Source organism: Colias croceus, chromosome 7, assembly GCF_905220415.1.
Source record: "Colias croceus chromosome 7, ilColCroc2.1".
NCBI lineage: Eukaryota > Metazoa > Arthropoda > Insecta > Lepidoptera > Pieridae > Colias > Colias croceus.
In genome coordinates this window covers 1,962,477-2,250,834 of record NC_059543.1, presented here as the reverse complement: position 1 = coordinate 2,250,834, position 288,358 = coordinate 1,962,477, and the positions used below count along the sequence as shown (strand labels likewise).

Below are 288,358 nucleotides of genomic sequence, written 5' to 3'. Positions count from 1 at the left end.
CGGCTTCGCCCGCGTTTTCAAAGAAAAACCCGCATAGTTCCCGTTCCCGTGGGATTTCCGGGATAAAACCTAGCCTATTTACTCGTGGATAATGTAGCTTTCGAATGGTGAAAGAATTTTTAAAATCGGTCCAGTAGTTTATGAGCCTATTCATTACAATCAAACAAACAAACAAACAAACAAATTTTTCCTCTTTATAATATTAGTGTAGATAAACATATTTCACACTGTAGATCTTCGATCACAAATCTTGATCGTAGATGTAGATTGTAGATAGTGTAAACTTGTAAAGTTTCGTTGCCTGTACGGGTGTTTACAGATTTAATTGAGGTTTTTATTAGATATACATAGAATTCCGTATTTATTGTCTGACTTCTGAGAGATTATCAGACAATAAAAACGTTATCCGCTGCGCTGTCTGTATCAAATCTATATTACATACATCTGCATCCGTGCGAATGCGGACTATACTATAGCAATAGAATATAATATACTCTTAACGCTGGCAAAAATAAGTAAGAAGAAGAAAATAAGGATAGGAACAAGTGATAACTGCGTTAAAAACAACCGACTTCAAACTTGCACTTGCAAAATTTACAAATACCTACAGACAAAAATGCTCATAAAATAAAAACTACTGGGCCTATCCGAATAAAATTTTTATGGGACCAATTCGACACCATCCCGCATCGAACAAAAAAAAGAATCACGTAAATCGGTTCAGAAACCTCGGAGTAATCGGTAAAAATATACCGGCCGAATTGATAACCTCCTCCTTTTTTTTGAAGTCGGTTAAAAAGAAGCAGGATAAGATAATAGAATCATCCAAATAAATGATTGATTGATACATTTATTTTCTAACTAAAAGATCATTAGGTTATTCCATATTTACACCACCAATAGATAAACGCGAAAAAATATTTAAAATAAAATATTTTTGTTACTTACTATAAAAGCACTCATTTGCAATATTATTTATTTATTTATTTCATTTATTTCAGATTAATTTAATATCCATATATTTGTTAGTAAAATTGCCTTAAAAACTATGTTAGTATTATAATTCTATTTAATATTAAAAACAATCTTATTTCCTTTTACAACCTGCTTGAGACATGGATTTTGACCCAATGTCTCAAGACATTGCTGTCCCATCTGTCCACGAAGACAGCTAGGATGCTGCTGGACGATTGCCGGACACGGCGCATCATGGATGCTGCTCTTTTTCGCATGATTGCGTGGAATCCGTCAGTGCGCGCCTCCGCAAACATTCCTGACGCACTGCAGTATCTCGGCAACCCCAGCAACATCCTAAACATATTATTATACTGAACCCGGAGGGTATTGATCGCCCTCTGGGTGTAACTAACCCATAGGCTGCACGTGTAAAAGGATTGGCAAAATGCTTTAAAAAGACTCACCTTTACTTCGCGAGAGCAGCGTGCAAACCTACGGGCCAGCATGTTACCCCTGACGGCCAACGCCCTCCTCTCCCTCTCAATGTCGGCGTCATCCACGAGTTCATCCGTGACCCAGTGGCCCAGATACTTGTATTGAGAGACCCTCTGTAATGGTGTATGGTCGAGAAACACCGGCGGTACTGTGTCAACTCTAAAACCACGAGATTGAAACACTAAAAGGTTACTCTTCTTAACATTATATCTGAGCCCGTGGGCCACGGCAAATTCTTCACACTTTTCTAAAAGTTTCCGTAACGCACTGATTGAGGGAGCCAACAAAACCATGTCGTCCGCGTAACTTAAATTGTTGACAAATTTACCGTCAATCGAGCAGCCGACACCAGTTCTATTGAGCCCCCCAATCAGCTCATCCACATAAAGGTTAAAGAGCCGAGGAGACGTCAACCCCCCCTGTCTCACTCCGCACTCCAACCCATACGGTTCAGAGAACACGTTATTCCACCTCACCGCATTAATCTGGTGGCCATACCAATACTCAAAAAGACCAATTAACTCCTCTGGAAGCTCCGTTTTATTCCTTAACTTCTGCCAAAGGAGATCATACGACACCATCTCGAAGGCCTTTGATAGGTCCAGAAAACAGGCATATACGGGGGTTTTCCTCTTTGTGTAATATTGGACCGTTTGCTTTAGACAAAAAACAGCAGTTTCGGTAGACGAACCGGCTCTAAAGCCAAACTGTGCCTCGTCCAACTTTAGGTGCTTGCATAAATATCTGTCCAGCAAACCGTCCAACACTTTCGCCAATATCGTGGCCAACGAGATGGGTCTATAGTTCGACTTATCCGAAGAGTCGCCTGTTTTATTTTTAAGTATCGGCACGACCACAGTTTTAATACAATCTTTCGGCAAATATGAGTGTCTAATGCATAGTGTGAAAAACATAGCTAAAATTCGCGGTAAATGAGAGCCAGCATTGACCAGATGCTCAACACTGAGACCGTCATATCCAGGGGATTTACCTCTTACCATGTTTTTAATTACCGACGCCACTTCTATCGCCGTGATTTGGACCGGATTACAAACAGACGGATGGTTCTCAGTGCTGGACACCTGCCGCCGCTGGCTTAACGGTTCAACTCTAAAATGATCCCTAAACAAGTTAGCTATGCTCATGGCGTCAGTAGCGTCACCGACACTGAGAGGAATTCCTGCTCTATGGTTCAACTTGTTAGTTTGCTTCCAGAAATTTTTGAAATCCCTTTTAGCGTGTAGTGAGGCCAGAACATCCATTTTCATCATTTGCTCGTTATTTTGGCACCATTTCAGTTTTTTCTTAAACTCTTTACGTGATTCAACCATGTTATTGTAGATAGGCCCGGTATTAGGCCGGCCACAGATCAACCATTCCTTAAAGAAAGAACGGGCTTTTTGATGCAGAGGATGCACATGTTTGTTCCAGCCAACCACTCGCTTCCTATGATGACGATGACCAGACGTACAGATATGACTGGCCACCGCGGCTTCTGACATAATACTTATAATATTAGAATACATTTTATCTATAATTATCGTGTGTTGTATATCTTTACACATTTTATCATGACAGTCACTCAATTCAATTGGCAAATTAACATTCTTAAAGTGCGATTGACATAGGCTGTGGTAATGATTTATTTGGCTACAATTACGATCACCCCACAACACCTTGCTTAGGCTGGATAAATTAACACTAGATACAGGTTGCAGTACATTAATGTTACAATTAATCTCAAGAGGTAGATGATCAGACCATGTGGAATTGTAATGAACATTAACATCAGAAACAGAACGCCAAGCGGCCTCGGTCACAACGCAATGATCGAGCCAACGTGTAGTTCCGTGTGCGTCACTAACAAATGTGAACGTGTCAGACATAATACCTAATTTTAAAATATCAGCGCACAACCATTTTTGATCTTGACAAAATTTCAATAATTCCCTACCAAACAGTGTGTGTGGGTGTGCATTAAAGTCTCCTAAAATAAAAACAGAGGCGATATTTGTACTGTCAATAATAGCACTTATTTCACTTAAGCACTCTGTAAAGTCAGGTAAGTTCTCACTGTTATCAACGGGCATATACACTGAAAAAACTAGAAATGACCTGTCATACACCTGAACACTTATTGCGGCTAGCCGCACACTATTGCACTGAATTACAGACACTGCCTTAAACGCACTTTTACGCCACAATAACCCCACTCCGCCGTGAGGCCTTCCTCTTATGATACCAGCCGAGGTATCTACAGCCGACGTTCCCGTAAACCCGTAGTCGCGGTTTATACTCCCCAGGAACTGCAAGTCATGCGGAAATAGCCACGTTTCCTGCAGAGCTAGTATGTCGGCCTGTTGGCATAATTGCCTAATATAATCCACAGAACGTATAGCCGACTTACAGTTAAAAGTAATAAATTTACATTGTAGTCTTGGTGCACTATTGTTGGCCATTTTGGTTCTTATTATATAACTTATCTGTATCATGCAGTCTGCGTCTGAAGTGTACAAAACGACGAAAAGAAATACCTTCGGGCCATAGAGTATTATCCAAAAATAGCTCCAGTTTGTGCCTAGGCACAAATACTTTATAAGCATTATATTCCTTTTCCTGTTTCATTTTTATTGCTTCAATGTTTACATCCACTTGCGTTTTATCCTTAATATAGTTTGATATGTCTAAAAGCGAGGTAGCCTTATCAACATTATTTATAAATAAAGGAATTTTTACTTCGGCGGCCTTGAATTTACTCTCCGCATTAGTTAAAGCTTTTCCTTTTTGACCAATAAATCTGTTTCTATTTTTATTTTTCTTTTGAACAATAGTCCAGTTGGAATCCATATTTACGTTACTTAATCCTTCAGAACGCACAATATCAGCGAACGAAGCTCGCGCATCGCATTGGTTTGAATTCAATAGAATAGCGCGTGATTCACCGACAGCTGTGAGGCCACTCACCTTTGCGTTCCGTCTCAGTGCATGCGTACTCGATAACGGCTGCTCAAGTGAAGAAACCGCGGTGCGGGCCTCCACGCGCCCGGCCGGCGACGACGACGTAATAGGCTTAGGTGCGACCGAGACAGCCTCATTGCAACGTTCTTCCGCGCGCGAGCGAGGTGGTTGCTCCGCACTCGGGTCGTTCACCTCCTTTGTTTGCGAACAATGCGCTAGCGCCGGCTTAGGAGATAGATAACATGAATCATCTGATTCATTATTACACACAATATAAGCACCGCGCTTCCGATTAATATTTTTAAAGCTGTTGTTTAGTAAATGAGTATTAAAACTATCACTGCCCGATAGACTTTTGATGCATTCCTCTCTTACTTTAGACAGCTGATCGTTCGTTACATACGTATTCTTAATATTTATTATATCATTTTGGATTATTAGAATATCCTTTAACAGCCTACTTACGTCTACGTGGTCGAACGTAATTGGTGGCAGTTTATTCAAATTCCGTGCAACAAAAATAGGTAGCTTCTCTGGTTCAACAATCTTGAATATTTCAATCATATCATAAAGATCCTTATCGTTTTTTCCATCCTTGTTTTTGCGCTTGATATTGCGTTTATCCGTACATTTAAACAAAATCTCCTTAGCAATTTCGATATCTTCCTTCGTAAAGGCTGTAGCACATATTCTCGCTAGACTTTCACTGTCCATCACCTCATGCTTATTTTGCACAAAAGTTAGTAATTCATTGATAACTAACTTATTTACTAGCTCGGAACCGTTATTAACTGAGTTCAACGACATCGCGCGCCGATTAGTCCGAACGAGACGAACACCCGAGACAGACTGATATTAGCACATACAGAAAAATTAATCGTGAAATACTGTTGTCGTGAATGAAACGTTTTTAGTAATAATAGGTAACGGTACAACATAAGTAACTAGATATTAAATATAACAAACAATGTTAATTGTTCATTATCTTTTTCATTCTTACGAGTGCATTATACATTATCTAATTTTTTATCAGACAATGTCTTTGCATGATAAGATTATGATCATAAATGACAATAAAAAGGACTGCAAAGAAAAACGATGTAAGTTTACAATTATATACATATACCCATGATTTATTGACACAGTCTCATAGAATTCTTTAATTATTATTAAAAATACAATATATTTTATTTGCATTGCAAATATTGAACGATGACAAGTCGAGAGAAAATTCTTTTTCTTATAGTTATACCCATTGAATTTGTTATGTAGGTAAAGGAAAACGTTTGTTTAAGTGAAAATGAAGTAAATTAAAGTTGCAAAAAGACGTTTAGATAAGATACTACCACAGTCCACAATACTACACAGTGCGTTTACTTACATCACACACACGTACCTACGCACATGATAAATGTAAACGAAATAATTCATTTCACGTGCATTCTAAGATTATTATCAAATACACTATGGCAAAATTTATGAAATAGTGTGTCAGTAGTGATGATGGCTGCTCACTTATGTTGTAGGTAATAAATATTCTTCTTTGAAACCTGAGACAAAGATGCCTTTGTTTTCCTCTGATATATCAATAACTAATCTCTTTCGTTATAAAACTATGCAGTTTGGATTGAAAGAAAGGGGGTGAGTAATTAGTTCATTTTTGTTAATGTATCATCATCAGCCCATATATTATGTTCCCACTGCTGGGACACGGGCCTCCTATGAGGGTACAGGCCATAATCCACCACGCTGGCCAAGTGCGTGTTTGCGGATGACACATGTCGTCGAACTTTTCAATTCTTCGACATGTCGGTTTCCTCACGATGTTTTCCTTCACCGTTCGAGCAGTGGTGATGTTACAACATGCGCAGATAAATTGAAACATCAATTTATTTCCTGCGCGCTCGCCTGGTCTCGAACCACGGACTTATCGATTCGAAGTCCGAGGTCTCACCTCTGAGCCACCACTGCGCTTGTTAATGTATAAACCTAATAAAATATCTACTCATTTTTTATATAGATATTTTCCGAATCCATACTAATATTATAAATGCGAAAGTAACTCTGTCTGTCTGTCTGTTACTCAATCACGCCCAAATTTGCATGAAATTTGGTATAGAGATATTTTAATACCCGAGAAAGGACATAGGGTAGGTTTTATCCCGGAAATCTCACGGGAACGGGAACTATGCGGGTTTTTCTTTGACGGCGCGGGTGATGCCGCGGCCGGGTGGAAAGCTAGTTTATTATATAGATAAAATAGATATTGCATATTAAGGCATAGGTATTATATATAGTAAGATATATAGCTTTTAAATTTAATTCCAAATTTAAAAGTCGAATAAAAATATTGTTTTTTAATCAGATGTTTATCTATGGTATTGCAATACCTACTTTATTTTGTAATCTAAGGCAATACCTACTTTAAAAAACTAGAATATTCCAGAAAACGATAACATAACTGCATAACAATATGCTCATTTAAGGGCTGATTTTTAATCCTTGGTTAAAACTTATTCTTCGAAACGTATTTCAAAAATGTATTCTAATTATCCGTATTTGACAGTTTTATACCTGAGGTGACATTTTAAAATGTTCGTGTAATACATTATTGGACGGATAAATTTTAACCAAGGATTGAAAAATCGGCCCTAAATCAAATATTAGGTATGTGAAAGACAAATAATTCTCAAAAGTTAAAGCTCGAACCTAATGTGGTTTTACATATTTCGATCTAATTTAACGGAAGTGCTACTGGGATAGACTATTTTTAATAGTTTAGTTATCTATTTATTATTATCTATCATAACTATACATGTAATTACTAGTAATTAGTAGATAATTACTAATTCGATTGCGTTGAAGATATGTGTACCTAATCACATTTTAAAATATTCCATTTAGACAAAAAAAATAATGAAGAAAGAAAAAGCAGTCAAAACTTTAAGCCTCAAGGACATTAAAACAATGCCCACAGTCAATTGTATGGAAACGGCAAAACGATATTATTTTTAAGAAATAAATTCCCATATTATGCACTTTAATAATTAATAAACATTTTTTCAATACACCGCTTACTTTTTTTTTATTCATCCACACACACAAACTTTCTTTTGAGACATCCTGTATATGCGCAAGTAACTCTGTCTGTCTGTCTGTTACTCATGAACCAATTTGCATGAAATTTGGTATAGAGATATTTTGTTACCCGAGAAAGGACATAGGCTGCTTTTTATCCTGGACATAGGATAGGTTCTATTCCGGAAATCACACGAGTAAGGGAACTATGCGAGTTTTTCTTTGACTGCACGGGCGAAGCCGCGGGTGGAAAGCTAGTTAGGTTATAAGTAGGTAAGTACAGAGGGTGCGACACACTCGATCGATTATTTCAGAAATTACAAATATATTTTTGTGTTTATATTTTATAACTATCACTCAGGGACACACTCCGGAGTCATGTTACAACGTTAAATAGGGCGCTACAGAATACAGAGGTAAGTACTAAGACAAGTATACGTAGCATATTATGTTACACATTATGTACTACTTTACATGTACCTACATTAATTATTAAGAGGACACACGTGTGGAATAAACGAAAACCACCCACCCGTGCACAATACTTAGGACAGGTTACACAGCTTCCTGATATGTTCTGTTTAGCTTATCTATCAGTTAAGTTAATGAATATCGTATGGAGATTTAGGTCAAAGTGTCAAATAAGCTTTAAATTTTAAATACATTATCAACAATTAACGCTAATGGACACTAATCTCGGCCACTTTTTATTTTATTATTTTACTCAATTAAATACAATTGGGTAAAATACCTACATTCAAGTATGTATTAACAAAAAAATCGTCTATGAAAAAAAAAATAATAGATATCTATACCCGGCGCGGCCTAAGATGATCCCTATGACACTGACAGTTATTCTCAAGAGACAAACTTGTAATGGCGTCACCATTAAATTAGAAACGTATTGGAGGCGTCTAAAAATGGCATTTATTAATTTTTACGTAGCTTTATGCTATTACAATGATATTCCGTTGGCATTATAACAATTCTTAACATTTACGAGAAATTATATCAATCTGACTTTACGTTTACGTCCTTCAAAACTTACATCGTTGGCATTTATCGACTAGTGCGGAAAGTATCGATAAACAAATTTCGATAATGGAAACGAGTTCACATTTTTTCCATGCTTAAGCTATAGTTCATTCACTATTGAATGGAACAGAAGATCGCAGCATAATTAATTAATTAATTTCCGTTCGCGTTAATTTACTTACCTATGATAATATAAGTTATATAAAAATTAAATGGGGGATTCCATTTTCATGATAAAATAATATACACTGTGTTAAACGGGTTAAAAATTACGAGAAAATGATAAGGTGCATTTTTATGTTTTGGAAAACTTTCGTTTTACTTACCGTTTCGTTTACATAATAGACGATAAAAATTCATTTTATAATATTTGTAAAAACATGTTTACCGACGTGGCTGAATGCAAACCACGCCTTTGCCTATAAAATAGTAAAGTATCGACACGATCCATCATACGAGCAATCACTAAGACGAACTGCCATAGGGATCATCTTAGGCCGCGCCGGGTATAACGCGCTTTGTGTTATGGTCGGTTGCTTCAAAGTCCAAACAAAAATAATTTTCTTCCGCTAGCCGCTGATTTCATTTCCTTTTATACGACATCACAATTCACAAAATTTTATTTTAATACTTTTAGCACGTGTAACTAACTCATATAATGTGTTTTTATTATGTCATCTTAAAATTGTAATCGTATTGTAAATTGTAATCTGTCGAAAAAATGTGCTCATAATAACATAGTTCTTCGATAGATCGGGGATAAGGGATCGATGTCAAAGATAATAACATTCGACATGATGCGTAAGGAAAAATTGGCTACTCACCTACCTGCAGCAGGGGCAATATTGGAATTGCACCCTTAATTTACTCCTGAATTATGATGTGTAAAGGCAAGCAGGGGCAATTTAGAGAACAGCTGAAATTGCTCCGACAGCCGCGCGCGCCGTGCAACCGAGATTGTTCAAATATTGCCCCTGCGGTAGGTATGTGAGTAGCCGGCTTTACTTTCATAGCAGCCCTGTTTGGGATGTTTTGGAAAAGTAAATTATCATGACTGATGATGCATGACTGTGATATATTCCCATTATAGTCATTATTTTAAGTATTTATATTAAATTAAAAATTGATAGCAAATGTTATACGCAAATATGTATTATAGCAAATGATCACAATATTTGACAGCTTGCAATCTCGACACAGATTTATGCGATAGTTTGGGTGTTTGTTAATAATTCATTCTAGAATTCTTAGCAAAACAATCTGCACGATTTCATGAAATAAGCATTTGTATGGCATAAAGACTAAAGCAAGAGGTACCTAACTTTTTTGTGTGAATTGGTGATTGAACATGGGTAATACAGCTTTCAAGAGTTTTATAAAATTATTTGCTAGAAACAAATATAAGCAACGAAAAAATTAATTGCGATGTTGGCGTTCGCGTTGGCATTACGTCGATACTAGACTATTCTCACGGATATTAACTTATTTAACGATAATATGTGATAAACTTATCTTTTCTAAAATCATACATGTATAAAGTTACTGTATCTTATAATAATCTGAAAATCTCTACATAAGATAAGAGCAAAATATGCCAGCATCGATTAAATCTTTAGGTTAAATTATTATTAGACAAGCAAAGATTTTGAATAATATTTTCGCTTTGACGTTGTAATGTTTGGATACGTATAATAATATATATTTCATAATTTACTATGTATATGCAACTTTACAGAAATAGGTCGAATCACGCGTGGTAGGGATAAGAAAAGGATGGCGCGTAACGATAAAATAAACCACCACTACAACCCCGATAAAGAAGTTTCACTTCAAAAAAGAAACAGTACAAAATATTAGTGCTGATTTACACAGGGTCAGTAACTGACTACAAATTCGAGGCAAATCAGTGCTGACCCGAAAAAAAACCCTGTGTAAACAGATTTGAAGTCAGTACAGAGGCTTGAAGCCTATGTAAACAGTTAAAGTCAGTCGCGGCGCCGAATTTCGGCGCCGCGACTGACTTGTCTACTGACCCTGTGTAAATCAGCACTTACATGAAGCATCACAGTTTAGAATTTAGAGAGTAGGTACGAAGAGTCCTCCATTTTAATTTCATTAGTTATTGTGAAATAAATAAATAATAATTATTCTAAACTCGTAATTGGCGTACATATTGTACATATTTAGATTACATAAGTAAGTCATGCAAAACGTTAGCAGAGCGTCAACTAATTTCTAATTTGTTTAATTTAAAAAATATGTAATCCCATTTTAAGTCATAAATATGTAAATTGTAATAATATTAAAAAGATAAAATATTGAACGTATTTTATGCAAATATTTAATCCTACGATATAAATAGAATATTTAAATGCCAAGATCTAAGATTAGATCTTATCAATGAAATCTTTATAAATAACGTCTGATACAGATCAACATATAAACGAAACTAATTGTGTAATATAATTTTATACAGGGTGTCCCACGGTGTTTTGCATACGCTGAGTACGTAAAAAATACTTATAAAATTCCAGACGCATTTTTTTTCGGATAGATGAATTCTTAAAACTCTAGGTGTTGGTATACCCCTTACAAGCAACACTCCCAAATTTGCTACCCGCACGTGAGATATCGTTTAAGAAATAATTATGTTTTTATAGACGAAATGCTCACATTAGCGAAGCGGTATAATAATATGCTAGCTGCGCGAAGCTAGAGAAGAAAACATGGATTTTAAGGAAAAATTTAGCAAAAAATTTTTGACGTATTTTTTACGTGATGTATGCAAAACTACTAGTCCCTTCGCGCTTAGTGTATCGATAGACACCCTGTAGGTATATTACATGATTAATATAAGAAATAAAGAACTTGCGGTTATTTTAATTTTTCACATAAAATGTAAGGGTTTATAGCGTAAACGTAAACGTTTCAGATTTTCGAATAAATTGTTATAAAAATAGGCCCTATAAAACCTTAACAATAAATCGCCTCACAATAATACATAATATAACGACATCTATTATTATTATTAATCAAATAGATAGTATTGTATATTGTAATAAAATAATTTGGGTAATTCGCAGTTTTACCATAAGTACTGTTTGTCTGCATGTGCGCTAAGGGAACGTAAAGGCGTTGTAGTAGTATTGAGATTTCATCATTAAAACAAATAAATCGTTCTTATCGACATAATCAGAAAGGATTGTTCCTTTCTGATTTGTTCTGATTATATTCATTATAAATTATTATTGTCTATTTGTTTCCTATGATTTCTTAATAAGATGTTGTAATTTTAATCTATCTTACGTTACTCGTAAAACAAAGTTGCATACCTAGTTACTGAAATTTAATTGGAAGGAAAAACTTAAAACTCAATTAATGATCACATTATTTAAGGCGCAATAATATAATTTTTTATACCTACTTAGGTGTGTACGTCATTTTTACTAAAAATTATTTCAACAGGAAAAATGTTTTATTTCTTAGATTTATATTTTTTCCTTTATCATTAGACTGTATATGTATATTCCTTCATCATCATAAGCCCATATACGTTCCCACTGCTGGGACACGGCCCTCCATAAAATTCCTTACTAGTCGCTAATCCACAGTTTTTATTATTACAATAATTATGGTGTAAAGTAAAACCACATAAGTCGAGGCAGCTATCGCCTATAAGCCTGTAAGGAAATATCGATTCTCTAGCTAATTAATAGGTCACACGCAACTCGAGTAGGTACCTGTAGCAAGCTACTAGTTATAGTCTAAGATCCGGCTGCAGGATTAGTGCGTTCATCGGTTTTTTGCTGAAAACCGAATTTTTATGTATATTTATAATTAGGAGAATATATATCGACTAGGTTGCCAGTCAAAATTTGGCCGCAAGCATGTTTAATTAAAATTTTTCTAATCGATTTTTGGGAAAAACATTCGTTCACATTTTTTTTTGAATAAAATGTAGTCTACATCACGGCAAATGATATAAAGATTCAAAAAAATCACGGTTGCCGCTTTTCACCTGGCCGCAACATCTTGGCAGCCTGGTGCAAACAGGTATGATTTCGATTCATTTTTACGTTCATAACGTACATTTATGAATCATATATCAAATTAAAGCTAATTTTTTTCTATTTATTATCATATATGGTTGCCTAATTAAATCCGGCCGCAAATAAGGGTTGCCGGCTGTTAAAAATTATAAATATTTACGCCTATTAGTACACCGACGCATTCTTTTTATATATATTTATAATTAGGAGAATATATATCGACTAGGTTGCCAGTCAAAATTTGGCCGCAAGCATGTTTAATTAAAATTTTTCTAATCGATTTTTGGGAAAAAAATTCGTTCACTTGTTTTTTGAATAAAATGTAGTCTACATCACGGCAAATGATATAAAGATTCTAAAAAATCACGGTTGCCGCTTTTCACCTGGCCGCAACATCTTGGCAGCCTGGTGCAAACAGGTATGATTTCGATTCATTTTTACGTTCATAACGTACATTTATGAATCATATATCAAATTAAAGCTAATTTTTTTCTATTTATTATCATATATGGTTGCCTAATTAAATCCGGCCGCAAATAAGGGTTGCCGGCTGTTAAAGATGTTGAATATTTAAGGTTGAGTGAAAGAAAATATGTCGTCCTTTTCAAAATGACAAATTTAAAAAGTAATATTGATTTAATATAATTAACCCTAGAACACTAACCTTATTTTTCAACGTTTAATACTAACCTTCGTCGTTTCGACTACGCTGTTTATTGGAGGGGATTTAGGGGTTTAATTAAAAAAATATATTTGTAGTTATGTCTTTATTTTAAGGACAAGGTATTAATCTACATATAAAAATATAAAAATATTTATTTTAACATAGTTTTAATTCAAACAGTCATCAAAATGAGATCACAGTTTACACGCTTTATGAACATTCTTAATTTTTTTGAAAAATTCCGTACAAATAATATATACCTCTAAATTGCTCGAAATAAAGTATTACTTACAAAAATAATATCTGGAAAATTAATTAAAAATATAATTTTGATAATAGCTTAGGATCTAAAACATTTGTGACACACATCAAGTTTGTGTTCCCCACACAACGATTTTTGCACCTAGTGCACCTATTTTTAGGTCTACCTTTGCTTTACGGAGGGACATAATATAGCATATATGTTTATTTTAGTTTGCTATGGAGGCACATTAGCAGCATTACTTTGCTCAGTCTCATTTATAACTTTCACATTATTTATTTCTGGCATGTTTAAAATTTATGTAATTGAGTCCCAAAGAGTATCAGTAATGTCACCAGTAATTATACCTGAAAAACATTGAAGAGGATCTAAAATATCTCGAAAAAAGCGTCACACACAGGTCCACGTGCTATGTATCTATGTTCTTTGAAGGTCTTCTGCTTTGTGGCCTTGACTGTTGTGATGACCATAATATGTGTTTGTCTTTCCCAAGAAGAATGGTATGCGATGGTCTTGTAATCGCTAGGGTCAGCTGAAGTGCTAGGTATCTCATCTTCAATAGAACGTGGGGAGATGTATTACTACTTGCCTCATAATCTTGATCTGGAAATTGCTCTTTATTTACAGTAGAAACTTCATCATCACCCTCCGTTTCATGCCTCTTCAGCCTCAATGTGGTCTTCAGGCTCTCTCGCAGATGAATTTTCCTCATCGCTTTCAACTTCTAAAACTAACATATGAATCGTATCTAAAAATAAAATAATAGGCACCATTATAAAACATAAAATAACGTAATTTTAACTTAACTAAATAGTACGAAAAGTTACGTTAATACTAACCTTCGTCGATGTGACGAGCCATGGCTGCTGGAACACCGCGTGTGGACCTTCCACGCACAAAGCACTACCGTCCATCGCAAGCGCAACGGGTTGGCTGAGATTAGCTGAAGTCAGAAAACCATACGGTCGCACGCGTAAAAGTTATAGCGATTTTTTTGGTGACGCGTCGTCGAATCGACGAAGGGTAGTAATCTAGGGTTAACAGCCGATCCTCTCTTTTTCTCGTTGTTTCGCTGCCGCACGCGAATGCGTCGGTGTACTAATAGGCGTAAATATTTATAATTTTTAACAGCCGGCAACCCTTATTTGCGGCCGGATTTAATTAGGCAACCATATATGATAATAAACAGAAAAAAATTAGCTTTAATTTGATATAATTGATTCATAAATGTACGTTATGAACGTAAAAATGAATCGAAATCATACCTGTTTGCACCAGGCTGCCAAGATGTTGCGGCCAGGTGAAAAGCGGCAACCGTGATTTTTTAGAATCTTTATATCATTTGCCGTGATGTAGACTACATTTTATTCAAAAAACAAGTGAACGAATTTTTTTCCCAAAAATCGATTAGAAAAATTTTAATTAAACATGCTTGTGGCCAAATTTTGACTGGCAACCTAGTCGATATATATTCTCCTAATTATAAATATACATAAAAATTCGGTTTTCAGCAAAAAACCGATGAACGCACTAATCCTGCAGCCGGATCTCGTACTATTAAGGCCAGTTTCAGAGCTTCACCGACCGTCAGTGCGTACGTCAGTCGTGCTTGTCATATGTATGGAAATTCATAAACCGTACAGTGCTAAACCGACCATAGGTACGCACGCGTATTTTGCTACGCACAGCGTACGAGGACCGTCGGTCGAGCGAGTGCGCTATGGAAACAAAATCTGTCCGTTTAAGTGGGTCATAATCACAGTATTATGTGTCTTTCTAAAACACACAGCGTTGGATGAAGAAAGCAGTCTATGAATCCTATATATCTCTATGCAAATTGGGTCACCTTACCAAATATCGATGGATCTTTCACCTCACTAGCAAGAGCGCGTCCCTAGTATGGCATCTGTCATCATCGCCTTTGAAGCGCTGTCATCTTCCAAGCTCCATAGCGTTTATGAATTCGTGCGCAATAACATAGCGCAGAATATAATTCTCGAATTCGAATATATATAATTATAATTCTCGAATATTAAGTGTGATAAAACACACACGCGTTAAATTTTAGTGTTTTTCCATTAAATTGAAACCAAACAAAGGATGAATTGTTATAGAACCAATATAGAACACAATCACATCACTTATCTGAAACCGTAGTACTTACTTTAGTATTTTGTTTTCGTAATAACCATTAAGATAAATATTATTATTCATGTTATAAATACCCAGTTAATAGTCTTCGGATGAAAGATACTCAATGTGATGTGGCGTCAATGGGTTATAATTATTTGATCGTTTAAGCCAGTTAATGCCCGCATCTTTATAATCTTGTTATATTGCCCTTTATTAAAAGCAATCTGAATATATTTACTTTTACCTAAAGATGAACATTTCTGATAGTGCATTGAGCATTTAAATTTAAACCACAGATAACCTAGTTAGCTAAGCGTTTGTATTCATTTTAAAAATTCTCTATTTGACTGTAGTAGTAGTAGGTACTTTCGACTTGGTGAGACTTGAAGATGAAGAATCATCAAAAAACGGTGTTTAATTTTTTATTCTAGTCGTTTTGTTTAATCTAGTCATGTGGTCCCATTTCAAACGTAATTCTCTTCTGAGTTTTAAATAAACACAACACAAAATTCTAATTTTTAATCTTTTAATAATATGTTGTTATTATAGACTTATTTCTCGTGCCATATACACAGAGCTATTTAACATTCGGATCAAAGACAAATAATTATCCTTTGTCACTTGGTCTGAATGCGCAATTAGCACAGATAAAAATAGCATACAGCACATCGTCAATTATTTAATTATAGTGAATTATTCACACTCCACGCGTTGTTATTTTATTGAACGGAGTATGACGTGTTTTGACATAGAAATTGATAACATTTATCATATCTATTACCTACCATTAGTTAAATCATCGGGGCATTAAATTAAATAATTGCAAAAATGCGTTGAATTCTAGGTTCACACGGAGCAACAATTTGCCGATTCTTATTTTCATTGGATCTGGAAGAAACGAATGTTGTATTCACACCTTAATTCACACAGCACATCTTCCATTGCCGTATACGATTATCCGACGGCCTCGTATCGAGATCCCTGTGTTTCATTAGATCAAAAAAATTTCCCTGTGCTGTTTATTGTATTTATCGATCAAGGGATGTATTTAAAATGTAAGAGTAGAACACCCACGTGTCAATTTCTTATACTTTTTTTTTGAAAAAAATGGCAAACTTTAGGTGAATTTTTCATGAAAAATATTGAAATGTATTCTGAAATCGTAACGGTCTTAGATATTTATTTTAAATAAATATAGACTTATAAAGCATCTTTGGGCGCATATTATCCAGTTTTTATTTTTGGAAAACTACCTCCGAATACCGAGAAATATATTTTTTTCAGATTTTCGTTTTTATTTTTTTTTCTCCCTAAAAACGCAAAAGTGCGGCTTGTCACAAGACACAAAATACAAAATAGTTGCGGAGACAAAGTTACTCGTGCGCGCTGGCTCTTAGACTTATAGATAATATTAGAAATTGTCAAATAGTGTCATTAATACAATTTTGAGTTCATAGATCGAATAACACAATAACCTGGATAAACACGAGAAGCAATTTAAATTTATAATTTAGCAGCATCTTAATTTAGTTTGATTTGCAATGAAAGCGGTATCAATACAAAGTTGTATATAGCTTGTATGTTTTGGTTGTGGTTTTGGAAGGAAGCTTTTATTTAAATGTGAACATTGACCTAAAAAAATTTTGCTGGTTTGATATTTTTATTTGTTACTCAATGGCGTCATTCTCAATTGACAGACCGCCTATGGTGACGAACTAGTTATTTTTAACACGTGTAATGTGTATATTATGTATATTATAATAAAACATATAAAAATTTGTGTGGATGAAAGACCCAAACAGGTGTCTTAAGTATATCGGATACAATTAGTTATTATTTTTACAAAAAGTGAAACCGTTTTTTAATTGTCAGAATTAGACCAAATTTAAGAAGAGGGGAACCATCTTTCAAATAAGAAAAATAATCTTTAAAATTGTTTTTTTAAGTCGTTTTAGAACTGAAACAAAACACACGGGGCGAATGGTTTTTTTAAGTCGTTATATTACATAATTACTGAAACAAAACACGGGGTGAAGCTCGTTCACATTAACTAGACAAAAGAAAAAATTAGTAAATATCTGTGGTTAATGAAAATTATAGCGCATCATCTCTTGAAGCAGCTTCACTACATCTATCCCAACAACATATTCTACAACTTTTACAAATTCTTGATTAAAAAAAATAACAACAAAAAAATATTTGCTCCCTCTGTTATTTATTGCTCTGTATTTTGTGCATCGCCCTCGCCCGCGCCGCGTCACCCGGACCTGCAACCCCGCGCCCCGCAACACGTACCGATAATATTATTTTCATAGTTATTTTGCATTCGCATGGTGCGTAGCATAGAGTAATGCGAGTTCAGAGGCAATAAATAAATTGTGTATGGAATAACAGACATTTTTAAAACTGTTAATTAAAAAAAGTCAACAGAACAAAATGTTGGGATTGATGTAGTAAAGCTACCTGCAAGATTTGATGCGCTAATTTTCACTTATCCTGTATAGTAACTGACAAGGCATATACATATGACTAGCATCTCGAAAATCGGATTATTTCTGTATATTATGAACAAATAAAATGCAGTTAAAGCCTCAGAATTCGTTTTTCCTATATTCCATAATAACGCTTTTCATATTCAGTTAGGCCAACCACTCGACCAACATGGCGATTCATTATAATTTGTGACATAGTATCATTTAATCCATATAATTGCACTAGGAAGCCTTGACACGCGAGCACTAGAATTAATTACATAAACACTTAATTACTCTTCGGTAACACTATAATTTTACTTGTTTATCACCTGAGTAGTTAGTATACATGTAAATTGCTTTTAATAGGAAGGTAAGTGAGTCGTGTCATCTGATATTAGGCGTCACATTTCGCTCATCGACATCTGAATTCTGAATTAACGCCGTTAGTACACCGACGCATTCGCGAGCGGCAGCGAAACAACGAAAAATCTGTCAGTAGTATGACAGGTTTTCGCATATGATATGTCTCACTCTAGCACATAGATAGATGGAACAGTTGCGTCCTTGTCAGTATTGTTTCGCAAGGAACTGCGAAATGGCCATTACACAGACGCATTGCGAAAAAGTTGCGAAAACATTGCTGTTTACTAACGTTCGTAAAGATACATTTGCAAATCACCTGACAGAACATCTGGCATATCATTATAAAGTAGCCATTACCTGCAATTTCAGATACGTGGAAATTTGGACAACTGTCAGTTCACAGTTCTAGAGAATTTTATTTAAGGGGGGTTAGGCGGTCAGCGAAAATTCATCTAATCGGGCCTGAGGTAAGCGTTGAGGGGGTCCGCGTTTAGTATGGAATCAACGTGCTCGAAACTTAAAATCGTAAGCATTTTATCAAAAAGTGAATGAAAATATTTAGTATTTTCTAAATCTAAAACAGTCACGAAATCGACAAGGTAAATACCTATCTATGTATTTGTGATTTTATATGAATTATTATCGTAAAATACGGTTGTAATGAGCATTTATATGATATTTTAGAGGTAACTTCAGGATTTTTTTTTATCGAGCAAAATTTTACCAATCGTGTTTTGGAAACAGTCATCCCATCACACATACGTTCTGTAATACATATTAGAAATTCCAGTGCGAAAAAACTTCAATGTTTTCAATTATAGCTCATTGAAAACAGTTCATTTTGCCGTGTTTACCTACTAAGGCCCCTTAACCCTAGGCACATACAATTCATGTAAAAAGCGCAACCCTGACTTTTCACTTTAAAATTCGATTAAAACTATTACGTAAAGCCTATTTATTCAAATGAAGAATTAATTAGGATTAAAGTACGAGCTTATAATTAACTCTTATATCTTAAAATTATTAACATTTACCTAATCAGCTCGCGACATGATTAGATTGAAATTCTACGGGGATTCACATTTTATCAGTAATTGATAAATTTTATTTATTAAATATGCTCTGATTTTCAAATTGATAATTATTAGAAGTGATTAAATAAATACTTTTATTCCGACTTACTCGTGCTTATGAATAGTAGGTAATTACTTGGTGCAATTATAAGCCGAGATTTTTGATGTCATGCTTTGCATACTTTAAGTTTGTAGAGGCGAACAAATTAATCTTTGAAGCTCATTTTTAAGGAAAAAACTTGATAAGATTTGAATCATTATATTTAGGCACCTAATGTGAGAATTGAAAAATCTAGTATACATTTATTATCTATAATAATAATTATGCATGGAAACTTCGCATAAAGTATTATCAAACCTTCAAACTTCAAAGGAAGACTGCTAGACTCTATTACCATTATTACTATGTACTCGTAAAAGGCAAATGACTCACGATTCTCCAATTAAGTACCTATGTAATAAAAAAGTTATAAACAAAGCAAACAGATAAACGTCACAAAGAGAGTAAGAAACTCAACGATATTCCAGTATACTAGCTGTGATACTACATAGTTTACCCTGTATTCTCATGAATTTACCGGCATTACCTATTTGCCTACAAGTTTTTATTCCGCGACGTTGTCCGCGCATCTAAAACAAACTCATGCGAATTAAATTTTTCGTCTCTCTTGTTATAAAATTACTAGATTTCCGCCCGCGGCTTCGACCGCGTTTGCAAAGGAAAACCCGCATAGTTCCCGTTCCCGTGGGATTTCCGGGATAAAAACTATCCTATGTGTTAATCCAAGTTACCCTCTATATGTGTGCTAAATTTCATTGTAATCGGTTCAGTAGTTTTTGCGTGAAAGAGTAACAAACATCCATACAAACTTTCGCATTTATAATATTAGTAGGATTCGTGAAGGAAAGACGAACACATACATACTTGCATTATTGTATGTAGATACGATATTAGATATATAAGGGTGATTATACAAAAATGGGGTAACTTTTAAGAATATTTTGTTTACTATATTTTTTATATCAGATTATTACAAATTAGGGTGTTTATGATAGCTAATCTAATGAATATATTGTTCCAAATCGGGCCAGCCACTTTTTTAAGTAGATTGTGAGATATTTTAAATTTTCTGGATTTGGCCTCCAGGGGACTGACAAGGCTAACATAGTACTGATAAAAAACACAATTTTGTAATATTCTTAAAGAAATTCAATGAAAATGACTACAAATCTCTCAGTTTTAATAATGGCACATGTCTTTTAAGTATTAAAATCACTTAGTTACATTTAAAAATGATAATTGATAACATATTGTGATACTGGGAAAAAAAATGTCTCAATTTTCAAAACAGCCTTCTGACATTTAACGCAACGTGAATATTCTTACTCTCTTACTTAACATACTACTTTGACTTAATTTTACTTAATATTTCAAGTAATTCACAAACAATAGAAACAAAAAAAACGGCCAAGTGCGAGTTGGACTCCTAACAAACCTATTTTTTATTATGTTTGTAACTTAAAATTTACACTTTTAGCAATTTTTCCTTTATCTGTGTTATAAGACGTTGCTTTTTACCATATTTTAAGACTGTATACAGGGCAAGCATCCTGTGTATTTTTTTATTCCCTTGCGAATATTTAATTTTGCGGAAATTTGCAGTATTAACGGATGTAGGTATCTTTTAATTGCGTTGCGTTATAAGTTTCATTTTTTTACAGCCCCAAGGGTTCTTAATGAGTATTCAATATAAATTTCAAATTGATACCTCCACGCGCTTCAAAAAAACGTCTTAACAGACAAACGGACAACAAAGTGATCCTATAAGGGTTCTGTTTTTTCCTTTTGAGGTTCGGAGCCCTAAAAATCTAACATTATTTATGTTAAAAGTACTAATTTTCATAAAATTAAAAACCAAAGGCTTGAATGGAAGTCTCATCTGAGTTTTCATAAGAGCCTTTTGACATTTTTATAATGTTATTATATTAGTTAATTAACTTTTATGTTGTTTTGAGGTAATTTTACTTCACAATATTATACGTATACGTATTTATCTAATAAATATAACAAGCTATGCCCTGAAAGCATCAAAATCAATAATTAAAATAAAATAAGATCTTTTAAATAAAATTATTAGTAGTTTGTTTCAATAGCTCTTTTCTTTGTTACTATTTTTTAAATTTTTCTTCCCTAGTCACATTCAGTTTCTTTAAGCGTGGCGCATGATGTTTTAAACTGAAATATCAAATAGGAATGCCTATACCAATAGCAATCAAGATAAAAGTTCTCAAAAACGATAGAATCATCAGTACTATGGGGTCGCGTCAGTCCACTGGCGCGATATCTGACATAGGACTGATGCCAGCGGATTGATAAAAAAGGACTTAATATGATATTATAATCACAAATTATGTTTTTTTGCCTTATTTCTAATATCAACAAACTGTATTTTTACAAATCATAGTTAACCATGTATGAATGAAAATAAAAATCAGATTAACAATAAAATAATGAATCACCATAGGACTGAAATGTTGACTGGCGCAGCACGAATTTAGAGGACAAACACAACCCTAGCGCTGGTACAGTTATGACGGCCGTCAAAATATAGGATGCACAAGTAACTTCATTACCAACATTAATATTTAGACAGGGATTTGACATCGACTTGGAGATATTTAGCGAGAATTTCAAATTTAAAAAAGACACAACGGACTGACCAATAAAAACGATGACAAAGTTTACTTTTATTTTTTAAATAAAATGTTAAACATTTCGTTATGAAAGTTATACTATATAATACTATGTATATCAAAGATTGTCCTGAATTAGTAAGTTTTCTCTAATCAATGATAATGTTTATAAAATAGTCACTTGATTGTTGGATTTCGGAGTTGTGACATGCCAAAGTACTGATTATTTAAGTATTAATTTTGTTTTTTTATCAATTTGTATTTTAAATAAAGAAGTGAAAGTGAGTGACCAAATAAAGGACGCTTTATTGTTTTAAAATAGATGGTTATTTGATTAAAATATAATAAGACTTTTTATAAATTGGCTGGTGACATTGAGTTACCCCATTTTTGTATAATGACCCATAAAAACTAGCTGCTCCGCGCGGTTTCACCCCCGTGGCTCCACCCCTGTTGGTCGTAGCGTGATGATTATAGCCTATAACCTTCCTCGATAAATGGGCTATCTAACACCGAAAGAATTTTTCAAATCGGTCCAGTAGTTTATGAGCCTATTCATTACAATCAAACAAACAAGTTTTCCTCTTTATAATATTAGTGTAGATAAGGACAAAGTAAGTAAGGATATCGGCCAAATGTGCGTGCGTGACCCAAAAGCGCCCAACTGACGCATTATCAACTATGTAGTATAAAAACTACCTAAATTATATCAACGAGTAGCTATATCAGTGTATTAGCGAAGATAATAGTTATTAATGAGACCACACTGATAAGATAAGTGTGAGGCGAACGGCCTTTACCTTCGTTTTAAAAATATATTTTCTTAGCAGAAAATCTAGAACGCGACCTTGTTTTATGAACTTAAAGATCTATTACTTATTCTATAATCTTGTCACAGAATACATAATAGTAGCTAAACGCTACAGAACGGACACTCTCCGCCTCCCGCCAAAATTAAACACTTACCTCACATTTTTTTTTACGCTAGTCACAAATGTGCCAACCATAAAGCGTTAACACACACATTTGCAATCTCTACAGTGTGACTGTAAAAACGATAATTTTTGTCCGGGGTGTGATCTTGTTTATTAATTTCATCAAAGACAAAGTAACTGCTAATCGATTCTTTAAATCATAAATAAAATCCCGGGAATGTCATGTTTGGGAATGTCATATTTTAGAGAGCATGATGCAGTTAACAGCATAATATTATAGTTTTCTTATCAGAGTTAAATGAAGTAGAAAATATGTTACATCTAATTCCACCATTCATGAATTTAACTAATTTATTTTTTATTTGGAATATTTGACCAAGTTCTAATTGATTAAGGTCAAAATAAAGATATTCAACGCGTGAATGTTGTCTATATTTTACTTTTTGTAAAATACATAAATTTTAATTTATTAATATGTTGTTCTATGTTTGGATATGGTTTATCAGCTAATTGTGATGTCCTTCCGAATGTTGAGTGACCAAATTTTATTTAATCTGTAATTTTGTGTTCGTTCATAAGAAATTTATTGATATTTTCAAGAACATGCCTAAAGTATTCAAAAAGAAACTATTTTGTAGTTCATGGTAAGCAAGCCACAGGTTAAAAATCATATTCATACATCATATTCATGTTTTAAACTTTTATAATGGCTTAGCTTCATTTCATTAGAACCTAACTAAACCTAAAACCATCCTCTCCATAGTAAATCTATCGCCGTAACCGACAATGGAGTACCTAGGTATTATATTATACAGTATGATTTTCTAGATAAAGCGACAATGTATTGAATTCACAATGTTCACACTAGCAGAGGATTCTATTTCATGTCCCACACATATTAAAATATTAAAATAAATATGAAGCGAACTTTTTTGGCTTAGAGGATTAAATTGCCTGCGTAGACCTTGAAATGTAGGCAATGTTTTAAAATATATAGATAAATTAGCTTACCGCCTACAGCTTCGCCCGCTTTGTCTTAAGGCGCTGCCCTGAGCAAGCATTTCATTCCACTCACACATACACGCCGCGCCACAGCTGCAGCCCGACGCCATACGCGAATCATTACGAACGGGCCTCGGACGGTAGTGTCGGTACACAGGCGTTCACGCACACATGCGTACGTTTTTGGTTTGGGAATAAGAATTTGCGATTTACACGAAATCTATTGATTGGACTAAAAAAATAACACAGTATTATATTAGTATGTTGCTTGTAGAATTAATTGCCGAAAAAACAGAATGATTGCATGTAGTTTAGTATGGTTTTTAAGCATCAAAAGATTTTTTTAGAGGTACCTTTGAGATTTTTTTCTATCGAGTAAAATAAGTTGTATTGTGTTTTCAACACACTATCGAACTAGTTTATCTCCTGAAGAATATCATATATTTATCTGAGATTTTTTACTGCAGTTAATCATATACTTTAAAGCATTATAATTTAGCAGCAAACTCGCGTTTTGCTCTACTAGTCACCTAAATTATATACTAAAACCACACCCCGGACACTCCATACAAAATTATAGTTTTGACAGTCACACTGTAGAGACTGCAAATGTGTGTGTAAACTCTTTATGGTTGGCACATTTGTGACTAGCGTAAAAAAAAATTCGCGTTTTTCTGATGAAATACATCCGTAAACAGCACAATATCTAACCATTTTCTACGAAAAACGATAATCACAAATCCAAAATAATAAAATTGCTTTAAGTCAATTTGATTAATGTTGTCAATCTTCGTTGCGTTTCGTCTAAAGACGTCGTTGGTATCGTCCTTGCGGGGAAATGGGTACCATAACATCACATGAGTAGAAAGACGGAACAGAGACTAAGCTTCAAACAACCGCGCGAATCGATTGCACTACTACAAGTACGCGGGGCATGTGTGTGTGACCACAGGCCGCTTGTCGCGTACGCAGCGATTCTGGAAAAAACCGGTTTGCGCTTGCACAGGCTGAGGACAGTCTCAGGGTTGATACGACGCACGTTGTTTGATTTATTAGTTGCAACTTGCAAGTTTGAATATCTATATATATAAAACTCAAAGGTGACTGATATAGTGATCTATCAACGCACAGCCCAAACCACTGGACGTATCGGGCTGAAATTTGGCATGCAGGTAGATGTCATAACGTAGGCGTCCCCTAAGAAAGGATTTTGATCAATTCTACCCCCAAGGGGATAAAATAGGGGATGAAAATTATTACCATGAAAATTTTTCTTTTCCACGCAGGCGAAGCTGCGGGTAACAGCTAGTTTTAATATAAAACGTAATATTTTATTGTTAAAAATGGTTGTTTATTGTACTGTGTGTATGAATAACACTAGAAAAACTAAAAATATATCATACTTCAACTATCCCAGGGAGTACAATAGGTGAGTAAATATTTTGATTATTACTTTTTCAAGTAAGTACCTACTTGCGTTTATTTTATTAGATCCATTTTGAATAAGAAGAGAATTGTACACGGTGTGTTTTTACCTTTCATTATTATTACAAGTTTAGCATTTGTAAGTAAGTATGTAATGATGTGTAATTATAAAACTAATGTGTGTAATTATAAAACTATTTAACAAATGTTTTGTTTTATTTGTCTTAACCTATTGTGACAACCCTACCAAAATAGGTAACAATTTTGCACGTTCTTAAGAAGCTTAGTCTCTGTTCCGTCTTTCTACTCATGTGATAACATGTCTGATCGTGCGGGGTGAGGTAAGTGTTTAATTTTGGCGGGAGGCGGAGAGTGTCCGTTCTGTAGCGTTTAGCTACTATTATGTATTCTGTGCTAAAACCTTCCTCTTGAATCACTCTATCTATTAAAAAAACCGCATCAAAATCCGTTGCGTAGTTTTAAAGATTTAAGCATACAAAGGGACATAGGGACATAGAAATCGACTTTGTTTTATTATTACTTATGTAGTAATATTGTAATTGTAAAGTGTGTAGCTTTATGGTATCCGGATATAATACCTTTAATATGTTTAGGAAAAGTAGCCATCATTAAATTTAAAGCTTCAAGCTACCAGGTCCCCAAATGAAAGTCTCATTTCTCCTTACTTTGTACATAAGAAAAAATCTGCGACAAAGACCCATAGGCATATTTCATCAAACAATTTATTAAATAATTAAAATAAAACACAATGTAAATGCCGTTTTATGTCTGATATTAGATTAAACAATTTATTAAATAATTAAAATAAAACACAATGTAAATGCCGTTTTATGTCTGATATTAGATTACATAATCTATGACACGGTTCACGTCAAATTATACGGTACTTGGCAGTTTATAATATGTCACCTCTTTTAACTAGGTAGTTAGTATTTAGACCGGGAGATACTGACACAAAATTTCGAGTCATTTGTAACAGGATGGCGGTTCTACAGGGGTCTTAGTACGCAATGACAAAAATAAAAACGATGGTGTGAACGCTGGTACCGGCGGCTTAGTCGCGTGGGCGTTAGTCGAACTCGTCGGAAAATAGCGAAAGTCAAACGATTTGTAACAGTATGGCACTTATTTTTCCTGTATGTACTTGAAAAATTAATTTAGTACTTACTAAATTAATTTTTCAAGTATGACAGCACTTTTTCCCCCTACTAGAAGTATGGCAAATATAATAATGGTCACATTTTATCAAATACTCTCCAAAAATCCAAATGCAATACTGGTACAAAAAGTTTGGCGAAATAAAAATTTTTTGCAGATTTTCGGCGGTATGGCGACCATTTGGAATCGTCCGAAAAGTATGGCATGGCGATTTTCGTAAATGGCTGCACGACGATGGTTACCTGTGCAAAAGTTAGCCTGATACAAATGGTTGAATAATTGTTTTATTTAAATCAACACATTCGCGTCGGTATGGCGGGCTGTAATGCACACCGGAAAAGTATGGCATGACACTACCGCCTACTTCTTTTTTATGGGCTATCGGTAAATTCTAAAATTTTTGTGTTACAAATCGTTTGACTTTCGCTATTTTTCCGACGAGTTCGACTAACGCCCACGCGACTAAGCCGCCGGTACCAGCGTTCACACCATCGTTTTTCTTTTTGTCATTGCGTACTAAGACCCCTGTAGAACCGCCATCCTGTTAAAAATGACTCGAAATTTTGTGTCAGTATCTCCCGGTCTAATAGGTACTAAAATAAAAATACTTCTTTTTAGTTAGTACCTAAATTTTTCTTTTAGCTTCTATCGCGGGCCTTGAGCGCGGGGACCGAATCGAGAAATTCCGTAACGAAAAAACCTCACGCTCCCCACTCCGACGGGCGGAGGTGTGGCTTGAAAGTTGAAGGCATAGCATGCAATAGCTTTACCGCGGCCGCGGCAGTCCCCGAGTGCCACACGTCGTTTTTTTTTAATCGCAGGTTAGATTTTTCTTTTCCAAAAATAATAATTTATGTAAAAAACGAGACATCCTTCAATATGATTATAAATAAAATACACGTCTTGGATTTTTTTGCAAAGCTGTCGCTTAGTACCTAATGATGAATCGTCGTAGTCTAGCATTGAAAAAATATAGAAATAAAAATATTCGAAAAGAGTGGATTTAAATTAACAAAAAAAACATAAATTGTAGATTCACATAGATTATTTCTCATATTATATTGTTTTTGTGTGTCATCCTGAAAAATAAATGTCTATAATTTTAATGTTTATGTCCATAACATATCACTAATTCACTACAATAAATTCATAGTATAAAACAAAGTCGCTTTCTCTGTCCCTATGTCCCTATGTCACTTTGTATGCTTAAATCTTTAAAACTACTCAACAGATTTTGATGCGGTTTTTTTTGATAGATAGAGTGATTCAAGAGGAAAGTTTAAGTATACAGGGTGTCCCACTGTTGGTATACTAAGCTCAAAGGAGGTTATAGTTTTGCATACGCTAAGTTCGTAAAAAAATACTTATTAAATTCCAGACGCATTTTTTTTCCAAATAGATGAATTTTTAAAACTCTATGTGTACACCCATAACAAGCAACCCACCCAACTTTGCCACCCGCACGTGAGCTATCGTTTAAGATTATGTTTTCATAGACAAAATGCTCACATTAGCGAAGCGGTATATGCCGCTGCGCGAAACTAGAGAAGAAAACATGGATTTTCAGGAAAAATTTAGCAAAAAATTTTTGACGTAATTTTGTTGTTTAAGTATTTTTTACGTGATCAGTGTATGCAAAACTACAAGTCCCTTCGCGCTAAGTATACCAATAGTGGGACACCTTGTATAATTTATTAGGTTTTAGGCAAAGCGGGTGAAGCCGCGGGCGGTAAGCTAGTCTAAACAATAAGATAAATTCTTTAACTTCAGAGTTCAGCACAACTTCAGTCTATTTCATTTCATACATTATCTGTCACCGATTGTTATGGCGCCATAACCGTTTTTCCCGATTTTTTTTCCACAGCAAGTTCCACAGTTAAAGCAAAAAAGTAAATAAAGCCGCCGAAACGCTGATGTAATTGACAATAAGAGCTAGCGCACAAGAGCAACTTTCTCCGCAACTATTTTGTCTTTCCCATCAATTGTATGGGGAGTTGCGTCGCTACGTGCGCGCACTTTCATACTAGCCCATGGGTGGGAGAGAAAATAGTTGCGGAGACAAAGTTGCTCGTGCGCGCTACCTCTTATAACACGTTAACGTCATATAGAAATGACAAAGGTTACAGACAATGCATATAAACCAAGATACACATCTCTTTGTCGTTGACCCCGTTGTATTTTGCATGTGAGGCCAAGGTTGAGGAATGAGATGTAAAGGTTGGATTACATGAACGTTTAATATTCTAGGACGTATATTTGAGGAAAATGTAATTTTTTCAGTTTCATTAAATGTTTCAAATGGCTTAATCGTGAACCAAGGCAAGTAGAAAAGGGTTATGCTTAAGACTATAAAATATGTTAATAATGTAAAGCGTTTAATTGTAACAAGTTGATACGTTTTGGCAATCTGCCCCACGTGCTACACTAATTCTTAAAAAGTTAATTGTATCTACAGCAGTGGCCAGTGCCAATAAAGATTGTGAAAAAACGTAATTTTTTTTACAAAAATTGATAGAAGAGCTATGTCATCGTTTGAAAATTTTAAAGCTGATTTTATACGATATACATACTTAGGTTGATGTTGATAAATACAGAATACTAAAAGATGATTCAAAGTTGCTCTATGTTCGTCTATCGTCTTTGGAGTAAGGTATCCAAAAAAAATTTTCAACAAATATTATGGCTTATACATTATACAATAATTATTACATTCCTATATTATTAATATATTATATAATTTATTAATTTATACAGATTTATACTGTGTAATTCTAAACTACAATCTTATTAGCATTCAAATTAACCTTGTTTTTTTATAGTAGCAACATTTTTTATAAAAAAATATAATATTCATAACATGTTTATTACAATTTTTTTACCAATTTCTGATTTCTTTTCTCAACTTCTCAAAAAAATGTATACAGCACAACACAATTTGTTTACAGCCGTATTTCACGGCCTTCGTGGTATTACATTTTAAAAATAAAATACAATAAGATTTATCTGGGAATTGCAGTTAGATTATTTATAGTACTTTTATGTTTATTTCATTGTATTCCTTGACCCCTCTGCGTAATGTATGACGCACAAAGTATGTTGACTGTCTTTACGCAATTAACGACTTATTCGTTTTTCTTAAAAAAAATAAAACATCAATTAAAATATTATTGTAGATTTATTATCATTTAAAAATAATATGAAATATATTTTAAAGTGAAACTTTTATTACATCGTCTCAAACTTTTTGATTTTTTAGGACATTACAAACTTTTAGTGGACATTCATCGCAAAAAATTAATTGATACAGTTACAAACTTATGTGTAATCGGTTCAGTAACTTTGAGTAAACATATACCAGTGAACACAATCGACTTTAATCATAAATATAGTGATCTGTTATCGCAATTTCCGAACATAACTAAACCAATGCGTTTCATAGAGACTCCACGACATTCTATAGTCCATCACATCGAAACAAGCGGCCCACCCGTATTTTCGCGACCGCGACCTCTACCGCCTGACAAATACAATAAAGTTCGCGCAGAATTTCAGCGAATGCAAGAAATGGGGATTTGTCAACCATCAAAGAGTTGCTGGGCCAGTCCTTTACATGTGGTAATGAAAAGGAACGGAGATATTAGACCCTGTGGAGATTATCGACGCTTAAATGCTATAACTAAGCCGGACAGATATCCCATACCGCGTATACAAGACTGTACATACCTATTGGCAGGAAAAACTATATTTTCAAGGCTAGATTTGCAACGTGCCTATCATAATATTGGTGTCGCCGAATCAGATATTGAGAAAACAGCCATAACTACACCCTTTGGTTTATATGAATTCAAAAGAATGACTTTTGGTCTAAAAAATGCAGCGCAGACATTCCAACGATTTTTAAACAATGTTGTGTTCCGTGACCTTCACTTTCCAACTAATTCCGAAAATAGTAATGGCGAGAAAAGCGAGGAAAACGTTCCATTTTTATTTTCCTACATCGATGACGTCATCATTGCATCATCAGGACACCAGAGCCATACAAATCACTTACGAATGGTTTTCGAACGTTTGAATGAATTTGGAATCACTATCAACTTATCAAAATGTGAATTCGGCAAAACGGAATTAAGTTTTTTGGGATTTAACATTTCACAACAAGGATTAAAACCATTGGAAGATAAGGTCAAGGTCATAAAAGAGTACCCAAAACCACAAACAGTCGAAGAATTAAGACGATTTCTAGGAATGCTAAATTTCTATAGACGTCATTTACCTCATGCTGCAGAAATACAGTCAAAGCTTAATCAGTATATACATAACGCCGGCAAGAAAGATAAAACTCCGATACTATGGACTGAGGAAGCATCGGCAGCCTTCGAGCATATAAGCGGATCAGAAAATGTAGTGGCTGACGCTTTATCAAGGATAGCTACAATAGATATGCCATCGCCCATCGATTATGAAAAACTAGCTAAAGCACAAGAAAATGACGAGGAACTCAAATTATTACTAAAATCAAAAAATCTAAACTTTAAAAAGATAATTTTACCACCTAGTAACATGCCAGTGTATTGTGATGTAACTATGCAGAACGCAAGACCATATTTGCCTGAAGAATTTCGTATATCGGCTTACAACGCCATACATGGAATTAGTCATCCTAGCATACGTACGACACGAAAACTCTTGCGAGACAGATTTATATGGACATCTATAAACAAAGATGTTACCAATTGGACACGTGCATGTATAGAGTGTCAACGTTCCAAAGTACATAGGCATACTATTTCACCTACTGGAACTTTTACGAAAAGCGACCGATTTGAGCATTTACATATCGATATCGTCGGTCCTTTACAATATTGCAATGGTTATCGATACATTCTAACCATGATCGACAGAAGTACTTCATGGCCAGAAGCTTTTCCCATAAAAGATATTACAGCAGAGACTGTAGCTGAAATTGTCTATACAGGATGGATTTGTCGGTTTGGATGTCCTATACGGATAACTACCGATCAAGGACGACAATTCGAGTCAAGCTTATTTACAAATTTATCAAAGCGAATGGGTATTAAAAAGATAAGGACTTGTGCATATCACCCGCAAGCGAACGGTGCTATAGAAAGATGGCACAGAGTATTAAAAACAGCTCTTATGTGTAGAGGTAATACAGTCGACTGGGTTGGACAATTACCATCTGTTTTGTTTGGACTAAGGGCGAGTCTACGAGACGACACTCAGACAAGTGCCGCCGAAATGGTTTATGGTGAAGCAATAAGATTACCCGGAGATTTTTTCCAGCTGCAAAAGCCTAATATTTCCGAGACTGAAACATTCCTTAGCCAACTGCGTGAGAAAATACACAACATATCGTCAGTTCCTAAAAGAGAGTCCAGTAAACGCAATATATTTGTTCACCCAGAATTGCAAAAATGCACACATGTATTTGTACGTTGTGACAAAATGGTTAAATCGCTGACACCTCCATATCAAGGACCTTACAAAGTTTTGGAAAGAAATGATAAATATTTCAAAATATTACAAGCAGACAAAGAGAACATAATTAGTATTGATCGACTTAAACCAGCCTTTATAATAAACATTGATGACAATTATTATAGTCCGAATACGGTAGCCCAAGCGCCTAATGTAAACAACTTGCCGACTGTAACACGATCAGGTCGCATTGTTAAACCTGTCGTAAGATTTAAATTGTAATTAGAAGTACATGTTTATTTTATTTTTTATATCAATGCATTATGTTTATATTAACTTTTCAAATTTATTTTTACATTTATTTCTATTGTTTTATTTACATTTTTAACTGTATAATGTTGTTTTTTGCTATACACTTTTATATACACATTTTATTATATATACCTTTTGCAATTTTCTTAGACAATTTTGTGATTAGAAATTTAAAGTTCATGCTTATTGATGTATAAAGATTATTTTTTATGTTTGTGATGATTATTATATTATACAAGTAATATTAATTAATGTTAAAAAAAATTTTTTCAATGTATAATTTTTTTCCAAATTTAGGGGAAAGCTATGTGCCGTCAGCACATTACAGCTTACTTATTAGGTCATGCATCATATAACATTAATATGTATTGTGTCACTAATTGTACTTCAGTCTTAAATTGGCTCAAATATAAAGAGGTTGTCAATCCGGTGTTTAATTTCCGCTATCCTAAATATATAAAGCCGCTACACTCTGTGTAGCGCATGTCGCGTGACGGTCGAACCGTACGATAATTATCGTACAAATACGATAATTTTGTGCCTAAGTTTCACTTTTACCGTGGTTTCATAAAACCACACAACATTTTTTTTTTTTGTTTTTGTCTTTTCCTTTTTTCCGCTTCAATTCATAATTAATTTTTTGAAATCCTGAATACGTTTATAGATAAGCTTTAGAATTTTGGCCTTATTCAATTTTAACAACAACTTACTAAAATATTTTGCATTTGGTGCATATTTATTAAGGAAACTTAAAAAATATTTTAGTGTAGCCCCTACCTTTCGAACTATCCAGATGATCCAGACAGTGAAGAGCTGTATGATTTCGCAATGACCAGAGCAAAATGTCAAGGACAATAATTTTTTTTTTCAATTCAAATTATCTGCAATCGAATCCTAACTCAGAATTATTGACCATGATGAATTATTGTTTTTAGTACTTATACATAGTTGGTATAATTAAACAAAAAATGGGCTACGATTTGGGAACCTTCCGTCTTTTTTGGGAACATTGATTAATAGCCATGTTTTTGACACGCCTGTGCCCACGCGATCAAAGCGGCTGCAGTAAATTAAAATGTTTTATTTATTCTTGACTCTTTCTTGACTGCATTGATTGCATCATTGCGGTTAAGAAATAACTGGGACAAAAGAGTTTTTTATCGAATAAAACATGAGTATTTGTGCCATCAACCTGTATGACATAGGTTACACGCTCAGTCTGGCGACAGTTCAGTCCATCAGTCTGCTCAGAATGACGGGAGAATTATCGTCTAAACCTGTGGTCTAAACGGTTGACTGACGGACTGATGGTTCAGAATATACCGTGTTTTTCATCCATCATTCTGGCATCAGTCTAAGCCGGATCAAACTGATGGACTGAACTGACTGAGCGTGTAATCTATGAATAAGGCACATTTCAGTAAAATACCGAGATTGTGTAAATTCAATACCTATGTACAACCTATTTACAAAAATTTAATGAAAATGAAAATCTGCTCAATAGTCAAGGTGTAATGGAAACATCCAAAATTACAATAAAAGAAAAAAACATCACAGAAGTGTGAATATTTCCTTTTTTCTTTTTTGTGAACGAGTAGGTACTCTGAACCAGGCTTCCCAATATTATGGATGGCCCTTTATTTTTTACAAGCTGTGCCCCGCGGTTTCACCCGCATCGCTCCGCTCTTGTTGGTCTTAGGGTGATGATATAGCCTATTACCTTCCTCGATAAATGGGCTATCTAACACTGAAATAATTGTTCAAATCGGTCCAGTACTTCCTGAGATTAGCGCGTTCGTTCAAACAAACTCTTCAGCTTTATAAATTATAATATAATATTAGCACAGATTACAATTAAATCATTCAGCGTAGCTAGATAATGGTCTAATAAATAAAGAAGGCAAAATTTCCTAAAATAATATCTCGTAAAATAAGTACACCTTAACTGCGTAGGTATAAAAACAGTACAAAAAGCTTTGAGAATCGCTTACAATTAGAAATAATTTAATTACTCGGTGAAACAGGTCTGCCCTTGGGTCAGTGACCGCGATATTCTTCCTAATGAGAGTATTATAGTTCATATTTACACGTAAAATTGAACAAATTATCATGGTTCCCGCTTTCATTAATTAGCTTGCTTTTGGTACATGCGTATCGTGTAATCAATGTTTAATAAAAAATAGTCAAAGTACACTCGGAGAATATGCTACCTTGAAATACCTTGAAAAAAACTAGGAACTCTCATAATTTTTACTCTTTATTCCTCGTCATTTTACACAATGATGTGAAGTCTCAATCTGGAACCTAAAAATAAGGTCACCAAAGTTTTCGACAGTAGCTTTCCCCCCGCAGCTTCTCCCGCGTTTTCAAAGAAACACCCGCATAGTTCCCATTCCCGTGGGATTTCCGGGATAAAAACCTCTCCTATGTGTTCCGTCATGTGTTAGTCCACGTTACCTTGTATATGTGTGCTAAATTTCATTGTTATCGGTTCGGTAGTATTTGCGTGAAAGAGTAACAAACATACATACACAGGCATCCATCCTCACAAACGTAGAATCTTAGGACATCTTCTTCTTCTTTTTTGTTTATGGCCTTCCCGATCCCATTATGGACGGATTCTGCCAGTGTCAAGTGTCATATTATGTGCGCCCAGATCAAAATTGATCGTTTATTTCAATGATCGGTTATAACCAAGAAGCTTATATCTTATACACTGGAGATTTCGGTATGAACATTTGACGTGTAACAAGAAAATTGTTGTGTTTTATCACTTTCACACCTAACTTGGTATTGCCACTGTTAATACGAAGTTTTCCCAAGGCTACTATGTATGCCGTAATATTCTGTGCAAAAGGTTAGTTTTTGTACATGAGTTTGTTGATAAATTGCCAACAACGTCATTCAGAAGCATTGTTGGATGAGACAATTATTATTTATGCTAAATAAAATAAGTATCTGGACCAATTATTAAAAAGCGATACTCCCTGATTATGGGTGGTTACCATAATAAAATTGTAGCAACTCTCACTTTGACAATATGGCATAAGTGTCAAAAAAATTGCGTCGCTTCGAATATTTAAGTTAATATTGTTGCGTATTTAATAAATATTTTCCGAATATAAATAATGTATTGCATTGTGAAAAATTGCAGAAGTGTTTGGACACCAAATTCTGGCATAGAATTTCACAGGCAAGTGTATATTTACGTTATTTACAATATTCCTCAATACTCCTGCATTTACCTGTTTAGAATCATTTCAATGGCAAAAATTGTAAAATTTTGCATCATTTTAGAAAGCAGTCATGTTAAATTTGTTATTTTCCTAATACTTTATCATTTTTCAACAATTTTTAAATAAACAAAATTAACAAGTAAGGTAACCATGATGACGAGTTTTTATGGATAGTGAAGAGAATATATTGTAATAACAATATTATGATGAAATTTAGAACACCATTTTCAAGATTTTTACTAGTAATGAAACAACACTCGACATCGGTATTGCGCTCACATGTAGTTATAAGATTGTTCGTTTTTACATGAAATTTATACTTTTTTAACTTACCTCATATTTTTTGTTTTAGGTATTTCAGCTTTCCAAAAAGTAAAATAAAAAGAAATATATGTGCCCATCAAGGGTAAAATTACTGAGGATTACGACCCAGAAAAAAATACCTTTTGAAAAATAAACTTTGTAAAGTTAGCTGAAATTTGTGCAAGGCGTTTATTATAAACAGTTTTAAATATAAATTTATAAAGGATAGAAAAAATTCGATCACGAGGCGGGACTTGAACCCGCATCCTTCGCGCCATTCCGGGGCGGATGCCTAACCAACTCAGCCACTCGTGACCCGCCTGAACAATCGAATTTATTCTATCCTTTCAGTTTTATGTGTCTTAAGGGACACTTATTAATTTATATTTATAAAGCATTTGAATGCCATAAAAACCAAAAAATATAAATTCAAGAAAAGGTTGTGTTCCATCGTTACAATATTGTATTCACTGAAAAGTGCTTCATAATGGTTGAAATGGTTGTTAAATCATCTCAATAGATGGCGCGCGGTGTGTCCCTTAAGACACATAAAACTGAAAGGATAGAATAAATTCGATTGTTCAGGCGGGTCACGAGTGGCTGAGTTGGTTAGGCATCCGCCCCGGAATGGCGCGAAGGATGCGGGTTCAAGTCCCGCCTCGTGGTCGAATTTTTTCTATCCTTTATAAATTTATATTTATAAAGCATTTGAATGCCATAAAAACCAAAAAATATAAATTCAAGAAAAGGTTGTGTTCCATCGTTACAATATTGTATTCACTGAAAAGTGCTTCATAATGGTTGAAATGGTTGTTAAATCATCTCAATAGATGGCGCGCGGTGTGTCCCTTAAGACACATAAAACTGAAAGGATAGAATAAATTCGATTGTTCAGGCGGGTCACGAGTGGCTGAGTTGGTTAGGCATCCGCCCCGGAATGGCGCGAAGGATGCGGGTTCAAGTCCCGCCTCGTGATCGAATTTTTTCTATCCTTTATAAATTTATATTTATAAAGCATTTGAATGCCATAAAAACCAAAAAATATAAATTCAAGAAAAGGTTTCAGTCGCTCGGCGCCAGCCGTGTGAGCTGTACGTGTTGTTTACGCGCAGGCGCTTAACGTCGTTACTCGTTTAAAATGTCTGACAATGCGTGTGCGATCGATCCATGCGGCGGTGTTTTTAACGAAGAATCGGGTGGTGAACTATTTGGTTTACACCCTAGGTCTGCGGTTATGTCTTCTGATGAATCAATACATCGTAAACGGGTGAGAGATTATAGTGATTTAGACAATGATGATTTTATTGAGGTAAATAGAAAATCGAAGCGGTTAATTAAGAAGCAGTCGAAAAGAAATGCAGTAAACGACAATCAGGCAACGAACAATAGTTCGATTCATTCTCAAAGTTCGGATATAATATATGAGGTTACTTTGACGTCAAAAGATCAACTTCCTAAACAAATCGCTTTCGCAAAATTGTTAAGGGACTTGAACATTAAGAATATTGTAAGAATTAAATTTAAAAGTAATTATAAAGTATCGATTGCTTTTGGAGATAAAGAGAATGCTGACTTCTTAATACAATGCGAAGAGTTAATTAAAAGAGATTGGAGATGTTATAGAACTGATGAGCTGAAATTTTGTTATGGCATAGTGAGGCAAATAGATTTAGACACAAGTATAGAAGAGTTACAAAAGATTTTTGTATGTGAGAGTGAGATAGCCTCTTTGCGGCGTTTACGTCGTCAAAATAGTGAAGGGATATGGGTTGACAGTGAAACTATTCGCATTTGTTTTAAGAGTACCGCTATACCGCCTTATGTTTCTGCATACGGTTGTCGTTTTATAGTGGAACCGTATACATTCCCAGTCTCGCAGTGTGCGAATTGCTGGCGCTTTAGTCATTTGAAAAAATTCTGTCCACATAAAAAAAGTGTGTGCCCTAAGTGTGGTCTTAACCACGAGAATTGTGACACAAAATTTTTCAAATGTGTAAATTGTGGCGGTCCACATATGGCGATTGAAAGAAGTAAATGTCCGGAATTTAAAAAAGAAAAAGAGTTAAGATGTATAATGAGCGCGGAGAACTGTTCATATAAAAAAGCATTGATGTTGTATACAGAGAAGATGAAAACAGAATCTTTAGGAAGTCAGAATACAATAGTGGAGAATACAAGTATAATTATACCGAATGATATGGGTGTCGATAGGAATGTTGGAACTTACAGTGGAGCGGTATTAAACCAGAATAAAAAACATATAGATAAGGGATACACAAACGATCAATTTTTAAATAAGGAGTCGGAGAACATTTCAGTGAAAGAGGGACAAGAAGTTAGAAAAAAAGTGAAAAATAAACCCAAGAAAAACCGTGATGATAGAGAGGTAACTGTAGATCAGGAAATAAGTGAGTGTAATGGAGAAGATTCTGAACCCAGAGAGAAGCATAACTTTAGTTTTATTAGGTTACTTAATAGATTAAGAGACATTATTTTATCAAGAAAAATGCTGAGCGAGAAATTCACGGACGTGTTAAGCGTAATGTTTGAGGAGTGCTACCCATTGGTAGCGGATTTATTTAGAAGGGGAGAATTCTTCTCTAATCTTCTATCTATTTTCGGTCATGGATAGCGTTCCTGTTAAGCAGCGCTTCATTAACATAGTCCAGTGGAATTCGCAAAGCATCAAACCAAAATTGCTAGAGTTAGAATGTTTGTTAATACAGAATAAGATACATATAGCCATCTTAAGCGAGACTTGGTTGAATGAGGAAATAAATATAAATATGACTAATTATAATATGCATAGAAAGGATAGAATTGATTCATACGGGGGGGTAGCAATTTTAATTCACAAATCAATCATAACTGAAGTAAATCATGTTAACATTAATAATCCTGGAATAGAAGCAGTAGCCGTAAAAGTACTAAATTGTAAATTTATTAAAAATATAGTTTCCATTTATTGTCCGTCATCAGTTAGAACAACTCAATCAGATTGGGATGAACTTTTTTCTTTGTATAGATATAAAACCATAATAGCCGGAGACTTTAACGCGCATCATACAAATTGGTCTTCTAAAAGTGATGTTAGGGGTACTCAGGTGTTAGACGCTTCACTAGATAATGACTTTATTGCTATGAATACAGGAACCGCAACTAGAGTTAAATTGGTTAATAACCTTGTACAAGAGACTTCTCCGGATATTACATTTGTTACGTCTGACGTTATTGCAAATTTTACATGGGGTGTAATGAATGAAAATCTCGGTAGTGACCACATGATAATTAAAGTTTCTGTAAATTTTGAGGATGTTAGCCACTTTGTCAAAAAGAGAAATTTTAAAAAAGCTAATTGGGCAGATTTTTCTAGGACTCTTGAACTCTCGTTACTAGAATATAGTATAGAATTTGAAAGTATTCAAGCTGCTTACGATAGATTTGTTGAAATGATCAATGAAGCTGCTGACAAACATATTCCATTTGTAAAAGTAAGCATTGACCCAGAGAATAAATTCAAGCCTAAGTCATACTGGAACCCATCTCTGTCTCATTTAGTTGCCCAACGTAGATTAGCTCTAGGCATATTTCGACGAAATCCGACTCCACATAATCTTACAATATTGGAAAGTAAAAATGAATTATTTAAATCTGAATTAAGAAAAGCTAGGTCTATTGATTGGCAGAAATTTTGCGATTCTATTAACGAAAGTACTACGTTATCAGATATGTGGCATAAAATTAAATGGATCAAAGGTAGTCGGAATTCCCGATTTAGGGCTCCGACTCGTGATTTACAAGAATTATTATGTAAATTAGCTCCTGATTTTGTCAAAGCACGTAAGCCAGAATTATCATCGGTAAATAGTTTACTTGATTCATCTTTCAGTTTAGAAGAGTTAGAGGTGTGCCTCAAAAAGAAAGACACATGTCCAGGAAATGATAGTATTACTTATTCTATGATATTTAATCTCCCGAAAATAGGTAAACGCCATTTGCTTAAAATTTTTAACGATATATTCGATACTGGCTATATTCCTAAACAATGGAGGGATATAAAAATTGTACCTATACCTAAGTTAAATTCAAATTTAAGTAGTGAAGTCAAATTGAGGCCTATTTCCTTAATATCGTGTATATGTAAGATATTTCATAATATGATTGGTAAAAGATTAGAATGGTATGTGGAAAGAAATGGTATTTTGTCTGTTCATACAACAGGGTTTAGAAAATCACGTTCTTGTCTAGACTCAGTAGCTTGCCTTGTCTCGTCAATTCAGATTGGCCTTACTAAAAATATACCGACGTTGGCTTGTTTCATTGATGTAGAAGGGGCGTATAACAATGTTCTTACTGAAGCCGTAGTTAAAAAATTAGACCTTTTGAATGTGGGTTATAAAATGTGCAATTATTTTTGGGAGTTTTTAATTGAGAGACATCTTATAATTAATAATTCTAATTCCTGTAATGATGATAGTAATAGTAGTAGTAGAAGTAATATTTTGGTTAGGTGGGCGTCTAACGGTTTGTGCCAAGGCGATCCAATATCTCCTCTTCTTTTTAATTTGGTTACTGCTGAGATTAGTAAAACCATTAGTGTAGGAATAGGTCAGTACGCTGACGATTTTGTAATATATTCGAGTAATCCCGTTATTAATAATAGCGTTCAGGATATTCAAAATGCATTAAATACTTTAGTATCTTTACTTTATGATATAGGTTTACAGGTATCGGTAGATAAAACTAATTTTTGTCTATTTAGCAGGGGACGAAGACAACATAATATAACTCTTAAAATCAATAATTTAGATTTAAAATATAATGAAAATATTAGATATTTGGGTGTTTGGTTGGATCGCTCTTTACGTTGGGGTAGGCACATAAATGAAGTCTGCGGAAAAACTCAAAAATTCATCAATATTTTGAAAGTCTTAGCTGGTAGCGGATGGGGAGCTCATCCTAAGCACTTAAGAAGGCTATATATAAGTATCATTAGGAGTAGAATTGATTTTGGCAGCTTTTTATACGACAACAGTGCACAATGTCATGTTTCTAAACTTGATAAAATACAAAATCAAGCGTTAAGAATAATTGGTGGCTTTATTAAATCCACGCCAGTCCACGTAATGGAGAGTGAAATTTGTATACCTCCGCTAGCTATACGTCGAAAATATTTAGCTTACAAATATTGTCTTAAAGCCAAATCTTTTTGTAATAATCCCGCTACTATTCTTTTGGACAAGCTCGGTGCTCTTTGTACGAATAATTATTGGTCTAGAAAAAAGCAGCCACTGTTGGCGTCAACTTACATAGAAATTAAAGATGAGAGGCTTTTTACCTCTCACACTTTAGAATTGTTTCGGTTTAAAAATTGGGTCCCTGGTGTAAATATTAAAGAATATATATGTGATTACTTGGATTGTATACGGGATTCAAAAAAAAATTATAATTTGTTGGTTTTAAAAAATGAAGTTGTTCGTGAAATTGATATTAAGTATAGTCATTGTTTTAAAATATTTACGGATGGATCAAAGGGCACCGGGCTGCCCTCTGGTTGTGCTTATATCGATGTTACTTCTAAAGTAGAAGATTGTTATAAAAATTCGTCGCCTGTTTGTATTATGACTCTTGAGTTGTTTGCTATATCAGCTGCTTTATCCAATATTTTATATAATTATAAGGCACAAGATAGTGTTGTAATACTAAGTGATAGCAAAAGCGGTATACAACATTTATTACATTGTTTGAATGGGACTTTTAGAGGCTATCCTATTGCATACGTTATCATAAGCAAGTTTATTAAGGCAATTGAGAATAGTATAAATGTAAAACTACAGTGGATACCTTCCCATATTGGCTTAGCAGGGAATGAGGAGGCTGATCGTTTGGCAAAAGCAGCAATCAGTGACGGTTCGGAGATTTATATTCTTCCGAATCACTCTGAACTTTTACCTAAATTTAAATTTTTATGTTTGGAGCAGTGGCGCGAGTACTTTGATCTCCGCTCAAAAACAAAGGGTATTTGGTACAAAATTATTCAAAGTCAGCCTCATCGTTCACCTTGGTTTGTTGGTAATATACCACGCAATATTGTTGTGTTGGCACATAGGTTGCGTTCCGGTCACATGCCATTAGGAGCTTTTGCACACATGATGGGCAAAATAGAGTCCCCTTTGTGTTTAATTTGTGGAAAGACCGAGGACGTGCATCATGTGCTTGTGGAGTGTGTCCGGAACGAGACGAAGCGGGTGGAAGTCTTGCAAAAGTTGGATGCTTCGCGGGCCAATATGGGAATTTTCTGTGGTTTTTTATCCAACCCTTCCTCGGAGGAGGCAGGGTTGGTGTATGGCATGGTGGGAGATTTTCTTGCAACTTATAGCGCTAGCTCCTAGGAGTTCTCATTGTTTTAGTTAGAAATGTTAATTGTTATGTGTCTAGTTTGTAAGTTGTTTGTTGCAATGGGGCTGCCATGAACATTTGTTCAAAAGCCCAGAAATATATGATTAAAAAAAAAAAAAAAAGAAAAGGTTGTGTTCCATCGTTACAATATTGTATTCACTGAAAAGTGCTTCATAATGGTTGAAATGGTTGTTAAATCATCTCAATAGATGGCGCGCGGTGTGTCCCTTAAGACACATAAAACTGAAAGGATAGAATAAATTCGATTGTTCAGGCGGGTCACGAGTGGCTGAGTTGGTTAGGCATCCGCCCCGGAATGGCGCGAAGGATGCGGGTTCAAGTCCCGCCTCGTGATCGAATTTTTTCTATCCTTTATAAATTTATATTTATAAAGCATTTGAATGCCATAAAAACCAAAAAATATAAATTCAAGAAAAGGTTGTGTTCCATCGTTACAATATTGTATTCACTGAAAAGTGCTTCATAATGGTTGAAATGGTTGTTAAATCATCTCAATAGATGGCGCGCGGTGTGTCCCTTAAGACACATAAAACTGAAAGGATAGAATAAATTCGATTGTTCAGGCGGGTCACGAGTGGCTGAGTTGGTTAGGCATCCGCCCCGGAATGGCGCGAAGGATGCGGGTTCAAGTCCCGCCTCGTGATCGAATTTTTTCTATCCTTTATAAATTTATATTTATAAAGCATTTGAATGCCATAAAAACCAAAAAATATAAATTCAAGAAAAGGTTGTGTTCCATCGTTACAATATTGTATTCACTGAAAAGTGCTTCATAATGGTTGAAATGGTTGTTAAATCATCTCAATAGATGGCGCGCGGTGTGTCCCTTAAGACACATAAAACTGAAAGGATAGAATAAATTCGATTGTTCAGGCGGGTCACGAGTGGCTGAGTTGGTTAGGCATCCGCCCCGGAATGGCGCGAAGGATGCGGGTTCAAGTCCCGCCTCGTGATCGAATTTTTTCTATCCTTTATAAATTTATATTTATAAAGCATTTGAATGCCATAAAAACCAAAAAATATAAATTCAAGAAAAGGTTGTGTTCCATCGTTACAATATTGTATTCACTGAAAAGTGCTTCATAATGGTTGAAATGGTTGTTAAATCATCTCAATAGATGGCGCGCGGTGTGTCCCTTAAGACACATAAAACTGAAAGGATAGAATAAATTCGATTGTTCAGGCGGGTCACGAGTGGCTGAGTTGGTTAGGCATCCGCCCCGGAATGGCGCGAAGGATGCGGGTTCAAGTCCCGCCTCGTGATCGAATTTTTTCTATCCTTTATAAATTTATATTTATAAAGCATTTGAATGCCATAAAAACCAAAAAATATAAATTCAAGAAAAGGTTGTGTTCCATCGTTACAATATTGTATTCACTGAAAAGTGCTTCATAATGGTTGAAATGGTTGTTAAATCATCTCAATAGATGGCGCGCGGTGTGTCCCTTAAGACACATAAAACTGAAAGGATAGAATAAATTCGATTGTTCAGGCGGGTCACGAGTGGCTGAGTTGGTTAGGCATCCGCCCCGGAATGGCGCGAAGGATGCGGGTTCAAGTCCCGCCTCGTGATCGAATTTTTTCTATCCTTTATAAATTTATATTTATAAAGCATTTGAATGCCATAAAAACCAAAAAATATAAATTCATAAACAGTTTTTCTTTGATGATTTTGGCTTGAAATTGACCCGTCGAAGCAACGCGTTTAAAAAGAAGATCTGAGTAGATTACAATTTGGTAAACAGCATCTGATGCAAAACACAACTTTCCTCTATTTACAAAGGATGTTAATGCTATATATCGGTTCATATCCAGGCTTTGTAGCCAAGAGTTATTTAAAATTATCATTCTATACCAATTAAAATTGTATGTACCTATAAAGTATGGCCAGTAATATTATAATATAATTAATACTGTTAAAAATATATGTCGTTATTATTTATAGACCATGATTTTTAGTTTTTTCTATTTCGAAAAATCCTGAATATACAAACCAGTGTGGTCACCCACAGAAAGAGACAAAAAACAACACTGACGTCATTCAAGGTTATATTTTCTTGTGACAAGTCAATGGTCATAGTGCAATCTCCAGTGTATTAGATATAAGCTTCTTGGTTATAACTTATAAGGTAGCAACTTGATACTCTGTGCTGAGGAAAAATCACTTGAGATCTTAGGACTAAGATGTTTCAAAAACACTGCGTCACATTTATACATTAAATGAAATAAAATACGATATAAAAATGAAATAAAATCTAAACTATTTCCATTTCTGTAATCTTTTCCACAACCATCAGCTGCTCAGCAGTTGTAATAAGTGCAATAAAAATAATAACAGAATCATAATATTATCGAGTTCGAAGGGGAAGAAACAGATGTCTTTCACATCTGTTTCACAGTTCTATATAAAATAATATATGCCTTGTGTTTTTATTTCAAGTTTTTGTTGTCTTCACTGAGAATCACACCTTTGGTCATCGATTTGAAATAACGGACTATATTAAAAGAAACCATTGGTTTAAAAAATACGTTTGTATCATTAACAAAAACCTGCTATTTTGATATTATATTATTATTATTATAAACATCTAATTAATTGAAATATCTACTTAATAAACATTCAAACTTATAATGGCCTAATTTCACTCATAGATAGTGTTGATGTTGTTTTCATTAAACTCGGTATAAAAAGTTCAATCTGATAAGATAAAATGTGTGAAGCTAATAAACATAATTATATACTTAATATACTGCAGATAAGGCACAATCATACTACGATTTGTGACTATCTGGGGGCACGGTAGTGCCCCCGCCAAGACGAGCCAAGCGATCAAGCGACGGGCACTACCTACCTTTTCTCGAAGCGCTTCGACGTTTTTTTGAACCCTCATAACTTGGGTTTGGATTATGCTAGATCAACAAAATTTTCGGGATATATTGTCAATAGCGGATTTATTGAATATATTAAGTTTTAATGACATTAGCTTTTATACTTCAGATTTTATTTATATCTAAAAAACGCTAATTTCGTCACTGACTCACTGATGATCATCAAAATTCTTATGGTATTTCCTAATGTCCTAGAAAGCTGAAATTTTGTATGTAAGCTAGTATTAGCACACAAACAACAAAAAAATTATAAAACTTGTAACTTTCATCCCCCATCCCCTTAAACTAGGGGATGGGAGTTTGTATAAGACCTGTAATTTTAAATTAAATTTTGATGACCCTAGAGGTCTAATCTAATAATCTAAAACTTGGTTCCCCTAGATATATATAGATATATATATGTTTGTTAAAAAAAATTAGAAGTTTAATCGACATATAAAATTTTGTTACAAACAACTTACAAAAAGAAATGAAATCCCACCAAAAACATTTTCATGTAAAATGTTGCCAAGACGAGCCCATATGACTCGCACTGTCAAAAAGTTATCAGATCTCATGTAGAGCCAAGCTTCTAACACTACACGCCCTAACTCTACAAGGCCTAACTTCACAAACTCTACACCTTAGTCAAAATATGTGGCTTGGCCGTTCGTTACTACAAGAACTATTGTATAACACAAAAGTTATGAACAGTGAATTAATTTTTCACCTTACGCCGATGTGAATGTAGCGAAATGGCCAAGCCACATATTTTGACTAAGGTGTAGAGTTTGTGAAGTTAGGCCTTGTAGAGTTAGGGCGTGTAGTGTTAGAAGCTTGGCTCTACATGAGATCTGATAACTTTTTGACAGTGCGAGTCATATGGGCTCGTCTTGGCAACATTTTACATGAAAATGTTTTTGGTGGGATTTTATATTCATAAATTGATGAATAATATACGAGTAGGTAGAAGGTAGTTATGGAAAAGAAATGTCTCGTAATGGTATAAAAACATAAAAAAGTAAGATACTTACATATTATATAAAGTATTCAACATTTTCTTATATTATGAGGTATTAATGATTAATACTAAATAATAATACCAGGCCACTCTGACGGCCGGACTGTGTATTTTTCAGTTTTAAGCTGGAATAATCTGTTAAGTGATGGGTAGCTGAGCTATTTTATACAAAAGAAAAGACATCAATCAATTTTTAAAATAAGATAGATTGACTTATGCGAATACGTTTTTTGGGGGTCCGCGGATCATGGTAAGGTGACGGCAGGGGTCCGCGGATCATGGTAAGGTGACGGCAGGGGTTCGCCTTTGGAAAAGGTTGGATAAGATTGTATTAATCAATGGTATGAAGATTAAGAAAGAAATAGGTTATACCCACCCGCTGTCCGCTTTTTATTTTATTATCTGTGCCTACTGAAAAAAGTCTCAAAGTATAAAATACGGGGCAACTCATATCGAGTGTACGTACTACGTACTCGTAAATTCGTATCGCACGCAATTTTATTACTTGATTAATTTACCACCTGGTTGGTCACACTGAATCTAACTATCACGTCTTTTGAATCTCATCATTATCTAATATTCCGATAAATTTAAATAATTCTTTGATTACCACTCCTAATTAGGTACAATTAAAAAATCCGTTGCTACGTACATACTTACTAAAGTATGTACCACGTATGTACGTATATTGGCATGACGTATTATATTTGATTTATTAGGTTGGTATTAGGTATATTTTTATCTGTAGTATTAAGGTCTCGTATCCAGGTTGACAAGACAAAAGGTCTGTAATAATTCCTACGATGTTTAACTATCTTTTAGAGCAAAACATAATATTACTTGGATCACTGACCTAATTGAACTGATAAATGATGCGTTTTTAAACATGGGCGTTGACACTGAATGTTCTCGTATAAATAATGTGATAACGTTATATTTTTTAGCTTTTGAATAATACATGAATAATATCATACGTTGTTAGATAAAGTCACTATCTGTTAATATATCCTTTGCTTCCATAATTTATGGAAATGTCCAATTTGATGATTGTCTACTTACCTATTTCATATTTGAAAAACTTTATACTTACCTACCTAGAAAACAAAATTCTTTAGCCTTACCTACCTACCTACTCTCAATATACCCCATATATCTTAATATTTATAAGATTTAAAGAAAAACTCCGATTGATTTGTTTGTTTTTTTCTGAATAATGGATAGATAACAGTGCAATAACATCGTAAACTTTGGAAGGACCGATAACGATACATTGACATAAATAGAGCATATTCTTGTGTAGAACAAGTTCACCAGTATAATGAAAAGAGCGTGTGTGCCGAGCTCACATGTCAGAAGTGAAACTTCTTTTGCAAGATTCAAAGATACTACCAAAATCGTCTTCTTACTCCGATGACGAATGTCGTGACGATATTGCTAGATGCGACCGTGAAATTCTACTCTCAACGCGCCTATAGAAGTTTCACTTCAAAAAAGACGAAGTATTGCAATTCTATAGGTATAATTTATTTATTCCTTACAATACTTATACTCAAATATAAATAAATGCCAATAATTAAAGTAAATTCAATTGGGTATTTTTAACAAATAACAAGCAAAAATTTATTAGAAAACCTCCGTCGATTTTGCAAAGGTTAATTTTAAGTCTACCTAATTATTGTAATTATTTATTTCCTCTTTTAGGGTAAGACCGGTTTCACCGCACGCTGTGCACATTTGACAATTTTCGGCGTAAATTTCTATTCATATCAATACTAATATTATAAAGCTGAAGAGTTTGTTTGTTTGAATGCACTAATTTTAGAAACTACTGGTATGGTCCGATTTAAAAATTCTTTCAGTGTTCGATAGTCCATTTATCGAGGAAGGTCATTGGCATTACGCTAAGACCAACAGGAGCGAAGCAATGCGGGTGAACCCGCAGGGAACAGTTAGTATGTAATATATAGCAGATAATCTAAACGGAACCTATCATAGGTTCCAATACGTACTTAAAGAGGACATTATAGTACAGTTTACCCTTTTTTTTTTTTTTTTTTTTTAGTGGGGAAATCTTGCATAGATACCCATAGTACAGTTTACCCTACTAACGTGCTATGATATTAAATTATATTACGTTTTCGTTCCTAATTTCTAACTCTGCTTTATAATTTCAGTTATTTACTATTACTAGATTTATTGTATTTACTATTGTTTATTTGAAAAGAAGCTAATAATAATTTTATCCAAATCGAAGGATTGCGGTTTATGGATCAGTTGTTATAATATTATGTATTCTGCGGTGAACATCAAATCATTGTTTCTATATGTATTCAACTAGTACTGAGTACAAGAAATATAAACATACTGTAGTATGTACCCAATATCGTGAATTCTTTGTTGATCTTATCGCGCCGCAATGCCAAAATGGAATTTATTTAGTTTAGTATTTATCAGTTATTACAGACTATAATATTATATTATCATCACGCTAAGACCACAGTATAAATATATTTTCATACTAAGACCAAGAGTGGAGCCACGCGGGTTAAACCGTGACGCGCAGCTAGTAAACTATAAAAAATAACGAGTCGAATTCGATAAATACTGTTGGAGGGAATTCAACATTTGTAATGTTTGTTTATTTTGCTTACAGGCACACTACTTTGATAATTCACACAAATTTTGGTTTTTTGTGAAACACGATATCGCATTCCCAAAGAAAAGGTTTGATTAGATAAATATTAATCCAATGTCTACGTTCGCCTATATGATATTTTATCGTTAACTAGCGGTCCGCCCCGGCTTCGCCCGTGGTATATGTTTACGTTTTCTCTACTTAAGATCCATCCTCGTACTTCAAGGGATATAATAAAAAAAGAATTATCGAAATCGGTTCAGCCGTTCTCGAGTTATGCGCTTACCAACACATTTTGCGATTCATTTTTATATATTACTAGCGGTCCGCCCCGGCTTCGCCCGTGGTACATATTAACGTTTTCTCTACATAAGAACCATCCTCGTACTTCAAGGAATATAATAAAAAAAGAATTATCGAAATCGGTTCAGCCGTTCTCGAGTTATGGAATTACAACGAAAAGTGGCATTGATTTTTATATATTAGAAGAAGAATATCTTATATAAAATATTATCACACATTTGTAGTTATGTATGTTTTCAATCAATACATAAATAATGTTAGAATAAATTAACCATAAAATGTATCGAACAGGTTTTCGTTAGAATGCAATAAAAACTAATAAAACAGATGGAAATAACTTGTAACCTAAATATGTTTTTTAATCTCAAAATAGTTTTATGGTTTATGCTTCCGTATTACTTTTAGAATCTATTTATTATGCTACGTAATAATTCATATTTTTAATGTATTTATTATATGCCTACTTTTTGCAGGAGAACGTATATAATACTAGCTGCGCTCCGCGGATTCCCCTGCGTGGCTCCGCTTCTGTTGGTCTTAGTTTGATGATACAGAGCCTATAGCCTAGCCTTCCTCGATAAATGAGCTATCCAACACCGATATAATTTTTCAAATCGGACCAGTAGTTCTTGAGTTTAGCGCGTTCAAACAAACAAACAAATAAATAAACAAACTCTTCAGCTTCATATAATTTTTAATTTAATTTAAAATACTATAACGGCTGTACTTGTTTTGTTGTTTAAATAAATCTACACTAATATTATAAACAGGAAAACTTTGTTTGTTTGATTGTAATGAATAGGCTCATAAAGTACTGGACCGATTTTAAAAATTCTTTCACCATTCGAAAGCTACATTATCCACGAGTAATAGGTATAGGCTAGGTTTATAAATTTATAAAGAATAGAAAAAACTCGATCACGAGGCGGGACCCGAACCCGCATCCTTCGCGCCATTCCGGGGCGGATGCCTAACCAACTCAGCCACTCGTGACCCGCCTGAGCAATCGAATTTATTCTATCCTTTCAGTTTTATGTGTCTTAAGGGACACACCGCGCGCCATCTATTGAAATGATTTAACAACCATCTCAAACAATATGAAGCACTTTTCAGTGAATACAATATTGTAACGATGGAACACGACCTTTTCTTGAATTTATATTTTTTGGTTTTTATGGCATTCAAATGCTTTATAAATATAAATTTATAAAGAATAGAAAAAAAGGCTAGGTTTTATCCCGGAAATCCCACGGGAACGGGAACTATACGGGTTTTTCTTTGAAAACGCGGGCGAAGCCGCAAGCGGAAAGCTAGTAATAAATAAATAACAATCATATATTTGTTTCATAATGATAACACAGTGTAGAATAAGTTTTGAATTTTATGGTATACTAGCTTTCCGCCCGCGGCTTCGCTCGCGTTTTTAAAGAAAAACCCGTTCCCGTAGGATTTCCGGGATAAAACCTATCCTATGTCCTTTCTCGGGTATCAAAATATCTCCATACCAAATTTCATGAAAATTGATTCTGTAGTTTAGGCGTGATTGAGTAATAGACAGACAGACAGAGTTACTTTCACATTAATTATAATATTAGTATGGATTGTAATCTTTTGACTTCAATGTGTGTTAGTGACACTTTTTCTTCGTTTCTTATAGCACGTGTTTTCGACCAAACACATTAATATTCAAATTACCAAAATATTACAAAAACAAAACTTAACAATATTGAAATATGTACTTGTATCCTTCAATTTTTAAATGTACTGTACAATGATCATTATACAATGAATAGATGAAATAAGAAAACCGAGAAAAATTAGAATTTGATCTTAAGAAATATCAAATAAATACACGCTTTTAGAAGTTTTACTTTATTTTAAAGTTTTAGTCCTTGAAACATAATATTATATTAAGTAGGTAATACTAGCTTTCCGACTGCGGCTTCGCCCGCGTTTTCAAAGAGAAACCCGCATAGTTCCCGTTCCCGTGGGATTTCCTGGATAAAACCTAGTCTATGTTGCTCAGTGAAGAGCAGCTTTCTAATGGTGAAATAATTTTTGAAATCGGTCCAGTAGTTTATGCGTGAAAACCATACGCATTACGCATACATAATTACAAACCTTTCCTCTTTATATGTAATATTAAAAATATTAGTCAGTCCTTATCTAAGCAATATAATATATTTTAATAAGAATACGGTAATACATGCGGCTTATTAAATAACTGAAACAAAATAACAAAAAACATAAGCCCACACTTAAATTTTATCTATCAATTTGAAGAAAGGAATGATTAATCTATATTAATCTCTTTCTTAACAAAATTACAGTTGAAAATAATTGTTTCATTGCAAACAATATCATTGCACTTGGGATAAGATAGCCGTATCGTAATAATGATAAATCTTATCAATAGTTTGAGAATGCAATTAAAGATAAATTTCATCTCTAATTACATTCTTATAAGTACACAAACGCAAATCGCACATTACGCAAATAAAACAAATTATGTACTAGCCAATTTTTGGACTACCTTAATAGTATTTTATTACGGCTACAGCCATTAATCAGGTAAAATAATGCTGTTTTTCAGAATTTTATAATGGTACAAATTAGATCCAACTCCGTCGAGAAGTTTACCTACTCTTCGAGCATTAATCGTGCAGAAATGGAATAGATGACTCGCGTTTTTCCGCGTTTTCACGCCATTTGTCTAGGCTTGTAAATAATAGTTACTATTCTGCGTCATATTTAATATGCCATTTGTTTAGGCCTGTAAATAATAGATTATAATAATAGATTTTACCTACCTATTTTTGTACTACACTAGTAATTACATAACTAAGTAGACATGATAATATGTAACAAGGACATACAAAATATTTAAAAGGAAAACCTTCAAAGACTTGCGTAAGTACATAGGGTCGTGTCTCGTGACAACTATTCTGTTCAACCTTAGATAATATCATACACAACATAAAATACATATTAGGTAGGTAATGTAAGAAAATTCGGTCGTTTATTTGTGTCAAGGATTATTTTATTAAGGTAACACGTTATGAATGCTTAGGTATAGTACATAGTTACAAACTTTTGAAAAAAAAAACAATTTTTCAATCAATTTTCATACTTATTTATATTTCGAATTTTTGAGTCGGAGTAATCATTTTCGTCAAGGATTAAAAAAATAATAATTAATGGTCATCAAAAAAGTTCGTTACCGTCAGAACTTTCAACTGGATGAACAGATTTTGATGATTATTATTTTTATTTGAAAACTAGCTTTCTGGCGCCAAAATTTCGTCCTGGTTGTAGTGTTATAGTTCGGATTAAATAGAATTAGTTCGGTTGTTTCCTATATTCACGTTTTTGTAAGGTGGCAAAAGTTGTTATTACTACGTTAGTTTAATTTTACGACAGTCCTTGAGACTGTCGTAAAATTAAACTTTAAAGTAATGTCACACAATGCCAACGTCACCATAAATTAATTCAATGGAAAAAATTCAGAAACGACGCATTAATGAAATAAGATGTAAATTATAAAACTTATGAATGTTTTATTTTTTGTGATTGGGTAACGAGATGATACTATAGATTTAGTGTGTCACGTGTAAGATAAACTACCAATAAACATAATCAATTTGAATAGTTGTTTTTTGTAGCAATTATATTCTTAACTATCTGCACTTCGCGGTTTCACCCGCGTGGCTCCTCTGCTGTTGGTCTTAGCGTAATGATATAATAACCTAGCCTTAAGTGTTATATTGTAACTAGCTTCCGCCCACGACTTTGTACATGCATCCCCGTTTTTCCCCGTTCCCGCAAGAATTTCGGGAAATCCTTTCTTAGGGGACGCCTACGTTATGACATCTACCTGCACGCCAAATTTCAGCCCGATACGTCCAGTGGTTTGGGCTGTGCGTTGATAGATCACTATATCAGTCACCTTTGAGTTTTATATATATAGATGTTGGCGTTTTGTAAACATAGAGGTCTAAATCTTGGATGCATCTGGCCAAAGACCGCAAAGAGTGGAAGAGACAATATGAGGCCCATACCCAACTATGGGGCTTAAAAGAAGAAGAAGAATTATTATATTGCAAGCTGTGAAGTTTTCATAAATAAATAAATCCATTTCTTCATTCATCCATTCTTCTATCTACTCCATCATCCCGTATCCGATATGTTGGCATAAGGCATTAATTGTTTAGTTATAATTTAATTATAATCAAAATTAAATGCGTAATCAGTTAGTATCTAAAGATGGATTAGTCATAAAACTCCATAATACACAATGATTCATACCGCACTACACAAAGAACACAGTTAATCATGTTAAACAAAAATAATTTATTTTGTATTCTAAGCTTTTTATATCCGATATATTATGGTCCGATTTGAAAAATTATTTCGGTCTTAGATAGCTCATTTATCGAGGAATATTATATTATAATCACGCTACGACCAACGCGAGAGGAGTCACGGGGGTGAAACCGCGAGGAGCAGCTAGTGTACTTATAAAAGAAATAAATGTAATAAATAAATCATTAATTATCATAAATAACTTCTCCTGATAAGGGTATTGTTATGACATAAGTCAATAAACATATTATTATGCAGCTGTATGCATGATGTAAAAACTATGCGTAATCATACTCCCGACTTCCATCATCATCATCATCACCATTAGCCCATATATTATGTTTCCACAGTCCACTCATGGGTTACATTGGAAACCCTCATAGGAGCAATTTCACATTGCTTCTATGACGGTTCAGGCCATAATTCAGTGCATATTGGTCATTCACATATCCAGATGAAGTTTACCTTCACGTGGAGATATTAGCGTACATATGAATTTAAAAATCAATTAAATTTTTCCACGCTCGTTTAATTTCGAACCTTATGAAGCCCGAGGCCAACCACTGAGCCAACAAAAAAAAGGTTACGAATTTCGTCTCATCAGACAACAATGCTACATGACCTATTAACCTTAATTCCTAAAATAACTTGTAAGAAAATGGCGATCATAATTATGTTTGCCATTAAAGCCATAATATATTGCAAACATGATAATTTATGCCCTTTATTGTCGATGCTATTCATTGCTTTCGTAATTTTATGAGCATATCGGCGAAAGGTGTAGAATGTGAATCTATTTTCAAGCTGTGGGCGTTGCGTTGGGTAATCGAGCAAAGAAACACCTCAAACTCAATCATTTCTTTATTTACCACCGATTCGGAAAGCAGTATCTACAGAGAAGAACCGGCAAGAAACTCCATAGTTGCTCTTTTAATCATGTCAGTTTTACAATACAGTCATTTCTAATACAATCACTTGATATTACAATTATGACCACTAATCAAATAAATATCACAAATAAGTTATAGTAAGCTCGTAATAGATGAGCACTCGGCCACGGTCGGCGAACGAATGACCCGAGTCGTGCGGGCGCGCTGCTTTTTATCGGTTCGCCGTTCGTTATTTTTTAAAGCTTCGACGGTGGCGCCGTCACGGCCATTCTGACATACGCTCGTCCTCGAGCGACTTCTGAGCACCTGGGAACAAGACAATTAAAACAATGTGCTGGTCCGGCAAGCCCTTCAGCAACCGTGCTAGTCCGGAAATCTCTCCAGATTTCCCTCTAGCGTGCCAGTCCGGAAATCTCTCCAGATTTCCCTCTAGCGTGCCAGTCCGGAAATCTCTTTAGCTTACTGCGCTAGACCAGATTTCCCTATAGCGTGCTAGACCGGATCTGCAATCCCTATAGCCGAGTTATTGGACCGGACTCCCTTCAATAACTCGCTCTCTTTTTTTTTGCACCATTCTTTTTGCTCTCCTTTTTTTGCATCATTCTTTTTGCATCATATTTTTTGCATCATTCTTTTTGCATCATTCTTTTTGCATCATTTTTTTGCACCATTTTTTTGCATCATTTTTTTGCATAATTTTTTTTGCAAATTTTTTTTTCATAATTTTCATAATTTTTTTAAGGATTAACTATTTTTTTTTCTTCTTTTCTTTCTTTTTTTTTACACAACAATATTAAATCCAAACTCACGACTCTCTCCACTCTCTCCACTCCTCGGCCATACTGACAATCGTACGTCCTCGTACGTCCCTTCTTGTTTTACAACACTACGGTATTTCATCCCGGTATTAGACAACTATACCGCTCGGTCATACTGACCCTACAGAACACCAACAACATCCACATAACAAAATGAAGGCTCAACTACCGTGGACTGCAACCCAGATAGCACGCACAATAGGCTATTTGACAGTATAAAAAATAAATTACTTTTTTGTGTAATCCATATATATATAAGGTTTTTGAAGCGATTTAAATTAATAAATGATATAAATAATAAATTATTTATTTATAAATCGTCGAGAAAAAACATCATATTTTTTAAAGTTACCACGTGACCGAAAACATCCATGATTGGCTGCATCTGCTATGACGTCACAGCGGCGTAAATAACAAATGATCCCAACGTTTATTCACGTAGTTGCTGAATTTCGCTTTTGGTTTTGTTTCTTGTATAACTTATTTCTTGTGATTCAAGGTGTCTGTAATCAGTTTTGTTCTTTATGTGTTAATTTTGTTTGTCATGGAACCTAATTTCGAAAAAGCAGGCAGTCGAAATCTACCTAAAGTGGACGCTATAATGGTTGGCATGTTCTTTAAAAACAACCCAGATTTTTACGCTCCTCAATAATTGAATAATGTGAAAACAGCTACGTAAGTTAATATTTCAATCGTCATTCATTACCTTTTTAGTTAAATGTACCTACAAACATGAATGACAATAGCACAATAATTATGAAGTATACATTTTTTAGGTTCCTTTGTTTTTCATTTCAGCCATCCAGTTTATAGGATTGACGTGTTTGTATTGATTATTTTCAATATCAATACAAACACGTCATCATCAATTTATATAATATATATTATCATTATCTTACCTCAAGCAGGTGCCTAAGTAATGAGACGATTATGTATTGCAAATAAAATAAACTGCCTACTAGGTATTCAACACCATACTTACATCGAAGTGGTCTTCACAAAAAAATATAACTGTTTTAATTGATATATCTAATATCACTTGGATTTCTGCGAGCTAACTGCAACCACTTTCTACGCATTTTTATATCTTTTGGAGCACATATAAATACCTAGTTTGTCAGGGGTTTTAATAGTTATATTTCTGCATCCAGGAACTACACACCAATAAGAACTCATTTTCTGGTTTTTAAACAGATTAACTTAATTATACTATAATTAAAACAAATACGAACAATAAGTACTAGGAGCAAGTTGATGTTTACGCCGCTGTGACGTCACCATGGTCGCGAGCCGCCATATTCTTCAAAATTGTGTTTTGGCGGCATATTTGAATATCATGTTTTTATTTTCCATTTTCTCAATGAATAACTACAAAAAATTAAGAAACATGTGTTTTGTGTGTTCTATAAACGTATCTTAATAATTTGAGACAGTTATCAAAACCTTGTCAAATAGCCTATTCCTGCAATGAAATCATTACCGTTACAATAATCCACGTTACAAACTTACTTTACACAAGTTATCTCCGATACAGTCATACTTGCGTCCTCGTACGCCATAATATCTCACACTACATTACTACGATAATTCATTTTCATTTAATTTTTTGTCAAAATAACATCCATCCTGCCTCAGCCTACACTGACCTTACAGGGTTTCCACACTGCCCTGATCCTACTGACCGGTCAGAACACACATGTACTATCCTGGACCTCATGCCAGATAGCATATCACTTTCTTCTAATAAACGACATTACCGTAGTAATATTGGAATATTACGTAAATGTGTGTTGTGTGGACACAACACACATTTACTTCGTACAGCGTACGAGTAAACAGATGTCAGTATGCTACTGGTCAACTATGAAAACTGAAAACAGAGTGTTGCCGCAGCAAATAAGTAAAACGGTACGCGACCGTATCCTCAACGTTTGCGCTGCGTCATCGTGGCATCGCGTCATCGACCCGTACCATTGGCCGCTTGATGATGCTACGTTGTTCCATATGCTACGCAACCGCTGCGCCGTACTGTTAACTGACTCGTTTCTAAACGCTGTGTCGTAAAACGCTCTCTGTAATTTAGCTAATTAAAATCAATCTGACTAAACCTGTCGTTAATTATGACCATTGACTATAGCGCAAAAATTACAATATCTTAAAAAGTTTAAAACGTAAATTCGTAACTTAACCGCAAAAAAATACAAAATTTCGACTAACTCAAAAAGTGGCAAAAGCTTGTTCTCAAACTTAATGATTTACTTGAATTTAATGTAATCATGTGGTTAAAATGTCTTAACGGTATGTTAACTTTTGAAAACTCAACTTAAAACAATTGATAAGTGTAGGCTTAAACTCATCTGTGAATCTCATATCGAACGGTAAAAGGGCTGAGCTAAATTTTAGTTTCAACGTAATAAGAATGTACTGCTCAACAACTACTGTACAACTACCTAATTGATGTATTCAGTTGATGTCAAACTGCAGCTAGTCACAAAAACTATTATCAAGGAATTACATTAAATGCACGCAATGTAAATCGATTATACTATCGAATACTCCACGTTTAGGATTTGCGTTCTTATATTTTGAAGCTACAAAATAACCTTCAGAAAACCTGGATGGATTTTTTTTTCTTTTCTCTATTCAATTAAACAGACATTATATTCTGACGACAGTATGTAAACTGTAAATGCGCCATTAACCTTTCGTAATATTTAACGGACCCTAACGTTGATGGGATAGTTAAGAGTTTTTTTCTTTCTTTTTTTTTTATTTTAAAGCAATCAAATTACATACTAAAACCGTAGTATATTATTATTAGTCTGTGCTAAAACCAAATCTAGACCCGTACTCCAATCATAAAATCTTACGCCAGATGTTTATTTGAACACACTAATTATCTGTGACATTGTATTATGAACTGCCTAAATAGAGACTTAATAAATTCTCCGAGTAAAAATTCAGAACTAAATGCCTCGATTTACCGATCAAACTAAATCTGCCACATTTCATAAAACTGCATATTGTAAAAACTGTATACTGTGAATTGTTCACGACTTAATATTTTTTTTTTATAAAGAAATGACCTCAAATATCACCCTACGAAAAGTTTATTAAACCTCTAAGCACTAGTTAACGCATTGCTTTTCGTTTTTAATCGAATGGCAATAAGGCTGTCTTTGTGTAGCAATTAATTGCTATTTGTCAAGGGTATAGTCTAAATAAAAACTAACGCAGGTAGTTCAAGAAATGAATGCGGGTAGTCAAGAAACTAACGCGGGTAGTTAAGAAACTAATTTAAAAGTAATTCGCATACTGTTTTTTGTTCCGATACACGGACAAGTGAATGTTTATTGTTTACGTTAGATTGAAGTATCTGGATGCAGTGTACAAATTATTGCGCTTTCTTTCTTTAGTGTTAGCTCACAAACTAACCAACATTAAAACAAGTCGTTATTTAATTCATCTTGAAGACAGTGCTTACGCCGCGAAGTGTTTTTTTAAAATAACGTGAATTACCTACTCAAGTAAATGTGTCCCTGAATAAGTGAAATACAAGTCACACGACCTAGGTACTGATAATAATTTATCACTACGTAACTAAGATGGGCTAAATGTAATGGAATAAGATTTAACTAACTATAAAACCGTAAAGCAATATCGCACGACCTAATAATAACATCACTGTGTGAATAAGTCGAGTTAAATAAAATAAGATTTAACTATACACTGGTCTTGTAGGTTACAACTTTTAACAAAAATCTGTACGGCCTGTAAATCAGCGCTGTTTTTATGCAGCATTTAGCCGAGGCTGTGACGATTTTTCCTCAATTAATTTTAAGATAAATTTTGTAATTAATGTTTTTGGCAATAAATTTCTTTTTCTTTCAAATAAGTTACTACATTTTAAAAACCTTCCTTTCTTTATCTAATTGCACACTCAAAGTGAAATGTTATCCACTGACCGATTTCTTACAAGAGAACATCAGAAACATAGTAATAAAAATAGTACGACTGACCAGATTCACCAGCACTTAGCCTCATACATGTGCCGAGTGGCAGCTGCCAACGCGTCGTTTCGTTACACCATAACCTTCCTCTGCCATGAACCACACGGCTTGTAGGCGCACCGCCCGCGCCACTGCTACTGCGATAACGCTGCGATGCCAGACTTGTGAAGTCATGATGAAGCGCTTCTCTCGATGATACGGGGTCCGACGCGGTGGTGCGAGCGGCAGTGGCATCCGCGCAGCGCGAGGCGAAGTTACCACCCTGCCCGCACATAACGAGCTCTCCCTTTGTCACCGGCTGCTCAGTGACACGTATGCTCGTAGATCTGTAGGATGCCTCTTCCCGTTGAAACTGGATCGAAGTGCCACGTGGTTGCGGCATTTTGTCTTTTAATCAGCGCACGCATTAATTGTATCCAGGTTATCGCCACGTGTTTTCTCATTTGCTCGATTTCATCCCAATTCTGATATCGGCGAAAGGTGTAGAATGTGAATCTATTTTCAAGCTGTGGGCGTTGCGTTGGGTAATCGAGCAAAGAAACACCTCAAACTCAATCATTTCTTTATTTACCACCGATTCGGAAAGCAGTATCTACAGAGAAGAACCGGCAAGAAACTCCATAGTTGCTCTTTTAATCATGTCAGTTTTACAATACAGTCATTTCTAATACAATCACTTGATATTACAATTATGACCACTAATCAAATAAATATCACAAATAAGTTATAGTAAGCTCGTAATAGATGAGCACTCGGCCACGGTCGGCGAACGAATGACCCGAGTCGTGCGGGCGCGCTGCTTTTTATCGGTTCGCCGTTCGTTATTTTTTAAAGCTTCGACGGTGGCGCCGTCAAGCATATAATTGATCTTTTAATTTAAGACATCTATTTGGTCATGGTTATTGCATTGTCATGGTTATTGGTTATATATAATCGTCAGAAACGGCAGCCTCATTTCGACTGCTGTAATTATAGGAAATATGTACAGATGGCACTACGAAAAGGCATTGATAAAGTACATACCTATACTAATAATATAAAGCTGAAGAGGTTGTTTGTTTGCTTAATCGCGCTAATCTCAGGAACCGCGGGTCCGATTTGACATAATATTATAATTTATCGAGGAAGGCTATGCTTTATTATATTATCATCACGCTAAGACCAATAGGTGTGAAGCAATCCTGTAAAACGTTTTGTAAAGTTTTTTTTTTTAGTTTTTTGTAAAGTTTTCTGTAAAATTTTATAAAAACCTTTACTAAATCCGGTCAATCTTAATAGTTATTGGATAAGTGTATGGAAAATTACTTGTAAGTCAGTAAAGGTATATGACCCGTTAAACGTGTATTAAAGTATTTGAAGGTCCACAGCCCTGATAGATAAAAATCTTCACTAATCTAGTTTACAAGTTATAATATAGAGTAGAATTTATTAACTCATAATGAGAAGGTGACTTGAAAAAATAAAGGTTAGCAGCATTTTTTTCATTTATACAATTCTTTAAATGAATGAATCAAAAATTTTATTACCATTACAATCGATCAAATATTACAATACATTACAATCGGAAAAACATATTATATAATATACATTTTTAACCGACTTCAAAAAAAAGGAGGTTATCAATTCGGCCGGTTTTTTTTTTTACAAAAAACGAGACATAGGTAACGGTAACAATACCTTTACTAAAACCGCTATAAAGTGCAATGTAACGGTGATAAAAAAATAATTACTACAAAACGAAGGTTTTACAATAACCGTTAGATCGTGGTTAGATCTTTATGTACCGTAAATAGAAGAGATTGCGGTTAAGATGAGGTACGCTTCGAAAATTTGGTGGTACAACCATGAGCCATTAAAGTCATCACGAATGTTTGTGATAAAAAATATTCGAAATGCGACAATTGACCGCGTGTTTGCTTCTTCGTAGTTCGTGCTTCTTATATTATATTCTGTGACATTACTCATAAATTAAACTATCTACGCTTTTCATTTATTTTAGCAACCTCAAAAAAAAATACTTGTAAGTATTCTTTTTTAATTGTTCGAATCGAAAAAAAAACAATATTCATTGCAATAAGGGTAGTAATATAAATATGTAGATGTGAAAATACGCCCTGTTTAAGCGATCAAAAGTCGCAATATAAAGCGTTTATATTTCTTCGACTTGAATCGAATGAGTAAATATTAAGAATTAATGAGCACGTATTATCTCCCTGATTATTGTATTCTACGTTACCGTTTTATAGTTCAGGATACATCGCCCATTTTTGCAAGTGACTACTATCAAGCTTATTTTCCGTTTGTAGCTTTATTTTGATGAGACGCCCAATAATTTCGTGTACGAAAGTCTCGATTGTGGTAGCTAACAGAGATAACAAGGATAAAAAATTTTGATTTGATGGTTCTCAAATATTTATTACTAACTGAATTTTTTTGTTCAATCTCAAGATAATTACCTAAATTATTCGAAAAAATATTTGTCCTACAAAATCTATGGTTGGTTCAAAGAGTCCCCCTTTCCAAAGTGTATCGATAACGAGGTCATCATAAATGATTACTAACAAGCTGATTTTTTTGTTTTCACTTAGTTAATGTTTATATAATTCAACAGACATATTGTCCTACAAATTGCGTAATAAATATTTGAGAACCATCAAATCAAAAAAATTTATCCTTGTTATCTCTGTTAGCTACCACAATCGAGAGTTTCGTACACGAAATTATTCGGTGTCTCATCAAAATAAAGCTACAAACGGAAAATGAGCTTGATAGTAGTCACTTGCAAAAATGGGCGATGTATCCTGAACTATTAGTATTTTAGTGTTACGCTTTTATCATACTGTATAATATAAAAACATGAAAAATGCTACGTCGATTAATGTTAACTTTTGAAAGTTGAAACTTATTACATTACTAGCTTACCGCCCGCGGCTTCGCCCGCTTTATCTAAAACCTAATAAATTATAATATACTAAAACCTTCCTCTTGAATCACTCTATCTATTAAAAAAACACCGCATCAAAATACGTTGCGTAGTTTTAAAGATTTAAGCATACACGGGACATAGGGACAGAGAAAGCGACTTTTTTTATACTATGTATAGGAAGTGTATTTTCCTAGTTTACCACCTTTGTATCGAAAATAAGAACTATGGCAAGCTTTATTGTTAACCATTTCAAGGATAATATTTAATTATGAAATAACACATTGAAAAGCAAATAACGAATATACATATATCTATTATCTAGTACAATTTGCTATCTCTCCTTGATTTTACTTTGACGTCATTAATCACATTATCTTTTATATCGCATAATTATGTAATAGAATTTTCCTTATCTTTATGATTTCTATTACCTGATAATGCGTGAAAATAATTAGCGAATGATATTGGTGGATTAACTGGATATAAGGAGCAATAGGCATTTATTTACTAAGAATGTTAAACTATAGAATAGATACTTTAAAAAATAAAAACATGGTGATGATTTCGAAGCGGGAATTGAACCCTTTTTTAAGTGGGGAAATCTTGCAAAGATACCCACTGCCCCCGGAGAAGGAGCCGTGGGTCATGTCGGATTCTTACCGACTAAAGCCCCACTGTGTTCCGTCGAGCCGCTTTAATGATGGGGCCGCGGGTATTGGAGGGAATTCTTCCGCGACCAGGCGGGAATTGAACCCGCTTCTTTCGCCTTGCCGGGATGACTCCTGACCTCTCAGCCACTCTGGATCTCACCAGAGCAATTAAATTTATATTTCTTCTTAATGAATGAAAACCATTAAAGATTAAAATATCATTATTTTTTGTTAGACACTGGTTGCATGATTGTCTTGCTCTTTGGCTATGCCTTGCCAAGAGATTGTAATTAGTAGGTATAGGATATACATATTCGATTCAAAATACGCTCAAACCCAAGTAACTAGTAATACAGGAGACGAAATTAATTCAAATCTTTTTTCATAAATAACAAAAAACAAGCAAAAAACTATAACACAAAATATGGATTTAAAAAAATTCTCTCATGACATTTACAAAATATAACCAACTAGCTTTCCTCCCGCGGCATCGCCCGCGCAGTCAAAGAAAAACCTGCATAGTTCCCGTTCCCGTGGGATTTCCGGGATAAAATCTATCCTATGTCCTTTCTCGGGTATCAAAATATCTCTATACCAAATTTCATGCAAATTGGTTCAGTAGTTAAAGTGTGATTGAGTAACAGACAGACAGACAGACAGAGTTACTTTCGCATTTATAATATTAGTATGGATGTATTCATTATTTTTTGTTTATGTTTAGTAGATAGGCCATAGATAAATAATGTAGGAAAATAAATAAAACTACTTGGAATAGAATTATTTTTTATTAAATGTGTAAAATGACCTTACAATTATAATAATAAACATGCAATTTAGGGCCGATTTTTCAATGCTTGGATAAAACTTATTCGTCGAATAATGTATAAAACTACCATTTTAAAAACGTATTCTAATTGCCCGTATTTGACAGTTTACGTGAGTTTTTAATATTATCGTGTAATACTTTATTGGACGGATAAGTTTTATCCAAACATTGAAAAATCGGCCCTTATACAAATTAAGTATGTTCTCGTTAAGATATAAGTAATTGTCATAGTTGTCATATCATGATATTATTTATCTTTATTCTTTACCTAAACTAGTTGTAGCCCGTGGTTACAGTCGTCATTTTTTAATTATCAATATATTGACTGGGATACAACCTTACAATAAAGTCACGTAAATAAATATTATATTTTTGAATGAAGTCGGTATACCGGCTGATAAGCATATTTGATTTTGAATACATAAAAAAAAAACAAAAACCTTTGGTCTTTACAAAAAGGTTTTTTTGATATTCTTGTTGAATATAAAATGTTTTATTACATCCTTAGCATAGTATCATCTCGTTCTACCTATGTTCTTAGCTGGTTTTAATTTTTAAAGTACATCAGGACTTCTTATTTCTTAAGAAAATAAACTTAATTTAAAATAATAGCATTCAGCATCACGTACGAAGGTATGTATTATATTAATTATACAGGGTGTCCCACCGTGCGTCGGTATTCTAAGCTCAATGGAGGTTATAGTTTTGCGTACGCTGAGTACGTAAAAAGTACTTAAAAAATTCCAGATGCATTTTTTTAAAGTGAAACTTTTTTTCAAATAGATGAATTCTTAAAAGCTTAAGCGCCCAACTTTGCCACACGCAAGTGAGCTATCGCTAAGATTATTTTTTCATAGACAAAAATGGTCACATTATCGAAGCGTTATTAGTATGCTGGCTGCGCGAAGCTAGAGAAGAAAACATGAATTTTAAGGAAATATTAAGCAAAACATTTTTGGCGTAATTTTGTTGTTTAAGTATTTTTTACGTGATCAGTGTATGCAAAACTACAAGTTCCTTCGCGCTTAGTATACCAATAGTGGGACACCCTGTATACAATACACCAATGTAGTTGCATAAACATTAAACATTACCTTCCGTAAATAATTGTATTTAATTGCCAATTAGATATATACTATATAAAATGTATATTATACATACTACATAGTTAGACTATTATTTATACACACACTGTGATGTTAGATAACAAAAAAAATACATATTTCATTTTAATAAAATATATATTATTGTAAGCTGGCAAGTTGCCTTGGCATACAATTTTGTAAGGATTTCTTGAGGTTTCGCATTTTTTTATGACAATATATATTATTGTTCACATAATATTGAGTAATTGTGTTGCCAACTAACAAAATATTTTATTTTTACATGAATTCAAGTAAAATTGAGAGCATTTATAATTTTGTACATTAATGCCTTATACATTATATTATATTATAGGTAGCTCCTAAGATGGTTTGGCGGTAGTCAGTGGATCATTGATTTGATTTTAAGATTTTTTATTATTTTTGCAGAAATGATGGCATAATTCCAAAAACGTCATCTTAATAAATATTAGGTATTTTTCAAATTTTGCGTCTATTTTTATATTTTGAAAAAAAAAAACGTTTTAAGTCCTAAATATTTAGTTACGTTATATTATAAAATTTCTAAACAAGAATTGGATCATTTTCGTAACCACTATTCAACAACATATGTACATCATTACTGGCCTCCTATTATCAAATCCGTGGCGTCACTCGGACCCAGAACTCCGGTATCGATGTGATGATGCCCTGGATCCTCTTGGCTGGTTTCTTCAAGGGTCTACCATCAGCTGTGGACACGTGGAACGCTTGCATGAACACAGCGAACACCAGAAACATGCCTTGTCTAGCGTAAGTTTCACCCGCGCAGAGCCTTCTTCCTAGAATTTTAAAATGACTTTAATTTTAATGGTATTTAGAGGTAATTTTTAGATTTGTAACATTCAAATCCTCGTTTTAAAAACATTGTAAAATGATTTTTTTTAATAAAAAATAAAGTTCGATTACGAGACGGAAATTAAAAAAATCTCAAAGAAAAATGTGATTTATGATCTATCCTTTACTTATTAAGAAGAACGTTGTAAAAAGTTTCATATAATTTAAGTTTACATTTTTTCATAAGCCTGGTTTTTTCCATGACAGTTTTCTTGGGACAAAGCTGATACTTGGCTGATACTAATTGAATTGCCTATTTTTATTTTTTTGAACCAGTCCGCCATTTGTTAATCATTAACACAACCATCGAGCTTCTTTTGTTCTATCTTCTATCTTTAGAGACTCTTGAACAAAGACCAATTTATACCTACCTACTGCGTCAAGAGTAGGTAAAATTATTATGTACTCAATTTTAAACTGATTCTGATGGTTACTGCTTTTGTGTGAAATAGTAACAAATATTCTTTTTATTTATTTATTTCTTTCTAAAAACATTACAAGGTGGAGACATGGGGAAGGACTTACAACATTGTCCATGAAGACAAAATGATTGTTTGTAGTGAAGTCCTACTAACATTATAAATGCGAATGTTTGTCAGGATGTGTAACTATGTGTGTGTTTGTTATTCTTTCACGCAAATACTACTGAACCCTAAGACTGAACCGATTACAATGAAATTAAGCACACATATAGAGTGGAATTGGATTAACACATAGGATGGGTATTATCCTGGAAATCCCACGGGAACGAGAACTATGCGGGTTTTTCTTTGAAAACGCAAACGAAGCCGCGGGCGGAAATCTAGTTTTTATATAAATTGAACGAGTGCTATTTTAAAGATTTTTTATTCAATGACTCACGCCAACTCCCAATAAAAATATAAACAAATAAAAGAAAAAGTTGTTAGGCTTGTCCGATGTACAATGACGGACATTGACCTTTTATAAAGCGAACCCGGTCACTAAAGCATTGTTATTTTCCAATAGCCTTTCTCAAGGTTTCGACTTTCGAGTAATATTCCTTTTTGGTTACTATACTATTTTTTTTTTACTAATAAACCCTATTCAATTACAATTTATTAGGCACTTATCACACAGTTTCAAAATATAACAAAAGTTTGTAATAATGGATGGATGATATTTATTGTATATGTTACTTTCACGTGAAAATTTCTTTACTAGCTATCTATCACCGAAAGAATTTATCAAATCGGACCAGTAGTTCCTGAGATTAGCGCGTTCAAACAAAGAAAGTATTCTGTGATATTAGTATAGTATAATATTATATATATTTAATAATGATTAACTCTGCTGAAAACGAGACTTACTCCTCTGCAAGGTCATTCCAAAATGTGTTGTTTTTGTTTTAGTTTTTATGTTCTACGTTTGTGTATGATTAAAAAAAAACTACTTGAACACTATCATTGTGTTGTGTGTGTGTGCCTGTGTATCTAACATAACTACAGATCGAGAATAAAATTTTAAGGATCATTCAAATTTTTCTTTAGTCGTTTGTGAAAAAAATTTATGAGCAAAAACAAAAAAAAAATATTTTTTATTTCATTTTATTGAATCAGTTATAGGCTCTCCTCTAATCTACCTCTGTAGACGTCATATAATTGCATTTTTTGTGAAATAATATAAAATATTAATGTACCTAACTAGATAATCTGAGCAAAAAATATACACTTAAAAAATACATTAGGTAACTACCTATCTCTCTTTTTTCTTTCAATGTAATCATCTAACGTGTCTCAATTTCTCAAACAGTAGATAAGTTATTAGGCGTTACTAGATAGTAGATACACATATTATTAGATAGTAAGTAGATACACATATTATTAGCTTTCAATTTAACTTGAACAATATTTTATTAGTAATCTTATGTTAGTGTTAGTAATACATATTACATACCCGCTCCAAAAGGCAGTGATTTATCGGAGGTAACTTGCAGTTTTCCATCAACGATATACCTCTCTGGTCTAAAGTTTTCCGGGTCGCCCCAAATTTTTTTATCCGTATGTAGACTCAGAAGATTAACAGACACTGAAGTATCCTGAAACAAAATCAATTATTTTGACACGACCGTGTAATTCTACTGTCAACGCGACTAAATAAGTTTTACTTTAAAAAGTTGAATCTATACATATAATAAATCTGTAGAAGGGTCAATTCTGTACATTGAAAATATTGAAAAAAAAATAGCAGGGGGTGTTACTGGATCGATACCAAGCCCAAATATGTGATTAAAAAAATTTTTGTCTGTCTGTCTGTCTGTCTGTCTGTATGTTCAGGCATCACGTGAAAACTAACGGTTCGATTTCGATGAAACTTGGTATAATTATACCTTATTATCCTGGGCATAAAATAGGATACTTTTTATCCCGCAAAAATACGTAGAAAAAAAAATCTTAATTTTTCTTAATTTTTCCGCGCGGACGGAGTCGCGGGCGGAAGCTATTCCATAATAATATTCATCAAGTTATGCTATATTGGCATGTCTAAATATCAAATTGTTTTCAAAGTTCAATTTAGAGCCAGCGCGCACGAGCAACTTTGTCTCCGCAACTATTTTGTCTCTCCCATCAATTGTATGGGGAGTTGCGTCGCTACGTTCGCGCACTTTCATACTAGCCCATGGGTGGGAGAGTCAAAGTAGTTGCGGATACATCAACTCCCATCAACTATATGGGCTAGGAAAGTGCGCGCACGTAGCGACGCAACTTCCTATAGAGTTGATGGGAGAGACAAAATAGTTGCGGAGACAAAAGTTTCTCTTGCGCGCTAGCTCTCAGTTTTTATGATGTTTCTGTGTGATCAAGAGACTCGGATTTCTAGTTATTCTGTTTACGACTTAATAGTCGTTTGTAGTTCTATTAATATAGAAGGTATTAACTTCTACTAAACCTATATATTTAACTGTTTATGGCTTGATTCTTCCGCATGTCAAGTACATTCGAAATCACTAAATAATTTTATTGAAAGATTAACAAAACAAAAAGACGTGATCGTTTTACAAAGATCGCTGATAACCTTTTGGCTTTTAATGGAGATGAAATCATGAGCCGTGCAGCCACTCAGGCGCATGCGAAAGATAAAACTGTCGCTAAAAATCCGAGTCGGACTCGCGCACAAAGAGTTCCGTACTATGAAAACCCCCTTAACATATTTTTTTAGTATTTGTTGTTATAGCGGCAACGGAAATTTTCAGCTTTCTAGTTATGACGGTTTATGAGATAGGTACAGCGTCGAGGCAGACGCCAGACAGACGGACAGACAGCTTAGTAATGGGGTCCTTACCCTTTTGGGTACGGAACCCTAAAAAGCAACGACATTTAATCACATAATATATAAACAAGTTAAACTTTTGTAGGAATCAACGCTTTTCGACATAATATTGTCAAGGCTAGGTTATTGACTTTCGGAATAAAACCGTAATTGTAACGGTTGAATTTATCATTTATTGTTCCATTATTATAGGTACCTAATAATAGCAATATTATTTATGCACGTATTAAAGTGTATAATTTATACATACACACTTATATCCTGAGATTTGTTATATAGTTATGACTTAAAATATTTCAATCTGAAAAAAAAAACATCGCTTCACTAAGAAAACAAAGTCAGTGAAAATAAGCTTTAAAATAAAAATGGTCAAAGACTTCGACTATGTAAGTTATAACATTCCTAGATTATAACTTTGTGACTTAATACATTAAATAAAAGAATATAAAGGTCATTTACCTTTGGTATATCGAAGCCCTCTAGTTTTGTATCGACCATAGCTCTGTGGGCCACTCCTAGCGGGACCAATGTTTCGAACCGCAGCATCTCACGAATACACGCCTCTGTGTACGGCAATCTAGAAACAAATTTATTACAATACACATAAGGTCTTGAATTTCTCTGTCGTTTACTGTTTATAACAAAATAAGGTTCGTGCATGGAAATTAAATATTCTCACATCAGTTAAAAATGTGAACATTAAAATAATCAATGCAAGTGCATTATCACTTCTCCAACTTACTAAACGTGATAATAAAAGTCTTTAAAAAACATGATATTCAATGTTCTGAGTCAAGAACACTTGACCTTATTGGATATATGAAATGGTAAGTGCACTAAAATAAGGAAGCGAAATCAGAAAGCAAATCGAAGTGCGATATATTCTTCCCTATAATAACACATATAAATTCAATGCATTTATGTAAATAAGTGTGAAAGACCTTTTTGTTCATTCAACTCTACTTCAATGCCGTATTATCGCTTACTCTTTGCAAAATAACTATTAAATAATTAAGTTTCATTCGCGCGCCGACCGTCTTACCGAGTGGACGTACATACCTGTGCGCATACCGTGTTATTCGTTACAACTACTGACAATGAACGTAATGCGATCACCTACTGGAAGTGGCATGGTTTCTGTGCATAGTGACCCTCAAATTAATGTGTCTAGTGAAAAGCCCCTTGATCAGCAAGTAACTTTTCGTCATAAAAGAAAATTTAAAGACGATGATGAATCGATCAAAAATGAGTTAAGTGAATTAAACAAACAAATGTCCCGGATGATGGATATGATGTCGGCCTTATCTGATAACCAAAGAGAGTTCATGAATAAAATCTCAGGCGACATTTCATCTATTAAACAGGAGATGTCTGAAACGAAACTGTCACTAGAAACACTGAAAATGGAGCAGACTTCGCTTAAAACTAATGTTAATTTGCTTCTAAATAAGAACTCCGATACCGAAATACGGCTTAATGGTGTTGAAGCTAAATTAAAAGACCTACCGCTCGACATTAATAACTTCAAGCAACCTTCAAACCAGGAAGAGATTATATATGAAATACATGAGCGTCAAAAACGCAGCAAAAATTTAATAATTACCAACTTACCTGAATGTGTCGCTGTCGAGACAACAACAAGAAAAGCTTCTGACGCTAAAAATGTAATACAATTTCTAAAAAACATAATACCGTGTAGCCCAGATCCAGTAGCAACAATAAGACTAGGTAAATTAATACCAAACAAATGTCGACCACTAAAAGTATGTTTTTCAACAGAAGAACCAGTTAAAATAATTTTAAGAAATAAGCACAAAAATTGTAGAAAAGATATTGGGATTTATTCCGATCAAACTCCACAGCAACGAGCATACCTAAAACTTCTAAAAGATGAACTCAAACAAAAAACGGACGAGGGTATAAAAAACTTAAGTATAAAATATATTAAAGGCATCCCTAAAATCGTTGAAACGGATTCAAAAAACTAGATCAAGCTAAAAGAACAGAAGATTTAACCAACCCGGCTATCGATAACCTGACATACCAACTAACCAATAACTATGGTGAAATTAAATTCTCAAATAAATCCCTGAAATTTATGTATGCAAATGTACGTAGTATTGTAAGACCAGGTAAATTAGATGAACTTAGATGTGTGATAGAGTCATTTAAATACACAATACACGTAATCATATTGACTGAAACTTGGATCAAAACAAAGGACGAAGGTGAACGACTCCAACTTCCACGATATAGGCACTATTATAATTACAGGTCAAATAGTAGAGGAGGTGGGGTCTCAATATTTGTCCACAACAATCTCCAACACAATCAAAGTCACGATCTAGTATTACTTGATAACCATTATCTCTGGGTCCACCTCTATAACTATTCATTGGACATAGGTGCTATATATCGTAAACCAGATCCAGTTACACTTCAAAATTTTTTCGAAACCTTTGAAATACAACTTCAAAAAAGTAGCAGAGCCATCATATTTGGTGATTTCAATATAAATTTATTAAATTTGGATCGAACTAATAATACCTACAAGGACTTGGTTGAGATAAATGGCTTCCAACTACTAAACAAGATTGATGAAACATACTGTACACGAGAAACCAATACGACAAAATCAATTCTAGATCATGTTGCTACAAATGTGAAACAAAACGATTTCCACCTTGCCATTGTAGAATCAGCAATGTCAGATCACAAACAGATATTCTTAGAAATGAAGAAATATAAACCTGATTTATTTAAAAGAATAGAATATGAAGCACTAAATTACAATGAATTATACTTATACATAAAAAATAACCATATTTACAATAACAATTTGGAATATTCACAAGTGGAATTAAGATTAAAAGAAGCAATAAACAAAAATAAAGTCATTAAATCAAAAATACTCAACAAACCAAGACAAGACTGGATACACAGAGATATAATTAAAGAAATCAACGACAGAAATCAAATTTATTACGAGCACAAATTGAACAAAGATAACAAATGCATTGAACAGAAGTTTAAAAAAAAGAGAAATCAAGTAACTGCTAAAATACAGAAAACAAAAAACGAATATTATACAAGAGAATTTCATAAAGTTCTCAAACAACCAAAGAAGATGTGGAGCCTTATAAACTCGTTATCTAGGAATAGCACAAAGGATACTGTCATTCCACAGATCATAACCCCTACTGGCTTAATAAGCGATGAAAAGGAAATTTGTAAGTGTTTTAATATCTTCTTTGCTTCGGTTGGCTCGAATTTAGCAAATAAAATTCCTAAAACCCAGAATTATCAACTTAATGTGACATTAGATTACAATAATTCATTCACCCAGTTTAATCCCACTAACGCTGAAGAAGTAAAAAACATTATTAACTCGCTAAACTCAAATACCAGCTCAGGGTTAGATGGCATTAGCGTTAAAGCCTTAAAATGTATCAAAGACTTGATAAGCCATGATCTAGCGTGTTGTATAAATAAATGTCTATCAGAAGGAACATTTCCAAACTCTCTAAAAATGGCCAAAGTCGTACCTATATTTAAAGCTGGTAGCAAAACAGACCCTAACAATTACCGACCAATCTCTGTCCTACCTGTTATATCAAAAATTTTTGAAAGGGTCTTGCACACTCAATTAAAAAAATTCCTTGACTCAATCAACTTTCTTTATCAGAAACAATACGGCTTCCGTCCCAAATCCAATACTCTCTCAGCCACGTCAGATCTTATAACAAAACTTATTAGTAACTTAGACAATAGAAATATTGCGGTTGGCATTTTTGTGGACCTAAAAAAAGCGTTTGATACCGTGAGCCACGACTTGTTACTAACAAAACTTCATTGCATTGGTATCAGGGGAACAGCTCATGAATTAATTAAATCCTACCTCGCAAACCGTTGTCAAATTGTCAAAATTGGATCATGTCAAAGTGATCCTATGCCGATATGTTATGGAGTACCACAAGGCTCTATTTTAGGCCCACTATTGTTCCTAGTATACATAAACAACGTATATGAGCTTCCCTTCAAAGGTGACTTAAGTCTATATGCTGATGACACCAGCCTATTCTATTATGGACAGTCAATACACTCTTTGATATCGGAAGCTCAACATGACATGACCCTCCTTAACACTTGGTTACAAAATAACCTACTGACAATTAACGTTGAAAAAACGAATTACATTATATTCTCACCTAAATCTAAAAAAGTTCCAACACACGCCCCTCTTTTTATAAATAATCAACAAATTAAACAGATTAATGAAGAAAAATATCTGGGTCTAGTATTGGATAGTCATATGACCTGGAAACCGCATATTGAGAAAGTCAGGAAAAAAATAGTTTCATTGTCTGGTGCATTAAGAGGATTTGCAAAATGTCTTCCAAATACTGTTCGATATACTATTTATAACTCCTTAATTAAATCCCACTTAGATTATCTAATACCTATATGGGGAGCATCCGCTAAAACTAACATGAACAAAGTGCAAATAGCCCAAAATAGATTAATAAAAACCCTTTTTTGCTATAATTATCTCACTCCAACAAAAAAAATATATAAAGATACTAAAATAATGGATATTTCGCAAATTTACATCTATAATACTTGTATCCTGATACGTAAATTGTTTAATAAGGAAATTCATACAGATATCACTTTAACTAAAAGAAAGCGAAATTCTAATCTACGACAAAATGTATGTTATGACAACCTAAATATCCATCCAGCCCGTACCTACTATGGCTCAAAAAATTTACTTCATGACGGAGTTAAAATATACAATAGCCTACCTACAGATATAAAACAAATAAAATCATTAGGATTGTTCAAAAAGAAATTAAAACTTCATATACTACAAAATGAAAATATTTCCTGTAATAACTATCGTGTATAAAACTTAAAAATGTAAATAACTGAAATAAAATCAGCAATATAAAGAAAAATAACAACGATCACAAAGTACTCTTATCACAGTCACTAGTTAAAAAAAAAAAATAAAAAAAAAATATATTATAGTATAAAGTGTTAATTATAACATAAAAAGTATATATACAAAAATAATCAAAAGAGTAAAAACCATTATAACATAATATTATGAATTATTATATAAAGTAATAAACAAAAAAAAAACAAACAAGAGTGTATATATTCAAGATTGTAAAATTACTTTAAATAGTTAAGTCATTTACACTAAATGTTTAAATAAATGTACAATTAATATTTATTTTAGTTCATGCACTCGATGTCACATTTAGTTGATTTATATCCGCGTTAGCATTCCTTACGAACACAGCCATACCGTCATAAGACGATATTATTGTACAGAGTAGTTCTCCGCTCACCCGCAAGTTTTTAACATTTTTGTCAAGGTGTACAAGTTAACACTATTGAATTAGAATAAGTGAATTGTAAAATTCTTTTGAAATAAATGTCTCTAAACCTAAGTATGTACTTTATCAGTTTAGGACGTGGAAACTGTTGATACTATAATGATTATTATACGAGTAAAGGCCGTGTACGCGGTCCGTGCGCTGTTTGGCTCAAATATGTGATTTTTCAAACCAGATTGTCCATCAACCACTTATCTTACAAACATATGAATTACTAATAATTTTAGGAAATTTTATTGTCTATATAGTTAGTTAAGAGTTTTTTTCAATTAATACAGTATTTGTGAATACCATCAAGATAACTGAGCCGATGATTACTTGATTTCGCTTTTAGTGTCAATTTCGAAGCTAAAAATATCTGAAATCGCTGACAGATCTAACACACAATTTTTTTTAACTAACTGCAAAAATCCTTATTAAAATAGTTAGTTAAAAGATTTTTTTATTTTGGACTCCTAACTTACGAAATTAAAATCCGAACAATGTGAATTTTTTTAGAAATTATAGTCGACAAAATGATTATTTTCACCAAGATATTTGACTTAGTTTAATATAATTTTTACATATTGCAATAAAAGAACGTCTTACTTATAAGATAAAATTTAAAAAATCAACTAAGGTACCTCTATTATTTTTCTACAATTTTTTTTAAAGTACTATAAAACACTGCGCGCGACCCGATTAAAATCAGTCGGCAGCGAGCCTTTCCAGAGAGAGGACATGTTGCTCGGCGCTCTCCTGTGGACTTATGCTGTTCATAGTAAAAGGATAGCGCAAGCCGCGATCTATCGTAATAGATCGCGGAGATTTTGACTTGCGTTAAATTGAATAAGCCCTCTTTATTATTATAGCTTACGGTAAACTCCTTTATGTAAATTAAAATGAAACTTAAACGACCTTAACTACAAAATACCAATTATCTAATTCTATTCTAATATATAATAAGTACATTTTATAAAGGCGAAAGTTTGTAAGTATGGATGTTTGTAACTCTTTCACGTAAAAACTACTGAACCGATTACTATGAAATTTAGCACACATATAGAGGGTAACTAGGATTAACACATAGGATATTTTATCCCGGAAATCCCACGGGAACGGGAACAATGCGGGTTTTCCTTTGGAAACGCGGGCGAACCCGCGGGCGGAAATCTAGTCATTATATATTTATGTATCTATAATCCTATTAAATGTTTAGGGAATGACCGTGTGTGCAGGTACAATGGTCTATACCAGTTACCAATGTATCTTATCAACCGACTTCAAAAAATGAATGGTAGTCTGCAGTTCTCACATCAATTCGACTGTATTTTTTGGGTTTGTTACATCAGAACTTTTGACTTAATTTTCATTGAAAATTTGATAATTTTTTTGATATATTTTTTAATGAAAGCCAGGTCCATCTAGGTACATTTTGTTTGGTGCTGACTTCTGATAACACTAAAGCGATTTTTGTAACAAAATAAGTATTAAAAGCAAATCCGGAATAGATTAGGTAGAATTTTAATGACTCATTTACTGACGTAAAATCTATAGGTAAATAAACATTTTCCAGTAAGTATAATATAATGCGACCTTCTTCAGGCACTTGAAACTAAGAATGTTGTAAATAAGCACAAGGATTGAACACTTCATATGAAGTGAAAATTAAATACAGGGCAAATACTAATGTATAGATTTTTGAATAATTTATGATATATTATGTAGTTAGATATAAGTTACATATTATGTAATATTGACATGATGTTAAAAGAGCAACTATGGAGTTTCTTGCCGATTCTTCTCCATAGATCACTGCTTTCCAAATCGGTGGTAAATGTTAAAAATAATTATGTAATGACGATTCGAAAGTGCAACTAAATAGTAGTCTAATTGAATAAATGAATGTTTGAGTTTGAGTTTGAAGTAAAACTTCTTTATCGGGGTTGGAAAAAAATTAGTGTTACATTTTTTCATTACGCGAGACATTTTTCCGTTACGCGCCATCTTATTCTTATCCCTACCACGCGTGATTCGACGTATTTCTGTAAAGTTGTATATGGTAAATTATTTTTTGAAAAATAAGGTCATAAAGAAGTTTCACTTCTTACGTGTGTACTTATATTAGCTTTACTTGTAGGCCTGTGTGTTTGTGTGTAACCTGCTTATTTATTAGACTTCATTTTGACGGTGGACTTTTAATCGACAATTTTAATTTTAACTTTGCACACTTAACAATAAAAGTAATTTCGTCTAGGAATTTCTATCTCATAATATAATATAATGGAAAAAATATGGACATGCACAATACCTACATGAAACTTTAATATAACGAAACATAATATGTTCCATTTTTAATTGATATCTCCCTCTAATCGGAAATATTATCTGTTTGTGAATTTTTATTTTAACCTCTGATTGAAGTTATTCAAAAGGTTAAAAATGAAGTTGGTATTTTTGCGTCAGTAAGATAACAATATGACGTCATAAGTTCTCTTATTTTATTAGTGGTTTAAGTTTTAACTCTGAAATCCATGCCTACTCAATGCGTGGGAATAAAGTTGTACTTATTGAATTAACATGTCATATCGATCGACCTTTATAATTGGTATAATATTGAGGTCAATTGTACAGCATAATACTTGATTATTTATATCAGTAAATCACTGTTTTATTTCCATAAGCCATCGATTAAAACAATATAGGTATAAGAATTAGACTAATACAATAATTTTAGGTCATTTTGATTAGAACTATGGTATAAGTATCTGATAATAAATAAATAATAGTATGATTTAGTTATTATCAATTAGACCTAACGTGGTTCTAAGTCGGTCAAGACTTTGACATTTTATAAAACACTTTTGATTATTTGGTTACCGATACAAGTAATATATACCTATATTTATAAGTAGTTCAGTAATTGTAGACTATCTATATATCTATATACAAATCAACAAATAGTATATCATTTATCATTTCTATACGTATGTATATGTAAATTATAACAAAGTATTTATTTGCTTATCCCTCAGAACTTACATTCAATTTTTTTAGAATAAAACAATCCCACCAAAAACATTTTCATGTAAAATGTTGCCAAGACGAGCCCATATGACTCGCACTGTCAAAAAGTTATCAGATCTCATGAAGAGCCAAGCTTCTTACACTACACGCCCTAACTCTACAAGGCCTAACTTCACAAACTCTACACCTTAGTCAAAATATGTGGCTTGGCCATTTCGCTACATTCACATCGGCGTAAGGTGAAAAATTAATTCACTGTGCATTACTTTTGTGTTATACAATAGTTCTTGTAGTAACGAACGGCCAAGCCACATATTTTGACTAAGGTGTAGAGTTTGTGAAGTTAGGCCTTGTAGAGTTAGGGCGTGTAGTGTTAGAAGCTTCGCTCTACATGAGATCTGATAACTTTTTGACAGTGCGAGTCATATGGGCTCGTCTTGGCAACATTTTACATGAAAATGTTTTTGGTGGGATTTCATTTCTTTTTGTAAGTTGTTTGTAACAAAAGTGTCGATTAAAGTTTTTATTTTTTTTTAATAAGGAGTACCTATACATATAATTATTTATCTAGGGGAACCAAGTTTTAGATTATTAGATTAGACCTCTAGCGTCATCAAAATTTAATTTAAAATTACAGGTCTCATACAAACTCCCATCCCCTAGTTTAAGGGGTTGGGGGATGAAAGTTAAAATTTTTATAATTTTTTTGTTGTTTGTGTGCTAATACTAGCTTACATACAAAATTTCAGCTTTCTAGGACATTAGGAAATAACTTAAGAATTTTGATGATCATCATTGAGTCAGTGACGAAATTAGCGTTTTTTAGATATAAATAAAATCTGAAGTATAAAAGCTAATGTAATTAAAACTTAATATGTTTAATAAGTCCGCTATTGACAATATATCCCGAAATATTTGTTGATCTAGCATAATCCAAACCCAAGTTATGAGGGTTCAAAAAAACGTCGAAGCGCTTCGAGAAAAGGTAGGTAGTGCCCGTGCTTGTTCGCTTGGCTCGTCTTGGCGGGGGCACTACCGTGCCCCCAGATCTCTGAACTTTGTGTTTTAATCAGGTTTTCACTATTTTAATCAGTAAAATTATTAAACGAAAATAGCAACTATACTGTATTATATGCAGGATATTGAAATAACAAAAATTCTACTAGTGGCCGAATTCAATATCACATTGATTATTCAAAAATCACGCACGTTCCGAGTAATTAATCTAAAACATTGACGGTACTAAATCTGATTAAGATAATGTGATAATCTAGCTATAAGCCTATGTAGAGATTAGTTATTCATACCGAGAGGAAGACGAGGAGAGTTGGAACTTGTCTGTTTAACCATGATGACATGTTTTTCAGGTGTATGTATATATATTTCTTTAGCACGCTCTAGAGTTTAGAGCCTGACTTCTAGTCGTTGAGTAGTGATAGAGGATAGAATTGAATTAATGGGTAAACATATATGTTATAGCTGCTGAATTACCACTGTTTTTCTATGTTTAAGTTCTTAGAATAACAGCAGTAGCTATAGGTACATTTTAATAATGGTTGAAACTGTGTTCAATAAATATGGAATATTTACCATCAAACCATTTCAAGGATGGTTGTTGTTTATTTTATTTGGTAAACAAGAACTTAAAGAAAATTTCAATGGAATATAGTGACTTTATTTTTATGACAAAATCTTTAAGATATCAGTCTTTCTTTGCCTTATTCTTACGTTATTTCAATTTGCCGAGTCTCCCCTTTAGTTCACCTTTTAGGTAATAAATCATAGGCTTAAATGATCAATTATGATTTAATACGATAATTTAAAAACGCACATTTAAGATTACCACAATGTGGATTGAAATAATATTATGTTTCACTATAGTCTGTGTATCTGTTGAAAATGTCGGAAAATCAATGTTTTACCCATTATAAATTTATTTTTTTTATTTTAGGATCAAAAAAAGCTTTTAAATTAAAACCAAATTTCTTAGAATATAAAAAAATATGATAAAATAATTTTAGTTTCATATCTATGCTTAGTTCTAAGGACTTTAAAACAATTATTTATAATATAATATAAATTAGTAGATACTTGTAACAATAACTTATGTAGAAACTATAATAATTTATAATGGAAGTAAATTGGTCAGAGTTCTAGATTCAATTACTTTAAAATATTAGACTAATTATAAAATTATCACAAAAAATTCATTAAATAAACATAAATTCCAAGCCACTTATTTGTACCTACATGCATTTATAATTGTGACGAGCGAAGTCACGCGCTAAGGCTCAATCTTGATACCAATATCTATAAAAAATAATAATTGTACCTTGTACGTATTAAATAATATCTTTCCTTTGCCTATTAATTGTTTTTAATACAGAATAGCTAAAACAATTAGACAGATTAAAAAAATTAATGCAAGATAATTACTATTATCGTATTCGCATAGTTTTGTATTAATTTCATCATAATAATCTTTAGTTTAATAAGATAATGTTTAACTGATCGTATCGGAAAATAATCCTTCTAAACTTCCATTCCAATTCCAATAGATATGCAATATCATAAATGCGAATAAAAAAATGTTATAACGAATAAAATATAGATGAAAGTTTCAATACTCTCTCACGCGAAAATCACTTAACAAATTTTCATTATACTTGACAGTGATGTAGCTTATGTACCAAAATAACACACAGCTATAGAAATAATTGCTGTTGAGCACGAGTTCATCCGCATGCGAAACCGCGCGGCACAGCTTATAGTTACTAGGACATAGGCCTCTACTGGTTTCTCCCATATACCTTTATGGGATAAAACCTATCCTATGTTAACACATAGGATAGGTTTTACACATATAGAAGGTAGCGTGGATGTTCCACGCTACCCTCTATATGTGTGCTAAATTTCATTGTAATCGGTTCAGCAGTATTTGCGTGAAAGAGCAAACATACATACACATACATCCATCCTCACAAACTTTCGCATTTATAATATTAGTAGAAGATAGAAGATAGATAGATAGTCAATAGTCATATTATGGGAACTCTCTAAAATGTGTATGTGTGTGTCATATACACGGAGCGTGTGTCATACACACACAAAAACTACCTACTTGGCTCTATCATCCAGTGTTGGTATGCGATCTCTCCCCACGACCCGGTCTATCTCCTCGTGTATCCCCTCCTGGATCTCCGGCTGCAGCAGCATCCGCTCCACGAGTAACGAGAGCATCATCTCGACGGCACTAGCGGCGGGGAACATGTAGTCGGTGCAGATCAGCGCCAGCTGTTCCACTGAAATTTGGTATAATGTGGATCTATGTAAACAGCTTATTATAGTCCTTTCCACCTAAGATGATTTCTGTGACACATCGATTTTTGACACGTGTAGAGATGTCTATACTGAAATCGTATCAATTGTTTCCGATAATCGATAATATTTTATATGGAAATGAAATCGATTTGAATAAAGTAGGGGAGACCGGGTACAAAAGTAACACTTTGTACTTTTGCCTTGATTTCTCACTGGGTGTTACTGTTATCATTAAATTAATATAACCATATATAAATTTAGTTCATATTCTTTACAGTAGCGTTTCAATTTATTACATTATGTAGTGTTTTATATTAATAAACGAAATTTAAAAAAAAATCGTCAGTTGTTACTTTCGACCCCGTAAGCAGGTCGAAAGTAACACGTCGTGGGTCGAAAGTAACAAGATAAAGGGGTTGGTAATTAATACAATATTATGATGGTAAATCAACAAATTATTTGTTTAAAGACTTTGTATTAGTAAAACAAACCAACTTTTGTATTTTAAATATAATACTTACAAATATAATACAAAACAAATCGATAAAAAATATTCTTAGTTTAAGTAATGAGATTAATTAAAATCATTCTTTTATAATTAAAAATTCTACATCCTGCATCCATCCACAAGCATTCCCAGCTCCATCACAACCACCAGAACCCTCAGCAAAACGAAAAAAGCGGGATGTGTTCTCCTAGAGCATTAATGGCAACAGTAACAGTTACTAATTTTCCAGGCTCTGCTAAGGTTATGGCACATATGTACTTGTTTAATGCCTTTTTATTCTACAATTTTGTTAGGTTTTGGTATTATAGTGGTCACCCCTGTCTCGTCCATATTCCAAATATCTTTTGGCTCAAATTGGTACCTTTCCCAATACCTCAGCAAGGTTAACAAAAAAAAAAAATATTCACATTATGCTCGTTGATGGAGATAACCGAAAATAAACTGTAGAGCACTCGATTAAAAAGTCGCGTAGATCAATTTATTTGTTATTAGTAAATCTCGATCGACGCAAGGTAGCTGAACTAGTATTCCCGGCTTTTATTTTTTTTATAAATCTAATAATATGATAATATGGCAAATATTATATTTTTTTGCAACGCCTCTAAAGCGCGTCACACACGGTGAAGATACTATAATATTTTATGTTAAGATTCTCTAATATAAAACGTTTTAGTATCTTAAGGTATCCGGTATCAGCGTTCTGACCATCATTTTTCTTTTTGTCATTGCGTACTAAGAACTGCCATCCTGTTACAAATGATCCACAAAATTTCGAGTCATTTGTAACAGGATGTGACGTGTGCCAAAATCATCTTTCAAAATGCTCGTCAGCTGTGTCGGTAATTCCTCGATCTAGTTCGTTATCACGGCATTCTGTTGAAGTAAAGGTGTAAATAAAAATATACATAATCATAATAGGACAAAAATAACATGTTACTTTTGTACCCATAGGGCTATGTTACTTTTGTACCCGTCTATATTTTTGCCAAGACGTGCAACAAAACTTTAAAATGGAACGTGCTACATTAAAATGATTATGAGCAATTCACAATTACTCTAATCAAGAATGGATATGCAAACATTCAGATTTCTATCATCCTTTTAAGACTACGTAAACGTTTAATAAAAAAATGTCGAAAATCTTACTTTTGATTCGTGAAAACACGTTGTGTTCTGTCACACAGCCTAACAACGCGTGGCGCACGCGGCGAATGAATACAATTAAGGGGGGCACTCTCGGCTATCACCTGACAGAGGCTAAGCGGTGTTCGCCCATTGGATAAATCTAGAGAGCATTTGTTACTTTCGACCCACCGTTACTTTTGTACCCGGTCTCCCCTACCAAAATTAGTTTTTTCGGCATTTCGCCAACAATTAACTAAGGAAACTTAGCAAACAACAGCAAAAAAAAGTCAACAATAACAATTAGTAACAATAACAGAATACCACGTAAAGTATCAATATAAAAATGCAACTTATATAGAAGGCTGAGGCACTCGTACAGACGATTGACTCGATTGACAAACGATCACAAGATGGGCGCCGATTTTATGTTTTCCAACTCTATGATTTTTCAACGATCCATTTCATGTACACGAATTGCGTAGGTATTATATTTTTGTGTTATTTTATTTTATTTTTCATTATGTTAAAATAAACAATACTGTTTTTGATTTATAAGCTTAAGATGTTTCATTTTTATATTTTTGGTAATAATGCCGCCATAAAATAGAAAAAAATTTTATGCACTAAAATTATTTTTGCGTTTTAAACATAAAATACGTAATTCGGAACACGACGAAGTGTCACAGGAATCATCCTACGTGAAAAGGACTATAACAGTAATGAAATCTGATTTTTTTGCGAGTTTTTGCTTTATTACATACTAGCTTTTCGCCCGCGGCTTCGCCCGCGCAGTCAAAGAAAAACCCGCATAGTTCCCGTTCCCGTGGGATTTCCGGGATTACGTCATTTTCCCGGGATAAAAAGTAGCCTATGTCCTTTCTCGGGTATCAAAATATCTCCATATCAAATTTCATGAAAATTGGTTCAGTAGTTTAGGCGTGATTGAGTAACAGACAGACAGACAGACAGAGTTACTTTCGCATTTATAATATTAGTATGGACTATAGCTGCACTTTGCGGTTTCACCCGCGTGGCTGCGATCCTGTTGGTCTTAGCGTAATGAGAATTATATAGCCTATATAGCCTTCCTCGATAAATGGGCTATTTAACACCGAAAGAATTTTTCAAACCAGACCATTAGTTTCTGAGATTAGCGCGGACAAACAAACAAACTCTTCAGCTTTATAATATTAGCATAGCGCAGATAAATTTTTAAAGAAACGTGTACCACTGAATAGATTTTTTATTATTGCCTCATATGCCGTGTGATATAACTATATTCTTCAGTCTTCTAAGTTAAATAATTACCTGAATATGTAGTCCGGTTGCTTGTCCGTTTCTCCTCCTTCATTTTCGTGAGATACGAATCAATGAAGTGTCTATCGTATGACTCATCATGTGTTTGCTGTACTTCTTTTATGAGAGTCTAAAAACATATAAATGTAACTTAATTAATATAATATAATAGACATGCGACAACAGTAGAACACTATCAAGATATAAGTACATGGGTCGATCAACTTTTATTGGTCCGACGTGTACGGATCATGTCCCTGAAGGATAATTAATAAACATGAAATCATAAAGAGTTAAATTCGTTTTAATTATATTCCTTTTAATATTTTCTAGCATTATTGCGAACAATATTTTACTTGTTTTATTAATTTGTGCGTTGTTTCATGGTTGTCGAGGGACTAAATGCAATTTTCCAGTACTATCACATTTGTCCCCATGCCACAATGCATTAACAAACTTCGCATCACGAACACATACTATCACGACCATAAATACCAAATACACTCCTTGTTTCAGTACATAATTATTGACATCCAAACATACAAACCATTTTTTTTTTATTGGATATAATACGATTTTCAGGCATTTTACTTTTGTCCCCATAAATCACCTACATGACACAGGTCTCACAGACAACCGTAATTTAGTTATGAAACCAAAACACATATGGCGCGGTAGATTCCTAAACAACAAGCTAAACACAATAATTAACTGTCGGGCTCAAACGCCACTTTGATTTGTATAAAATCACGGCAACAGTCGTCCGAGCGTTGTTGGTGAGTGTGGGGTGGCTTTTTTGTCAGTCCGTCAGACAACTGTGATTAAAACGTAAGTACTTGATGCATTGTTATCAATTATACTACACGAGATGCGCTTTCGTCTATATTTTAGTGTGAGCTGAGATTAATATATAAAATAACAATAGTATTTGCTTGGCGGCTCAAAATTTAAAAAATGTCCCGCGGACAACCAGTCACTTGGTCAACCAAAGTGGTTGTACCATGGACAATTTGGTTGTCCCTAGGACAATAATTATATAAAACTTATACTTTAACAGTTAAATAGTTCATGTTTTGTTTATTACTCGGCTGTTTCGGGAACACATTTTTATTACGCGATTTTATGTCTAGTTTAATTGTAATTTTAACATTTCAAAAATCAAGACGCTACTACTACAACTAAGATGTCCCCATATGAAAATCACATTATACTTCATTCATTCAGTTTTATCGAGAATCAGTTCATTTTAATTAAGTAAAATCAATAATACGATACGTAACAACCTCGCCTTAATAGTTTTTTTGTAAAAAATATCACTATTTCCGCTTTACTGAAACTTTTTTATCTATGAAACATTATTTGGTTGTTCAAAAGACATCATTCGTTTCAATTTTAATAAAAATATTTCGTATTTTGGGTGTAAATAGAACAAATATCAAAATATTATTTATTATTTAATATTAGAAGAATTTGTTTTAATTCTTAAGGGAATTTAACATTAAAAAAAGTACTATTGTGTAAGTTGTCCAAAGGACATTATTTCCCGTGAATAGATCTGTTCGTGAAGTTAAATCCACAAATGTATTTAATCAACATCACTGCTGCTTATATAATCTTAATCTACGAAGAATTATCTTCTAAATGAAATAGTAAAATGCTGAAAATTAAGTAAAAAAAAAATACGAGAAAATTATGATCGGGACCTTTAAAAATTGATTGACCCACATGATACATTTATTTCTAACGTTTCTGAATTTTACTATTCTTGTATCTATAAAATAATACAAACCAGGTCAAACTTATACTTATCAAGCCATACTATGAAACTATAATCTAGTTAAATCTTACATACTTATTATAATATTATCTGTGCCACAATATTGTACTACATAAAATATATTGCAATAGGTATGGAAAATAACCTCAAAAAACTTGACAATTGCGCCGTTCCCCTTCGTCAAGTCGCTGTACCCACACAATTTTGGGAAGAAGTCCTTCAACCAGGGTGTGATGACCACCGCACCACCTAGGTCGTTGGAACTCCTTTGGAAGAGCAGGGCCTTTCTCGCAAGCTCCCAGATATCAGCGTACTTTTCCCGGGGCAATGTGGACCGGACGAATACGTGAAGTAGCCCATTGATGAAAGGCACGGCGAAGAAATGTGGCAGGTAGATGAGGTTGCCGTTGACTATGTTCTGGAATTATTGGAGAATGGTAAGGAATATAGAAAGTGGAATCCAGGTTTTAATTATATAATAGGTATAGTGTATGTAATGGTTTATATTTTTATACTGGATTACTGGACTGACATTAAACAGGAAACAAGCCAGTCCACTTCATTATTTTTGAGTTTTTGTCTTTTGAAATAAGTAAAATTGTCATACATGCACTTATGTTTTTAACCTAATATCCTCGACTTTAAGATTATTAGGTAACGTAGAAAGTTGAGACAGTGCACTCCTCAAAATACAAGTTATTTGGTACAGTACGCGTCACGTAAAAAGAACGCTGGATGAAAGTGATGGGTGAGGGGTGTGTTTGCGCATGGATCGAGTTTTGCACGTAAGCTATGTGCCGATTATTTTATTTTTGAACTAGGCTCGCGAATCGTGGCTTCGCAATTACATATTTGTTATTCTTATACCACCTCATAACACCAAATAGACCGATAAATCGCCGATGCGCAGCTAAACCGTCAGCGTTCTTTTTACTTGACGCGACGTACCCTGGGTAGGTTTTTAAGTATTCATATAAAATTTTATTAATTCTACTCGCTAATGTGTTATTTATAAAGAAAATGCTGTTTTTAAATGGTTCACCTACTTAAAAAATGGTTACAAGCATGGACCAAAATAAACATAAGATTTTACTTAAAATAAATATCGGCCGCCCGTTGTGCGTTGTTTATAAGTTTTTTAACCTCCAATTCAATATTTAGATTTTTTGTCACAGATGGTCAAAATAGCTGCTTTACATTCACAAAAAAATGTTTAGGTGTTATATGTTACAACTGATATAATATAAATAGAATGGCAGAGTTCATGCCTTTAATATTTTTTATGATGCTGTAATAAAAACCGATAAGAACACGCTTTTTGCTCCATCACATTATCTTTAGATCCACATATTCTTGACCTATTGATAAATGAGGAATATTATAAAACCGAAGGGGCAGAAGAAATCTAAGCATCTAAGGGAAAAGACGCAGAATCGAATTCAGTCCAAAACTTATTCTTTCTCCGTTTTGTACCAAAGCTTCGTAGAACCGTGTAATTTTAAGCCATATTAATTCATACCGCTTCAATTTAGTCGATAGAAATTAAACTGTTAATTATTATTAAAGATTAAAATATAACCCTCTCTATAATTAACCTTTCTGATAGTCAATTACTTTTTTGGGTCAGCTTCGATGCTGATAAGAAATACAAGTAATTGTTTGATATAAATTTTGAAAATACTAGATAAAACTAATTTGAAAACTAAGTAATGTACTATACAAAATATGATAAGTTACCTCGATAAAGAAGACTCATTAAAAAATGATTATTGACATTTCAGTTTTAAAGTATAATCAATAATTATTCATTGAAAGGCGAGCGAGGATTTCGTATAGATATTGAAATATAGGTCCTATTTAAATGCCGCGCCGCGTGGATCCCGCGTGGCTCCCCTCCTGTTGGTCTTAGCGTGATGAAATATAGCCTTCCTCGATAAATGGGCTATCTAACACTGAAAGAATTTTTCAAATCGTACCAGTAGTTCCTGAGATTAGCGCGTTCAAACAAACAAACAAACAAACAAACTCTTCAGCTTTATAATATTATGTAAGTATAGATTATTCAAAGACCATATAGGTAAGGTTTTTTTACGGGGGTAATACCTTTTCAGCAGGATATTTAGTGCCGTGCATGACCATCTCAATCATGTTCTTGGTGTCGTGTACTATCGCCGCCTCCAGGGTTTCGTCGCGACGTCCGAAGCCAGAATCCCGCATGTAACGCAGGGAATACCGACGTTGTACGTGCCAGAAGTAGCCATCGGTGAAAAATATTCCTGGAAAATAAAAAGAATAAGTTCACTAGCTGTGCCGCACGCATTTATAGACGGACAAACTTGCAGGCTAAAGAAAGTATTTATGATGTGAACTAGCTGCGCCCCGCGGTTTCACCCGCTTGGCTCCGCTCCTGTTGGTCTTAGCGTGATGATATAATTATAGCCTTCCTCGATGAATGGGCTATCTACCACCGAAATAATTTTTTCAAAATGGACCAGTAGTTCTTGAGATTTGCGCGTTCAAACAAACAAACAAACTCTTCAGCTTTATAATATTAGTATAGATTAAGGTCATAGATTAAGGTACATATTATTCAATATTCAGGTACATTACAAATAACTTATTTAAGTGACATTGGTCAATTTTCATTATTTTTTTTAGGATCCTGCAGAATGAATCAAGTAGTCTTATGGTGGAAGTAATGATGAAGAGTTTCTGAGAAAAAGGGTGCTTTTGAACCTATGACAAAACATTCCCTCTACGCAACGGAGGCAATTTTAACGACACCTCGAACGTCGAAATAAATAAAAAAAATCTATCATAAGTGAGTTCAAATAAATGGATGTTAAACTAAGTATTTGTCTTGTTTCCTGCTATGTTTGTTATTTATGTATTTTAGTATCTATAATAGAAAAATAAAATTAATTAAAAATTAATACTATCAAAGAGTTGAAAGAGGTGCGGTCATAATTTGCATGCCTTTATATGGCTAATGTGGTGATGTAGATTTTATACCCACTTTATGCAAATAAATAATTTTTAATTTATATATATCCGATTTATCTTAATTATATTATTTAAAATATGTACATAATATGGTACGCACCAGGTTATCCAATCCTATCCTAGTCCTACTAAGATTATAAATGCAAAAGCTTGTGAGGATGGAAGTATGTATGTGTGTGTATGTATGTTTGTTACTCTTTCACGCAAATACTACTGAACGAATTACAATGAAATTTAGCACACATATAGAGGGTAACTTGGATTAACACATGAATATGCTTTATCCCCGAAAACCCACGGGAACGGGAACAATGCGGGTATTTCTTTGAAAACGCGGGCGAAGCCGCGGGCGGATAGCTAGTATAAATAAACTTTGAAATTTTAAGATAACTTATCACACAAACAACCTCAAAAAATCCACATTGAATTTATGACATCATTGATTAAGAAGAATTGCCTTAAATCAGGCATTTTTTGTGTACCAAATACAGGTGCGTATCCAAACTATCCATACTAATATTATAAATGCGAAAGTAACTCTGTCTGTCTGTCTGTTACTCAATCACGCCTAAACTACTGAACCAATTTGCATGAAATTTGGTATGGAGATATTTTGATACCCGAGAAAGGACATAGGCTACTATTTATCCTGGGAAAAGGACGCAATTCCGGAAATCCCACGGGAACGGGAACTATGCGGGTTTTTCTTTTACTGCGCGGGCGAAGCCGCGGGCGGAAACCTAGTATGTCATATTTTAACCCAGTTTTTGCATCCTTGTATGGTCAATTAGAAATTCATTTCAAGCCTCAATAAACGGCCAGCAAATTATATTGTAATTTAAATATATTTTAGCAAAAAACATGTAATTGCTAGAAGTGTATAATTATTATTAAAGTCGTTTAAATAATAATATTGGTTAGGTATTTGTTATAAGGTTATATACAATAATTATTTTAATAATTTTAATAAATTAGGGACGTATTTCGTAAACATATTTGGAATTTTCCTAATCGGTGTAGCGTGTTTCACGAGTTTAGATTTCAGAGGAAAAAACATTATTATATCATCCCTATCCCTGAATACAAGTTATTCTAAAAAATCATCAAAAAAAGAGTAATATGACACTAATTTATGGAATAATATATAAATAATAATAACAAATATTTCAGGACAATTTTCATACACGGTACGATCTGATCCCATACTAAGCTTTCGCTTGTGTTATGGAAACCAGATGGCTGATAAGCATACATATATGTATATAATTTTAAATAAATACTTATATAGATAATTAACACCCAGACACAGAGATTGATATAATACTTATATGTATCTTCTTACATGAGAAAGACGCAATAAGGACAAAAATATTGCAAATACAAGCAACACATATCATTATAACTATTATTATAAATTATTGTTTATTTATCAGAATTATAATTATATTCGTATAAACAGATAAGTAAACTATTAGCGAAAATGTTTACTGTTTAATATTTCATATATTCATAACTAGATATGTCCCGCGGACCGCGGTGTCCCGCATTATCTGCTAAGACCAATAAGGTCTTTGCGTGATGATATTATAATACATATAGGAGGATAAATGGATAAACCTAACACTGAAATATGTTTCAAATGAGTTTAGCGCGTTAAAGAAAACAAACTCTTCAGCTTTCAAAGAAAGAAGTTTTAGATTTGCGTATTTTTCTACATATACTAGGGCCCCGGCTTCGCCCGTGGAAATTCGTATGAAAAATAGATGTTGGCCGATTCTCAGACTTAAGTAACCGATATGCACAGAAAATTTCATGAGAATCGTTCCAACCGTTTCGGAGGAGTATGGCAACGAAAACTGTGACACGAGAATTTTATATATTATATATGTATTATATAACTCCAATGTCTTAAGTGTATAATAAGTAATAACGTTTTCTTATGAGTAACCCTAATAAAGATTTTATTTATTTGTTTTTTATAAAATGCAGATATTGTAAAAGCTAAGGAACCATAATTTTTGCACACTTGTTTATTAATGACGGCCACAGACATAGATCTAGTCTGTGATGACGGCAATATAATTATTAATTATTACGCGATCATAAAATGGCAATACATATCTATTTGTTTACGAATCGCAAATGTCAGTGTTTACGAGATGCAAGGATCCCAATGCAAAAATTTATTTGCTTATTATCACCCCATTAAAATAATTTGTAAAATTATTCAGTGCAAAAACAAGTTCATATTATTATGACATTTGAAAAGTTTTAAATTTTAATACCTCCTGCTGCGATTATTTGTTTTATAAAAAATGTCATCAAAAATGTTTGTTATAATGCGAAAAGGAATCATATTTCAAAATTGGTCGAATCTTATATTAAAATTCGTATCTTGTATTATTTTGAAGTCCGTGGTAAATAATAATTACAAATGGGCCTGTTCTAAAAATAGTTCTAAACTAGCTTCCGCCCGCGACCCCGTCCGCGCGGAAAAATGAAGATTTATTTTTTTCTACGTAATTTTCCGGGATAAAAAGTATCCTATTTTATGCCCAGGATAATAAGGTATAATTATACCAAGTTTCATCGAAATCGAACCGTTAGTTTTCACGTGATGCCTGAACATACAGACAGACAGACAGACAGACAGACAGACAGACAAAATTTTTTTTAATCACATATTTGGGTTTGGTATCGATCCAGTAACACCCCCTGCTATTTATTTTTTCAATATTTTTAATGTACAGAATTGACCCTTCTACAGATTTATTATATGTATAGATAAGTTTACAATTTCGTAGAGTTCTGTTTTTATTTTAATAAAGGAATTAACTTCTTTAAGGGACAGGCTTTTTACAGAACGAATGTATACAATTGGTACCTATACAAATAAATTTATTAACAAGATCATGTACATAAAAAAATAAAAACAAATTTATTCAAAAGGGATAACGAACTAATGAATATATACAGTCATCGCCCGTTCTTCTTTTTATTTTTTCTTATTTTTTTATTGTTTTTGTCACCGTCCTGTTTTATTTTAACTTCAAACACATCAAGCTCTTTTGGGTCAAACGCCTATCAATATTCCATATTAAACACTTGACCGTAATTTGAAGCTTACTTATTGAGAAGGTACCTAGCTTTTTCCGCCTATTTTCCCTCTCTTTCTCGTTGTATATATGCTATCTCTCTCGCACACGGCACACCTCTCACCAGGTGGCGCGGCCGGCGCACGATAATGTGCAGGCGCTAGATCTTCTTCATTGGCGTCTAGCTTCCGCCGCGAGAAGGTTGTCTACAAGACTACAACCTTGGTGCTATTAAGTATTAAGTATTGCATATTGCAAGTGCTAAAAGTGTGAAAAAGTGTATCCCGTCGGATCGGTACAGTGAGTTATTTTTACATCTATTGTAATGACATTTTACTTAAAAATGAGCAAAAATCTTTTAAATCGACGGTATATCCGTTGGACTTTATTTAAAATGCTGAGGTCTTTTAGTGAATCCTTCAGCAATAGTTTATTTTTCAATATGCTTTAAATACTTAATAGCATGTTAGATATTTAAAATTAACGATACAACCGTTACATTTTACGTGAAATAGTAACTTTTCTTTTGAAATATTTTATAAGTAATGCAATATATACTAATGAATATTTGAATTTCTAATACTGTGAGTAAAGCAGATTTTAACGGATTTACCGTTCGGCTTTACTCGTATCGTTAATATTACTTTTGTGATTATTTGATATTGACTAAATATATCAAATACCCTCTCTTTTATATAGATATTTTTATTTTATTTCATTTTTAATGTGTTTTTATTACAAGGTTACAAGTGAATATTAATAGTATGTATGGATAAATCCAAGGCTAATCCTATGAGCCAACTCAAAGCTTAACAGGCATGCAATCCATTGCTACGACTTTATTACATTGTCGTTATCACTAGGAACGGTTCGGAGTATAGTTTATAACTAAAAATTATCGAACGAGATGAGTCAGCTCAAAGAACAAATTATATAGGTAGGGTAAACGCAGCTATCAACGACCCATCGAAAATCTGAAGGTATTACCGACCTATAAAAGTAATTCGAAATTTAAACGTTTCCAGAACTATTCTAGCTATAGGTAGGCAAAGTTATACACGAATGTATTACTTGAGCATCGTATACTTTAACGTTAGAGTGAGTAACTGAGCAAAAAAGAGTTAAAATGCGTAAGTTGCTGCGGGGTAGCGTGGAAGCAGGACGTGTCGTACTGTTCCGTTGTTCCTTCGGGTAAGTACTGTGAGTATCTTTTTAAGACATTTACAAACAAATGACATCTATACTTTAATTTATATTACTAAATGTCAATGCATTTAAGTGTCAACTTTTCATTTCTTACAACATTTTATTAATAAAAAGTAATTTGAAACGATAAAACTTAAAATTAATATGGGACGGTGTTAGCTTCACCAGTTTAAGCCGCGGCAGGTATCAACGACCCGTAAGTCGGCAATGGCAGCAACGTAACTTTTTGTTTTATTTTCTTTTATGTTATTATATCACACTAACACAAGTGGTTTTATGGACCAGTTTAAATCTAAGCTATGAGTCTTCATAAAAATCTATTAGCGACTAAACTTTTTTGTCTAGTGTTGTGTCTTTTAGCGTTGTCAATTTATACAAAGTTATGATATTTTCGAGGATCCCTATCGAATAGTTACAGAAGTAAATCATTGTTTTTTTTTTGTTTAAACAATATGCATTTGTTCATATTTTGTATGACATTAATCAATTATAATCTATTTTATAGTCTGATGATCAAATAAATTAAAATAACCATTTTTTTATAGGTCGGTAATACAATTTAGGTTTATACTTACATACTTTAATACCGACCCATGTGGGTCGGCAATAGCAACTATAGGAAGATATTACCGATCGAATATAGATTGTTTAGTTTCTCATCTACAAATTCAAATTCAAATTGCTTTATTTGCAGAATGTAGAATAAAGATGTTTGTATATACAGATAATATTGATCCTTAAACATTCTGCTCGTAATTGAGCGTGCAAATATATTTTTATTACTTTTATGACATAATAGGTGCCTATTAAAAATTATATTTTTAGGTTAAATTTAAAAAATTTAAAAAAATTATATTTTTAGGTTCTTAGGTTAAATTAACATAAAACATATTATAATTAGTTATATTTTTTCCAGAAATATGGAGCCACGAAAGCGGCGAAAAGTATTCAGTAAAACACAACTCGCCGAAGCAATCAATCAAATAGCATAACGAAATATCCTAGAGTTTGAAATCCTTAATTTAATATATGTACATATATTAATAGTATTATGTTGATTAATTTAAAAGTTTATAATTATTTAGTTCATTACTAAAAAATACTCATTTGTTTTATTAAAAATAACTACAATTAAAAAATACGAATATATTTGCATTTTTATTTCATTTTATTAAGATCGGTAATCATCATCATCACTAGCTTCTATACATTCCATTGCTGGAAAAAGGCTTCCTCTCACATACGATCGGGAATAGCTGCATAAAAATCGTTAATAGCTTCACAGCCGTTTTTATGGGTCGGTAATAGCAACAATCGACTAAGTCACATTGTAAATTATTTTTTACAAGATAATCCTTTATTAGAATGTATTTGCTTCAATAAATACATTTTTTATACATAACACTAGCATATAAAATGAAATTATAAATCTTTAGAAGAACCAGTATACTTAAAAAATATGGTTGATTTTGAAATTGCCTTAGAGGGGTCGTTAATACCTGCGTTTACCTTATTACCTATAACAGGAACAAATTGATGTTAGCGTAATTGCACGAATCACAACGTGTCCGAACATGTCGAGATATGTTATAAATCGTCCGGGAGTTAGCCGCTCATCTGAATAATGATGGAATACGCACAATGCACATGTTCAGTAGGTACCATGAACGTACCACACATTCAAAAGTATCCGTAGTCTATACGTGTCCTTTTATGAGTATTAATCTGATCCGTATATAAGCGAAAATAGACATAGGTATTACACACAGCAATTTTGGTTTGAAAATTACTTTTATTTATATTACGTTTCCTATGTTTCAAATGATGCAACTTTTTGGTTAAAACGAGTAAGTGCCAAAATTTTACATTTAAATTTTCTAGTTTGGAAAGAGACGTTATCGTATAGTTATCGAGATACCTTAATTAGAAATTAAATTTAGAGACATTTCAAAGGATTTACTATTCGCATATTCTAACGTTTTAGAATAATATTATAAACTTGTACACCTTGACAAAAAGTAAAAAATTGCGGGTGAGCGGAGATTATTTTGTGCAATAAAACCGTCCTACGATGGTATGGCCACGTATGGCTGCGTTCGTAAGGAATGTTAACGGATATAAAGCAACTGAATGTGACATCGATTGTATGAACTAAATTAAATATGAATCGAAGTTCATTTTAAAATTTTGTGTAAATGATTTGAATTTTGACTTTATTAAATAGTTAAAGCCTTCTTTTTATATATACATAACAATTAATTACCATTGTCAAATCAATTCTTATTTCATCCTGGACAGCTGTTGCTAGCATTGGAAAATAAGTTAAAGTACCTTGTTACTATATTATTATTTTAAATGATTATTAACTTCTAATTTTATATTAGCACCTTAAATCTTGCTCGAAGCAGATTACATAAATGTGGCCGCTAGGTTTAACCGCTACTCCTCGCAGGTTAGGTTCGTTAGCCAGGTTAAACCCACCCTCGCAGGGTGACTATTAAGTATTTTTGGGAAGGCCCTACTTATTTCAAATTACAAACATCCCTCGCGCAGCTGTCGCTCGCAGGGAAATAGGTGCAAATATATCAGCCCTCGCGGGGCTTTGATTACAACCGCCCTCAAGGAGAAATGGTGGAAATATATATCAGCCCTCGCGGGGCTTTGATTACGACCGTCCCTCACGGGGAAATGGTGCAAATATATATCGGCCCTCGCGGGGCTTTGATTGCGGTTGGTGCAAATATACAAAGGATTGATCATTAAAATGATCATAGATATTTGCTTTCGTCAACGAGGACCCACGAAAATGTTAGAGATGACAGTAACGGATCTTCACTCTTCTAAGGTAGGTAGAAAAAGGTTTTGAAATCTAATTCACAGTGGGCCATCTATACAATATAAGTATAGTAATATAACCTAATAAATACAATAAAATAGGTAAGAGACGTTAAATAATGGACGCATGAAATGAATACTTTGTATCCTAAAAGGTTAGCTTACGCTTATTTAATCAGGAAACCACCATTGGTTTATCAATTATGGAAATTGCGACTTGAACAAATTGTATTTACCAATGCAGAGCCTCACAATGCAGAGAATCACAACAAAGGGAGGCGAGTCGGATCAAATATCATCTCGCAGATGATTTGTGGCGGTGGTTTCCAGGATTGTCACCAAGCCTTGTGTCAATGGTATATTTGTTATCGTAATTCCATGGCACTAGCCGACCAATTTTCACATAAAATCACCTGAAGAGATTTTTTAATCGCAAAGCGATTGAATGTAACAAATTACGATTGGTTATGTATAGTTGACCTCTCATAGGCCTACTTTAGTTGCCCGATCTTGTAGGCAATTTATTCGACTCGTTTATCAACCCGTTTGGCCTCATTATGGCACCCATGAGTTTTTCTTCAGGGCTCAAACAATAAATCGCTGAGGGATTAGGATAATCATTTGCTTAGACAAGTTTCTTGTCATCCCACCAGGATTATTATATTATATAATAAACTTATATGCAACTATTAACGTAAAACGTTTAAGGACTCAACGAGTGCTGTGAATTCTGACTATTGAGTTACTTAGGATAGAGGATAATTAATAACGGAAGGTCAATCCTTCCAAACAAAAGCCTCGTATTATTAGATATTACTTGGAACCCCTACCCTTCACGAGAAAGCTCTGCCAGATGACTTCACATTTCTTTGATTTGAAGGGGGGGGGGGGGGCAATAAATGCAATGCAATACAGACTATACGGCTTTTGAAACATTATAAATATACCAGATAAGCGAACTAAACCTTTCTGGTTTAGTTCTTGCTATATCGATATCCGTGCCTGCTTCTCGTGGTTGCGGTTGAATTAAGTTTATCAATGGTCATAAATGCAATTCTATACAGATGATATACTGCATTTTAAACATGACAAAGTCTAGTAAGCCAACTAAACTTTGCAAGTTTAGTTCTTACTATATCACTGTCCGTGGCTGCCTCTCGTGGTGGTTACAGATGACTAAAGTAACGTCCTGTCTTCGCATCCTCAACCAACTGTCCTTTCATAATCTTAAAACAGATTCATTCGACATAGATCCCCACGAGTTCAGTTCTTCATTTTTGCACTCGAAAAACTGTGGACAACCCACGAGCAGTGCCTCCATTGGTAGCAGTTACAATCAAGGGGTAACTAAGGTAAGCTAGCCATATTAGGGATGTTGGAACAACCGACCATATTCAGGGCAACTTTCTTTGTCCAGTTTAACGTTTAGGCAGTCGTAGCATTCCTACGGAACAAAAATGGGATCAGATCTGCACCCTTAATGCAGTTAATCGAAAGGAGATACCTTCAGACGACGATAGTATTCAGAACGCACCATATTCCTGAACATAATAATGCATATTAATCTGTTGCCATTGTCCTGCAGCAGAATTCCTTAGCGATAATTTGTTCTCGTTAGAGCGAGCGAGGGTTGTAACGATAATATGAGAAATCCTAGTCAGTTCGAGGCCTAAACGACGTGTAAGAGTACTGCTATTTCAGTAGTAGTAGCACCGAGAAGGGCGAAGGTATTCTGGAAAGCAGAACTGAAGGCCCGGTCAGCAGCACCATTCACCTAATAGACAGTGTTTAGTGCTGCACCACTAGAATCTGACTCTGAAGGTATACAGAAATGTATACATTTTCCAAATATCAAATGTTATAGTCGGAAGAAAAATCCTATTTGCCTCCGTCTACCCAAAAGACATACGGAGTAGCTAGTAGAAGTTGGTTGAATTAGAATAAGTATAATTAAAAACCTTTGTTACTTACTGGATAAATTTGGCTCATTTCCTATCTGACGTTCATATAGCTGTTGATGGCCTAGATGTTATGCACAAACACTTTCATTATAAATAAGTCACGTTATGTAGTCCCGAGACTTTTGGTATATAAGTTCTGATGTAAACCATAACTATACCTTAAAATTAATTTGATTAAAACTTAACGTACTTAGCTGTAGTAATTGCAGGTTTGGGACACAGATAAGCTCTTATCATTTTAGTCTCTAACTTCTTGAGTTCATTATATGTTTCCAGTACAGAGTTTAAAACCTATCAGTTTTAAATAAATAATTCATGCATTGCACTGAAAGTACCAGCCATGTTTATATTATGATCGGTGGCGTTGGCTCTAAACATTAATAGACACCGCACGCTTTGGTTGGATGTTACATATTATCTGTATTATAATTTAAACCGCTTACCTGGTTTATTTTATTACCTTATCCAAGGGATGACCTTACAATTTATTTGACCCTAAAAGTAAAGCCAAGGTCTCTACTTGTCCGCTAGTAGCAGGTTGGGTTAGAACTGTGTGAGTTGAGACAGCTGGTAAATCTATGTTATGAGGATTCAATGGTGCTTCTACAGAAGTCTAATTGAATAAATAAAGGTTTGAGTTTGAGGTATTCTTGCCTCGTCGGTGATGAGCTGTTGCTTAATTTTGTAAGTAACATCTAAATGCGTAATTAAAAGTCGTTACTTGCTCTTTCGCAGATTTACGCTAAAGATAGTGGAAATTGTAGTAACTTTAACTTTTCAAGCCCAAAAGGTTAACTAAGGTACGCTTGAACCAATCTCATAAGTTCTAATACTTTTAATCATTATGATTTACTTTTTGGTTCTTATTTGATTAACTTTTTATTGTTAATATAAATAATATAAAAATTTAAAAATTTGTGTGATTTATTGGTATACTATCTGCACACCTTACTCTTTCAAATAAAGAAATAAGTAATTACTTATGTACCTATTCAAATTCACATTGGCGTCCATATATTGTACACCAGGTGGGTAACAAACAGGTCTCAATAAGTAAGCTTCAAATTACGGTCAAGTGTTTAATAGCTGTGTTTTACCTGAAATAAAACACATATTAAATACTTACCTATATTTGAAGCTTACACTTAACGTCCACCTGTTGAGTATTTCGACTCAATGAAGAAGATCTAGCGCCTGCACATTATCGTGCGCCGGCCGCGCCACCTGGTGAGAGGTGTGCCGTGTGCGAGAGAGATAGCATATATACAACGAGAAAGAGAGGGAAAATAGGCGGAAAAAGCTAGGTACCTTCTCAATAAGTAAGCTTCAAATATAGGTAAGTATTTAATATGTGTTTTATTTCAGGTAAAACACAGCTATTATATAGACTGGTCGAGGATACTTTTCATTGGACGAATAACATAATACATAATAATTGTATACAAAATCTTTTGTACTAACGTTTTGTATTGTAAATAACTCTGTATACAAGAGCCGGAGTCTATCAACGCCCAGGGCCGGCTGGAGTAGGGTGACTGGATGAGTGCAGTAGGTAGTAGCTCTAGGCGCCAGATAAAGGGCGCCAAAATCAATAACGCATAATAAATATGACTAATTATATAGATTCCTGAATAGTAACGATGAAAATATAACTATAGTTGTGTTATTTAACAACATAAATTTTGTTCATATGGATATTTCATTTGGATTTTGTTGGCAATTGGCAAAAATATAGTAATTGATATTAATTTAAATGAAAATGATATGAATACCTATATGAAAGGGCGTAATTAGAACATTCAGCTCTACCATCAAATATAATATTATATGCTTTACTCTACGATATAAGCTACCTCTGTTTTTAAACGACGTTCCCAAAAACGACGGAAGTTCTCAGTTTGTGATTTATTAAAATACGCAACAATGTAAAAAAAAATCGATTAGGCAAATATTTTGAATATAAATACTTATAAAACGGTTAAAATTTTCAAATTTTAACCTTAAACCGGGAGTATCCTCATTATAAATGTGGCGTGATAACCAATTTAGGTACATTTTTAATCTTATTGGTATAACCGTATAAGATTAAAAATGTACCTTCCTAATTAGGTATCTTAACTACTAACTTACTTAGTGTAAGAGCTAGCCTAGCGCGCAAGAGCAACTTTTGACTCCGCAACTATTTTGTCTCTCCCATCAACTCTATGGGCTAGTAAGAAAGTGCGCAAACGTAGCGACGCATCTCCCCAACTCATATAACATGCTAAATATGTAATTATGTATAGTTAGCGAAAGCGTAATAAAAAATCGTATGATTCATTTTTGACAGTAGGACGTAGATGGATGGTTAATAACTTTTTAATAAATTAAAATTATTTTAGAAAATGAATCGCCAAATATGCTTAGCACTAAATTCAAAAATTACTAAGTACATCGAATCGGCTCTATTTTTATTTTTGTGAATTAAATGCAAAACGATAAAAACTTAGAATAACGAGAAAAATACTCATAACAGTACAGTAGTAACGGGTATTCAACAACATAATATTAAACAAAACTGACTGATTTTTCTGTATTTTGACGAGTAAAACGATGTCTAGTTGAATAAATAAATATATGAGTTTGATTTTGATTTTTGAAAAGTATTACTTACCCAACTTCTTCCAATAAGACCGAGCGCGTGCTAAGACCGTATCAAGACGACCGTCAAATTCCTCCCTCGAAAGCACCTCTTTGATAGTCGCGGGGTCGTTGACTAGGATCTGTGGTAGCTTCCCCAAGTACAGGCCCACAACCTTAGTGTTATATTCTTCAGCAAGTTTCATGGTTGCCAAGCCGAGGTTGTTGATAACTTTGGTTGCGATAATCCAGTAACCGCCATAAATTGGAAGACGTATGGGACCTATTGAATTTGAATTTTTTCGTTAAATAAATTAACTTTAAATGTTAGGTACCTTACGTATCTTATATTTAAAGTTCTGTTACTTGAAATAATTTATATGATTTTAGTCCTGTAAAATTGTACTAACGAAAAACAATAATGTGTGTTTATTTCCAAGTGACCTAAAAATATTGTTATTGACCGATTTATTTGAACTTTGCTCTGCTATATAGATTAAGGCCAGGAATAAAATTTTATTGTATTTTAAATAAAATATAAAATAAAATATAATAAAATTTCCTAAAATTTTATTATATTAAAAAAATTAGTAGTACACGCTAATTTTATTCTGTTTTCAAGCTAATTTGTGCAGATATAAAGGGCAGATAAAGGGAATTTTTGTTAGCAATTAAACGTTAGGTATGTACTTATTTTCGTCAATTTATTAAAAATTATCACATTATTTTTCTTAAAGATATGACACCTCATACATTGTCTTAGCTATACAAATAATTGTGTTCCGAAAAAACCAAGGATTTCCAAACAATAGATATAAAATTCTTACTAATAATAATAAAAATCTCTACCAACCTGGCGGGAAATTTTCATCTCTCTCGTACGCTTTGCTATACGAATATTTTAACAAGAAAGCTATAATAAATAATAATATTAGCGACCCGATCATCTTCGACACAGGCAACTACGTCAATTATATCTCTGACAATAACTGGCCACAAGCCTCTCGGTTTATTATTAAAATATAGTGTTGTATCAATTAATAATGTAAACATATTATCGTTCCCGTTCGCTATCTTTTTGACCCGCAATACGTAAATCATCATCACATATACATATAATAAAATTGTAGAAAAGTTATGTCTGTACAATGAAAATAAGTAAAAATATGGTGTTATTATTAAATCGATCCCGAATCCAAAACTGTAGTTTAATTTTTTTTTGTCTGTTTGTCTATTTGACTGTATGTTTGTACGTACGCTAATCTCAGTAACCGCTTATCCGATTTAGATGCGGATTTCACTAATATGTTATGGTAAGCTTCATTTAACATTTATGCTCGACTTCACCAGTAGGGTTGCTAAACAGTCTCCTAAGTAAGGGGTTAACAATTAGTGTTTAATAAATAAAAAAGTTAATCACGGCGAACACACGGGTACGGAAACTATGCGGGTTTTTCTTTGAAGACGCTGGCGACGCTGCGGGCGGAAAGCTAGTGTACGATAGAAACGTAAGTTATCTGTTATACGCTACAATTATTCCTTTACATGTCCAGATGATCATATCGAAAGTCCCTAAGGGTGGGGGGTAAATTGTGGTAAAAGGGGGGGAGGAGTTCAATTAGAATTAGGTATGGTTATTTCTAGGTAAATTTTCTACGTAAAATTTACTTTAAATTATTTCGTATTATATTTTTAACCCCCAACGCAAAAAGTTGGGTATTATGTGTTTGACCACTATGTGTGTCTGTCTGTGGCACCGTAGTTCGCTAACAGGTAAATCGAATTAGATGCGGTTTTTTTGTTGGGTAGCACATTTTCCGACGCTGGTTCTTTGATAAAGTATCAAAATCGGTAGGGGTAAAAGTGGATGAAAAAAACGAAAGTTATTTTAATACTTTTAAAGATCATCGGGAAGTTTTTGAAATTATTTATCTCTTTTTCTATTCAATAACATAACAAACATAAAAGTAGTTAAACACATGCGTGGCTTGAAGGCGTGACTCGTGAGACAGGAAAGATCTAATTTGGATTTGGTGCTGGATTTCATAAAAACTGAGTATCGATTAAGCTGATCAATGGCACGATACATTGGTAATACCCCCCCCCCCCTCTCTCTAAAAAATAATATGATATCGTTTAATAAGAAATTTTTCATAGAAAATTGGTTCGGCATTTCATTTCTTGATTTTCTTTGATAAGTAGGTACATAAGTTATTTAGCTCAGTTTAGTAATAAATTTTACTAACAGTTCTTTTAAGTAAGTACATAGTACGTGTTTACTCAATAAACAGTCACTATTCCACGCGGACTAAGTCGGGGCACAGCTAGTTTTTACTATGTCATTATAAGTACTTTAATACGAAATAATCCTAGTTATTGGTTTGATATTGTTTAAATTCTTTGTGCGTTCGATAAACAATTATATTTTCCACGTACATGAAAACATTATGAACAAGTTTATGAGCATCTTAATCTATTATAATATAAAAATAAGTCGGGTTTTCCTTCCTGACGCTATAACTCCAGAACGCAACAACCAATTTCCACGGTTTTGCATTCGTTTTAAAGGTCAAATAAAAGGTATCTCTGGTGGCAAAACGGAGTTCGCCCGTTTGTATTATGTTTGCTAGTTTGTATTAAATGTGTACACACACTTCATACGTCACAAGGGGTTGCTGAAAACCAGTGTTGTGTAAGGGCCCTGGCTCTTACACAACTATTTGCTGAGTCAGCGGTCTGCCCCCTTTTGTCAGCAACCAACGAAAAGCGCAGTATGATGATTTGGCCTTTATTTACCCTTCTTTTTTATGTATTTGTAAAAAAAAATATTTGAGGGTCAATTAGTTTATAACTTCTTTCTTTTTTTAGCTTTTTTATGTCTTAATAATTACATAGCTTACATATGTAATAATTACATAGCTTTTATCGCGGGCCTTGAGCGCAGGGACCGAATCGAGAAATTCCGTAACGAAAAAACCTCACGCTCCCCACTCCGACGGGCTCGGAGGTGTGGCTTGAAGGCATGTATATGCAATAGCTTTACCGCGGCAGTCCCCGAGTGCCACACGTCTTTTTTTTTTGTTATATTATAGTGTGCTGTGTGGCACACAGGTGTGGCATATCGTGTGGTTAAATGACAATAAATTTATTTATTTCTTCTTCTTCTTTTTTTCTTTCTAAATTTATTCTGCGCAGCAAATTATAATTATTATTATTCGATGTTGAACCTTCTTTATCTAGTCTCGTGACCACCTCGTGACTATTATGTTCCCTAATGGATTTTCTGTATTGAAGGAGGTGTGTCTATGTCTTGTTCACAATGTTAGATTTATGAATAAAAATGCTGCATGAAGTGAAAGTACGTAATTAGACCTATCTCATATTTTATGTCAAAATGTTATAGCCTCTTGTGCCGATAAGTCTGACTTTCCTGTATGATAATTGAGCTGTAACTAATTACTCTTTAAATTAAATGTATAAGTAAGAAATAATAATCTATAGGTACATATCGCTAATTCCTCTTAGAGCCAGATAATTCATAATTCAATTGTGTTCATTCAGTAGAGCCGAGAGTTCTTATACCGTTACCCTTTGACCAAGGATTCAATAGTTCACTGATCGATTTTATTTAGGGACAGGGTAGGTGATCAGCCTTATGTGTCCTGCCAGACTGAGACATTTTTTTTCTTCGTCTTCACCTGGAATCGAACTCAGTACCCCTCGGTTTTACGCTTACGCGTCAACCATTGTATCAAGGAGGCAGTCCCGAGGAATCAATATTAGGTAGTTACCTATTAAATTTAACAAATTATTAACCATATTTTTATTTATTTATTCCTTGATGCTAGTTATTTCAATGTCATGACTTTTTGCTATTCACCAACAAGATTAAGATCTATGATGAACAAAATGCATCTAATTCAATCAAACGATGAAACACATAACACAATATGTTATATTGTGTTTTGCGTTATGCGTTTCGGCGCCCCTTACAACTGGTGCCTAGAGCTGTTCCATCCGCTGTGCCCAACCCGGCACTGTGTGTTTAAATTGATGAAAAGTTATTATATTATTTTTTAGTCATTCACTCATGACTAATTATTACAAAAAAAAAACAAATAAATAACTACCTTTCTCCGCCCCTTACTTCACCTACTTATATAATTTTATATCGCATGTCTGTGTATAGAATTTTCCATCCCCTATTTGGCTAGATCCGAGGGTTTATAATATTAAAGTCTTTAGTAATAAAGCTCCAACCACCCGAGAAAAAAGCGTTTTGAGCCCTCTCAATTTTGCTATCGTTAAAATAACAATTATTAAACAAAGAAAACTAATGTAAATAAAAGAATTATATGTACCTATGTATGCTTCCATGTAACTGCCTCCTCTAGAGTCGTGTTAGACCCACTTTAAACGGACAGAATTCAAACCTCATCTCATCAAATATGGATGACAATCATCGAGATATTATATGTACATATATCTCGATGATTGTCAATGCATTTTTTTTTTATATGAAAGAAGGCAAACGAGCATGTGGATCGCCTGATGGTATCTAAGCAATTCCACAACCCATAGGCATCTACAGACCTGTCCGAAGATTGTGATGCCGACTTTTTAAGGTGGCGGTAGATTCTCTTTTAATAAATGCCTCGATGTCATAGGCGTTCGAGAATATCATCGAAGGCAGGCTGTTCCACAATAATTTCAATTTATCTAATTTAAACATGTTTTTTAGTATTTTAAAACCATATAAGATTATTTTTTCATAGCTAGCCCTGGCTGACTTTAATAATACTAAAAGTAAGTATTTCCAGATTTATAAATATTAAATATACAGAATAATGTAGATTATAAACAAATTGTTTTTCATTTTGTATTATAATTGTCATGTGACTTTATCCACTATTAAGTATATCGAATCAAAGTATTTAGTAAGTATTATGTTTTCATCTAACAATAGTTGCATAAGGGATACAAATTTCTTTTAATAGTTAATTCTTATTTTATGCCTCTTAAAATCATAGGTACATATATAATTATTATTCCTTATGTAATTATTTTATCTCAATAGGTAACAGTTGCCAACTAACTCGTAGGTACAACTCGGAAACGGCCAATTTTTAAGAAAATATATTCGATAGCTCATAGAATATTTCGAAAACCAAGTAATTTATTATTCTTATCATGTAGGTGTAGGTAACACCTATATACCTAAGGTTGTCTTGGCAAATCAACGCTTGCGGATTCAGCTACTCTAAAAGAAAATGGTGTTAGTTACACCACTTATAAATCAAAAATGACTGGATTAAATAATTATTAGTTTGTCATAATTGCATCCGCGAGAAGAGAACACGAGAATAATAAAGTGTAATTTTGCAAACTCGCAAAACATATCAACCCGAGCGGAGTCGGGACGAAAAGCTTCTAACTTGCAAGTCACGTTGGTTGCTTACCTACCAATTATATTATTATTTTTCGAATAGTGTCCGTGATAACCTTTTCGCGTCTTATTATATAAGTATTTTGACGGCAATACCTATTTTAATAAAAATAATTTTGTCTGTCGATTTTCTTCTTTATTTGGTACTAGCTTACCGCCCGCGGCTTCGCCCGCTTTGTCTAAAACCTAATAAATTATATACTAAAACCTTCACTCTATCTATTAAAAAAACCGCATCAAAATCCGTTGCGTAATTTTAAAGATTTAAGCATTGAAAGGGACATAGGGACAGAAAAAGCGACTTTGTTTTGTACTATGTAGTGATAACTGCGTAAAATTTTGCATGATATATTTCTTCCCTTTTTGCTGTGAATGAAAAATACCTACATATTTATTTACATCATTTAGAAACCACATCATAATATTTTCTTCATCAGAAAAATCCAATCTCTGAAACTTTACAATTGCATAGGTATCATCGTTCTGAATTCGGAGCAACTCATACTAGATTTGCAATCCATAATATAATTAAAATCTTTATGGCAAAGCGGGGCTCCGTCGACTCGCAATAATTGTCTTCGTTGGGAAATATACAGCAAATATAATATAAAGTCTGGCCTAAGCAACTGTCATGATACAACAATATGCCGAGCGTGGTCCGCTCTGAGACATGTCCGTTTTCAGAGAGTTATGTTACAATTCGCTAACTAGGTTGATGTCGAGTGACACTAGTTAATAAATACAGACATCCTTATCGCGAAACTTCAATAACATACTCAAGACTAGACTTTGTTATCGAGATTCTAAACTACACTATATAGAGATGTAGCTTGTCATCTACCCATTTATATACCTACACATAATAATATGTGCATTTGTGAATCATCATCACCACATAGTATAAAACAAAGTCGCTTTCTCTATGTCCCTTTGTATGCTTAAATCTTTCAAACTACGCAACGGATTTTGATGCGGTTTTTTTAATAGATAGAGTGATTCAAGAGACAGGTTTTAGTATATTATAATTTATTAGATTTTAGACAAAGCGGGCGAAGCCGAGGGCAATAAGCTACTATATAGCTTTATTACGCCATTTTTCAGCAAAGCGGCGCGAATGGCAAATATTCGTTGTGGCAACTGGCAAAGTGCAAAATACTTCTTTTAACAAAAAAAATTAGTTCAGTTAAAACTGGTAATAGATTATGCGAGGTAATGGATAAAATGAAGGTCGCTGAATGTCAGCTCTACATGGAGTCTATGCTTTTTAATTTTGATGTATGTAAAATGCAACGGAAATAATTACTACCTAGTTATTGTTATTTTTTAATACTTACTTAGTTAATTGGTTATGCCTACATATTGTGTAATAAAGAATTTTTGTTATTAATATTTTATACGGTAAAACCGTAGTTAATTTCTAACGCGAAAGTTTGGATGATGGGTTTATGCGAAAATGGATTTTGATAATAATAATTGGGAGTGATATATGTCCCTTTGTATGCTTAAATCTTTAAAACTACGCAACGGATTGTGATGCGGTTTTTTTAATAGATAGAGTGATTCAAGAGGAAGTTTTTAGTATATAATTTATTAGGTTTTAGACAAAACGGGCGAAGCCACGGGCGGTAAGCTAGTAAACTATATTTGTTACATACATTGTTGCCAACCTCTTCTACTGTGGGTAAAACCACGCGGCATATCCATTGTTTTATAAAGCGGATATTATTCCAATTAGGTTCTACAATTCTACATCCATACTATAATATTATAAATACGGAACGACTCTGTCTGTCTGTCTGTCTGTTACTCAATCACGCCTTAACTATTGAACCAATTTGCATGAAAATATTTGGTATAGAGATATTTTGATACCCCAGAAAGGAAGGCTACTTTTACCCCGGGAAATAGGATAGGTTTTATCCCGGAAATCCCACGGGAACGGGAACTATGCGGGTTTTTCTTTGACTGCGCGGGCGAAGCCGCGAGTGGAAAGCTAGTAATTCTACAGGGTTATTTGTAAAACACCGGCAACCTCGCAGGACAAGGTAGCTAACATCATAAGTAACAATATTTGATCTACGACTTTTGGCATAACGCAATAAATTATTTTTAAATGATTTTTTAAGCTTTTATTGTACTCTCCTAACATTTGTAAGTCTATGTTCTATTCATTATCGAAACGGCGACACGACGCCCCCTTTCTCCTCCCGTTCGCTTCTTGTTTACGTAATTTTTGGAATGCGCGTAGAGTTTATAATATTCAAACGGAAAATTAAATGAATATTTATTTTTGTATGAAAATAAAATCTAACAAATTCTCAAAAGTCGTAGAACAAATGTTGTTACTTATGATGTTAGCTATCTTGTCCTGCGAGGTTGCTGGTGTTTTACAAGTAACCCTGTATATCTAACATACAACTGGCACACCATTACCTACAGTTGCGTTATGTAAAGTTTAACTTAAACCATAAAAAATATTATGTGCAATGTGTATCTAATAATTATTATATTTGTTGTAATAATTTAATGCTGAAGTTTGTGTTATAGACAAAACAAAGTCAGATGGAAAAGCACATGAGTCTAGTTACCTCTTTTACGAATTATTTTTTTTTATTTTTTACAGAATAAGACTAGACGTTTATTTAATTAAAGATAATAATGTTTACAAAACAGCATTACAAGCCAATTTTTATCGTTGTTTCTAATTAAAGATATTTTATTGAGATAAAATTAAGTGTTTCATTATCACAAGTTTAAAACACGTACGTACAATGTACATGTGACGTGCGTCTGCATCTCAGTCTGTAGTTTTTTTGTCATTTTTTTTTATTGGGAACAGGTGGATACTTGACCACAATCTCGCCTGATGTTAAGCTAAGATGTGGTCTAAGATGGAACGCGCTTCCCTAGAAGGTTCACTCTACGCTTGAAGACTCCCATATTGTACTCATCGGGGAACACAGGTAGTTTTCCAATTACAGCACTAGAGCGCATTATGCAGCATAATGTTTAACGTTGAACGTTTCAACTACAGAAACGCTTCGCACAATCGAGCACTCTTAAAAGTAGTAATGCGCGTGATGCGTGCAATCGATGCCAACTCAGTGACAGAATTTTAATTTTTCCCCTTTAAATTCGGCATTGTGCGCCACTGAGTCGTCTTGTGCTCTGTAATTGGAAAACTACCACAGATTCAGGAGGCATGTTCCAGTCCCTTGTGGTTCGGATTTAACATGTGGAATCGAACCGCTTAGTCCAGGTACACGGAACGTCCACCATATGGCGATGCCTAGAATCTGTGCGCCTCGACGATCGATGGAAAAAGGGGGATGGTGGAACGAGATCGTGCAGTTCCGCAGCGCACTCACCAAAGTGTATCCGATATAAGACCGATAAGCTGGCCACTCTGCGGTGGTGACCGAAGCTCTGCAGCTTTTTGCCTACTAGGTCATCGTCGTTTATGAGAAAACGTACGCTAGAAGATCATTGGACCAGATTTAAATGATTACCCAGAATATTTTTGAATTTTATCCTAGCCTTAACCCTTCGAGAGTATGTTTTGGAACGATTTGCCACTTGCGGTGTTCCCGAACAACTACAATATTGGGGCCTTCAAGAAAACCGTTTATTTGTCTATAAAAGGCCGGCAAAGCAACACTTCTAGTGTTACACGTGTTTATGGGCGGTGGTGACAACTTAACGTTAGGTGGTCCTCCACCTTCCTCTTTGCTTGCTCTGACATAAAAAAGGGAGTGCACTTATATTGGCGCATATACATACATAATATTATGTATAAATACTGAATGTATCATTTGCACTACGTTGTACTGTGTATAGAGCCTTGGCCTAATAAGCTTTGAGTACCCAATATTGTCCGAAAAAAATGGTGATCGTATCAATGTATAAAAATAAAAGGTTAGAAGGTCTATTTTTAAAGACTATGATGAAAACATGGGTAGATTAGCAAATATAATAATGTTTATATACACTTGATATTTTTTTTACAAATATATTGAAGAAAATTTACCATGTTTACTTAAAAAATTAACTAAGTATATAATTATAATATGACATATTATTATTTAGTAAAGTACGGTTTGTACACGAGGGTATCGCGAAATAAAAACAGACAAGCCAAATATATTTATTTGAATATCATTCGTTATATTTTTTTCCCATTTAGTATAGCATATGATAACAATAAATTACATAATTATGCTTTTGTTTTATATGAATTGTACTTTTCTTTTTAATAAACAATCTTTTCGCTAACGTTCCAAATAGGTACTAAGTAGATACCTAACCATTCTTAGGCTGGTTTCAGTTCTTGACCGACCGTCAGTGCGTACTGCGTACCGTCCAGACGATACGCATCAACAATTGTATGACTATGACACTATGCGCATGACAATACGCGTGCGTATGGTAAGTCTAGCTATGAATTTCTATACATATGACAAGCGCGACTGACGTACGCACTGATGGTCGGTCAAGCTCTGCAACCAGCGTTAAATTATTATTGATAATTGCTATAGGAATGTATTCAGAATGTGGAAAAAAGCAAACTTACCTGTGCATACTATTATTACTAGTGCATAGATACTATTATTACTAACTAGTAACGTACCTACCTATTATATTATCTGTGCTGTTATGTAACTTACATAATATATTATGTAAGCCGTATAGCGTAGCGTATTACATACGCTACGCCTATGCGCAGGTCGATCATAATTCAGAGTCAAAAAGCATCACAGGGGCCGTATTATGTCCTCGTATTCCCAGCCAGTTTACGCCGTGAATTGAACTGACTGGCAAATCCTATAATACCAAAATGAACCATGGCTGGTTATTGCGATCATAATATGAATTTGGCAGTCTGTTCAATTTACGAATAAGAAATCATTATACCGTAATGTTTGTAAGAATAGGTACATGCGCAGGTATAAATATAGAAAATAGTTATGGCTAAATGAAATTAATTTCGAAATGATTACAAAATCTCGCAAAAACCCATCTACAATAAAAAAAATTTTTGTCACTAATAAGGGGAAATTGAATATACATAATATTTCGATTTTACCACGGTATTCCCACATGTTTTTATAAACATTTATTGACTTAATTACAATTCTATATTTTATAGGGGGGGGGGGAGGCATAAGTGAAGACGATATTTTACAATTTTATTACTTTCGAGGTACAAATATGATAAGAGCAGAGTAAAATAAAACGCCAATTAATGATAAATATTTTTATTTGACTAGAATTACACTTAAATATATAAAACACTAGATTATATAATTATAATATCATTCTACTTACATGTTCACTTTCTTTCTTTTTTTTACAGAAGTTGAAAGATCTTCTTCTGAAGTCTTAGCTGTTATACACTCGATGTATCAAGTATAAATGAATCAATAAAACTCTTTATTCTACACAATAACACAAAAAATAACAGATAAAAATTGTACAAAAAAAGAAGACATTCACAAATGGCGGCCTTGTAGCTAATAAGCCATCTCTTCTAGGCAACCCAAAAACGAGTTCTCAATTCGTAGCGTGATTCTTGTTTTGTCAATGCAAAGATCCTTTATGTTCAGGCAGTAAGAAATATATAGTCACTGGTCCCTTACTAGTGTGTACTATCTCTTGGTGTCGTATCAATTGTGTTGCAGCGAGTCCGTATAATAAGCATGGTATACCTGTAAAAATAATATCAAGTTTACTGTTTATAGCTTACAAGACTCTACAAGAAGGCAGAAGTAGGCAAATATTTTCGTGGCGGGTCGCGGACGAACTCTACCAATACCCATGGGCCGTGGCCTCGTCCTTGAAGCGGCCATGGCTCTTCACGGAAGGGCAAGATTTCCCCATTTAAATAAAGGCTTTGTGATTTCGGAATGAGCTTAGTTCTGCAGCTTTTTAAACTATAATAAAATAATTTTTGTACCTAACACATTTTTTTCATTTATACCTACTTTCAAGAACAGTGATTTTGTTTACTACGATATACAGAACAATATACAAACTAAGTGATAATAATGTAATAAAGTCGAGTGCATATTAATAGACATTTATCAATGTGCAGTGATAAACCCGCTCAGACAACATAACCTTTAAATATATGAAATTACTAATTTTTTTATTGTATCCTCCCTCTATAGGGTTCCGTACCGAAAAAGTAGAGTAGGACGTCCTATTGCTGAGACTTCAGTTTTTTTTGCAGATGCTCTGTAGATAGATAGATTATATGCACGGATAACGGAACCCATCGTGTCGCGAGTCCGATTCGAGTTTGACCTATTTTTTTAATTTCTTATGAAGACCCGTTTCCCTGAATGAGGTATATACATTACTACAAATGTTATGTATCACATAAATATTTTGCCACTCCTTAATAGTAAATTGAACATTAGCAATGACACTATCAAAGTTGAAATTAATCAGTTGCAACCTAAATCGAAATATGAAGATGCGGCGTCGGGAAGACATAATGAGCATCGCATTTTATTCTGACAATCTTATCGCAGAATTTACATATTATACCTAATAATAAATAATTTATATATAATATACAGGGTGTACCAAGAAGTAGGGATATACAGTATACTGAAGACAGGAGTTAGAGGACCTAGAGGGCTATCCGAATCACCCCCATGTATGTTATGCGATTTTACTTATTTTTAGAGTAATGACGTATTTTTTAAATTTTCACCTATTGCCGAGTAGTTGCGATGAGATTGTTATTTATGAATTATATTGCGCTAGATGCTTGATTTTTTTTTTGTGTGCTAAGCTGAAAGATAGGCCAATTCAGTATGGTAACATTTACTATCGTTAGATCTTTGAATGGAATAAAGAAAATTGAATGTTAAGAAAGATAAAATTACCCAGTGTGTTCACAACTTCAAAGGCCCGAAAAAAATGCATTAAAAAAATAGTTTGGCTTTACAAACTTGCTCTATCTATCAGATAGCTACCCTGAAAATTTCATTTTATTATTCATAAGGCTTCAATCGATTTAAATCTAAATGTGGTAAGTGCAAAATTTTAATTTACATGATGATTAATAAAAACAAATTAAAATATAAATAAGCAGTAAATACTGCTTATGTTTATAAACCAACTCAGACTTGGTTTTTAATAGATAAGTTACAATTTATATAATCTATGACCTTTTGTTAATAAAAATGTTTAACATAATAATTATGTAATTAATGTATATTTTTTTGTCATATCATCCCATTTGATTACTAGTTTTCTGTCCAGACTTTGCTTAGGTAAATGTTTTAAAAGGTAAATAAATAATAATTTTACTACTGCATACTCTTTAAGTTCATAGCTCCATAATAATATAGAATGACTTTCTCCAGAATAGGACATTGCCAATTTTCATCAAGTTGTATAAAGGAAAAGGTTGAACATAGTGAACACTTCTTACCTAAATTGGCTATTTTTATGAATCTCATAAATTTATCTGAGGAATTCAAATCTTCGGCTATTCGTTTTGAGCAATGGTACTTAATGTATGGAAAGCATCCAGTTCTTAATATTTGATAATTGGAGTTCCCAGCTCTCCAATTGAAGTTGGACATTCCAAATTGGTCATCCTTCACACTACTATACTGGAACATGTGAAATACACAAACTTTATTAATATACTTATTGCTTGCTCTGGTTTCACTTACTTAAATAACAAACAAGCTGTGCCCCACGGTTTCATCCCCTCTTCAGTTGATATTTGCCAAAAAGTAGCTATCTCACACAAACTTTATCCCAATTGTATTAAACTATAAGAGTGTTACAGACAGACAGTCTTATACATTCATATTAGTATAGCTTTAGCAAATTTCATTGAAATTCATCCAGTTATTTAGGGTGATAGTAGAAATAAACACTTCAAATACCAACTATTCACTTTAATAACATAAGCATATTTGAGCATAATATTAAAGACCAAGACCAAGAGATTCAAGGTAATTTTTTAACTTTCAAATTATGTGTAAGAGTAAGAATTTAATTTAGCTAGCAGTACCTAATTATGAAGATGTTTCCTTTGAAGTGTAAGCTATAAGTTAACCACAGAAGTTAACATTACCTTTACAAAATATGAGGTCCAAGGAGGTTCGTTACATTGTAATAAATAAGAAGTTAGAACTTCTGAAGCGCCCGGTCTAGATAAAAAAGATCGTGTAGGGATAATAAATAACAGCTTTATTTTCTTCAACATTAAACTTGAATTCATTTTTCCTAAATATTCATTCACGTTTTAATTATTACGTATGTTTAAGGAACTTAATAACTGCAATCAAATAAGAAATAAATACATTTTAGGTTATAAAATTTATTTTGACACTATGTCAACAAATAAACAGCTGATTATGACACTTTCGTTCAAAAATCCGTTTGACGTTCACGTGTTCATATTTTTAATGGAATGAGCAGTTTTTACTTTTTATCTTCAATTTCTGTTTTTCTCAGTAGGGAGTTTCTCATGTCACTCAACATTGACATGATCATTGATAAAGTACACAAAATCGACAAAATCCATACAAAAAGCAAAATAAGTATAAACGTTACATGCACTCATACTTTCAAAATTTTATATAACTATAGCTATCATGCATTTTTGGAACAAAGTTCCTTATCGCGCGTTACTTGAAAAAGACGGAAAAAATTCTCACGAAAATGTGTAACGTGGTGTAACGACACTTTTCTCTCTCTCTCTCTCTCTCTCATAGAAAGCAAGTTAGCTATTTTAACTTCGTTTTATCCGGGTGTCCCTTGACACCTCTCAAAAGTTTTTTTATTTTTAATAAAGCGCACTAAGTAATGACTTGATAGTTGGAATCTGTGGTTGGAATATTGGGAACAGGTAAGAGAGGATTTTTTAATTTCATAATAAAAAACAATCTTGTTTAAAAAGTATTTATTATAATAAAAATGCTATTGCTTATTACTATTATTATATAATTTACTTATACATAAGTATACTTTTAGTATTTGTACGTGACGAAACATTCATAAAATACAATAGATATTTTTTATATCACAGAAACAACATTAAAAATCGTAATCCAATCAAAATTAAAAAAATTGTCAATCTATTTGTCACAACTTAATTATCAACTTGATATCAACATATACCTACTAAATTATATTATTTACATCAATTCCAAATAACGATAACAGCAATAAGATAAAATTTCAAAATTATTAGTGTTGTTTCTTTTGTCTTTCATTACTGTAAGCCATTGTGAATATTTTGATTATTTCATAAATTAAATTGAAACAAACGATTCAACACATATTCAAAAAAAATATGTGTGCGTGTACACACGTAAGAAGTGAAACTTCTTTATGACCTTATTTTTCAAAAATAATTTACTATATGCAACTTTACAGAAATACGTCGAATCACGCGTGGTAGGGATAAGAAAAAGATGGCGCGTAACGGAAAAATGTCACGCGTAACGAAAAAATGTAACACTAAATTTTTTTCCAACCCCGATAAAGAAGTTTCTCTTCAAAAATCCACAAAAATTCTACCAGATTGACTAACAATTATTCGATTTCAGAACACGCAATCGATTTTCAACATAACACATTTTACTCTATTTAAAAAAAAAGTCCTGTCATAATATTATCATCTATGACAGATTCTGTCAAAGTGACGTTTCCACCATTATTTTTGAATCAAACAAAAAAATTATATTATTATGTTAAAAAATTATATTATATTAAAAAATACAGACTATTAACTATTTAACTTACATTTCTATTCGACATTTCTTATACTTATAAAAATAACAATGCGACGTTTCTTTGGCGCCATAACCACACATTCATCCTTAAATTTATTTATTCTACCAAGCACCGTCAGTCTTTACGCAAATTTTAGTTCACAGATACCAAAATTTGAAAATTAGAACTATAGTCGAGCCAATTTAATAGGCAACATTTGACGTCTATCAATTTTATCTTCGAAGAGAGGTAACCTGCTTAAAAACATCGATTGAAGTGTATTAATCGATACGGATTTGAAACATTTGTAAATCGAATTTATTAATTTATGATGATTTTTATTCACAAGTAATCAATGCATTCGATTCCAGATGTCAGATTTCGATTTTTAGAGTAACGTCTCTAGTATTTAAAAAGAAAAAAGGTTTATTGACACAAAATTGTAGCGACGTCAGTTCTTCAATTCAGAAATTGTTTATTATGTTTAGGATGGTTTATCAGTAAAATGAAATCTTAAAATTACTTGTATCGGTCATTATTATTATAAATATGTAATTGTAATTGAAAAAAGTTAAGCAAATGTGCAGTTCTAACAAAACGAAATATCATATTATTCTATGTCGTCGTTACTAGGTTACGTTGTTGAATTTTGTTGAACTGTCAAATGTTGCCTATTAAAATGGCTCTACTATAATACAATTTTGTCTTTATTGTAATTTATTACAAAACATTAAGTAAATTAAATTGATATAATGTAAAATTGGTAATTTCATACAGCAAATTAATTTTCAAAAAGCCAAAGAATACAGAAATCTTTAGAGGATGTTTTTTTTATAAAAAATGAAGTGGATCTCTAATATCTGACGAAACTGTTCAAATTGAATTTAATTTCTATGTGCTTTCTGAAAACAAAGATTTATTAACTCATAACAATTTATATAGTATTTAAGACAAAATAAAATAGAGTTATCAGAAATCAGAACCAATTTTATGGCATATGGCACAGAAAAAAAAAAACAATACATAAAAAGGAAGAGGTTAGTAAAAGTCATCAGCTAAGAATATGAGAAAATAACATTTCTTGTATGAATTTAAATAACAAAAATGCTATCGATTCGTCCATTTATAATAATTATAAACTATATGTTATAGCTACAAGTCATTTATACATCTCTTTATAATATTAGCTGCTTCCCTTTCACCCATGTCGTCTAGTAGGAGAGCAAGTGATTTTGATGTCACGTCATCATTCAAATCCTAGAAAAACGAACAATTTAAATAAGTAGTTAATATATTTATAAAAAAATAATGCTTAAACTCATGAAATTATTGTACTGTTACAGATCCTTGATAAGCGTACAAAGTTTGAGTCAAATCTGTCTGTTTTAAGTAGGTCAAAATCGAGTCGTAAGTATTCAATGACATACAAACATACAGGTAAAGCTATTGAAGGTGTTTTTAAAACAAATACTTCTAAATTGCAATTAAAACCCCATATACAATTGCATTATACCTCAATATGTACCAGGGCAACAAAGAATAGCGTTGTAACAGCTTCGCCACGCGCCACTTGTACCCAAAAGCGAAAATAGGTCTTCTAAATTACAATTTATACTACAATAATAATAAACTAATATACCTTAATATGTTTCAGTTAACTTAGTTACTAATATACCTTAATATGTTTCAGTGTTTTTTCATGTTATAAGCGTGGCAGTAGGGCTAGCAGTACTCCCGTACCAAGATACCAAAGAATCCCGTTGCAATCGCTTCGCTAGCTCGCACCACGCAACACTAGCGTCCAAAAGCTAATACTTAACTACAATTTATAATATTATAATAAAGCTAATATACCTTAATATGCTTCAACAGTGTAGCAGTAGGGCTAGCAGTACTCCCGTACCACGATACTAGAGAATCGCGTTGTAATCGCTTCGCTAGTTCGCGCCACGCTCCGCTTGTATCGAGAAGCGAAGATACTTCGTGTATGTAGTGGGATAATTCCGAAAGGTCTGGGCTTTCCTGAAACGTATAATTTAAATATATAATACTGCACCCCGATAGTCTTAAGTTTTTTAGCAGTGGAGAGAAAACAACAATGAAAAAAAAAACAATATGAAAATCATTCATGATTCGCTCTGTATCTTGTTTTTAACTTCCAAAAATATTAAGTTAAAAAAGCATATTACAGCATGTTCGAACATTCAATAGAGATTGAATAGAACACGGGAACAAACACACGAAAAAAACAATCAACTACATTGTCTAGTCCAATACTTATAAAATTATTTGATCTGCCAAGTTTTTAGGTTATTGTTAAAATAACCCATAAACTCGGCAAAAATCCGCCATTTTTTATTAAATAGACAAAAAATACCCACAGTATACACAAATATAAATATTATTAAACATTTCAAAATTATAAAACTAAAAACATTTTTTTTAATAGTTTCTACATAATAATTTCAACTTACTTCTTCATCAGCGGATTCAAACTCGTCCTCTGGCTCGGATTTAATGTCCAGATCATCGAAATGTACGTTGGAGTACATTTTGAGCAGTTCCAATAATTCTGGCTTATCCAGCGCAAGCTTCCACGGTGGACGCGTGTGCGGTTCGTGTTTTTCTGGATCTGCCTGTTTTTTTAGTTTTTTATTATTATTAATAATGCATATGAAATAATAGAATACAAATATTTTTTTTAATCTGTCTAATAGTTGCTGTAATAAGCGTGTTAAAATAAACATACACATAAATAAACAAGCAAATTCTTTTAAAACTCACGTTTTTATATAATAAAAAAAAAAAAAAAAAAATGATAACCTAAAATATTTTGAAATTGTAATACAATAATAAGTAAGTTTATTAACTTTTATACTCACTTAATAATTATTATAATAATCGAAATGTATCAAAATAACTATAAAATAGAGCAGTGGTGGCTCAGTGGTGAGACCTCGGACTTCGAATCGATAAGTCCGTGGTTCGAGACCAGGCGAGCGCGCAGGAAATAAATTGATTTTTCAATTTATCTGCGCATGTTGTAACATCACCACTGCTCGAACGGTGAAGGAAAACATCGTGAGGAAACCGACATGTCGAAGAATTAAAAAGTTCGACGACATGTGTCATCCGCCAACCCGCACTTGGCCAGCGTGGTGGATAATGGCCTGTACCCTCATAGGAGGCCCGTGTCCCAGCAGTGGGAACGTATATGGGCTGATGATGATGATGATGATGATGAACTATAAAATAATCAATGAAAGCTCACTTTTTTCTCCAACAATAATTTGGCGATTTCCAAAGTATTCGGTCGAAGCGGCTCTTCACAAACTATTTGCAGTGCTGTGTACCCTCTGCCGTCCACTTCGTCTACTTCACTCTGAAATAAGAAATAACAAAAATATGTTAACTTATGTACTAACTTATTTAAGATTATGATTTTGTGTGCGCTAACTTTTGCATTTTTCATGTTTTTTCAAACAAATTTTGTTTTTGTTATGTGCTCACTAAATTGTAAATAATATCAAAAACACAAAAATGTCCCAAATTTCATTCACTACGCGAACTAATTATTTAATTGCCCTAAAAAAATATAAACTGCCCCATGTTCCATCTATACCACACCGCCCAGCAACGCGCGACTTACATCCAGCCAACCGTCTCGCACTAATACACTTACGCCGTTAGTACACCGACGCATTCGCGTGCGGCAGCGAATCTCTGCGAAACTACTGCGTAGCGAAATATCTGCGGAACGTTAGTACACAGTACATTTTCGCAACTTTTTCGCAATGCGTCTGTGTAATGACCATTTCGCAGTTCCTTGCGAAACAATACTGTCCAGTGTGCCTAGTGCGAGTTTTCATCGAGTACGAAACGTTACTATCGCGTTTGCGTCACAGCCGAATTAGTATGAGAAATCGAACAGCGCCCCTAGCGGACGTATGGGGAAGCTTTGATTCCCCATACAAATTTCGCTGTGACGCAGACGCGATAGTAACGTTTCGTACTCGATGAAAACTCGCACTAGGCACACTGGACGCAACTATTTCATCTATCTATGTGCTAGAGTGAGAAATATCATATGCGAAAACCTGTCATACTACTGACAGATTTTTCGTTGTTTCGCTGCCGCTCGCGAATGCGTCGGTGAACTAACGGCGTTATCTACAAAAAATGCCCTCGCTGTCCCGCAGCCGCTGCGCCCCATGCCCCATGCCCCATGCCCCACCTGTCCCGCGCGCTCGAGCAGCGCTCGCAGCACGCGCACGCAGTCGTCCCGCGCGGCGAGGTGCAGCGGCGCGCGGCCCTCGCCATCCCGCAGCCGCCGCGCCCCATGCCCCATGCCCCATGCCCCACCTGTCCCGCGCGCTCGAGCAGCGCTCGCAGCACGCGCACGCAGACGTCCCGCGCGGCGAGGTGCAGCGGCGCGCGGCCCTCGCCATCCCGCAGCCGCCGCGCCCCATGCCCCATGCCCCATGCCCCACCTGTCCCGCGCGCTCGAGCAGCGCTCGCAGCACGCGCACGCAGTCGTCCCGCGCGGCGAGGTGCAGCGGCGCGCGGCCCTCGCTGTCCCGCAGCCGCTGCGCCCCATGCCCCAGCAGCAAGCGGGCACTGGACTCGCTGCCGTATATAGCGCTCAAGTGCAGGGCCGTTTGTTTCTCTGTTAAAAACAGAAATAAAAAAAAAATTATTAAAAAAAGCCATTTAAATCCAAAAAAATATACAATAAAGAGAGATGCAAACACATCTGACAGTTCAACAAAATTCAACAACGTAACCTTGTAACGACGTATACGGTATAAAACAATTTATTATTATTTCGTTTTGTTAGAACTGCACATTTGCTAAACTTTTATAGATAGGGAGGCGAGGTAGCTAAATGGCGTAATTCAACGGCGTCGTCGAGACTTATCAAAATCGAAAGAGAAAATAATTTCGAAAAGAAAAGCTTCTATGGTAAAAACCATTTTAGCGGTGGGTTTGGCGTGTACGGATTTTCAAAAATGTAAAAAAAACAGTTACTTGGGCGTTCTCGAGCGCGTCAGATATTCATACTACGTATGCCCCAAGTCCCTCTGATAACAACGGTATACTAATCTGCCGGTTTGCGTGGTGGGGCTAGGCATATAAATTCGTCAAAAATGCAAAAAAAAAAATTACTCGAGCGCGTCAGATTTTCGGAAGGGGTGTTAAGTAGGCCCCAAGGAAGCTCCCCTTAAAAAAACTGACGATTACGACATGACGATAAGTTATGATGAATTTTTGAAAATGCAGAAAAAAAGAGTCCTTTTGAAATACTCGAGCGCGTCAGATTTTCATAGGGGAGGTTTATCTCGGTATCCTGAAAGCATATTTTCTTAATCTGACAAAAATGTTGGTGGGTTCTCTTAATCTGACCGAAAAAGGTTTGTGGGTTTCTTTTTTTTTAATCATCGTTATTTCATATCAATTTTTCTTAACTCCCTCAGTTTTCGAGATATACACAAAAAACCGGGAGTTTGAGTTTTTATGATGCTTCAAGTCAAAAAGTTTTAACTTTGGACAAAAATGTAAAGAGACCTTTTTTGTGTAAAATAAAATTACCTATTTTGTTTATTCAAACTTTTTTTTTGTAAAATGTATCGTTCGCGACTTATATACTGCAACGCGTTTTTCGGAAGACGAAATGGCTCCTCCAGACTTCCGGTCACGCGGAAACCGGCAGATTTTGTATTTTTAGTAAGTTTTAGATTATATTCTTCAAAATAAAAATAAAAACAATCGCGCTCGAGAATGCCGGATTAACGTTTTTTTTTACAAGTTCGCGACCCTATAACTCGGCGGCGTCAAGGACTTATGGTCAGATTAGTTAAATTTAGTCTTAAAACACTAAAATCAACCCCCAATATCTTAATCTGACGCGCTCGAGTATTTCAGACTATCGATTTTTTTTTACTAATCTGATCGTCTATCCTAGGCGCGCGTCACTACATATAGAGCTAAATAGTTAACAAGGTTGTTCTATTAGGTCTAAGGTATCTCTCATATCTTAAACTGCCACGCTCGAGTATTACAGGAAATTCCCCTCTTCGCCTCCCTATCTATTATCAATTACGATTACATATTATAGACCGGGGTCGATAATTTTTGAAACGAAAGAAAATAGTACACTGTTTGTATGCATTTTCTGAGTAAATTTACTATGGTAATGTATATTACAATTTACACCATCAGTAAGTAGATATTTTAACGAACAAAGAGCCCCCAAAATTTTTGAAAAAAGCTGATATTTTGACGTCAGAATTTTCAATTGAAAATTATAGTCGAGCCAATTTAATAGGCAACATTTGACGTCTATCAATTTTATCTTCGAAGAGATGTAACTTGCATAAAAACATCGATTAAAGTGAATTAATCGATACGGATTTGAAACATTTGTCAATCGAATTTATTAATTTATTATGATTTTTATTCACACGTAATCAATGCATTCGATTCTAGATGTCAGATTTCGATTTTTAGAGTAACATCTCTGGTATTTAAAAAGAAAAAAGGATTATTGACACAAAATTGTAGCGACGTCAGTTCTTCAATTAAGAAATTGTTTATTATGTGTAGAATGGTTTATCAGTAAAATGAAATCTTAAAATTACTTGTATTGGTCATTACTCATTATTATTATAAATATGTAATCGTAATTTAAAAAAAGTAAAGCAAATGTGCAGTTCTAACAAAACGGAATATCATGTTATTCTATGTCGTCGTTACTAGGTTACGTTGTTGAATTTTGTTGAACTGTCAAATGTTGCCTATTAAAATGGCTCTACTATAGGTTGTTTTTTTGGTATTAAGTTGAAATAAGGCGATAAAATAAATATTTTCAATCAAATAAATAACAGTGTATTTGGGACATAATAAAGTAAGTTTTCACCAAATTTCGTAGGAAAAATAATTTTTTTGAAGTAGATAAAAATAAAAAACCAAAAACATGGTTTTTTGAATTTTTCACCTAAATTTTGCGGTTATGTGAAAAAATTTTTCATACAAAAGTTGTAGAACTTTTTACTACCTACAACTTTGCCATTGAACTTTTTTCCATAGGACTTGTAGTTTTGACGGAAATCAAGAGAAACCATTTTTAGCCGTAAAAGCTCCCTCCCTCCCACTTCCCGAACTCGGATTGTCTGTAATTTATTTTTCCTTTAATTTTTATCACATTCCCTTCCTTTTCTAATGGGTTTCATCCTACTACTATTTTTTTAGGTGTTTACCATTTTGGAAGGGATTGGCCCTGGTGTATTAGGGTCTCAGCACACATATGGGATCGGAAAGGGATCGTAACCGTATCGCCTCGAGCCGTTCAGAATGGTTTGTATTAAACTCCCTACTGCAACGCACACTAATCGGAATAGTAACGTAATCGCCTCCCCTCGGAACAGGCTCCGAACTTGCAATTCCAGCGCTAACGGCTCATCGTCCCCGCGCTTACGTCTCTCCGTCCCCGCGCTTACGTCTCTCCGTCCCCGCGCTTACGTCTCTCCGTCCCCGCGCTTACGTCTCTCCGTCCACGCGCTTACGTGTCGGCCTGCTACGACTTGCCGTACTTACCGTTTTTAGGCGTAACGCCGGTGTCGCCTAGCCGTAGCCGAGTTGACGTACAGGCGCTGCTGATACGCTTTCGTTACGTGCATACGGTAGGTTGACGCCTGGTTGACAGCGAGGCGAAAGGCGTTACGGTTACGATCCCTTTCCGATCCCATATGTGTGCTGAGACCTTTATAGTAATAGTGACCGATACGAGTAATTTTAAGATTTGATTAAACTAATAAACCATTCTAAACATAATAAACAATTTCTGATTTTTAAGAACTGACGTCGTTCGAATGTTGCGTCAGTTAACCTTTTTTCTGTTTAAACACAAAAGAGATGTTACTCTAAAAATCCAATGCTGCTATTTAGAACCGAATGCAACGATTACTACTGAAGAAATATGACAATAAGTTAATAACTGCGTATAATAAAACAGACATTTATTGTTCTTTTAGTTACCTATAAAGTACACCAGAATAAAGACATTTTTTTTAATTATGTTGGTACTTGTCTTATATTTCTTCTTAAATTTACTAAAAAAATGTATTAATTGGACAGGGAATTGAATCTGGATATTTTTATGCAGTAGTGTCTCACTGTTTCCGTTATTTACCTACGACGCAGGGCCCAGCTGTATTCGAATCAGTCGGTTTTTTTTAACGATATGGATGAAAAAAATGTTAAAAGTAATAGGTATAAAAATCAAAAAGAATCTTTTTCTTTTGTGTGTTGGATATCATAACGGTCGCGCGCGAGTCGCATAATTATATTTAGTTAGAAATAATTAAGCTATTGCATAGCTTCTATCGCGGGCCTTGAGCGCGGGGACCGAATCGAGAAATTCCGTAACGAAAAAACCTCACGCTCCCCACTCCGACGGGCGGAGGTGTGGCTTGAAGGCATAGCATGCAATAGCGCAACCGCGGCAGTCACCGAGTGTCACACGTCTTTTTTTTTAGAGCTTACCTGCGATTACAATATTACCAAATTATTTATACCTAAATAGGTACATAAACCCCAACAGAGTAAAAAAGGATAAGGGCCACGGTATAGAAAGAGACAAAACTTGTAGGTGAATAAAATTATGGATATATAATTTTGTGCAAGTTAAATACCACTGTATCGCGTAGTAGTAAGGCTCACATTTATTTATATTTTCTCGTCGAGTAATTCTTCTGTACCAGTACTATTATTTGTTCTGTGCCAGTAGGTAGTTTGAGATGTTGCCCTATTAAGAGCCCGCGAGCCAAAATAGTTGCGGAGACAAAGTTGCTCGTGCGCGCTGGCTCTTATACTATATTATACAGGGCGTAATCGTTAAGTCTGCACAGGAGATTTTTCCGTAACTATTACAGATAAAAAAAAACTTTAAACTGATATCGAAAGTACTTAACCTAATGAGTAAAATGGCCGCAATACATTTTTAAAAATAAAACGAGAAATATCAAAAAAAAAAACTTTAAATCCTCCCATACATTTAGTATGAGATATGAATATCTCATGTACATTTAATATGAAAGATTTTAGCTTTATCTTTCTTTTTTTGGTTATATGCTTTAATTACTTCGCAAATTTGAAGGGAAGTTCATTTAGAAACTTTAAATAGAGCTCCTCATTGTATTGCATAATGAGGACGTCATTTCGAAAATCTGCTATGAATACAAAATGTATGGGAAATAAAATGTACGGGAGCGTTTAATGTAACATTTCAGGATATTTCACGTATTATTTTTTAAAATTTATTATGGCCATTTTACTCATTAGGTTAGGTACTTTTGATTTCAGTTTAAAGTTTTTTTATATCTGCAATAGTTCGGAAATATCGGAAATCGAAAGTATCGGAATAATCGCTTGTGCACACTTAACGATTACACCCTGTATATTATTTTCTTAGTATCCCCCGTCTGCTACACTTAAAAAACACACAAATAAATAAAAAAAAACAACATACTATAATTAGTAGCATCTATATCACAGGGGACATCATTTTCCTTGATAGCCTTCAACAGCGGCTCGAGGCAAGTCCCGCAAATAACTGCGTAGTGTATAACGTTGTTGCCGTCCTCGTCTACCAGCATGGGGTTGCAACCTGTGAATCAATAATTTGAATGAATATTACATGGATTGGGATGTGAATGAACATCATAATATTGCGATTTCAAAAGCGTCATTTCAAATAAAAAAATAGATTAAAAAACAATTGCTATTTGAACGGAACCCTAAGTGTCGTGAATCCGACTCGCACTTAACTGTTTTTATTATACTACGTAAACATTATGTTAAAATATATTATACGTTATGAAATAAATTATGAATAAAAAAATAAAAAAATCCGGCACCATTTTTTTGAAACGGTCTTTGATCGATTTTCATCAAAACCTTGTCGTTTTTGCGTCGTAGATTTAAACTTTTTAACTTAAAATTTTAGATATGAAAGAATAAAATAATTTATTTATTTATTGATACTTTATTGCTCTGATAATTACAAATTGAGACTTAATCTAGGATACACAAACGGCGGCCTAATCGCTAAATAGCGATTTCTTCCAGACAACCGACATTAATATTATAAGCAAAGAAAATTGACTTAATATTTTTTGTCCATCTCACCTTTAGCGACCAAAAACGGTATCAAGCTGGCCTGATCGTTGATAACCGCCAAGTGGAGGATGGTCCTCATCTGATGGTTCTGCAAGTTCAGTAGACCAACCAGCCCCGCATCGTGTACCAGCTTCACTATGAACTGCAGACTCGGCTGGTTGCTGCATAGCGTCATGTGGAGGAATCTGACAAGGAATTAATCGAATTAATCTTTTTTACCTTGCACTTAACCACACAAAAATAAGTACAAATAGAAACAAGAATATACATGTCCGCCCAGGAGATCGGAACATGCAAATCCAACTTAAAATAATGGGAACAAGGTTGAATTTATGTTGTGTATATTGATTATTGACGAGTTAAGAGTGAAATAAAACAGTTTTTTAAAACCCCCGTGTTCGAATTGAATTGATGTGTCCAGTATCACTACACTGCTATTTATTTATATTTTTGTGAAAAATATTATCAAGAAATCTGATAGATAAAATAGAAGGTAGTTTATATTTGTATAAGGGCCGATTTTTCAATCCTTGGTTAAAATTTATCCGTCCAATAAAGTATTACACGAACATTTATTTATTTATTTATTTATTTATTTATTTATTAGGGTACATCGACAGATCACGCATACATCATTCCTTAACAATAAATACAAAGTAAGAATATTCTAATGCTTGACCCTATTATAGATGTACACAGCATTACAAGAAGAACTAAAGATAAATGTAGTCAATGAGGATGTTTTTAACCGACTTCAAAAAAAAGGAGGAGGTTATCAATTCGGCCGGTATATATATTTTTTTTTTTTTTTTTTTTTTTTTTTAATGTATGTACACCGATTTCTCCGAGGTTTCTGAACCGATTTACGTGATTCTTTTTTTGTTCGATGCGGGATGGTGTCGAATTGGTCCCATAAAAAATTTATTCGGATAGGCCCAGTAGTTTTTATTTTATGAGCATTTTTGTCTGTAGGTATTTGTAAATGTTGCAAGTGCAAGTTTGAAGTCGGTTGTTTTTAACGCAGTTATCACTTGTATACAACTAAAGTAAGTATATTAATTAAATATTGCTTAATTCTAAAACTTAATGTGATATGATCCGTGCACTTTTCGTTTAAACATTGGCAAACTATCGTGAAAAATATCAAGGTTCGGAACTTTAGTGAGGTAATCATTGTAGGTTCTCAATAAGCGAGAAACTGGTGAGTTAGAACCGAGAGTTGTTCTACAAGTTGGAACGCTGAAGGTTCGGATAGGTTTTCTGGGAATCGAACGGGGAGCATTAAACATTATACTATTGAGCAAATCTGGGCTATCGATTGCTCCGTTTAACAATTTAAACAAAAATGTTAAGTCTAGGGTGACTCTTCTGTCCTGAAGTTTATCCATTTTGAAAAAAGCCAATCTATCATAGTAGGGGCGTCTATGCGAAATGCCAGGTGAAATAAAGGCAAGATACCGAGTGAACCTACGCTGTACAGCTTCCAGTCGTTGAGAGTGAACGGTGAAGTAGGGGTTCCAAGCGACACTTGCGTTACATTAACATTTTAAAATGTCACCTGTAAACTGTCAAATATGGACAATTAGAATACATTTTTGAAATGGTAGTTTAATATGTTATTCGGTGAATAAGTTTTAACCAAGACTTGAAAAATCAGCCCTAAATAAAGTAAATAACTTACGTATCACCATTAGACAGTCGCATATCAAACAGTCGAATTAACTTTTCGGTCAATATTTTCTTATCACAGAAAGTTTTATTCCTTATTAATTCACATAACTCCTTCACCAACTGAAAATAAAAATTGTTTGAGAAATTCTGAGAAAACTATTCATTTATTAAAGAGTGTACCTACCAGTAAATTTAAGACGAATCAGCGCTAATTTTTTAAATTAAATTTTTACAAGTACAAATACGCAAGACATTTTATCATCTCCAATTATTCATTTTTGAAGTGAAACTTCTTTGGGCGCGTTGAGAGTAAAATTTCAAGGTCGTGTCACGGCAATGCCGACACGTCATGGAGTAACGCCGTTGTGTTTTGGTATCTTTTGAATCTTGCCAAAGAAGTTTCACTTCTGACACGTGTACTTTGCATACACTCTTTTTTTTGTAACTTGACCCCAAAATTCTATATCCCATGCCTCCATCCTATAAAATATCACATTAGTTATTATTTATGCATTTAAACTATACAATCCATCTATCTATCTACAATGTAGCTTATGTTAGAAGACCTAAAACTTATTAAAATATAAATATATCTATACTCATATTATTAAGCTGAAAGTTTGTTTGTTTGAACGCGCTAATCTCAGGAACTATTGGTCCGATTTGGAAAATTACTTCGGTGTTTGATAGCCCATTTATCGAGGATGGCTATAGGCTATCATTACGCTAAGACCAACAGGAGCGGAGCCACGCGGGTGAAACCGCGGAGCGCAGCTAGTAAAATATATATCTATATCTATATATATGATATATATAACTCAAAGGTGACTGATATAGTGATATAGACTCCTTCCTATCTTAAAGAAAATTTTAAATATCTGAACGAACATGGTGTCACTCTCCGTTCCTCTAATCTTCTAACTTTAAGCATTCCTCCTCACCGGACTAACTTCTTCCACTCCTCCTTTACTATCACTGCCATTAATCTCTGGAATTCGTTACCCGAAGAGATAAGACGTGCTGAATCGATTTTCATTTTCAAAAATAAAGTTAAAACACATTATTTAACACTGTCTCAAGCTCGCTGTTAGTTTTGCTACTTACGTGCTCATAATATGTATACGTATGTATGTACATTGTATTTATGTGTGTATTTATTATATGTATGTATTTATTATATGTATGTATATATTATTATGTATTTATTTTATTTATCCACGATATCTGTTTACATATATGTATTTATTAGTATATATAAATGTTTATTAATATATGTATAAGCCATGAGGAATGTTTATATTTGTAGTACAAATTATTATAATAAAGTCTTTAATTTTTAATTTATTATGCACCACTGTCCACCATACTCAGCATTTGTCCTAGTCGATTGGGTTGCCTGGCAGAGATCGCTGTCAGCGATAAGGCCGCCCTCTGTACATTGTTAATTAAGTTATTATGTGTTTTAATTTGTCCTATATGGTGTACAATAAAGAATTTTTCATTCATTCATTCATTCATAGTGATCTATCAACGCACAGCCCAAACCACTGGACGTATCGGGCTGAAAATTGGCATGCAGGTAGATGTCATAACGTAGGCGTCCCCTAAGAAAGGATTTTAGAACATTCATCCCCTACAGGGGTAAAATAGGGGATGAAAACTTATACCATGAAAATTTATCTTTTCCACGCAAGCGAAGCTGCGGGCAACGGCTAGTAAAAAATAAAGCTTGTTTTATTCACCTGTTTCACCTCCATACCATCTTCAGCGGTATACACGGCGGAGTATTCGCTCTTTATTCTGATATCCTCGTGAGGCTTAGCCTCCGGTACTTCTTTTTTTATTTCAATTTTACACTCTGTTGGTCCTTGTGGCTGTAAAGTGTACATATTTATTTATTAAAGCATATTTTATATTATTTTTGAAGTTATAAGTACATACTTCTTTTGGCGCGATGGAGAAAAATGATGAGAGTGAATTTTTACGATGCGCACGCACACCGATACCTAAATTTAACAGCATGAAGTTAGTTCTAGGTGGTATGTAACTATGTTCAAGTTGTATATTCTAGTATTTTTTTTCCATACGCCAAAGAAGTATCACTTCTAACGCGTGTACACACACTCTTTTTTTTATTAAAAATTGTTTCGGCGTTAAACTAAATATTGTACTTATTAATAAAGACTTATATAAAAAATAAACTGTACAGATCTATAAGAATTTGTTCAGAGAAAAATTACAGTTTAGATTGAATAAAACTCAAATATTTCGATAAAAACATATTTGGAGAGCTGAATAATCTAACTATAGATTAAATACTGATTATTTTCTTCTTACCTCAACGACACCGGAATCCTCAACCAAGAGCGAATTCTTCAAAAATGACATTGGATGCTAAAACAAAAATAGTTCTTATAAATCATTAGATGTTTAAACTTTATATTTATTTATTTATTATATTTATTCTTAATACAATTATAATATATTTCATTACAATTTTAACTAACAACACAAGGAAAAATAAATATCAGGTAACTTACATCAGATTTGAGATTTTCGTTGAACGATTGGAAGTATTCTATAACAAAAAGAATGTGTTTAAATAAAAGTTGGAATAACACTAAAAACTGATTCCATTTAAAATTTAATCCTAAAAACAATAATTATTTAACTACACGGAATAAGGCAGCTTACCACTACATAGTATAAAACAAAGTCGCTTTCTCTGTCCCTATGTCCCTTTGTATACTTAAATCTTTAAAACTACGCAACAGATTTTGATGCGGCTTTTTTAATAGATAGAGTGATTCAAGAGGAAGGTTTTAGTATACAATTTATTAGGCTTTAGACAAAGCGGGCGAAGCCGCTGGCGGTAAGCTAGTTAATTATAATTATTGTCGTAACATGTACGTTCGTTTGTCAGCGCATCGGGCTTGCGTATGCGTGCGTGCGTATGTTACTATGTCCAACATGGACCATCACCCATGATCAGTTATAGGCTAGTGGCAATGGGTCTCTAACACTACGAACAGACGTCTTAGTTGCTTCACTGATTTAATTTATTTTTATTCAATTTTTCAATAAGTTTGGAATCTAACGGCCTTACTAATAAAAAGTTAAGCAATGGATAAATTTCTATCATTTTCTACCATAGCTGTGTCCTGCTCTCTCTTGCTCTCTCTGTCTTGCTCACATGAAACGTCAATAATAAAAAACAAGACAGGTTATTGCAATAACTAATAACATAGCGTAAATGTTACCCATTACATTTTATTAGTAAGACCGTTAATTTATAAATTAATTTATGAATGTACCTAAAATAAAAAAAATCTAGTTTGGAATCGTTTAAAATATTGAGCTTTCAATTGGCAAATACTTAGCGAAACGATCGTTCATGCCGTTTGTGTTATATGTCATTGTAACAGATGTGTGCGTGTCGCTATGTCCCCTTGCCCCATGGCCCATATACCTTGCCCCTGCCCCGCTCACCAATCAGATAAAATGACATTCAAATCCGGCTGGTGTTAACGCGTCACTATGCCCTTTGCCCCTTGTCCCTTGCCCCATGCCCCCAACTCACCACTCAGATCCGTCTCATAGCAGAACCGTCGTCGCTCATCGCTCGGTATACTCGTATTGGGCTCCAATAACCGCTCCATCTCTGACGACGTGAACTGTAGTACTGGCGGCGCGGGCACGTGGGGTTGGCCCAACATCGGGCTGGTGTACGCTTGCGTATTGGTGGACTGGCCCATGTTTAGTAGTAACGCATCCGCCATAGGATCAGAGCTTGGCGGTGTTGGCGGTGTCTGTGGATTTTAACGCCTTTTTATTAGCTTCATATGTATATTTGTATGTAAACGGTTTTAGAATATATTTTGATCCATTTTAAACGGACAGATTTAATTCAAACTTGTACACTTTTCAAGGATCGATGACAAAACAATAATTTCATGAACATAAGCGGGTTTTTTGAGTTTTTAAAACTGTAATATTATGCATCCAATTTCATTATATATGAAATGAAATGAAATGAAAATACGTTTATTATGGATACATACCAAAAATACAAAAAAAGAAACAAGAAACTTAAATCTAACTTAAATATAATGTATTCCACAATAGGCCTGCCACTCAGTGCAATACACTGATTTTCAGTGGTTGCCTTAGGATGCCTTGCTGACAGTGGATGTATTATTGCTCAAACTGCAGTGAAAAGTTATTAAAAAAAAAATATATATATATATATTTAATTAAATATTGTAATAAATACTTGATTATAATTATACTTACTTAGTGAATAGATAATATTACACATTGACTTAAAGTAGCAGAGAGGTTATTGGATAAATACTTAAATAATCTATAAACAAATAAGAACAATATTGGGGATGCAATATTTTATAAAAAAATAAATAAAAATAAAATAAAAAAAATATATATAAATAAACAAACAATTAAATAAATATTTATATAAATATTGGGGATGCTAATTTTTTCTTGTTAACGTTTTTGTAAATCGAGAAGATATGACTTTAACTTTTTTTTGAAAGACGATAAGCTTTGTTGTGAACGAATAGGCGGCGGTAGGTCGTTCCAACATTTTGATGCTCGATACCTAAAACACCCCCTAAATGTAGATGTTCTATGCAGGGGAATTTCCAACAAAGAATTTGCGTGTCTAGTCTCGTAGGTTGTATTATTATCCGCCAACCATTTCAATTTATTGTACAAATATACAGGTACTCTATATTTTAATAAATTAAAGAGAAGCGTAGCCAGGTGTAAGTGGGTACGATATTCCATTTTAAGTGAGTTGTGTTTGATCAAGTACGGTGTAACATGATCACGATAGGGAATATTGTAGCAATAGCGGGCACACGCATTTTGCACCCGTTGCACTATTTTTTTCGTTGATTCAAGCAACCTAGGCCCTACAACCACATCCGCGTAATTAAATTTCGACAAGATAAGCGACTCACAAAGCAATTTCCTGACATTTACACTCAAGGACTGTCTAATCCGGTAAAGCAGTTTCAGTCGGTAAAATCAGTTTTTTGAAATATTTAAAATGTGCTTGTGAAATCGCAAGCCTTCATCAAACACTACACCAAGATTACGCGCTTCAGTCACTCTTTCTATTGGTTCTCCGTTTAGAAATATGGTAGGTTGTTGAGCCAATATTGAATTGATTTGATGAGTTGTGCCTATGATCATATATTTGGTTTTGCTAGAATTGAGAGAAAGACAATTAGATTCTGACCAAACCGATATACGACTCAAATCATCATGTAGCCTTTCCAGAGCATTGTCCATCTCACTCGCCTTGAACGAGAGGTATAATTGGATGTCGTCCGCATACATATGATATTTGCAATGCCTTATGCATTGCGTTACATCGGCTGTATACAAAATAAACAAAAGAGGACCAAGAATAGAACCTTGCGGTACTCCTCTGGAAACTTCCGCCCATGCAGACGAACATGCACTTTGACTACTGTCCGCTTTTAACTCGACCATTTGTGAGCGGTAAGAAAGATAACTTTTAAACCACTGTAAAGAGTTATCATCAAAGCCGTAGTATGAAAGCTTGCAGAGAAGCAATTCAATATTGATACAATCGAAGGCTCTGGAGTAGTCTAAGAGGATTAACAGACTCCCCTCTCCTCGATCCTGTGCCTCAAGCATATTGTCAACCACATCCAACAGAGCTGTTATGGTACTATTTTGCTTCCTAAATCCCGATTGCCTAGTTGGCAACATATCATTTAAATCTAAGTAGCGCCTGACTTGCTCACATACAACTTTCTCGAGAATCTTCGATAGACATGGCAAAATACTAATTGGTCTTAGATCTTTAAGACAATTTGGATTGTTAGTTTTGGGCAATGGTTTAATGAGCGCTTTACGCCAGGTGGAAGGGAAGGTGGAAGTCTTAAGTGATGTGTTTATGATATTCGTAATATTACCTGAGTTTCCAAAATTATTTTCTATATTGTACCTGAGTTTCCAAAATTATTTTCATACACATATAAATATAGCGAAAATACTACTCACATAATTTGGTATACGTGGTATGTCACTGACATCCATATTTTCAACTTTATTCGGGATGGGCTGTAAAGAAATGCCAATAAGTTCATAAAAAACGAACATAATTTAGTATAGAAATGTTACCAATAAAAAAAAAATTTTTTTGTCACAAAATAATTCCATATATTATTTTTCCTACTTACATTAAAAAAGTCCAAGGTTACTGGCAGATCACTGTAACTCTTCACAGATCCACCTGCAAAATACATAGTATTAAATGATTTGTTATTAAATAACGTTTCCTACAAATAAAAAAATATGAATAAAATTTCAAATGCACAAAATACATTTTTACTCCAAAAAAAATCATTTTTTTGAAGTGAAACTTCTTTAAACGGGGTTGGAAAAAATTTTTTCGATACGCGTGACATTTTTCCGTTACGCGCCATCTTTTTCTTATCCTTACCACGCGTGATTCAACGTATTTCTGTAAAGTTGCATATATAGTAAATTATTTTTTGAAAAATAAGGTCATAAAGAAGTTTCACTTCTTACGTGTGTACACTAGTACATGTACAATTTTTTTTCTATACTTTGTATAATCACCTGAATTGCTATTAATAGACGAGTAAGAATTATCAGCTTTCCGCTTCTTATTCTGTCTGTTCACAAACTCCGCTTTATACGTATACTCCCTGGGCTCGCTGGTCTTCCCGTCTGAAGGTCTCACGAGCTCGAAGTAGACCTTCACGTTCGACGTTATCTTCTTATCTACGTATGGAGGTGTTCTGGAAACATTTTTTTTTTTTTTCAAAAAAACTTGCAAATTTATAGATTTACTTAGAATTGCTGTAAAATACAATATAAAAATCTCGTCATGGAGTAAGGCGATGATTTTGGTATCTTTGAAACTTGCCAAAGAAGTTTCACTTCTGACACGTGTGCTCGGCTCTTTTTTTAAATAGATAGAGTAGTTTCGGAGGAAGGTTTTAGTATGTAACTTATTCGGTTTTAGACAGGCGAAGGCGGAAAGCTAGTTATATGCTAAAAAGATTATTTTGCATAATTACCTGAAAACTATAGCATATTGATGGTGTACATCACTTTGCACGAAGCTAGCGTTCGCCGTCCAAGTGCGTTCGCCATTTTCGCCCAATTCAAAGAATCGGACCATTATATTCTCTGAAAATACATATTATTGTTTGTGAAAGCACATTATAATCAACATCCCAAATATAAGTGCTTAATTAGACGGCGAACACTTACGCAACAATGTAATAAGTTTGTAAACTATTTTACTCACATTCAACACATAGAATACTTACAATTAACATCAAAATTAGGTATTATGGTATTTATTTTCAATTAAAAATCTACCGCCTAGTTAATTATGTTCCTCGAGCAATGTTGTCTTTAATAAATACCCACTTTTTCCTTTTAGGCTGGTTGCAGAGCTTGACCGACCATCAGTGCGTACGTCAGTCGCGCTTGTCATATGTATGGAAATTCATAAAACCGTTCATAGCTAGACCGGCCATACGCACGCGTATTGTCATGCGCATTAGTGTCATAGTCATACAATTGTTGATGCGTATCGTCAGGACCGACGGTACGCACTGACGGTCGGTCAAGCTCTGCAACCAGCCTTAGTGTACAATAAAGTGTTGTTTCGAGTACTTCCAAAGTTATTTGAGTGTACATATTCATTTATATTAAATATCAATGAATCATTTAATTTTATACAGCTGTTTAATGTGGCTGTTTTTGATTATGTTTACAGTACGTATCTCTTAATAAAAGTATTGAAGTGAAACTTCTTTATCGGGGTTGGAAAAAAATTTGTGATTCGACGTATAATTTCTGTAAAGTTGCATATAGTTAATTATTTTTTTTTAAATAAGGTCTCAAAGAAGTTTCACTTCTTACGTGTATGCACTAGTACCTACACGCACACTTTTTTTTGTCAAAGAAAGTGCATATTTTTTAATCAATCGAAATATTACTTACTCTTATTAACTTTCTCGACCAGGATAAAAACGTCCTCCCCGCCATTTGCGCTACCGTAACAACTACTGCTACGGCATATTTTTAAATCATTTGTAGCTGCGCTTTCTGAAAAAAAAAGGACTTTTATAGCTAACTCAAAAAACACCAGAATTATGACGTCAGTTAAAAATATATTTTTGAAATGCCCTACTACTAGTATAAACGTGAAGGCTTTTGCCACTGCCGACGACAGACGCAAAGGCTGACTGATATACACTACAGTATTAAAACACCATGAGTGCTCAGCAGAAACCCTTTTTTATGAAAACAATAAAAAATGTAAAAAAACGTAGTAGTTACACACATAACAAAATGTATTCAAAGTAAAAAAAAAAAAAAAAAACTTCCGAAACCCAAATATCGCATACCGTTTGTTTGAACGTTTGTTTGTTTGAACCCGCTAATCTCGGGAACTACTGGTCCGATTTGAAAAATTCTTTTGGTGTTAGATAGCTCAATTAGTTATCGAGGAAGGCTATAGGCTATATATCATCACGCTACGATCAACATTAGTGGAGCCACGGGGGTGAAACCGCGCGGAGGAGCTAGTATGAAATAACATTGTCAAAGCCGCATTATCTGCGAATTGCAGATATATTTATTTATAATTATTAAACAGTGGTCATTGAGACACACAGGACTTCCTGTGCAGAGTATAACTATAAGCTGTGATAACAGTAATACAATTGACAAACTATCTTCAATGTGGCTAAGCGAATGTGCATTTAGATAAACCCTATATAATGCAAAATAGTCTCTAAAATCATAGCATTTGAATCCATTATTAAATGAGCTTAACGTAACAAGTTCATAAAAAATTGTTGTCACGATATGTGGTATACAAGGCGGTTTTTAAAACTATAAACATTGTTTAACTAAAAAACATATTCTTTTATAGCCATAGCGAACCTCGAACTATATGTATATATATAATAGATATTATGGTATTAAAGATTTTTCTCGACCAATGAGAGATATATCTTCGCATTTGCTGTCCTTATTACAAAAAAAAATTAAATAAATTCATTAATTTCTTCTCAGGACTTCATAAGAATTACATGGTCGTTACACGGATCGATAAACTACCAGGCAACGATCTTTAAAAATTAAGGAATGTTAAAACAACGACATTATGGGTCATAGTGGTCGGGTATCTTTTATTCAAGAAGTTGGACATTTCAGGTATTTTTTTTCATTATTTATTCGTTATTATCACATATATAACTGCATATAATTATCACGGTTAGATGTATTCGTCGCATTAAAAAAATATGAAGAAAAAACAAGACATTTCCATTAAAAACTATAAAGAATAAAACACTACTCACTAATATTATGAATAGGTTCGGAGAACACGGGGCCACATATCAGTTTGCCGGTTTGTACATCATGCGCTGTAAACTTCAACCGTACTATATTCAGATTGATGCTCTTCGACTCGTTCTCGCATTTTAGACGTAGCTAGAAAAAATAAATACATAAATACAAATATACATACGACAACTGCAGAGGAACATTGGGATTCGTCCGCGGTCCGGAGCGTGTGGCGTCTGGTTATAGACTGATGTTTTACCAGTCAATGTAGGGCTTTCAACAACGGTTCTTAAAATTGAATTTGCGGACAAGATAAATCTTTACAGATTAATATAATATTGATGATTCAGTTACTTTTTTGAAGCTGGTTGATAATTTATTTTCAAATATTACCAATAAAACGAACAATAATTAACAAATATTAGAGAGAATGAATAAGCACGTTTTCACAACAAACTGTTCAACTTTTGTATAAACTGTTCATTGTTCAATACATACAAATTTATGTATATGTACTAATAATAATCCACACTTATATTATACAATGGTATGACTTGGTTGAAAATAGTTTAAGTACGTAAACTGAAAATGGACTAATTTTCGGTCTGGTTTCAATTTCATATCCGCAGTAAGAGATCTGTTTACAAATGAAACTAAGTGGCTACTAATATAGTTCCCAGTATTCCATAGGTAAATAGTGATAAACATACATTTACAGGGTTAAATCGTTGTGTGCACAGGCGATTACTCCGTAACTATTACAGATATAAAAAAAACTTTAATATCGACAGTTCTTTACATTTTTCCCGTTTTATTAATGTCATTTTACTCATCAGGTACCTACTTTCGTCGTCAGTTTAAAGTTTTTTGATATCTGTAATTTATAGTTACGAAACAATCGTCTGTGCACACATAGCTTTGCGCCCGCGGTTTCATATGAATTTCACGTAATCGCGTGACAGACATACACTTTTACAATCTCTACTCGTTTTGTTTACAAAAGGGCTTAATTATTTCAAACTTTTAGTTTTTCATTGTACCAAACTTTATCGCAATTGATAAAATCATTTAGGCTTGAAAGCGTAACATACAGACAGTATTTTGTGACGAGATAATAATTTGTAAAATATCATGCTTATTTTTTCCATGACTGTCCGTAGTCGGTTACAGTTTCATATCATGTGCAAAGCTCAGATGTTTTTTTTTAAACAGAAAATAGTTTTTGAATGAAATCGTAATAAATAGACATCGGATTATATGCACTAACAAAATGCCAAAATATGCATGCAATTAATATGCACTAAAAACGACTAATGTCCCTAAAATATGCACACTACAAAATCAGAAAACCTTTATAATTTTTATATGTATATTTTAATCAAAAATTGTACGATTGTAAGATTGTACATCGAAATTCTCTTATAATTAAGTATAGTTTTTGTGGCAATATACAATTAAGCACAGCATTTCTCCCTTCTTGATTTTTCCAAATTTTCGAGCGCTTTGTGACGTTTGAAGAACGACCTGTCCACATCAATTGATGCCATTGGACAATATTAAAAATTTGGCGCCATTTCTGGAGTAACCTGTTCAGGCAGAGCACCTCCGCACCTGTCCCGTTGATGTAGGCATTAATGTTCTTCAGGTCTTGAAGACTTGGGTTTTCATACAAAACATCGTCCAACTTTGTGCGAACCTTTTTTGCTATTGAATTAGGAAGGGAGTTGGCGAGTTCAATCATTGTTTCCAGTATTTCTATTGATTTAAATAGAGGAAGGTTTTATGTTTCCAATTTTTCTATGCGTCCGCGTCAGCCACTGCGCTCGCGCTTACACGTCATTGTCACACATGCCTCCCGTTCCCGCTACTTAACGAAATATGCACGATTGGGCAAAATGGCTAAAATATGCACTAACGCCGTAATTTGAGAGTTTTATGCATTTGCATATGAAAATAATCCGATATCTAGTAATAAATGGTTTATTACGATTTCATTCAAATAAAAATAAATCTTTACTCCTTATATTAGTTTAGATATGCGAATAATAGTTTTAAAAAAATACTTTTACTTGAATTTGATATTTTTGGTTTTATGGCATTCAAATGCTTTTTCAATATTTAATTTATAAACACTAGATTGGCCGTGAAACGATCCGAGTCCCGCCTCGAGATCGAATATTTTCTATTCTTTATAAATTTATACTTTTTCTTAGTACTTTAACTTTTTCGAAGTCGGATTAAAACTTTTAGGGTAATATTAAATTAACATACCTTATGATCATTGAAATCGGAATTCTTCTGTTGTGTATATTTGCTGTATAGAAGTAGGGCGATCTCTTTCTTCGCTGTATGTATAATACCCATGCCCGTGAACCTATAACAAATAAAACATTTATATTTTTTTTTGGTTTTTATGGCATTCAAATGCTTTATAAATATAAATTTATAAAGAATAGAAAAAATTCGATCACGAGGCGGGACTCGAACCCGCATCCTTCGCGCCATTCCGGGGCGGATGCCTAACCAACTCAGCCACTCGTATAAATTTATATATTATATAACTATAAATGTATAAATTTATATAAATAAAACATTATTATAAAAGACCTAGATTATTTGAAGTAAAATAAAGTATTTAGGCTACGAATGTATGATAATATTGCGTATTATAATAAAAGTATTTAGGGTACCAATGTATTATATTTTATTATGTATTTTTTAACATGTAATATTGTGTTTGATAAAAAGTAGCTCATTAAATAGTAATTAACAAAAAAAATAAATTAAACGATTTCTAAATTGAGTCACTATTTATTATTAGAAACTATAAGTATTTGTCTAATTTGTGATATTATTGATATTCTACAAGATAATAAGTATAATTATTAAGCAAAAACATTTAGTAAATAACTGTTCTTTTAACAAACAGACAACTGTTTATATTATTTACTAGCTACTTCGCGCCGTTTCATCCGCATTGCTCCGCTCCTGTTGATCTTAGCGTGATGATATATATAGCCTATATACTTATATAGCCTTCCTCGATAAATGGGCTATCTAACACCGAAAGAATTTTTAAAATCGGACCAGTAGTTCCTGAGATTAGCGCGTTCAAATAAACAAACTGCTTTATAATATTAAAGTATTAGTATAGATAAAAAAAAACAAAGTTCTAAATATGACATGTACATGATCTATTTGCTCTTTTATATACAGGGTGTCCCAAAAAGTAGTGATGAACGGAAGCTGGGAGGTAGAGGACCTAGAGGGCTATCCGAATCACCCCCATGTATGTTATGCGATTTTTCGTATTTTCGGAGTTATGACGTTTTTTTCAATTTTTCGCCTATCGCCGAGTACGATGATATTTTCACTCATGGTGACGTCAATTATTGCGCTAGATGCCGGATTTTTTTTTGTGTGCTAAGCTTAGAGGTAGGCCAATTCAGTATGGTAACATTTACTATCGTTAGATCTTCGAATGGAGTAAAAAAAAGAATTAAATGCCAAGAAAGGTAAAATTACCCAGTATGTCTACAACTTCAATGGCCCGTAAAAAAATAAAATCACATAAAAAAAGTTTTCCATTTGGCTTTTAAAAACTTGCTCTATCTATCAGGTAGCTTCCCTAAAAATTTCATTTTATTATTCAGAAGGCTTCAATCGAAAAATTGAAATCTAAGTGTGGTAAGTGCAAATTTTTTTTTAACGTGATGATCATTAAAACCAATAAATAGGTGTCTAATTACCAGAAATTTTTAAAATAACCCCGCTGTTGCCCAATGTAAGTGCGACATCACCATAAAAAGTTGTCTTTTAAATGTTTGAATGCCCTTTTATCATTTTTAATGGTTTCTTCTGCTACTATGAATTTCCGGGTTATTTCGTCCAAATTGTGGCATTCTCTCAAGTAGCCGAGGTCTTCTTAGTATCACCATTGAAACAAATCAATGGGGTTTAGGTCGAGGGACCGTGGAGGCCATGCTTTAAGGCAGGCGTCACCGGCGCATGCGCAGGCTGCAACGACCAATCCATCTTTCAGGGTATCTTTGCCCTTTAACCTGGCCTCCACGGTCCCCGGACATAAACCCTATTGATTTTTTCCGTGGGTATCCCCACGAAAAAAACGAAAGACTGCCACAATTTGTAAAAGGCATTCAGAAATTTAAAAGACAACTTTTTACGGTGATGTCGCGCTTGCATTGAGCAACAGGGGGGTCATTTTAAAAATTTCTGGTAATTTAACACCTTGTTATTGGTTTTAATTTGTTTTTATTATTCATCATGTTAATTCAATTTTTGCACTTACCACATTTAGATTTCAATTTTTCGATTGAAGCTTTCTGAATTATAAAATGAAATTTTCAGGGTAGCTACCTGATAGATAGAGCAAGTTTTTAAAAGCAAAACGGAAAACTTTTTTTATGTGATTTTATTTTTTTACGGGCCCTTGAAGTTGTGAACATACTGGATAATTTTATCTTTCTTGGCATTTAATTCTTTTTTTTATTCCATTCAAACATCTAACGATAGTAAATGTTACCATACTGAATTGGCCTATCTTTCAGCTTAGCAAACAATAAAAAATCAAGCATTTAGCGCAATAATTGACGTCACCATGAGTGAAAATATCATCGTACTCGGCGATAGGTGAAAAATTGAAAAAAAACGTCATAACTCCGAAAATACGAAAAATCGCATAACATACATGGGGGTGATTCGGATAGCCCTCTAGGTCCTTAACCTCCCAGCTTCCGTTCATCACTACTTTTTGGGACACCCTGTATAAGAATTAGAATATTATATTAATTACATTGTACTGGATAAACTAAAAACCAATATCTGTATTAATTCCTAAAGTTATAACACTAAATATAAAACAGTGTTTAAAAGTATGCCAATTGTAGTATGACACCAAACAAGTGTCGAATGTCATATACTGCATACATTGCAAGATGAACATGCTTCAAAATGATACAAAGTAACCTTGAAATAGTTCGTTACACTAACCAAATAGTCTTTCTTAGGGGTAAAATTTTTAACAGAATAATTATGTAAATTCTTGGTCTAAATAAATAAATAATAAACAATAAACTTTATTTCCAAAATATAAGATGCATAGAAATTGAAAACCCTTGCTCCCACACTAGGATTCCTTGTGTCGTGGGAACAAGTATCTTCCAGTCATATTTTATTCCTTGCTAAGAAAATAAACTATCACATTAAAAATGTTCTATAAAAAAACAATTTTTTTAAGCTATTGCATAGCTTCTATCGCGGGCCTTGAGCGCGGGGACCGAATCGAGAAATTCCGTAACGAAAAAACCTCACGCTCCCCACTCCGACGGGCGGAGGTGTGGCTTGAAGGCATAGCATGCAATAGTTTTACCGCGGCAGTCCCCGAGTGCCATACCTCTTTTTTATTATGTACTTAAATGGTAAAACTATGAAGATTAAGGTGCTTCTAGAAAATGTCTCATTGCATAAATGAATATTTGTTTTAACAATGCAGGGAGGAGTTCATAAGAATGTAGACCAAAACCACTATGTTCACGAGGGGTTTTTACTTATAAGTCTATCAATAAGATGTTTGATAAGCAACTATGTACCAACTTAAGTTTATCAATTATTTAATATTTTTATGGACATGTTGACATGATTTTAAAAGAGCAACTATGGAGTTTCTTGCCGGTTCTTTTCCATAGATACTGCTTTCCGAATCGGTGGTAAATGTTAAAAATACTTATGTAATGACAATTCGAAAGTGCTAATTCGAAAGGCATAAGGCGCGGGTTCGAATGCCGCATCGTGATCAAAGTTTTTCTATTCTATCAAAACCTATACCAATATTATAAAGCTGAAGAGTTTGTTTGTTTGAACGCGCTAATCTCTTAAACTACTGGTCCGATTTGAAAGATTATTTCGGTGTTAGATAGCCCATTTATCCAGGAAGGCTATAGGCTATATATCATCTCGCTAAGACCAACAGGAGCGGAGCATTGCGGGTAGAACCACGGAGCACAGCTAGTTTATAAATAAACATTGTTCAATCACTTACGCCACTTTGTAACTGCCCCGCTGTGGTACAACACTAGTAATGTCTCTGTCTTGGTCATCTTCAGTCAACTTGTGCGGGTGTTCGTTGGGACTGTCGTGCCGAGCTAAACTGCACCTTATCAATGCACTGCCATTGTAGTTGCATAGCTGAAAAGGAATTCATTGTTTAAAAAATCTCTATTTATTATTATCTTCTATTATATAAAAATAAGTCGAGTTTTCCTTCCTGACGCTATAACTCCAGAATGCACAAACCGATTTCCACGGTTTTGCATTCGTTGGAAAAGTCTCGGGCTCCGTGAGGTTTATAGCAAAGAAAATGTGTCTCTGGTGGCGAAACGGAGTTCGCCCGGTTTGCTAGTCTACAATATAATCTCTAATCTATTTACGTAAACGCGAAAGTTAGTATGAATATGTGGATGGTGGAAATATACAAAATCAGATGACCAGACCTGTATGAAATTCGGTACAAAGATAGATTTTAATGTGGATTGATTGCATACTATGTATCTATGTATATCCTTAATTTTCAATTTTCAAAGTACCTCAACAGTTGGATGCGTCCTGTTCTTGCCTGGCGTGGAATGCTTTCCGAGCAGGCAGCCATGCGTTCCCAACATTTCACTCTTGTATCTGAACCGGAAATAATCCGTTGGCTGTTCTATTATTCGTAAGTATGGCTGGTTCCCTGAAACAATAACTTTATTTTAAGACAAAATTTGACAAGTTGAAAATGTGATGGTGTCATGTTAGAAACAGATTTTTACTACTTTCTTTTGTTTTGATTTCTTTGCGTACATGCATACTTTGTGTGGGAATTGGATGATCTTTTTTTTATATTAATAAATAGTTATAATGTTTCAAAAGATTGAGTATGAGGAAAAGAAATTATTTTTCTATTTTTGTAATGAGATAATTAATATCTTTATTTTTGATAAATTAATTAAAGAATGGTTAGGCTACCAAAATTAGAATTAGAGGGATTTGAAATTTTACTGTATACAAAACACTTCAACCGCAAATATATATTTAAGAACTAAGAAGTAACTCATCAAAAAAGAAATCTAAGAATTTTTCATCAGTACATAGTATAAAGCAAAATTGCTTCTGAGTCTGTTGTTAAAACTACACAATGGATTTATATACAGTTTATTATACATAGAGTTTTAGTATATAATTTGTTAAGATTTCTACAAATCTAATTTAAATAATAATCAAACATTTCCTCCTTGTGGTGTGTCCCTTAGAGTTAAGACGTATAACGGTATAAAACTGAAAGAATAGACTAAAATTGATTGCTCTGGCGGGATCACAGGTGGCCGTGTTAGTCATCCTGGCTTGACATGAAAGGATGCGGGTTCGAATCCCACCTCTTTTACTTCCTCTTTAACTTTAATACATGTGTCTAATTCTAAGGCTGGTTGCAGAGCTTGACCGACCATCAGTGCGTATGTCAGTCGCGCTTGTCATATGTATGGAAATTCATAAAACCATTCATAGCTAGACCGACCATACGCACACGTATTGTCATGCGCATTAGTGTCATAGTCATACATTTGTTGATGCGTATCGTCAGGACCGACGGTACGCACTGACGGTCGGTCAAGCTCTGCAACCAGCCTAAGATTTTCATTCCCATTATGTTTACTTACATATGACACTCCCATTTTCAAGTTAAATGTGAGAGGTTACGCATATATAAAATAAAAAGCAGGTGTAAAATTTATGACTTTCATGAATATAACAATCTCCTTGTATTTCATATTTTGAAGCACATAAGTTAAACTTACTATGAATGGTTAAAAACTACTGTGTTACATTGAAGAATCAGTTCTCAAGTAAGAAAAAAAATAATCAAAAGGAATTAAATTGTAACAAATGTATGTAACTCGCATGTTAAGCAAAAAAACGAAAATCAATATCTTAATCATTTTCTTGCGTTAAAAGTCTTTGTGAACTATCCTCGAAGCAGGAGTCTATCAGGAAATAATAAAATGCACAAACTTCCTCAAACTTTATAATCAAATAAAAACTTACCCTGTACACCATCGTCGCACGTCAAATCAGTTAATCCATTTGTTAAAGGGTCAATATGAGGCGAGCTATAAGAATAAGGTGAATATGAAGACTCTTGAGAAAACGGCGAGCCTGAGTTTGATAACTCGCTAGTGTCGGGTTCACTTGACGACATTGTAACTTTAAAAACACTTTTTACACTAAACACACATTCGACAATTTGGTACACTATCAAGTTAATGTTAAAATGTAAATACTGAGACAAGTAACAATAATTGAAATTTTAAAGAAAATATTTATAAAGAAGACTCGCAAACAAACACTTCAGACTTCCGAACCGCTGACTTTGTTTTGACAAAATTGTCAATAGACAGTGTGAAGAGCTCAGTGCAATCCTGCGTGTTGCCGTATTATTTTAGATTTTTCCTTTTGTCATTTACGCTTAAATTTTAAACTTACGTAGTTCCACCGAGACAATGAATATTGAATTGTATGTAATATGTAGGTATGTAATAGTATTTTTTTTGTCATAGGTAGTGCAGTGTACATAGTGCAGAACCCTATTAAGATAGCTTAATTAACTGGCCATTCAAAATATATTTTACTTTTAAGAAAATAATTTATAAGTACGGTTTCTATCGTGGACTTAGATCTAACTATACAGGGTGTAATCGTTAAGTGTGCACAAGCGATTATTCCGTAACTATTGCAGTAATGAGTAAATTTTAGCTATTGCTTAACCTAATGAGTAAAATGGCCATAGTAAATTTTTAAAAATAAAGCGAGAAATATCCAAAAATGTTATATTAAACGCTCCCATACATTTTATTTCCCATACATTTTGTATTCATAGCAGATTTTCGAAGTGATGTCCTCATTGTGCAATACAATGAGGAGCTCTATTTACAGTTTCTAAATGAACTTCCCTTCAAATTTGCGAAGTAATTAAAGCAGAAAACAAAAAAAAAGAAAGAAAATGCTAAAATCTTTCATATTAAATGTACTAGGTTGATCCAAAAGTAATAATAATTGGGTATTTCCTGTGCACATAAAAATATAAAACAAATGTTTTTTGGTTGCTCATGTATTCACTAAGTAATCACAAAAAAATCATATCAACAGGCCACATTTCCAATTATTTACATTAATTTGAATGTGAACCGTGCGTGCCAGAATGATTCCCGATGAAAAGAAGAAACAACGATTCGACATGTAGAGGGTAAATTTCTAAATTTTTTATGATATCAGGATAATTTTTTGTCACGTTTTGTGATCATGGACGTTACCCGAGTTCACCATGTTTATGCTGAAACCAAAAAACAATCAATGTCCTGGATGCGAGCTTCCAAAGTGACGATGAAGAAATTCAAAGTGAAAATCAGTAGGTTAGATTAAAGCGGTAGTTTTTTGGGACTCTGAAGAAATAATTATGGTGGAATATTTTAAAAAGGTAGCCACTTTATTGGGCTCTTATTAAACAGACCAAATTAAAAGATTGCGGTAGGTTAGTAAGGAAAAGAGACATGGCAAACTGCGGACCTGAACGCTGTTTCACCAAGACAACGCACCAGATCACAAAGCGTCAGTTGCGATGGCTGCAATTCAAAAATTGGCATTCCAAATGCTTGAACACCTACCCTATTTTTTAAGAAGCTCCTTTTTACTTTTATCTCTTTCCTCGGCACAAGAAACACTTTCTTAGCAACAAATTATTTTAAGACGACAGCGAAGTGATGGCCGCGTGGAGGGGTTTTTGTGGATGAAGTCAAAGTTTTTTTTTTTAAGTTTAGGAAAAAAAATATTGAAGTATATTTTCTAGTTAGAAGACTATCTAGAGAACTACATAATTATTATAACTGTAATGACCTTGTTTAATATTGATTATCATTACTTTTGGATCAACCCATGTACATGGGATATTCGTAGGTATCTCATGTATGGGAGGGTTTCAAGTTAGTTTTTTTGATATTTCTCGTTTTATTTTTAAAAATTTATTATGGCCATTTTACTCATTAGGTTAAATACTTTCGATATCAGTTTAAAGTTTTTTGATATCTGTTATAGTTACGGAATAATCGCCTCTGCACACTTAACGATTACACCCTGTATAATATCTAAAAAAGAAAACATGAATGATCACCGTACTTTTAATTAATGTGAAACATTTTAGTTTCCACTTATGAAACGCGGAAAATAATCACAAATCTATTTAATATTATAAGAAAAATTTTACTACACAATATTGGGAAAAAATTATTCGTTGATATCACTAATTCCGCGAATTGCGCGATATGCACGGGAAAGAACCTTACAATCGTGAGTCACAAAAATCCCCCGTGGCTCGTCCGCATACGTGTAATCTTTATATTTATACCACAGAACACTAGTACTCCTAGCGGAGAATTATTTATACTTATTTGTTGGCTTTGAAAATTTAATTAGCTAAGCGCGAGTCGCTCTCACGTACCGCGGGTTGTGGTCATATTTATTAATTAGTTTAAAATTTAGATATAAATGAACTTAATTTTAGTTATATTAAGCTGTGGTAATAAGTAGGTATAATAATTTAAAGGTACACATTCATTTTCATTTAAAGGTGCAGCCAAGGGTGCAGCACTTAAATAAGTTATAGATAAGGTTTATAACACTGTTATAGACTATATAGTAGGTATATAAGCTTCTATATTATAATCTTGTACTTAGGTGGTACTATATTATCTTTGTTGACGTTGTGTTTGAGATGTTTTACACACAGTTTTACACAGGGCCGTCTTAGACTATGCCGGGGCCCTTGGGCACACAAGAATCGGGGGCCCTTTGAAATATAAAGAAATCAAACTAGGTACGCAAATTTTTTCCCACAATTATATATGTTTTTGCCCTAAATTGAAACTTAAAGAAGTAATAAGAAAACTTAAAGAAAATTTCTATGTAAAATTTTAGCTCCATTTTTTTATACATTTTACAAAAAAGTTACTTATGACCAATGTTGTATTATAATCATTGAGATAATATTAATATGGAGACGATACCGCCTACATCACTTATGTTCCACTCAACATACGTCATGTGGCGTAACTGCACTCAGTCGCTTGCTCGCTCATTGGCGCAAACGTCACGCTCATTTTTTATTTGTTTTAAAGTGAAACGCATCAAATATGCCTACGTGTGTGTTACGATATTGCACAAATAATACAAAGAATACGGAAAAGTGCAAAGGAATAACTTTTCATCAGTAAGTAACTAGATAATAATTTTTAAAACTTAGTTAGAGCAAAATTTTTGGCGGGCGACATTTTGTCATAGATTAAAAATTTAAGATATGACATTGGGCATGAAATAAGTGTTGTTAGTAATATTTGCTGGCGTATATTTTTATAGTATAAAATAATAATTTTACATATTTAGAAAAGCATAGACTGGTTGTTAATTGAAAAAAGGTGAAATCATGAAATATGAAAATCAATTACTCAATCACCATTTTTTTTTTGTTAATTGATTTTAATCAAGTTTTTAATTGATATTGTATAAGCTACTGACTTGAACGTGTAATTGAATTATTATTTATTTATCTGCACTAATATTATAAAGAGGAAAACTTTGTTTGTTTGTTTGATTGTAATTAATAGGCTCATAAACTACTGGACCGATTTTGATGAAAAGAGAATGCCCATTTTTGGTACTGGTTTTTCTCATGCATCAAGACAACAATACTATTAAAAAAAATCTCGGCAATTTAGAGGCCTTCTTACCATCGGAAAATATATTTTGAACAGGGAATGTTTTGTAAAATCTAATATGACATGTAATTGTTTAGATCCGTTATTATAGATTTAGTGTCCATTACCGGTTACCACGGTAACCAAGCGGTAACTTATTACATTTACTATGGTAAATAGCTAAATGTATTAATATCGATTATTGTTTTCATTGAATTACAAAAAAAATCAATTAACATAAAATCACTCTTTAAGGTATTGTTTATATACACTGTAGGTTGTTTTAACAAAGATAGTGAAGTAAAATAATATAAATATGTATATATAAAAAAAATATTATTATGACATAGCTTGGTAGGTAACCAGTTATTTCTTATTTGTTTCTTTCTTCGAATATGTAGTGAAAAAATGATTCAAACAACAACAGTAACAACAACATGTAAACCGAATAAAAACTCAATTGGCATTTTTTAAGTATATATTTAGGTTTTCTTGAAATCCGTCCCGGAAGATTTCTGGTGCCTACCTACACTAGCCGATGAACAGATAGACTTTGTCTGAAAGCATAAGCTCTACGCATAGATTAAATATGTTAATCGAAAAATAACCTTTGGACGATAAAATGTTACCTAAATCACACATAAACCTAACTAAATCGGGGTTATTTAAGTTTTGAGGTTATTTCACATTTTTCTCAATATCTTGAAAACCCCTGTTTTTATCACAAAAAAATCAATTGGTAAAAATCTTTTGAATATCGAAGAACCCTCCAAAACCACTCTGGCATTGACGCAACACTGTACTGTGGTCCATACTTTCATGGGCATTCTCCTTTGGCACAGACAATCTTAAGACCCTGAGAAAGAACATAGGCTACTTTTTATTGCGAAATATGTGCCACGGGCGAAGCCGGGGCGGACCGCTAGTTCAGAGATAAGTAATTAATATTTTTTCTATTCAAGGTTTCCATGTCTGGGCCGTGAAGAAAGGGAAAAATTATTTTTTTTTCTAAAAAAAGGCTCAATTTGTAAGGAATAAAACTTCCCATAGCCCTGACTGAACCTAAAACACGAAAAAAATTAAATTATTCCATATGACGTCACTATTTACATCATCCTATATTATATGCCAGATATTGTTAGCCCCGCGTAGTAAAGTCAGTTTATACCTAAAATAAATATTAAGTAAGTACAAAGACATCGCATAATCTATGACTGTCTAGCCGTCATTCGCGCGCCCCGCGCCGCCTCGCTTGGCGCACAGATTTTGTTCGTGGTGTCTGCTCCATATTAATATTATCTCAATGATTATAATATGGTCTTTTGAGGAAACTTTTTTCCTTATTTTTTTTTTATATAATTCATTTGAAACGCTGCTGCTGTAATGGCGCTCCAAAGTTGACTTTAATTAAATTGAATTAAGAAATATTTTAAGAATTACTTTTTCAAATTACCTTTCTCTTTGAATTTATATTTTAGGTTTTATGGCACTCAAATGCTTTATAAATAAAATATAAATTCAACAAAAAAGGTCGTGTTCCATCGTTACAATATTGTATTCACTGAAAAGTGCTTCATATTGGTTGAGATGGTTGTTAAATCATCTCAATAGATGGCGTGCGGTGTGTCCTTTAAGACACACAAAACTGAAGGAATAGAATAAATTCGATTGCTCCGGCGGGTCACGAGTGGCTGAGTTGGTCAAGCATCCGCCCCGGAATGGCGCGAAGGATGCGGGTTCGAGTCGGTTCGGTTCTTTATAAATTTATACCTTTCTCTTTTTCAAATTTATCTTTTTTTATTTTATTTGCATCTGGATTTTTTCTTTCGTAGCCGTTTCATATTGATCAAAATTATTTCGTGCGTTATTAACATAATTTATTCAAAGCCTAGGCAAATGGCAAAAGTCAAAACGCTTGTCATCTATTTTGTATAGAAATGGTCCGGTGTGAACAGAGTTCACTAAATTCTAGGACCTTTAAAACTACTATTCATATCCAGCAGAAAATTAGTAAAATTGTTCAAAGGAATAAGGATTACTAAAAATAAAATTCAAAATTAACTGTCATTCCGGTACGTGAATTAAAAAACATATTCCAGGTTATAAATAAATAAAAAAATGGGTGATTTCGCGATTTATACTGAAACGATAAGTTTTATCATAAAATCATTTAGGTGTGAAGTGATTTAAGAAACGTGTGCATATTATAAGGATGGAATGAGTTTATAAATCGTTATATCTTAGAAAATGGTAGGAAGCTACATCTTGATAAATAATGTATTGATTCTTTTGTATAAGTAGATAATTTTATGATCTACAATTTGGGTAAAAGTGGTTATATGATAAAACTTACCGTTTCGGTAAAAATCACGAAAAACCTATAATATCTGTTGACTTTTAGGAAAAAATTTTTTCGTAGTAACAGAAGGTCGGGAAATTTTAATATATTTTTGAAGTGAAACTTCTTTAGGCGCGTTGAGAGTAAAATTTCAAGGTTGCATCATAACAATACCGTAACGTCATGGAGTAATTCAACGATTTTGGTATCTTATAATCTTGCCAAAGAAGTGGGCTATTTAGCACCGAAATAATTTTTCAAATCGGACCAGTAGTTCCCGAGATTAGCGCGTTCAAACAAAAAAAACAAACTCTTCAGCTTTATTATATTAAGTATAGATTGTGTTTTTAATAATTTCACCAAATTTCGGCTGGATGGGAATTTTGGTCGTGGTCGTCGTCGTCCTTGGTAGTGTGACCGAAACATTAGCAAAACGTCATAAGCTTAGATCAATTAGTATCAATAGTGGATTCTATTCTCTAGCGTTTCTGCCACTTGTCTAGAGGCCCAGAGATTAAAGTTTTGTCACAACGCCCTTGTATGCTATTCTGTAAACTTAGACTTGTTAGTAATTTTCATAAATCTCAAAATGATTCAAGTAAAAATATATTATATTACGTTAATAAGTAAATAAATAATTCGAGTAAATGTCTGATAAGTTAATTATAATGGTGTTCGAATCACTCGAATTATTCCATGTAATAACATAGATGTTTTGATTCGAATAAATCTGAAAATGATCTGACGTTCTGGCATTAAAAAGCTGTATTGCTTTTTAATAAAATATTTTGAGATTTATGTGAGAAAAATTGTCAGTCCTACATCTCCTCCAGGGGGGCCCCCTGACGATGGGGGGCCCTGGGCACTGGCCCCCTGTGCCCCTATGGTAAAGACGGCACTGGTTTTACAGGTACCTAATTGCCCGACCGTTTTATGCGTGATATAATATCGATAGGCAAATTCGATCACAATCGTATAGGTATTGATGTAATCGTAGTGTTGATGATGTCGATGATGTTTTTACCAGAAAAAATGTAGTAGGGAGAGAATTCTATTTTTTTGTCATTGCGTTACTACGTACTTACTAGAGAGGACATCGCTTCTACACTATATTTTGTAACTCAAGTTAGAGTCAATTGTCTCGCGAGTAGTGTGGAGGAGGCATTAGGTTGCCTATTTTTTTTCCGTACTACCGTAAGGATTGTACACAAAATACTTTTACCCTTTTACCCAGTTATTTCACATTTAAATTTCAATTAAGGTTAGAATCCCAGTGGAAAAAAAAAAACAATATTTTAATAATCATTTATTTCACTTATCACTACAGAACATGAACGGAATGTTGTAGTCTTCAAAAGACAATTCATTATTTACTTGGAAGACATTTCATATAAACAAAATACCTTATAATGATTAATAATACAGACTAACAACAATAAAGAACAACTTATTCTATATAACATGATTATTCGAGAATAAGAGACTCATAAACATCATATATGTAGTTGTTATAAATTTCTAAAAAACAGTGCAAATGCATTTTACTTTCGGGAAAAAAATTCAATCACGATCTCAATTTAATTTAATAATTCTTATGATTACATTAACATCTATAAAATATCTTGACATAACCAAAATTTATTAATTTATGTATTCATATCAATGGTGGAACAGTCTGAGGTTGGTGTGTGCCAGTGTGATTTTGTGTTCGTTGCAGGCTTCAATAACTTCTTGATCGTTGTTGGAGCCAGCTGGGCTGCCGATGTATTCCACACCAACCTGTATACATACAAACAATATAATTTAAATTAATAAAAAAAAATAATAATAATCTAATAACGCTAAAGTGGGTTGGTGAAAGACTTCTTTGACTTGACATGTACTTTGTCTACTTCCAAGAGCATTTGTTTAGAAGCCCTTTATCTAATACTATTACATAAAATGTATAAAATTATATTCCTTATTTATTAATAGAACATACAAATATCATATAAACAAAACAGTACAACTATCAGGGCGATTCTTTCCAAACAAGATAGTACAACTTTCCTAAATTTTTTCCTAAAAATAACCATCAAAACACACAAAACCATTTACAAACCTGCGCAGCCCTATCAATATTGTCTCTGAACGGGAAGAAAGCGTCCGAAGCCAGCGCCACTTTATCCAATTTGGTGATCCATTCGTTTTTCTCTTCTTCTGTGAAAAGGGCCGGAGCAGCTCCCTCGAACAAACCGTTCCATTGGTCTAGCGGTAGGTCTGACCCTGGAATATAGTATGGAATTGTAGGGATTGTGTATTTGATTTTAGAAATACAATAAAATGTCTCAGTTGAGATTAATTATAATAAATAAATACACAAATAGCGACACAGAAATGGCCACCCATAGAGGGGGTGTGGTATTTTGAAATACCATTTTTATTCATTCGAATAAGGTTGAATTTATTTTGGTATATAACCACCTAATGCAAACATTTTTAAATTTAATTTTATAATTACATTAAAATTTTAATATACACAATATCATAAATCAATATCACAATAAATAAAAAAAATGTGTCACACATCAATTATTTTCCATTCACTCCTAACTAGAAAACCCTAAAAATTTTCCATCACACATAAATCGAAAAAAAGTACTTCAAAAAACTTACCAATAGTGCCGCTCACGTAGTTATCGATCGCGTTGGCTTGTATCGCGCGACTGATGCCCGCCTTGAAGCGCATAGCCAGCACACGTGGGTGATGCCGCAGCCACCACAGCGCTGCCTTGCCGCCCGCCAGCCGCGTGCAGTGGATGCGCGACTGCTGGCCCGCGCCGATGCCTACCACCTGCCGCGACAACGCACATTGTGCCGTAAGTGTATATACACAGAGCTCAGAATGCCTTGCCGCCCGCCAGCCGCGTGCAGTGGATGCGCGACTGCTGGCCCGCGCCGATGCCTACCACCTGCCGCGACAACGCACATTGTGCCGTAAGTGTATATACACAGAGCTCAGAATGCCTATCCACATAAGATCGGACACAGCCATTACAGCGCCGCCTTGCTGCCCGCCAGCCGCTTGCAGTGGATATTGTGTCGTAAGGGTACGGACACAGAGCTCAGAATGCATCGGATATGCCATAATAAGCTATTTAACGCAATTGACACAATGAAAAGTATATAGTCAGGATCCGATTCATCTATCACACATGTTAGACACATTTGGATTGCTACGTAGAAGTTGTTAAAGTTGAAAATTATAATTGAATAAATAATATTTATAGGGAATGGATCAGATAAATCAAATTCAAATTATAAAAATTTTTATTATTTATAAGGCAAGAATAGAAAATTAAATTAAAACAATAAACTTTTCAAACAAAAAAGTATAGCCCCAAAATCTGTACTGGTAACAAAATCTCATATAAATATAGTTACATTTTATTACGTACCTGACCATCCTTAGCGAAACAAACAGAATTACTCTGCGTGTACTTCAAAGCGATAGTTGCCACTATCAAATCCCTGATAGCGTTCTCCGGAAGATTCTTATTATTTGTCACAATGTTCTTGAATAATTCCGCTGTTATTTTAGCGTCGTTCCTGCGCTGTTCTAGTGTGAGACCGAAGATAGTTTTCTGTTCCATTAACTCAGGTGTGTAGCTTGGGTCCATCTGAAAAAATTGTGACGGAATGCATTTGAAGTTCAATATTTTTCATGTTTTTAGCTAATTGTAACCTATATGGATGCAAATAGATACACATAGAGCCTGTTTTTTAGATTTTTAGTTGTTAAAAGAATAATAACAGAAGCTTATGACAATAGAAAAATATTTTAACCCATTGAGCCCAGAGCGGCCCAATCGGACCACGACACAATAGATTTTCTATTGTGTCTGTGATTCCGGGGGCTGAGTTATTACGCATTATTAATGTAATGTTCAAAAAATACATTTAACTATTACAATAATTAAAAAATGAGTTACAGTTACAATAAATTCACAAAAATTACATAACACACTTGCACCCACCTGCAAAACACAATAATTGCCGCCCTTCTTCTTTTTCAGTATATCCAAGGCTTCCTTACTATACCCCGGTGCTATAATACCATCAGATACCTCCCTGCTAATAATCTTGGCTGTAACTTCGTCACAAGTATGGGATATGGCAATGAAATCTCCGAAGGAACTCATTCTATCCGCACCACGTGCTCGTGCGTACGCGCACGCTAGAGGAGTCAATTTTGGTAGCAAATCGCTGACCATACATACTGACGCCTGTAATTTATATAAAAAAATATTATTAATAGGCAGATTGTAGACTTCTTTTTAATTTGTTTAATGACTCAAAAAAAAAATAGAAAACAATATACCTAAAGAACATTTTTCTGTCTCATTTTTTTTATCGTTCTAGATTTCTAATACTATGGTATAAAATATGATTGAAGGAACACCGTTAAACTAATTTTTGAAAGTCTAATTAAATTTGACAAAAAAATGCAATTTTTAAATTAAATTGTGGTCGTAAAAATTATTTATTTAATAAAAATACTTATTCACTCACCTCCTCTTGTGACAATGGCAACCCCACAGCCGCTCCAGCTGGCGACACGTGCTTGAAGCTCGTCGCAGCTGGCAACCCCAGTGCTGCACTGAGCTCATATACCAGTTGCCATGCGTTCAACGCATCGCACAGGTTAATGAAGCCGGGTGAACCGTTCAGGGTTGTTAGCGGAAGTTTGTCTTGTGTGGTGAACACTTGGGCGGGCTTTTGGTGGGGATTCATTCCTATAAAATTATTGTATCAACATTAAAATTATTATTGATAATAAATTATCAAAAATATCGCTGTTTATATAATCTCATACATATTAGACATAAATTCTTACCATATTTATCATCGGACAGCTATCAAACAAGAAATTAATATTACAAATTATGCAAAAACGGACATTTTATGTATGGATGTAAAATGTAGTATTTGAGAACTTTACTGACTTTTTATCACAGATATGTCACCTTTTTAACCAACTTATAAAAAGGAGGAAGTTCTCAATTAGTCCATATTTTTTGAGGTTTTTTACGTCACCACTTTTTACTGGGTGAACTGATTTTTTTTATTGAAAGCTGGTGCTATCCAACGATGGTAAAATTTAAATGGGACTAATCGGTGATTTAGTTATTGTTTATAATTAATTATGTAGCGAATGTTACAACTACAAAACAACAAATTAAAAATAGTTATGTAAAATAAGTAAGGATTTTTTAAAGTTAAAATTTAATCTTACCATATCTGAGTGTTAACTGTGACTGTCCAGCGGAATATTGTTTACGGAAGTAGTCCGAAATCGCTGTGTCGTATTGCGACGTGTGTGTGAACGCCTTTAGAGCTAGTCTTTGCCTAAAGAAATATGATAAATTTAGTCAATATTTTTTAAAATAAGTATTTAAAATTTGTACAATAATAATTTTATTAATAATTTCTTTCCATATTTTTTTTATTCTACAAACATACAAATTCACACAAACCTAGTCTCTAAAGACGTTTGCCGATCAGCATTCTTCTTTAATTCCTCGATAACCACATTATAATCCGCCGGATCGCATATAACAGTCACTCTATCATGGTTCTTGGCCGCAGCTCTTAATAGCGTCACTCCTCCAATATCGATGTTCTCTACTGCATCAGCTATTGTGACGTTTGGTTTGGAAACTGTCTCCACAAATGGGTATAGGTTGCAAACTACGACGCTTATCATGTCGTAGTTCTGGCGTTTCATGTCGGCTTGGTCGGAGTCGGTGAGCCTGGAACATAACATCTATAAGATATCCATTCGTGTAAATTTTTGTTATATTAAAGATAACACACCTAATGTATAGTTACTATTTAACTACAAGAAGTATAACATTTTCTGTATAAAATTCTTCTAGGACCGCTTTTGAGTCATCAACTAAAAAAGTAATTATTTACCAACAGTTCAGTATTTAGCTATACCCAAACTTTTACAAACCTCGATAAGATCCCCGCGTGCACAGCTGGATGCAAGGACTTGACTCGTCCTCTCAGCATTTCCGGAGCCCCTGTGATGTCTGACACATCGAGCACTTTCAGACCAGCATTGCGTAGAGCTGCTGCAGTACCTCCGCTACCAACAAGGTTCAGACCGATCTCGGAAAGGTATTTCGCGAGTGGTAACAGACCAGTCTTGTCGGAGACGCTTAAAAGCGCTGTGAACAATGAAATGGTATAAAAATTTATGGAATATATTATGTGGCCCATATATTTTTGTTGCATTAAGCTCTATAATTGACAATTCATTGATTAACATTCATGAATTTATGTAATCTAATTGTTTCAAATAAATAAATAATGTTTATACAATTTAGTAAATGGTCTCATATTTTGTATGCACATGCAGACTGTTGAAATATGACATTTTTTTCTAGATGCGTGATTTCACATTTCAATGTTTATAATACCTATTAATCAAATATTTTTGATTATGTGTGAACGGAAAAAAAATTGCAGTAAATCAACAGCAAGTCAATTGTATACATAATTCTTTTCACATGTATTACAAACAATAAAAACTACTGTTTTTTGTAACTGTTCATTGTACAATCATGACGTACTAGTAAATTTATTTAGGTCATTGACTCAATTAGTTATGAAATTTGTTGTAATACTAAACATTGGAAAGTTGCTATTGGGTCTCGTTATTTTACATGCCACTATTCAAGTCTTATAAAAACTTGGTTCATTATCATAATATGCTATTTACAATTTTAAGACTACATTAATAGATATTATGATCTCATTGTTTGTAAAAATAGTGTAGAATATTCAATCAATTTTGATAATTCTTTGACCAGTAAAGAAAAAATGTTTTTTAATGATATGAGCAATATTTTTTTATTTAAATAGAGTAGCAAGTGTACGAAAATAAGTGACATTTTTTTACTGTACAACTTTACGGCATTTATTTTACCCTATCGCTGACGCTATCATAAATCATAATATTACACAAGTTATGTTAATTTCAATAATAACAAATTATTAATGAAAATTATATTGCGTCATTTTAAATTACTTAAATTATTGAAAAATGTATGCTAAAAATGTATGCTTACCCAATTTTCCATTAGCAGCCATGTTGATAGTTCAATTGATAAATTCCAACTGATCTCTAAATATAACAGCAAGTTCAATATCACTTGACCTTTTACAGGGGTTCTGATAACAAAATAATAAATAAATTAGGGTTGTCAAAAAATAACTTAAAGTCAAGATAAAAAAACGAAAAAGTCATGTTATTTTAATTAGGTAATAAATAAGATAGGAAGATAAAAAATCTGTTGAAGTTAGCTCTTACATATTTTATAATATATGGTCATTTTAATTTTTAATCATCAGTTCGCAAATTTAGTTTGGATGATTATATTCACTCTATACCTGGATTTAAATAGTATTTTAAAGGGATTGTTGGATATTTTTATTCAAAATGTCTTGAGTGACAGCCCTAACCATATTTAATATGATGAAAATACTGACGTAATTGTTATTACCACACTGTCACTGACACAACAACAAGATGAAGAAAATAACAATATGATTTGACCTTTGTTGTACCACTTATCAAGTACGGTTAAATTTGATATTTTAGTTTTATAGCATTTGAATGCTTTATAAATGAGATTTTTATAAAGAAAAGCTCAAATGTTTTCTATTCACAAAAAAATCTCAATTACAGTTAGAATTGCATTGAATTTGCTGCTTTAAAATAGAAAAATATGTAGGTATATTGTTTTTTGAAATTGGTACTTACATTATAACTAACATAGTCTTTAATGATAATAAATACACATCTAGACTTAATGGAATCTAGGAAATTCAAATTCAAAAATTACTTAATTGCAAGGTAAAGTTTGAAAATTAATCTTTTTATGGCTAGTAGGTATATATTTTGTTTAGATGGTTTTAATAACATTGGTGAAATTAGTAAAACTTTTAGAGAGCGATGTTTGCGATCTTATTGGAAAAGCGAAACTCATATAGAAAATCTACGCAAAAACAGGTTAGAAAGCTGATACCTAACTAATAATTATTATAGAATACGAGAACACAGATAGATAGTCATTACCTTAGTAGTTATATTATTTCTTTCAGTACCTTTCAAATAAATAACAAAATAAGAACCTACATAATGTATGTACAACGGCTAACGGGAACAACCGGAAAATTATTAATTAATAAATAAATATCTACATATTTAATAAACTATTTGGCTGCATACAGTTCTTATACGAAATGATTATGCCACATACCTTAAATGCGAAGTAAAAGGGCGATTGATTATCGTTTGAATACAAACAGTAAATAAATTCAAAATGTACGAAAGAAATTAATTTTAGGCACGCAATACAAACATGAAACACATTTATTTGACAGTTGACACATCCCACATGGAGGAAATTTTACAAATGACAATATAGGTAGTAGTTGACGTCAGACGTGACGTATTTTTTTTTTTTGCTAGGGTAGCTAGCTAACTTTGCTATCTACGAGAAAAACTAGAAGTTATAAATGGCATAGTAGTTCATAATTGTACATAGGTATTTGCCTGTGGTATTTGCGTCTATCAGATTTTATCATATAATAAAACAACCACAAAACAACAAAATTCACTTGAAAACTAAATATGACATTCCTAAATTATAATTCTTATGTCATAACACATGTCGGCAGTCGGATCGGATGTCAATTGTCAAAGTCAAACTTGCATGCTGTTGCTGATTTCTGTTGATATCCATGCGATTTTCTTTTAATTATTATTTTATATCGATACATTAATTAAAAATTAACAAATAAACTAGTTTTATCAATAATGTCTGAACCTATAGTGCCTACAAAGCCACCAGGTAAAAGTTGGCGCGAAATAAATCAGGAAAGAAAAGCTCTCAAGCGTCAGCGAAATGAAGAGAAGATTGTGAAGAGGGAAAAAAGAGTGTTGTTAGAGAAAGAATTGGAAGAAAAAGTTAAGGAGGAAACAGAGAAAGAGAAAAAGTATGCTGAGATTTCAACTGTTAGTATAGCAGTGCCGGGTTCTATATTGGAAAATGCTCAATCGGCGGAGTTACGAACATACTTAGCTGGTCAAATAGCTCGGGCGGCTTGTGTGTTTTGCGTGGACGAGGTGATAGTATTCGATGATATAGGGGACCAATTGAACACGAAAAAATCCAAACTAGATGATGGAGATGGTGTTATAGTAGCTCGAAAAAGTTGTGTACAACTTGCAAGGATTTTACAATATTTAGAATGCCCACAATATTTACGAAAACATTTTTTCCCTATTCATAAAGATTTGGAGTTTGCTGGGCTTCTAAATCCTCTTGATGCACCTCATCATTTGAGAATGTCTAATGATTTTAAATTTAGGTTAGTAAGTTATTTGTTGTTATTGAAACAATTCTACATCCAACATTTTATGTGAAGGTAAAATGTATTAAAACTTATAACTTTTTTTCCAGAGAAGGAATAACAATGAACAAGAAAGTAAAGCCAGGTAAAGGATCACAAGTTAACGTTGGTTTATTGAAAGATGTATCAACGGATAAGTTACTCAGTCCAGGAATAAGGGTTACTGTTCGAATGTTGCCAACACCCGAGGGTAGTAAGAAGTTAAAAGGGAAGATTGTCAGTCTGGCAACACCGAGGGCTGAGACAGGTGTATATTGGGGCTATACTGTGAGGATAGCCAACAGTTTGAGTCAAGTTTTCACACAGTGCCCGTACAAAGATGGGTAAGTAAATTCTTTTTAAGCTATTGCATAGCTTCTATCGCAGGCCTCCAATGGGCAGAGGTGTGGCTTGAAGACAGCATGCTATAGCTTTACCGCGGCAGTCCCCGAGTGCAACATGTTTTATTTTCTAATAGTAATTAGAAATTGTCCTTCCTACAACAAAAAACTTTAGACAGGGTTTATCTTTAAGTGCGGGTTCTCTTTAATCTGCTTTTGTCGTATTTCACATAGACAACTATTAACGTGACTTATCCCTGGTTTAAAGTTAGAGGTGTTTAAATTGTTTTGTGGTAAGACCATGTCTGTTTACTGCTAGGAAAAATGTATAGCTGCATGGTAATCTTCATTAATATTGAAGTGGGTTGTTAATAAATGATGTGATGGGTATTTTCTATCAGTTTTGCTATCAACTATATTTTAAATTCCTAATTTTTTCCAGATATGACCTTACTGTTGGTACATCAGATAAAGGGACACCAATAGATGATATGCCTGAAAAGCAGGTGGGATACAACCATGCCTTAATAGTCTTTGGAGGTCTTCATGGAATAGAAGCGGCATTAGAAAGTGATGAACAGCTACAAGTCAATGATGCTAGTTTACTCTTCAACCATTATGTTAACGTTCTTCCAAATCAAGGTTCCAGAACAATCCGTACTGAAGAAGCAATATTAATAGCACTTACCAGCCTTCAAACTAAATTAAACCCTAAAAACGCTCCTATGGTCTTCAAAGATACTGGAATCGCTACCAGTTCTACTTATCCTGTGCAAAAGGTTGACAATACAAATTCGGTTGCTAATAATATAGATTTAAGTAAATTTGATTAAATAAAAAAAAAAAACAAAAATGAAAAAAAATAAAATTTTTATTCAACCATAACCTATCAAAATGGAAGACTATGCTTATAGGAATGTGTACTTTAAGTACTTAACAATAATATTCGATTTATGTTAAACTTGGTATGAGCTATTTTAGAATGGCCTTCCGCACTGTATCTCTCAATAGTTTGATAGTTACGGCTTGATCTTTTGACCCAGTGACGGCAGTCCCCGATACAATCATATTTGCTCCAGCCTGCAAATAAAATTAAATTCTTTATATTCTTATAGTATTCACATAACAGTATAGTAGGACGTTGAAAATATTACATAAGTAATTGTATATTTTTTAAAATTTTGTAATTGTAATTGTATTTAGTAATTCTATAAAATATAACTAAGCTTGTATTTCTAAAGAAATAATTCTCAATGGAAATAAATAAATAAAACTGAAAGCACTTGCTTAACAATTGTAATACTTTGTTAATTTAATTTTATAAGAAAAAAATTAGATTTTCTTACTATGCAACTCAAAAGCTATTTTTTTAGTAACTTGCCATATTTTCTTCAATTATAACAAGAAACTTACACTAGCACAACATCCTATAGTAGCAGGACCAACCCCCCCATCCACCTCTATATCCAAAAGAGGATATTGTTCCCTCAAGTAGCGAACTTTCTCCATCTGGTCCTCCATGAACTTCTGGCCTCCGAAACCAGGTTCTACCGTCATAATTAGCACCATATCTGCTATGGATATATATTTCTCCACTTCTGAGACTGGGGTTCCTGGTTTAATAGCTACACCAACCTGAAAAATATGTCAAGGTCAATTAACCCATTGAGCCCCAAGTGTCTGTGGTTCCGGGGCCTGAGTTACTACATAGATTTTTCTTTGATATATTGTATTTTAATCCAGTAAAAGTAATATCTCTTCTCTATTGTTACATTAATGCTATTGAATATGAACTAAATGACAGTCACATAAAAAAGTAGTAAATAACATGTATAGTAAGAATGATCTCACCTTCATGCCATTTTCTTTGATTTTTCTACAAACTTGCTCCACATTATCTACAGGCTCTATATGGAATGTATATTGATTTACCCCAGCATCAGCCATTGGTGCTATCCACTGTAAGTTTGAATAAATTCAATGTTTTTCCTAAATTACATATGTAGATGCATGTTTGTTCAATTGAAAAATATGGCTGCAACTCTGTTAGGGACAGTAAAAAAAAAATCTTGTAATCTTGCTTATGGTTATATCTCGGTGTAATGTACTTCTTTGAATGTAGAAATTTAATATTTTTTATAAAAACTCTTAATTTCTAGGTTAAGTTACCAAATTATTAAAAAAGGGTATAATTTATAAGTGTATGTGTTAAAGCTTTAGTAATTGTAGAATTTTTAACGTTTATTGCTAATTTTAATTTTGTTTTTACCTGTTCAGGGTTAGCAACCATCATATGAGTTTCAAAAAATGCATCTTTTATTCTGCTTCGGAGGCACTTTACAACGGGATGGCCAAAAGTAAGGTTAGGTACAAATTGTCCATCCATTACATCTAAATGCAAATAATCAGCTCCATTGTCTAACAATTTCTGTGATTCTTCGTAAAGTTTAGATAAATCTGAATTAAGAATAGACGGTCCAATTAATGCTTTTAAATGTCTACTCATTTTTGGGTTTTGTTTATAATATAATCGGAAAGTTAAAGACACTGGGTAAAATTTATAGGTTTATAAAATAACGTTTTTAAAAATATAAATGAAACTTGTTAAAAGTTTTGGTGAAATGCAAACAGACAACAGTCAAAAGCTGAAAAGTCAAAACAAATTTGACCTGTGATTTGACTAGGGGTGCACGATATATATCGATATTTCGTAAAATATCGATATATGTACGCGATATATCGATGCAACCCGATATTATCGAATCATCTAGTATCGGTACGTACAATCGATATATTTCATTCGATATATTAATTATCGGGAGAAATTAAAAGCACATTCTATTTCTGTTTTTTTTTTTATATAAAATGGTTAAATACCTATCTGTAATCAAGTTGTTCGCAATATTAGAACGCAAAGACACGAAATTCTTCTACTCTCTGTGAGGGCAGCACTTGTAGTATATTTATTAAATTACTACCTACTTAGTTTATGATCTGTGGCTTCGTATTATATCTATATTTAATTAATCTGTGCTTTGCGATTACTCGCTTCGTTCTCAGTACAAATTATCCTATAAGTAAAAGTTGTCTGTTTTGTATAATACTGTTTACAAAATTTAAATATTTAACAATGGTGGCTAGCTCTGTTCCATCTGAGTGACTTTTCAAAAACCGCACAGGTTTAAACTCAGCAGAGAAGCAGACTGCAAGCCAAAAGAGTGAATAAAATTTTATTTTTGCAAGATCTAGAAAAAAAGTATTGGGATTTATAAATAAATAAAGTTGATTTGTTTCTGCACTCTGTTTTACTCATATTAACCTGAACCCTCAATATTATAGACTAGTTAAATACAAATCGCTTACGATATATCGAAAATATCGATATATTTGCACGATATATCGCAAAGTATCGATAGAACACTACGATATATTATATCGACAAAACTATCGATATTTTTTTTACATGAACATCCCTAGATTTGACAATAATTATTAGAGCGTTTTCACATTGTCCGGTCCGATATCGGATATCGGGCGCCGATAGCCGATATCCGATATCGGAGGCTAAGTAAAATGTATGATCTACGTACCTGTCTTTCACATTGTCCGGTCCGATATCGGATATCGGAGCCAACACCGATATTCCCGTGAACCATAGAGTAATATAATATATACGGCCGTGAACTATCGGACGATAATGTTCAGTGTTACCAACTCAATTTTCGAAAAGGTAGTATACCAACAGCAAAAAAAGCACTAGTTTGTGTATTTTCAGTCATTTCTAGGCGCTAAATGTAAAAAAAATCCTTTCATTTACTTTAAACCTTTTTATTAAGAAAACATTCATTTAAGTATTTAAAGGCATTAAAAATACTATTTTTACGGGAGCTATTTTAATACCGTCCTATAATATACGGCAATTGGCTGAACTGAAGTAAACAAAAATATATTGCGTTCTTAAATTCAACCGTATCTTCGAAATATTAGTGTCTTTTATCTTTATTTACTCATTCTGCCTCGCTCTTCCTCCTACTTGGACTACTGTTGTGCTGTAAGCTGTTTATTGTATTGTTGTCATTGAGTCACAGATTTAGTGCTTTGTTTTAGCGCCGATATCACACCTGTATAATAAATAGCACATCTAAATAATATTAAGTAATTAATAATATCAAATCTTTTTTTTATTTTACTTTTCCAGCTGTTTTAGAAGTCGGTTTCTTTTTTGTAGTTATTTTTACTGTATGTACAACTACGATCTATCAGTTGAATTTTTTTAAATCAAACCCTTTTTATTGAAAAGAAAATTTACAATACGGCAATTTTGTTTAGTTTTCTCTAAAATTTCAGAATTAGAATGCGGCGACCTTACATTTTGTCAAGAACGCGCGGCGACTTCTGAGCTTGTTTGGCTTGTTTACTATTTTGGTTGTCATGGCTCGTATGGCTATATTATTATTAGTCTGTGGTACTACGTAGTTAATTTACTGTTCTGTGGTAGATAACAGCACCTACATTTGTAAATGTAATTTGAATTTATATTTGCCAGTTTCGTCGCTTTAATACTGAGTTGAATTTTATTTTATTTTATTTGTATAAGAACATAACAGTCGTACATGATTTAATATAAAAAAGTTCTAAAATTCACTACGACCACACAACATGTTCTATTATTAAAAAATTGGTTGCCTGTAAAGTCGGTATACGGGCGAAAGATTTACGTGACAACGACTTTTTATGTCTGTCTCTCTCGCTCTTAGGCGGGCTAACCATGCCCGCGTGCCTCTTTCGGTGACTCATCGTAACGTTACCGAGCGTTACACTTTTTCATAAGTGACTCCCAGCCGCAACCTAATTTAAGACGTTGTCACGTCAAAAAAAGAAAAACAGCATATAAAAAAAACAAGCCTCACAATGAAATTGAATATTGAAACTAGATTCTGACTCTGCAGAGGGTACAAATCCAAACTCCGCAGTCAGCAGATTAAATCGGTTTGAAAAACATAGTTTATTTATTACTATTTATTTTATTTAAAATAAAGTTTATTTTTTGTAACATAAATGCATCCACTGCTTTTTTTTAATTCTCCATATATCTACTTTTCCAGTTTCTGGCAACACTCATGATATCGGGACGATATTATCGGATAATGTGAAAGGGCAAATTGTGTCCGATATCGGATATCGGCTATCGGCTTCCGATATCCGATATCGGACCGGACAATGTGAAAACGCTCTTAATGTCTAATGACATTGTTGATTGTTCAAGTTCAAATGAAGGACGTGAATGTGTTGCCAATAAAAAAATTAAATCCTTGTGAGCTGTAGGTACACTATTTTTCATATTATTTTCAGTTTTCTCTGTGCACGTTCTCTCTTTCTCTCTGTTCATTAAGGCCGCGTTTCCATCTGCAAGAAAACTTCCGCAAGAAATGTCCGACAGTCTGTCTGACAGCAGCTTGCGAGTCTAATTCCGCGTTTCCACCTGCAATAGAATTGCAAGCTGCTGTCAGACAGACTGTCAGACATTTCTTGCGGAAGTTTTCTTGCAGATGGAAACGTGGCCTTATAGTAATTCATCATGAGCTCATTCGTACAGGCCTCCTATGTGGGCGGCGTGAGACGTGTTCCGCTCACGCCGCTCCATGAGGGTAGAGCTGGCAGGCTCTTAGCTTGTTTGGGCCCGGCGACGGGCTGCCGCTGATGGGGTCACGGATGAATTCTACACATACCCGTGGCCCTGTCGCTGATGCGTCTTGACGGAACACAGTGGGGTTTTGGTCGGTAGGAATCCGACATAACCCACGGCCTCTTCCCCGGAGGCCGTGGGTATCTATGCAAGATTTCCCCACTAAAAAAAAAAAAAAGGCCTCCTATGTGGGCTATGGCCATGATCCATAACGATGGCAAATACGATAAACGTCTAAGACTGTATTCAGAAAGAAAGCTGAAAACTTATAATAAGCGCTTACCGCTGCTTGACAGCGCTGGTTCGTTCTACAGGGGTTCTACACAAAGAAAGCAGGTTAAAGCAGACCAAGACAAATTTTATATGGCAGCGCCCAGCGCAGACCATCGCGTGTTCAAGCTTGTCGGAACTTGTCGGCGCCCTTCAGCGCTTATCGGCGCGTGTTCATATTATATTTTCCAGCGCGGGTTACCAGCGCTGTCAAGCGCCGGTAAGCGCATATAAATTTTTTCTTGCGCACTAATCTAATCTCAAGCTTTAGACTTTTAAATGTAAAATAGAAATCCTAACCACTGCCTGATACTTACGTTCATTTAAAAAAGCTGACAACTTTAAAAACTGAGCTACGTAAGTATACACGCACGTTTATACAAAATGGTTTGTAAGATCTACATATTATTTACATATATAGTTTAAATTTGTTAGGCATGTCGTAACTCGTGCTTTCCAAATTCGTTTCTGTACCATGTACCTATGTATGGAACAGGATAGAAGGATCAACAATAAAACGATTAAATCGAGAGATTTTTAATGTGTTTAATAATGATCAATGATGATTGTAGTTTTTATGCAAGCCATTGTAATAAATAAACAATAGACATTATTTGGAGTCCCTTCTTAAAGGAACATGATGAGCAATAACAGTCTTTAATAACAGCTTCATTATAATAAACTTTCAAATCATCCACAATACTTTCCACAAATTTATCTTTATCAATAGTCTGTTTATTGTGATTTTCAAATTGTTTATCCGATTCTGGCTCGGTCGGTTCGTATACAATTTGAAATTCATAATTACTTCTCGACTTATCTTTACGCCTTGTTGTTTTCTCATCATATTCCTCAAATGACTCCTCACTATCATCTTCGTAAACTTGCTCCGTTGTTGGCCTTTTATGTTTTCTATTTTTATGATGCTTTGGTCGTTTTGAATCGCTTATAACATCTGGATGGTAATATATATTACTCAAATCTGCCACGGTTCCGACAAAATATGGGGAGTAGGTAATATAAAAAGGATATGACGTTGTTGAACTTACTGGATATGTTCTAGAACATTTCGAATGGGCATTGGGATCAGAAGCATGAAATGCCTCTGTAAAATGCAGCTTACTATCTTCTTGGTTTTTAGGGAAATGGGCGTGTTGATGACTTTTTGTTGTTTGCGAGTTAAAATTTGTACATGTACATTGTTTCGTAAAATGATGTAAAAGTGATGACGTTTTAATTTTCTTGTGTAATTTTCCAGAGAGACTCCTTAATTCAAGTACTTTTTCTTTATCAGAATTATTGTTATTTGATTCGCTTTTAGGTTTAAGTGATACCTGAGTTTCTTCACTTTGTATTGGCGTATTATCAATGTTTTTCATGTGTTGTTCGAAATTGTATTTCTTTTCATTATTAGATTCAAGTTTTTCTATCGGCCACATTTGTTTTAGCTCTAGAGTTGGTGTAGGTATACTACCCCTTGTCCGTATATGAACTGTTGGTGGATAGGTTGTATCTTTCTCATAGATTTGTTGTTTTATAGATAACATTTCATCAGATAACATTTTGTCGAATATATTAGCTTTTAAATCTGGCTTTTTAGTCTCAGTACTAATTAAGACATGAAATAATGTCCGAGGAGAAGCAGTATTAGTATTGCCGAATATATTTGAAACTGAAAACAACAAATATCAACTCTACAATATCTGAAGAGTTACCAAAAACAAGATATGTTAACATCTAATAGAAGATATCCAAGTAGGTAGGTAAGTAACCATTATAAATACCTACCATTTGAAATGAACATAGATCCCTCAGATGTATTGTCATCCTTAAGTATTGTATAGCTATTGATGGATAACTGAAACTGTATTAGAAATATAATTAAAAATACAATAAACATAACCAAAATCCAATATATTTACATTTTATTTGCACTGGCACTTCATATGACAGAAATTTAATAAGGACCGAGGCAATAAAATCTATAAGGTCACGAGACTAATGTATTTGTCTTGTAACGTTTCATTGTTTATTTATAATGTTCAAGCATAAATTATTTGTTTTGTTGACATATTTAAATTATGTGATGTGTAATAAATATTGTGAAATCTGTCCAAACCATACCCTCTGTAAATATGATGTAAGAATTTTAATGTTGCTCCAAAAATATATGAAAATATAATTGGTTTAGCTACTATTGGAAAATGTGCTTTCAGAATAACTACCCGTGATCATTTAATATTTTCCTGAATTAATTTTTATTTTCAACTAGCTTACCGCCCGCGGCTTCGACCCTTTGTCTAAAACCTAATAAATTACATACATGGGCGTAGCTAGCCATAGGCTCAAGGTGGGGCAACAATAAAAAATAATATGTAACTAGCAACTGTATGTACCAAGTATGTACCCAAAGTTATATCCAGGTCTTCAAATGCCGGCGGCTGTACCGCCGGCATTTGCTAAGGCATTTGCGAAGGCACTCGCGAAGGCATTTGCGAAGGCATTCGCGAGGGCATTCGCGATGGCACTCGCAAAGGCATTTGCGAAGGCATTTGTGAAGGCATTCGCGATGGCATTCGCGAAGGCATTCGCGAAGGCACTCGCGAAGGCATTTGCGAAGGCATTCGCGAAGGCACTCGCGAAGGCACTCTCGAAGGCATTTGCGAAGGTATTCGCGAAGGCACTCGCGAAGGCATTTGCGAAGGCATTTGCGAAGGCATTCGCGAAGGCGCTCGTGAAGGCATTCGCGAAGGCATATGCGATGGCATTCGCGAAGGCATTTGCGAAGGCATTCGCGAAGGCATTCGCGAAGGCATTTGCGAAGGCATTTGCGATGGCGAGTAAAATAAAAAGTATCAGTGAGTTGTAGAACGTGTAAAACAACAAAAGTGAAATTGGATAAGTTAGTGGGGTAACTAATTGGGGTAATTGGGGTAATGGTAACTAATTGTAATACTCATTTTTCTTACAGTTAATGTAACAAGGAAACCTCAGCTATTTTCTTTTTTCGTGTGTAATTCGTTATTCGAATTATTCTTATTCAAAACACCTTATTGTTCACCTACCACACCACGAAATAGATCCAAAAATCTTCAGCCGTTTGGTCGCTGGGCGTATGATACTTGTTAGGTGTTAGGCAGTCAAAAGAGTTAGTAGGTACTTCAATTTTTAGATTTGGTTAGGTATCTACCTACCTTCCAGGTTAAAGCTAGAGTGGGGCAAGCGCCCCACCCTGCCCCACCGTGGCTACGCCCATGATTACATAGGTACTAAACCTATGACGTTGTTGAGTAAAACATTCCAAATTTCAAAAAACCGCATTAAAATCCGTTGCGTAGTTTTAAAGATTTAGGTAAGCATACAAAGGGACATAGGGACAGAGAAAGCGACTTTGTTTTATACTATGTAGTGATGACATACTACGAATTCTTTTGTAATTCTAAACTAGGTATTAATAATTTTTACACATGAATTTACGTTTTACAAGCGTTTTACCTTGTTAGGTTGAAAAGATAATTTGCCATAAGTTTTCAGGTCCGAGCAAATATTGCATGGGATATCAAAACGTGTTGCTTACTGATAACGATATAGATGAAATTTTGGATAGAATTAATGAAAGGAGAAATTTCATAGCCATGGGTCGTTCTAGATATTTCCCTCATGCAGCCAATATGAATAAAGTTGTAAGTTTCTTTTTCTTCTGTATTTATGAGGATCTATTGAAATATTTCTTCTTTTACTCTATTTTTGACATATTTTGGCAATCATCAGCGTAACAAATAACATTGCTTCATGCCTCACAAAAGCATTTTTACTATTAATTTAAGATTGTTATATATACTTAAGTGACATATTATAAAAAGATTCCCATTTGAAACGGCGCTTGCAAGTGACCTTCATCAATCTTTTCTGGCAGTTAGCGTTTTTGGTTGGAATAAAAAATCATATGTACCTACCTACACAATAGATACCTACATTCAAGTACACAAAAAACATTTTTGACATCCTTAGATATTCTGTTGGAAAGCTATAATTAGGAAACTATAAACCAATAAACGAAATAGAATCTAATAAAACTATTTACGCTCTAAATAATATCTAACTCCTCCGAGATTTCTTTGTGTAAGTTAGAATCGATTCGCAATTTCTCGGCTAGAAATCTTTAGTGTAAATGGGACAATTTTAGTAATAGAATTGTAGGTACTGGCTCTACAAAACAAATGATATGAATTTTTATAAGAAACTAACTGTGCTCCGCGGTTTCACACGCAGTGCTCCCCTCCTATTAAGTATATAGCAAATATAATTTTTCAAATCGGACCAGTAGTTCCCGAGATTAGCGCGTTCAAACAAACAAGCTCTTCAGCCTTATAATATTAGTATAGATAAGTTTAATCATTTTTTATGGAATAATTTCGTTAATTCAGTCTCTTTCCTTTGTGTTGACATTATAATAAAACGTATTTCAGGCATGGTCAAAAGAGTTAGCAGAAATTGCACAGCGCTGGGCTGACCAATGCGACTCAGCAATAAGGCCGGATAGAGAAGATGAGTGTCGGGATTTGGGTATTGTTTTAATTATGCTGTCTCTTTAAAATTATTTTCATCACGCCAAAAGTGTTTTATCATTTCGTCAGTAGCAATTAGGAAGGAGTTTACGATTGGTTTCAAACGCGAAGTTTGTGCCAGTAAAGCCAGAAGTGATAAACGAGTACTTAGAATTATAAGTGATTATAATAATTATTACCTAATGGATTTCCGTCCGCGGCTTCGCCAGCGTTTTCAAAGAAAAATCCGCAAAGTTCCCGTTCCTGTGGGATTTCCGTGATAAAAATGTCGGATGTTTCTATGTCCGACATAATCCGCCTTTGTCTTATTCTGTGTCTTCAGCTACCTACATTTCATTGTAATCAGTTCAGTAGTATTTGCGCAAAATAGTAACAAACATCCATCCTCACAAACTTTTTCATTTATAATATTAGTAGGATTCTGGTTTAATTGTATAATCAGTCACTGAGGGTAATAACCAGCAAAGCGTTCAGATTATGTCTGACAAAGTATTGTTTTGTAAGGTCAATCAAAGTTGTATTGTAGCTTAGTAGATTATCCTTTGATGTCTGTTTTATATCTCTGACCCTCGTCAAAACTCACGCACTCTATTGGTACAAACCTCGACGTCTTAGTGACCCCGAAAAAAATATGATAGGTTTACGAAAATAGGGTTAGATACCTATCAGATTGCCCGCTTTAAACGACGCATTTTGACAGGGCTTATGAAGGAAATTCTTTGATAAAACCCCTGCAAAGGCTCCTAATTTATGATTCTTCAAAGAAAAAAGAATTTACATGGTAAAGGAATTTGAAGTATTCGTAGTTATATACTTTTAAAATCTTTTATAAGGGCATGTGATATTTATAAACAGTTTTGGGCATTTAGTCTAGATTTTTCGGGGAAATAATTAACGTATAGTTAACTACCAGTTTACTTGATAAAAATTTCTCGAATAATATTTTTTTATTTTTTATGATTCATCTTTCTTCCTTCCAAAATACTTCCAGTATAATATTGAATTAGTTAGTTTTGGTCACTCAGCTCCGGTCCTATGGGATCAGGAACTATGCGGTTTTTCGTAACCTACGCGGGCGAAGCCGCGGCGGAAAGCTAGTAAAACCAACAATAGTGTTATTAAAAAGTTTTGTTGTCTCCACTAGAAACGGTTAAAGTAGGACAGAACATAGCTACAATCACGGGAGCCAGCAAAGGTATAAGTTTGAAGAACTTCATCGATATGTGGTTCATACAATCAATGGCATATACTGGAAGCGTGACGTATTATAACATGTTAGTATTATCACAGATAATATTAGACCTTTTTACACATGGCAACATTTTATAAATTTACTTTTAATCGTAGAATCGTAGAAGAATCGTAGTTTGTCTGTCTACGCTTTTAATGGTGTGATATAGCAGGTAGGCGGGAAAGTCACTATAATAGTTATGTATTATAAAGTACACTATATTAGTTATGTATTATAAAAGATATTATGATATTTTGTTGAAGTACTTAGTTATCAACTTTTATTAAAAAAACTTTTCAACCGATAATAATTTAAACATTGGAAAGCTTTAACTAGTAACTTGATATATAGTTTATTATTTTTTTTATTGAGCCATAATGTTGCTTTTTGTTCAAACAAATCAACTGAACGTTTTATATGTATGTCAGTCAAGTAGTTATAAATAGAGGTTTAAATATTGGTTAGATACTAATTTCTCTAATTTATAAAAGTGACTACGGAGCTTTCCGTTTTTTCTCCGAAGACAATTAACATTGGTAAAATTGGTAACTATGGAGTTTCTTGCCGGTTCTTCTCCATTGATACCTACTGCTTTCCGAATCGGTGGTAGGTACCTAAATGTTAAAAATACTTATGTAATGACGATTCGAAAGTGCTACTAAAAGTAGTCTAATTGAATAAATAAATGTTTGAGTTTGAGTTTGAAAATCTATGTTATGACCTTAGGTTATGACAATTCAAAATTGCTTCTAGAAGAAGTTTAATATAGTTAAAGTTTGAATTGCAAATATAATATTATTTCGGGTAAATAAGGAAAATCAATTGTGTTTCTGAAAAGGATTTGCTACTTTATAAAAATATTTAAGATAGGTACAATGAAATTGTATTCTTGTCACTTTGTACCTTAAGGTATTAAGCGTCTTAACCTCGGATTTCGTTTAGCCTCTTCGTGTTTTAGGCTGGATGCAGAGCTTGACCGACCATCAGTGCGTACGTCAGTCGCGCTTGTCATAATAATGTATGGAAATTCATAAAACCGTTCATAGCTAGACCGACCATACGCACGCGTATTGTCATGCGCATTAGTGTCATAGTCATACAATTGTTGATGCGTATCGTCAGGACCGACGGTACGCACTGACGGTCGGTCAAGCTCTGCAACCAGCCTTATTGTATTTTATATACAGCGAAAATATTAGTGTCATCATTTTTTTAGGAAAATCGCCTGTTTGAACGGTTATTTATTTTTAATTTACTAAAGTGGTTCCAAAAAAAATAAAATAAAAAAAATATAGGCAGTAGTTACGAGCTTCCAACTTTACTATATTTTTTAACAAACGATACATCGTTGGGTATTTTGTTGTCTTTCATAAGACTTTTTTAGGATTAATATTTATTTTTTGGCACCAACGAAAAGGCAACCCAGAGATTAATGTCAGTTAACGGTTAATGTTGCCATTTTAAATTGTAGAATATTTTAATAAATATCAATACGAAAGTAACTTTGTCTGTCTGTCTGTTACTCAATCACGCCTAAACTACTGAACCAATTTGCATGAAATTTGGTATGGAGATATTTTGATACCCGAGAAAGGACATAGGCTACCTTTTATTGCGAAATATGTACCACGGGCGAAGCCGGGGCGGACCTCTAGTTTAATATAAGTCTAATATCCATCTATTGTCAGCTTTATTCAAGAAAGGGTCAGAAAGAAGGAAAATTTCAAGTGTTTAATTATTAGAATGACAGGGCGACAAAGCGTAAAATAAAAATAAAATGAGATTTATTAATTTAAATCATGGAATTTTTCCTATGGTCCAGGGTCGCTGTTGACTTTCATCAACATAACCAAATCCGGAAATATTTTATTTTGTAATCTAAGCCGGAAAGTGTTTCGCTGTGCTAATTCCAAACCAAGCAAATTGCGAATTCATCAATCATCCATTTGAAACAATCACATATTGGTTTCGGAAAATTTTAGATTTTCCTTTGATTATTTTGGGAGTGCTTGCTGTATGTTTGTGTTTTATGATTGAAATTAAAGGATTCAGGATTGGATGCGATTTAGTCATAATCTTTTTATAACAATTCCTCTTAGCAATTCATATTGTATTGTGTATCTGTTTCAGCTTATTTAGATGTATTAGTATCTATCTATACATATATAATAAATCTGTAGAAGGGTCAATTCTGTACATTGAAAATATTGAAAAAATAAATAGCGGGGGTGTTGCTGGATCGATACCAAACCCAAATATGTGATTAAAAAAATTTGTCTGTCTGTCTGTATGTGAAGGCATCACGTGAAAACTAACGGTTCGATTTCGATGAAACTTGGTGTAGTTTTACCTTATTATCCTGGGAATAAAATAGGATACTTTTTATCCCGGAAAAATACATAGAAAAAAAATAAATCTTAATTTTTATCTTTCCGCGCGGACGGAGACGGAGAGAGTTTTGTTTATGAGTGGATAATCGGATGGATAGTTTATGACGGAGACAAACATTTCAGAGAGAATTGATATCTAGGTAATAAGTAGTACCTAAGATTGGATTTATTTGCATTTTGCAGGTCAAGAAATAGTAAGAGCAATTATTTTACGCAGTTAATATGGGCTACGACGAAGCATGTTGGCTGTGGCAGAGCGCGTTTTTATGTTAGTATTTGACAAGGAAATTTGTTTGTTTTCTTATATTAATTATAAATATTCTTAAAATATTGTTATGCAGGTAAGAAATGAATTTATCTATTCCATTGTCTGTTTTACTGTAACGAAAAAGATTCCCTAGATTATTGCCATAATAGCAACCTAACCCTTTTTTCCTAGTTCGTTCATAAGTGAAATGCATTTGTTGTCTCGAAACACGCGAAATATAAGATAATATTATGCTCGAGGTAAAGTTATTGCAACTCTCAACCAGTTCAGTATAATTTAGCATGTTAGACGTAATAAGCAACGAGAGGTTGAAGCAAATGGAATAATTAAGTTACGATTCGAAGCAAGTCTTGTTGGACTTTAAAATATGTAATATATGGCATTCTCTCTTGGGATTTGGGAGAGTATAGTTAATGGTTAAATGATGATAATAATGTTGTCAATTTATGTTGTTTACCAATTTTTTTTATTTTAAAACATATTGTATACTGGCATCATAATTGTATGGTATTAAGATCGCGGGTTAGTAAAAGTGGAGTTGGAAATGGGCAGAATCTTTCATCTAAAATGTCTTCCCTATTCGACTATTTTCATTCCAAATTTTATCTGAATCTGTGCTGTCTTTATAATAGAAGGTTCTAAAGATGTAAGTAATAATAGTAGCGAAGATATTTTACACCTTTAGGACACACGCAAAATTGTAAATCATTTTGTTTTCCAGATTAACCTACAGCCAATAGATAGGTTGGTCTGCAATTTTTCACCTAGAGGTAATGTGCAAAGACGACCCATTTATATTATAGGCTATCCGGGAACGCAATGTGAGGAGGGAATGGCTGCTGATAATCAGTATCCTGGTTTATGCGCAGAAGCTCAAAAAGGTTTGTAATTCAAAGCTATATCCTGACACTGGACACTGGCATTAAGGTACTTATCTGATATTGCGAAGGATAACAAAGTTACAATTATCTGATATTGCGAAGGATAACAAAGTTACAATATCTTAATAACTGTAGTTCAATCGCATTTAATTCTCTAGGTGTACAGTAATATTATATTTTGTGGATGATTAATATTAAGCATCTTACTTTCAACAGATATCACCGATCTGCCTTCATCTACCAGTTTACTACGAATTATTTATTCAGTATCAAGTGAAATAGATCCAAATAAAAATAATTTTAATACAATAAAAGAAAATGATGCACAACGTAACAGAGCTCAGAAATTACGACACGTCTATAACAATTCTTATGGTGAGATATATTAAAATAATTATAATAACAGAATGCACTATGAAAGTACAAATTTTAAGTTTCTTTGTAGCGATGAAGAGAGATAATCGTAATTACTGGGGAACTCCACCAAATGCTTCAAGACATCCTGATGGATTTTTTCAACATAGAGAAAGAGGACATTCCAGAGTATACCATGGCCATGACCATACTCTTCAAATGGACTATTTACACCCAGAACAAAATAATAAAAACTTTAGAAGATATGACTATACAACAACACCAACTTTCGAATTTACGGACGAATTCTACAGACATCATAATAATGATAATATTGTAAACAGGAAGTGTACTAGAAAATTTGAAACAAGCAATTTAAATGACTGCTTTACATCCTCTTGCTTAACTGTAGTGCCAATCAAGCAGTGCACTCGAGGTCAGAGAAATATTTGCGATCCGGGAAAACAGGGATGTCAACTTACCACTCATTCCTGTGATAATACATTACCACAATGCCAGTGTAGTACGCTTAAGGTAACCTGTGCTACAAATCCAAATTACTGTCCTCAAAATAATAACTGTAAATGTCCTAATGTAAACACTTCAGGAAACTTGTGTTCAGATATGAAACGCAATTTAAACCTGCAAAGAGAAGAAATTACTACGTATGGTTTCTATGATGATTATGAAGGAATGCGAAGGAAAGCAGAGGTAAAAGCAGAACGTTTAAAACCACTTTTAAAGATAGATTATGACGATAGCTCTTGGAAATTAAATTTAAATAGACAGAGGAAATCTACACATGGAATTGGAACGCCCCATCAGCCTAGGTACGAAAAATAATACCTTTATATTTATTATAGTTTTAATGGTAATAAATAAAATATTAAAATAAAGATTTTTTGCAGAGAAAGAGTAAGAAGGGAACCTGATGATCAAAGGACTTTCAAACCATTTTGGCAAGTTGATGAGTATAAAAAACAACCTCAGTTAAAATCAATACGATATACAACATTGGCAAATAAAAAAACGCGTAGACGAAGACCAATGACACCTAGTACACAAAAAATAAAACTAGTTACAGAGCCAATCACAATCGCAATCAAAGCCACATTTAAAAACCCGACTGAAAAGTATTTATCATTCGATGAATTGCTGCGTTTAAGAAAACTCAATGCTAGTGAATATAATGCCAGGCGTTCTGATGATGCTTCAACAGTAGCCCCAGCGACTGAAGAATCGAGCACAACTGAATACACTGCAAATACACCGTTTGTTCGGTTAAAACATTGTACTCGGAAACTAACGTGTACATGGACCGCTGCTTCTTTAGGTGAAAATGAAGGGAATGCGGATATTGGTAACAGAGGATCTCGAACACCACCTGGGTATGTTGAAGGTTGTACGAGAACATCTACTTGCACTCGCGATTATATGCACAGAAATAAAATGGATACATTACCAACGCCTAGTACTGAACCTGAGGTGGAAGAAGGTAATGACGAAGATTACTGTGAAAAACGGTCTTTAAATGTGCGAAGACGTGATTCAAATCAAGAACTTGTATCTCAGTCTACGGAATTTCCTCTTACAAAAACATTAAATAAAGCTGTTGAAAGTGACACTGAGCAACATGAATACAGTAATTCTCAAAAGGAAAAAGACGAATCAGATTTTGATTATTGTAGCTGTGATGATGATTACTTGAGAAATAAAAGGGAAAGTGATCTTAAGAGCTCTATTTATGGTAGGACATCTGCAAGAATTTTAAAAAGAGAAACTGAAAGCTACAATACTTTATCTTATGGCGATTTATTTTATTTAGTTTTGCGCAAAATTATAGAAAGATGGAAAAGAAACAAAATTACAGTGCATGGAAAATGCCTGTGTAACGCTTGCAGTAGGACTACTTACAATATCAGGCTACAATTAATGTTAATGTTATTTATTTGTTTTTAAATATATTTTTTATCAAATTTATTTTAAATAAAGTATTTTGCTATGAAAATGTACATTTTTATTATTGGAATTTCAGTAATCCTAAATTGACATTATTAATTTCAACGAAATTCCAGTAGCACACGAAGGTTCATAGAATAATAATAACAAAGTTGTGATGAGCCTGGCTTCAAATATTGCTAATGTAAGCACTCACGGCGACTCAACTTCGTTCCACTTATGTATAATGTGACTTGCTAATTTAGGTACCAACTGTGCCTAACACGGGTAGCTTAGACAAACCGATTTTCATGAAAAAGGTTGAGCTCGAGGAGTGGAATTATTTCATCTTTTCCACGCAGGCAAAGCTGCGGACAATAGCTAGTTTTCTATAAAGATAATATATATATACGAGTAGAATACCGAGGTACTAGTAAATTAGGTTAAAACGTAGCATAAGGTGGAATTAATTATCTAAAATAATCATATTCACTCATCTGTTACCTCGTATAAGGGTTACTTAATAGCGATTGGGGAATAATTAATGAGAAACGGTTAAGTAAATTATTGTACATAGTAAATATAAATTATTAAACTTAAATAAAGCCCTGAGAGAGTTATAATATGACCAATTTTTAAGCTATTGCATAGCTTCTATCGCGGGCCTTGAGCGCGGGGACCGAAAGAAATTCCGTAACGAAAAAACCTCACGCTCCCCACTCCGACGATCGGAGGTGTGGCTTGAAGGCATGCTATGCAATAGCGCAACCGCGGCAGTCACCGAGTGCCACACGTCTTTTTTTTTCTTTTGTATTGTTTTTTGTTTGCTACCCTGACTCTGTTTTCTATGAGAGTTCCTTCGAGAAATTTTTAAATTCAATCAAAGTATGTAGCTTATTACTTCACACCAGCTTTCAAAAAAAGAGAAGCCACTTAAAAATCAGTACATTCATTTAGGAAACACGGTATCATAGTCACAATAAAAATACAAGGAAATTAAAAAACAAAGCTTTTTCTTAGGATATTATATTATTTTAGCACGAAATGAGTTTTTTTTTAAATAAGTAACTTATATTTATTATTGTTAAATCAGGTTGGAATTTTAATTATTGGAATCTGATAATAAAGAAGTGATATTTCCAAAATTACTATTCTCTTCACAAAAAATCTTGAAACAATTTCTGAAAATATCCAATAGCTTAGTTAATAATGTGAAATCCAGATCACATATTTCTCTCCTCCCGATTTAAAATCGACTCAGGGTCGTCTTTTACTCGTAATTTAAAATGCTTATCTGTTTTTTGGACTGTAGAAATCTGTATCTTCCTAGTTTTGTTTGTTCCCAGTTCTTGTAGCTTGGAATTTGTATTTGATCGTAAGAGTTAACGTACTAGTGAACTTAGCAGTTTGAAATTTTTTAAGTTTGCCTATTCCAAAAAAATAAAATCAAGAAATCGGTCAAGACCGTGATACCAGAATTTGACGTACGTTATTTTTGAACGCATCGAGACTAATTAAAAAAAAACCCAAGAATTGCTGGAAAACCTTAAATTATCATGGCCTGGATTGAAAAGAATTGGACTATGAAAATATTTCACGTTGTTGATCTTAATTAACAACAGCATAATGCCAGGTTAGTTATTTTTCACTTCTGTTAATTAAAAACTAAATTAAGTTGCGTAATTGGCCTGTATGTTATTTGTACGGTTTATAAATTTTCATAGTTTAAATTTAAATAAACCTAATATTTGGGCTCATAAATTGATTCATTCTAAACAAATAAATAATATTATGAGGATAAATTAAAAACACGTTCCACGTTCCTTCTTAGAAAATTTAATTTACATTTAAAAGGACAATGGTGCTTATGACGTTTAATTTAAGTTCATTATTGCAATTAACAGGATCATGAATAAACGAGTGAAAGTAAAGGTCGAACCTAAATTACAACTGCAGTGAAATTTCTCATTCAACTTTAAATCTTTTAAATCCCATGCTAAGATTTTTATAAGTTCGTTATAGTTTATCAACACATCATCATTGTTTCTTAAGCTTTTCTTATGGAATTTTATCTTCGCATTCGCTTTCACTTCTCTTTTAGATTTTGTAGCTGATCCGGGATCATAGTCGTTGGGTTGTTTCCAGAGGTTAATTGCGTCTTCATTATTATTATTTATCAATCTTGCAGATTCTGTAAAATTGAGTTTATTTTATGTACAAAATATGGTTGTTACGATTTCGTACGTTTCAGTGTAGTAATTTTCAGTGACTTTATCCATATAAGGAAAATTTTATATTATTTATCCCTTTAGAATTTTGTTAAATTTGATAAAGTTGCTTTTGGCTTTAATTGTTCAATCCAATATTTATTACATAACTCTTTAGGTACCTTTATTATCATCAAAGGTCATAATATTGTTTTGTGTCGTTCTTTCTGTATAGAGATCAGTCTCTAGGATGTCATCGATAAAATCTTTTGTTCCCCTGTTTCTCTTTAATTCTTCAATTTCTAGTTCTATTTCCGATATTGGTACGACAGAAGAATCATAGTAAGGTTCTGTGTGTTCTTTAACATTTTCTTCGTGTTCTTCTTCTTCAGGAAAGAAATAGTGACCAGTAAATTCTTGATTTTGTCGCGTTTCAGCTAATTCTGCTTGCATTTGAACTGTTCTAGCATCAATTGATGCATCTGATAGTAAAGAGACATCTTCAATTGTTGATATTTTGTCTGAAAGTAATAAAACAATTAACACAAAAAATTAGCTCAATGCTTTGCTATTTGTTTATAAACATGTAGATCTTTAATAGTGGGTAACATAATTACCTCGACTTCTAAAAATTACAGCTTCAACTAGATCCACAAGCAATGTAGAATTTATACTTTCACTAACTGTTGATTTTGTAGTTGTAGGCGTAGTTTTTTGACTATAAATTTTACTAACAATTGCATCTACTTTCGCATCAGAGTATTGCATGTCACTTTGCGGTGTTTTAGTAGACATTAACATTTCTTTCAATACATTATCTGTACTCAGTTTCTTTCTTAGTATGTCCATAAATTCATCAACAAATAATACATCTTTACATAACCTTGTAATTTCAGTATGGGGAGTTGTTGTATTTTCATTTATATTGAATAAATAGGAAAATAAATCCAATGTAATATCACTATCGACACCTGTTTCTGATTCAGTTACTTCATTCAGTGAACTGTTTTTCACGTTTGTTGCATTTTCTAATTTGTTTATTTGTGTATTGTTTAAAATAAGTCTATAATTTGTTTCTTCTGTATCTATTCTATTTTTAAATACTTCATTTCGCTGCTCTGTAAATAAATTATTCTCATTACTGATGCTCCTATATGAAATTAAATATGATTTAAGTATTTTTATATTTAAGTATTTATAAGTTAATACTCAACCACATAAATTTTTATGAGTCGAATCACACTTAACATTCAGCCCACACGAAGTACATGGAGGTCCCTCATTGTATACATGTTTACCTTCAATATTTCCACATGGCATAAAGTTACAAACCAAACGGTAAACTGTTCTACTTTTATTTAAGTTCCCTGGAAAACGTTCCTGAAATTATATCACAATGAAAACATATCGGCGATATATTTATTGTTATTGATTCGTTTTTCAGTGCCAAAATTAATTGGTAAGCAGAGTACTTTTATGGATATAATATGCAATACAAATTGGTTTTGCAATATGTATTAATTATTTATAATTGAAGAGTAATTATTGGATACATTTCTAAATTATTGTACAATCTTTCTGTACTAGATTGCTGTTTACTATGTACAATTTTAATACATGCATTTATAAGACACCTTATAGGAGGCTAAGAACTTTAGATGAGCTAGAATTTGACTATTTGAGTATTATTCACCTGAAACTTAACCGCACCACATCCTACGTCCGTGGTTTCGCTCCAAACCAATTGTGTGAAATAGTCATGACGTTTTAAATGTCTTGCCGATGATCTGAATATGATAATATTATTCAATAAAGGGCTTCATTAATAGTAGTTACGAATAAAATAAAATAATGTTTAGTTATGTTTAGAAACTTCAAATTACCAAGTATTAGGTATTACATCGACCTTCGTATATTAAGTGAAAGTTATTTAACTTGACTTATTCGATTTCAAAACTACATCATGCATGATCAAACTTAGCTATTGGTAATTTATAAATTTATAAAGAATAGAAAAAATTCGATCACGAGGCGGAACTCGAACCCGCATCCTTTCGCGCCAAACCGGAGCGGATGCCTGACCAATTCAGTCACTCGTGAATTGGTAATTTGATGATGCCAAGAAAATTCTAGATTCTACCATAAAAAAACTTACGGTTGGTAGTTAGATATTATAGCAGGATTTATATGCAAAAGCTCCATGTACCACAAATCAACCAGAGTAGACGGTTTGACATCTGCTGCCTCACCATAAAGTGTAGCTATGTTTTGCCCCACTGGAGTATTTTCTATTCAAAATAAAACGTATACTATGTTATTATTACTATTTATAATGAAACAAAAAAGCTTAAAGAAGAAAATATTATTTTTTATAATTTTACAAAGCAAGATTTAAATTAATAGAGATATCGACTACATCTATTTGGCACATTTACACAAATATAATATGGCCAAATTTTGTAAAAAAGCAATATCGGCGAAGTTAAGTTATTAAATTAGTTTCTGCCCACGTTCAACGCTTACGAAAATAATATGTAAACGCTTTCTATCCACAAAATACTTAGTTTAAAACTAATTTATTGGTAACCTAAATTTCTACACGAGTCGGCTAAATCCGGACCGCTTTCACATTGGTCAGCCCAACGCTGTGCTGATATTGCTAGTTCTTCATTCCATTTCTGTAAACAAATATTATTATGATTTAGTTTTACGGAAATTTGCCAGATTAGCAATTATGAAAATCAAACAGAGTTATTTGAAATGCATTTCCCCAGAAGGACACTTAAACTTTTCCTTCCATGATTTTACACAATACATTAGAATATTAATCAGACATTTTCTTTTTTAATTCCAACACACTAAAAATAACGGACGTAGGGCTTTCTTTCTTAACAAACTATTTTACTTAATCTTGAACGCAGCTAGAATTTCTTCTTAATTTTAATTTCCAAATTAATAACAATCAACGCAGAGTGTGTAAATGAGTGGAGCATTCCATGTAAAATATAACCGTCATCATCAAGATGAATACAGAGCCTTTTGGGAGAGCGGGAGTCTTTAATTATAATACCTTTATTTATAACACCGCCTCCTTAGTACAGTGGTTGACGCGTGAGCGTAGAACCGAGGGGTCCTAGGTTCGATTACCGGTGGAAACGAAAAAAAAATGTCTCAGTCTGGCAGGACACAGAAGGCTGATCACCTACTTGTCCCTAAAGAATATCGATCAGTGAAACAGATGTATAATGCATCTGCCCCTTACCCCACTAGGGGACATGGGACTTCGCTTTTTTATGACACAGTTTTTTACTCTATGCGTTTATATTGATGGTCATTAACTCTTTATAATTAATTTGGTGAGTGTGGGGTGAGTGGTTCGAGGATTGTAGAAAGTGCCTCGTTGTGGAGCGTAGAGTCCCATATCGTTCCGGAGCGTAGGAAAAATGCATTTTACATCTATTTCACTAGTTTGTAGTCTTTTACTAGTTTGTATCAAGTATTTTTATAAAGACTCGGAAAATATACGTATCTAATTTATTTAAATTTCAAACGCTAAAAAAATACCAAAATAAAATCATAAGAAAGCTTTCCATTAATATGTTGTATTATTTTTTGATTTCTTTATACATGATAAACAATGGAATCCTGCTCTCTCTATAATATAGATAATGATAAATACCTCTATGAGTAGAATATCAGTTTCTTACAGGTAATAAAAATTACATAGACTAACCACTTTCATCATATTACTTGCTGATGGCAACGAGCGTATATCACCAGATGCAACTTTATTTCTTCGACTGTTAATTTTGTTAACTATTTCCTCCTTATCTTTGTCACTTTTAATGAATCTTTCATAGTTCAAACAATTAGGAGCAGGACCGTCATGCTATAAAATTTCTATTATTTAAATAATGTGGATATCGATTATTTAATTTATTAATAATAGGATATTTTATTTATTAATAATAGATTAATAATAGGAAGTTGGAAATATATTATTGTAGGGTCCACCAAATCTTTTATCTGTATTAATTATTATAAAGCGGCCTACACACTAGCGTAAGTTATAATCGAGTAAAGTAGAGATTAATATAAAAATACTTTTTTCTGACAGTTATCATTATTATATCCTACTTATATTTCGATGAGTAACACAACTGTTAAAAACATCAAGCTTAATGCTAGGAGAAGGAACTTTAAAATAAACCCAGAACCTTGATTCGTAAAACTAGTTGTTTTTAAAGTTGTTGTTTGGAAAGAAAGTTTTTCCAACTTTCTTTTATAGAAAGAAAAAGATCATTGATGTCAACACCACGCTAGAATAACTTAAATTAAAAACAGCTTCTATTTGCGAGCAGCTTACGCTTCCACAAACGTATTTTTTCATTACATATGAGAATTTACAGCACATTTCGTCATTAGAAACTAAACTGAATAATTTTATAGACAAGTAAATATTCTAAAGAAGTAGGTAACCTTAAAAATACACAAAGTATGACTCTTATTTTCACAGAATTTCGGATCACAATAGTCCGTGGCATTTACTAAAAATATTACCGACATATACAAGGCTATGCAAAATTTTGTTAAAACCAACATTTATAATAATTAAACGTTTCAGCTACCAGTCATTATGAAATAAATATTATTAATATTCACGTTGGCCATGAACTATTTTTATTTTATTCGAAGATTTATAATGATCGCAACAGCTGATGGAGCATTTATATAAATTATCTATTCATTTTATAATAACACCGTGACAAGCGAATGTCTATATAAAATTCTAAATATTAAAAAAGTGCGTGTATGCCGAGCACACGTGCCAGAAGTGAAACTTCTTTGGCAAGATTCAAAGATACCAAAATCGTCGTCTTACCCTAATGACGTGACAGTATTGCCATGACGCGACCTTGAAATTTCACTCTCAACGCACCTAAAGAAGTTTCACTTAACTTGAGACCATAGTTACCTACGTTGTTTAGGATTTATCTATTGGGATACATTTATAATGCAAAATTGTACGTAGGTATTACGTAGAATTGAATGCACTTACCGATATTTTGCCAGCGCGGGTCTAATAATATAATAAATGTATTTTAAACAATAAAAGCTCTTTCATACAAAAGCATAACCTATAGAACAGATTAAATCATTTGAACATCTTCTTCTTTAATATATATAAATCTCGTGTCACAATGTTTGTCCTCAATGGACTCCTAAACCACTTAACCGATTATAATAAAATTCGCACACTATGTGCAGTTCGATCCAACTTGAGAGATAGGATAGTTTTTATGAAAAAAAACGTAAACATGTAGGTACCACGGGCGAAGCCGGGGCGAACCACTAGTAAGGCTATAATAATTGGCTATATCCAAATGAGTTATAACTCATGTTCAAATGAAACGTGCAGGTGTTTTTAATCTGCACTGGAGAAAATTAACACAGATAGTAAATAATAAAATATTTAAACATGTAAAATATGAAATTGAATTTCGGACTCGAGTGCATTTTAATCGCTCTCCGTATAAATCAACTGAAGAGCACTCACTACGAAATAGCTTCAGGCGATAAATCGATGATTGAGTGAATAGAACATGTTTTCTGACTGTTTCTATAATCTTTATGCGTTTACCAAAACATTTTGCGATTCACATATAAAAATATATGAATCGCAAAATGTTTTGATAAACGCATAACTCGACAATGGATGAACCGATTTCGTGTTGGATTTCGTTAATTTTTTTTTATAGGTACCGTACCGTCGCGTCTATGGAGAGAAAACGTGAACATGTAGATGTACCTACCACGGGAGAAGCCGGGGCGGACCGCTAGAAAAATATACACGTTGGATCATCTTAATTAATCAGGCATCTACATAATATTAATATTCACGTAATATTAATATGACATCTAGGTATCTTTTACTAGCTATAAGAGAAAGCTATAAGCTAAGAAATATTAATGTATATTTTATAACGGCAACTCATTTATCCAATTATGTAATTACATTTGCATCATATTTTATTTCGCTGTTTTGCTGAAATTAATAACTTTTCATTATTAATTTTTCAACTCACTGGGAAGTTAATATAGCTTTAATGATAGATATAATTTTATAGTTAAATACTAATTAATACCTCTTTAATTCATAAATTTATCCCACAGCTAAGAGCATTAATTAGAGAGCGTATTTACTCTAGGTATTTATTTAGTACTTATTTTAATTTCGAAGAAGTAAATTTTAACACAATTAACTATAGGTACCTATAATATATTTGAAAAGTTTTGTTTGAACGCGCTAACTTCAAGAACTACTGAACTGATTTAAAAAATTCTTTCATCATTGGGTGTGTACCTGTACCTACATTGTACATAGTCCCCGAGTGCTATAGACTATAAAGTATATATGAGTTCGGGCGAATCAACGGCGGACCGCTAGTTACATTAACTACATATCTCATCACAAACAGACGGGATATACTATTAAATCAATTCAATAACGAAAACAATATTCACTACCTATATGTTCACATCACTATACTAATCATGATCTAAAGTATTTTGTTGACACTTCATAAATATTCAGGCAGATTGATGTTCCCAAAATAAACAACATGTCATTTACAGCTTTCGCTTACCCTTCTATCGTTTTATGTTACCTTTGCAAAGAGTTTGTAAACTATCCCAGCTATCTATCTTAACTAACAGTTATTTATGTTACAAAGTTATATTTTGTTAAAGTGTTTTGCGCTGAGCAAACTGATCTAGTTAAGTACATAGTTTACGCTTCAAATGATCTAAAAAGTTAGTTTTCAAAGCGATTGAGCAAATAATATGATAAGTTGAAGAGATTTTTTATATTCATTTTTATATTTTTACTGAAGATACATAATATAAACTACATAAGTATTATTTTTTGTTATGATCGTACATTAGCAAGATAAAAACTATAAAAGTAGTTCAATACATAGTTAGGTACTTGTTAGGTACTAATAGGATATTAAAAAGAATTTAAATGAATCTATGATATAAAAATGAATCCCAAAATGTGTTGGTAAGCGCATAACTTTAGAACAGCTGAACAGATTTCTTTAATTTTTTTTATTATTTTCCTTGAAGTACGAGGATGGTTCTTATGTAGAGAAATACCACGGGCGAAGCCGGGGCGGACCGCTAGTTATTAATAGTTTCTAATCTAGCCAAAAGGAATTTCGGGTCACACTGCTTTCTTCCCTCGCAATCGAATGACATCTGCTAGCATTAGGGAGGGGACGTGTCCGCGACTAGTGAAGTGCGTTCTTGATTTCATCTAACATCCAACGTCGTCGGGTAGGTAGGTACATCATAATATGATATATTCTAAAATACATAAAAAACTAAAATATGAGGTGAATTGTAAACAAACAAATTCTACAATAAATAAATTACTCTAGGCGTCGAGTTTGAAATAGGATAAAATTTATAGGCATATGAAACTAATAACTTCTTTCGTCACGACATCTTATTTACTCTAGACATAAATAATGTATTTACGTTTTGTGTAAATTATTTGGTGTTTTGATATATTATCGTGATTCTTGAAAAAAAAACGCAAAAAATTGAATAAAAGTCAGAATTTTATCATTTCCTCTCTTTTGGATGAAATTTGGTACCAAGATAGCGTACTTACTTATGCTTATAAGCTATTATGCTTATACCTTAGATACAAAATAGGTTTTATCTCGGAAATAGGTATCAAGGGAATTTTGCGTGTTCGTTTTGGACTACGCGGGCAAAGTCGCGGGCGGAAAGTCATAATATACCCATACTAATATTATAAATGTGAAAGTAACTCTGTCTGTCTGTCTGTTACTTAATCACGCTTTAACTACTGAACCAATTTGCATGAAATTTGGTATAGAGATATTTTGATACCCGAGAAAGGACATAGGATAGGTTTTATCCCGGAAATCCTACGGGAACGGGTTTTCTTTGAAAACGCGGGCGAAGCCGCGGGCGGGAAGCTAGTGAAACATAAATGTTTGAGCACTCATAATGTATCTTGTTTACTGAAAGGCATACGATTACAGGGTAAACACAAAAATTGAGTAGACACGCCTACAAAGATAAATTCCTGCTATTCTCGGAACTAATGCCGGCCATTGCTTTAATTAAATTCATGTCGACGTCAACGTTCATTCATGACTTTTTACTGGCTGGATATTTTATATGCTTATTGTTACAGGAATGCCACTTTTTGCTACCGAATTGTATATAACAATGGTATTAAAAAAATAAAAAAATTGGTTGTCCGTAAAGTAGGTTTACTGACGATAGTTGAACGTGACAACAACTTTGTCGCTCGTTCCGAGCTCTCGCTTGCACTTCAAGCCTTACATGGAACGCCTCAGAGCGAGGTAACGCCGCATGAGTCATGTTTTTTCGTGCGTGCAGCCGGCTCTATCGAATTATAAGACGTTGTCACGTCAAAAAATCTTAATTTAGTAATTAAGAATCGTAACATATTACAATACAATACATATTGTATACTTATTAAAAAAATCTATATGATTTTTACTACTAATGTAGGTATACTATGTATTTCAGATCCTCGAGTATATTTTCTAAATTTTAATCCATACTAATATTATAAAGCTGAAGAGTTTGTTTGTTTGTTTGAACGCGCTAATCTCGGGAACCACTGGTCCGATTTGAAAAATTCTTTCGGTGTTAGATAGCCCATTTATCGAGAAAGGTTATCATCACGCTACGACCAACAGGCGTGGAGCCACGGGTGTGAAACCGCGCGGAGCAGTTAGTCTAAGATATACCATAAACATGATCTGCTTGTGAAAATCTAGTCAGACTGACTTCAATTGTATTGGGTCATCGGTCTAAAATACAGCAATAGCAAATATAAAAAAATTAAAAAAATTCTCTTTAAGGTGACTAGTAGAGCAAAACGCGAATTTGCTGCTAAATTATAATGCTTTAAAGTATATGATTAACTGCAGTAAAAAATCTCAGATAAATATATGATATTCTTCAGGAGATAAACTAGTTGGATAGTGTGTTGAAAACACAATACAACTTATTTTACTCGATAGAAAAAAATCTCAAAGGTACCTCTAAAAAAATCTTTTGATGCTTAAAAACCATACTAAACTACATGCAATCATTCTGTTTTTTCGGCAAATAATTCTACAAGCAACATACTAATATAATACTGTGTTATTTTTTTAGTCCAATCAATAGATTTCGTGTAAATCGCAAATTCTTATTCCCAAACCAAAAACGTACGCATGTGTGCGTGAACGCCTGTATACCGACACTACCGGCCGAGGCCCGTTCGTAATGATTCGCGTATGGCGTCGGGCTGCAGCTGTGGCGCGGCGTGTGTGTGTGAGTGGAATGAAATGCTTGCTCAGGGCAGCGCCTTAAATCATGATATTGTACATAATAATAAGCTATTATTCTGACATAAAGATAGTTAAAAGGCCATATTATAGAAAGAAGATATAAGACACTAGATATTTTTTGAAGTGAAACTTCTTTATCGGGGTTGGAAAAAAATTTAGTGTAACATTTTTTCGTTACGCGTGACATTTTTCCGTTACGCGCCAACTTTTTTTTTATCCCTACCACGCGTGATTCGACGTTTTTCTGTAAAATTGCCTATAATAAATTATTTTTTGAAAAAATAAGGTCATAAAGAAGTTTCACTTCTTACATGTGTACACTAGTACACACAAACATTTTTTAATTAAATTCCTTAATGTTTAGGGAAATAAATATTATGTAGGTATTTAGGTAATATTTGGGTTGAAATAAAACAAAATTATGCTTCAAGTTTTTTATTTGATAAATAATTGTGGACACAATTTTAATTACAAATTAAGCTTTCTTTGGTACATCTCTTAATAAATAACATATATAAGTAATTCGTAAAAATTTGGTTTGATTTAAAATCATTATTTCATTTACACCATCCTATATATCAATTTATATATCTAACATTAAAAAAAATTAAAAGAGTTGATTCAATTTGCGTTAACCCTACATTTAAGTAGTTACTTATTTCAACATTGAAAATTATGATTTAATAAATATTAAATAATTTTATACTTATTATATTTACAAGATGATATTTTTAATTGTTCTAGGGATATTCAATACATAATGATCTGTAAGCGACTAGACATAAATTTAAGCCGACAGAGAACAAAAATTTCATACTTACATATAACATTTTGTAAACTTTATAAAACCTTATTCCTATGCAGTGACAAGTATTAAACCCTTCTGCTTTCTAGATTAAGCTTTACAAAGCGACATTTGCATCTTTTAATTGGTGAAGAGAAGGATAAATCGTCAATCACTCACTACAATACATAGTAAACATAGACAACTTAAAGATACTTGTAACATGAACACTGTCACCAATTAGCAACAAGGTTTACAAGCAATTTTGAACTCTATTTAATAGTTACTAACGTCCATAGTTGCTAATGGAAATGCGACCGCACGGACAGAGCGCGTACGGGCGCGCCGTTCGTCCGTCGAACTGATGTCAGCGATGATGTCGTCACACGCCGGCTGACGCTCGTGCTCGACGTGCCGCGACGCGTCATGCCGTTCATCACCATGAGATCTGGAAATAGTGGATTTTGTTATTATTAATTGTAGTAGTACGATGCGATACGATGTAGAATTGTAGAGCTTTTGAGACTAAGTATCTGATAATAAAACATATTTTAAATTAGGCCTGCCGCCGTAGGACGATGTCTTAAAGCAGTATTATTTCCAGTGTTTAGGACGTTCCTGAGTTTAGGGCGTTTAACCAAATAAACAATGACATGTATCATGATTGTATGTTCCTATGAATAACCTAATATCACATCTTAATATATAAAAATCAATGCCACTTTTCGTTGTAATTCCATAACTCGAGAACGGCTGAACCGATTTCGATAATTCTTTTTTTATTATATTCCTTGAAGTACGAGGATGGTTCTTATGTAGAGAAAACGTTAATATGTACCACGGGCGAAGCCGGGGCGGACCGCTAGTATTACATAAAAGTAGGTACTAATTTACTACGAATGTGGACAATTCATTATTTTATTAAACGTTAATTAAGAACAAATATTTGAGTCGGGGTGCGATTGTGGACTCAAGTTATTAACGGAATAATAAAATATTTACTTTATATATCTAATATATAAAAATCAATGCCACTTTTCGTTGTAATTCCATAACTCGAGAACGGCTGAACCGATTTCGATAATTCTTTTTTTATTATATTCCTTGAAGTACGAGGATGGTTCTTATGTAGAGAAAACGTTAATATGTACCACGGGCGAAGCCGGGGCGGACCGCTAGTATTACATAAAAGTAGGTACTAATTTACTACGAATGTGGACAATTCATTATTTTATTAAACGTTAATTAAGAACAAATATTTGAGTCGGGGTGCGATTGTGGACTCAAGTTATTAACGGAATAATAAAATATTTACTTTATATATTAATTAAAAAGCTTTATTTAATAATTATTAATTATTGGCAGCTCATCCCGGCTCCGTTCCGATAGACTTTTTTGTTGTGTTTTTTTACTGCTCTTACTTACCTTTATTTACGTAATATTATGTCATAATATAAGGTAAAGTAATGTAGGCTTGTATATCTTATGACATAAATGCTGTTATTGATATATTTGAAGTACATACTATGAATTTGAGTTTTATTCTCGTCTCCTGAAGCCCTGTTGAAGCAAGGTCTTAGCCTACTTTCCCGTTCTTTCTAAGTCATTGTAGAAGTCCTTCACTTAAAAGTTTACAAGGTAAGATTAGCTTTAAGTTTCTTACTCTCTTTTTGCTAATATAAAAATAATTAAATGGGTTAGAACTAACCTTTGATTGGATTAAGAGGAGGCTCCCTAAATTTTATGAGAATTTGCATTAATATTCTGAAACAGTCACACATACAATCAAAATGGAATTTAGTATATGATTTATTGGGTCTTTTTCTTTCTATGTAATAAGACAGTTACGTAATTGTAACTGAGAAATCGAGCGAAAATGAGAAATCGAGAGATTAATAAAGGCATAATTTTTGAATAATAAATGTATTATTCAAAAATTATGCCTTTTTTAAGGATTATTACATTTTTTTAAAGATTTACTTGGACTTTATGTCTAAAATAAATGTTAACAGTAAGAAAATATAGTTTACTATCCAATCCCAAACGAAATAAGAATTGAGACTTACGAGATTTAGTTTCGAGCTCGAACGCGATCAAAGAGCGCACGCGATATTCAACTTTATTACGTCTTTGTGCTAACAAAGACGTAATAAAGTTGCAGGTCTAACCGGTCTCTCAGTGCCAGAAATTATTTTAGAGTGCGGCCTGGACTTAAACAATAATTAATCGCTTTTAAAACTTTTCTAATAAAATTAAACATGAACTGCTATTGTAGACCCTCAAAGCACCCAAATTTAAACGAGAATACTATTAAAAAGTTTTATAAAGTAGTTTTAGATAAGTTGGGAGTTAATCTTAATGATATTAGATATTGAAGTCTTTTCAGCTTCTTAATATTTAGGAAAGAGTTTGTTGCGTGATGCGTCTCATATAATAAAAAAAAAAAAAAATATAGAATATGATGGTAATACACAAGAAATATAAGATCAATGCTTCATATAATTTTAATGTTCATGTTGGCGCCGCTATTAAGCCATTTATAGTACCTACAACATATTTTAATATTGAAATATTTCCAATTAAGCATATTTCACCTTCGTGGAAAAAAAAGTTCAGTCAGTCTCAGTCAGTCAGTCAGTCAGTCATTAAAAACTTTGCATAACGGTGCATTTACATCAAACGAACATAGAGTCTTTTAGTGTAAACGAAAACTCGTATTCAGTGTTGTTCAGTATTAGTACATTGCATAGAAACTCGAACGCACTAAGAATAACGAAAGAATGCTCTTCGCTTGTTTTCACTAACATAATTTTACAAAGTGGCTTTAGAATGAGCATTCGCTCGTTGTTTTCGTTACTTTACAATTCACATGCACGGTAAGGGTTTGTTACGTGAGCAATTTAAAAAGTTGATTCTAAGACGTGAATTTGATTTAAATCTGTACATTATCACAACTATTGAAGTCGGTAAAGCGATGATCTTAGCGTGATGATCTCATGACTTTCTCGATAAATGGAATATCTAATAGTGAAATAATTTTGCAAATCGGACCTGTGGTTGTTGAGATTAGCGCGCGTACAAGCAAACAAATTCTTCAGCCTTACAATATACCTAATTACCTATGTATAAGAAAAAAATTTCTTGCTGTACCGAGTGCATACAAAATATTAAAATAAGTATTTTTTTAAAACATTAGGTGTTAAATATATTCCGTGTTTAGTTACTACGAGCGAAGTAGCTCATTCCGTCTAGTTCAAAGAGGAATGCATAATTTTAACTAAAATGTAAGTTCGTTAACTCTGCGGTGTGGTTTACGTTAAATTGTGACACATTGCAGGAATGTGAGATTAAACGATAAAAGATATGCTTTTATCTATGTATCAGTGTATGTCATGTTGGTGATCCTTAATGAAATAAATAAATAAATAAACCGTATTTAGGTTTTGGCTTTAATGAAAATCCTTGATAGAGACATTTTTTGTCACTATTGTAATTCAAACTCAAAACTCAAACTCAAACATTTATTTATTCAATAACACTTCTTCTAGAAGAACTTTTGAATCATCATAACATATTTTAACATTTACCTACCACCAATTTGAATTTTTATTGGCATCAAGGCAATGAATTTTTTTGAATGAAAATCTTCAACTGAACACGAACATTTAGTTTAAAAAAATAATAGTAAGTATAAAAAACTCTTCAGCTTGATATCCAAACAAACTAGATTTCTGAATAGTACCAAAGGTTATCACGCGATCCAAACACAAAATTAATGCTCAATCACTAAGTTACATGGTCTATTAACAAAGCCATCAATCACTATTCTAATAATCGGCAATCGATAGAAACTCATTATTTATATAAGACTACCTTTCCTCCCGCGGCTTCGCCAGTTTTGTATAATACCTAATAAATGATATACTAATTTTTCGCCGAATTTGTCGACTTCTGCGACATATAATAAACTAGCTGTGCTCCGCGGTTTCACCCGCATTGCTCCGCTCCTGTTGACCTCAGCGTGATGATATATATCCTATAACCTTCCTCGATGAATGCTATCTAACACTGAAATAATTTTTCAAATCGGACCGGTAGTTCCTGAGATTAGCGCGTTCAAACAAACAAACAAACTCTTCAGCTTTATAATATTAGTATAGTTCCAATGTGCGAAAGTTATGGCGCTATATGGCGCTGTCATTTTTCCACACTACTATAAAATAATACTTCGCCGAATTTGTCGACAGATAATAAATTCAATGAGAAATATAAAGCTTACGCTTAACACATGCGTAAAGGAAATATATAGAGATGCTCATAGCAGATTCTCGTTCGCTTGTTGATTCTTTTGCCTTTTATTTGACTTCGCGGAAACTCGATACAGTAAACACAAATGAAAGTCGTTAAATGTCAATTTGGAGTATCTTTTGAATGAATGAATGAATGAATGAATGAATGAATGAATGAATACTCTTTATTGTACATACACAGAAATACAGTTTGTTACAAGGTTGAGATAACTTATGATATAAGACAAACTTAAAATATATAATATATATATACAAAGAGCGGCTTTATCGCTCGTGAGCGATTTCTTCCAAGCAACTCTATGTAGACAATATAGTGAGCAAGAATTAAAGAGTAAGTAAGTAAAGTCTTTTTGTACTGTATTGTAATAAAAATATATATTTTTGTCAAATATAGGTAACTACTTAACCACATTGATTTATATCGAAGTTATTTGAACTTTTAATAAAATTATTGATTGACATGTAAAACTTTAGCTACAAGAGAAAAAAACAATTCATTATACACCAAATTGGTTGAGCAGTTTTTGTATAATAGAGCTAATGACCTAGCGTCGAAAATCTATTCGTATGTCGTTTATAATTTTAATATATAAAACCTTTCATTAAAGAGTTTTCATCGATATGAATATGATTAATTTCGTTTATAGCGCCAGATGAAATGTTAAAAATTCTGAATAGAGACGGATATTTTTCATTTTACTCATGAATATATTACGAATATATACGAATGTCGAATATATCATTCAATCATTCATTCATTCAATGTATTATTCTGTTCGTATACTAAAATAATTTGGTGTAGGATTAGAAATTAACGATGATTCGTATTAGAAACGGAAAAGGGAATTGGTTTTTCACTCTACCACAACCGAGGTAAAATTACTATTGTGATACATATCGGCACCGACAACCAGTCGGTAAGTCTAAGATTTTCTCGTTAGTCCAACAAACTAAAAATCGCAAAAATCCTTTCAATCGTTCTTGAGTTTCACGTTAAGATATTTCTTTTCTCTTTCTACCTATTGCTTTAAAAATAAATGATTTACCTGACAAAGGAACATCATCGCTGGGGCAAGGCGGCTGATCTGTGCGCGAACGGAGTATGCAGCTCAGAGCCTGTTAATATTAATTATTATCTTATTATTACAGCTATACATATAGAGTATGAAAAATCCTTCAAGAGTTCAATGTTTGGAAGTATATGAGCGTAATACACATCGACCAGGCTTTTCTTAAGGACGGTCGCAGAAGAATTCCAACCAATACCCGCGGCCCCATCATTAAAGCGGCTCGACGGAACACAGTAGTGTTTTAGTCGGTAAGAATCTGACATAACCCACGGCTCTTTCCCAGTGGGCCGTGGGTATCTTCGGAAGATTTCCCCACTATCAAAAAAAGGCTTTTCTTAAGGACACTTTGTAATTCATAAAGGAAATCGTAACAATGGAAATAGACCCATAGCCGTGACCCTTGTAGTACAATGACTTTATTTTTCTGGCAACATTACTTTCCTTTTAACCACCATAAGTGAAATGTGTTCATAACAAATGATAAGTGAAAAGTGGAACGAAATCTCGACGGCACAAAACTTCCCATACTCGTGTGTCCTCTTAAAAATATTGTCATCAAGGGACATAATTCTATTCAAGGAATAGGTAGGTGCTAGAGCATTAATAGTTCCAATAATTTTTTATTAGCAAGAATGTCACTTGCTGGAAGTAGTATGTAGTGCTATTTCACGTAGCAGAAGATGATGGGTTAATAGCAGATATACAACATAAAAGATATCAGGAATGTTACCTGCTGGATTAAGCCCACTGATAGCAGTACCGCGAGTTCAAGTAGCAGTAGATCATAGGGTTGTAGCAGATATACATAGCAGTAATGTTACCTGCTGGAAACCCCTTCGGTAGCGCGAGTTCATGTAGCAGTAGATGATGGGATTGTAACAGCAGTGCGACATCGCCAGCCAGTGGCTCGCGAACCACACATATGGCATGCCAGGCCACATCGCCCAGTCTACGTCCTCCTCATGTATCGTCCAGAGAATCTAAATAATATAAATGATAAAATAAAAATATACAGTTGGTACGTTAAAATTGTAATTGCTTGAACAGGAAATGGAAATAGAATCTTTATCAATTTGGTTGGAAATACTTGTCAAACCTCCATTGGTTGGTTTTCGGAAACCTTATCCTGTTAAGGTAATGTGATTAAAATTGAAAAGAGTGATGACTTGAAAATTCGATTCACAAAGATAAATATTGGGGTCAGAGATGTAATAATTCGAATCGTATATTCAGGTATATAAAATAATTATTTAATTAGCAGACCATGGTTATATTAGAATAGAGGTGTAAATAAAAGAACGGCGGAGGACTCGATTAAAATAAAATTATATTATGTATAATATGTATAAGGTAAAAAATAAAAATGATCCCAATAACATTTTTTTTATTGTAATGAAATTATTTTTGTAATTTTTATTTTCTTTTTCTAGGAACTACAACAAGATTAAAGTCTATCGTAGTTTCTGGAGATGAAAAATTAAGCTAGGCAATATAATTTTGGGAAAAATTCGTTCAATATAGACATTAATATAAAATCTAGTTTACTTTTAATATAATACTTAAGAAGAAAATTAAACAAAAAATAAAATACCGTTTTCGTGTTACCTTTGTTTTATTCACCTATTTTTAGACATGTTTTATTTTAATTACCTTTATTAAAATAATAAAAGTATTATAGAGCCAAAAAAATGTATCTCTGATTTTGCTGAGAATTCATATGAAATCAGAGGCATCCTTTCTTTGACCCATTGAACTTTTCAGGACTTACCCAATAATTTTCCTGTTTTCATGTATGATTTGAATCAAACAACAAAATAATATTTTCATAGTTTTACACGAATCTTATATAAACGATTATGGTTATTTGAATAAACGTTCGGAAAAATATAATCCCTGAAGCGACCCTTTTGTCACGGATCACTGATGATATGATATCGTATCAATAATACTTACATATTAATTCTTTGTATTTCATCGGATCAAACTAGAGCTCTAATGGTATCGGTTTTAAAATAGATTTATTATCTCGATACTAACACGTGTAGGTTGTGAAAGATTAATAGATTGTAGGTATTGTTACAGAAGCATTTTTTTATTAAACAATTATAATATAGTATCAGTGTAACTATAACATTTTAAACTTTATAATAGAAAATTAATTTATATAAACTCATTTATAAAATATTATATTAAATCCTTATTGATATTATCTGATATAATAAATTAAGATAAAAATAAGTTGAAAAAATTCATAAAAGTATTTCCTCATAAACATTCCCGTACTTTTATATAACTCTGTCTATTTAGACACAAACTCAGAAAAGCTTCTTATTCAAATTAGATGATATAGTAATATGTACTACTTCATTTTTTAATAAAACAATTTTTTACTTTTTATTATAATCATACTATGTCAGTTGCCAGATGTCCAGACATGAGAAAAACCATAGAAAAACACTGTCCATATTCATAATGCCTATTTTTTACTATTACCTAAGTACGTACATTGTATTTTTAATTTTAATTTTTAAAGTGAAAATTTTTTAGGCGCGTTGAGAGTGAAATTTCAAGGTCGCGTCACGTCATGGAGTAAGGCGACGATTTTGGTATCAATTTAAATCTTGCCAAAGATGTTTCACTTCTGACACGTGTGCTCGGCAGACACGCTCTTTTTTATTCATAAATATTTGAAAAATTTGCTGTGGGTCCAATTTATGTTTTCAGCATTGCAGTTTACAAAACATATTTATTACCTACACTTTTTTCCATAGTAAAAATCCCACCATTTCCGCGTATAATACTTGTTATAACGGTTCTGAAGTCCTATCAATTTTTGACTTGTATCATGTATGATAATTTAAATTGATGGGAAATTACTTCAAGAAAGAGATTCACAATTCGGCAGTGTTTTCATTAATGAGTCTTTCTACTTTTACGGAATAATAAATAAATTCTGATCAGTCTTTAATTAAACATATTATCTAAAAATAAATTATATATTTCTTCTTTTGCATTTCTAAATTCTCGTGGTAAAAACAGGGTTTTTATCTTATAATGGTCCAGAATTTTTTTTTCAGTACCAATGTATTATGAATACCAATATTATAAAGAAGTTTGTAACAATGTTTGTAGGGGGATAATCGTCGGAAGTACTGATCCAATTTTGATTCATATTCATATTCTTTCACTAACCGGGCGAAGCCTATAATGCGCAAATAACGCTTACATCACTAGTAAGTCAATTTTTCGCTGTACAATTTGTTATTATCTAAAAGGCACTTTCTACATATATTTATCAGAGAGTAGGACAAAACAACGTCCACAAGGAACGTGTTTTTCACATGGATAAAGGTGCTATTCCACCATTGATGTGCGAGGAATGTGTTTGGAAATTACCAATAATATCGCTTCAAGCGATGAAGAATGCTTTAAGAGCCAGCGCGCACGAGCAACTTTGTCTCCGCAACTATTTTGTCTCTCCCATCAATTTGTATTGGGAGTTGCGTCGCTACGTACGCGCACTTTCATACTAGCCCATGGCTGGAGAGACAAAATAGTTGCGGAGACAAAATAGTTGCGGAGACAAAGTTGCTCGTGCGCGCTAGCTCTAAAACTTATAACTATAGTCAAGCCAATTGAATAGGCAACATATTTTGACGTCATCAATTTTATCTTCGAAGAGAGGTAACCTGCTTGAAAACATCGATTTAAGAGAATTAATCGATACGGACTTGGAACATTTGTCAATCGAACTTGAAATACATGTCAATTTTAAAATTCATCGGGCGAATCCCTGTCCCAGTAATATACTTTCTTTCGTAAATTTAAGGAGCAAAAAAAGACAAGTACATAATATCTATATAATTAATAACTCTGCAGCCCCCGGAATCACAGATACAATAGAAAATCTACTGTGTCGTGGACCGATCGGGCCGCTGGGGGCTCAATGGGTTAAAAACACAACGCATTTATTAATTTATGATGATTTTTATTCACAAGTAATCGATGCATTCGACTCTAGATGTCAGATTTCGATTTTTAGAGTAACGTCTCTGGTATTTAAAAAGAAAAACAGTTTATTGACACAAAGTAGCGACGTCATTTCTTTAAATCAGAAATTGTTTATTGTGTTTAGAATGGTTTATCAGTAAAATCAAATCTGGAAATTACTTGTATCGGTCCTAAGTATCGGTCATTTTTATTATAGAAATGTAATCGTAGGTAATTGAAAAAAGTTAAGAAAATGTGCAGTTCTAACAAAACGAAATAATATATTATTCTATGTCGTCGTTACTAGGTTAGTCATTGAATTTTACTGTCAAATGTTGCCTATTAAAATGGCTCTACTTTAAATGAAGCGATATGATTAGTGATATGTGACACACACATTCCTCGTACAGTCAAAAAAAAAAAAAAACATCAAAATTGTTTATTTGGAACACAACAACACATTATACAATAACTTTATGCACGATGGCACCCATAAAAGCTTAAATAAGCTGCGGCACAGGTGCCAACGCCCGCCTCCATACATTATTAGTTCCACTAACCAAATTTTAACATTCATAATATTATCTCCAAAACAGAAACACAAAGTAATGATAAAAGTAAGTAAGACGATTTATACGATGATAAGACACAGGATAAGACGATAATATTGGTGGGAAAGCACCCTAATTCTTTGTAAACAATGTTACGACAGTGCCATTATAAACCCTTTCTGAGAAGATACTAATTATTATTGTTTACTGGAATTCGTTCCGTTGACGTGAAGTCTATATAAATACATCTAATACTCTTTGTTTACTGCGTAGTTTAAAGCTTTGCTAAAAGGGGCCTAGAGCTCGGTATAATCTTATTATTTTAATGATACATTTTTCATTATTTATAATGAAGAGGAAAATTATACACTTACATTATAAAAATAAGCGCATATACTTTTTATTATATTTTCATCTTCTGTTTACTCAATTCCAATTTTAAATGTTATGTGTGTTCTAGATCCTCCTAGAACACGCATAATTGAATAATTAAATGTTTGAGTTTGAGTTTTTTTTTCTTCATAAAATGTGCGGGATTTAGAAGAATAAATAGATTTAATATTAAATGTTTCTTACTGGGTATATATTTTGATCTATTTTGAATCAGAAATGAAAGACGTATTAACATGAGGAAAACTTCACCCTGAAAAGTAAAAAAATAATAGCATGGAATTCAGACATAACAAACCTTCGGTACGTACATACTTCGGAGAAAAAAAAACCTGAAATAAGTGGATGTTTTCTTTTTTATTTTATTACTGAATTATGAAAGGAAATTAGTTTATCATTTTTATAATTTTACATGTTATTAAAATGAATATTCATTAATTTGTCATAGGACAATAAAGTAAGTATAACACAACATCAAAAATCTGTTAAATAACTCCAATATAGTAAGCTAATGAAAGTTTTTTCTTGTTGTATCTAGATGAGACATCATTTTAATATTATATTAGATTGAGATTATAAACTCGATCCACTTCACAATTTTCCGAATAAAACAGGTGACTATGTGTCTTTTAAATTCTGACACAAGTATATATAAAAAGGTTTTCCTTCCCTATTTTTTCCTGTAACCATAATCCTGTAATACCATGATTGTACTGATAATACGTTAACACTCGTTACATCTTGAGGAAAGCGTTAAGGCTTATTTATTCTGAATATATTTTCGCTAAAAGTTTAATACCTGGTGCCTCGTGGGCGGTTGGGTTTACCTATAGACAATCCGCACTTTTGTCAGAATATTAAGGTAAACGTTTTATACAATCTTTCCTGAGGTACAGATTAACTAGCTTTCGCCCGCAGTTTCTCCCGCGTAGTCATAGGAAAATCTGCGTAGTTTCCGTTTCCGTGGGATTTTCGGGATAAAAACTATCGTGTCTTAATCTAAGTTACCCTCTTTGTGTTTGTCAAATTTTATGAATGAAAAACGTTTCAGCAGTTTATGCGTCAAGGATTTTATATCTTATTTTGGGTTTCATGTGTTTGTTTGTTTGTCTGTCTTTCTTTCATGTTGCAAAGATTCTATTTTATGGTACGATTTTTATGTCTAGCTATATTTATTTTTAGTGTTATATTATGTTATATGGCCTATGCGAATTTTCTTAGACCACGCGTGCGAAGCTTCTAGTTTTTAATAAGTAAAATATTATTGAGACTTCCTGAGTTCTGATATTACCATATAAATTATCAATTTGTTTATTAAAATGAACAATTAAAAAACTACAAATATGAACACTGAACAAGAAAATATTCTGTGCTACAAAAGCAATAATTGTTACACTCCAGAAAATATCCACCAGAAAATATCATACAGCGTGTACCTATTGTAATTAATTGGATCATGACTTTTACTGTAGTTTAATTTATACCTTTTGCCAAGGGTATGTTCATTAAAACTGGAATTCAAGTGTGTATTTTGCATGTTAAAATAATTTTAATTTAATGCGAAAAAAATCGCAGTTCAAAATAAGACAAATTATACATATTCAGGAAATATTTGTAAAAAATAAGCGTACAGTACTCCAAAATTAATAATGCGCATGCAGAGCTTCGCTAATTATCGTTTTTCCAGAAACACCCGAATCACCCCGAATCATTGAATCGTAAGTGCCCTAAACAATGCACTTGCATCTTGCACCTTGTTCGAAAGAAATAGGATTCAATTCAGAGTCATACACAATCGAAAACAATTCAGGCGATAGGTGACGGTGCCTGTCAGTCAAAAAATTCAAAAATCCGTCAGTCGTCTTTATATATTGGTGGTGACCGCACGTATTATCTCTGTATGGAATTATATAGAGTTGCTGTTACATACCCTTCTTAGTTTTGTTTCAAAGTTGAATTATCCGATAAAATGATTATTTACACAGGTAGCAGATAGCAGTGGGGAAAGTGAAAATTAATAAGAGCATAATGAAAGTTCTGATCATTCTACGATATCAGAAATAGAGATAATCCCTGATTTTGTAAATCCTTTGGACTGAGATTTTAATGATTAGATTTCTACAATGTAAAGCAGAGATTTTAATGTAAAGCAGTGTTTGAAAATAATTTTTTTAAATATAAACTTTGTCTTATTTTAAGCTTCCATACATCCACCAGTACGTCAGCTTCAGTAAGACACTTTAATAGTTCTAAGTATAGAATTTTCCAAGTAAATCAATACAACAAATATGTATTCGCAATCGTGTAGCTTATCCTCGCTATTAACTTACATTAAATTATCGAAACAAATTTCGTTACTTTTCTCTTTTACCATAAAATTGCAATAAAACTCATAATTCTAATAAAGTATGCATGAAGAAAATAGATTTAACCACTCTATATAACATATCGTCTTCGGAGGCTCGGGGAATATGACAGTTGCCGAACAGTGACGAATTTTTCTATGCGCATTATTAGTTTGGGAGAACTGTACAAGATTAACTTTTAGACTTCTAATAAAAAATTAAATGAAGATTAACCTTTATTACTAGCTGTGCTCCGCGGTTTTACCTGCAGTGGTCGGCTCTTGTTGGTCTTATCGAGATGATATACAGGGTCTATCTAGAGGGCTATCCGAATCACCCCCATGTATGTTATGCGATTTTTCGTATTTTCGGAGTTAATTCGGGTAAAGTTATTTCGGGAATACGAAAAATCGCATAACATAGGTACATGGGGGTGATTCGGATAGCCCTCTAGGTCCTCTTCCTCCCAGCTTCCGTTCATCATTACTTTTTGGGACACCCTGTATAGCCTTCCTTGATAAATGGGCTATCTATCAACGAAATAATTTTCAAATCGGACCAGTACCTAGTTCCCGAGATTAGCTCGTTCAAACAAACAAACAAATTCTCCATCTTTATAATATTAAGTAAAGATAGTTTTTTAAATAAATTTCTATCCCGTTTATACTGCTGAACCAAATAAAAGAGTTGAGTCCCAAAAATACAGAAGAAATCAAACAAAACCTTTTTACTGATTTAAATAAATAAATAAAATACGATTTGTTAATAATGTTAAAAATAATCGAAACATAGATAATGAAAATGTTTATAATACTTGCAATGAAAATGTTGAGAGGTAGCCAGCATACTGTAAACACCGCTACTACAGTCACCATCATCTTGATCATCTGAAAGCAAAATATATATCTATATGATACAAATAAAACAAATGATTTAAATTATAATTTAAAAGATTTAATTTTTTTTTTATTTATTTAAACAATTAGATTACAGCGATCCATTAATGTTAGTACGTGACTTAAAAAGCTAATGTTAGTAGGTAGATATTAAAGTACTATCATCAGTTCACGGGGCACCCTATGCGTAAACCTGTCGCTTTGAATGGACAAGTCTACGCACAAAGTGTCCCATGAAAGATGACATATATCTCTCCGAGATTACCATCAAGAGACTGTTGCGACTGCGCCGCACTCTATCGAATGTAGACGCTGTTTTTTTGCGTATTATCGCCCAGAAATCGTCAGTATGCGCATTAGCGAACATTCCAGACGCACTGCAGTAGCGAGGCAGTCCCAACAGCATTCTAAACGCATTATTGTACATGACACGTAAGGCATTAAGCGATCTATCAGTATAGTCAAACCATAGACTACCCGTGTAGAAATTCTGGCAGTAGGCTTTAAAAAGCGTGATTTTCACTGGATTACTACAACGGGCAAATCTACGGGCCAACATATTATTTCGGATCGCCAATGCCCTACGCTCACGTTCGATATCTACATTATCTTTGAGGTCATCAGTAAGCATGTGTCCGAGGTACTTAAACTCTTTAACTCTTTCAACTGTAAACGCGTTAAGAGATATCTCAGACGTACATTTCCTATGCTTACCAACGTCCCCAAAAACAATGCATTTACATTTAGCCACATTATAACGCAAACCGTGAGCAGCGACATATGTCTCACAGACTTTGAGCATCTCAGTAATGGCGCTTGCAGTCGGAGCCAGCAATACCATATCATCGGCATAGCTTATGTTGTTACAACTTATACCTCCGATCCGGCAACCAACTCGCATATTGCTGAGTTCGACAACAAGGCCATTTACGTAAAGATTGAACAATTTAGGCGACGACAGCCCCCCTTGTCTTACACCACATTCTAACACATACGATTCGGAAAAAGCGTTAGACCATTTTACAATATTACGTTGGTTGGCATACCAATACTTAAAGATATTAAGAATGCTAACTGGTAAACCCCTACCCTCCAGCTTATTCCATAAAACATCGTACGACACGAGGTCAAACGCCCTGGAAAGGTCTAGAAAACAAGCGTACACTGGTGTTTTACGCTTGGTATAGTATTGTACAGTATGCTTCAAGCTTAAGATTGCACTTTCAGTGGAAAGTCCAGGTCGAAAACCAAACTGTGCATCGTGTAAGTCCAAAAAATTGTTTAATCTCGCATCAAGCACACTGTCCAATACCTTAGCCAAAATCGTAGCGAGAGATATGGGGCGATAATTTCCTATGTCGGAGATGTCACCTGTTTTATTTTTTAAAATAGGTACAACGATTGTTTTCATGAGATCTGCTGGCAGATAGGAGTGCCTTATACATAATGTGTAAAACATCGAGAGTAGATTAGGCAGATGACAACCCGCGTATTTTAAATGCTCGATACTGAGCCCGTCATGACCTGGAGACTTACCTCTGCTCATATTCTTAATAATTGACTTAATTTCATTTGAAGATATAATATAAAACAGAGGTTCATCTCCACGCCCTCCAGACCCCGCATCCACTACTGTATTAGGTGGTCCGAGAGGTGATTTCACTGTAAAATGATCCTTGAACATCATAGCGATTTCTCTTGGATCATTCTTCCCACCCACACTCACAGGTAGACCGGGCTTAGCATCAAGTTTTCGAGTAGATTTCCAAAATTGTATAAAATTTTTCGAAGCTTGGTGTTCGGCTAATATATCCATCCTAATTTGGTCATATGCATATCATAATGCTGTAACTAGTATTAATTTATTACATTCGGATGATTGTCTGGAAGAAAACGCTTTGTGATAACTAGACGCACAGAGCATAGCAATAAGGCTGCTTAATGTTGAAATGTATTCTTAGATTTTTAGGTTAGTTAAATTGCATTTTCAAAGCAATCAATGTTGTTTTTGTATCCGTTCCTAATAGCCGGAAGCCTTTTATTTGTAGAAAATTTATGACGCAGTACGAAGTTTTCTGGATGAACTCACAGACCTAGTTTTTAGAGCGTAAGTCTATTTTTATGATATTTTAACGAACGATTGACGCAATGACCTATAATTATTATAGACTAGTTCAGTCTGAGATTGATTAATAAAAGTTTTCACCTATTAATATAATGATTGATAAATGTTTTCACCTTCGTCTATCAAATTGGTTAATTTCGACGAAAGCATTGGTTTACTAATCAATGAAACATAGCAGTAGAGTTTTTTAAGTTCGCGTTTCAATTATATCGATTTATAAATAAATTACAGAGAGTTCTTATAGTGACGAACGTATAAAAGACGATAAATGCAGTGCAAGCTTTTAATACTAACGTTCCGAGTACCTAATGGCAGGCAGCGGAAGTCAATTCCATGCATTCGCAATGCCTTATTCTCGTGAATAAAATACAGGGTGTCTCAAAAGAAAGTTTATACTTTGTGGATGAATAAAAAAAAAAAAGTAAGCGGTGTATTGAAAAAATGTTTATTAATTATTAAAGTGCATAATATGGGAATTTATTTCTTAAAAATAATATCGTCCAATTGCAGTCTATTGCGTTCACGGCCCTCATTTAATCGAATACTAAAATTATTTATGACAGCTCGGCAGGTAGACACAGTGATGGCTGCCATTTTGTGTCGGATATTTTCTTTTAAATGCACGAGAGAAGTTAGTTTTTTGGCATACACTTTAGATTTAAGATACCCCACACAAGAAAAAGTCCATGAGAGTTAAATCAGGGCTGCGTGGAGGCCAACTTATATCACCTCTCCTAGAGATCAAATTTCATGAATTCGAGGTAAAGACATATTGGATGTGTGTGATGTAGCTCCGTCTTGCTGCAACCATGTTCTCTGGTTATAGCCAGGAAAGTTTTGCAGTGCAGGCACTAAAAACTCGTCTACCATCGCTCTGAATTTACTGTAACCGCACGCCCCCTTTCGTCTTCGAAAAAGTAAGTGCCAATAATTCCTCACTAATTTCTATTCTTGATAATTTCTTGTATATATTAATATCTTAAATCTAAAGTGTATGCCAACAAACCAACTTCTCTAGAGCATTTAAAAGAAAATATCCAGCACGAAATGGCAGCCATCACTGTGTCTACCTGCCGAGCTGTCATAAATACTGTAATTTTACTGTTCGATTAAATGAGCGCCGTGAACGCAATGAACTGCATTTGGACGATATTATTTTTAAGAAATAAATTCCCATATTATGTGTTCCGTTTGACGTCCGTAGTCCATTATGGGAGAGAGTACATCGCCTTTTTCCCCGTGAAGTCGCTAGATGGTGCTAGTTTTAAGCCCGTCACGTGGTACCGCCGCCAGCGCCGCGAGTGGTGGGGACAAAACTCACCACAGTTCCGGCAAGCCACCAGAAATATCCTCATTGTTGCGTCGTTTTTCAAACCGTACGCAAGTCGTTAGATTATATGTTATTTTAAAATACTGTATTTTAAAATACATATATTCATAATTTAAATTTAAATAAATTTAAGTAACAATTTTAAACGAACTTTCGAGATTGAAGTAGAAAGTTCAGTTTTTTATTTTTAAATAGTTTTATAGTTTTATAAAAAGTCCGTTACGTTTCATAGTGAAATGAATATTGAATAGTGTTACCTGCGTTATCGTTATTTCAAACGAAGAACGAAATTTGGATTTATATGAAGTATAAATCTGCAACCACGAGCGTGGCATCGCGACCATAGGTCTATAGCGCAGGCCAAGGGCCTACCGAATCGTGTCGAGCGTCTTAACAGTGCGCTTTCTACGTGTTTCCGAGCTGAGTTCTACTTGTTCGGGGTCCAGCGACGACGAGGAACCGCCGCAGCGTGTATGGCGCCGCCAGCGCGCGCTCAGCCGCTCGTGTGCAGGTTTGAGATATTGTCTCAACACGGTGAGTCATGTTATTAACACATTATACGTGATTTACGATGATTTCAATACAATTCTTTCAACGTGAATGGTTATTACTGGATGTTACACGTTAGATAATCCATTTTCACAAATATCGGTTTTAAGATAGTATTAATTGCCGAAAGCAGATCCGAAACGTGTTTCGATCTTTTGATTTTATTCCTCCTTGAATCGTATTCGCTACGCGGACATTATAAATGTATGTGAATTGTGCCTTTTCCGAATTGAGGGTAAATATATATAAAAAAAAAAAAAACGATTTCTTAATATCGTTAGATTAGAAAATCCATCCGATACGAGTCGAATCAAGTAGAATGTAGTTGCCTATATCTTGTAAGCACAATAGAAATAGGTAAATTATTATTATCAATTTCTTACAAATATATTAATAATAATTTTTGCCTGACGTATTAAATTAGTCCGCGACTCTGTGCCTAATTACTGCTAAATTTAAATGCGATATCTATTCTCCATACAAATAAACTTAAGAATTAATAGAGATGCTTTGAAGGAGATTATTGATAAGTTTAAATTCATATAAAATTCCTCCCGCTGTGGAATGTATTTTTTAACTTACTAATCATGGAATACGCCTGGCATGGCATACGCTGCGTATGCAGATAGGCGGATTTGATAAGTTGGTTTAAAACTCGTCACAATCAGTTTTTACCAGTACATTCAATAACCGCTAAGATCGACTTTTTAAGTCGTTTCAAATCATTTCATCAATACAAAAGTTAGAATCAGAGGAAACACCAAAAGAATAAAAAGGGGGGGGGAGAGATTTTCAACAAACAAAGCTCAAATTAATCTCATCACCCTCGAATACCATGTAATTCGAAAACCAGCCATAGTTTTCACTTAGAGGTAATAATATTTATTTATTCTTTAACTCGGACATCATATTTTATGTCTTTGGAGATTCAAGCCACTATTGAACATCAGGGGTTCGTCAATCGAACACCATGACTCTATTGTTAATCACCCCTTTTTATAATTAAGAAAAGCAAGTTCTGCAAATACAGAGTAATTTTCAATTTCACACCCACTGTTAACTGTGACATGACATACTCTACTTAAAATTATAATTTTTGTATTTGCGAGGCTATCGTCTACCCGTACGTATCGACGCCTCCTATATCCTTGTATCACTATTGAATACCATATCGATATTATAAATACATCATAAACGAAGGTCGATTACTTAAGATAACGTATCAGCCCTTCGGGCTAGCGTCAGCTCATAGAATGTTTGCGACAGTCACAAACTGGACTGCTCAAGAACCAAGGGACTGTGGCCTTTACTTGGTGATCTACGTGGGCAATGATTTACATTCACCAGAACAGCATGTATACCACATTGAAATGAAATGAAATTATATTTTATTTTGCAAGAAATGTAAAAAATTTACATATTATGTTATATTGTTTCATTGTTCAGCACAAATCGCCAATTGATTGGCTTGCAGAGACTTTGGAATTGCAATTCAACTCAATTCGAAATAAAGTTCGTCTCTAACCTACTTTGGAATATCAATCCGATAGAATCTATTCTGACACCCGAGCGTTTAAGATTTTCTACGAATGGTTTGGAGCACGGAAGCAAGTTGGAAAATGGAAATGGTAAATTGAAAGTGTCAGTGCCTAAAAACAGGCTTAATAGCAGGCAGTTGGTCCCTCAAGCAGGCACACCACCTCTTAGGGTTTCTCAACTTTGCAACCTTCATCACCCTCCGGGGAAGGATGCACTGCCGCATGCTATAGCGCCAAGGGAACGCCTCTCGGGGCTTATTACCTTTGCAACCTTCATCACCCTCCGGGGAAGGATGCACTGGCGCACGCTGCAGCGCTAAAGAAACGCCTCACAGGCTTAGCACTTTTGCAACCTCTATCACCCTCCGGGTAAGGATGCACTGGAGCACGCCGCAGCGCTACACGAACGCCCCACGGGCTTATTATTTTTGCAACCTCCATTACCCTCCGGGGATGGATGCAGTGGCGCACGCTGCAGCGGTACAGGACCGCCTCTCAGGCTTTTCATTTTGAAACCTTCATCACCCTCCGGGGTAGGATGCACTTACGCACGCTGTAGCGCCACAGGAACGCCTATCAAGGTTTGTCATCGTTGCAAATTTTATCATCCTCCGGGGAAGGATGTACTGACACACGCTACAGCGCTACAGGAACGCCTCTTAGGGCTAATCAACTTTGAAACCTTTGTCTCCCTCCGGGGAAGAATGAACTGCCGCACTTGTTAAATATCTAGTTCAAAAACATCTTTTAAAAGCAAATAAGTGTAAAAACAAGTATATCTACCAGCCGTATCCAATTCACAGGAAAGTCAAAGCATTGAATGAAAGGACCTTGGACCCAGTGTCAAAAAAGTTGGTATGGAAATTGAAATGTTTGCAGTAATAGCTTTCCTAACCTTGACAGTCGAGGTAGTAAGAAAAAATTTCATTCAAAGGCAGAACGAGATCTCTTTGACAAGAGTTATTAGTTTGAACGTTTGAACACTTCACAAGCTGTACAGCTAGGAAGCCGAATCCTCGCGCAATCGCGCCGGCTCCTAATGCAACGTGCTCGAACAGTCGACACAAACATTTCCATTCAGAGGGGAATTCTACAAATAAATTTTAATCACAGCTCAAACAGCTTACGTCATCTCAAGTAAGACAGACTTAAACTTAAACAACCGGCTCTATTGCCTCGAGTTCATTATAATACTACCCAAGTGGAAGAACCAGTCTTTGCACCCAGACCTCAAGAGCCGTGCTACTATCAGGATAAGTCTTCTCAATCGTTCACTGACAAACACGCACAGGTTCAGCACCAACTCATATACAGAACCTACAGCTGAAAGTCTGGCTCATTTTGGATAGATCAATCTGTTGTACACCTTGATGGACAGCTTAAAAAAAATAGAAACATACATAGACTGCTGGTAACTACTGACCAGGCTATAAAAGGATGCTAAATGCTTAGCTAAATTATGTATAACTGACGGTTTAGTACACTATTCTTATACATAAAATCAGTCAGTTTGTATTAAAATAAAATTATATTAAAATTTCATCTGATCATTTAAGCAAACATTACCTCAGGGTATTTCCTTAGCTAGAACAAATCTTTCAAAATTACAAATCCGGAAGGCAAGGAAGATTATTCAAAAACTCTTATCGAAATAATTTTAAAATAAATCAGCATAATAATTATTTATCTATGTGATTAATAAAATAAACAAAAAATTGTTTGCATTTATTAACGCGCAGCTATGTGATTACTGTTATTAGCTTTTGGACGTGTTCTCTATTTATTCCTGTTTACATTACAATTCAAAACAATGGGTCGATAGTGAAGACGCGTTTTAACCTCGCATTCCGCATTGGGCTCCAAAACATATTCTTCCACATACTAGCAATTATTATGTAAATATAAATCCAGTTCCAAGGCACATAAGAACGTTTCTTTGCATTTCCAATCCATAAGAGGTTCTCTGACTAATTTGTTTATTAATACACAGCATCCGGTGAGACCAGCTACAGCGGCTATCATAGGTGGCAGGGTAAAGCGAGCTGTTTTCGAGTCGAGGTCGAAATCTGGGTGATGTTACATAGTTATAGTAGCATCATCAATCTATTTGGAAAAATATCTAGTTAATGACATTCTTGCAAAAGTAAACTAGAGAGATGTTTATAAACATTATTATTTAGTATTTACATACAAATTTTTTAAAGAATATAATAAATTCGATCACAAGGTGGGATTCGAACCCCCGTGTTTCCGCCACATGGTGGAATTATTATTATATTATTGTCGTAGTGTATATAATGCTAATCAAAATAGAAGTCATTAGTAATCACAATCGAGATTTTTCAGCCTACTCAGGTTGAAAGGCATATACTGATTAAAATGTTGACAAGATATAGGTACTTGTAGTATATTTATGGATGTATTATGTACCATGTATAAGGTATTGAGACAAATTTTCAATAATTATCAAAGTCATGATTTTATACATTAAGTATATACTTTGTTTATAGGATATTTATAACCTTTTTGGGGCATTACTCTATCACATTGTTGCGTTTTATTTATCAAGCCACCAGGAGATAACAAACAACTCTCTCATAATGGACTACGGACGTCAAACGGAACACATAATATAGAAATTTTACCTGAAAATAAAATTTGTATTATGTTTCCTAAGACGTCCGTAGTCCAGATAAGGTCTTCCTGGTGTTATTTTTGCACCAGTGCTACCGTATCATTTATGAGACGAACAATGAGGATATTTCTGGTGGCTTGCCGGAACTGTGGTGAGTTTTGTCCCCACCACTCGCGGCGCTGGCGGCGGTACCACGTGACGGGCTTAAAACTAGCACCATCTAGCGACTTCACGGGGAAAAAGGCGATGTACTCTCTCCCATAATGGACTACGGACGTCTTAGGAAACATAATACAAATTTTATTTTCAGGTAAAATTTCTATATTATGCACTTTAATAATTAATAAACATTTTTTCAATACACCGCTTACTTTTTTTTTATTCATCCACAAAATATAAACTTTCTTTTGAGACACCCTGTATAAATACGGAGGCTTATAACGGAGCTTTTGTACTGTTAACGTAAGTATGCTATACTTAGTAGAAAGTAATAAACTAAAATTGAAAGATCGCGTCACTTTCCTGTAAATAAAAGAATTACTCAAAAAAAAACGAATATTTAATTTAAACCTACCTAGCCTATCTAGCCTATGAATAGTGTCCCTTCGTCCAGCATACTCACCATGGAATCCTGATATTTCATGAATGTCAAAAAACTGTTCTGAAATAGTGCTAAATAGTGCCCAAAGGAAAAAAATAGTGCTCTTGTACTTGCGAAGTTATAGCCATAGTTCGATGAGTATGCTGGACGAAGGTTTCGCCCAGCATACTCACCTCCGTCCGGAGAATCTGTATACGCTTCAAACATAATTCATACTTCAAAAAATAGTTCCCAAATAGTGCCAAACGGTGCCCAAAAAGAAAAAACAGTGCTCGAATAACTTCGGAGTTATAGGCTTCGTTCAGTGAGTATGCTGGGCGTAGGTTCTACGCCCAGCATACTCACCTCAGTGCGCGAATATCGAACGAGCTATAGGTATAATTTACGTCTCAGAAAATTGTGCTTGAAATAGTGCCCAATATCAGTCCAATTTTTGCTTGACTTTTGACTTAGGAAACCATTAAATTTTATTGTAAACTTCTACATACTAACGTAAAATGGGGTACAGTCGTCGACACATGTTTTTGGACAAAAATATTAAACTTTCTAATTGAAATGAACGTGTTTTTGTAAAAAACAACTCGCTTGCTACCTAGTTTTACAGTGCAATTAATGAATGAGTGTAAAATCAATTTAGTTAAATGCCACTATTATAAATTGAAATATACTTACTGATTTGGGTGCAGCTCCTATATTGATTACGTACTAGATACACAATTTTATATAGGTAAATAATGACATCACCAACACATTGTTTGGTTTTGCAACCCACTATGTAGTCAAACTCAAAAGCCGGCGTTATTATAATGATGTGCGACGAAGTAAACAAACAAAGAAACTGAGAAGCGCTTGTTCGTTTCGATTGCTTTGTGACACAAAATGGACCCTTATCACCTTCAAAATACAGATCAGTCTTGTCTAATAATCGTAAGATGTTAGGGCAGCGCCATCTAGTATTTAAACATAAACATATTCATTTGCGTCGCGGGCGCCGCGCGTCGTAAGCCCCATACCTATTGACCGTACGTGCATCCATTACTGCCACACTATATTGAACTTTATCACATGAGGAATACAGGTCAATTCCGTAAACGTTGTGGTACCGTCCTTGATCCGGAAAATGATTATTTTGAATAATTTTGTCAGTTGTAATGTAAGCATTAATAACAGCAACTTTATTTTTCATGCATGATTTACTTCATTTGATATCTTAATCCTTCAAGCGCCGTGATCTAGACAAAATATATAAAATCATTGTTCCTAGCTACCGGGGTCCCATGCGACGCGCGAAGGCTTAATCATATTATTATAAAGTATTATTAAAATAATGTGTAATTAATAATATTGCGACTCTAAAGTAAATACTCCCTTACATAGACAATTAATAATTTACACAAGACAAAAATTGTTAGAAAGAAAGTTAATAATATTGTATTCGACTGTACTCAATGTAATGTATGTAGAAGTTTACAATCAAATTTAATGGTTTTCTAGGTCAAAAGTCAAGCAAAAATTGGACTGATATTGGGCACTATTTCAAGCACAATTTTTTGAGACGTAAATTGTACCTATAGCTCGTTCGATATTCGCGCACTGAGGTGAGTATGCTGGGCGTAGAACCTACGCCCAGCATACTCACTGAACGAAGCCTGTAACTCCGAAGTTATTCGAGCACTGTTTTTTCTTTTTGGGCACCGTTTGGCACTATTTGGGAACTATTTTTTGAAGTATGAATTATGTTTGAAGCGTATACAGATTCTCCGGACGGAGGTGAGTATGCTGGGCGAAACCTTCGTCCAGCATACTCATCGAACTATGGCTATAACTTCGCAAGTACAAGAGCACTATTTTTTTCCTTTGGGCACTATTTAGCACTATTTCAGAACAGTTTTTTGACATTCATGAAATATCAGGATTCCATGGTGAGTATGCTGGACGAAGGGACACTATGAATAAGCTAAACAATTAACATTAATTCTATTTGTTAAATTCTAGATTGATAGTACTACGTTCTTCTTTTGCAGACTGGATTGTTAAGTAATGTTAGATTATATTAATTATCTCTGTCTTAAGAGCCAGCGTTCCTCCTTACAAGTAAATACATTGTTAACGTGGAAGCTTAATTAATATAAATTGAAATCTGTGTTGGTTTTCCTTAGTTAAAATCCATGTTTACCTTTCTCTTAGCCATTTGCAGTCTGGAGTCTCTAGCGGACTGCGCCTCGCCAGGTGGCGGTCCCCACACCACGTGCGCGATCCGAGCGTACGTCACCACCAGGGCGGAGAGAGGCAAACCGAATTGTAGAACTAGCAGGATGTAGGAGTACTGCTGGCTGTATTCTGTGTGCTCCCAGCGCTCGAGGCAGACGTCCCTGAAATAGTTTTTATCTTCAGAATCGGCCGTAAAAGCGAACAGGCGTGCCTGTCATATAGTAATTTACCTTTAAATAGGCAATAAAACCGACAGACGTCCTTGTAATGTGACTTAGCTTAGAATAAAAACCTAGAAGTAGTTATATTTTGACGATTCAAAAGAGCTTCTAAAGAAAGTCTAGTTGAATAAATAAATGTTTGTGTTTGATTGTTTTTTTTTAAATAATTATAAATTTAATAGTGAAATATTTCAAAAGCGTTATTATAACAAAACTTTATACCTTTTTTTTACGCTACGATCAATTAATATTAATGATTTTTGAAGTATTTTATTAACACATTATGTTCGCCATTACATACATACACAATTTGGAAAGTTGATTGTGACTGAATATATTTTATAGATAATTGCCAAGCAAATGGGAGAACATAATAATATATTGCTGTGATTAGAATCTCAACGTAGAAATTTAGGGAAGTGATTTAATTTATTGTTTAAGATAATGGTCGAATTCGACAGGTACACCATTTATATTCAAAGTGTATTATCACATGGGAATCTCTATTCCCAGTATTTTTTAACCCCTGTTAATGATACTGATTACGACTGCAGAGGGAGTAGGTTTTTTAAATCAATTTGATAAAAAAATACTGTGATAAGTAGTAAAGATACTCACGCTTCACAAAACTCATGCCACGGTGTCGGTCGTTGAATTTGAGAAACAATGAATATAGGAGCGGCAGTTGCGCAGGCGCCTGCCCATACTGCACTCACTATAAACTTCGCAGCCACCCGGCCCAAACGTGGCTTCAACGGCCTCATAATCGCCATATAACGATCCAGAGATATAGCCACTAGAGTATAAGCACTAACAAACACTGAGACTGCCTGCGAGTAATTCACAATCTTACACATTACCATTCCAAATGGCCAATACCTCAACACTAGAACAGGAACAAATGAAAAGGGAACGCACAATGAAGTCATCAATATATCACCGATAGCTAAGTTCATGATAAAGTAGTTGGTCACTGTTTTCATTCGCGGTGAGCTTTGAACTATGAAACAAACCAATCCATTCCCGAAAAGGGAGATGATGAAAACTGTACAGTACATTAAATAGACAATGAAATGAAAGAACGGCGTTGATAGGAAGCTGGTGAAACCCGGGTCGCAGATCGCATGATCTGTCCATGTTGCGTTCTCTGTTTGGTTTGTGTCTTCTGTGATATTAGTAATATTGACGTATTCCGTACTGACGTAAGGTTCATTGGAATCCAACATCATAGGTTACGTTTTGTAATCCTCCATTACTTCAAACAGAGTCAAGAGAACTTGAAATAAACCTAACAAGTTGGAATGCTTCTTCTGCATTTATCTGTAACAAAGAAAAAAAACATGGAATTAACTTTCAAATGTCAATGAAGTTTCTAATTTTGCATAATAATGCATTGTACAATTTTTTTAGAATAGTGCTTGGTAAATATTTTATTTAATGAATCTTTCTACAAAATAATAATATACTTTATTTAGGTTTAAGGAATTTATATATTAACTAGTGGGTCGCCCCGGCTTCGCCCGTGGTACCTACATATTTAAACTATCCTATCTCTCAAGTTGGATCAAACTGCACATGGTGTGCGAATTTTATTATAATCGGTTAAGTGGTTTAGGAGTCCATTGAGGACAAACATTGTGACACGAGATTTATATATATTAGATAATTAATTTGAAACAGATTCTGCGTGCGTCAACACAGACTTTAATTTAATCAAGGTAATATTCTAGCATTTAACTTTACGATGTTTAGATGTGAAAAAGAGAAATATTATTTTATGTAATTCATTTGGGCTAATTTTCAAAGATTGCACTTACATGACCTTGTAATTAAAACACTCATATTCTTTAACGAGTCTTATATAATAAAAAAAGTAGGTACAAGTTATTAAAATTCGTTCCGACATTTTCTATGAATATTTTATCCTTTAGTGTTCCAACATAGTCCGAGAGCTACTATTCGATTACATTATCAGATTTTGCCTGACAATTTAAGGATTAATTTAGTGACAGGTGGTGAATCGAAACCGTTTAATATGTATGAGATCTCGAACTATACTCAGTATGGTAATCCGCAAAATCGATTGAAATATAGATTCAATAATGTAAATAAGTAGGTCAAATCTATACTTAATATTATAAAGCTTAAGAGTCTGTTTGGTTGAACGCGCTAATCTCAGGAACTACCTACTGGTCCGATTTTCTAATTTATTTCTGTGTTAGATAGCCCATTTATCGAGGTAGTCTATAGGCTATATATCATCACGTTAAGAGAAATAGGAGTAGAGCAATGCAGGTAAAACCACGGGGCACAGCTAGAAGTATTATGATAATTATTTTAAGGTATATCTTCTATCTATCTTAAAATAAACTCTGTTATGTGTGGGAGGGATATTAATGTTAGTTATACAAAGCCAGGATGAAACATATTTGAATTCATCTAATTATTATTAATCAAGGTAAAATTATTAAGTATCGGCACTAACGAGGACTTTTCTCGTAAATTCTATGAACTTTAAGGATTTATTTATGCTACAAGTAATCTGATTGCCTTAATTATTTCCTTGAGTTATTATTAGAAATATGAGATTTGAATTTGTTTTACACAATGAATTTCGATTGCTATGAATAATACTGATAATAATTAATTGATATGAAAGTTTCCTATTGACATTACTTGAACAAGTGAACAATATGTTAAATATTTTCTTTCTTTAAAACAAAAGAAAGAAAAATAAATAAATTTTATTAGCTAAAATACTGATTTTATTTGTAATTATGTACTTACGTTCGCTTTGTTCTAATCTATCAAATTATAATAAAAATAATTTTGTTACAAAAATCTTTATAATCTAAAACTATCAAAGTAGTTTGTTCTTGAACTATCTATCCATTGAATTGAAATCAATGCTCTGTATCCAACTGAGACTTGTACAGAAAAATAACAGCTATAATTAAAATAAGGCCAGATTAATATAAAAGATATCCTATAATGTCTATAGACACAATAAATAATCTCTAGATCCAATAACAATAAGCAATCTATATTAATATTATCGAATAGTAATACAAATTCGAGCTCGCAAATATTTCGCTAAGTAATTAATTTTTTGCTTCAGAAGTTCACTGGAATTATTTTCTCATAGATTATACTTGTATTTTCTTATAATAGTACAGGATACATCGCCCATTTTTGCAAGTGACTACTATCAAGCTGATTTTCCGTTTGTAGCTTTATTTTGATGAGACACCGAATAATTTCGTGTACGAAACTCTCGATTGTGGTAGCTAACAGAGATAACAAGGATAAAATTTTTTGATTTGATGGTTCTCAAATATTTATTACGCAATTTGTAGGACAATATGTCTGTTGAATTATATAAACATTAACTAAGTGAAAACAAAAAAATCAGCTTGTTAGTAATCATTTATGATGACCTCGTTATCGATACACTTTGGAAAGGGGGACTCTTTAAACCTTATATATATAAATAGATTTTGTAGGACAAATATTTTTTCGAATAATTTAGGTAATTATCTTGAGATTGAACAAAAAAAAAATTCAGTTAGTAAACAAACGGAAAATTAGCTTGATAGTAGTCACTTGCAAAAATGGGCGATGTATCTTGAACTATAATATTATTATTACAAATATTTCAGTAGTCTTTGTCAACGATGTATAGAAGTCGTAGATTTTTTATTTGTTTCATAAAATGATTGAATGGGTTAACAACCGAGTGGTCGAAGTTGCATCATAACCATAAACAAGAGATATATTCGTGTGTTTTGTTGAAGTAAAACTTCTTTAGGCGCATTGAGAGGAAAATTTTAAGGTCGCATCATGGCAATACCAACATGTCCTGGAGGAAGGCGAAGCTTTTGGTATCTTTATATTTTGCTAAAAAAGTCTCACTTCTGACATGTGTGCTCGGCACACAAGCTTTTTTTAAGTTTTTTTTTTTTATTATTATCAATCTGCACCTTCCCCTTACCTTATAGTTAGGTGTGTCTTATTTCTTATTCCACAGCACTGTCCGCGAAATTAAAATTGGTACAAAATTATTTCATTACGTATTAGTTAATGTTTTCAAATATCCTTGAATTATTGTTATATGGTAGTAACACGCAGTTAAATGTGCAAAATGCTGTCATTTCATTGTCAGTGAGCGGCCGATGATACGACCACAAAAAAATATTTATAGCGCCATAAACACCGCTTCATGGAAATTTTGGTATTGATAGATACGTATTTGTTTATACTGAAATAGTCTAGAACATTCCGCTTGGTCTAAAGTCCATAGTAATTGATATTTTTGAAGATGAAAAAAGGTTGTTCTAGAAAATATTTGAAAATGGTGAATTTCTAGGTAGTTTTCAAGTGAAGATATGGAGGCACAACCTTTATGTTTTTTTTAACTTTTATTTTTACTTTTATTGTTCATATCATTGTAAATAAATGCTATAAAAAGTATAAAATATCTCTCGAACCTTCCACACTTGAGTAACAGTGTAAAGGGCAAATTGAAACATACTACTAATATTATAAATGCGAAAATTTGTGTTTGTTTTTTACTCCTTCACGCAAAAACAGCTGGACTGATTTCATGAAATTTGGCACATATATAGACGGTAAATTGTATTAACACATAGGATAGTTATTCCCGAAATTCCCACAGGAACGGGAACTATGCGGGTTTTCTTTCGACTACGCCAGCGAAGCTGCGGGCGAAAAGCTAGTTTATTTCTAAATATACACCGGATGTATCCAGTAAGTACAAATGAATGGGCACGAAGTCATTAATAGATGTAAAACTGGTGACGCTAATCAACGAAACGAAATCTAATTAGGACAAAACGTTTGTATAATTCTGCTGTTAAATGATTTAGAAGCTTTCCATGTTATTAGGCTTTGCGTGCATTTCCCAATTATGAATAAATGGCACTGCTTTCAATGAAACACGAAAATAACTTTTGTATCTCATGGTTTCTAACTTATGTCTAACATCCATATAAATAACACGATTTTACGCAAATTTTTGTATCTTTACATTTATTAAATATTATGTTAAATGTACCCATTATCATGTAAATTAAAATGTAAAATTGACATGATTTTAAAAGAGCAATACTGAGTTTTTTTGCCTGTTCTTCTCCGTAGAAACTGCTTTCCGTATCGGTGGTAATTGGTAAAACTATGTTATGACAATTCAAAAGTGCTTCTAGAATAAATCTAATTTAATGAATAAATGTTTGATTTTGAGTTTATGTTTCTTTTCACCCAAAACCATTCAAACAGGAGAGTTACGGAAAGAATCCACATAATCGTCATTCTTCTTCCTCATTCGAAAGATTTATCAAACACTAGCTGACACATGCAACTTCGTCCTCTCTTAACAACATTCCCGCTTCTAGAACACAATGCTATTTGCTCTCTTTGGTCCTAAGTTATGGCTTTCTTTGATAAATTTTTTTTTTTTTACAATTCGTACTAGTAGTTCCTCAAATATGCGCCGCGTACAATACAATTCTTCAGCTTTATGATATTACTACAGATTTGTTATTAGTCGTGTCAATAGTTCCTGAGATGATCGCGTTTTACCAAACCAACAATTCATCTTTATACTGTTAGTTTTAGGGCTGATTTTTCAATCCTTGGTTAAAACTTATTCATCGAATAACGTATTAAACTACCATTTCAAAAATGTATTCTAATTGTCCGTATATGACAGTTTACAGGTGACACTTTAAAATGTTCGTGTAAACTTTATTGGACGGATAAATTTTAACCAAGGATTGAAAAATCAGCCCTTAGTTAACTTAAAAAGATTGTACACATTATCTGCTCATTAGGTTTTAATGGAATTGAAGGATAGTATTTCGGTTCACATTGTCTGTAATGTAACTCGATAGCATTCGGTAATCATCCTATCAGTGTGACGTCAACCCTTTGTGACTACATTAGTACAATGACGCAAGATACGCATTGGTGATAAAAATAATTTATATTTAATATAAATTTTATGATAAATGCAGGTAAACTTTGGCGTATTATTTATTAGCTATTTTATGAGATGTAATATAAAATGCATAAAGTTACTTTTACGTCACTGAATTCCGTTCCTTCAGGATTAATTCATTTAGTAGGAAATACAAGTAATTAATAACAATGGAGTACCTTAAAGAGATAGAGGCAATACAATTACAATATTGCAAAGAAAACACGTTCGAATTAGAATTGACAGAAATTATGTATACGCAGAAAGGGAAAACGCACATTTCTTATGAAAAGCTTTTAGCCAAAGAGTGTAAGTGCCTTAACTCGTATTTCTGCAAGTTTATTACGACAAGTGACAGCTTCAGTTAGCATTCGGAAGTCTGAAATTTAGCTGAAAAAAAAGTTTTCTTACATACCGATAATTATATAATAATAAACGATTTATTATAATAAACGAAAGTTTGTAAAGTTTGTATGGATGTTTGTTACTCTTTCACGTAAAAACTACTCGACGGATTTGGATGAAAATTTACAGGAATATAGGATATACATCAGAATAACACATGAGCTATAGAAATACTTGATTGCATGCGGGTTCGTCCGCTGCAGAAACCGCGCGGCACAACTAGTAAAAAAAATTCTTAACACTCGATATGTGGCCATGAAATCAAGATGTTTACGTTACAGGTCGCGTCAAGTAAAAAGAACGCTGACGGATGTCTGCGCATTGGCGATTTATCGGTCTATTTGGTGTTATGAGGTGGTTATAAGAATAACAAATAGGTAATTGCGAAGCCACCATTCGCGAGCCTAGTTCAAAAATAAAATAATCGGCGCATAGCTTTCGTGCAAAACTCGATCCATGTGCAAACACACCCCATCACTTTCATCCAGCGTTCTTTTTACGTGACGCGTAGGTACTGTACTCGCATTGATTTTGCCTCTCGATATGTGGCCATAAAATTAATATTTTTACTTTTTACATTGATTTGGCCCCTTATTTAATATTCACTGTCCCATTTTACGGGATCTGGTACATTTCGAAGGATTTATTTGTATATTTATAAGCAACGGCTCCAATGATAATGAATATTAATGAGGCCTCTGAGGACTTGTCCGACTTTATGATCTGCTGCTACCTTAAAAATAATATTTAAATTGCTTGGCATTATTAGGGAGTATTGAGGATATCTCTGGGGTCTATTTTATAAGCGAATTTTTAATTAGTACTAGGCCGCTTTTGAGACCAATATCAAATCTTATATTATTACAAGGGCTTCACAAATTGGCCCTATATTTAACACGATATAGGACGATATGAACACAACGAAATTTTAATAACATTATATTGTCACAAACATTATTTTAATTTATCTATTTCAAAAAAAAAAAAAAGAATGAGTTATAAAAATTAAGCGCCGTCTTAAAAGAGAAAGAGTAATTTTTTTGAAAAAGTGAAAATTGAGTAAGTTTTGTATTGGTCTTTCTCATTTATAGTAAATACGAAACAACAAAAAAAGTCGAAGTTAAAAAAAATATCTAGTCAGCTGAACGTAAGGATCGGTGACATTACAATATTTTCATGAGTATATCTTTTAGGAGTGTTCTCTTAGTTTTCTTTAACTACCTAACTATATCTACTTTAATAATATAATTTATTATAGTGAACATTTTAATATATTGCATGTTAAATTGTATAATTATATTTCATTAAAGCTTTCTTCTCTAGCAACTATTCGAGAATTTAAAAAGTTACCTGAAGTAGGGCTGAACTAATATAATACCTATTTTATAAGCCATAAAGTTTAAAAGGTTTCTGCTTCCAAGTTTGCCGTCACGTCCCCATGCTATAAATTTTCTCCACTACTTTGTGCAACACGTTTTAGTACTAGGAAATCTATAGCTATAAAGTTTATAATTTGCATCGTGACGGTAAACTTACACTGTATCGACTTAATAAAAGGTATACAAATTTGCACTGATTTATAATGGACATTCTAACTATAAATGTTAATCCTAACTAATATTATAAATGTGAAAGTAACTCTGGCTGTCTGTCAGTCTGTCTCTTCACGATTAAACTAGTTAACCGATTTAGATGAAATTTAGTACAACTATAGTTTGAAACCTAAGAAAGGGCATGGCATAGGTTTTACCCTGGAAATTGTGTGGGGACGGGAACTATGCGTGTTTTCCTTTGACCGCGCGAGTGAAGCCGCGGGCGGAAAGCTAGTATTAAATGATCGAATTGTAATTTATTATGTTATAATGAAATGAAGTCCAGGGACTCCTAATATATTACGTGTTAGCCTATATATTTCAACAACACCAAGCGATTTTTAAGGTTCCGTAGGTACTCAAAGCGTAAAACGAAACCCTACTACTCAATCTTCGCCCGTCATAAATCTCATGAACATAGTAAGCCAGACGAAATTTTTAGACATGAATTAATGACGACACTATTATTAAAAATCCCTAAATACATTTATTTAAAGGGTAAAGCAACGGTTGGTACGCTCGCTCATACTATCGTGACCAAACCATTTTCTTTGTAATTTCTCTTTCGCTTATTTATACGGAACTCTTATCGTCGCGAGTCCGACTCACACTTGACCAAGTTTTTCACCGCACGAGTAGGTAATTCGTAGAATCTGTTCACATCCATTCATGCACAAATAAAATGGCATTTATGTTATTACATGTAACGTGCTATTTAAAAATAAAATAAAAAGGTATATTTTTTGAGCTTTAAGCTGTAAGAAATTTATAAAAAAATATTGAATAGTTTTGATTTATAATGTGAATTGTAAACTTTGAATTTTCTTTAACATGCATCATGAATAATAAATTATATATTTACCACCATATATTGTACATATCGATTTTCTTTACATAAAAATTAAAGCAAATTCTCTGTAAATACCAATGTTTGTTATTTTATCATAAAATCCAACACTCCACATTTTATTAGTTGCTAACTAGACTTGTTTTCTCATCAATGTATTGCAATCCCAATTTTTCAAAATCCTACTATTATTATAAATGCGAAAATTTGTGAGGATGGATGTAACCTAATAATATGTTTGTTACGTACTCCTTCGCAAAAAACGACTGGACAGATTTGAATGAAAGTTTACAGTAATATCCATACTAATATTATAAATGCAAAAGTAACACTGTCTGTCTGTCTGTTACTCTATCACGCCTAAATTACTGAACCAATTTGCATGAAATTTGGTATGGAGATATTTTGATACCCGAGAAAGGACAAAGGCTACTTTTTATTGCAAAATATGTACACCACGGGCGAAGCCGGGGCGGACCGCTAGTAGGTTATACATAAGAATAATACATCAGCTAGCTATTTCACGTGGCACAGCTAGTATTTAATACACGGATACAAATAATTCAAATAGGTACATAAGTTATCTATAAAATACCTACTTATAAACAATGACCTTAGTAGACGCGGCATACGCCAACATCATTGCACTAAAAAACAGCGTAATTAATACATACCTACTTACTAACGCATTATCACCAATACAGTTGTTCTCTCTTTCACTCTCACGCACGAGACATAATACATGTCTCACTCATGTACTTTGTAATAACAACTGCCGATTAAAATATAAAAAGAAGGTCCAGCCACGACGCTGAATGGTGCGTGACTAAGTGAAACTCGGGCACTTAGCTGAGTTTTTTCTTGCCAAAATAGAGAGCGGGTAACGTATCTAGCCTTTTTATATATCATAGCTTATAAATAAAATTTTGGCTAGCTAATTCATTGAATGGCTGGATATTATCAAGCAGTTAGTTTTGAAAGGCGTCATTGTATACAGAGCCTAAATAAATATTATTTTATAGTACAACAATTAAAAAATAAATATGTTCCTATATTGTTATAGTAATAATTATTATACTAAACAATTTCAAAAGGATCTCTATACGTTATCAAACTATTTTTAGCATGTAAGTTATTAATTAAATGTATGTTGTGACTTGTGAGTTGTCGATGGACATTATTATAATATCAATAGTTTTAAATGAGCGGCACAATACGTTAATAATGTTCAGAGTTTTGATAATATTTACACTTTTTTCGGTAAGTTAGGTATCATATTATTAATTTATTATGTAGAAGTGTTACTTTACAAAAATTATTTATTTCTATGTTACTATATGAACCACTTTGTATAAATTGTAAACGAAAAATTTTGTTCTACATTTTCTGATTAATTTTCTTTCACTAAAAACTTGATTTTAACTTTAACTAGTATTTCAACCAGTCTTTACCAGCAGCAGCAGTTCGTAATTTGGTTTTCAAATCTATAGTAATATTATAAAGCTGAAGAGTTTGTTTGTTTGTTTAAACGCGCAAATCTCGGGATCTACTGGTCCGATTTGAAAAATTCTTTCGGTGTTAGATAGCCCATTTATCGAGGAAGGTTATTGGCTATATATCATCACGCTACGACCAACAGGGGTGGAGCCACGGGGATGAAACCGCGCGGAGCAACTAGTAAAAAATAAATTAGATTACATTTAGTGTATTTTTTATTATTAAGTAGGTACTAGCTGCGCTCCGCGGTTTCACCCACGTGGCTCCGCTCCTGTAGGTCTTAGCGTGATGATATAATATAGCCTTCCTCCTATCTAAAACTGAAATAATTTTTCAAATCGGACCAGTAGTTACTAAGATTTACGCGTTCAAACAAACAAACAAACTCTTCTGCTTTATATTATAAGTATAGATTAGTCTGTATTTTTAATCGAATTTCTTCGTAGAAAAGCTGTTTTTCTGTGATATCGTATATTGAAATTAGGGATGTAACGATACCGATACCGATACCGATATATCGGCCGATATAATCGGCAAGCCGATATATCGGTATCGCCGATAATAAAACAACCGATACCGATATCAAACAATTAAAAAAACCGCGCCCAATGAACGATGCGGGAGGCCGCCCGCGCGTGCGCACTTTGTTTTCTGAAAAAATTCTACCAATAGTAAACTTTTATTAGATACTGATTGTATGTGTATTACTTAAAGTTTAACTGACTTTGTAAAATAAATAGTTTTGTTGTTTTTTGATTTGACATTTTTATTTAAAAGAATACGATTAACAGTTGAGTCTCTGTTAAATGTTGGTAACTTTTTATGCATAATTCACTATTTATTTTTCTACCAAGCCATCGATATCGGTATCGGTATCGGTATCGCCGATACATGACTACAAATATCGGTATCGGTATCGTATCGGCAAAATCATGTATCGTTACATCCCTAATTGAAATAATATTAAACGTTAGCCATATTTTTTAAAGGTACTGAATTGTAAAACAATCGGCATCCGTAGCATAGTCAGAGCAAACTCGTGGGGAAATTATACAGGTTTGTTATTATATTAATTATCATTTCTATTTAATCTATACGAAAGTAATATTGCAGTGGCTAGCTTGTGTGGCTAATAACAAAATATTTTGACTAGGGAACATTTGATTTTTGTTTGTTCCTTTAGTATTTATTTGTGTTCAAAAACAGGAGGACATGATCAATTAAACTGTGTTTATTGTGTTGGATTTGTTACCTCACGACTTTCGACCGATTTTGATGATTCTTTTTTATAAGAAAACTGGTGTCTTCCAGTAGATACCATTATTATCATGTCTAGTTCTCAAAATTTGAAGGCAGTTTAGTTTTTGTTAAAAATAACATAATTTTTATCCAGTCTCTTATTAATATTAATATTGTTATCTTTTATTACAGATGGTGCCGTTCTTTATCAGCTCAATCTAGAAGATAAATTTGAACTGCTAATACCAAAAGAATGTTCGAGAAGCGAAATATGTGAAAATATTTCCGACTTTCCGCACGAAACAATCGCAAAATTGATAAAAATTATGGTATTTACTTTATTTTTAAATATTGTAACTTATTTTTACCTCCAACATCCCTTATTTTTAATATTACAAATGCGAAAGTAACCTATTCTGTATGTCTGACTCTTCTTTACACCTAAACCACTGAACCGAGTTGGATGAAATTCGGTATGAATAGGTATTGTTGGAGACCCAAGTAAAGACTTAGGGCGTTATATCGGGACGGGAGCTAAACAGTTTTTCTTTAGCGCGAGCGAAGTCGCGAGTTTAAAGCTAAGATATCGTAAAAACGAATAATCGAGTAATAATATGTCGACTCATAAAAATTCTAATATATTTAAAATGTGGAAGTTTGATTCACCATTAATATGAGATGAAATTCTTATGGCATCATTTCAGCCCCTTAATGGCATAATATGCCTCTCTTGATAATGGGTATCCCAAAGATATAACGTCATCGAATGACGTTATTCTCTTCCCCATATCACAGATAATATAATCCAATATTACATACAGATATATCAGGAAAAAAAGGTTTAAAAAATCGAAAAAAAAAATTATGAAGTTTTTATAACTGAACTGAAACACAACAGCACTTCTTCTTCTAAAATAAACGGAGAATATAACAAAATGCATAAAATTAATTCTTCTCCACTAATAAAATCACTAAAGATTGCAGATAATGTTCAATTTCATAAAGACAAAGATTACGAAAATAAGGATAATGTCAATCTATTCGATGTGGACGAGGAAAGTCAGGAATTATGCGACTCTAAGCACGTGGTACGTAAACTTAATAGTTTAATAATTTATTTAATCTATTTCAATAATTTAGTTAATTTTAGTATGTACTATCATAATATTATACAACGTTTTTGGAACGAAGTTCCTTATCGCACGTTGTGAAAGGGGGCTAGACGGAAAAAATCTTTACGAAAAGTTGTCACGATACTTTTTGCTAGAGTTGTAAGCCGTGCGGCGTGCGCGTGGGTCTCTGTCTGTCTCTCTCTAACTTAACACTTCGTTCCATCCGAATGTCCCTTGACATCGCTTGAGTCAAGTTTTATTATGTGCAAGTATCGGTGTTTTAACACGCTTTTATTACATTCACTTGTATGATTAATTATGGATTTACTAATGTAATCAACTCCTTTAGACTCGATTTTTACCCACTTTAAACGAAATTATTTATTTCAAACTCTGTTCACTTATCAAGCATCGGTGATAATCCAACAATTTCACGAGTTTATGCGTGTTTTCAGTTTTTAAAAGCTATATTGATTATTATGTACTACCTTACCGCCCTTCGGCTGCGGCTTCGTCCACTTTGTCTAAAACCTAATAAATTATATCATAAAACCTTCCTAATCACTCTAACTATTTAAAAAAAACCGCATCAAAATCCGTTGCGTAGTTTTAAAGCTACAAATGGACATAGGGACAGAGAAAGCGACTTTGTTGTATACTATGTAGTGATGATGATTAACTTTTAGTCTTTCGTGTATTGAACACGAACAGACAGAATATCCCGAATTTGGATAATGGGTTAACGCAAGCTTCGGCTTTAATTTGACTATTATCGAACTGAAGTAGTTTCCGGAATTAACAGAAGATTAATGATACCATATTTGTGGGGTTCATGCATGCTACGGTACTAATTGAGTCAAATTTGCAGATTCTCACAACCACATTCTCACAGATAATTACATACCAAATTCGTGATACCGCGCTTCTAGTGTAATTTTTCATTGTAATGTGTTCGTTTTTTTATCTTCCTCATTTTTTTCTTGTCCTTTTTGAAAACAATGTTCCATAGAATTGGGGATGTTTCAGCCATTTTTTTTTTGCACGTGGTAGGTACACAATCTCTTTTCTTATATTACCTATATTTAATTCAAGTTGTTGTTAGTTCTTTGGTGTTGTTTTTTGTGTTTTATCAAGTGATGATATTGCTTGGTTTTTACTTTTTACGCACAAATTGTTATTTCTCCTCAATTTCCTTTATCCCTAATTTCAGAGTTTTCAACCACAAGCCGTGAAGGATAGACATGGAAAGTGGTTTATTGTATTGAATTCCAAATACAAGATGGTACAAAGCTTTAATGGGGAAGTATGCTTGTGAGTTTAATATATTTTTATAAATATAATATTATTATGTTCTATCTCATTTCATGTCTTATTATGATGAAAATTGTGACTTTAAATTATTTTATTTTTTTCCAAATCCGTCCAGTAGTTTTTTCGTGACATAGTAACAAACAGCTATCCACTATAAGTACTAACAAACTTTCACATCTATAATTATATTAATTAATTAGGATCTATCGTCCTTGATGGATATTACTGGAACCATTTTAGAGTTTACCTAACGCTGATTATTATTAAAGTCCAATCCAAAAAACAACAGAAAAAATTATCTTAGCAATAAGTATTTACATTTAAAATATTTCAAGAAAACTCCTGATTTTTTTCCAGAGGCGGACCAAAAAAGAACTGTTCAAGTATTGCCTTTTTCAACACGAGCTATGAGGGGCGCTGCGTTCAGAAATATCGTTCTGCATCGGTAATCGTCCTTAGCAATGACCTCAAGCAAGTCATCGTTAAAGCTACTCCTGTCCCGACATGCTGCTCTTGTGTGGCGTTTAAAAAGAATTGAAATCGAAATAAAAAATACATTGTGTTACTACTTAGTTTATTATTCTATTAACTATCTGTGAAATTTTAATATTATTTCGTTTATTTTCCATCAATTTTCAATTTAATTAATTTTAATTTTTTTACCTAGCAAGCGAAATCGCGGGCAGAAAGCTAGAAAGTTTTGTTTTTAATTTAATATGACTTCATAAAAAAAAATATAACTTTATTTGTTACTCAGGCCACATTAATTAATAAGTTAATTTGTGATTTACTTGCCCAAAATAGGTTTGATTGATGATACGGTCGCATGTGTAGTAACGAAAGATATTACGAAAGTGTAATGTGATTTCTGTGTTATGGGCACCGCGATAAACTTCGTAACATCGACTTTTATAACGCTGACGAGTAAAGTTAGGTATAATAAATAATTATACTTTAAAAATGTCCCCACATGACTGTGCTGGAAGTTGTGATTGACACAGAATATTAATTTATATAAATATATTCCTTTCCGGCCGCGGCTTCGCCCGCTTATTGTCTAAAACATAAAAAATATATATTAAAACCTTCCTCTTGAATCACTATCTATTAAAAAAACCGCATCAAAATCCGTTGGGGACATAGGGACAGAGAAAGCGACTTTGTTTTATACTAAGTATGTAGTGATTTGGCCAATAATTGTGATTCGTGAAGTAATGTAATGTATGATTGTGCAACCCTATAGTGAACATAATATTAGATATGTAAAGCTGCGATAAGTGCCTAGGTATACATATTTTATAGAAAATTTACATTTAAGTATGTTACTAAGTAACTCATATCAATACATTATTTTGTTTCAAACTAGATAGTGTTATATCAAAATTCCGAATAAAATTATGGAAAACAAAACGTTCCCCAAAGGTTCCTTTTCACAGATTAATACTGTGCCTCCAGTGAATAAGGGAATAACTCAAAAACAGCACTTTTCAGGAGAGACAAAAAACTATATATCAACACTAAATCTTTATAACTTCAAATTTTTAAGCTTGTATGGGTAAGATATGATGTTAGACTTTAGTTTTACATATAAACAGATATTGTAACAACCCCATAAATATACTTTTTTCGTGTTTTTTTGTAGTTGTGGCCTTATGAACGAGTACTTCATGGAATAACTCAATGTATTCACATAATTTTTTTTTTGCTCTTTGCAATATAACGACTTATGCCCTAATGCACTATGTTCATAGTCGCATAACATGACTTATATTATTGCCAGTTTTGGTTTTATAGAAATGATGCGACTTATTATGCTTGAAATTTGTGTACTTTATGACTCAATTGAGGCCTTTTAGTGGAACAACCCTGCACGTAGTTTGAAAAACGAATAAAATCAACGGATTTTTTATCGTTATTAGATATAATAAAAACAAAACAACATTTAGGTGTTTATGCATTTAACCCTAGAAGTCCAATCTACGTAAATTTAATGTACACCGCGGCGAAATAACTTTGTCTTTTCTATATTTACCATCGAATCGCTTCGAAATCCAGAAACAACTCATTAGCCGTCGAGACCTAGCAGTACATAATTGGCTCATCCAGGTAAATTCCGCCATTTTGTAGTAAAGACGATGTTGTACGTCATTTTGACGTATAATTGGGCTTTTCGTAACTTTTACGATTGTTTAAAAAAAATATTTTGTGTTGATTTATTTGAATATTTTTTTTCCAAGTCACGTTTTACATGATATAGTATTATATACTATATATTGAGTATAAAATAGGATCCAGAAAACTTTAACACTAGGACGAAAAACCTTCAATTTTAGTAAATGACGATTATTGTCCTCCGCTGGATTTGGACTCCAAGCAAGAGGATTGGGTGGCTGAAGATGTTGTCTGGAGAAAAACCGAATATGTCATGGTGGTTATACATTGAGGATACAAGCACTATTAAGAGATAAGAGAAGCTCGAAAACCATATTCCTGTAGGTATGTTCAGTTACCTTACAGGGAAAGTTATAGGTGGTCAGTGGCAATATTTTACGGCATGAGATGGAATTATATCTTATAATATCAAAATAATATAGATAAATAAAGAAAAAACAATGAGCCGCAAAGATTTTATGAAAAAATTAAGCACAGATTTGAAGGTGCCTTGGATGCAAATACGACTTGAAGAGACTCTACGTGACAATATCCAAATTTTTTCAAAATATATGGTACCAGAGTATCCATAATATGTTTACGATAATGCAGGACCAAAATAGTTTCGATAGAGGATTTTTTTCCTATAAAAAGGCAAATTACAGTGGCTAAAACGCTATATGAGAGAGAACACAATATTCATAATTATTGTCAAGACTGGTAATTTTTTTTTTTCTATGCGTCTATAATTATAGTATTATTGTAGTTAGATTAAATAAATAAAAAAGATTAAAAACTAGTTATTTTTTATAAAACTTACCCAAATATAAGAAGAAAATATAAGTTTAACATTTTTGTTGGCTTTTTTTAGATGATTCAATTATCGTTCTGTGTACTTATATATAAACTAGGAGTATAATATTAGCACTTAATGTGTTAATTAAAACTGTATTTTTAATATCTATTGCAAAAAATAGTTAATTTCCATAGAAATATTATTAGTATCCCAAGTTAACTGATAAATAAAAAAAGATTGAAAAATATTATTAAGCAAAAAGGAATAGTGTCCGTTGTTTCCGTGCAGTATTCAAATGGACCAATAGTAACACGGCATTAATGCAAAACTGTCTCATGTCGTCACTTGAACCAATGACACTAAGAGTTGTTCCTTTATGCTCATGTTAGAAAAATGACACAAATGCGTTTATACTAAAATAGTGTTATATAGCACGGATGGAACAAAATGAATTAAGTCTTTATTCAAAAAGTATAACTACACATATGTCTTTGTGTTCGTGGGTTATTTTGACTCGAGACGAATAGTTCCTTTGCGATTGCCTAAAATGATGGATAAGGTAACTTATACCGTTTATCACACCCTACTTATACCGTTTGGGTCATTCGAAAAACTGGGTTAGGATGCAGCTAGAGATATGACCTTTTGATATGTTGTGTATTTTGACGAGCTGAATCCAATGGTGCAATAAAAACCAAAGGGAATAACTCGTCTTACTCCCTTATTCACTGGAGGCACAGAATAGTTACTACAAAATCCCTTTGGCGGGCTGTTCTGTTTCAAATTTCGCAACTGCATAAACTAAAGCAATAAAATCCAAACCTATTTCCCTTTGCAGTGGATATTTTTTCTGTAAACATCAAACAGTGAGATCCAAAACTGTTTGATGTTTTATTTGAGTTAAGTTTGAGCGTCCATCATTGGAATTTACAAAGGCGAAAATAAATTCTTTGCTCAATCAATTATCCTTCTAAGCTTTTGACTGTGTTAACGTCTGAATATTGAGTATTTGAGTTTATTTTAAATAGTGAGGATTTACCAGCTTTTGGAAATAAATTGGTTTTATTTATATTCTGATGCAATGTAGTGTTTCACGAGTATTGGATGTTGGTATATTGCAGTAAAAATAATGTGTTTGAACAAGAATGCAGCATCTAGAGGACTTGCCAGATTGCACTTGCAATGGGTATCTATATCATGATTATCGATATTAAAATTATCTATTTTTGGAATCATTAATCTATAGAGTAGAGCCATAAATAAAAATGTGCAGCCTTATCGTTGGCAGTGATCTCTACCAGGCAACCCAGAAAAGACGAGGTAATTATATGAAGTTATGTAGAATTTATAGAATTCAACTTCAAAACTAGATTAACAACAATTTTCTTGCGGTTTCACCCACGTTATTTCTTTTAAACCAAATGTTCATGTGGGAATATCAGTATAAAAAGTAATATAAAAAATAGCCATAGTATTTCTTTATTACATCAGCTATCTGTCAGTGAAAGTCTTATCAAAATCGGTGAAGCCGTTTTAGAGATTAACCGGAATAAAACAGACAGACAGCTTATGAATATTGTAGTAAAACGCGGCTATTTTAATATAACAGACGCTGCAGTTTTATTATTGCAGATTGAATTCTAGCGATATACAATATTACAACCATTGCAACAAAATAGCATATTGAAACTTGCTGTGCATTAAATTGAGTTGACAAGTTAAATTAGTTTAATCCGAAGGGGAGGTATTTGTTTCATACGTTATACTGTTACAATAATAATTTAATGATATTGGTTAATAACGTTAGTTATCTTATTTGAAGTAATATCCTTGTCTACGTTAGGTGTTAGGAAATTCGATCATAAGGCTTCTATCCGTGATAATATTATATTATGGAGTTTAATTATTGTCTGTATATGCTGTTAACAAAATAGGTAGTAGTGGTTACATTAGAGGTGCATTTTGCAGTTCTTATAATTTAGAACCGCTGTCTTAAAAGTTATAACAAACTAGCTGTGCCCCGCGGTTTTACCCGCATTGCTCCGCTCCTTTTGGTCCTAGCGTGATGATATATAGCCTATCTTCTTCGATAATTGGGCTATCTTAAACCGAAAGTTTTTCAAATCAAACACAAAATCTTCAGCTTCAGCTATCATCACGCTAAGACCAACAGGAGAGGAGCAATGCGGGTAAAAACGCAGGGCGCAGCTAGTGAGGTATATAATCGACTAGCTTACCGCCCGCGGCTTCACCCGCTTTGTCTCAGACTTAATAAATTATACACTAAAACTTTCCTATTGAATCAATCTATGTATTAAAAAAACCGCATCAAAATCCGTTCCGTAGTTTTAAAGATTTAAGCATACAAAGGGACATAGGGACAGAAAAAGCGACTTTGTTTTATACTATGTAGTGATGATGATAATGCACATTGCATTTCATTGATTGAGAACTTATCACTTCACCAAATCATAGTAAGTATACGTAATAATACGTAATACAATTATACGTGATGGCTCAGATTGCATTCCCTTTGTATTGTATATGATGGTTAATTGTATTTCGCCTTTCGCAATGAGACTCCGAGGGGAATAATAATCCGGATTTAATATTAATTCAGTATCAGTGTTTGGTGGTTTGTGTTTCGTGTATATTATTAACTAGCTTTCCACCCGCGGCTTCGCCCGCGCAGTCAAAGAAAAACCCGCATAGGGTTCGTTCCTGTGGGATTTCCGGGATAAAATCTATCCTATGACCCGGGGGTAAAAAGTAGCCATGTCCTTTCTCTGGTACCAAAATATCTCTATAACAAATTTCATGCAAATTGGTTCAGTAGTTAATTCGTGATTGAGTAACAGACAGACAGACAGTGTTACTTTCGCATTTATAATTTAAATAAGTATGGATTAATTCGTTGATGCACTTTGGGGTAAATAAGTTTTGTAAAATATAGGTTTCACGTCCCAATTTGCGATTATGATTTGGCGATTAACGTGTTAAAAAAACGTAGAAAACTTTACACAATGTTTTAATTCCGTAAACAGTAAACACATCGATTATCTAGGTAGTAAGACAGTCAAAAGTTTTAATCTTTTTATTATTGGTTTAATTTTATTATGAAGAACTTTATTATTTTCATTCGAAATATTGGTTTCAAATCTCACGAAAATCAAATTTAATTAAGATTTGAATTTTTATAGATATTTGTAAGTAAAAGGACTAAATTCAATATTTTGAAGAAAAGTAAGAGTCTGAACCAATTAATATTTTTTGATTGAATTTCCGACTTTCCAAGTATTGAAGAAGTTTATCAAATTTTGATCAATTAACTTCGCTTTGTGTGTTCGTTAAAATTAATTGGCACACTTCCTTTATCCTTAGTTCTTTCCGGGTTTTCTTTCTGAATTCCAAAGTCTATGATGATTCTTATTGTATTTGCATTAAGGTTCAAAATTCAGCAGAGATTGACTTCCTTGAAAGCTTCTTGTTTTGTAGAAATTACTTTTGGGTTCCGTACCGAAGCAATGAAACGGGACCCTACTGTGTCCTCGTTCTCTGTTTGTCTGTCTGTCTCCAGGCCGTATCTCATAAACCGTGATAGCTAGAAAGCTGAATTTTTCACAATTTCTGTTGCCGCTATAACAAAAAATACTAAAAAAATATATATATGGAAGGGGACCCCCCATAGCACGGAACCCTTCGTGCGCTAGTCCGACTCGCACTTGGCCGGTTTTTTAAGTAAATTGTAGACCGCAGGATTAAATACAAATTTTATAAAATACTAGCTTTCCGCACGCGGCTACATTCGGTATAAAAAATACCTACAAGAAATACAAAAAAAATAATATTTAATTTTATATATTTTATAACTAAGTACAATGAAGTTCGTGGAACCATTGATATGAATACAAATCAATATTTCCACGTATGTTTAATAATATAATTAAGTCAATCGTTATATTTCCGAAACTCTATATTCTCTTTTTATATATTAAAGTGAAATTTACATTAAACCTAGCTTAACCTAGTACGGGATTGTATAATCAGAGATTCTGCAGTATAAACTAATTATCTAATTGGTTATTTCTAGTCATCAGTCTTTACGATTAATTTAAAATTTAGCCGTTCAACAGTTTATTCCATTTTGAATTCTTGTAGTAAAATATTTTACGAGTTTCCGTGTAACAAAATCAACTATAAATGCAAATTTAAAATATTTCCAGCATTGATTTATACTTATTTCTTATGCTTCGATTTTGTTATTTATGCTGTTGCTATTTATAAGGTTAGTACTAGGTTTCCACCCGCTCTCCTTTGAACCTGAAGATAATATAAATTTTTTTTTTATTTAAAATTAGCTGTTCGCCGCGGTTTTACCCGCATTGCTCCGCTCCTGTTGGTCTTAGCGTGATGATATATAGCCTGAGCCTTCCTCGTTATATGGGCTATCTAACACCGAAAGAGTTTTTCAAATCGAACCAGTAGTTTCCGAGATTAGCGCGTTCAAACAAACAAACAAACAAACTCTTCAGCTTTATGATATTAGTATAGATCATAGATAGGTACATATTTTTTAATAAAATTCGAGCTAAAAAGTGGTTTACAATAGCAACATCTAGGCTTAGTACAAACTGTAATTTAGCGTGTTATTTTGAAGATTTCTTCACGAAAATTTTACTCACTCATTCCACAAGCCGGCGTCCACAAAAACAGACGATTCTAAACTCTTAATGAAATGGTATGCTTTCTGAATCGTGTAAACACTTCGGCGCCATTGATGAAAATCTTTTTTAAAATTAACCTTGTGAGATTTATTAATATAGAGATTACAGTGCTTTCAATAATATTTTTTCAGATATTTTATACCGTTTTTCGAATTCTTGGTAATTAATTTGTTTTCGTAATTCTTTCAATCTATTAATGGTATCTGATAGGCTGTTTTCAAAGGAATTGTTTGTGGGTCAGAGGGCAATCAAGGAACGTGATAGTGATCAACAAGAGGGGGAAGGAAAGTTAATAAAAAAATGGTCTATCTTTTGTGACAGAGCCAGGAAAGTTACGTTAGCTCAATCCACTCTATCATTAAAAAAATGTTGTGTGGTTTTATGAAACCAGGGTAAAAGTGAAACTTTTTTCACACTATAGACATTTAACTAAAAATTATCGTATTTGTACGATAATTATCATACGTATCGTGCGTCACGCGACATGCGCTACACAGACCAAAAAGTTTGAAACGATGTACTTAATAAAAGTTTCACTTTAAAAAAAAACTACATAGTTCAAAATATATTACAAACATATTACTATACATGATTCTATATGATTCTCGAAAATTAAAAAATACGCGTCGGTTAGACAGAATATGTGATCAATTTACTCCTAACACTTCATTCACGCGTCGTTTCTTTTGTTTTCAAGGCAGTCACTTATATAATAAGTTAAACGGGAAATTATCTATTTATCCAATGACGACAAGTGCTTGCAAATTAATTACCTCAAAATGGCTCAGAAGTCTGGATTAAGATTCTACTGAGAAATTAATACGTTGCGCAAATGTGTAGCTTTAATTTTGTAGCAAATTTATATACGCACACACACACATACATACACATACACACACACACACACACACACACACACACACGCACACACAGGCATACATACACACAACCACATGCCTACTCTTATATATACCTACTACACATAGGGTTATTATATATTGTTAAATTCGTTATTTTTTTTTCTCTTTTTTTTGTTTATTTACTTCACATACATATGTAATTAATCCTCTAATCGATGTACTTCGCAAAATTGAAGCGGTTCGAATTGGGGAGTGCCTGGCGATCTGCACTATAACAGGCTACGGCCTATCGCAGACACCAGTCCTCTTAGTTTATGTTAACTTGTACTTCTGTTAATTTAGTTATAAGTTTGTTGAGGAAAAATAAATGATTTATTTATTTATTTATTATTTTATACATAATTAATTTCGAATTTCCATTATTGAAAGACCTAGGTACTTAGTTCAATAACGTCAATATAAAATGTTATAACTATAACATTTTATAAAATGTTATAACTATAACATTTTATATTGATTAGGAAAACTATTGCTAATGTTTCATAAATATTTCATACTTACTGTCATTTTAATGTTACATGTTTTATATTTTCTTAGATTTTTATACGTAGAGAACATACACGTGCTGAGAAATTACTTGGAACTTAAATGTATAAGAGGAATATTAACGACATGCTGCATAAGAATTTATTTACGTACAAAGTGACTTATTTGTAAACTGAATTTTCAGCCACGATAAAAGCATACTATCATAAATAAACATTCAGGGACATTTCTCACGAATTCAAATAATATAATATTTATTGAAAGCTTATGCAAAGCGTGTATTATGTAAACAAGCCCATGGCCAAACATACATTTAAAATATGACTAAAATCATTAATTTATCCAATAGTGGGAATCAAACACACTCTTGCGTCAAATTAGGGATCACTACTTAGCTAGGTACATGGTTAATTTTATTGAAAACTAGCTTCCGCCCGCGACTCCGTCCGCGCGGATGCTGGTCTTCGCGTGGATGGTTTATTTCTCCATTTTGAGTACCTAACTCTGACAATGACATCTTATAAATATCTATCTATTGAACCCAAATACGGCTAGGCCTATATTAATACGCAACGTGTGTTCGCGGTTCTACAGAACAACGTCTTTGGATAAAACTCAAAAATTAAGATAATTTTTTTCTGCGTATTTTTCCGGGATAAAAAGTATTCTATTTTATGCCCAGGATAATAAGGTATAATTATACCAAGTTTCATCGAAATCGAACCGTTAGTTTTCACGTGATGCCTGAACATACAGACAGACAGACAGACAGACAAAAATTTTTTTAATCACATATTTGGGCTTGGTATCGATCCAGTAACACCCCCTGCTATTTATTTTTTTTCAATATTTTCAATGTACAGAATTGACCCTTCTACAGATTTATTATATGTACTTATATATTATAGAAGATGTATTGTAAGAAAGCAGGGAATGTTATACCTACAATAATAATTGTTCGTTCTTCGTTACAATTTCTACTTATTCTATTCAGTGGAAATTAAGATACACATATTAACGCGAGGTATTTCAACGCGAGGCAAGATTGGAGGTGAGGTGTGCGGGGCCGTTCGCGTGACACGCGCTCCTCGCGCTCCTCGCGTCGTTTGTTTTTCGTAACGTTAGCGCTATGCCACAGTGTAAAATACTTATATCAAAAGTAAATTGTGATCAATTTTTATTATGTAAGCAATGTAAAAGTGTTTGTGTCAGATTGTAAATATAAAAGTAAATAAAGAAATCATTTACAACTTTATAAACTGAGATAAGTAGGTACTAGGAATTTATTAATTAGCACAACATAATTATGGAAGTACTTGGTGTAACTAATAAATATTACTTGCTGCTACCAGTAGAAGCTTAGAGTATTATATTAGAATAGTATAGAGCGCGTGTATTACAATATAACTACAATACTACAACAATCTACAAAAATGGTCTGATATTATTTCTTCGTAAAATTATAAAAAAAAAAAGTTTTATTGAAAAATATAAATATCGCTAATTTCTGAACATTTTCACTCATAACATTTTTATTTATAGTTCTATGACAAAAAGTTACTGGACCAAAATTGTAGAAAATTTAATTTGCAACAAATAATGTTGACAATTTTTTTTTATCAGATTAATAGTTTAAGAGATATATCATAAAAACCATATTAAGCGCTATTTTTAAGATGGCGGCCGTGGGACAAGGGTGGCGACCCCACAAACTTGGTGATAGCTTCACACTAACCCCCCCTATACATCAAAAAAATAAAATGCGTCCTCCTAAAAAACGCAACCCCAAATGTAACTTTTCAATGAACTATAATAACAATGATTATGAACTAACTATTATCATCTATTATACAGTAAAAGTTCCTTATTCGCGCTTCCTTTATTCGCGTTTTCACTATTCGGGAATTAAAAAAATGCGACCCAATTTCTATATTCGCGACTAAAAATTTTTTTATTCGCGGATTTAATAAGTACATACATAATAATAAAATTATTCCAATAGGTATCTAACACAATATCCTTGTCAAATGGACTAATAAGAAAGTAAAATAGATCTTATTACAAGTTAGCCTAAAGTACATAATATTATGTTGTTAATTAATGATATCGCCGAGGCCTTTGACCCAAGCCGCCTTTGTCGCAAGCCGCCTTTGCCGCGATTGATGTTTTTGAGAATGTAAATAAACAGAATGGAAGCAACCTTATAACTCAATAAATAAAGTATATTTTTAAATGTAGTTCCGTTTATAGTAAAAGCCGCTTTGCGTGTTTTATAGGTTTCGTCTTTCACATTCGTTACAAAAATAATTGTGATCGAGTAACGTCTACTGCACTCTTCCTAGTTTATAAATTTATAATGTCAACTAAAAAAAATGAGACACGAAAAAAATCTCAATCGTCACCTAGGAACGTATAACGTAGAACCTATAATCCCATATAATAATTACCATTCCGTATTCACGGTTTCTGTATTCGAGGCATATATTTTATGGAACATATACCCCGCCAATAAGGAACTTTTACTGTAGTGATTAATAATTATTATTAGTCAATAATCATTATTATTTGACTATTATCAATTATTTTTTAACAAATAATCATTATTGTTTTTTTCCTTAAAATAAACAACTGTAATTAATAATTATACCCCAAAATTATGCAAATAATACACCAATTACGTAATAATAATCCATACTAATATTATAAATGCGAACGTAACTCTGTCTGTCTGTCTGTTACTCAATCACGCCTAAACTACTGAACCAATTTGCATGAAATTTGGTATAGAGATATTTTGATACCCGAGAAAAGGCATAGGCTACCTTTTATTGCGAAATATGTACCACGGGCGAAGCCGGGGCGGACCACTAGTATTATATATATAAAACAAATTATTATAAACTAAACTCTTATTTCACAGTAACGCAGCTTTTATCGTTTTGAAATAAAAGCATACGAGGTGAAACTTTATGACCAACTGATATTTTTATTCTGTGGCATCAAGTAACTACGTTTTTATCATATTACTCAATTTTACATACTAGTTCTCTTTTCCTGTCCTTTTTTGTGATACTGACACTGCTTTCTTCCGAATTTTGTTTGTTTTGTTACCCATTTTCAATAATTTATCTTTACTCAAAACTTAAAATCGAGCGGAGATAATTTGACACAGGTCCTACGTTAGCAAGCGCCTGATCAGGACTGGCGGGGTAGCGGGCAGCGCGGTTTGTAAAGAAAACGCTGGGCAACGTTAAGTTCTGAGATATAATATGTATTTAATAATTACAGGGCTTCAGTAGAAAACCAAAATTTAGCACGTTTTCTGCAGTACATCAAAATACATATCCTTATATAAAAATTATTTCCAAACTCAGAAATTTCATTAATAAATAATTCGTTTTCGATCTTTATTTTAGCCTATTTTTATGATTTTATATGATCGAACAAAATACACGTGGTTGTGTAACAAATTAGCACACTTTTTAGGAAATATCTTGAAGTGTATTGATTATTTTTTCTAGAAGCGTCATATAATTGCAAATACATGAAAAATTTGATCTTGCAAACCAATTTTACTCCGCTTCGCTGAAAGGACTCCCCTTAAGCTTTGATTATTTCCAAAGTAAAAAAATTAAAGAGGATAGCATCACCGAGTCTTATAACAACATCTATTTTCAAACCCTTTATGTTTATATCTTAATATAAAATCGTATATCGATCTTCACACTAACATTACACAATGTTTATATCTTTGTCATAATCTTTGGAAGATTTCCCCACTATAAAAAAAGGCTACTCGCTCTGAGTGGACCCGCTTATAATTGCCAATCCTTTATTAATAGGTAATATTATGGCTAACGTGTCACAATAAATCATGTAAAATAATACACGTCGACGGCTAATCCATGATATCGATATCATCATAATTTGTCACAGGTATTATAATAATTCTGATATCATTTTCATATCTATATATATAAAACTCAAAGGTGACTGATATAGTGATCTATCAACGCACAGCCCAAACCACTGGACGTATCGGGCTGAAATTTGGCTTGCAGGTAGATGTCATAACGTAGGCGTCCCCTAAGAAAGGATTTCCCGAAATTCTTGCGGGAATAGGGAAAAACAGGGATGCACGTACAAAGTCGTGGGCGGAAGCTAGTTTATCATAAGATTTATGGGAACTTTTGCAAGAGTACGAGCAATTTTAATTGCGAATGATTAGTAAATTTGTGCTTTTATTTAAAAGGTAAGAATTTTAGAACTAGAAGTGTGATTACATTCTTTTTTGTTATCGCGAAGGTCTTTAAACAGAAAGAAGAATAAGAAGATAAGTACCTATACCTAATAATATTATCATAGAAATCAAAACATATTACCATAATAATATTGCTTGACACAATTTCCTAAAATTTTGAAATTTTCGATTACTTTATTATTCCAGTTTGTTCTTGTAACTTTTTAATTTAATGTTCAATCGATCAAACACATCCTGCTTTCGACCTCGGGGAAATAACGCCATGTTTTAAGAGGATAATTATAAAACAAAAGCAAATATTTCCGTAGGATTGAGGATTAAAAAAACTTCGATTCATTAAATTATCAAAGAGTTAGAGGATTGTCCAAATTAAACAAAGTTGGAGCTACGCGAAGTTTTAATAAAGTTTCCATTTCAATTGAAACTTATGGTTGGATTATATTTTACTGCCTATTTTATAAAGGTGCTAGCTTAGGGGAGAGCGGGGATGAAAGTCACATTTTTTTCTTTTTTTATGTAACTTCCAAAATACGTTGTTTAGGAATGATATTTGTATACCAAAGGATAGTGTAATTATTCTGGTACAAAATAAATAAACGTATTTTTGTATAATATTATCAGTTGTAGAAATATTTTGTATTTTCACTCCAAAGAAAAATGTGACTTATAACCCCGGGTCAGGGATGGTTGTCACAATGCCTAGGGTAGGTAGTCACATACTAAATAACAGGCAATTTATAAATAGAAAGTCACTTTTTGGTCTTATAATTTTACGGAATAGTTTTTGATTAAGAACTCTTAACCTAATGAAACCGTAGACAGTCTTTATTTCAATCTGAACATTAAGAATCACAATTTTAGCAAATGTAATTTATTTATTTTATTTATTTATTTATAACTCTTTATTGCACAAACTAAAATATGACAAAAATAACATTAATACATAAGAAAGGCATAGTTTGTACAAGAGGCGGCCTTATTGCTAAGCAGCAATCTCTACCAGGCAACCTGATGGAAAGGAAATGTATGAAGTTAATGGGATAGTGCAAAAAGAAGAAAAAAATTAGTAGACCAGATGTGCATGTTCTAGAGCCCAAAATATACAATCCTGGCATTGTACCCAAACCTCTAGATTTGCTTGCTGGGTATGGCGACAAACAGACTAAGCACAAATCTTCATTCTCTTTCACTTCTTCACTGTTGTCAGATTTCTTCTTGTTTTTATTAGATTTAGAAAACTTCTTCTCTTATTTCTTCTCACTCAATACAAGTTTTGATACTTTCTTTTTCTTAGCATCTTGCTCCTTCTTTTTCTCTTCTAAATAGGTCTTTTCCGGTATATCTGTCAGAACGGCCGATTTACATTTTCTTTTATCACCTTGCTGTGACTTGCGTGGAGGTGCTTTTGGTAGTGGTTTCAAAATAAGCGGGGATACGTTCAGAGTAGATTTTACACCACTAAGACCTGGTATCGCTAGGGGCTCAAGGGTTCTTACTCCACTTGGACCTGGTATCGCCAGGAGCTCATTGGGAACTTGATTCTACAAAGATTCCCCTCGCATCGGACTTTCTATAAAATTTTCTGGCGTTAGGATAGATGGACTTCCAGCAGGTTCGTTAGGGCGATTTGCCGGTGTTGATTGAAAATTAACGGCTGAAACAAACAACCTCAAAACGCAAATAAAGTCAGCTCGCATACAGGGGGCGGGGACAGAAATTCCGTAACGAAAAAACCTCACGCTCCTCTCCGACGGGCTCGGAGGTGTGGCTTGAAGGCATGCTATGCAATAGCTTTACCGCGGCAGTCCCCGAGTGCCACACGTCTTTTATTAATTTAAAAATCGCCTAAGTTAGAGCCTTGAACTTCATTTATTATCATGCTAAATTTGATTAAAATCAGAGGTGTGTTTTAGTAGTGCAAACGGAACAGACATACTTACAGATAGATTTTCGTATTTAAAATGTAACTACGTCGGATATTTGTTTTCAATACTTTTAAGAATACTTACAAAAGAGAAGATATATTAAGCATACAATTCAACAGTTTAAATAGTTCAATATAGTAACCAAGGTCCAAGAGCGGTAGAGGGCATATTTATTTCCTTCTGACCTTATTTTATTTGATTTTTCGTGAGTAAGGAAACTGGGGCAATGCAGAATTATGTTTCATGTTTTTTTTTTTTTTTTTTTTTGTATGGTGTTTCTCAATGTTAGCCAGAAGGGCTTCTACATTTTAACGCGGACGCGGGGGTGAACTGAAGGTTCACCCTGGTAGCGACATGCACAAGGGCGTCCCCCCTTGACGGGGACCACGAACCTCGGCTTGAGCTGTCGCTTGAGTGGAGGAGGCCAGAAGGGCCCTAATCGGACGGGCGCTCACCCGGGTGGGCGCGGGAACGCGGAACAAGGGACCTCGTCTTCGCCGGCGATGTTTCATGTAAAGGGATTTATATGAACCACGTATTTTATTAACAAGACATTTAAAAGGAAAACAAAAGATTTTTTATCTTTGTTTATTTAAATATTTGGGGATGTTTAATTAGGGATTTTTGTCCAAAAAGACGATGTCAATCCCATCTTACTTTGTACAAAATATGTTACACTTAACACGTTCACTGCGGCATGTCCAGTATCGGGCCATCAGCGACTACACCACAGTGCGGCGCCCAAAATCATAGTTTTCACCGTGGTGCGGCGAGGTTTTTTATATGTTAATCAATGACTAGAAAAGAGACAAATATATTTTTGTGATCACAGTTTGAAGTAGGACTCAATTTCGTTTAAAAATCGTATGGCAAAATATTGGACACACGCATAGAAAAGAAACCGTTTCTTTTGTGTGCGGCATGTCAAATATTTTGCCATGGACAAGCACCTCATGCCGCACTGTACTGCGAGCGCGCCGCGTGTCAATCTCGCATAGTGATGTACCAGCACCGCACGCGTCGTTATCAAATTTTTAAATGACAATGATACCTTAGAGGCTTTAGTTTTTTTACTTTCTTTTTTTTCTTAGCATAAATGCAAAAATGTGATGACAGTTGTGAAAATAATATAAAACATTAAAACAAAAGTTACTGAACAAATTAAAACAAAAGTTACTGAACAATTTTCTGATAGTACTCTATCAAGTACCTTGTTTTATATGTGTTTTTTTTTGTATCGACGATCTCGTTATCTGTAAACAAACAGACTGAAATATACAAAATTGATTTATATCGATATCGATGTTTTATTTTACAGTGTTTCCCATCGCTATTAATGTAAACATGCCGTATCAACGCAGTGCGGGATGGCAAATAATTTTTCACAAAATTAGGGGTTTACATTTTTCCTCATATCTTTTAAACTATTGGGTCAAACTAAAAGCTATTTATGCGGTATATACAAGATTTTATATACTATTATTCGAAAAAAAAATTTTTTAAATATCTTGAAATTTCATGAAATTATTAACCTTCAAAGTCAGTAGGTGCGATGTGATAAAAATGGCTCATGACGCACAGTGGTGAACTTGCCGATGTGAAGTATGGAAGACATGCCGCAACAACGGTAAGTTTGGCATTTTAGGTGCCGCAGTGAACGTGTTAACGATCTATATTATATTTTAAAATTTAAAGTTGAATAGCATTCTAGCCGATGTTTTTTGTTCATCTGTCGCATACAAATTTGATCGTACCTAAAATATATCTATAACGAACCTAGTGCCGTTGCTTGGATTAGAAATTATAATATTATGTTGGGAGCAAGTATCTCGCCTCGCGGCGGTGCTGAGTGACCAGACGGCCGGAGTCTAGGGCGATTGAGTGAGGAACCTACGGACTATCCGAGCGTTATCCAGAAGGACTGCCCGCTGTATCCCCACTGTCATGGGCTTCACCGGTAAATCCATATCCAACCTCCTCCTTAAATATTATTATTATGTCTATTTATGCATATTTGTACTACAAATTATGTATGTCGCAAGAGCTTAATTTTCCCAATCAATATGCAGTGCAAAATTCAAAATATCAAACCAACGTGAATTGTGAATAAATGGGTTCTAAATAGAGATGGTAATCTGCATATTCTCGGAAATGATTTCAATTAATACCCATCCGATAATATTATCGTTATTATTACGAATCCACTCCATCAGGCGCATTAGTTTGAGTACTTCTCATGAAGCCATATATGACTAGCGGTCCGCCCTGTTTGGTAGTAAAAATTTGAAATTGATCCAGTAGTGTTAATAAATATATATAAATAATATAAAGAACGAAATTATCTCTTATCTTATTACCCTGAACGTGCCTGAACTGTCACTAAATTCAGTCTACGGCTGTACCTACCTACTCAGTACTCATAGAATAGAATAGGTTTCAAAACCGATATATTATATTACATTTATAAACTATTAATTTCAGTTCCTATGCACCCAATTCTTCAAATAATCTTCATAAACTTTCGCATTTTCTTTCAAGAACGATAATATTATTTCCACGAATTCTAGAAATCTTCATAAGTTTTATCACAGTTATAAATTTTATTCATAAAAATTCGTTTCAATTTGAAGAAAACAACTTCGCTTTTACCAGTCCTAGTTACAACTTGTATTTCAATTTAGTTTCAATCTTCTTTTTAATACGATGGAAAAATGGACGGAATAATGAAATTTCGCACTTTTGCCGCTTGGTTGCCTGGCAGAGATCACTGCTTAGTGATAAGGCCGCCAATTATTGTAGTACATCTTTCTAGTACCCGGTAGTGCCATATTTTATTTTTATTGTTTCTTATTATGTAATGATTGTATTACAATAAAGTGTAATAAATAAAAATAAAAAATTGTTTTGCAAAAATTCGTCCTTTCTTTAATTTTTCGTCGCAGAACCGCGGTAGCTGGTCGCCACTATCCATTTATTAGTTCCTTAATCTATAATAAACTCAATCAGGTTTTAAATATCTACCCACTCTGTAATTTTAAACTTAAAAATATAGTCCTTGATTGGCTTTTGTCCCGTTTGTATGAAGAAACTGAAGAAATTATTAAGTTTACAGTCTAAAACTTGGAAAAACCCATACACACTGGCACATACTCACACACACACACACTCACATACTTACACACTCATATACTCATACACTCACGAATACACATCTTCAGTCTCACAAACACTCCTTCTAATTAGAATTTTATACTACTTTTTTTTTCTATTTTTAACCGACTTAATTTGCATATTATTGTTAAACTTGTTATAAGATGGAACTTATTTCATGTATGGAGGTGGGCGTTGGCATCCGTGCCACAGCTCTTAAATGCTTTTACGGATGTCATCGTAATTTAAGTTTATGTACAATTTGTTATTATGTTCCAAATAAAGAATTATTGTCGTTAGAAATAAGTCAATACTACATTAATTTGTACAATAGATGTAGTCTTTCCCTAAAAAAGGCCGGTAGTATCTTTCTTTTGTACATAATTACGAAATTAAATACCTAACAATGTTTAAAATTATTTCTCTTTATTTTCTAAGAGACAGATTATCCCTTAGGGCAACTTTATTTTATAAGATGGTTGCGTTCTATAAATAGAAATAATAATAAATTAATTATGGAGAGAAACTAATTAGTATTGTTCTCAGTTCTACAGTATTCGTTTTTAATCATTATCCTTTGTACTTTATATAAATACCTACTCATTCTCTGCTTCAATAAATATGTAAAGTAAGTGTTAAAATTAAAACTTTAATTAAATATATTGAGTACCTAACTCTGTCTGTCTGTCTGTTATTCAATCACGCGGCCTAAACTACTGAACCAATTTTCATGAAATTTGGTATGGAGATATTTTCATACCCGAGAAAGGACATCTGCTACTTTTTATCCCAATAAAAAATGACACAATCCCGGAAAAATGACGCAATCCCGGAAAAATGACGCAATCCCGGAAATCCCACGGGAACGGGAACTATGCGGGTTTTTCTTTGACTGCGCGGGCGATAAACCTAGTATTGTATAACATTTGTACAAGAGTCCAACAAAATTTGTTTCTTATAACTTTACTAAAACTTTGATATGTTACTAAAATACGACGACGTGTGTCACTCGGGGACTGCCGCGGTAAAGCTATTGCATGCATGAAGGCATACTTCAAGCCACACCTCCGCCCGTCGGAGTGGGGAGCGTGAGGTATTTTCGTTACGGAATTTCTCGATTCGGTCCCCGCGCTCAAGCCCCGCGATAGAAGCTATGCAATAGTTTAGGAAATCTATCTGTTAACTATATTTTTAATATTATCTAGTTTAGCTTTTCTATTATTTTGTCATTAACCCTAGATCACTACCCTTCGTCGATTCGACGACGCGTCACCAAAAAAATCGCTATAACTTTTACGCGCGCGACCGTATGGTTTTCTGACTTCAGCTAATCTCAGCCAACCCGTTGCGCTTGCGATGGACGGTAGTGCTTTGTACGTGGAAGGTCCACACGCGCTGTTCCAGCAACCATGGCTCGTCACATCGACGAAGGTTAGTATTAACGTAACTTTTCGTACTATTTAGTTAATTTAAAATTACGTTATTTTATCTTTTATAATGGTGCCTATTATTTTATTTTTTAGATACGATTCATACGTTATTTTTAGAAGTTGAAAGCGATGAGGAAAATTCATCTGCGAGAGAGCCTGAAGACCACATTGAGGCTGAAGAGGCATGAAACGGAGGGTGATGATGAATTTTCTACTGTCAATAAAGAGCAATTTCCAGATCAAGATTATGAGGCAAGTAGTAATACATCTCCCCACGTTCTATTGAAGATGAGACACCTAGCACTACAGCTGACCCTAGCGATTTGATTATAAGACCATCGCGTACCATTCTTCGTGGGAAAGACAAACACATATTATGGTCATCACAACAGTCAAGGTCACAAAGCAGAAGACCTTCAAAGAACATAGATATATAGTACGTGGGCCTGTACGCTATTTTCAAGATATTTTAGATCCTCAATGTTTTTCAAGTATAATTACTGGTGACATTACTGATACTCTGCGGAACTCAATCACATAAATTTTAAACATGCCAGGAAGAAACAATGTGAAAGTTATAAATGAGACTGAGCAAAGTAATGCTGCTAATGTACCTCCATAACAAAATAAAATAAACATATATGCTATATGTCCCTCCGTATAGCAAAGGTAGACCAAAAATAGGTGCACTAGGTGCAAAAAATCGTTGTGTGGGGAACACAAACTTGATGTGTGTCACAAATGTTTTAGATCCTAAGTTATTATCAAAATTATATTTTTAATTAATTTTCCAGACATTATTTTTGTAATTAATAGTTTATTTTGAGCAATTTAGAGGTATATATTATATGTACGGAATTTTTCAAAAAAATTAAGAATGTTCATAAAGCGTGTAAACTGTGATCTCATTTTGATGACTATTTGAATTAAAACTATGTTAAAATAAATATTTTAATATTTTTATATGTAGATTAATACATTATGCTTAAAATAAAACATAACTACAAATATATTTTTTTAATTAAACCCTTAAATCCCCTCCAATAAACAGCGTAGTCGAAACGACGAAGGTTAGTATTAAACGTCGAAAAATAAGGTTAGTGTTCTAGGGTTAATTCGATACAAGTTAGAAAATCGTGCGGTTTCATAACATTTTTATACACATTTAACCCTAGAGTAGTCGCGCCTTCTCGTGAAACGCGAGTGATCGCGTAGGGAGCATTTTGCCGCCCGTACTTAATACGTTTTTTTTTTGTTAATATGAATCATATGCATTTGTAATTATGTTTTAAAGATAAAATAAAACACCAACTATAAGAACAAGAATCATTTATTCAACTTTTTTAATTAGAAATTAGAAAACAATGCTTTGGAAAATCTTAGGTAATTAATAATAATTATTTTAGTATTTTTGGAACTTCCTCATTATTATTTAAATAAAAATAGAACTTAAGATCTAAATCATTCGTTTTCCTCATTTACAGCATGTATTTCATCAAAACAATGCTGGCACATATATATGCAATGCTCATTGCACAGTAATTTTGCACATCTATTGAACCCTTTTTTTGTCCTTCTATTTTTCTTCGATGGACATACTGCGCATATTCCTTCTCGAACTGAGGGTATATTTTGATGTTCCGGTGGCACAAATCGAGCGATTTGGTTCCTCAGATCCTTCTGTAAAGTAATCACGCCGGATCGTCTAACGATATGTGGTCTAATCATAGCCATGGCAATTTCTATTGCAATAATACAAAAACACAAGGCCCAATAATTAATTAAAACAAAGTAAAATTAATATCATACCATATTACCGTTGAAATAATACTATACGCAATGAAAACAAATAATATTTCAACATTAGTAAAAACTAAGATCCACAAACTTTACTTACGTGAGTAGTCGTGCGATGAGCAATTTGCCGCCAAACGCGACACAGCCCCAATAACCTTTGTCTCCTGCGGTCATCCGCGCACTGATTTAATTCTTATTTCTAAAACAAGAAGGCGAGGGACGGGGGGGCAGCTACACGGACGCTTGACCTTGACAATTGCATAGTGTACAAAATAAGACGAAAATTGTGCCGCGGGCGGCAAAATGCTCATAGCGCGAGCACTCTAGGGTTAATCATGAACTTTTTCGCATTTGATTCATAAACTTGAAAGGAAAGCGAAAAATAAGTCCGTAAACTAAGTGCTGATTTATTTATTTATTTACTGACCCTGTGTAAATCAGCACTTACTTTGATCTGACAAATTTATTTCTACAAGAGACAGAATTACTCATCAAATGAACTACACACATACTATACTAACATGATAAATCTAATTTTGTAGCGTAATTTAGTAACAGCAAACCAGACACACGTAATATTGTATCATGTATGACATTGTTATCCGCTAAGAGCAATAAACCTATAGAGTACTTGTATCGAGCGTATACAATTTACATATATTTGTTTCTCTCTATCTAAAGAAAACGTCGTATGAAAGAATGAGACAGCTATAGACAACAAGCTACGTTTCAACATAGTCATGGCACCATTTTTACTATAGGTACGTATTTAGATAGATAGAAGGTGATAGTGATGGGATGTGCTTCAATCGATAAAATCGTGAATGTATTTTGCATTTACGGATTCGTGAAATAATAAATAAAAAAAAACAAAACTTATAATTAATTTCAGTTGAATACATTATTTGTATATAATAAATGCGAAATTATGCGAGAATGGATGTTATTCTTTCACTGCGGAACCGATTACAATGAAATTTTGTACATACACACATAGGTTAGGTTTTATCCCGGAAATCCCACGTGAACGGGAACTGTGCAGGATTTTCTTTAAAAACGCGGGCGGATAGCTAGTATATTATAAAAGAAATTTTAAAACTTGAAATGTAATTTAAAATAAAGAAGGAAATGATGATAAAGTTAAAGGAGTGAGGAGAAAGGCACAGTCAGCATGAAGGAATCATGCAGCATTTTAACAAGTTAATAAAAGGACAGTCTTAATGAAAACATTTTCCTAACATCCTACTAATAAAGCGAAAGTTTGTGAGGATGAATGTTTGTTACTCTTTCACGCGAATACTACTAAACCGATTACAATGAAATTTGGAAAAATTACTTTTGATCCCGTAAATCCAACAGGAATGGGAACTATGCGGGTTTTTCTTTGAAAATGCATGTATATTAAGTATGTATTTCAATAGTAGTTTCTCATCTATGAGAACTGTCATTTAATCAATCGTTTAATTTTCACATAGTTACATATTTAAAGTAACTTATGTGTAAAAAATTTCAAAATAAAAACTCACTCTCTTTAATCAAATGTATTTATTATCTAACTACAGGAACAAAAAAAACGTAAGCGTAAGATTGCACAATTCTTCTAGAGTATCCATCTTGATAACACGCAGGCTCGAAATGCAGTGAACACAATATAGCAAATTGTGGCGGCGTCCAATCAACTCATGTCTCATGTTTTATACCCATTTTTTATTTAGCTCTGGAAATCTAAAACAAAATGAATTCATTAATAATCTGAAAGAGAAATAAATAAACAACAAACGAAAACTAAAACACATAAGGCAAATAAAACAACCATGTGGCCGTTTTATTTTCCTGCGGTAAAAAATTTACATCTATTATTTGCAACAACAACTACATAATATAAATCTGATATAAGAAACAAAATAAATAAATCAACGTTAATATGAAATAGATTTTTTGTCATAAATCGATAATATACGCTAGATGTGTTACAACACTACGGTGGTAAACAAAATGCCAAACGTGATATTATTGTGACATTTTTTAAAAATTATTTCATTATTCTATATTCCACAACCCCATAAAGTGGGTAAATGTTACAGTTACAACATAAAATTACAAAAAAGCGCTTGATAAAACCTTCAAATAGGTTTAAAACATAAATATTTATCAATTTGCTGAAAATCACTTACCGATGGAAAGATATTTGCACATTGTTTTTATCCAAAACTCCCATTCGACTAGTGATAGCCGGTTGATAAACATACAATAGCTATACACACTGACAAATAAAAAGAAACACTGTACACTTTATATTTTCTAAATATTTCGTTAAAAACACTTGAGACACTGAGCCCACCAGCTGGTTGGAAAACAAACTGATTGCCGCGGGCGCGCTACGTTTGAAGACAGTGCAGATACTCTATCGCTATCTCAATCTGGCTTATGCTGTTATTGACTAAGAGTAAGTAGATTAGAAAATATGTATTTTGTTCTGTCTCAATATAAGAACTCTATAGGTTTATTGGTCTTAGGTTATCCGTATTTCCAACAGGGTTCAAAGCTTCTACATAATTTAATTGTTCTGAGTGACATTAGCTTCTGTTATAATTTAACTACATTTTCAATTTCCTTATAATATGATCTCTAAATACATAATTCTCGTGTCGCAATATTAGTTACCACTTACTATACTCAGTCTGCATCGAATCTCATGATCGAATTTATTGTGTGTGCCGATCGGGTAAATCAAATAATCGGCCAATACATTTTTCGTACCCTTAGGTGATAAGAGTAATGCAGAACAAGGTTTGCTGAGACAGCTAGTAATATAATATACAATCCATATTTAATTTATATATATATATATATATATACAGGGTGGAAGGTTAAGATGGGGCATGAAGGGCAGGTACCTTAACCGTTGTAGCTACATGAAAACGTTCTTAGGAGACTATCCTTAAATTCTTGAGAAATTTTAATCTGCATTCACAGATTTTTGAAAAAATGTACGGTCAGCAAGGAAATCGGCAGTTTTCAAAAAAAATTTTTTTGATGCCAATCGATCCAGTTTCTCATGGGGATCAAAACACTCTAAAAGACCAACTAAGGTATGAGTACTAGAAAAGTCAGAAATCGCGAAAAACTATTTTCATTCATGAACAAGTAAAAAGACAAAGGCACAGCAGCATAACATGCCAGCGACGCGGGGCGTGAGCGGGCGAAGGCTGGCAGCTCGTGCACGAGATGAAAAATTATTTAAATTTGAATATCGAACGAACACGTCACATTTTTATGGCTTATGTAAACAATAACACATAGAAAACAAAAGTTACCAAAAGTTACTCTGTCTTCACTAAAAATGTCCTTAAATAATTTGGAACGTTTAGATCTGTTAGAGGCTTACTTTTTAAATAATAAAAACCCAACAGTTGCATTGGAATGGTACAGGAATATTTACCCAATGCGACAGGTACCGACGCGAAAGGTAATTGCGAATCTTGTAAAAAATCTAGCAGAAAGTGGCTCATTTAAGAAAAGCTTGACACGTCCGCGTCGTTCACGCGTATTGAATGAGAATACGCAATGTATGTTTTTTGTTATTATTTTGTTATTTATTATTTTCTTTGACAACCGTTTAATTAAATTAATGTTTCTTCTTATTGTCGGTATGTGTTTTAATAATCAGAAACAAAAAATATTGAAGCCTGAAAATCTCTTTGGAGTTTTCTATTAGCGCATCTTTTGTTGAATCACTTATTTTCTTAGTGAATGTGTGGAAATAGTTTTTCGCGATTTCTGACTTTTCTAGTACTCATACCTCAGTTGGTCTTTTAGAGTGTTTTGATCCCCATGAGAAACTGGATCGATTGGCATCAAAAAAATTTTTTTTGAAAACTGCCGATTTCCTTGCTGACCGTACATTTTTTCAAAAATCTGTGAATGCAGATTAAAATTTCTCAAGAATTTAAGGATAGTCTCCTAAGAACGTTTTCATGTAGCTACAACGGTTAAGGTACCTGCCCTTCATGCCCCATCTTAACCTTCCACCCTGTATAATTAACACGCAGATACGGATAAAATATAAACCCAAACAATTTATGCTATCCCTTAAAATAAACTTAACATGAAAAAGGGTAGACTTGTTATTTACAAACCCTATGCATACTTGGGTATAAAATTATTATAATGCGTCATTCATAAACAAAACGTTGTACAGAAAACATGTGCCGGATAAAATGTAGCGTAACAAAGCTTTATTGACATTAATTAGTACCCAATATTATTTACACTATTTTAAACAAATGAAAATCTCGTTTTAAAAGCACTTAAATAGGCGCGGATTAGCGCGTTTTATACAAATGCATATTAATTTTAATCTTGTTTAACATAAAATCTATTTTCACACGCCAAATCCCTTATTTTTAATTATTGCAGTGTTAAATTATAGTTTGTTTTATAATAGTTACTTCAAAATCAGCGCCGTATGCCAATGTAAATATTCACGGAACCCACTGCAATAAAATCTGATTTATTATGACTGTAACGATTGAAGTCAAATTCTAAAACGATATATAACATTTTATTACGTTATTTAAATTTATATTGCCTTTTTCTCATTGCGATTTAAAAGTTATAGTTCGCTCCAATCGATTTACGGTACGATGAGTATCCATTCTATTTTAAGAATTTTCTTATCGTAGTAATAAAACAAGAAATGTATAATATTATCATTCTAAATAATATTATTCTGAAACATTAAAATAGACAATTAAATCTATACTATTATTATAAAGCTGAAGAGTTTGTTTGTTTGAACGCGCTAATCTCGGGAACTACTGGTCCGATTTGAAAAATTATTTCGGTGTTAGATAGCCCATTTATCGAGGAAGGCTATAGGCACGCTAAGACCAACAGGAGCGGAGCCACGCGGGTAAAACCGCGCGGCACAGCTAGTGTGATTTAATGATATAAAAGAAAAACACGAGAGATAACTAAATAAAATGGAGTCAAATGTGCCAGACTGCGTCTCCGCATTAACTCCGCTTGAAATTAATAGCAAGTTTATTTTATTTAATAAATACATTTCACAATAAATACAAAATACCAGATGTTGAAAATTGTGTACTCTTATTAATAGTAATTCATCGTAAAATCGCTAAGAGCTTTGTGAAATTCACCAAACTTGTTACTTTTATTAACTGTCGAGTACTGTCACTGCCGTCTCGGAGGTCCATTATAAACTTCGTCGTTGTGGACTGTTTCATACTGTAAGATTAAATACAAATAACATAGCTATTGTACCTACATAGATTAGATAAGCTGATTTTGCGTGCTAAAATGTAACTATTCAGAATTAGGATGTAAAATTCATACTTTGGGACTAGTAGGCGTATCGTTATGAGCAAGTAAATAATAATTATACAGAGCTTATTCTAATCAATATCTACTTGAACAGTGTTATCTCTCTGTGTAGTTCCAATTTAATTTTATGTATCTGGTATTAGCGCGTTCAAACAAACAAACAAACTCTTCAGCTTTATAATATCTTTTAATCTTAATATATATAAATCTCGTGTCCCAATGTTTGTCCTCAATGGACTCCTAAACCACTTAACCGATTATAATAAAATTCGCACACCATGTGCAGTTCGTTTCAACTTGAGAGATAGGATAGGTTTTATCCCGGAAATCCATCGGGAACGGGAACTATGCGGGTTTTTCTTTGAAAACGCGGGCGAAGCCGCGGGCGGAAAGCTAGTCTTAATATATATAAATCTCGTGTCACAATGTTTGTCCTCAATGGACTCCTAAACCACTTAACCGATTATAATAAAATTCGCACACCATGTGCAGTTCGTTTCAACTTGAGAGATAGGATAGGTTTTATCCCGGAAATCCATCGGGAACGGGAACTATGCGGGTTTTTCTTTGAAAACGCGGGCGAAGCCGCGGGCGGAAAGCTAGTATATTATATAAATCTCGTGTCACAAGGTTTGTCCTCAACGGACTCCTAAACCACTTAACCGATTATATTAAAATTTGCACACCAAGTGCAGTTCGATCCAACTTGAGAGATAGGATAGTTTAAACATGTAGGTACCACGGGCGAAGCCGGGGCGGACCGCTAGTTAGTATATAGATTTTATAAAAGTATAATATATCAATAAATGCTCGTAATATGGCTAATTTTACTCCAGTGTTATATCATAATAAACATAGCCATACTTCTATTTCTTCAATTCACATCAAGGTTCTCAAAAAATTCCTTTAACACAGATTATAATATAATAGGTATTATTTATATGATTTACATTCTGAAACTGTCATTATCTCTCTGTCACTGTTCAATTCAGGCTGATGGAATATTCTCCACACAATTACGCGATCGAGAAACCATCACTTGGTTCTTGACATCACATGTAAGTCTTTGAGTACATAGTACTTAGGAAACTGTTATCAATTTTTCCATTTCAATGAGGCTACGGACACTAAGAAGTAAGTACCATTTCTTCTACATAACTAAATATACTTATCCAAAGAAATGGAAGTAATATGATTTGTGTTGTGTGTGTGTAACCAATACACCATTTAAAAGCATAGTTCTAAAGTTATGAACAAAAATTGAAGTACCTAATAAAATAGGAAAAGCCTGCATATACACTAATGATACCTATATTGGTGAGATTCACTACCTTATATTGTATTAACTAGCTTACCGTCCGCGGCTTCGCCCGCTTTGTCTAAAACCTAATAAATTATATACTAAAACCTTCCTCTTGAATCACTCTATGTATTAAAAAAACCGCCTCAAAATTATTTTCGTAGTTTAAAAGATTTAAGCATACAAAGGGACATAGGGACAGGGAAAGCGACTTTGTTTTATACTATTTACGTGATGAATAACTATATGTTCGTGCTATAAAGATGCGAAGTTAAACCACCTACGCATACCCACACTGCCATTTATATGCATTAGACGCCGTATCGCCCTACATGATAAATATTTGGTTCTGCTATCAGTATTTCAACAGATACTTCTACGTCCTTCGTACTTTCTAAGCGCGATTTAGATTATTATATGGTTGTTAAAATGTATTTTGAAAGAGAGAAAAGATTAAGATGAAGATTTTCATATACAAGCAAAATTACCTGCACTAAAACTCTTTATTATAGGTAGGTTTAAATTATCAAAACATATTATGTAATAATTGACATATTATATTGCCTAGGACCTAGATCCTAGGACATTCATTATACCTTCAAGGTCAGGTCTACGTATCCAAGCATTGAGACCTATTAGTTTTCCGGACGAAATAAAGTAAATCAATGGCAAAAGTAAAACTCCACCAATTTATAAAAATTGTAATAAAACCGGCCAAGTGCAAGTCGGAGGACTCGCGCACGAAGGGTTCCGTACTATGGGGACGACCCTTAACATATATATATATTTAATTTTTAGTATTGCACGCCTCATAAGCGAAGCGTTGAGGTGGGTACTACTGTCACTGCGCGCAAAACATCTGATTTTTCAGACTTAAAATGTCTATATGTATCATACATTGCACTTGTAAGATAATACATACACACACATATTAAGAAAAAACACTATTTTTAACATTCATGATACTTTTGATGTCATTTTTGTTATTTAAACTAGTTAAAAAACAGTTTAAAAAAGTTCTGTCTTGGACGTCCGTGTGTCTGTATGTGCGGAGGATTTTCTTGTTAACACGATAGCGACCGAAATACTTTACTAATCGAGTCTTTTTTTTTCTCTTACGCTTGAGTATGCTCAGGAATAGAACCCTTTCATTTTTCAGGGTCTGATTCGATGTGGTTTAATTGTTATTAAATAAGCAATAAAAAATATCGACTGTTCTCCATAATTGTAGTATATCTATATATTACATTCTTTATTTTATTTTATTTTTTTATATTTATAGTGTACTCAAAATTCACCATTATAAACTCGATTCTTTATACTATAAGCCAAGGTTTAAAAAAATAAGTTGGTAGTCAGTCCCTTAAACCTGCGCAGTTTCACATCTAGGTGGGGCCACAAGAAAAATAGCTCAATTATTACGGTACCGCTTTCTTTACTTTTCCAACTGTTTTATTTTATTTCTTTTTTATATTTATAGTGTACTCTTTAATCTTTATAAATAATCAATTTTATTGTAAAGGATGAGATAATGAGGCGTGCACTTTTGGATTTTCCAAACTATTTGTTATTATAGGGGCAACGGAAATACATCATTTGTGAAAATTTCAGTTTTCTAACTATCATGGTTTATGAGATAAAGCGGAGATAGATAGACAACGAAGTAATAAGGTCTCTGTTTTACCGTTTCGGTAATAAGGTCTCTGTTTTACCGTTTCGGTACGGAACCCTAAAAATCATAGGTACTTTTGTCTCAGACAGATCTCGTTTGCTAAATTGCGTAGCAAGAGAACGACTTTTAAGAACGTTAAGCTATTCTTGGAATTTAGTAGCGTGTTTTATTTCTTGATTGTTTATTCTTTAGTTATGTTGGAATAAATCTTCTTTATTATCAAGAAATCCGTTTTAACAAGCTATAAGAGCTGTCAGTAGAGGAGCAAAACGTTTCGTCGTTGTTTATTGAATACTGTGTCCGACGGTTTTACTCGCATTGCTCCGCTCCCCTTGGTCTTAGCGTGATGATGTAAGTACAGCCTATGCCTTCCTCTATAAATGGTCTATCTAACACCGAAACAATTTTTCAAATCGGATAAGTAGTTCCTGAGATTAGCGCGATCAAACAAACAAATAAAATATTAGTATTTAATTAGTATGTATACCGAAATAATTTTTCAAATTAGAAAAGTAGTTCCTGAGATTAGCGCGATCAAATAAACAAACAAAATATTAGTATTGATTAGTATGTATAGGTACTATCTATATTCCTTAATTTTTATTAGATAGGATTTTATCGTTCAGTACCAATTACGAAGAACTTTTTACGTCTCGACTTCCTTCAAATTTGATGGGTAATAAAACTACTATCATTATTGTCCTATCGTTTATTATGTACATACTATCCAAGGGAATTCTGGTGTAAAAATGTCGAAAACAAAACTTCACTCTATCCTTTCTAAAAATTCATATGTTTTTCGACATTGCGTCCATAATATCATCTCATAACGTAATCTCATTATTTTAATTGTGAGATTGACTCTGATTTATATTTTCTTTAAAAATATATAAATTTCGTTATTTCAGTGTGTCGAATATCCATGCCTCAGTGTTTCTAACATACAAGCCAACAGACCTCTTTTATTTCTATTTACCTACTTCAAGTTTTATTTTAGCCACTCTTCTGCAATAACAATAAGTAGGTATATATCAATGACGTTGTAGGTACAGTAAGATTCACGAAAGATGACCACGGCGCAGAAGGCATGTTTTAGGCCTATGGAGGTGCGAGGTGAGGCGCGGGCGGATTTAATTTTAAATAAATCCATACTGTCTGTTACTCAATCACGCCTTAACTACTGAACCAATTTGCATGAAATTTGGTATAGATATATTTTGATACCCGTGATAAGACATAGGCTACTTCTTACCCCGGGACATAGGATAGGTTTTGTCCCGGAAATCCCACGGGAACGGGAACTATGCGGGTTTTTCTTTGACTGCGCGGGCAAAGCCGCGGGCGGAAAGCTAGTAAAAAATAAATTATTTAACCAACATTAAAATATTATTTTGTCTTATCACTTATGTCTTTTATTCATGAGTGAACGTGCGCATGCCGCATACGGCCGCCATATTTTGTGGTCTTCTTTCGTGACTCGTAGGTACTGTACCTACACTTAATCACAATTTTATGTTTGAGTTTAAGTTCCAAGTTTTTATAAAGATCCGTAGTTCAAATAAACCCAATAGATCCCACATCATTAATCAAAAACTTCTGAACCCCAAAACAAATAGTGTAATAAAATCCAACTATAATATATTGGATTACGATTCCCAGCCCTCAATCTTCATCCTAAATAAACCGGAAACATTTTGTAAGAACTTTCAGTCGCATTAAAGAGGATAAATCACTTGGGTCCATTTCTGAAATAAAAGTTGGGGTTTCCTCAATTTTATATTGTCTCAGGTGTTTTGGTAATATGGGTATGATAAAGTGATTTGTACTGAATTTGTTTTTATAACGAATTTAAGAGAGTACTCTTATCATTCCGATATATTTCTTGGGTTATATCTTGAATGTCAGTTCGGTTAGAGCTAGCGCGCACGAGCAACTTTGTCTCCCATCAATTTGTATGGGGAGTTGCGTCGCTACGTGCGCGCACTTTCATACTAGCCCATGGGTGGAGAGGCAAAATAGTTGCGGAGACAAAGTTCCTCGTGCGCGCTAGCTCTTATATTTTGATATTACTCGCCTTTCTAAAATACAATACAACCTTCACTTTACTTGATAAGAGAGGATAAGGGGTTTATCTTTAACATTTTGTATGCATCCATTGAATTGCCTTGTACTCAATTCAAATACAGAAATAACTCTATCAGAATCCATTTTACTGATACGAAAACTAGTTAGAATTAACTATTCTAAGCTTTTGATTTGCAATTTGTATGTCAATGTACGCTTCGCAAGTTTATAAAGTGCGGAATGGGGATTAAAAGTAAATTCATATATTTATGTAATCCACGCTCCTCTTAATTTGGAAAGTTAGAATAGTGACTGCTGGCTGGTTAGTTAATTTTATACCTATATCAATGTCCAAGTTTCATCAAAATTGGATCAGTTGTTTCGGTATGATTGCGTAGAAATGATAAATACTTTTAAATTAGAATTTTTTTTTACGAGTTTGAATTGAGGTTATTGAGGTTTGGTTATGGTTTTATTTCAACATAATTAATGTAAGATATTGAAAATGCATCCGAATGCCATTATTGCACGAAAGCGAAGTCGCGGACATAGATATCTTTTAATATTGATATTGGTTATCAAGTAAATGAAGACGGAGAGGTACTTTTACTATATTCTGTGCGTGGGCTGACCTCCAATTATTATTGTTATTTATACGAATTCGCCATCAAATTTACGAGCTATAAATGATTGAAAATTTTACTACATGCATCTATTACGTATCATCAATGCCAGTAATGTAATAAAGTGAGGTACATTTTACTTAGGTTAGGTTAGGTACTTAAAAAATATTTTTTAAATATTATGCCCTTAGGGTAAAGTTTCTATTGAAAGTCATTGAAATAGATTTATAATCCTAGGTCCTCAACTACTTTAATTAAAATTTTCATTCAATACAGTCCAGTGGTTAGGTCAGCCGTGAAAGGGTAACAGACTTTGTGATAGAATTCCTCATCACACATTCCATAAAGCTCGGAAGCTCGAATAGAAACAATAACAAACATTGAAAATATATTTCGCATTAATTTTTCAATTGCTATTTATTGTTACTGCTATCTGTGATTTATTGCTGACAGGTCTTATATACGGTTTTCAACTGTCAGATTTTGGCGCGAAACGAAAGAATGCGCGCGAAATGAATGTGTAATTAATTATTTCAAATGAAATGTTTTATTGTTGCTTTAAGTAGGTACTGCGATGTACATTCCCTACCTAGATATTTATATTATAGAGGAAATGATCAAATAAATTAGGTATATTTTAATGTAAATGTCTTCTAATAGTTAGATCACAATAATCTGATCATCGGTTGACTTAAAATTATATTCAAAAAATAATTATTATAATTTCCGTGTTTTTCATTCATGTTTAAAAATATCTAGTAATAATAATAATTTATTAAAATATCTAGTGTTTATCCTTGTAATATATTCTGTTATGTGTAACTTCTATCAATCATTCGAATCTCTTTAATGTAAACTATTTGGAGGCTACCTTCGCGTAAACAATGTTTGTTGTCGACATCAAACCATTGATGTTCTGCTGCATGTTGATTAATATACTGTGAGAAAATAAATACAGTTGAAAGAAACTAAAAAACACATAAGTAACTCATTAAATAATAGTATTGTCACCGATCTATGTAAGTAACTAGCTTACCGCCCGCGGCTTCGCCCGCTTAGTCTAAAACCTAATAAATTATATACCTACTAAAACCTTCCTCTTGAATCACTCTATCTATTAAAAAAACCGCATTAAAATCCGTTGCGTAGTTTTAAAGATTTAAGCATACAAAGGGACATAGGGACAGAGAAAGCGACTTTGTTTTATACTAGGTATGTAGTGATAAGTATACAAAATTTGAATTAAATCTGTCCGTTTAAAGTAGGTCACAATCGAGTCTAGGAGTCAGTTACATACGAACATGTCGGTCACATACGAAAATAAAAACAGACAGGTGGAGTGTGTTAAAAATAAATTATTTATTAACTACCTTCCGCCCGCGGCTTTGTACACTTCAGGTTATGGTGCAAAAGCCATAAAACAACGTTAATACGAGTTCCCATTCTCATTTCTCTCGCTCCAAGGTATTTTTCCCATAAATTACTGTAAGGTTTCATTGTGTGTGTTTTTGAATTCATTTTATTTTGTTCTGCGGTCCGAAGTCGTCCCACAAATGGAAATTTTAGCTTAAATAACTAATATTATAGATTGTATATTTTATATGTATCACTGAGGCGTAGGTACAAGAATTCTAACAAATACCCGCGGCCCCCTCATTAAAGCGGCTCGACGGAACACAGTGGGGTTTTAGTCGGTAAGAATCCGACATAACCCACGGCTCCTTCCCCGGGGGCCGTGGGTATCTTTGGAAGATTTCCCCACTATAAAAAAAAAGGAAAAGGTACATAATTCTAATAATATTATAAACGGCAGATTATGAACATATTCTGATGTTTTTGATCTTAAGCGACTTAACTAATAAATGAATTTGGGTTGTGGGTGAAATAGATATATTACCAGTAAAACAGATAAATACAATTCTCTTACCAACGTAAAATGTATAGGTATATTATGTATGTTCTCAGTGTAGTAATAAATTTCAGCAAGCAAATATAATCTACCCTTGTGTGTCTACCCATGTCTAAGCTAGACAAACATTGTACATAGGAATCCTATAGTCTTCTATTATACCTATTTTTCACAAAATATTTGCTTTATGCGAAGTATTAAATTTTTTCGATCAGATAAGATAAAAATGCTAACAAATTAATACGTCTACACATAACTTTTATATTTCTTAAAAAATTATAGGTAGGTACTTGATATTATAAAGCTAAAGAGTTTGTTTGGACGCGCTAATCTCAGGAACTATAAGTCCGATTTGATAAATTCTTTCGGTGTTAGATAGCCCATTTATCGAGGAAGGCTATAAGGCTATTAATATCATCACACATGAATATTAAACAAACAAGGGCGGAGCACAGCTATAGGTAAACCAGAATCTGATGGCAATTAGGGAAATCAAAATTTTGAGTGTGCAACCCTAGGGAAAATGGACTGAACGATCTTGATACTGCCTATTTTTTATTTTGTCCTCAACATCATTAGTCACACTACATAAGTGAACAATACTGTACTTAATAATGAGATATCCACTTAATATTATGTAGGTACATACTTACATATTGTATAATATACATATTACTTTTATCTATGTAATGTATTTTATTAATATATTATTATTTACACATACCTATATTTGTTCATTCATTATCATTTTGCCATGTAAAAATATGGATGTAATGATAATGCAGATCAAAACTAGATAATGCTAATATTTTTTTATAAAATAAATAAAAACTATGTTTATTTTCGTAAGTATTAACAGATACACTCAATATAAAATTGACTTGGACAGCTTGGACTTGACGAATAGCCGTATTGGAAACTCCTGTAATAAGTTTTAATAAAATTATATTGTAATCAACAAACAATATTATAGCTACCTACTTATAATATTTTTAATTTTAACTATCAAAACGGGTAAGTCCAATTTACCAATAAAATATTTAAAATTGAAAATTGTAATGTGTTTGACCCTTCTTCATCGAATGTTTTTCTATACACATAATAAACAACACCTGTTGCTTGTGATCGCAGCGGCTTTTTCGACATTTTCGAAGATTTTTAGACAAAATCCTAAAAATTATTAATAAATTCCAAAGAAGACAAATAATTTGACAACCAATTTGATAGTTGTCAAATAAAATTGCCATATGAAAATCTTTTATTTCTTAATTATAAATATGCCATGAGATTCTGGTAGACCTATAGTATTTTATATTCTAAAATTAACTATCATCAATAAAGTAAGATCTAAACACAGGAATGGCAAAGCATCTAAAATTATTATCAATATATTTACATTAATAAGTGTAATGTATTCAGATTCCCGTATTTAAATAACTTCGAAATTGTAAAATCATATTAGAGATATACATTCAGGAATTAATGTATCTAACATCAATCAGAGAAACAAAAAAAAAATACATCGCATCCGCTGCAAAAAATACATGATACAAATATTGCTCTACCACGCAAACTAGCCATTTTGATTAAAATTTTCATATGAATTTCTTATTTCAATGTGCTATATTACCTTAATAAAATTCAATAATTATACAAAACATCTTATTGTCGCTCATTCAACCAAATCATATTAATCAACAACTAAATCTTTCATAAGAATGAACATTTTTCAATGTGGCCGGTTCTTCTCCATAGATAGATACTGCTTTCTGAATCGGTGGTAAGTGTTCAAAATATGTAATCATGATTCAAAAATGCTTCTAGAAGAAGTCTAATAAATAAATGTTTGTGTTTGTTTGCTTGATTAAATCTAATAAATATTTCCCAGAGTACCTAAGACCTGGCCTTAAGAAAACCGGTGGGCATGACTTGGACAATCGCACTTAATTGCCGGGTATATGCCTTGTTTGTACCCGCACCCATGTCGTTAATATGTCACAGGAAAGTCTATCCAAAATGTAACCTACTTTTCCTAATTCCTAGAAAAAAATTGGAGCTTGAAGATTGGAGCTTTTACTTGCTGAAGTTTCGACTTCGGAGGAAAGGAAATTGTTTATAGATATTTGACGTATGGATGGAAGATATTTCATTCGTGTGAATAGTTCTTAGGATAAATCCTATTGCAATCCAATAAACTACGTACTCTGATTGATTGATTCTTAAACTTGCCCGAGATAGAGATCTATTTATATAGGTAACTAGCTTTCCACCCGCGCCTTCGCCCGCGTTTTCAAAGAAAAACCCGCATAGATCCCGTTCCCGTGGTATTTCCGGGATAAAACCTATCCTATGTGTTAATCCAAGTTACCCTCTATATGTGTGCTTAATTTCATTATAATCGGTTCAGTAACATTTGCGTGAAAGAGTAACAAACACACACATATTATACATCCTCACAAACTTTCGCATTTATAATATTAGGTAGTAGGATAGGATAGATATGGATAAAATAATGTTGCATTGATATAAAACCATAAGAACTAGACATGCATAAGAATATTATATGCTCTGTTATACACAAAACCCGAAAGTTTGATAGTTTTTCAGTACAAAATTTTTGTGAGACAGTATAGATGACTCATAGGTGACTCATCAGTCAGCAGATGTTTACTTTCATCCGTTATAAATGATTCCATAAGTTTCATTTTTAGTTTTACGTTTGTAAATTAAATTTATTTATTTATTTTTATTTATAACATTTATTTCAGGTAACAGACAATAAATTGTACAGACCCATAGAATAAATACCTTACAGACTAACATACATATAATATTTTATAACTAAAACTATTAAGCACTACACTATATACAATTCACGGCACTGGCAGTGTCATATTTCGCTGAATGGGCTTCGGCTGGATGTTGCGAAGCCGCCCGCGAAACCGCCGGAACACGACACCACGGGGCCAGAACTCCTCGCTCATGAAGATCGACAGCTGCTCGCTCGGTACACGCACAACAAATGAATTAAAATTCAAATTATTGCGCGGCTCCAGGCGCTGGACCCTCACGATAAACTTGGTCTTAACCCGCACATACTCCACTACATCAGAAGCTTGGGTGGAGTGGTGCAGGCGGGACACGTACAGCTGCGTCGTCGGTATGGCGGGCCGCAGCAGGTGGTTGTTACCGGTCGGGGCGGTACCGCACTTGTTGGAGGAGGGCTTCTTTTTCTTCTTCCTTTTCTCTACCTTTGTAAATCCCTCCTCATCGAGTGGATGACTATTCACGCTCGACAAGTGTGCCGCACGGCGCGGGGAGTCCCTGTGCTTAACGGGATCTCCATCTCGGGTGATTTCTTGCCGCTTTACGGGAGGCTTGGCGGCAGCGGCCGCGTAGCCAGCCGGTGTCAGGTTGGCTACACGAGGCGGGCTCTCCGGGGGAGGCGCGGGTCGGGCGGGGCGCGGCGTGACGCGGTCGACGGCCGGCGGCGTCGTCAAATTCGCTGACTCAAAAGTCTCACGTTGCGCTCCACGACGTGTGTTCACATATGAAACCTCCGTTGACCTACATAATGAAATTGAATCGCGCAGGGCGACGACCTCATTACGCAGATCGTTGATGGTGGATTGGGAAGCTCCAAATTTAAACTCCATCTCCTTTAGGGCAGTCCTTAATGAAGTGATGTCCTTAAGAAGGCGGGTGACGTCGACGTGGTCGAAAGTGACGGGAGGCAGCTTACGCAAATCCTTCGCCACGAAAGTCGGCACGTCGTCCGGATCGGTCTCCTTGAACACCTTGATGATGTCCCGTAGACTCCTCTCTCCCTTCTCGTCCCTCCTGCGAGACGGCATCCGGTCGGCCATATTCAATGCCGAAAAGAGAAGTGATTTGGCGTCACGTATCTCTTCTTCCGTAAAATTGCTGGTGCAAATTTGCTCTATGCTAACTTCATCCATGACATCCAGCTGATACTGCAGGAATGCCAGGACTTCATTAGGAACAAGCGTAGCGCTCATTGTTGCGAGCGATAACGTCGACAATAAAAAATATCAATTATTTTTTATGCATATTCTGCACAGCGCAATGCGTCCGCTTATGAGCGCGCATTGCACTAGACTAGATGATGGTGACCATACTTACTGTTTATATGATCGGTTTGAAAGCTTTTGAATATCCTGTTTAGCTTATCAATGAGTTAGATAAAACGAACTACAGATATACAAATTAAAAAGTGTTAGATAAACTCTAACAAGGACATTATGAGAGCCTGTTATACATTGTTTTATAAAAATAATTAAAACGACGTGTGGCACTCAGGAACTGCCGCGGTAAAGCTTAGCATGCAAGCATAGCAAGCCTTCAAGCCACACCTCCGCCTGTCGGAGGCTTTTTCGCTACGGAATTTCTCGATTCGGTCCCCGCGCTCAAGGCCCGCGATAGAAGCTATGCAATAGGTTAAAAATAATTAATTTCCTTAAATAAAGGTTAAGTTGGCAAATTTAAATCCTCTAAATTATTTAATTTTGTTCCTACATAAGTAGATAGATACAATCATTCTATAACGATTTTTTCTTCTTTTTATTCTCAATCAAAAAAGCTTTCACCTTGAAATACCGTTCATTAGGTAGAGATAGATAATGTTAAAATACGTACAATAAATATTATATTTCCGATGACAAAATAATAAAAAAGTATTTGCGGAACAACTGTTATTCAGTTGAATACTGAATAAATACAATAAAATTAATAAAACAATTAGTACACTCGGCTAAACTAAGCGACCGACGCGGACGTGACGATCATCCTAAAATGTTAAAAACTTAGCGAATAATAAGGTTAATAATAAGTAGGTTCATAAATTAAATTCTTATCTAGCTTATTTGGAATAGCACTGTTAGATAAACTATATTTAAATGAATTTATTACTATCACATAGATTATCTGTAGTAGTTTTTGTTAAATAATGTTTATTTTTGAATTGTACTTATTGATATTTTTTTTTGATATTTATATTTATATTTTTAAAGGGCATACCTAGATATAATAATTATAAATATTTTCTGATATTTAAGTACGTACTTTACCTACAATAATTATTTAATATAATCGTGTTAAGTAGAACGAAACTTTATCTTGTAATAAAACTCCAACGAAATGAAAACCATTAAGTCAGTTCTGAGAATACTCAGCTTTAAATGAATACCAAACGTTTGCTCTCATTTGAAAAAGAAAAACAGACATCTGTAAAACAAAGCTAATTATAACTATATATAGATTAAAGATAGCCAAGACAGATAGCCGACATACGAAACACTGATGCTATCAGCCATGCTATCAGCATTCAAATTACACGCAGTATTTTAAATCTATTGAAAAAATAAAAGTAAAAATTATTATAAGTAGATAGGTTATTACTAACCTTGAAAACACGCTAAAATTATGCACGCACAATCCAAACATAATTATCACAAAACTTATTCACAAATAGTTCCTTGAAAAAATTTACCATAAACAAAATTTTCGCGGCAATATTATCATTTCTTTTTTTCGAACAGCGAGCGCCACAGATAACGCAATAGAGCGAGCAAAAAGTTTTCATCGAAGCGCGGGAAAGTCGCTTGGAGGCGGTCGATCGCAACGCGTCGGTTCCGAATTCTGTCATAATGTTCTTGGCGAGGGTGCGCGAAGATAAACACATTTCATAATACACGGATAAACAACTAAAACATAAAAATTTAACGTCTTTCACACGGATGTTTTGCCTTTATTATAATTTGGAGACATTGTTCATTAGCAGTAAGAACGCAATTTTCTTTTGTATTCACTTATAATATGTGAAGTTAACTATATTAATATTTTGAACTCCTCATTTTATTTTACGAACTTTTCATAAATTCGTTTGAATGAGTCATTTTAAATAAATATAAGCTTTTAGTTTTAGCTGCTCTCCGTGGCTCCTCTCCTGTTGGTCTTAGCGTGATGATATATTATAGCCTATAGCCTTCCTTGATAAATGGGCTATCTAACACCGAAATAATTTTTCAAATCGGGACCAGTAGGTCCCGAGATAAGCGCATTCAAACAAACAAACAAACAAACTCTTCAGCTTTATAATATCAGTAGGTATCTATAGATTTATCTTCTGTCAATAATAGAGCAGAAAAAACTGGTTTGCGTTAGCAAATTTTCAAATTCAATATTATTATATATATGAAGTATGAACTAGATTTTAGACCGCTGCTTCGCCCGCGTTTTCAAAGGAAAACCCGCATAGTTCCCGTTCCCGTGGGATTCCGGGATAAAACCTATCCTATGTGTTAATCCAAGTTACCCTCTACATGTGTGCTAAATTTCAATGTAATCGGTTCTAGTAGAAGGTTTAATATTATACATGAACGCTATAGAAAGCTTTATTCTTATTACTATGATATGCATAATTTACTTTTATTTAATTCTATGAATAATAAAAAAATGTTTTAGTTTACAAGTAGAAATGCATGTTACTAATAAGACAAAACTAACTAATTAAAAAATGTGTACGTGTACTAGTCTACACACGTAAGAAGTGAAACTTCTTTATGACCTTATTTTTAAAAAATAATTTACTATATGCAACTTTACAGAAATACGTCGAATCACGCGTGATAAGGATAAGAAAAAGATGGCGCGTAACGGAAAAATGTCACGCGTAACGAAAAAATGTTACACTAAATTTTTTTCCAACCCCGATAAAGAAGTTTCAAAATGGACAATGTGTACAATGTTATTTATATAATTTTCCTTCCTACTTAGTTACATAATAATTTCAGTCGTAAAATATTTATAAATAAAAGCTCTATTTAAATGAATAAAAAATGCTAAAGGCCGTAACGTTACTGTTGTTTTAAAATACACAATGTGATGAGTGCGTAATAGACGGGTTTATGTTTGCATTATAAATAATAATTATCTTGTTGCCTGTTAACGGACGTTTTCCATTATAATAGAGAGAATTACGATATCCATGACCTTTGCACAAAGTGCCCTGAAAAACAAAATATGATACATTATTTCAAATTAGACGCCTAAATACTGGTAAAAATGTATGAAATTTAAAAATGGAATTAGCGTGTAAAACGTCGCCGTGGACTGGCGTTCATAAAAAAGAAAAAAAAGTCGTTCTGCATTTTAAACCATAGCGTCTGTTCTCATTGGAAAATTAAAAAAAAATCGTGACTTTAATTTTTAGAATTGGAATACATAGGTACATTCTTTAAGGCTTCGATATATTTTATTGATTCTTAAAGTCGTGAAAGTTTTTGTTCGTCGTAGTTATGTGTTAAGTTATTTTATATGTTTCAACCAAGCAAGATGTTCGGTGTGAATTGTTTTCAACCTTTAAATCAAACAACCTTTCTATTAATCCGGGCGGACGCGGGTTCCAATTCCGCCTCGTGATCGATTATTTCTGTTATTTAAAAAAATATATTAATAAAGCAATACATCAAATTCATCCTCCGTTTTTTGAAATCGGTTGATAAATGGATATAATAACGTCTTTATTGGGCGTCCTTAGACAAATTAGTCATCCATTATAGCTTGGAACGTCTTAAAATTTCCGACCCTTCAACGTCTGTCCATTTTAGGGGTTAAGGGTTAGGGATTCTAATTATAATACCCTGTTTTATGTTTACATTTATAACAGTGGGGTGAAAAGTTGTCGATTGTAATCTGATTAAGATTGATTGTGGTAAAATAGACACGTGGGAAATATATTTGCCCTATAGGGCAAGTAAAGTAAAGCCGGCTACTCACGTACCTGCCGCGGGGGCAATATTGGAACAATCCCGGTTGCACGGCGGTATGAGCAATTTCAGCTGTTCTCTAAATTGCCCTCGCTTGCCTATACACATCACAATAATTAAGGAGCCAATTAAGGAAGCAAGCATTCCAATATTGCGCCTGCTGCGAGTGAGGTGAGTACCGGGTTTTTATATGTACAAGCCTCTCGCTCGCTTTCATAAAATTAATACTTAATGAAATGTCAGAGACATGAGTAGGTACCAAATATAGAAATATTGAATCAGTAAAGAAGTTAATTCTTTAAATCCCGACAGCCGAAGCAGATAGTAGAATAATTGTATCTACCTACCTATTTATTAAAAGTGTATTGAATATGTGTTAATTTTAAAGTACCTATTTGTTGTTCATAATAAATTATTTATTGTTGTATACCTACAGAGATAGACGCAATATATTCTTATCTTAAGCTTACTTATTCTATAAGATTATTAGCGCAATAACTTTGATTTCACAGAAGATTTATAGGTAGATACCATTTCTATACAAAACTGCGGAAATCAATAATGCCGATTTAGGTTTTATACAATAGTACTACTCTAAGAAAGTTACTGTTAAATTACTGTCGGTTCACATGTAGATTGAATTTGTTCAGTTCCTTACAAATTAAAATCGAAGTTCTACCTACTTATGTTGTATGTAGTGGTGGTTTTCAGGTAAGTAAAATAAAAGTGCATTTAATACACAAGCTATAATACTGGGTAGCTAAATGATATCTATACTTTAATATTATAAAGCTGAAGACTATGTTTGTTTGTTTGTTTGAACGCGCTAATCTTAGGAACTGCTGGTACTGGTCCGATTTGAAAAATTATTTTGGTGTTAGATAGCCCATTTATCGAGCAAGGCTATGGGCTATACATCATCACGCTAAAACCAACAGAAGCGGAGACATGCGGGTGAAACCGCGGGGCACAGCTAGTTTTTAATATGATGGGTTATTTGAAACGCGAACACGTACAAGAACACACACAATATATCATTATTGTATTTTATATTAATTACTGACTTATCTTTATTAAGTGGGGTTAGAATAATTTATAACATAGTGGGTTTATACTATTTATTTCGAGGTTACCTACTTAACAATTAAGATAGAGTGATCGTAGATGCTCATTACGGTACCACAAAAACAAAAGAATAAAATATTTTTCATAATTTAATCTATTTTCACCATAAACTAGAAAATTTGAAAATACCTACCGTATACAGAACCAGAAATCGTATGACGTCCTTTATTTCCCATGTGATGGAGTTACGAATAATACGGACGAAATACCTACAAAATTACTTTGTACGCATCATAAATATGTGAAAAAGAGTTACAACAAGGAAAACATGATTAATCATCATTAAATTTAACAGAGCAACTGCACAATCCGGATTTGTATGACATGAAATTCTATAGGTACTTATTTATATTTGGATACTAGCTGCTCTCCGTGGCTACGCTCCTGTTGGTCTTAGCGTGATATAGCCTATTTATTACCTTCCTCGATGAATGGGTTATCCAACACCGAAATAATTTTTCAACAAACTCTTCAGCTTTATAATATTAGTATGGATTATAAAGCTGATGAGTTATTTTGTTTGTTTGTTTGTACCTACGCGCTAATCTCAGGAGTCACTCGTTCGATTTGAAGAATTCTTTCGGTGTTAGATAGCCCATTTATCGAGGATGGCTATATACCATCACGCTATACCATATATGTCTTTCTCTTGTCAAATATTTTTTGAAACCAATCCAACAATTAAATTTGATATCAAGTTTCATAGCATTCAAATCAGAACTTTTCAAATAATATAAGAAAATATATGCTCTATAGGAATTTTTAAGTCACTAGTTACCAACATTCAAACATATTTTCTTCCAAAATGCTCCAAAGTCTAAAATAAAGTCTATTCCTAACCACAACGGTATTCGATCTGCAGTAAATAATGTTACACATAAAATAGCGAATAAAAATTAACTTCTGGCAAATAGCCACATTTTAAATCTACGATTAGCACATCACAATTATTTAGTGTGCAGTGGTGGCTCAATGGTGAGACCTCGGACTTCGAATCGATAAGTCCGGGGTTCGAGACCAGGCGAGCGCGCAGGAATTAAATTGATTTTTCAATTAATCTGCGCATGTTGTAACATCACCACTGCTCGAACGGTGAAGGAAAACATCGTGAGGAAACCGACATGTCGAAGAATTAAAAAGTTCGACGACATGTGTCATCCGCCAACACGCACTTGGCCAGCGCGGTGGATTATGGCCTGTACCCTCATAGGAGGCCCGTGTCCCAGCAGTGGGAACGTATATGGGCTGATGATGATGAATTATTTAGTGAAATCAAAACAAGAGACAGATAAAAAATCCTTTGCTATTAGCAAACTACAAGTGTACCGAGTAACAAATAACATTAACTAACACATAAAATTATTCATTCATTATTTTTTTATACGTAGTCCATAAAAGATTAATGTAAAAATAACGTACAATATGCATATATGAATGTTATTACGGCTGATGGAAACAATTGCCTTTGTTCTTTCATATTTATTTTTCATCTTTTTATGGATTTAAAAACTCTCCGTAAAAGGTTTAAACCAATAGGATTTGAGCAAATACACATTCTGTTCGGTAGATTTCAAATAAAAATATGCCGTTTATTAAATTTCTCTTTATACCATTCTTATTCAGTAAAATACCCTTATTTCTCTTTATACAGTACACCCTTTTCGGATAAATACGAATAAAAATCAACTTTAATATATGGAAATAGGATTAAAATTGGTTTGATTCTGGTTGCAATATTTTGAACTTTTTTAGAAGTGAAACTTCTAGGCACGTTGAGAGGTCGCGTCATGGCAGTGGCAATACCTCGTCGAGCAAGACGACGATTTTGGTATCTTTGAATCTTGTCAAATAAGTTTCACTTCTGATACGTGGTTCGGGACACACTCTTTTTTTGATGCAAAAGGAAATTTCTTCTATACTTTTTTTTTCAAATTTCATGAGAATGTGTGTAGTAGTGACTCTTCTATAGGTACTAGAAGTTAATAATTTTGCCTAAAAATGATTGAAAATGATTTTGAGTAGCGCTGAGAATAACTTCCATGGTCATGGGGATTGGGGTCTTTCATCTCGCTATTTCCCTTTGAAGCTAGTTCTCATTAACAGTATTTATATTGTTTTGTTAGTTTAACCAAGGATATTCCTTCTAATAATAGCGTCCCTCGGAGAATCAAAGCTAGTTACAGATTTATAAGTATATTATTTGTTTTGCTTGTTAATTATGTTACTAAATAAATACTATAATATGTATTTATTTAGTACGTATTGATATTTAACATATACAGTGTAAAGCGCGTCACACACGGTGAAGATACTATAATATTTTATGTTAAGATTCTCTAATATAAAGCGTTGGTATCCGGTATTAGCGTTCTGACCATCATTTTTCTTTTTGTCATTGCGTACTAAGACTCCTGTAGAATCGCTATCCTGTTACAAATGACCCGAAATTACTTTTTTGTCTTTTTTTACTTTGTAATGTTTCATGCTTCGTCTCATTTTTATTAATTCGTCTTATATTTAATTTAATTTATATAATTATTAATTAATATCAATTATCATAAACTAGAGGATTAAAATATAATTGCTATTGCGATACTTAACTATTTATTATTTATAGATCCCGTGATAGATCCCAACTGCTATTTTTATACACAGGATTTAACATATAAATAAATAAAAATTACTGTTTAAAGGGAAAATATATGGACAAACATAAATTTTTCATAATATTTTTTTTAAACAATGAAAGAATGGAGTGTACAATTTTTTTTGGGTAAACATATTGCGATTATATCTCACATCGATCATATTAATTCATTCATATAACTCTAATTCGAGGTTTTACGGTTTTGAATGCTACAGGCACTCCGCTAATAATAATTTATATTTCTCGGTATTCATGTTTACATTTATTTACATTGTATGTAATATGTGTAAATCAAGAATTTACATCATATCTAGAGAATAAGGGAATAACACATGAACGTACTGCCCCTTATACCCCTGAACAGAATGGGAGAGCAGAGAGAGAGATGCGTTCAATAATGAAATCTGCAAGAACTATGTTGTATGCGAAAAACATTCCTTTAAACATGTGGGCCGAGAAACTCAAACATTTACAAAGACAGTTTGTACCTACCATAGCGTTTACAGATACACCTATAAACTACATTATATATCATATATCATACTCTTTATTATTATAATATATATATTAATGAAATACATGAAACTTGCCTACAGCGTTTAGCCAACGATGATATTCATTTCGGAGAAATGTAATGTTAAAATGGATAATTTTCATGATGTGTTTTCTAGAAATGACGGAACTTTAGTTAAAATTTTACGAAATATCGAAATTTTATTGAAAAATTTATCAATAGTTTGTATAAAACAGAAAACTATTTGTAAATTAAATATCTGTGATGTAATTCTCTTTGCTTTGTTAATCCAGGATTAAATATTTACTAGAAACTACTAAACGTCACGAAAACCCAATTTACTTTAAAAAAATATCCATTCTCTATTTAACCCCATTCAAGTTGTCTTTTCGCAAAAAGCTTGTATCCTCTTTATAATATTAAGTAAATTGTATATATAACAAACATTTTGCAGATTCCACGGCTAAACTAAATTTTTGAAGATGTTATCTACTCAGTTTAAATAAAACGTAACCGTGCGCTATCTCTTCGTCGCATCAGATTCTATTTCAATTTAAAAAAATTATATTAACACTTATGAACATTGTCCTGTTAAATATCTAAACTCTAAAGGAATCTTTGTTATATCCTCTTTCTGAGCGATGTATTATAAACAAGTCACGTATTTGTTATTGAAATGGTTCTAAGGCTCAGCGAAAATAAATAAATGAACAAGTTTCTAAAACTCATGAGAAATGCCAGTTAATGCATTGTATTTAATATAATTTAAAATTTGGATTAATAAAAAGGCTTTTAATATGAATTGGTACACGCTACAACAAAACCATGACAATTTATTATTAGTTTTTGTGGTTTTAAGCTTGAACGTTTTCGAACGAACGAATAAATTAATTCTTCACTCATTTCCGACCGGGATAGCGTCTATGGGCACTAATTGGACTGTTGTCTAAGGAATTTTTTTAGTAGGAATTTTTTTTTCTGTGCACTGTTATAGAGACTAGAGTCGTGTAATCGTAAATTAATTGATAGTGGCTTGCTAATGAGATGCATTCTATGTATTATTCAGGTAATTAAGAACTTAAGGAATTTAAATAAATATATTTTAGACTCTTTCCTTCTTTGCAAAAGTTTGCTATTTAACCAATTCCTGATGTTAATTTTACAATTTACAAAAAATTGTGCAAATACAAAGAAAAGTCGTCTGTTGTCCTAAAAAACAGTATAGAGTGTACGGGTTTATATTTCTGTTTATTTTTGAAATAGGTTTCACACGCGACAACGTTCTTTTGTACTGTATAGGTAGGTATATTGGAAAAACTTCATCAACATTTTTATTGCTTCTCTATCGAAAAAACTTAAAACAACCAGTGAAGCTTTTTTATTAAAATTGTGTTTAACTAAGCTTCTGACGAAGTTAGAGAAGCATGTTATTAGATAGGATATTAAAAACGGGATATACCTATAATAGGATTCGATATTATAATGCATTTATGGTAACATATTTTAACCCTCGGCCCGTCGCGCTCTTTTTTAGACGCGAGTCGTCGCGCGGGGTCCTTAGAGACCTCGAAACTTAACAGCTCGTAAATATAGTATACTAGCATTCCGCCCGCGGCTTCGCCCGCGCAGTCAAAGAAAAACCCGCATAGTTCCCGTTCCCGTGGGATTTCCGGGATTGCGTCATTTTCCCGGGATAAAAAGTAGCCTATGTCCTTTCTCGGGTATCAAAATATATCCATACCAAATTTCATGAATATTGGTTCATTAGTATAGGCGTGATTGAGTAACAGACAGACAGACAGAGTTACTTTCGCATTTATAATATTAAGTACCTATGGATGATGTATATTTGACTAGAGAGGACTGAAACTATAAAATACCTCGGTACCACTATCGACCAATTTTTATCTTTTAAACCCCACGTAGACACTCTAGTGTCCAGACTACGAAAATTGATTTATATTTTCAGAAGTCTTAGACATGTTGCTGACAGAGAGGTGATAAAAATTGTATATTTTGCACTTTGTAATTCACTGATAGATTATTGTGTTACATCTTGGGGCGGTTGTGCAAAGTCACACCTTATTGAAGTTGAAAGAGCTCAACGTGCCATACTTAAAGTGAGTGCTGGACTTCCATATCGCTACCCCACGTTAGAGCTCTATAGGATGTGGGGTGTGCTTTCGGTTAGACAAACATTCATACTTCACACCATTATGAAGCAACATTCAAAGCTGGTATTTGACCCCACTTTACTCAAGAATAAGCGCCATAATAACACAATTTGTTCATCTACCGCTTTTTCATCAACTCATTCACATAATTTCTTTTGCTTTATGGGACCCTTTCTTTATAATAAAATAAATAAGAAATTAAACATTTATCCCTTGAACAATTACAACTGCAAAAAGACAGTTTCTACTTTTTTGAAATCACTGGATTACCAACAAACCGAAGACCTTCTTAAAGACCTCATTTAAAATTACTCTAGAGTCTTTCTGCTGCAATTCAAGAACACTTTATATAAACTGATATAAACATATAATCACACCTACACATATGATTAATCACACAAACATATACACTTGCGCACACACTCACTCACACACACTCACACACACACACCCACTCATGCGCGCACACACACACTAGCATACTCACATTCATACCTTTAGGATTTGGTAGGATTTAAATTAAAATTAAAATATATTTTTCTTTTCTCTTTATTTTTTTGTATTAGTGTTTTTTAAGTAAAATTGTCTTCTGATAAGATTTGTATAACTTTATGCATTATTTAGGTACGTACACTTGTGTATTCTCGTATGATATCCGCGAGAGGGGCTGGTGACCTGTACCTCAGACTTCTCTTGTACCTCAGACGTCTATTTCAGGCACCAGTTTCTCACAACGTTATCTTCTACTATACATTGTGTAGTATTACTAAGTTTTTGTAACCTTTTAATGTTGTGAGAACCAAATAAAGACGATTTTATTATTATTATTATTTAAATGAATAATGATTTGATTATATATTATATACAATCAAATAAATACAACAAATTCTAACTTTGTAACGTACTTATTTTGTAATTGGAAAAAGTAGAAACGTTTAAGGTTATGATATTGTTAACATCAATATTTTTTAAATAGAGAGAGATTCATTGAGAGCACTAACATCTAGATATGTAAACAACAGTTAAGCGGCGAACGGTATCGGTTTGCGTAGATTAATTTTCCCATGGAGTGTCGTCTTTGTCGATAATTGGTGTAGTGCTCACTATCTGCATCTGGGTGAACATTCTCTTCTTCAAACACACAATCTTCCCCAATTATTTCCTCTTCCAACCACTTAAAATTTGTTGTCTTCGCTTTTTACTCGTTTTTACACAATTATAACTTATTTTAAAGGAAAGGAACCCATAATACTACAACAAAATACAAAAATAAAATATAAAAAAAATAGTTGTAAAATTTTACTAACGTCAGAGGTCGCGTGGGGTCTCTCAGAACTTTGCGCTGAAACAAAAGTCTGAATTCAGCAGTACAATAGTGCAAAAAGAGCGGTGCCATGCCTGTGTAGACGTCGAGTATAAACCTTTTTTGGGAGATACTAAAGGGGTCAGGTCCAGAAAATTATTTTTAAAAGTATTTTATTTAAAGTTTTGTAAAGACAAGGCTTTTAAAGACCCCACGCGACGTACAAGGGTTTCGAAAATATTAAAAAGCAACTTTGTCTGAATAATAAAAATATTGTTATACTTACTAATGTTATATGGAGGGAGTTTGTGACATTGTAGGGGATAATCTCTGTATCTACAGAACGGATTTTAAATAGGTATTATTTTAGTAATAGAAAACCATCTATACATGTCATAGGCTATATTTAATTTTGATTTTATCGCAAGATAACCCAGGCGGAGCCTGCATGACATAGTATTAAATAGGTAATATTATAAGTATACCTACTTAGTAAGTATTTAAGTTTTACATAATTCATACTAATATTATAAATGCGAAAGTAACTCTGTCTGTCTGTCTGTTACTCAATCACGCCTAAACTACAGAACCAATTTGCATGAAATTTGGTATGGAGATATGTTGATACCCGAGAAAGGACATAGGCTACCTTTTATTGCGAAATATGTACCACGGGTGAAGCCGGGGCGGACCTCTAGTGTATAATATAATTTAATTTCATTAGATAACCCACAGAGGAATGTTAATCTGACTAAATCAAATGCCCTAAAGTGTGGTAGTTATCATTACAATGAAACTACACGTAGTTTCAGAAGCGCTGGCAAATTGGAATATTCTAGATTACACTTAGATCTGAATGAAGCTCTAACTTCGAAGGTTACGAAGGTTCCCTGAAGATGAAGATACGAAAATTGAATTTCACTGCATTTCCACAAACTGGTTAAAATAAATAAATTATAATATAATGGACTGTCTGTCTGTGTGAAAAATCTACATACCAAATATTTATTTATTTAGCTACGCCTTATGGCATACGCCAAACCATACATATATAAAATTTAATTTTAATATTGTATTACCCAACTGTGTATTACAATACACTTATGAAATATTAAATTTAAATTATTGTAACTATACTAGAGATTTACTTCGGATAAAATTAGTTGAACAGGTTTTGATTAAAGGACTGCTTTACTTCACTACATAGTATAAAAAAGTCGCTGTCGCTGTCTGCATATATGCTTAAATCTTTAAAGTCATGCAACGGATTTTGATGCGATTTTTTACATAGATAGAGTTTCAAAGAAGGTTTTAGGCGGCTTGAGACGTGTTCCGCTCATGCCGCCAACGGGAGGGAAGAGCAGGCAAACCATCTTTCCTGTTCTTGGCTTGCGCCTGGCCTAGAGATAGGCTGCCGCCGAGGGGGTCGCGGAAGAATTCCAACCAATACCCGCGGCCCCAGCATTAAAGCGGCTCGACGGAACACAGTGGGATTTTAGTCGGTAGGAATCCGACATAACCCACGGCTCCTTCCCCGGGGGCAGTGGGTATCTTTGGAAGATTTCCCCACTATATAAAAAAAAGGGTATAATTTATTAGGTTTTTACCATGTTAGACAAAGAGGGCGAAGCCGAAGCAGAAAGCTAGCTATAAACCAAAAACTTACAACCAAATTATAAAATAATTCGGAGTTATAAATACGAACATACGTCATACCTACTTAATTTAGCTACTGAAGTCTTAACTTAGAGGTAGATACATAATCATCTACAAAAAGAGATATAACTATTTATCATCTCAGGAAGAATATTTACTTCAGAATTCCTTACAGGTGGCAGACGCAATACAATAATTATTATCCAAAATTGTATTACATTTTCCTTATTATTGTGTGATGTTGACAGTAATGTAATTTTGGCGGGAAATCCCATGGCGTGGCAACTAATGCCCGGTTCCTATATTTGAAAAACGATCCGTTTTAGTTACGAATAGTAGTATAATTAACCAAGCGTAAGCGAAAATCGTTCCTATAAAAAACGTCTCGTCAAGCAACTTACCGACGGCTTCCTACTGACGGATGGGAGGGTTACTATTAACGAACGGTAAGCATATTGTATGGAGAAGACAGTTTATCGCGTTCCTATAAATATTTTTAACGTCATTATGCTGTCAAAGTTACTATTCGTATAGCATTTTGTTTACCCGCCGATTTCGGGCGGTTAAATTCTTACTATTTCATTGTTTCCGCTTCAATATCGAAATGTGGAGTTCAGATAGTGATAGAGAAGTGTTTAATATTATATCGAATTTCGGAAGAAGATAGTGGGCGTGAAAGAGTATATATTATAGAGAAGGAGTGGATTTTTTGCGACCCTGGATTTTCACGAATTTCAATTGAGATTTCGACTTGATAAAGAATCTGTTGAACAATTACTTCTTGAAATTTATCCAGACGTACGAATAAAAGGAGCCAGGTCAGGTTAGTTTAATGGAGGCATTAATATTATACCAAACACGTCTAACCTTATTACATACCTAATTTATGTTGTCATTTCAGGAATCATGGGGTATCTCCATAACATCAATTACTGTTGACGCTGAGGTTCTATGCTTTAGGCACAATATCGATATCAGTGGCAGACCTATTTCCTTTGGTCACGGCATCACGATTCACGCGTGAACGGGTGGACCGATTTCGATAATTATTTTTTTATAATATTCCTTGAAGTACGAGGATGGTTATTATGGAAAGAAAACATAAACATGTACCAAGGGCAAAGCCGGGGCGGACCACTAGTATATATATATGTCTATGTTTGCAATGTAGAAATCAATTTTTTAAACATTGTATTGTAAATAATAAAAAATAAATAAAAGTACATAATAAAATGGAATAAAAGTTTTATTTCTTTATTACAGTTTAATTTTACATAATAATATATGTAACTACATAATATATGCCAAAGAACTGTCCTGTGATTCTTACGCGACAACCCTCCATCGATTATCATCTTCTATATTATATTCCTTAACGCTGTAATAGGCTCTCTGAACTAAATACATTTTTTACATAAGATTTACATTTAGCACTAACAAATTCTTTTTCTACCGTGTGTCTAGATATATTGCTTAATAATATACAAAAATTAATTAGTTATTGTGTGTTCAGTATTTCAAGGGCGGACCACTAGTATATATATATATACAGTATGTCTATGTTTGCAATGTAGAAATCAATTTTTTAAACATTGTATTGTACATAATAAAAAATAAATAAAAGTACATAATAAAATGGAATAAAAGTTTTATTTCTTTATTACAGTTTAATTTTACATAGTAATATGTAACTACATAACATATGCCAAAGAACTGTCCTGTGATTCTTACACGACAACCCTCCATCGATTATCATCTTCTATATTATATTCCTTAACGCTGTAATAGGCTCTCTGAACTAAATACATTTTTTACATAAGATTTACATTTAGCACTACCTAACAAATTCTTTTTCTACCGTATGTCTAGATATATTGCTTAATAATACCTATACAAAAATTAATTAGTTATTGTGTGTTCAGTATTTCAATTATTGTGTGTTCAGTATTTCAATTATTTCTTCATAATATTTGTCCATCATCCTTATTATGTTTGAATTTTTTGGCTGAAAATAAAAAGTTTTCCTGGTAGGTATTTGACCAATTTTTGCATTAAATGTGTTGGTCAACGAAGTCCAACATTCATCCTTTAATTTATTCGTAGAAGCATTAGGTAGTCTCCTTACTGGTTATAATAATTGAGCAATCTCGTCTTTACTCATAGCCTTCTTCGATTTCTGTAACAGAAATATATGTTTGACTTTAAAATTGTCCGAAGCAAAAAGTAAGCGGCAGACGATTTTAAAGAAGAAATATAAAGGCGTACTTACCGGCGTAATATCCATTTTTAATAAATATATAAACAGTGGTCGTTGTATTGTTATTCTTTAATTATAAAACTTGACAATGAATCATCAATCAACAATGAATGACAATAATTTGACAACTGACAAGCAATGCACGCGTGCGTGAGAAAAACGTTCCGTTTTTGCTTTCTGTGTAACGCATTAGGTTGTTTAGAAGGAAAATTATCACGCAGATGTCTACAAATATATAGTTCTTTAGTATTAGTTCTTTCTTAATAAGAAACTTTATTCTTAAAGTTTATAATTCGGCTGTATATTTAACTTATTTTGTCCTGAATTTTGTGTTATTTTAATTTCAATTTGGCTTATAACGAAACGCACATCTGTGAGTGAAGAGGGCTCGGTATTTTTATGACCAACGGATGTCCGTCGATAGCACGTCAAGAAATAAAATTGTGGAACGGTATTAACGACTCGTAGTTAGTTCTAGAAAAACGGATAGTAGCTTTGATACTATGACGATCCGTTGAATATAGGAACCGGGCATAAACCGTTTTTCGGAGCGTAAACATTTGAAAAATTAATATTTTATTCCAACAACCGTTCTAGTAATTGAATCATCTATGTGTAATGTGATCTCGTTTAATATATTCGAAACGATATCGAAATATCGTTTTCTGTTTTTATTTGAGGAATCATTTCGAGTAATTGTTCAAAAATTACTTTTAAAATATTGTAAAAAAAGCTACTAGCTACCATACGACCAACTTGAAATAATGTGTAGGTATAGACATATTTCAAAGTCGAAATATCTATAATAGTTTGATGGAAGGTGTTTGTGAAGGTAAAATTAAAATTATAATTAGATTAATCGTGTAAAATAACATACTACATAATAGTTATCATTCATCTCTGTAAATTGTAAAAATTCTGATTCCACTAGACACATCACATAATAACTGCTACGTTTTCCTCTTTTTTGTACATCATGTCCAAAAGAAAAAAAAAAGAAGTTTTCTTTTCACTTTATCGCTGTAAAACTACTCTGTCACGTTCGTCTTATTATTGGTATTCCTTTTTATTGGCGTATTGTTTTGTTAAAGTTAATTATAAATATTGTTTAACTACAAATAACTATAAGAAATCTATGTATGTAAAAATAAATAAATAAATAATAAAATTGTAAATTTTAAACCAACGTTTTATTTATTACTAAAAACAACTTATCTCATAGTATTATCATCTCAGTTTATTAGCTAGCTATAAACAGCTTATGGGAGACATGCATAGAGTTTATATATATATCATATTGTGTACAGGCCGGCGCATTCTTTTTCATAATCAGAGCGCATTCTAAATTTCAATTTCAAAATTAGAATTCTGATTGGTTTTGTTTTTGGTCGATTTTTGTATAAATACGGATATTGTGTGCAAAATAAAATTATTACGATCAGTATCGTCTTTGAGTTCACAACCCCTCTATAGTTGGTGACCCCCGACGGAGCAAAAAGAAAACATGGAAGATAAAGACTAACTACATCATGAAGAAAAGCACTGCGTGCTGGCCCCCGTCTCCATCCAGTCCAGGCTGCTACCATCTTTTACAGAGACTGCCTACCGAACCAAGCACATCTACAAAATGAATTAAACAAGTTTCTACATAATAAGAAGAAGAACGACAAAACGCCTATCGAATGGACTACTGCAGCAATTGAAGCTTTTGAGAAATGCCGTCAAAGCATCACAGAAGCGACAACATTATGTTTTCCCATTCCTGGCTGCTCCCTTGCCACCATGACTGACGCCTCGGATCATAGTCTCGGCGCTGTACTTCAACAAAAGATTGATGGAAACCGCTAGCCTTTTTCTCTAAAGCAATGAGTGCTACGCGATGTCGCTACAGCGTGTATTTTCGCGAATTATTAGCAATATACGCGGCTGTATTACATAAGTCAATTCTGTTCGAGTATCAAGTACATCAAAGGAGAAGAGAACACAGTCGCCGACGCGTTGTCACGCATGGAAGAGATCCAATGCCCTAATGTTATCGACTACAAGCAGTTAGCCATCGACCAAAGTAACGACGAAGAGCTCAGAAAGTTAAAAACTCAAACAATTTTAACATTCGGTGAAGTCACGCTACCCGTACTCGATCGACCAATCACGTGCGAGCTATCAAGCGCATCGCCCCGTCCCTTTCTACCGAAGGCATACCGTTATATGGCATTTAACGCTCAACACGGACTATGCCACCCTGGTATTAGAGCTACTCGGAAGCTAATAACATCGAAGTTTTTCTGGCCAGCTATGAATAAAGACGCTACGTTATGGGCCAAGTCTTGTATCAGCTGTCAACGAGCAAAAGTTCACCGGCACGTCGTCACTCCATTAGCAGAGTTCCCGCCTTCGCAACGCTTCGAACACATACACATAGATATAGTCGGTCCACTTCGACTCTCAAGAGATTACCGATACTGTGTTACCATCATTGATCGTCTTACAAAATGGCCTGAAGCAGTTCCAATTCAAGAAATAACTGCCGAAGTCGTCGCGAAAGCATTGTACGAGAACTGGATTGCACGCTTCGGCTGCCCGCTACGCATATCGACCGATCAAGGTCGACAATTTGAATCTGCTTTATTTAAGGCACTCATGAAAAGATTTGGGGTTACAAGAATACGCACTACGGCATTTCACCCTCAAGCAAATGGGCAAATCGAACGATGGCATCGCACTATGAAAGCCGCGCTCATAGCTCGCGGCAGTACTTGTCAATGGACAGACGAACTACCGACAGTACTGCTGGGTTTACGCACAGCTATGAGAACATAACAACTTGAGTCCAGCTATGATGACCTACGGCACTACACTGCGCATGCCCTCCGATTTCTTCGTGCCTACACGGACGGGTATTGAAGACGCTGACTACGTGAAACGCCTGACAGAAACTATGGCTATACTCACACCGACTAAACGATCCCCCGCAAATCAAGCAACATTTATTTACAAGGATTTGTCTACGTGTACTCATGTATTCATACGGAACGATACAGTTCGAGCACCACTCACTCCGCCGTATGACGGCCCTTATGAAGTACTGAAGCGCTACGACAAGTACTACCAAATACAGTTACCACTTCGGACTACAGTAGTATCAATTGACAGACTCAAGCCTGCATACCTATTAAACGAAGAGGTTGAAGGTATGGCAAGCACAGCAGTAGCATCTACACCTACACCTACGAGTGATACGTCATCAGTTCCTGCTACAGACTACAACACGGACAAGGCACGTCCCTACACTACAAGAAGTGGACGCGTCGTCAAGAAAAATGTTCGCTTCGCTTGAGGGGGGACACTATGGGAGACATGCATAGAGTTTATATATATATCATATTGTGTACAGGCCGGCGCATTCTTTTTCATAATCAGAGCGCATTCTAAATTTCAATTTCAAAATTAGAATTCTGATTGGTTTTGTTTTTGGTCGATTTTTGTATAAATACGGATATTGTGTGCAAAATAAAATTATTACGATCAGTATCGTCTTTGAGTTCACAACCCCTCTACAAGCTATAATTTCCACACAAAATAAGTAAGAAAAGTCAATTTTACGCATTTATTAGTTTCTTAGTCTACACAAGAAGTTATAATGAAAATACGGAAAAACTTGTATCAACAAGAAATAATATTAATCACAACTTTTTTTTTAACCGTAAGAAATTGTTAAAGTCGTGAAAGTCGTGAAATATAACGCAATCATGAATACAACCTTCTTTGTGCAAATACACTGGAAACCTAAGCTTTTACTATTAACATAAGATATAAAAACTGAGGATTAGTTTCATATTATTAACAGAAGATATAAAAACTGAGGATTATTTTGTGAGTGGGAGTCGAGCATGCTTCGGCACGAATTGGGCCACGCTCGCACCGGGGAAGGTACCACACCCTCACAGAATATCGGCGCCATAGTGACAGTTTACTGTCGCGTTCCGTACGGTGAGTGAGGGGTCCGGAGGCCCATATCCCTTCCCATCCCCTACCCATCCTCTCCTTCCCTATCCTCATTCCCTCCCATCCTCGCCCCTTCTACCTAACTCCTTCCAAATCCCTTTGAGGACAGCAACACATCCACTTCCCAGTGGAGTGGATGCTTATGGGCGGCGTGTATCGCTTAACACCAGGCGACGCGTCTGCTCGGTTGCTGTCCTATAGCATAAAAAAAAAAAAAAAAAAAATATTTTAAGAATAAGGACTAATTTTTCAATCCATAAATCCTGGTTAAAACTTATTCGTCGAATAACGTTTGAAACTACCATTTTTATAATGCATTCCTTGATGCATTCTAATTGCCCGTATTTGAAAGTTTACAGGTGACAATTGAATATTATCGTATACTAGCTGTTGCCCGCGACTTCGTCCGCGATTAGGTCGTATTTCGTCATTCGTCGTTTAAAAAAAATACGTGACACTTTATTTTAAAATTTTCTTAATTATTGTCTCTTATAACTACATTAAAATTGAACACTCTGATAAGAAAATCTTAAAATCTGAAGAAAACATGAATGGGGTTTAAATTCTACATTACTTAGTATCAAATAATAATCTAAATTAAATGTAGATTAACAGTTTGAGCACACCATTATAGAATATGTACCTAAGTATTAAATTACGTTAGTTTACATAGTAACTTTACTAAAAACACGATGACTATCTTTCGCGCTCGATACCACAAACTAAGCATGTTTGTGGTACGTGGCCAGCGTCACTTGACCCCCCGCGAGTTCCCCTCCGTTGCTATGCGAAAATACATTCGTCGCCCTACTGTAGGAAAAATTGTAATACTGTGGCCTGGGCGTTATAACACGTCCAGGGAGTTCCTGAGTGCCGATATCACCATCTTGAGGAAAAGCTTCTAATGTCGATTTAAAACTGCATACATACGAATTAACCTGTTCTAAAATTGTGAAATGAGTTCAGTTTTAAATTTGAGAAATATTGATTTCTTGTATTCCACTATTCGTTGTAGTCGAAT

General features: G+C 33.7%; 15 protein-coding genes and 1 long non-coding RNA gene across 19 annotated transcripts; 5 read left to right on the top strand and 11 right to left on the bottom strand.

Annotated features, from left to right (window-relative positions):
* Positions 1–988: 988 nt before the first annotated feature.
* On the bottom strand, positions 989–4,463 carry LOC123693414. The gene has a single exon (XM_045638500.1). The coding sequence runs from the start codon at positions 4,053–4,055 to the stop codon at positions 1,098–1,100; it is 2,958 nt and encodes a 985-aa protein (XP_045494456.1). The 5' UTR covers positions 4,056–4,463; the 3' UTR covers positions 989–1,097.
* An 8,743-nt stretch (positions 4,464–13,206) lies between these two features.
* Positions 13,207–14,538, bottom strand: LOC123693432. Its single transcript, XR_006751684.1, has 2 exons — positions 14,338–14,538; positions 13,207–14,246 (listed from the first exon to the last, which is right to left on the bottom strand). It is a non-coding gene; the product is annotated as an uncharacterized LOC123693432 (long non-coding RNA).
* Positions 14,539–37,204: 22,666 nt separating this feature from the next.
* On the top strand, positions 37,205–38,698 carry LOC123693200. Its single transcript, XM_045638198.1, has one exon. It carries the CDS (start codon positions 37,205–37,207, stop codon positions 38,696–38,698), a length of 1,494 nt encoding a protein of 497 aa, XP_045494154.1.
* Positions 38,699–64,948: 26,250 nt separating this feature from the next.
* Positions 64,949–101,226, bottom strand: LOC123693423 (probable cytochrome P450 304a1). Its single transcript, XM_045638514.1, has 9 exons — positions 101,074–101,226; positions 100,255–100,503; positions 87,605–87,777; positions 85,647–85,919; positions 83,737–83,854; positions 80,596–80,776; positions 69,523–69,640; positions 67,690–67,831; positions 64,949–65,720 (listed from the first exon to the last, which is right to left on the bottom strand). Exons 1-9 carry the CDS (start codon positions 101,165–101,167, stop codon positions 65,536–65,538), a joined length of 1,533 nt encoding a protein of 510 aa, XP_045494470.1. The 5' UTR covers positions 101,168–101,226; the 3' UTR covers positions 64,949–65,535.
* Positions 101,227–110,942: 9,716 nt separating this feature from the next.
* LOC123693431 (uncharacterized protein C15orf61 homolog) lies at positions 110,943–114,042 on the bottom strand. 3 transcript variants are annotated; one of them, XM_045638522.1, is made up of 3 exons: positions 113,768–114,042; positions 113,111–113,294; positions 110,943–111,371 (listed from the first exon to the last, which is right to left on the bottom strand). In XM_045638522.1, exons 1-3 carry the CDS (start codon positions 113,912–113,914, stop codon positions 111,244–111,246), a joined length of 459 nt encoding a protein of 152 aa, XP_045494478.1. In that variant the 5' UTR covers positions 113,915–114,042; the 3' UTR covers positions 110,943–111,243. The 3 variants fall into 3 exon arrangements, with proteins under 3 accessions (XP_045494478.1, XP_045494479.1, XP_045494480.1); XM_045638523.1 differs by having other exon boundaries at positions 113,111–113,289; positions 113,768–113,902; XM_045638524.1 differs by lacking the exon at positions 113,768–114,042 and adding an exon at positions 113,705–113,762.
* A 2,067-nt stretch (positions 114,043–116,109) lies between these two features.
* Positions 116,110–145,097, bottom strand: LOC123693418. Its single transcript, XM_045638505.1, has 22 exons — positions 144,748–145,097; positions 143,256–143,398; positions 142,712–142,857; positions 138,925–139,027; positions 136,668–136,800; positions 135,301–135,405; positions 134,364–134,475; positions 133,900–134,081; positions 133,497–133,549; positions 133,318–133,377; positions 130,841–131,069; positions 129,801–129,838; positions 129,598–129,654; positions 129,003–129,134; positions 127,271–127,380; positions 125,599–125,774; positions 124,940–125,077; positions 119,904–120,079; positions 118,685–118,795; positions 117,888–118,049; positions 117,268–117,435; positions 116,110–116,670 (listed from the first exon to the last, which is right to left on the bottom strand). The coding sequence occupies exons 1-22, from the start codon at positions 144,899–144,901 to the stop codon at positions 116,566–116,568; spliced, it is 2,793 nt and encodes a 930-aa protein (XP_045494461.1). The 5' UTR covers positions 144,902–145,097; the 3' UTR covers positions 116,110–116,565.
* Positions 145,098–152,414: 7,317 nt separating this feature from the next.
* LOC123693421 (bifunctional purine biosynthesis protein ATIC) lies at positions 152,415–159,233 on the bottom strand. 2 transcript variants are annotated; one of them, XM_045638511.1, is made up of 12 exons: positions 159,096–159,233; positions 157,902–158,004; positions 156,782–156,998; positions 156,300–156,575; positions 156,059–156,171; positions 155,335–155,558; positions 154,800–155,048; positions 154,221–154,442; positions 153,672–153,734; positions 153,439–153,553; positions 152,885–153,048; positions 152,415–152,562 (listed from the first exon to the last, which is right to left on the bottom strand). In XM_045638511.1, the coding sequence occupies exons 2-12, from the start codon at positions 157,921–157,923 to the stop codon at positions 152,443–152,445; spliced, it is 1,785 nt and encodes a 594-aa protein (XP_045494467.1). In that variant the 5' UTR covers positions 157,924–158,004; positions 159,096–159,233; the 3' UTR covers positions 152,415–152,442. The 2 variants fall into 2 exon arrangements, with proteins under 2 accessions (XP_045494467.1, XP_045494466.1); XM_045638510.1 differs by lacking the exon at positions 153,672–153,734 and having other exon boundaries at positions 153,439–153,616.
* Positions 159,234–159,546: 313 nt separating this feature from the next.
* LOC123693424 (putative methyltransferase C9orf114) lies at positions 159,547–161,525 on the top strand. The gene is made up of 3 exons (XM_045638515.1): positions 159,547–160,209; positions 160,302–160,574; positions 161,014–161,525. The coding sequence occupies exons 1-3, from the start codon at positions 159,656–159,658 to the stop codon at positions 161,402–161,404; spliced, it is 1,218 nt and encodes a 405-aa protein (XP_045494471.1). The 5' UTR covers positions 159,547–159,655; the 3' UTR covers positions 161,405–161,525.
* LOC123693430 (ribulose-phosphate 3-epimerase) lies at positions 161,428–163,219 on the bottom strand. The gene is made up of 4 exons (XM_045638521.1): positions 162,841–163,219; positions 162,423–162,530; positions 161,985–162,206; positions 161,428–161,651 (listed from the first exon to the last, which is right to left on the bottom strand). The coding sequence occupies exons 1-4, from the start codon at positions 163,075–163,077 to the stop codon at positions 161,544–161,546; spliced, it is 675 nt and encodes a 224-aa protein (XP_045494477.1). The 5' UTR covers positions 163,078–163,219; the 3' UTR covers positions 161,428–161,543.
* Positions 163,220–167,101: 3,882 nt separating this feature from the next.
* On the bottom strand, positions 167,102–168,434 carry LOC123693426. The gene is made up of 2 exons (XM_045638516.1): positions 168,316–168,434; positions 167,102–168,199 (listed from the first exon to the last, which is right to left on the bottom strand). The coding sequence occupies exons 1-2, from the start codon at positions 168,425–168,427 to the stop codon at positions 167,103–167,105; spliced, it is 1,209 nt and encodes a 402-aa protein (XP_045494472.1). The 5' UTR covers positions 168,428–168,434; the 3' UTR covers position 167,102.
* A 1,483-nt stretch (positions 168,435–169,917) lies between these two features.
* Positions 169,918–178,319, top strand: LOC123693199. The gene is made up of 10 exons (XM_045638197.1): positions 169,918–169,975; positions 170,055–170,210; positions 170,997–171,093; positions 172,240–172,369; positions 174,900–174,984; positions 175,706–175,865; positions 176,082–176,240; positions 176,311–177,049; positions 177,128–178,153; positions 178,295–178,319. The coding sequence occupies exons 2-10, from the start codon at positions 170,079–170,081 to the stop codon at positions 178,317–178,319; spliced, it is 2,553 nt and encodes an 850-aa protein (XP_045494153.1). The 5' UTR covers positions 169,918–169,975; positions 170,055–170,078.
* A 1,705-nt stretch (positions 178,320–180,024) lies between these two features.
* Positions 180,025–184,989, bottom strand: LOC123693198 (cell wall protein PRY3-like). Its single transcript, XM_045638196.1, has 9 exons — positions 184,844–184,989; positions 184,098–184,253; positions 182,952–183,042; positions 182,520–182,652; positions 182,058–182,151; positions 181,579–181,744; positions 180,982–181,482; positions 180,547–180,885; positions 180,025–180,348 (listed from the first exon to the last, which is right to left on the bottom strand). The coding sequence occupies exons 1-9, from the start codon at positions 184,964–184,966 to the stop codon at positions 180,032–180,034; spliced, it is 1,920 nt and encodes a 639-aa protein (XP_045494152.1). The 5' UTR covers positions 184,967–184,989; the 3' UTR covers positions 180,025–180,031.
* Positions 184,990–190,190: 5,201 nt separating this feature from the next.
* LOC123693470 (RYamide receptor-like) lies at positions 190,191–269,502 on the bottom strand. Its single transcript, XM_045638601.1, has 8 exons — positions 269,292–269,502; positions 215,936–216,637; positions 215,062–215,257; positions 204,030–204,098; positions 200,386–200,397; positions 196,757–196,891; positions 195,912–195,981; positions 190,191–191,003 (listed from the first exon to the last, which is right to left on the bottom strand). Exons 2-8 carry the CDS (start codon positions 216,544–216,546, stop codon positions 190,858–190,860), a joined length of 1,239 nt encoding a protein of 412 aa, XP_045494557.1. The 5' UTR covers positions 216,547–216,637; positions 269,292–269,502; the 3' UTR covers positions 190,191–190,857.
* On the top strand, positions 225,312–229,883 carry LOC123693469. Its single transcript, XM_045638600.1, has 6 exons — positions 225,312–225,416; positions 226,643–226,709; positions 227,085–227,221; positions 227,870–227,980; positions 229,215–229,315; positions 229,673–229,883. Exons 1-6 carry the CDS (start codon positions 225,327–225,329, stop codon positions 229,851–229,853), a joined length of 687 nt encoding a protein of 228 aa, XP_045494556.1. The 5' UTR covers positions 225,312–225,326; the 3' UTR covers positions 229,854–229,883.
* Positions 266,743–267,888, bottom strand: LOC123693195. The gene has a single exon (XM_045638195.1). The coding sequence runs from the start codon at positions 267,886–267,888 to the stop codon at positions 266,743–266,745; it is 1,146 nt and encodes a 381-aa protein (XP_045494151.1).
* Positions 269,503–286,171: 16,669 nt separating the features above from the next.
* Positions 286,172–286,669, top strand: LOC123693194. Its single transcript, XM_045638194.1, has one exon. It carries the CDS (start codon positions 286,172–286,174, stop codon positions 286,667–286,669), a length of 498 nt encoding a protein of 165 aa, XP_045494150.1.
* Positions 286,670–288,358: the final 1,689 nt, after the last annotated feature.

Bases quoted from the DNA above. Each gene is read 5' to 3' on its own strand.
- LOC123693430 (XM_045638521.1), bottom strand. From the start codon at position 163,077: ATGAGTAGACATTTAAAAGCATTAATTGGACCGTCTATTCTTAATTCA. The intron at 162,531-162,840 runs GTAAAAACAAAA...TCAAACTTACAG, and splicing joins TGGTTGCTAACCCTGAACAG to TGGATAGCACCAATGGCTGA. The intron at 162,207-162,422 runs GTGAGATCATTC...CATATTTTTCAG, and splicing joins TCAAAGAAAATGGCATGAAG to GTTGGTGTAGCTATTAAACC.
- LOC123693431 (XM_045638522.1), bottom strand. From the start codon at position 113,914: ATGAATTCAAGTTTAATGTTGAAGAAAATAAAGCTGTTATTTATTATC. The intron at 113,295-113,767 runs GTAATGTTAACT...CACATGTTCCAG, and splicing joins GGACCTCATATTTTGTAAAG to TATAGTAGTGTGAAGGATGA. The intron at 111,372-113,110 runs GTAAGAAGTGTT...TTATTTTTACAG, and splicing joins CATAAAAATAGCCAATTTAG to GTATACCATGCTTATTATAC.
- LOC123693194 (XM_045638194.1), top strand. From the start codon at position 286,172: ATGACCTACGGCACTACACTGCGCATGCCCTCCGATTTCTTCGTGCCT.
- LOC123693469 (XM_045638600.1), top strand. From the start codon at position 225,327: ATGGACATTATTATAATATCAATAGTTTTAAATGAGCGGCACAATACG. The intron at 227,222-227,869 runs GTATTTACTTTA...AAATCACTAAAG, and splicing joins CAAAATTGATAAAAATTATG to ATTGCAGATAATGTTCAATT. The intron at 227,981-229,214 runs GTACGTAAACTT...CCCTAATTTCAG, and splicing joins TATGCGACTCTAAGCACGTG to AGTTTTCAACCACAAGCCGT.
- LOC123693470 (XM_045638601.1), bottom strand. From the start codon at position 216,546: ATGATGTTGGATTCCAATGAACCTTACGTCAGTACGGAATACGTCAAT. The intron at 204,099-215,061 runs GTAAACATGGAT...TTTTGCTTTCAG, and splicing joins TGCAAATGGCTAAGAGAAAG to ATGATCAAGATGATGGTGAC. The intron at 191,004-195,911 runs GTAAATCATTTA...CACTATTTCCAG, and splicing joins CGATGATGTTCCTTTGTCAG to ATCTCATGGTGATGAACGGC.
- LOC123693200 (XM_045638198.1), top strand. From the start codon at position 37,205: ATGTCTGACAATGCGTGTGCGATCGATCCATGCGGCGGTGTTTTTAAC.
- LOC123693424 (XM_045638515.1), top strand. From the start codon at position 159,656: ATGTCTGAACCTATAGTGCCTACAAAGCCACCAGGTAAAAGTTGGCGC. The intron at 160,210-160,301 runs GTTAGTAAGTTA...CTTTTTTTCCAG, and splicing joins TCTAATGATTTTAAATTTAG to AGAAGGAATAACAATGAACA. The intron at 160,575-161,013 runs GTAAGTAAATTC...AATTTTTTCCAG, and splicing joins CAGTGCCCGTACAAAGATGG to ATATGACCTTACTGTTGGTA.
- LOC123693199 (XM_045638197.1), top strand. From the start codon at position 170,079: ATGGGATATCAAAACGTGTTGCTTACTGATAACGATATAGATGAAATT. The intron at 177,050-177,127 runs GTACGAAAAATA...GATTTTTTGCAG, and splicing joins GGAACGCCCCATCAGCCTAG to AGAAAGAGTAAGAAGGGAAC. The intron at 178,154-178,294 runs GTTAATGTTATT...ACGAAATTCCAG, and splicing joins AATATCAGGCTACAATTAAT to TAGCACACGAAGGTTCATAG.
- LOC123693421 (XM_045638511.1), bottom strand. From the start codon at position 157,923: ATGGCTGCTAATGGAAAATTGG. The intron at 155,049-155,334 runs GTGAGTGAATAA...TATAAATTACAG, and splicing joins TGCCATTGTCACAAGAGGAG to GCGTCAGTATGTATGGTCAG. The intron at 153,735-154,220 runs GTACGTAATAAA...TTGTCGCGGCAG, and splicing joins GTTTCGCTAAGGATGGTCAG to GTGGTAGGCATCGGCGCGGG.
- LOC123693426 (XM_045638516.1), bottom strand. From the start codon at position 168,427: ATGTTTATTGTATTTTTAATTATATTTCTAATACAGTTTCAGTTATCC. The intron at 168,200-168,315 runs GTAGGTATTTAT...TGTTGTTTTCAG, and splicing joins ATCTATGTTCATTTCAAATG to TTTCAAATATATTCGGCAAT.
- LOC123693198 (XM_045638196.1), bottom strand. From the start codon at position 184,966: ATGTTGGTTTTAACAAAATTTTGCATAGCCTTGTATATGTCGGTAATA. The intron at 182,653-182,951 runs GTTACCAATAAA...TATTTTGAATAG, and splicing joins CGACTCGTGTAGAAATTTAG to AAAATACTCCAGTGGGGCAA. The intron at 180,349-180,546 runs GTACCTAAAGAG...TCAATTTTACAG, and splicing joins GACCTTTGATGATAATAAAG to AATCTGCAAGATTGATAAAT.
- LOC123693418 (XM_045638505.1), bottom strand. From the start codon at position 144,901: ATGTCGTCAAGTGAACCCGACACTAGCGAGTTATCAAACTCAGGCTCG. The intron at 125,078-125,598 runs GTGAGATGGACA...ATTGATTCACAG, and splicing joins ACCGTTTTTGGTCGCTAAAG to GTTGCAACCCCATGCTGGTA. The intron at 118,050-118,684 runs GTGAGCTTTCAT...CTAAAAAAACAG, and splicing joins AATTATTGTTGGAGAAAAAA to GCAGATCCAGAAAAACACGA.
- LOC123693414 (XM_045638500.1), bottom strand. From the start codon at position 4,055: ATGCTTATAAAGTATTTGTGCCTAGGCACAAACTGGAGCTATTTTTGG.
- LOC123693195 (XM_045638195.1), bottom strand. From the start codon at position 267,888: ATGAGCGCTACGCTTGTTCCTAATGAAGTCCTGGCATTCCTGCAGTAT.
- LOC123693423 (XM_045638514.1), bottom strand. From the start codon at position 101,167: ATGATCGGGTCGCTAATATTATTATTTATTATAGCTTTCTTGTTAAAA. The intron at 100,504-101,073 runs GTTGGTAGAGAT...CAAATTCAATAG, and splicing joins AGATGAAAATTTCCCGCCAG to GTCCCATACGTCTTCCAATT. The intron at 65,721-67,689 runs GTATGTAATATG...TTAAAATTCTAG, and splicing joins ATCACTGCCTTTTGGAGCGG to GAAGAAGGCTCTGCGCGGGT.